The sequence below is a fragment of the Nomascus leucogenys genome, chromosome 9 (assembly GCF_006542625.1).
Source record: "Nomascus leucogenys isolate Asia chromosome 9, Asia_NLE_v1, whole genome shotgun sequence".
Taxonomy (NCBI): Eukaryota; Metazoa; Chordata; class Mammalia; order Primates; family Hylobatidae; genus Nomascus; species Nomascus leucogenys.
Window position 1 is genome coordinate 103,646,847 of NC_044389.1, and position 288,358 is coordinate 103,935,204.

A 288,358-nucleotide genomic window follows, 5' to 3' on the forward strand; every position below is an offset into this window, starting at 1 on the left:
ATGCACCAAAGACCCAGCGGCCTCCGATGTTCCATGCCATCTAAAGCCTTCCTGAACCTTGCATGGCCCTGGGCCTGGGACGGAAGCCCCTGTAATGGCTGAGATGGGATTTCCTCCTTACCCAGGGGGACAGGAAGCTCGGAAGCAGATGAATGTTTTAGGAAACATAGAAAAGTAATATTTTCTGAAGTCTATGGTTGTATATTAAAAGCCACGGCCGTAAGGACTGAAAAGTATTAAGTTGGATTTGATAGCCGGGAGGTCATAGGCGCAGTTTTGGTAGGGTGTGGGGTATGATCCAGATTCTATGAAGCAAGGAATGAGTGGGAGAAGAGGAAGTGGAGAAATACACGCAGACTGCTATTTCAAGAAGCTTGGCTATGAATAGAAGGTGAGATGAAGGGCAGATACGGAGTGGAAGATTCAGCCGGGGCTGCTGACAGCAATCTTGTAATGTGCAAGGCTGGACCAGAGACCAACCTGTCTGGGCATCTTTTGGTTGTTTTCTTGGTATTTATAAAGGTAACTGTAAAGTAAGGCAAGCCGTTGCAATAGCTGAACCCCCAAATCTCAGCGGCTGCATGCCACACGAGAGAGTTTTATTTCTCATGAAGAGAAAGTCCAAGTGGCTGATCCTACTCAGTGATCACGTTCAGCAGCAGAGATACAGAGACCCAAGCTCATCCCATCCATGCCATCTTCTACACGTGGCTCCCAAAGTTGCTCTGGAAGGGGGAAAGAGCATAGAGGATGGCCTTTGGGAGGTTTACCTGGGTGTGGACGGGAAGTGGTGCACATCACTTCTGCCCACTTTGAGCAGAACTCAGTCCCATGACCACACCTGCCGCAAAGGATCTGGAAATGCAACGTAGCTGTGTGCCCGGTCAGGACAGGAGGTGGATCTGATGGATGCATAGCCAGTCTCTGCCACATCATTCTACCCACTCGTTACTGTGACCCAATTAGCTTGTATCTTAGCCTCGAGATCCTACCCTCAGTTTAGATGGTATCTTGACGATATTACTGCTCAGATACCTGTTCTAAGCTGTTTCCTGCCTGATATATTCAAGTCTGGACTTCTCATAGAGACTGTAAAGGAACCACTCCTGTTTATGACACAAGTCACAGAACCCCTAAATTCTTGGCTTGGGAAGGATCAGAGGGGAGGGTTTAGGGGGCTGGGGTATGGCAGGCAATAGAACCATCCCTGTTTATGACACAAGTCACAAAACCCCTAAATTCTTAGCTTGGGAAGGATCAGAGGGGAGGGTTTAGGGGGCTGGGGTATGGCAGGCAATAGAACCATCCCTGTTTATGACACAAGTCACAAAACCGCTAAATTCTTTGCTTGGGAAGGATCAGAGGGGAGAGTTTAGGGGGCTGGGGTATGGCAGGCAATAGAACCATCCCTGTTTATGACACAAGTCACAAAACCGCTAAATTCTTGGCTTGGGAAGGATCAGAGGGGAGGGTTTAGGGGGCTGGGGTATGGCAGGCAATAGAACCAGTCTCCCCAAAACACTTCTTTTTTTGGGTTTTCCTTTGGGGTTCTCCACTGTGATGACCACTGGCCCCAGGGACTTTCTCTAGTAACAATCTACCCCCAGTGGAAACAAAGTGTCCCTCCCACATCTGTGTAGGATGGCGTTTTCAAAAAGACTTACTAAGTTCTAAGGGAGGACAAATGAAAAATTAAGAGGCATTATATGTAAGCCAGAGGACTCTAGTCACACATAGCCATAGAATTGCTCACTGTTGGCCAGGTGTGGTGGCTCACACCTGTAATCCCAGCACTTCGGGAGGTCAAGGCAGGCGGATCACCTGAGGTCAGGAGTTCCAGACCAGCTTGGTCAACGTGCTGAAACCCCATTTCTACTAAAAATACAAAAACACTGGCAGGGCGCGATGGCTCACGCCTGTAATCCCAGTACTTTGGGAGGCCAAGGCGGGCAGATGACAAAGTCAAGAGATTGAGACTATCCTGGCCAAGCCAACATGGTGAAACCTCATCTCTACTAAAAATACAAAAATTAGCTGGGCGTGGTGTCGCGCGCCTATAGTCCCAGCCACTTGGGAGGCTGAGGCAGAAAAATCACTTGAACCTGGGAGGCAGAGGTTGCAGTGAGCCGAGATCGCGCCACTGCACTCCAGCCTGGGCAACAGAGCAAGACTCTGTCTCATAAAAAAAAAAAAATTACTCACTGTCTGTCTACTGTCTCTCTTTCTTTTTTTTTTGAGATGGAGTCTCAGTCTGTCACCCAGGCTGGAGTGCAGTGACATGATCTCGGCTCACTGCAGCCTTCGCCTGCTGGGTTCAAGTGATTCTCCTGCCTCAGCCTCCTGAGAAGGTGGGATTACAGGCACACACCACCACACCCAGCTATGGTTTTTTTTGTATTTTTAGTACAGACAGGTTTCACCATGTTGGCCAGGCTGCTCTTGAACTCCTGACCTCAGGTGATCTACCCGCCTTGGCCTCCTAAAGTGCTGGGATTACAGGCGTGAGCTACTGCGCCCAGCTTGTCTCCTTTTTAAGTGCTGTCCCTAGTGACTTGCAGGACTTCCTAATGTGGACAGTTGGATTTGTCCCTGGCTTGAAGCACTCTTCTAGACTTGGATATCTGACTCTTCATCTCAGTGTTGTATCAGCTTGGCTTACTGATGTGCCATCTTGCTTAGTCAGTTTGGACTGCCTCTGATGCCCTGGGTTTTGGAATGTGTTTCTTGGCCCTGGGCCTTGGTGTGTGTTTGTATGTGGATGTGTATTTGTGATAGTTCCAATCTGGACTATGTTTTTTGCTCTGGCCACTGAGCCTGTCCCATGGCTAGACTTACCCAGTGCTTCAAGCCTCCTTGTGTTCCTCCGGGTTACTCTTTTGACAGTCTGTCTACAAACACCACAGCAGGACCCAACCCCCAGTTCCCTCTCCTGTACTTTTAGTTCCTGAGTGACCCAGTTCTATCTTGGGTAATTAGCAGACCAGGGACTGATCTCAACCTTCAAATGAGCTAAATCTCTCTATAACGAGGGTGTAGAGTTATGCAACATTTGAACAACACACACAAATTGTGTTTACCCTGGTATTTAGCAAGCCCACAAGAGAGCCGGAAATCCACAAGGAAAGTTATCTTAATGGAAGGGAGAGTCAAAGGGCATACGGTGGTCAAAGACAATGGGCGCTAGGAATTGAATGTTTGTGTCCCTCACAAATTCTTATGTTGAAATCCTTACCCCTAATTGTTGGTCTTAGGAGATGGGGCCTTTGGGAGACAATTAGGTCATGAAGACGGAGCTCTCATGAATAGGAGTGCTCTTATAAAAGGGACCCCAGAGAGCTCTCTCTGTACTTTTTGCCACATGAGGACAGAGCAAGAAGGCAGCCATGCGCAACCCGGAAGAGAGCCCTCACTAGAACCCAGTGATGCTGCTGCCCTGATCTGGGATTTCCAGACTCCAGAACTGTGAGGAAGAGGTTTCTGCTGTTTATAAGCCACGCAGTCTATGATACTCTGTTAGAGCCGCCCACACTGACTAACACCATGGGCAAGTGGGGGTGACTCCAGTGCTTAGTCCATCACCTTGCCTCTGGCTTGGCTCTCAGATTCTTGCTTGGGCCCTAAGGAGAAGGGACTCTCATAAAAAAGCAACAATAAAAGGAGTGTTTTATAAAATTTCCTTGGCTCATTAGGGGGCCCCAGGTGACATTTCAGGGGAGGGATATTCCAGGGGAGCTGGACCCTGGGAGGAATATGGTGGGTACCAGGCTGTAGATGAAAAGGATAAGACATGGGGGACTGGTGCCATTTGGGGAGGGCTGGAGTTTCTGTAATTCCAAGTGACGTGGCTTATGGAGATATGGGTTGCACATATCCTAGTATGCACATCTGCACACACACGTTTATACATACAGGACTTTAAAAGGTGAGGCAGCAGAATGCTATTCTGGAAGCTTTTTTTCCTCTGTATTACCCAAGCCGGAACAGAATTCTGGAATGTCATCAAGATTTCATCTCAGATTAAGCAAGATAACAATATTTAGAGTAAACAGATAAACAGAAACTTGAATTAGAATATGATCAAGGTGTGAGGTTTTCTTGCAGGAAATACTTTTCTATTTATGAAAAATATTAATAAGTGATCTAAATCTATAAGGTTTTAACCTATGAATATGAGAGGGAGAGATAAAATCTTTCCATTGAAGAATCTCCCAGGCTACATGAAAAAAATCAAGGTAATGCCTGTATGAGCTTTAAAAAAAAATCAACTTATACATAAGAACTTGAAATGAAAAGCAAGTTCTGGAATCCATTTCTCCACACCTTACCGCCCCCCATTTTCTACTGTTTCTGGTATTTTTTCCCATAGCTCTAAATAATATGCATGTACAGTGATTTCTTGATTTATAAATGTTAGGCACTGTATTTTGACTTCCTTATATCATAGTGAAATATGTAACTTAAGATTAGCATCCTCTCCCATTTTCTTTCCAGAACAGTTAGAAAAAAATCTTCCATTTCTCTCTCTTAATTTCTATTTCCAAGCTAAAAAATGATACCCAACCCTCTATTTTTTATTTTATAGATGGTATCTTTCAATTCCTCACTTAAGCAGATTAAAATCTTGCCTCTTGTTCTCTTTTCTTTACTCCTCCTCATCATCATCCTTTTCTTCTTCCCATCTCTATCAGCTGAATCTTTGTTTTTTTTATTGTGAATGCTAATATTTAAAGTCTGATCAAGTTAACTGTAGTTAACTTTCCTTTAATTTGTCGACAGATTGATTATAAAAGTTGATAATCAATGTGCTTCTTTTTTGCTATCTAGAATTTGAAATTTTTCATATATTTTGAGGCATTTTCCACCTAATCAGTCCTGGGGGAGGCAGAGCTCTTCTACTATTACAGAAAATAGAAAATGCAAATACTTTAGCCTCCCAGTTTCCCTTGCTGGTATTGGGTAGGCATTTAACCTAGGCAGAGCCAATCTTATGCATCAGTATGTTTTAAATTGGGAACAGCTCATGAAGAGTCATGGATGCTGAGAATTTCTGGGGCAGTGGTGGTGGTGGCAATGACATCCAGGTTCAGGGATGGGAGAAAGGTGAGGAAGGGACTCAGTGGTGCAGTACGACACTCACTGTCCAATGTGATTGGTTGGACAGCATCAACTATGTCATCTGTTGCTTAGCAATGGTGGCAATAGTGGGGTTCTCCCTGGACAGCCTCACTGTGGCTGTGGGCCCCACTGGGTAACTTCTGAGCCTCCAGTAGTTCCCAGAGTCACTGATATCTTTCAAGAAATTATTTTTCTGTTCAGATCAGTTAGGGTTGATTTTCATAGTTTCTGATTATGAGTCTTGATTAATGAACAATTAAAGAACTGTCTTCTTATGGTTGTGAAAGTGTAGGCTGGGTGCAGTGGCTCATGCCTGTAATCCCAGCACTTTGGGAGGCCGAGGTGGGTGGATCACAAGGTCAGGAGATTGAGACTATCCTGGCTAACATGGTGAAACCCCGTCTCTACTAAAAATACAAAAAAATTAGCCAGGCATGGTGGCGGACACCTGTAGTCCCAGCTACTCGGGAGGCTGAAGCAGGAGAATGGTGTGAATCTGGGAGGTGGAGCTTCCAGTGAGCTGAGATCACACCACTGCACTCCAGCCTGGGCGACAGAGTGAGACTCTGTCTCAAAAAAAAAAAAAAAAAAAAAAATAGAAAGTGTTATTCACTGTTAATTTATGTTCATTTCTTGGTCTATGGATTTAATATTACATATCTATGTCATTCTTTAGAGAAAGTTCCAGTCATGAAGTTCAAATGCATTTTCTGCCTGGGCACAGTGGCTCACACCTATAGTCCCAGCACTGTGGGAGGCTGAGGCGGGACAATCACTTGAGCCCAAGAATTCGAGACCAGGCTGGGCAACAAAGTGAGATTGCATCTTTACTAAAAATAAAAAATTAGGTATGGTGGCATGCACCTGTGATGCTAGCTATTTGGGAAGCTGAGGTGGGAAGATCACTTGAGCCTGGGAGGTCAAGGCTGCAGTGAGCTGTGATCATGCCACTGCACTCCAGCCTGAGTGACAGAGCGTTACCCTGTCTCAAGCAACAACAACAACACAAATGCATACCCTCAAGTGTATCCAAACTTGAAGTCTCCCATCTGTTCCATCCTCTCCCTTCTATCGTCAAGGACTTGCCCTGTGGGAACTTGGCTTGTTCCTGCCCCGCAGGCTGCTTGCTCCCCAGGTCTGCGGAACAGCTCTGAGCCTGCACCTCCCATTCACTGTGCCCTGATTTGGATTCACCATTTCTAGATCCTGTATTTCTCTCTTTCTTGGTTTCCTTCTTCGCTTGATTGAATTTCATCTTTAATTAGCTTCCTAAGAGAGACTACATGGAAATAAGAAGTCTTTCTTCTAAATGTCCATTTGATTGACAGTTTGACTGTAAATAGAATTCTAGAATGTGGCAGCTATTCATGAAACCCATTTTCTTCTCTTCCTAGGCTCACAGTTAGACTACATTCCTAGCCTCCTGAAGAGTTAGGTATAGCTGTGTGACTGAATTCCTGCCAATGAAATGTGGTGAGAACCACTTCCAGGCCTGGCCCACAAAAACTCCCATAGACAATTCTTCATCCTCTTTCCTTTTGCATCAGGCCTGATACAGAAGAGCATGACAACTTTGGAACTCCTGTGTAGAAAGTGGAGAAGCCACAAGCTGAGGAGCCTCTGGGTTCTTCCAGCACTCCTTCCAATTTTAGCTCTGGATTTTCTTCAAATGAGAAACAAATCCCAACATTTCCAAAGCAAGTAATATTGTACAATCATAGGTCATTTCAAAATCACAGAGAAAAGTAGCAATCTTCCCAAAGAATTAAGGAAGTCTGCTAGGCCACTAAACAAGTGTTAATACATTTGAAAAGACTGAAATTATACATCATATCTTTTCTAATCACAGTGAACTGGAACTAGAAATTAATAACAGAAGGAAAGCTGGAAAATCCACAAATATGTGGAAATTAAACAATACACTCTCAAACAACCAATAGGTTAAAGAAGAAATCATAAAAGAAATTAGAAAATATCTTGAGATAAATGAAAAAGAGAACATAACATAACAAAACTTATGGGATGCAGTAAAGGCAGTGCTAAGAGGGCAATTTAGAGCTATAAATGCTTACACCAGAAAGGGAGAAAGACCTCAAATCAACAAGTTCCCTTTACACCTTATGGATCTAGAAAAAGAAGAACAAACTAACTTCAAAGCTAGCAGAAGGAAGGAAATAATGAGAATAGGAAAGAGATAAACAAAGTAGAGGCTAGAAAAACAATAGAGAAACGAATGAAACCAAGAGTCGTTTCTCTGAAAAAATCAACAAAATTGACCAACCTTTATCTACATTACTTAGGGAAAAAAAGAAAAAAAGAAAGAGAAGACTCAAATAAATCAGAAATGAAAGAGGGACATTACAACCAATTTCACAGAAATAGACAGTCTTTTAAGAGAATACTATGATCAGCTGTGTGCCAAAAATTTCAATAACCTGAATGAAATGGATAAATTCTAGAAACACACAACCTATCAAGACTGAATAATGAATATATAGAAAATCTGAACAGACCTTAACAAAGAGATCGAATCAGTATCAAGAAAGCTTCCAAAAAAGAAAATACCAGGACCAAATGCCTTCCCCGGTGAATTCAACCGAACAGTTAAAGAACAATTAACACCAACTCTCCTCAAACTCTGCAAAAAAAAATTGAACAGGAAGGAAACCTTCCACACTTACTCCACAAGGGCCTCAATGCCCTGATACCAAGGGCAAACAAAGACACTACAAAAAAAGAAAGCTATCAACTAAGATCATGGCTAAACATTGATGCAAACATCCTAAACAAAATACTAGCAAACAGAACTTAACAACATATTAAAAGAATTATACCCCATGACCAAGCAAAGTTTATTCTTGGAATGCAAGGAGGTTTCAACATATGAAAATCCATCAATGTAATAAACCACATTAAAACAGATTAAAAGAAAAAACACATAATCATCTCAATTGATGCAGAAAAAGTATTAATATTTGGAAAAATTAACACTCATGATGAAAACACTCAACAAACTAGGGATAGAAGAAAATGTCCTCAACACGATAAAGGCCATAGCTGAAAAGCCCACAGCCAACATAATACTCAGTGGTGAAAGACTGAAATCTTTTCTTCTAAAATCAGGAACAAGAATAGGATGACCACTGTTATGAACTAAATTGTGTCCTCTTAAATTCATATGTTGAAGCTCTAGCCCTCATTATGACTGTTTTTGGAGATAGGACCTTTAAGGAGGTAAGTGAGGTTAAATGAGATCAGAAGAGTGAGGTCCTAATCTGATAAGACTGTTGTCCCCCTTTTTGTTTTTTTGTGACAGGGCCTTGCTCTCTTGCCCAGGCTAGAGTGCAGTGGCATGGTCTCGGCTCACTGTAACCTCCATCTCCTGGGTTCAAGTGATCCTTCCACCTCAGCTTCCCAAGTAACTGGGACTACAGGTATGCACCACCACACCCAGCAAATTTTTGTATATTTAGTAGTGGTGGGGTTTCACTATGTTGCTCAGGCTGGTCTCAAACTCTTGGGCTCAAGCAATTCATCCACCTCGGCCTCCAAAAGTGCTGGGATTATAGGCATGAGCCACTGTGCCTGGCTTAGGACCGATGTCTTTGTAAGAAGAGGAAGATGCCAGGTGTGGTAGCTCATGCCTGTAATCCCAGCACTTTGGGAGGCCGAGGCAGGTGGAACATTTGAAGTCAGGAGTTCCAGACCAGCCTGGCCAACATGGTGAAACCCGGTCTCTACTAAAAATACAAAGATTAGCTGGGCATGGTGGCGCATACCTATAGTCCCAGCTGCTCAGGAGGCTGAGGCAGGAGAATCGCTTGAAGCCGGGTGGCAGAGTTTGCAGTGAGAGTGAGCCAAGATTGCACCACTGCACTCCAGCCTGGCAACAGAGTGAGACTCCATTAAAAACAAAACAAAACAAAACAACAACAACAACAACAAAACCCAAACTTCTAGAACTAATAAACAAATTTTAAAAAGTAGCAAGATACAAAATCAACACGTATAATTCCATTGTATTTCTATGCAGAAACAATGAACAATCTGAAAAGAAAATTAAGAAAATGGTTCTAGAAACAGTCATATCAAAAATAATAAAATATGCAGGAATAAACTTCTCCAAAGAGGCAAATGAATGACTTGCACACTGAAGACTACAAAATGTTGCTGAAAGAAATTTAAAAAAAAAACACAAAAGGAAAGATGTCTCATGTTCTGGACTGGAAGACTTAATAGCATTTAGATGTCAATACTACTCAAAAAGATCCACAGATTTAATGTAATCCCTATCAAAATCCCAAATATATTTTTTTCAGAAATAGAAAAGTCCATTGTACAATTAATATGGAATGTCAAGGGACCCCACATAGCCAAAACAATCTTGAAAAAAGAATAGTTGTCGGCCTCACAATTCCTGAGTTCAAATTTTATTACAAAACAACAGTAATTAAAACAATGTGATACTGGCATAAAGACAGACACATAGACCAATAGAATAGAGAGACCAGAAATAAATCCTTGCATATATAGCCAAATGACTTTTGAGAAGAGTGCAAAGACCATTCAACAGGGAAAGGAAAAAAAAAAAAAAAAAAAAAAAAAAAAAAAAAAATATTCAAAAGAATTGAAAATAGGGTGTCGAACAGATATTTGTACAGCCAACTTCACAGCATTATTATTATTATTGAGATGGAGTCTCACTCTATCACCGAGGCTGGAGTGCAGTGGCGCGATCTGGGCTCACTGCAACCTCTGCCTCCAGGTTCAAGTGATCCCCCTGCCTCAGCCTCCCAAGTAGCTGGGACTACAGGCATGCACGATCACACCTGGCTAATTTTTATATTTTTAGTAGAGACAGGGTTTCGCCATGTTGGCCAGTCTGGCCTCGAACTCCTGACTTCAAGTGATCTGCCTGCCTCAGCCTCCCAAAGTGTTGGGATTACAGGCGTGAGCCACTGCGCCCAGCCCATAGCAACATTATTCACAATAGCCAAAAGGTGGATAAAACCCGAATGGCCATTGACAGATGAAGAGATAAAACAAAATGTGGTCTATTCATACAATGAAATATTATTCAGCTTCAAAAAGGAAGAAAATTCAGATACATACTACAACATGGGTGAACTTTGAGAACATTAAGTAAGGTGTCAGCCACAAATTGCATACTGTGATTTTACTTACATGAGGCTGTTAAGAGTGGTCAAACTCACAGAAACAGAAAGTAGAATGGTGGTTTCCAGGAGCTGGATGAGAGGAAACCGGAGTTGTTGTTTAATGGGTACAAAGTTTCATTTTTACTTTATGAAAAAGCCAGGGCAATTGGTGGCACAATGACTTAATACCATTGAATTGTACACTTAAAAATAGTTATGATGGTAAATTTCATGTTATGTATCTTTTTATCAGAATTAGGAATTTTATTTATTATTATATTTAATTTTTAATTTTTTAGAGACAGGGTCTTGCTCTGTCTCCCAGGCTGCAGAGCGGTGATGCAGTCAGAACTCACTGCAGCCTCAAATTCCTGGACTCAATTGATCCTCCTGCCTGTCTTCCGAGGACCTGGGACTACAGGTGCGCCAGCACACCTAGATAATTTTTAGAAGAATTTTTTGTAGTGATGGGGTGCCACTTCATTGCCCAGGCTGGTAGGAATTTTAAAAAAGAAAACAGACACATGATTCTGTTAAAATAAATGGTTAATGTACTTTACTATCTAAATTCAAGCCTCCATCACTTAAAAAGCAGAAATCTTACAGCTTTAAAATGGTTGTTTTCCAGTTTTGAAAAGTTAAAGGGCCCATCCTCAGCTAACATATGCTACCATAAAGGCATTTTACAAAGTTACTAAATAATTTATATATCTTGAACCTTTACTAATAGATCTTAAATGTTACTAAGATGCTAATAAATATGTTACAGTTTAAAAATATATGTCAAAACACTAAACTCAAGTTTAAATAATTATATCTGAACGGAGGAAATGAGCTCTGGAAATATTTTTAAGCAAAAAGGCGGCATAGACCTAGTAATGGAATTGTAAGCAACTTAATCACGAGCAGCAACCCTCTACCCTGGAGGCTGAGGCAGGGGGATCACTTGAACCCAGGAGGCAGAGGTTGCAGTGAGCCCAGATTGCACCGCTGCACTCCAGCCTCGGTGATAGAGTGAGACTCCATCTCAATAATAATAATAATAATGCTGTGAAGTTGGCCGTACAAATATCTGTTCGACACCCTACTTTCAATTCTTTTGAATATATATATGGAGATGCGATATTGCTGGATCTTATGGTAATTTTATAAATAAAAAGCTACTCTTTTTATTTGTCACTGTTAATGGGAGAGTCAAAAGCTTTCGTAACTGATACAGAGATGCCTCACCCAGTCAAATTCCCTTTGGGTATTGGGATTTGCCCTCATATACTCAATTTTTTCAGTTCACCCAGGAGTGACTGAGGGCTTATGAGTGGAAAAATGATGAATAACCGACACCTTTGTGTCCATGAACATGTATTTTTATTAGCTTAAAATGCAAATAGAAAGTCTTTAATGATTTAAAATGTTTTGTCTTCCATTCAAAGTACTTCTTTTGGTGAGAATTTCCCTCAGAAGCCTAATTTATAGCAACGAGGAAATTGGAGAATGTGGAGTCAGAGTAAAGGGAGTTTAAGAATTTCTTTTTTTTTTTTTTTTTTTTTGAGCCTGTTGCCCAGGCTGGAGTGCAGTGGCGCAATCTCGGCTCACTGCAACCTCTGCCTCCTGGGTTCAAGTGATTCTCCTGCCTCAGCCTCCCGAGTACCTGGGATTACAGGTGTCCTCCGCTATGCCCAGCTAATTTTTTGTATTTTTAGTAGGTAACGGGGTTTCACCATATTGGCCAGGCTGGTCTCGAATTCCTGACCTCATGATTCACCGTCCTTGGCCTCCCAAAGTGCTGGGATTACATGCATGAGCCACCGCACCTGGCCGAGTTTAAGAATTTCTAGTGGTGGTTCATCCAGGCCATGATAGAATTTGGAGAATCATCTCTGTAGACAATGAAGCATACCTTTTGCTTGTAGAAATACTCATGTCTACTAGGTGCAGCGTTTCCTTTTGATGAAAAGGGTTCGATAATGACAAATTCCTGTCATTTGACTCTTCTTCAAGACTTGATGGAGACTACTTCCGGTATATTTTGAGGACTCTGTCTATTAAATGGTAACTTCGTTTGGATTGGTTACATTTAGTCAACTTGAGATTTAGCACGTACTCTAACTTCCACAGTATTGCTTTGGGTAAGTTAATATTTCCGGGAAGCTATTTCCTTTTATATTTTTCCTTTTAATGTTTTTGAGATATGAATCACAAAATATAAAATCCACTTTTTGGAAGTGGTTTATAGTATATTGACAAGTTGGTGCAACCATCACCACTGTGTCATTCTAGAACACTTTCATCATTTTTAAAGGAAACCTCATACAATTAGCAGTCACTTTCCATCCCTCCCCCGCCAGGCCCTGGAATCACTCGATTTCTGTCTCTATAGATTTGCCAATTCTGGATATATCACATCAATGGGACCACACAATACGTGCTCTTTAGCATTTGGTGTTTTTCAATTAGCATCATGTTCAGTCCTCTTTATGGCCGAATAATATTCCATTGTATGAATAGATCACATTTTGTTTATTGATTCATCAGCTGATGGACATTTGCGTCGTTTCCACCATCTGGCTATTATGAACAATGCTGCTATGAACATTCACATACAAGTTGTCGTGTGGACATTTGCTTTTATGTCTTTTGGGCATATACCTAAGGGGTGAAATTGCTGGGTCACGTGGTAACTCTACGCTTAACTTTTTTAGAAACCACCAGTCTGTTTTCCAAAGTGGCTGCACCGTTTTATGTTTCTACCAGCAATGCACAAAGATTCCAGTTTTTCCATGTCCTGGCTAACACTTACTATTTTCTGTTTTTTTTTTTTTTAATTTTGTTTTGGTTGTGGCTTTTATTTGCATTTTCATTCTAAATCTTGTCGCTCTAGGGAAGCTTCAAATCACAGAACCCAAATTCTGACCACTGATGTGAGAATGTTAACTAAGTAGAGCCTATCAAAGTCTTTTCTGAAGTTTTTTTTTTTTCAAAATTGGAACTATATAGAGAAAGGAGGTCTTCTTCTTAGGTTGTGAATCTGGAAAGAGAAGAGTCTGGACTTAAGGGTATAGTTTACTGGAGAAAGCTGGCATAAAAAAGCGAAGTCAACATATCAGGAAAAGCAAAGAGAAGAAGAAAAAGGAGAAAGAGATGGAGGAAGAGGAAGGGAAGAAAAATGAGAAGAAGGAGGAAAAGAAGAAGAATGAGGCCAGGTGCTATGGCTCACACCTGTAATCCCAGCACTTTAGAGGCTGAGGCAGGCAGATCACCTGAGGTTAGGAGTTTGACACCAGCCTGGCCAACATGGTGAAACCCTGTCTCTACTGAAAATACAACAACAAAGGCCGGGTGTGATGATGCATGCCTGTAGTCCCAGCTACTCAGGAGGCTGAGGTGGGAGGGTCACTTGAACCCGGGAGGCAGAGGCTTCAGTGAGCTGAGATAGCTCTACTGTACTCCAGCCTGGGCGACAGAGAGAGACTCTGTCTCAAAAAAAAAAAAAATAAAAGCCAGGCACAGTGGCTTAGGCCTGTAATCCTAGCACTTTGGGAGGCTGAGGTGGGCAGATCACCTGAGGTCAGGAGTTCGAGACCAGACTGACCAACATGGAGAAACCCCATCTGTACTAAAAATACAAAAATTAGCTGGGCGTGGTGGCACATGCCTGTAATCCCAGCTACTCGGGAGGCTGAGGCAGGAGAATCGCTTGAACCCGGGAGGCAGAGGTTGCAGTGAGCCGAGATCACGCCGTTGCACTCCAGCCTGGGCAACAAGAGTGAAACTCCATCTCAAAAATAATAATACTACTAATAATGAGATAAGTGGAGGGGGCAGGGGAGAGGAGTTGGAAGACAAGGGGGGAATTGCTTTCTTTCCATAGTGTGAAGTTGGATGAGCAGGAGCTCCTGGGGGGTGGGGAGTGGTAAATGTGGTCCTTCACTGGAGCTACATCAGGAGTTGGGAAGGAAAGACCCTGGGTGCTGCCATACGTCAATCCCTTGGGGTTAGAGTTTAGGTGTGGCGAGAGAAGGAGGGGACTAGGGTCCTGAGAGTAGCTACTTACGACAAGGGTCCGAGCTCTGTACTTAGATAACAACCATGTTTGATAATCAACAATCTGTTCATATATTCTTTACCAGCTGAATCTAACCGTGACAGAACCTCAAATGAATCTAAATTACGGGAACTTTCTACAAAATAACAAGCCTGTACTCTTCAAAAATGTCAATGTCATAAAAGATAAAGAAAGGCTCAGTAACGATTCCAGATGAAAAAGACCAAAGAGACAGAACCACTAAATGCATTGTGTGATTACAGATTGAGTCACAAGTTAGGGAAAATTTTGCCATAAAAGGCAGTATTGGGACAATTGACAAAATTTGAATTTGTTTCTTGATTTTTGTAATCATCTCATGGTTATGTTCAAGCATGTGCTTACGTTCATGTATTTGAGAGAAAAGGAAAGTGATATTTACAGATTACTGTCAACTGGGTCAGAGAGAGAGAGAGGGAGACTGATAAAGGTAACATGCTAAAACATTAACGATGGTGAATCTGTATGTAGGAGTTCTTTGTACTTTTTTCGGCAGATTTTCTGTAAGTTTGAAATTATATCAAAATAAAAGGTTAAAAAAACAATATTGGCAGAGCATGGTGGCTCGTCCCTGTTATCCCAGCACTTTGGGAGACCGAGGCAGGTGGATCGCTTGAGGCCAGGAGTTCGAGAACAGTCTGGTCAACATGGCGAAACCCCGTCTCTATTAAAAATACAAAAATTAGCCGGGTGTGGTGGAACATGCTTGTAAACCCAGCTACTTGGGAAGGCGAGCCAGAAGAATCACTTGAACCTGGGAGGTGGAGGTTGCAGGGAGCTATGATTACACCACTGCACTCCATCCTGGGCGACATAGCAAGACACCCTCTCAAATATAAAAATGATAATAATAATATTTATGGAGGACCTACTATGTGCCAGACGTTGCTGTAAGCACTTGAGCACTGAATATCTGCTTATTTTAAAAATTGTAGTCCAAGTGTTTTGCTTAAAATGCCTTTTCAGACTTTTAATTTTTCTTTTTTTTTTTTTTGAGACAGGGTCTCACTCCATTACTCTGTGTAACAAACACACTTTGATGTTACAATTTTTTGCCTTCAAGGGGTTTACATTCTAGCAGGGGAAGACAGAATACATGAAATAAGGAAAATATATTGTAGATTGGATGGTGAGGCAGGAAATGCTGGAAAATAAGCAGGGTAGGAGGATGAGAAATTTCAGAGTGAGGTGTTTGCAATTTTTCTTTTTCTTTCTTTCTTTTTTTTTTTTTTTTTGACACAGTCTCGTTCTCTCGCCCAGGCTGGAGTGCAATGGCGTGATCTCAGCTCCCTGCAACCTCTGCCTCCCAGGTTCAAGCAATTCTCCTCCCTCAGCCTCTCAAGTAGCTGGGATTACAGATGCCCGCCACAATTTTTAGTAGAGATGGGGTTTTGCCACATTGGCCAGGCTGGTCTCGAACTCCTGACATCAGGTGATCCACCCACCTCGGCCTCCCAAAATGCTGGGATTACAGGTGTGAGCCACTGTGCCCAGCCAATGTTTGCAATTTTAAACAGGTGGTGGGCTGGATGCGTCTTTTGTATGCTTCAGTCCTCAGCCTCACCTGTCACTTATTGCAGACATAAATAAGGCAAACAGTTGACTCTGACCAGCTTGACATAGGTGCAACCTGCAAGCACCCCATGCCTTTCGGCTCCCATCTCAGGGCTCTTCTGGAGATGACAAGGTGTGGGCTACACCTCTCAGTGCTGTTGCCTGTGCAACCCAGAAGTGCAGGTCACCTAACACCTCCCTGAGGCTAACCTGTGGCCAGTGTGGGACAGGAGCTGACATGTCTCCTCCTTCCTCCTCCCATCTCCCTATACATGGAGGGCATTTTGAAAGGTTTCTCCATGGGTCCTGTGGGACCAGTCGCTCCCTTCCTAATGCCACCTCACATCCTTGGTAGGCTCTCCCATCTCCCCTGCACTGCTCTCCTTCTCCCTCCCTTCTGGTCCCTCTCATGAACTCACTCATAAGCATTTGACTCAGATTCTGTTTTCTGGGGAACCTAAGCTAAGACAGTTGGCAGTTAAGAGCTCATCAAGAAGAATACCTTTGAAATGGAGATTTATTGAGCATTTAAAACAATCCAGTGGGATGGGTTCCATTATTATCATCTCTTTTCATTGTTAAGGAACTGAGTTTTGAGGAGATGATGTAACTTGCCCAAGATCAGGCAGTATAGAAGGGGCAGAACCCTGATTCCTGCTTATTCTCCAAGCCTGTGCTCTCTCAGCCTCCTGTCTCTCCTCGTATTTATTAATGCCATTTTGAAAGTTCCAGTGTCTGTCAGCCAGGGCAATGGAAACTTAAGAAAGGGTTTTTATTGTCAACGTTGGAGTCTTGGTGTTAAGAGATTAATAACTAGGGTCATGGGGCTAGTGATACTATTCTTACTCTATCAGTCAGAACAGGCTAGGTTTTGCTGCTCTAACAGACAGCCACAATGTTTCAGTAGCAAAAAATAAGACTTAGTTCTTGCCATTGCTACATTTCCACTGCCAGACAATGGGGGGTTTCTGCTTCACACTGTTTCGTAATCCAGGCTGATGGAGCAGCCACCGCCAGGAGCATGGCTGGTTGTCCTGGCAGAGGAATGAAAGGGTGCATTACACGGTCTCACACCAGCAACTTAGTGCTCTGCTCTGCACAGAAGTTACAAATGCCACATTCTGTCACGACTTGTTAGCCTGGATTACCCCACCCAACCCAAGGGGGCAAGGAAGCAATCCCATCGTATGTCTGGAAGGCAGAAAGCCAGAAATAATCTGTTGAGCAGCACAGATGACTGTCACACCCCCTGGGAATACCCCAAGGGGAAATGAAACTCAGGTGACAGAGGCAAATTTTCCATGGTCAACATCTTGTCCTTATACAGAAAATCTCTTAGATTTGAGGGAGACAGAGTATCTCTTAGATTAGTGTGTGTGTATATACATATGTCATTTTTTTTTTTGAGACAGGGTCTCAGTCTGTCGCCCAGACTGGAGTGCAGTGGCACCATCTCAGCTCACCACAACCTCCACCTCCCAGGCTCAAGCTGTTTTCCTGCCTCAGCCTTTCAAGTAGCTGGGATTATAGGCACCTGCCACCACACCTGGCTAATCTTTATATTTTTAGTAGAGATGGAGTTTCACCATGTTGGCCAGGCTGGTCTTGAGCTCCTGACCTCAAATGACCCATTTGTGTTGGCCTTCCAAAGTGCTGGGATTACAGGTGTGAGCCACCATGTCCAGCCATAAATGTACTTTTTAACTGAATATTTGTTTATTTAAAAAATTGTCGTCCAAGTATTTTGCTTAAAATGCCTTTTCAGACTTTTATTTTATTTTTTGAGACAGGGTCTTACTCTGTTGCCCAGGCTGGAGTGCAGTGGTGCAATCTTGGTTTGCCACAACCTCCACCTCCTGAGTTCAAGGGATTCTCGTGTCGTCTCAGCTTCCCGAGTAGCTGGGACTACAGGCTTGCACCACCACACCTGGCTAATATTTGTATTTTTGGTAGAGACTGGGTTTCACCATGTTGGCGAGGCTGGTCTCAAACTCCTGGCCCCAAGTAATCCACCTGCCTCGGCCTCCCAAAGTGTTGGGATTACAGGTGTGGCCCTCCATGCCCAGCCTAGACTTTTAATTATTTTTTTAGTAAGGGTGGCAATAACTCCAAGATTGAAAACACAGCCTTGAACACTGCCTGAATAAATGTTGACATTGTTTTTAACCTCAACATAGTTATGTCTTAATAATAGTTTTTTTCATGTATCCCCTGTTTACTATAAGACACAGTTTACACATTACCTGAATAAGAACACAATGTAAAAGGGTCACCACTAGCCATTATCTGTACTATCAAATGCTGACTTTAGTCTGTCCACCAGTGCAAATTTTGTTATATTTTAGTCCACTGATATCATGAAAATGAAAAGAGGATTCTTGTATTGACTTGTTTCTTTGCTCTAGATTTTGCAACTTCAGAAAAGGCAAACCCTAAAATTTTATTTGTCAAAAAAAGTATATTTGCTATTCTCTGAGAAATGCCTTGATACTGGTATGACACGTATGTCTGAAATTGGCCATTCTTCAACTGGACTGCAGCCTCCCAGGTTATTGATGATAACGTCATATTGGGACCTTTATTGAAGAGAATAGAGTATAGCTTTTGCCTTCTTCTTGTCAGCATTTTGCCTGATATTTTGTTATAGAAGGAAATTCACTTGCTCCTGCAGAGTTTGCTCCTCTCACAGCTCTGCTAGTCGCCCTTCAGTACTTTAAATTTTGTTCCTCTGGTTACTTGGAAGGGAATTATTTCATAGTTTATCTTAGTATCTCCCAGATAGCAAAGTTAAATGGATGATATGTAATCACCACAGCTGTCTTTTATTTTTCCACTTTAAAAGTGCCCCCTTCCCAGTCTTAGGGACCATCTTCTTGATGCCACAAAATTCCACAGTGACCTTATAATATATACCAGTCCTCCCCTTAAGCTGCTTGTTGCCAGATAGTGAAAGTATGAACAAAGTCATATGTAACAAAACCTAAGAAAAGGACTAACGGCCAAGAGATACATGCATTGAGTCTTTGCCTAAAGACCAACAGGGGTTAGGGGATTATAAAAAATGATGATTAACCCACAGTTACTCTGGATTGGGAAGGGACCAGCAATCTCACTCTAAATTCAATCATTCATTGTTGTCTGTCAATCATTTGTTGAGTACTTACCATGGACTGTATTTTGAAGTTATGAATGGGCAGGTGAATGACACAGTCAGATTTAAATTTTAGGAAAATCATGCTGTTAATAGTGGGAGCACAGCTCTGTATGACCCAGAGGAGCAGATTGGAGATACGAAAAAATCTGTAGCAATCCAAACATGAAGCGATAAGAGATTAAATTAAAACAGCGGTAGTGGGGCTGATGGGGAGGAAACACATTCAAGAGCTATCTTGGGATAGAATTTACACATGCTGACTTGTTGGATGTGGGCAGAGATGAGAAGGAGGCACTAGAGGGTGTCCAAGTAGTTATGCATCAGTGTCTTTCATTGAGAGAGTGAATACCTTCCTTGAGGAAGGGTGGTGTGTGTGGTGTTAAGTTAGCAGTGAAGGTATTGCTGAGAGGGATATGATGAATTAATTATGTGGGCCTGGAGGTCAAAGAAAATTTTATTTATTTATTCATTTTTGAGACAGAGTCTCGCTCTGTCACCCAGGCTGGAGTGTAGTGGCACAATCTCGGCTCACTGCAACCTTCACCTCCTGCCAGGTTCAAGTGATTCTCCTGCCTCAGCCTCCCGAGTAGCTGGGACTTCAGGCATGCAGCACATGCCTGGCTAATTTTTATGTTTTTAGTAGAGACAGGGTTTCACCACGTTGGCCAGGCTGGTCTTCAACTCATGACCTTGAATGACCTGCCCGCCTCAGCCTCCCAAAGTGCTGGGAATACAGGCGTGAGCCATTATGCCTGGCCAAACATAATTTTTAGTGGCCTATTTTTTTTTTTGAGACAGGGTCTTGCTCTGTTGCCCAGGCTGTAGTGTGGTGGTGTCTGTGGTTTACTACAGCCTCCACCTCCTGGGTTCAAGTGATCCTCTCACCTCAGCCTCCTGAGTAGCTGGGACTATGGGTATGTGCCACCATGCCTGGCTAATTTTTTATTTTTATTTTTGCAGAGACCAGGTTTCACCATGTTGCCCAGGCTGGTCTCTAATTCCTGGACTCAAGTGATCCTCCAGCCTTGGCCTCCCAAAGTGCTGGGATTACAGGCATGAGCCACTGCACCTGGCCTTTAATTCCATTAAGTGGGCTACTTTAATTTAACGAATACTTTATTGACAGGTAGGTTGCTTCCAATTTTTTATATTGTAAACAAGGATGCGGCAAACAGAATTATCAGAGATCTTTCAGCTTTTTGGTATTATTTGCTTAGAAAATACTCCTAGAAATTAAATTACCAAATCGAAGTACTTACATTATAAAGTCTAGTTCATATTACCAAAATGCTCTTTAGTTAAATTCTACCAATTTACTAGTTAGTAATGTATGGCAGTGCCTATTTCACCACATTCTGGGTGTTAACTGATCTTTCAAAAAATAATTAATGCACTTTATTAACTTTCTTTTTAAAATGTTACTGTGGTAAGAACTCTTAACATGCTACCTACCCTTTTGGCAGATTTTCATATGCATGATACAGGCACATGGCTAACCAATTTTTTAAATCTTTGACAATATGACAGGTGAATAATTATATTCCACTGGCCTCCACTGAGATTCATTTGATTATTTATGAAGCTGAACAGATGTTTATCACTTGTATTTCTATTTTTTGTGAACTTCCTTGTCATGGACTTTGGTGGCTGTCTGGTTTTCTTTTGGGGTTTTTAAAGCAAAACAATATATAAAGACAGGACAACAACAATTATTACTGTTATTATTATTATTATTTTGAGACAGAGTCTCCCTCCATTTGCCCAGGCTGGAGTGCAGGGGTGCGATCCTGGCTCACTGCAAACTCTGCCTCCCGGGTTCAAGCAATTCTCCTGCATCAGCCTCCTGAGTAGCTGGGATTACAGGTGCCCACCACCACACCTGGGTAATTCTTGCATTTTTAGTAGAGACAGGGTTTCACTATATTGGCGAGGCTGGTCTTGAACTCCTGACCTCGTGATCCGCCCACCTTGGTCTCCCAAAGTGATGGGATTACAGGCGTGAGCCACCGCACCCGGCCAACATTTTTTCATAGAACATACTATAGACTTCCCATTGGTATATAGGAATAATATACTAATAAACATACAAATGTATTTATATGTTGCTGCAGAATCTAGTACAGTGATCTTTTCCACAGTCTGGCTAAACAAGCTCATTTATTAAAGGAAATGAGTCTTTCAAGGGTAGGTCAATTTCAGTGATTATAGAGTTAACCTGGGTCAATAAATCTAGCTTATTTCTATGGAAATTTTATAGTATGCTTTAATAATTTTATATACATATGAGAGCTAAAATCATAAAACTCTTAGAAGAAAACATAGGGGTAAATATTAATGACCTTGGAGTTTACAATAGATCTTTTTTTGTTTTGTTTTGTTTTTTTGTTTTTGAGACGGAGTCTCGCTGTCGCCCAGGCTGGAGTGCAGTGGCGCGATCTCGGCTCACTGCAGGCTCCGTCCCCTGGAGTTCACGCCATTCTCCTGCCTCAGCCTCCTGAGTAGCTGGGAATACAGGCACCCACCACCATGCCCGGCTAATTTTTTTGTATTTTTAGTAGAGGCGGCGTTTCACTGTTAGCCAGGATGGTCTCAATCTCCTGACCTCGTGATCCACCTGCCTCGGCCTCCCAAAGTGCTGGGATTACAGGCGTGAGCCGCTGTGCCTGGCCTACAATAGATCTTTAGATACAATGCTAAAAGCACACAAGAGAAAAAAATAGATAAATTGGACTTCATCAAAATGGAAACTTTTGTACACCAAAGGACATGATCAATAAAGTGAAAAGACAGCCTAGAGAATGGGAGAAAATATTTGCAGATCATATATCTGATAAGGGTCAGAATATGTAAAGAACTTTTACGACTCAACAAAGAAGACAAACAACCCACTTAAAAAATGGGCGAAGGACTTGAATAGACATTTCTCCAAAGAAGGTATTCAAATGGCCAATAAGCACATGAAAAGATGCCCAACATTACTAGTCATTAGGGAGATGCAAATCAAAACCACAAGGTACCACTTCACACTCACAAGGATGGTTATAATCACAAAAACAGAAAATAACAAGTGGTGGCGGGGAGTTGGAGAAATTGGGACGCTTGTGCACTGTTGGTGGGAATGTAAAATGGCACAGCACTGTGGAAACAGCTTGGCGCTTCCTCAACATGTTATATATAGAATTACCATATGATCCTGCAATTCCACTCTTCAATATATACCCAGAATGACTGGAAAACAGGTCCTCAAAAAAAAAAATACATGTACACTTACGTTCATAGCAGCACTATTCACAGTAACCAAAGGGTGGACCCTCAACTGCCCATCAACAGAAAAATAAACAATTGTGTTGTATACAAACAATGGAATATGATTCAGCCATGAAAAGAAATGAAGTATGTATATAAGTTGTCATATGCGTGAGCCTCGGAAATGTTATGCTCAGTGAAAGAAGACTGACACAAAAGGTGACATATTGTATGATTCCATTTATATGAAATATTCGGGGTAAATCCAAAGAGACAGAAAACAGTGAGGGTTGCCAGGAACTGGAAGATGGAAAATGGAGAATAAATGCCTAATGGCTATGTGGTTTCCTTTTGGGGTGACAAAAATATTTTGGAACTAGATAGAGGTGGTGGTTGTACAACATTATGAATGTACTAAATGCTACCGTATGGTTCACTTGAAAAACGGTTGATTTTATTTTATGTGAATTTCACCTTAATAACAGCAACAAAATCTTATGTGAATGAGTCATCAGGGGCAAGACATACTGACATACTTTGAATGCTCAGCTATCAGATAATTTCAACAACAAAATGAATAAATACTGATTCTCAGCTAAACTGCCAAAATTAAGACGGCAGAAAGCAGTGTTATCCAAAGCGTAAGATGTGTTCTACTGACGGTAGATAAGATGGCAAAGGCCTTAAATAACCTTGCCTCACATAGTGAGAAATTTAATTTTTCAGAGATTTTATTCACCCTTTAGTTCTTGTGAATATATCAAAGAGTCTCAATTTGCAGTTAGGGTGTTCGCTGTTAGTATAAGTAACATCTCTAACACATGCTAATCGCATCTTTGAAGAAAGAGGAGCAGGCTTCAGGCTCAGAGCCCTTTACTAACTGGTTTTAATATCACTGTTTGGATTTCAGTGTGTTCATTTTTACTTTTATCTTCCATTTATGTAGCAAAACAGTTTTGTGACTTGCATTATACTTTATGATGCAAAATTTCCTCTTTATATTTATTTACATAGAAATGTGAGTCAACTTAGAAAGAAAGAAAAACAATAAACAATAATATAAATGGTTATGAAGATTTGAGGGGGAAAGTGGAACCTGGATGATTAAATAGGACACACTGACATAAAAAAAAACTACACCCTAGATTTGAGATATGAGGTTCTAAGTCTCTTGCCAGCCTTGCAACTTTGAGCTACAGTTTCTGCCTACCTACAGAGCTTTTCTGGAAAGTGCTATACAAGTGTAAATTACTATTATTATGAAATGACTATTTGTTTAGGGTGTTATGTGTATCACAGAGGCTGGGAGGCCTGGAGCTGCGTTTCCCAGAGTCTCCTGCCAGCACAGTTCTGATAAGGTTTAGGTTGTGCCAATGAGGTGTACTCAAGGATTTGGAAGACTCAAGGATTTGGAAGGATTTGCAAGGAGCATGTCATTCTTTCTGTGACAGTGGCAGCTGACACAAGGGGTTTGACAAATATAAACTTTATTTATTTATTTTTTTGAGACAGAGTCTCGCTTTGTTGCACAGGCTGGAGTGCAGTGGCACAATCTTGGCTCACTGCAACCTCTGCCTCCCGCGTTCAAGCAATTCTCCTGCCTCGGCCTCCCGAGTAGCTGGGACTATAGGCACATGCTGCCACGCCTGGCTAATTTTTTGTATTTTAGTAGAGACAGGGTTTCATCATGTTGCCCAGGCTGGTCGCGAACTTCTGAGCTCAGGCAATCCACCCACCTTGGCCTCCCAAATTGTTGGGATTACAGGCATGAACCACCAAGCCCGGCCAACACATATAAACTTTGGCAGTGAAGCTAGACCCCAAAGACCATCCCTGGCTATCTCCAGCTTCTGAGCTGCAAGGAGAGCAGCTGTGACATGGACAGTGATTACCTGTCATTTATTGCAATTTCTGATCTCTGAGTACAGCAGCTTCCTGACATTGGGTCCACAGCTGATATGGAATAACCTGAAATTAGTAGTGCTACCTTCTTAACTTTTGCCCATTCACTCCTTCCAAAGACTTTGTATGCATCTGATTCCCTATATTGAACATCTTCTTGTTGGTGATACCTTGAGTAGTTCCTTTTTTCCTGGCTGAACTCTCATTTAAATATTATTTGTTTCCTTGAATTTATAAAATACTGACATTTTTTCTGGGTCCAGTGGCTCTTTCTTGTAATCCTAGTACTTTGGGAGGCCAAAGTGGGAGGATCACTTGAGGCCAGGAGTTTGAGACTAGCCTGAGCAATAAAGCAAGTCCCAATTTCTAAAAAATAAATAAATAAATTAAAATAAAATAAAATAAAATAAAATAAAAATAAAAAAATACCCAGGCATGGTGGCACCCACCTCTACTCCCAGCTACTTGAGAGGCTGAGGCGGGAGGATTGTTTGAGCCCAGGAGTTTGAGGTGACAGTGAGCTTCAGTGTACTCTAGTTGGGGCAACAGAGTGAGACCATGTCTCTAAAAGCAAAAACAAAAACCAAAACAAACAACTGACATTTTAATAATAATACAATAATAGTTAATGTTTGTTGAGTGTTTACCAACTACTAGTTATTGGGCTAAGCATTTTACATGCGTAATCTCATTTGGTTCTCATAAGAACCCTATGAGGTCATTTCTTTTACTCTCTGTATTTTGCAGAAGAATAAACTGAGGCAGAGGGTTTTTGCAAGCAATCCAAGTGTCAGAGCTGGCAAGCAGGAGATCCAGGATTTGAACTCAGGTGGTCTAACTCCAGAGACTGCCTGATTACTCTACATTCTACTGTCCTCCTTGTACAATAAAGTTCACTCCAGGTCTATGATAGAGTCTTCTTTAGATCTGAAACCAGAAGTGTCTCAGATATCAGAAGTTTTGATTTTTAGAAGGGTGACACAGCACATGTACTGTGTACTATTTACAGGTGTCATAAGTGGGATCTGTGCCAGCACCTTGTCATGAAACAAAGACTTCTGCAACAAAATGAGTGTTAATATTAAATAAGATAAAGACCCTAAGTAGCCAAAGGAAAGTTCTATTGCTACCAAAAGAATTTAGGTGCCCAACTTATGAAAAACACTTTTGGTTTTCAGAGCTTTGTGGATGAGGAATTGTGGACCTGTAATTTTCATGAAGTATAAACAAACAGAAAAGAGAAGCTGAGCATATATATATGCATATATATATACACATATATGTATATATATAGATGCATATATATATACACATATATGTATATATACACATATGCATATATATATGCATCTATATATACACATATATATTTGTATATATATATTTTTTTTCTCATCTATTGTCTCATTTTCATTGATTCTTTAGCCTGGCTACTTGTGACCACCACTTCTTTCCCTTTTTTAGCCAAAGTATGTGGGCAAGGACTTATTTCATATCGAAGTCAAGTGCAATTGCAAGTATATTTACTTTACAGACTCCAAGAGATGGAAGTCATTATGTTGTTTCACAAAGTATCGACTCTACCTCAAAGAAAAGACTTAGACAAAAGTAGCAATTTAGTGAAAAAAAAAAAAAAAAGCCCTTGAATACCCTAGGATCTGCTATAGTTCACTCCATTCTTCTATAACTTGACATTTTTATACACCACTTCTGTTAATTTTGATGAAACTATTTATTAAAGTTTTAGCTAAACCATGCTAAAGGCCTTAGCACTGTATTTTGAATCAATGCATTCCAGTTGTCTGCAGGTGTGTAACAAGCCACCCTAAGCTCAAAAGCCTAACACACAATTTATTATGACATTCATGGTTCTACGGGGTTGACTGGGCTCACCTGAGACATCCTCACTTGGGATTTTTCATGGGGTCACACAGCTGGGGCTTGAGGCATCTGAAGACTTAACTGTGCTGGACATTCAGGATGCCCAACAGCAGTGAATGCTGGCTGATGTCTGAGGACTCAGCTGAGGTTGTCATCCAGACCAGCTACATGTGGCCTCTCCATGTGACTTGGGCTTCTAGCAGTATGGCACCTGAGTGACCGGAGGGAGTGTGCTAAGTATTTCAGAGGCCCAGGTGGAAGCTGCAAAACTTAGGATCTAGCCTTAGAAATCACTCAGCATCGCTTCCCCCACAATCTTGTGAAAAGTGAGTCACAGAGCCAGCCCAGACTCAAGAGGAGGGTGATGTAAAAGGGGGTGAATATTGGAAGGCACAGTTCACTGGGAGGACATCTGTGAAAACTGTTGCCACACAATTTATAAAGACTTATGAGAACAAGGGTTTAAAGGTTAATTCAAAGGTCATATATACAGAGGCAAGAGTTTTATCCCTCTAAAACAGAGACAAAAATGCCATGAAATTCTACTTCATTTTTTTAGTATCTTATAATATTTTTTATTACAACTCTGCTTGATGAGACTTAACAAAACATAAATAAATGGCATGGCATCTAAGATATGGCCAAATGGATGATTGTAGAACGGCAACTGTAAGTTGAGCAGGCAGGAGAAATTCTCTAAAGCTATAAAAACATATTGAGACACTTTTCAAATGATACGACATCATTATAGATTTCTGGCAAACCATGATGACTATTTTGGTATGTAATCAGGAACAGGGTGTCTTGTGAGCAAAAGAGCAGAGATCATGAGAGGCAGCTTTTGTAGTTGAAAAGCAGTCATTCCTACTGTTTTTTTGTTTTTTATTTTTTGAGTCACAGACCCCTTTGAGCATATGAAAAAAGTTAGGAACTTTCTGCCTAGAAAACAAACATGTTTGTATATTTTTGTTCTTTCCTTCTTTCAGTCATTCTTTCCTCCTTCCTTCCTTCCTTCTCTCCCTCCCTCTCACCTTCCTTCCTTTCATTCTTTCTACAAATATTTGCAGGGAGCTAATTCTGTATTAGATACTGATCTGAACCAAGGAGCAGAGAAGGGCAGAAGACAGATAAGTTTCCCAGTCTCATGGAATGTACATTCTAAAGATAGGGAGTCAGAAAGAAACTCAGCACACCAATAAATAATACAACCTCAGAGTTATAGGTAACAAACTGTTTTACTTACCATGTTGGGTTCACAGTTCTTCATGGGGTCCTCTTTCTCACACTGCGATCAATAACTTCTCTTTTAAAGTAAAGGCTTTGGGCCATGCATGGTGGTTCACGCCTATAATCCCAGCACTTTGGGAGGCCAAGGTGGATGAATCACCTGAGGTCAGGAGTTCAAGACCAGTGTGGCCAACACGGTAAAACCCTGTCTCTACTAAAAATACAAAAAATTAGCCAGGCATGATGGCACACGCCTGTAGTCTCAGCTACTTGGGAGGCTGAAGCAGGAGAATCGCTTGAACCCAGGAGGTGGAAGTTGCAATGAGCCCAGATTGTGCCATTGCACTCCAGCCTGAGTGACAGAGCGAGACTCTATCTAAAAAAACAAAACAAAACGAAACCAAAAGGCTTTGTGTATGAGCAGTGTGGATGTGGCTATTGGTTACCCATTGCTTTTTCACTTACACACAGATGTTGACTGATCTTTTTTCTCATCCATAAAGAATAGTTATATGCAGTGTCATTGGAGCTGACTTTTCTAGTCAATAGAAAAGCATTGGCTTCTCATGAGATTTCAGAAATTACCATGGCTGGTGAGCATGAATATGAGCATTGCAATGCTTTCCATAGCCTTATTTTTTAAAAAAGAAATCCCTCCCTTAGGGAACTACCTCTCTTAAAAAAATTAAATGAATCAAATGGCCATGCATTCACATTTCAAAGTCTCACTTTACAGGAGACTCGAAGACCTGACCCTTTCATCCATATTTTGAAGATGACAGTGAAGGGTAGATAATTTGCTTTGGAGAATTTTTTCCTCCATGTTCTACATTCTTATGTCCTCACCACAAACTGTACTTCTGGCCTCAGTTATTATGGGATCCTGTGGGGGATTTAAACCTGTACTTTTACCATTGGCAACATTTTAAATATTGTCATTAGCATAATACATAACTTTTGCAAAATGAAATGCAAATATCCATCTCTCTTATTCCATGATGATGGATGAGAGGTGGTCCTAACCTTTGGTATCGTGGAATATTTTAAATGGTAACACAAATCGTTAGACCATACTTCTTTTTACTTTTTGTTAACGTTCCTGCTATACAGCTTTCACCCTCCCTTCAGTTGAAGGGTATTTTTATGTTTGGCATGTCATGTTAGAGTGAATATAATCATGGAGTGAATATAACCTAGCTATAATTGTTTACAGCAGGGATTGACAAAGTACAGGTGAGGTGACACTGCTGACACTTTGACTTGGGGAAAAAATTTGGGGGATTTCTGAACTGTAATAATACCACAGAGTCAGAGTGCTATAATGAAAGTATAAAATTGAGACAGGGGTGCTCATAATCAGTCCAAAACAGTGTTTTCAAAATTAGCCATATAATTTATGGAAAAAAACATATCTGAAATTTCCAGTTTATTTTGCCAAGTAAGCCTGGGGCCAGTGTTGTCCATCCAAAATCCCATTAACTCATTAACTAGTGACTTCGGGTTCTCATCCATGATGTTTGCAATCATGTCCCTTGACTTTTTTTTTTTTTGAGACAGAGTCTCTGTCTGTCACCCAGGGTGGAGTCCAGGGGTGTGATCTCAGCTCACTGCAGCCTCGGCCTCCTGGGTTCAAGTGATTCTCCCATCTCAGCCTCCTGAGTAGCTGGGACTACAGGGACACATCACCACGCCCAGCTAATTTTTGTATTTCTTGGTAGAGACGGGGTTTCGCCATGTTGGCCAGGCTGGTCTTGAACTCCTGACCTCAAGTGATCTGCCCACCTTGGTCTCCCAAGACTGATGTCTCTTGAGCATCTCTGTGGTTCCAAGGTCTCCTTTAGTGATGGGAGACCACAATTATAGCAATTTAATTCAGTAAGTATTTACTGAGGACTTTTTATGTGCAAAGCAATCTGCTGGGGCCAGCAGGGACTACAAAGAGATACGAGTGAGGGCTCTTTCCTGTCAGGAATTGAGAATAGCCCAGTCTGGGTGATTGCTAACCTGGGAATCCTATAACTTTCGGAGAAGTATTTGGTTGTTGAAAATAACTCTGGTCTGCTTTTAGCCCCTCCATTCATATATTAAATGAGTTATGCCATTTTTGTATCAGGATCCTAAAAATAAAAACTAGTCTTTACAAACCCGGTTTAAATGAATGAAAGAAGCCCCAAAAGGAAGTATAAATTTGTATTTTCTTAAACAGCATCTTGCCACATGACATCGTTTTGGTCAACGATGGACTGCGCATACGATGGTGGTCCCATAAGGTTGTAATGGAGCTGAAAAATTCCTATGGACTAGCGATGTCATAGCCATGGTAACATTATAGCCCAATATCTATGGTGAAATACACAAATTCTTCCCATTGTATTGCACTTGCCTACAGTATTCAGTATAGTCACATGCAGAACAGGTTTGTAGCCTAGGAGCAATAAGTCACACCTTATAGCCTAGGTGTGTAGGAGGCTCTACTATCTAGGTTTGTGTAAATATACTCTGATGTTCGCACAATGACGAAATTGCCTAAGGATGAATTTCTCAGACTGTATTGCTGGGTATCCCTGTCGTCAAGATTACCACACTTGAGAGCTAGAAGGAGCCTTAGAGACCAAACCTAATCTGAGTCACAGTTCTTAAAGTTTGGGTGCTAGCAAAGAGCCTGTGACCCTGCCTTCTCCTTCCACCCCTTCTGTGAGATATTGGGCACAGCATTCAGTTTCTTCGTGTCAGTTTTCACCAGCTGGAAAAGAGAGATAAAAGGCACAGTGCAGGGTTGCCAGGTTCAGTAATTCTAGTTCCTGGAATCAAGGACAGGAAGCCTTTTAGTTACTTGCACACCCTAACTTTTCTAGCTTCGATTGAATCAATCATTTAACTGTCAGCTAATTACGGCTTTGGAAAGTTTACATCATTCATCTTTTTATGGCACCCCTTAATGGGAGGCTTTGGAGATTAAAACTCTTGACAATTTCCACAATGTAAAAAAGGAAAGTTGACCTACAGAAAGATGGGACAGTGATGAACATTTGAGAAGCTTGAAGCAGCAACGGGATCTACACAGTAGCCTACTTAAAAGTAGTGCTGATGTGAACGCTTAGCCTAAGTTCCTGAAAAATGACAGCAGTGTCACCTGTGTCAGTAGCAATGGCATTTTATTGAGCAAGTGACTGCTTTACACTTACTACCAAGCACTCGCTTGTTCCAGGACAGCCCCATGAGGCAGGTCCTACTATCATTCCACTTTACAGATGAAGAAACTGAGGCACAGAGAAAAGTGTCCAAGGGCTGACACCTGGTAAGTAGTTGAGGCAGAAATGAAAAAAAAAAAAGCCAGGCTGGCTCCGGAGACCATCCTCTAGCCCCCTACTCAGCTGACCTCCCTACGTCTCTGCTATCCTCTGACCTGCCCGCTGGACACGCCAATGTCGCTCGTTTGCGTGCCCCGAAGCCCAGCTTTGGGTCCTGGGCTTCCAGCGCCCGCTTCCCGCCGAGTGGCTCCGGGCACCTGCAGCCCTGGGCGCCCGTTCCCGAGGCGGGCGGGAGCGCGCACGGCGGGAGTGCGGGAGCAGCGCGCACGTGCCGCCGGAAAGGGGCCGCCCGGGGCCGCGCCAAGATGGCGGCGGCCGCGGCCGCTGCGGTGACGGTTGGCGGCGGCCGGTGAGGCGGGCGGGGCCGGAGGCGCGGAGGCGGGGTCCCGGGCGAGCCGCCCTGGGAGGCGGGGGCCGTTTCCATAGCGGCGGCAGGAGGTGTCGCGCCGGGGAACTTCCTGGTTCCCGGGCTCGGCTTCGCCGGGATCCTCTTGGAAGGGAAACAATGGGGCGGAGGGCACTGCGGTAGCCGCCGCCGCCGCCGCCGTGCCGGACCTGCTCGGCCGCCCGGGACCTCCCGCTCTGCCAGCTGCCCACAGCCTCGCAGTCGGGACCGTAGTGAGGTAACTTCCATTCCTCAGCTCCCGCCGCGAGGGGCCGGCGGCGGCGGGCTCCGCGGGCATCCTCCCCTGGCCGGGACTCGGAGTTGGCCCCGGGGAGCCGGACGCCGCCATTCCCGGCCCCGGGAGGAGGGGACGCGGCTGCGGTTCGCGGCTCGGCCCTGGGGGGCGGCTCGGGCACAGTGCGGGGGCTGCCCCTGTGTCCCCGCGCCCGGAGCATGGGGTCCGCGGGGCGATGGGCGGGCTGGGGGCGCCGCGCGGGGTGCGGGGAGGCCCGGGGGTGGAACCCGGCGACGGCCTCCCCGAGTGAGCCGTGGTACCGGCCAGGCGCGTCGCCCTCGCAAGTTTCGGTCGCGTCTCCCGAGCCCCAGTGGGCAGGACCCGGGCAAACTTCGTGCCTTTAAATGACTGCCTTGATGCCGCGGAACTTTGTTTGGACCAGGCGAGGGGAGGATGGGGCGAATGAGAGATTTGCAAGTCTTGGAAATCCGTGCGCCTTTGCAAAGTTTGCAAAATAGTTTGGCGCTCACAACCCTAGGCTGGTGCGGCATTTGTAATGCGTGAGAACGGTTCCTCGCAGGTGTTTTACTGCTAGAAAATGCGGGACGCGTATGAATCCATGGGTGCACGTTTCTGTAATTTGAAAATGTTGTCTCTCCCCACCCCCCACCCTTATCCCTTTCTTTCCCAACGTTTAATCCAAAGATAGATGCTTTTTAGACCGTAGACTTCAGCATGCTTCCTTTGGACTGGGAAGGCTTGTTGAATTGGGGCCGTACCCAGTCATTGGAAATAATGCGAGACGAATGGAAAAAAAAAAAGTGAGGACGCCGTCTTAAGTATGTTGCTTGTTGGAAGAAAATGGTTTCAATCCTATATTAATCCTTTTATAAAAATAATTACGTCTTTGGGATAGATATTTAATATTTCACAGCTTAGAAAAGTTACACAGAACTTTAGAGATCACCCTGGCCAACTCCCTCCTATATTGAGTCTCTGGGAAGTTCCTTCGGGGGAAGTCAGTGTTCTTTTTTCTTTCCTGAAGTCATCTTAATAAGTTAGCCAGCAGCAAGTGAACAGTGGTTTATTTGCTTTTATTTCTGGTTCAGTCAGACCCTAAAATTAACAAAAATATTTCCTGGTTTGCCATTCTTTTATAACAACATTTGTAAACATAGTGTAGTTCATTACTTAAAATGGATGTTGATGCCATGTTGTATTCTACATAGGCAATTAAAATATGTCCAAATAGAAAAAAAAATTATACTAATAAAAGTATAAGTTAACTTTTAAAGGAAGAAATTCTAATTGCAAGTACAGGTATCCTTAGTTAACAGAAATTCCTTTGCTGATTATATATATATATAAAGAATTAATGAGTTGTTACAAAGGCACTCAAAGAAACATCGTTTGCCAAATATTAAGAATTTGGGGCCTGAGCCTCAGTTTTGGTGCCTACTTAGTTTTTAGCTATGCAGCCAGACTCTCTGTTGTACTTGTTTCTGGTAAGACTAGTCCATTACCAGTTTTAATAATGTTTTGACATGCAAATAGCTCCTATTGGGGACTGACTGACTTTGGTTAAACAAGCCAGTAAGTAGAAGTGTCAGATTTGGCACTGTCTGTTAGTCGATTGATCATCCTCTGGCATTATAGGGAACCAAGAGAACTACCCACCCCAGCAGATCCAACCTGAGTCTCCAATGCCAAGCAAGGGTTGCCTTGGTCCATCTTTGCCACCATGTGCACATGTGTGTCAAGTCCTTGTTACATTTTGTAGCCAGCTAAGATGGGTGAAAAAGAGGCCAATGAGTTCAAGCTAGTAGCAAATTGAAAACAAACAAAATCACTCTGATTAGAAAGTGTGAGGAATGTTAATATAGTAGAATAGGATAGCTTTGGGAATTGCCACTTCAGGTAGAGAGAACGAGACAGGTGATTACAATTCTGGTTTATGCTCACAATTTCACTGTAACGATTTTTTTTTTTAACCATTCTTTGTAACTAGTGCAAGGCAGACCTCTAATTACCAGAAAGTTATAGTTTGTTTCTTCAATGTGATTTTTGAAAAGCATGGACTGGCGGGTTGCAGTGGCTCATGCCTGTAATCTCAGCACTTTGGGAGGCCGAAGCAGATGGATCATTTGAGGTCAGCAGTTCAAGACCAGCCTGGCTAACATGCTGAAACCCCGTTTCTACTAAAAATACAAAAATTAGCTGGGTGGTAGTGGTGCACTGCTGTAATCCCAGCTACCCGGGAGGCTGAGACAGGAGAATCCTTTGAGTCTGGGAGGTAGATGTTGCAGTGAGCGGAGATCGCTCCACTGCACTCCAACCTGGGCCACAGAGTGAGACTCTGTCTCAAAAAAAAAGAAAAAAAAAAAAAGGAAAGAAAAGCATAGTCCATTGTCAGATATGATTTCATTATATTGAGAGACTCATTTTTCCCTTGAACAGATGACTCCTGTATTTACAGTGGAAGTCACTATAAGAGTAATAATTGAAAAGAAATCCAACTTGTAGCACACGTCCATGTAGTACATGAGATTTAAGCATGGGAATTGGAGCGACAGAGACTTGGATTCTCAACTGGTCTATGCCAGTTTCAGGTTGTATCACCTCATGCAAATAACTCAATTTTTAAAAGCTCATTTCTTTGTAAAATTGGAGAGGATCGTAAATTCAAACGTGTTTATTCATCCATTATTTTTTGAGTGCCTTCTGTGTACCCCAGGACTTTGTGTTAGGTAGTTCGTTTTCAACACGTGGGATGAGTCCTTTGATGTGAAGTACAGGGAGCTGTAAAACCCATACCTAGGGAACCTAACTTGGTTTTGAGGGAGTCAGGGCAAGTTCCCTGAGGAAGCGACTTGAAGATGAGGTGGAGATAGCTGGCTGAAAAAAAGAGGCAGGTGTGTGGGAAACTTTGAGGGTGAGAGAAGAGCTTGTTCCCAGTCGCTGAAGAGATTGGGAAGGTTAAATAAGCTGCTTCTGTATGAGTTCCCTCCATAGCCCATGAGCAGTCACTGTTGGTTATGTGGAGAAGGCCCTTGGCACTGTTCTTGGATCATCTGAATGAAGCAGCTCAGCTTTGTTCCATAGCCATTAGAGAAGGGAAGTCATTCTACTCGTCGGTATCCATACCAGACCTGGAAGTGACTCTTGACATACTTTGATGTCCACTGTTATAACTCTGCATTGGATTACTTGTTAGTTTTGATAGCTGTAAGACTGGGATTAAATGTTAAATGAAATATTCTTTGATTTACTTACGGAGATGCTTTGTAATATCAGGATGGTCTTGGTTTCATTTTGATTCCATTTTCTCTTTGAAGAGCTTGGACCACCTCTCACAAAACTGTAGTAGCAATCCACCCTAAAATACAAATCTTCAGTAAGTGGCAGGTAGTTTTCATTTGCCTACAGAAAGATCAGGAGTTACTCTGGAGTTTCGTATCTTGTTTTTAAGTGTTCTTAGCTCTAGAGAGATTATTTAGTTACTCTGTGATAGAGGTACACATTGCACCTGTGTCTTGCTGACATTGATATGACTGTAGAAAAACTTAAAATTTTGTCCTGGAACTTTCCTTTCATTGAGTCAGCCAGTGAATTAAAAATTTAACATTTTAAATGAACTAAATGAAAGAATATTATTTTTAATCTTCTTAATGTATTAGTTTTGCTGTTAGTAATGTTATATAGATCAGTGATGCAAATTATTATTATTATTGTTTTTTCCTTTTCCTGTGACAGGGTCTTGCCCTGTCACCCAGGTTGGACTGCAGTAGAGCAGTCTCAGCTCACTGCAGCCTTCACCTTCCAGGCTCAAGCGATTCTCCCACCTCACCCTCCCAGGTAACTGGGACTACAGGCATGTGCCACCATGCCCAGCTAATTTCTGTATTTTTTTGGTAGAGATGAGGTTTCTCCATGTTGCCCAGGCTGGTCTTGAATTCCTAGGCTCAAGCGATCCTCCTGTCTCAGCCTCCCAAAGTTCTGGGATTGCAGTTGTGAGCCACTTTGCCTGGTTAATATTTTATTATAGAATTAATGCAGTATTTATAAGTCAGTTGGCTCTAGGTTTTTTGTTCTTGTTTCTTTTTGTTTGGTTTTTGGACATTTAATATCCATTAGCATATCTGTGGTAAGATAAGGTGAAATAAGATTTTGAAGTCAGTCACAATGGAAAAAAATTGAATAGATATGCAGGCTAAAATTTATAAAAGTTAGGTATATATGTATGAGCTAGGTGTTTTTTGTGTATTTCCCTGTTGCGCATATTAAAAAATAATGAATTGGCCTATAATAACTCTTTATTGACAGTAGTTTTTAAAAATTAATTTTGGCCAGGTGTGATAGCTCACTCCTATAATCCCAGCACTTTCGAGGCCCAGATGGGTGGATCACATGGGGCCAGGAGTTTGAGGCCAGCCTGGCCAACATGGTGAAATCCCGTCTCTACCAAAAATACAAAAATTAGCAGGGCATGGTGGTGTACGCCTGTGGTCCCAGCTACTCGGGAGGCTGAGGCACAAGAATCACTTGAACCTGGGAGATGGAGGTTGCACTGAGCCGAGATCATGCCACTGCACTCCAGCCTGGTGACAGAGTAAAACTCTGTGTCAAAAAAAAATAATAATAATTTCAAAATCTATTTGTCTTCACCTCTTCTATGTTCATTTTTAATTTTTTAGCTTTATTTTGAATTGATTTCTTAAAAATAATTTTTCTGTTTTTTCATTTTTTAGCTTGGGATTACATATTCTTGTACTATTCCTTTAGTGTTCACTTAAATTTTAATATATATTCTTGATTTATCAAAGTGTAATATTGAGACTTTCACCCTTTTTCTAGATAATGCAGTAAATAATGCAAGACCTTTAAAAACATTTACATTCAATTTCCTTTCTTATTTGATTATTGCTTTGTTTTAAGATGCATGCGTATTTTAAACCCCACAGATGTATTTCTGTTGTTTTATGCTGTTTTTATTTAATTAGACTTACTGCATTTCATTTTCCTCATTCTTTCTTACATTACCTGACCTTCCATCTGGAATAATTATCTTTCTGCCTAAAGATACCATTTAGTATTTCTTCAGAGTGGGTCTAATACTGACAGGTTTTCTAACTTGTTTAAGAGTATCTTTATTTCACCTACATTATTGAAATATATATTTTGCTGGATGTAGAATTCTAGGTAAGTCTTCTGGAGAGATTCTTTAATATTTTGGATTGTTTCTATTCAGACGTCAGCTGCAGTTTATTCCTTCTTTGTTGCTAATTTGTTTCTTAGGCTATTTTTATGGTTTTCATTTTGTCTTTGGCTTTTAGATGATTTTCTGTCTCTTTCTGTTTCTGTTTTCCTCCTCCTCTCCCTCTTGCGCCATTTCTTGTTTGAGGTATATGGGGCATTTTGATACTGTGACTTGATGTCTTTCGTCAGTTTTGGCAAGTTCTCAGCCACTCTCTCTTCAGATACTGCTTTTCCCTATTCTCTTGCTTAATCTTTCTGGGAGCTCAGTTATACAACGTTAGATTTTCTCCCTGAATCCTCTGTGTATTTTGCCTCTCTGGTGGTTTTTTCATCTTTTTGTATCTTTTTTGTTCTGAATATTTTCTTCAGGCTACCTTCCCGGACTAAGTTAGTCTTCATTTCTAATCTGCTCTTCCCTGGGTTTTAATCTGTATTCCCTGGGTTTTAAATTTTGGTTATTAGATTTTTCATTTTTATTTAGACTTTCAATTTAGTTATTTTTCAGATATGCTTTGCCACTTGTCTAGTTTCTAGTTCCCTATCAAATGTTTTAGATTTTGCATATATTTCTTTGGATGCAGTAAGCACAGTAACTATACCCCAGAGTGTTATAACATTTTTGTGGTCTCTTTTATTTCTCAAGGAGTTTCATCTCCTTGTATGCCTGCTTATCTTTGATTGTGTGCTGGTCATTGTGTTTGAAAAAGTGTTTCTAGCAGTCATTATAGGTTAGGTAAGGATTTTTTTCAGTGCTTTTGCCAGACACTTGGGATCACTTTTATTCAAATAAAAAGTTGAGCGTCTATGCAATAATTGGTTTAGTTTACTTCTAAGTTTTTCTTTCTCATGGGATTCAGTTTTTTGCTTATTCTGAAGCAGAGATGGCTCCCTTGGTGGATCTTGTACTCTGACATTTTGTCCTCTTAGCCTTGAAGGCTGCCAAAGTGTGGTTTAGATTCTAGGCACCTCTTTGATTAGGCAAATGTTTACCTAAAGAAGCCCCAAGGTGCCTTGCTTTCTATTTCAGATTTCTGTCTTCTCTTTGGATGGTGGCTGGTAATTTCTCACTGTCTTGTTAGCTGTTTGATATCCTCCCTCCTTTTATATGTGTATAAGGAATACACATATAATGTACACTAATCTTAAATGTATACTCTGAAGAATTTTTATAAATGTAATTGACTGTGTAATCACTCACATAACATACAGTAGTCCTCCTTATCTGCAGTTTCACTTTCCTTGGTTTCAGTTCCTGCAATATAGTATGAGAAGATATTTTGAGAGACAGAGAGACTACCTTTTATTACAGCATATTATTATAATTGTTTTCTTTTATTAGTTATTATTTATCTCTTAGGTAGAAGGGTCTGATTGTGAAGCAGTACACTAATTTTTAAAGCAGAATTTTAGAATACATTTTCAAAGTAGTGCTAAGATTCTGTTGCTGTAATTGCTGAAGATAAATTTCTGGAATTTTTTTAGAAATTGTTTTTTGGAGATACTGAGTTGTATCCCTTATCAATTTATATCACATTTTGATCCAGTGTTTTATTATCAGTTTGAATTCTGAGCTCGTTCACCAGACTTGCTTGGGAAACATTTTTTCTATTACAAAATTTTTTTTTCCTCAATGATTTGCCCTCATTGAGGCTTGCCAAAAGAATGCCATCCAGATTCTCCCCTGAAACTGAGGGTTACCTCTGACTACTTTACTGTCAGTAGTCACTTTGACTTTCTTTTGAGTGATAGTTGGATCTGCCCCATTAAAAAATACATAGAACCAACATTTTAGACCAGCTTGTTTTAGATGGTTTACTGTAATGATTTAGGTTGATCTTTCTTACACGGCTAAGGAAATTAGAACCTGAGTTACCCATTGAATTAAAATCAGTTTTAAGATAATAAATCATACAGTGCTAGAAAGAGAACTTAAAAATTGTGTTTCAGTTTTCTTATTTTATGAGACCAAAAATGGATCAGTAGTAACATGTGTGAACCAAATAAGATATTTAGTTTACCAGCACACTCTTTTATGCATAATTCCACAGCAACTCTGAGTGGTAGGTAGGCTGAAAATTTTAACTCTCATTTTACACACAAAGAAACTGAGGGTCAGGGAAGTGAAGTGACTTGGTCTGTATTCCTAGAGCTCATTACTGGCAGAGTTGTAACACATTTGCATTGAGGACTTCCTATATGTTGAGTGATTTCCCTGCAAGCTTATAGTCCACCATTGTACTGCTGAATTCCAGTTTTATTCACATCCTACAGGAATTTTCCTCTCTTCACCTGTGTGTATTTACACCTCTTGGTCCATAAGTTTTCCAATTTTCACTCAGCACAGGGCCTTTGAATGAGCTATAGCCTTGACTGTCACTCTGGTTGCCCTTAGCACTTTTATTCTGAATATGTTCTGTTAGCTGGAAATGGCTGGAACCAAGCTTGTCTTGATTGTTCCCAAGGCCTTTGAGCAGTTTTTGCTTGTTGTGGAGCTGAATTAATATCTATTAAATGAATAGATGAATACATTCTTGTATTTAGAATCCAATTAGATATAGATTTTCGAAGATAGGGCCTGGAATTATTTACTCTTTTCTTTATATTTTTCATGGTGTCTGCTGTAGTGCTTATTGTTACAGTTGGCAGTCTGGAATTTTTAACTGACTTTTAAAATGATGTCGGACTCCTGAAAACCAGATATATTGTATCCTTCATTTTAACTTTTATCTGTAGAGCACAGGCATTATGTCAGTTCTGATACGATGTATCAAATAGATTAGGCACATCTACCATGTAAACAAATTATAGGTCATTTTTGAGAGGCCCTGACTCTATAACTAACAGAAGTAGGGAAGACTTGGAATGGACATTTGCCTTCCTAAATACCTGGAAGTTGTCATGTTGACCGGTATAAACCTACTAGGATTTGATAAGTCTGTCTGGAAACCTACCTGTGGAAGGGGAAATTTTACCTCATTCCTATCTCATGCCTCATTAACATACAAGTGTAAAGAAACCAATGAAACCAAATGATTGCTCATTTTGCTCTCAGGCCCATCTCATTCTTTGATCTTATTAGCAGGAAGTACTTTGTTGATTTAGTGAATAGCATAAACAAACCTCCTTTCTCTCTAGCAATGACAGAAGATTTGCTTTACTTTTGTGCTGAGAAAATACTTAAAGCTGTAGAAATGTGACGTGTTTCACGGGGTTGCAGCAAGAGCATTCTTTAGGGAAAGCGTAAGAACTGTGAAAGTACAGTGTTGAGACTTTCTGTGTTAGTGAATAATGACTTTAATATTAACTGAAGTAATTTCTGATGAGAAGATATGACAGGTTGAGTGTCTCTTACCTGAAATGCTTGGGACCAGAAGTGTTTCAGATTTTAGACTTTTTCAGATTTTGGAATATTTGCATTATACCAGTTGAGCATCCCAAAAATGAAATCCGAAGTGCCCTAATGAGCATTTCCTTTGAGTGTCACGTCAGTGCTCAAAACGTTTCTGATTTCAGAAAGTTTAGATTTGGGATACTCAACCGGCACCTGGGAATCTGCCCTGACATATATTTGAACTAATGAACCGTGAATCTGAATGAAGGAAGGAGGGTACTGGAATTACTGTGCTGTACGTTCCATGATGCGAGAGACTTGGCTTTGTTCTTGGCAGTGTCTGCGGTGCCTAGTACATTGCCTGGCTCATAATAGCTACTCAGTAAATACTTACTGAATGAATAGTAAGGTTTATTATGCATTATACATTATATATTTATTGTAATATATATTATATATTATACATAGTAAATCCTTCCTATTATCTATGTTATTATCTGCCTGTTTTAAATTTAAAAACAGAACATTAATCATGTAAGTATTGAGTTATAGCCTTTGAGGAAACAAATGTAGCTTGGTTGAGGCATCGTTTCTGATGCTTTTTTTTCTTTCTGACTTGATGAGAAAGTTGCGTTAAATACACTGCTGGTTGTTCATTCATTCATTGTCATTGAATTTCTTTGAGACATTTTAAATGAGTACATGAGAGTCTATTAAATGTGAATTAATAATTTAGTCAATCCCTTGTTATTTGGACACGTGTGTGTGTGTGTGTGTGTATATATGTATATGTATATATATTGCTATTACAAATAATACATCAATGAAGGACATTTTCTTTTTTTTTCTTTCTTTTTTAGGGGGTAGGACAGTTCACTAAATAGCAACTTAGAAAAACAGGATCTAGGAATTTCTGTGAAAAAATGAGCTGGGATTATACAGCTGTGAAGGTGAGATCAGAAGCTTCAGTGGTCAGACAGCTGAGATGAGACAGCACAAATGATACAACTCTTGGTTAGCCAGCTCCTTCTCCACATAGATAATGTATAATCGTCAGTCTTCACATAAAAGCTATCTTGCAATTTGTGTTGGAACAGCTATCACTTGTATTTGTCTTTTACTTTTAAGGAACAAATGAACCACTACAGCTGTTTCGGCCTCTTAAGCGTGGCTTAAAGATTGTAAATGCATTTAACTCCTTTATACATGTGGTTACGTATATTAATGTTACTTTTATAATTTCCTTTCTGAATTTCATTGGAAAAGTTTTGGTTTTTCATATTAAAATACCGTAAAATATTATATTCATACAAAGACTATGTGTAATACGTTACATAAAGACTGACATAATGATGTCCATTCCATCCTCTCCTCAGTTTAAGTGACAGAACATTCCCAGTACCCTCCTGGATCACCTCTCTCTACCCCCATCCTACCACTGGCTCGAGGAAACCATCGGCATCACTGTGGGCTCTGGCATTCCTTTGCTTTTCTTTATAGTACGTTACATATGTGTATATCTCTTAACAACATATTGTTAATTATACATATTTTGGACTGTTATGTAAGTGGTATCTTTACGTGTGTGTGTATATATGTGTTCAGTATATATAATAAGTATATATCAATAATACTTGTGATATTTGTTGATGTGCATACCCATAGTTCATTCATTTCACTGCTTCATAATACTTGATTGCATAAACATGATATCATTACTTACCCTTTTGTTGATGGAAATTTCAGTTTTTTTGCTATTATGAATAGCATTGCTGTGAACATTTTTCAGTATATATCTTAGCACACATGTAAGACTTTCTATAGCCACATATCTCTCCTTTGGTTAGTGTTTGCCTGATAAGCTTTTTTTTTTCTTTGAGGTGGAGTCTTGCTCTGTTGCCCAGGCTGGAGTGCAGTGGCGCGATCTTGGCTTACTGCAGCCTCCACCTCCCAGGCTCAAGCGATTCTCTTGCCTCAGCCTCTCCAGTAGCTGGCATTACAGGTGGCCACCACCATGCCCAGCTAATTTTTATATTTTTAGTAGAGACAGGGTTTCACCGTGTTGGTCAGGCTGGTCTTCAACTCCTGACCTCGTGATCCACCCGCCTTGGCTTCCCAAAGTGCTGGGATTATAGGCGTGAGCCACCGTGCCCAGTCTGATAAACATTTTTAATGCTTATTTCCCACCTTTATATGTTTTGCTGATTTAGGTGTATTTCTTATGAAATATGGCTAGACTTTTAAAGTAGTCTTTTTAACTAGAAAATTTTTAAATTTGGATTTAAAATTCCATCTTTACTGTCTGTGTTAGTCATCTTTGGCTGTAATAATGCTGTGTAACGACTTCAAACTTTCAGTGCATAACACCAGATGTTTCTTTCTAGCTCACGGGTCTATGCTCTCTGTTGAGTTTGGCTGGGTTTGGCTGTAAGCTGCGGGTTAGCTTCGGTTACATGTCAGGTATTTATTCATCGTGGGCCATTGCTACCTGGGGCATACATTTCTTGTGCTGCATGTAGGAGCACAAGGGAAGGCAGGCTGCCTCAGTGCTCCTCAAGCCTCCAGTTAGAACCATTCCAGCAAGTCATATGGCCACGCATGTAGACTTAGAGTACCTGGAAAATGAGATGAAAGGCCAATTTTTGCAGAAATATCCCAATATAATTTGATGTGAAATTATGGGTTTAAGACATTACTTTTTCCCTGTTGGATGGTGTGAAAAACAGAAAGCAAGGTTTTTCTTCTTTCACCTCTGTATGTTTAGTGCAAAGGTAGCATTTAGGGGAAGAGAAAGGGAGTCTGAACATTTTATCCTGTGTGCTGCTCAACTACCTTGTTCCATATAACAATTGGTAGACTCCTTGCTTTGAAAGTAGGTCGGAGGGGCTGGGTGCCGTGCCTCACGCCTGTAATCCTAGCATTTTGGGAGGCTGAGGTGGGTGGATCACGAGGTCAGCAGATCGAGACCATCCTGGCTAACACGATGAAATGCTGTCTCTACGAAAAATACAAAAAATTAGCCGGGCGTGGTGGCAGGTCCCTGTAGTCCCAGCTACTGCACTCCAACCTGGGCAACAGAGTGAGACTACGTCTCAAAAAAAATAAAATAAAATAAAATAAAAAGGTAGATCAGAGGATCTACATTTTAAAGCTGTGATTAGTGTAAATAAAGAATCCTGAACGTGTGACTTCAGTTATGTCATTTATAAATGTTTCTAAGAACTACTCCATGACATTCCAAAACATGCATTATATAGTTTTGTAAACTATAAAATTTGTGTACATTTATTACCTCAGATGGTAAGATTATAAGTCTAGTGTTTATAAGTTTTATTATACTGGTGTTTTTGAGGTTACTATTTTTGGTGCTGAGAAAACTCTTGATGTCTTAAGAACTGAAATCCTTGAATAAGTATTTCTTTGGCTCGTTTTGGTTATAGGCAGGAAGCAGGGTGCTACATAGCACAAGGTGCTTTAATGTTACTATTTAGGAGTTTTAAATTTAAGATTAAAAAATTTTGTATAAACATAAGCAGAAAAGTCCCTGGTCAAAGAGACTAGACTCTACAAGTATAAATTTAAGTGGACTCTTGGGTCCTCTGTCAACGTTTAATCCTGCTTTATTTGTAACACGGGACTGTCTTTCCTTGTCAGCAGTCAGTGTGCTCCAGGTCCACATGTCCTACCTCAGAGTTTCCTAGGCAGGAAAACAAATCTAAATAGAGTCAGTTAAGCACCTTCAAGAGAGTATATTTCTTGTGAGAAACTTCCATCATGTATTCTAAAACTAACACGTGGGTTATATGTTTCAGATTTTCCATACAACTTCTCATTTCCTTTGGGATAATTGCGTTATCTGGAAATGGAAATCATTTAAGTGGACAGATAAAGAGGAAAGCATGTGGGTTGGGGGTCAGGGTATTACGTGGCAGCACTGTGATTCTATGCCATGCTAATTACAGTGTGCAGGCCATGCTGCGCACATAAGTGCTGATACAATCTGTTTTCATTCTGCAAATGAAATACTTCTCATGTATATTACATGATGCAAGTACAGTATATAGATGTGGTAAGCAGTATTTCTTCATAAAGTATTTCCCTAACTTTGATTCTAAAGCAGAGGTCTCTCGTAGTAGTATACTGTTTTCTTAATTGATTTAGAAAATAACCATCACCTATTGTGATTGGAAGAAGTAGCTTATTTGTTTATGAAGGAAACTACATATGAGGTAGCACAGGTGTACATTTTGTGTTGAGTCTGATCTTATCTGTGGAATTTTATATGTTAGATTTAGGTAGGCATTTGTGCATCCATGGTTATGTTTAAATATAGCATTAATATTTATACCTATATTAATATTTTAGAAATACAGTAATTAAGAGAGGAAGATTTATAAAGTAAATGTTAGCAAAGGGTTAAGTTTGTATTAATACTAACACAAGTTGATGTTTTATGTTATACTCTTAAGTGGAAAGGAACAAGTACAAAATTTTATATGTAGTATCAAGTATATTTTTAAAATACTTAGAAAAAAATGGCTTGAAAGGAAGTATGTCCCAAATGATTGGGTAGATGTAGGGGTAAGGGTAATGTGTTATGAGAGAAGTTTACCTTATTGTTATTTTTTTTTTTTAACAATGAACCCATATTACTTTTATAATGAAGAAAATATTCATTACTAGAGAAAGTCTACAGTAATAACTTTGCTGATCCTTATTTGATGTCTTACATTAATCATTTATGTGCAGTCAAAATATACTCAGCAGGTATGATGTAGGCCTGTATTTACCCTAGATGGAGTGCTTTCTACCTGTGATTTACTTAGTTGAGAATGGGGAAGAAATGTTTTTAGTGTTGAAGACAAAGGACACCTGTTAATAAGTTTCTATGTGGTGATTACTTACTACATATCATTTACATTTGAAGTAACTTATTTCAAAAAAGGAAAACATGAATTCAACAAGATATTCTAAAAGTTGATTAATAATCTTTTATATTTAATAGGTGATCACAAGAGTTCTTTTGGAAATAGTAGAACATTTTTGAAACAAAATGATTTTCTTTATTTTCTTTAAGAAAACTTTATTTTAAATATTGACCTATAGAAAATACTATTTATTTCTCTTTGTTTCCTGACTAGGACATGTATTCCTCTGAGAAACCTTGGACAGCAGATTTTGGTTTAATATCTGATTGGGACAACATTCAGAGCCATTTCCAGTCATGAGTAAGTGCGCTGCTACCTTTCCTTCCAGCCATCTCAGGAGCGTTTGCAGTATTGTGCGTAGCAGAAGAAAAACATGTTACTGAATAAATTGGAATTATGTCACTTATTCAGAGATTTTATAATCTGATTCCACCCAGCACTCTGCGCTTGTCTGTATTAAGACAAGGAGATACTTTCTGATGTTTGATTTATTCTAACAAGTTTCATGTGATGAGGAAATCTGGTCATTAGCTCTTTGGCTGATTTAGTTCTGTTATCTAAAATTTTTATTGACTTGCCATTGGAAAATGGTTCTTCAGAAATATGAATAGGGAACGTTGCAGTTGACCATAATTAGTAGAGGTTTTATTGTGTGAAATTTAATCATTGAGTAACATGGGTTATATTGTATTTAAGGGAAAAAAAACCCCTAACAATCTATCAATGTCTCTGACAGAACAAAGAACCAAGGCTATCCTGGGCTTAACCACATTTGATAATTTTATCTTCTTAGTTGTAAGGGGATAGTATATGTAATATTTTTTCTCTATTCCTATATACTTCTGCTTGTGAACAAGAGAACTGGATTTTACTTTTTTGTGTTAACTGTTTCCTTTTAGAGGGTGGGAAAAGAATTGAGATTTTACCATAACTGGGATTATATGGAGATTTGAAGTACACATTTCCTGGTTATGGAATTTTTGGGATGGAATGAGCATTTTCTTATTGGAAGATAATATTAGAGTTTAAGTGTTTTCACATATTATTTATATTGATTATATTTACCTTAATATGAAATAGGGCAGCTTTTCTCATCATCAGTTCAAATAATTAGGCAGTAGATAAGTGAAAATGAGGCTGCTGTTGTAAAATCTTGGAGTGCTTTCTACTAAGAATAATATTGGAAGGAATGGTCTTTGATTTTTGACTTTTCAGTGGTATACTTTTTCGGTAGTGTACTTTGAAGAAACAAGGATAGTGGCTAGATGAGTTCAATACAGATTAAGAAAGAGTTTTTTTTTTTGAGACGGAGTCTCGCTCTGTCCCCCAGGCTGCAGTGCAATGGCACCATCTCCGCTCACTGCAAGCTCCGCCTCCCGGGTTCACGCCATTCTCCCGCCTCAGCCTCCCGAGTAGCTGGGACTACAGGCGCCCGCCACCACGCCCGGCTAATTGTTTTTTGTATTTTTAGTAGAGACGGGGTTTCACCGTGTTAGTCAGGATGATCTCGATCTCCTGACCTTGTGATCCGCCCGCCTCGGCCTCCCAAAGTGCTGGGATTACAGGCGTGAGCCACCGCGCCCGGCCAAGAAAGAGCTTTTGTTATTTCAGCTCCAATCATGACATTTTGTGAGAATGTTTATCTAATGTAAAGTGCTAACTCTAGTGAAGATGGTAATTAGTTCACAAAAATTAAAATAAATGGCAAGCATTTTAACTTAAAAACGCTTACATTTTGGAAAGTAAAATGAATTTTCTTCTACTTTGCAATTTTTGGGTTCTGTTAGGATCAGTGTTGCAGATGTAAGTTTTTTTGACGACAGGTAGCCTGCGCTTTTCATGGTTGAATCTCAGTGTTTGATGGTGTCTTGTATACTGCTTACCCCAGAAAACAAAGATCACGGTCCTGCGAGGATGAAGGCAGAGGGGAGGAATGGCTTGTCAAGCAACTAATATTGTTTGAACCACATAACATTTCTCACCTTTAAATTACAATGTTTATATTTCATTTGCAAGATTTTTAACTGGTTCTTCTTTATATCCGCTAACTCTTTCATTTCCACTTAAAACAATTGGTTTGTTCTGTTATTCTTTTATCTCTTTGTGGATCTTTTACATGCTTATTTTAAAGTCTTTTTCACATCATTTGATAATTTTAAAATTTTGTCTTCAGTGAATTTATGTTGTGATTGTTGATGTTTTCATCATGTTCTGTAATTTGCAGGCACATTCTGATGGAAGTTTTTTTGCTCTTATGTCTCTCTCTTTGTGATTTTTGGTTTTTTCATGCTGGTCTAGCAGATTCACAGTTGTCTCTGCCTGGCTTTGGAGTTCCCAGATCAGAATCAGGTCTGTGTTAGTGGGTCAGAGCCCTGGCCCCATGGTGACGTTGGGGACATCACAGATTCAGTCACTGAGTCAGCTGGCATTAGGTCAGCAACCTCTTATAAGCTGTAGCCTCAGCACAGTTAGCAGAAGTGTTTTCAATCTGTTTCATAATTAAGGAAAAGTACCACCCCAGTCTCTGGCTTTAGGCACAGAGCCTGGCTCTTGACCCTGATTCCTAGGGAAAACTTTTCTTTACAGTTACCCCACAGGACAAAACTTCCTGCTGCTTTGTCCTGCCCTGGGCCCAGAGTCCAGCTGACCTTGTGCCTTCAGTGTGCCTCACCCTTTATGTTCCTGTTAGATTTCTGATCTACAGAGATGTTTGGGGCATAGCTATGCCATTTTAGTGACTTGTGTTTCTCTTTCATCTGTTATTTCTGTGTGTTTGTGTGAAGAAGGGGAAGCTACTGAGAAAGAACAATGCCATTGCGGACTTAACGCCTTACTTCACACTTCAGATTCTTTTAAAAAAAATCAGCTTCTGAGTAGTCTGCTAGTTCCTAGAGCCACTGCCTGTCACCCACACAGCACTCCAGTTGGGAGGTGTGCCCTGTGCGCTGCTTCTCCATAGCACTCTGCCTGCCTCATTCTGGGACCCAGCAAGCTGTATTCAAATCATCTGCTTATTTGCTTGTATGTTTCTCTAATCTGTGTGCTCCTTGAGGAGCAAAGATGATTTCATTCCTGGAGCCAAACACAGTTCCTGGCACTAAATAGGTGTTAAATAAATATTGCACTACCTTGGGTGTTTGTAAGTAATGTCTTAGTATGCAGGAGCTGTTCTGTGTTTTATTATTAGTATTTTTTGGTGAAATTGGAGCTGTTGCCATGAGAAGAGTGTATGTGTAGAGTGTGGCCCGAGACAAAGCATTCCACGCTGGCGGAGCAATGTGAGAAAGGTGTGATGTTCTGACTCCACATAGGTGTTATTAGTGAATTGAACATTCTGGAGTCTAGAGATAGGAAGGGGGATTGTAAAGGTGGAGGAGACGAAATTGGGGACCAGGTCATTTACATTCTAGGAAGTTTGGACTTGCTCCTATAGGGCTTAAGGAGCTATTAAAGGATTTCAGTTAGAGGAGCAACTTAATGAGATTTCATTCTGGAAAAAATTACCCTGACAAACAGATATTTTGTTAGATGTCAGTTAAAAAGATTGGTTACACAGGCAGTATTCACCCTTTCTTGCCTTGTTTTCAGTTTTCAGTTCTTTCCAAGCTCCCTTTGAATCAGACTGTTACATTTCTTTTTCTTGTCCATTTGATGATTTTCTCTAGCGAGAGAAATTGTTCTTGAGTAGACCACTATACCAAAGGTTAGGGAGTATTAGAGCAATCTATCTTGTGCTGCAGTTTCTAGGGGGTTGTAAGTCTTCCAAATGGTCGTGATCAAGTGTGTCAGAGTTCTTGTTTTTGAGAAAAAAAAAAATTATGGATGTGTGGTACAGGCTAAAAAATAGCAATATATGTCACTGAAGTTTGGATAGAATTTCCAAACTTAGATTTGGGTGGGAATGATGGCTTAGCTTTTTTTCCCCCTAATATTTTTCTGGAGATTAAAAGAAAGATTGGATATTTGTATGTCTGGGTAGATTTATCTATGCAGTATTTCCCAGCCCTTTCCATGTTATCAAGCGCTAGAATATGGTCATAGCTGTACATCACGTGGGATAAACTGAAGAAGCTGTTTAGGGCTTAGAGGCACCTGGCTCTAACGTCTCAGCCCAGGCAGCCAGGTGTGGCTCATTGCCATGGCACCCTCTTGGCACAGTAGTTGGAATGCCCCATCTAGAAGCTTTATAATGTTTTTCCACTTTTATTCTGGTGGATATATAGGCTATCACCTTCTGAGGCTGAGCATCTATTTTGTGGAAAATGTACTATATGATGCCATTATTATGATGTGCATTTCATTGTGGATTGTACTTTATTACAATCCACAAAAAGTCTTTTGATTTTTAGTACATAAATTGTTGTTTTTCTGTATTTGCACATTTAACATTTAACACACTTGCCCATTTTGTTTTGTCTCAGATGGTACCAAAGATTAAATTAAGTTGTTATACTCAAACTGTGACTATGATTTGAAAAGGAGCTCTCAGATCCATAATATAAATGGTCACAAGAGAAGTTTGTACACAAGGCACAAAATAGTGATTATTTTGGTAGAATATATTAAAAAAAAGAAGTGAAAACACCAAAACACAAAAGTAATTAGAGTATTACTTAATTTCCTTTTCCAAAGCTTGAAGTAAAAACAAAAACCAAAAACCAAAACAAAAAAACACTTACTAGCTTATTTGCTCTGTTTTACAATTTTAGTGTTCTGTATTTTATTTCAGTTTCTTCAGGAAAGTTTTGCTCTGCAACTAATTACGTGATAGATTTCCTAAGAGTTTTTCTCTTCTGGCTGGGTAATCCAGGAGTGAATCTATGACATTGGAGTGTTTGATTCTGCCCTTTGTTCTAAATAATGAAATGAGTTTTTTGAGGTAATTTTTCGATATGAAATGTTCCTCATTCACCTGAGGAAGAATAATGGCAGTGAGTAATTTGGGGTGTAGTGTATTTGTGGTTTTCTAATAATATAAGAGTAAAGGTCTTCATTCACTGGAGCAGGGGACTAAGTGTTCATGCTGAAGTGAAGAACAATTTGTTTTAATATTTGTTAGAGCAGATAATGTTATAAATAATTGATTAGATTACTAAATCTCTCAGTGGTAGTAGAAGGATTCTTCGGAGTCTTACTAAGTAAAAAAACAGAAGACTTCCCATAAGTACTGGCTAAACCTCTCTAGGACAGTAGCATATCTAGATAGATAAACTGTTTTGTGGAATAGCTGCGTGCTTCGGAAGTTGGGTAGAAGTTAAAAGAAAATTTAATTGAATTGTATTTGAAATGCCAGCATGTCTGTTATTTAATGGAATCTTAAATCCCCTTACAAAGTGTAACAGGTATCCTTTTGTTATATTAAGACTCATTTATGTTTGATAAATTTAGATTTGGGAATATAAAGTTCTAAATGTTAGTTATTCTTAAAATGAATATATAATCAGTGATTCTTAATGGAGGAGAGGAATTTGGAAATGTATGGAGACTTTGTGGCTGACAGTTGCTGGGGGACCTGATGGCATTTAGTGGGCAGGGGCCACCGTCAGACCTGTGGCAGCCTTCAGCTGTAGTCAGGTGGTGAGGAATGCCAGCAGAAATTGCTTCTCAGAAAATTTAGGTGATCAATTTCTTAGTTTAGTGTACTTCATTGTTATTAATACTATTTAAAGTGGAATATACTGTGCTTTTAGCTAATTTATCTTCTTTTGACCGCTTGCTGTAGAAAAGTGAGTAATTCTGAGGCCGAGTGTGGTGGCTCATGGCTGTAATCCCAGTACTTTGGGAGGCCGAGGTGGCCGGATCACCTGAGGTCAGGAGTTCCAAGACCAGCCAGGCCAACGTGGTGAAACCCCGTCTCTACTAAAAATACTAAAAAATTAGCTGGGCATGGTGGCGGGTGCCTGTAATTTCAGCCACTCAGGAGGCTGAGGCAGGAGAATTGCTTGAACCTGGGAGGTGGAGGTTGCAGTGAGCTGAGATTGAGCCACTGCACTCCAGCCCAGGCGACAGAGTGAGACTGTCTCAAAAATATAAAGAGTAATTCTTGGTTTGATACTATGGGAAATTAAATATGAATTTAATATAGTCTTTTCCTATAGAGTATATTTAATATTTTAAGTTAAAAATTTTTTGGGAGGTGGTTTACATTCTTTTCTTATATATTTTCTTTTGATATTTTTTCAAACTTACAACAAGAAAAGTTGTAAAAATAGTACCCCAAATTTCCATATACCTTTTGGTCAGATTTATCAAATATTTACATTTTGTCCATTTGGTTCTCCCTCTCCCTTTCCCTCTCTCACACACATCTCTAGAAAAGAAGTTAAAATGTTTAAACAAAACATTTTCTGTGAAAGTCTGTTTTCCTTTTATTTAGTGATTTAATTTTTTGCATAAATGTAAATTACTATAGTAGTATAAGCTTAGTAAAGCTTCTAAATTATTTTTACTAGTTAAATCTTAAAATTTCAAATTATATACCTACTATTATATTTTTATTCTTCAAAAGCTATATTTATCTAGTTTTTATAGACCTGTTATTAAACGTTTTCTTTTAGATCTACAACGTATTGCATAATATAGATAACTTTTATATGTAAATCAACTTTAATGAATTTTTTTAGTACAACACAAACCAGTGTGCTCCAAATGACTTCCTTATAATAGTTTCAAGATACTCCACTCTTAAGAGAACTATTTAGAATTCCATTCTGAAAGCAGTAAGTTTTCCAATGGCCTGCCTCTTTATGTTCCCAGAGTCCCAGAGACTTGAGTTGGAACCCTGGCTTTGCTGCTGGTGGCCATATTATGTATGGCAAGTGGCTTGACTTCTTTGACCCCCTCCCCACACATCCTTTACTCATTCATAAGTGTAGATACTAGTTAGATCATCTGGAAGCCTTCTTCTGACTCTTAAAATTTACTGTTAAGTCAGTGAGAAAATTTTCATTTCTAATTTTGCCTTATAGGAGTACATCTGTTGGGTAAAACAAGGAATTCCTGTATTAGTTACAAAATATGCTAAATTACAAGAAACACAGTTTTCAGGGTTTGGGGGCCTACTGTGTTGCTCAGAGTCGGATTTTCCAAAGTACCATCATTCCAAATGCAGGCGCGTGTTCTCTGCTTCCTTCTGCTTGTTCTCCTGGCAGCCAGAGTTCAGAGGGGAATTATGTTTCAAATTAATGCTCTTAAACATTTGTCTTGTTATCTCTTTCATTAATTTTAGAAAATAGAGTTTGATTTTTACAGTTTTCTTCTTGAATCTGTGTTATTAGAATTGATGTACTGGTTGGAAAAAAAAATCTATATCTCTTTTATATTAACTTCTCCAAAACTGGATTTCTATATGAAAATATTATGTGTATGATTTTTAATATTTTTTATTTGTGAAAAGACATAGTGGAAAGCACAGCTTAGTAAGTGAGATTTGTTACATGGTCTGAATAAAATTCCACATAATTAACATCCAGTTTTTACAATAGTATCTGGACAGCTATATATTTTCATGTTTTTGCATTAAACACAAATAGATGTCTTCTACTAAGGGAATTTGTGGCTATCAGTGTATGTGATGGGTGCCATTGTACAGAAATCTCATTTCCTGGAGTGTGAAATTGATATTAGAAATTTTCAAGCCTCTGTCTTTCTTCCTCAGAATTGATTTAAAATAGTATTTTGGTGTGACTTTTTTTTGGAGATAGGCAAGGTGACTGTGAAAGTAATTCTTTTCAGCTTGTCTTTAAAGCTATGGGTTAGAAAGGTCAGACATAGAGTGAAAATGTCTTCCCTTATCCCAGTCTCCCACTCCTACTTTTAAGCACTGAGCCATAAATTAATTCTTTTTTAAAACTGAAATGCAGTGTGTGTTTGTATCATGAATGTGGCCCAGAAGTTAGGAGGTCAGGTGAAAATGAAAACTTCTCCTATGGGTTATTCTTATTCATGTTCAGAGATAATGGCCATTGTGCAGGCAGTTGGTGGTAGAGTGCTGTCTTTTCCCTCTGAATTCAGAAACTGACTTCCCCTAGCATTGCCTTGGTACCCTGGAGCGGCACCGGTTTGATTTTGTTCTCACACATTGGTAGCATTCAGGTGTTAAGCTTTAAACAATAAAATATAAAAAGATTATAGTCAGACAGTAATAGATACTCATTAACATTTATATTGTGGGGCATTTGGCGTCACAATGTCTTTTTAAAAACACGTTGCCTGTATTAGATGTTAGAAGAGTGGAATAGAAATGGAATTTATAGGATGCATTAGTAAAAGGTTTGGACAGTACAGTAAAGCACTGTGTTTGATCTCTTCACTGGTGAACCTTATTTTGTTCTAGTACTTGCAAGGTAAGGGAGAATATATTTGCTTGATTATAACTTGAGAGAAATTTGTAAAAGCTAACATATATATGTATTAAGTTTTTATGTAAATTATAATAGTTGGTCTTGTGTGTTTTCCTTTGGTAACAATTTTATATTACTGTCTTTCTATGATATGTAGATGTGGGTCATGTGTGAAGTGTTCTGGATTAGGAGAGGAGGAACCAGCTATTACCAGTGTTGGAAGAGCATTGCGAACTGTTTACTTTTGACGATTATGGTACAGCAGAGATTGAATTTAATTTTCAAGCCGGCTTAAATTTGTTGTTTTAACTAATATAACAGAAATTTACATGCTAAGTGGTTAATTCAGGCCACTATAATATGACTACTAGAATGTATTTTGTTGGCATGCTTTATTATAAAAAATTTTTCTGCTGACAGATGTGACCTAGAAGCTATATAAAGCAGGTTGCCTTACTGCTAAGGGGAAACCTTTACTGCTGTTAGAGTCTCTCTTCTGGATAAGGAAAGGCGCATCTCCATTGACATTATCTTATCTGGGTTTCCATACATGGGGGCAATAGGGCCATCGTGGTTTTTAAAATAATCAGTCTTAGTGAGATTTTGTATGGAAACTTTGTACCTATAGGTATATTATATACATCTATATGTGGGGGACTTTGCACAAAACAGGAGAAAAACTCTACTTCTACTATCTGGGTATCCAAACTGACTGTTAAAAGGAATTTGGTTCTCACATTCCGTAGCAGTATCTCTGTGCTTAAAAACAAAAACTACTTAAAAATGTTTGATTTGTATTATAAAAATGGAGTTATTATTATTTTCCCCGACAATGTGATGTAAAAATTGTTAGACACTAGAAGTTTTATTCTAACTGAAAAGATACGCTTTTCTAGCTCAGTGCTGGCTGCATTCTGATGGAATATAACAATGTCTAGATCTACAAAGTTTTCCTTCTTTACTTTTTTCTTTCATTAGTGTGTATCTCTTCTCAGCAGATGAAATTCTTACATCTACTCCTTGCCAACCAGTCCAACTTTATTTTTTCAGTGGGATCAATTATTTATTTTAAAATATTATTTCTGAAAATGTGTTTTTAAAATATCACTGATTTATTTTTGAACAATTTGAGAGTAGGTTGCATATATCATGCTCCTTTTCCCGTATGTACTTCAGTGTATGGTTCCGAAAAACAACGCCATTCTCTTGCATCGCCACGGTAAAATAATCACATAGATAAATTAGACTTATCTAATATATGATCCTTATTCCAATGTTGATAGTTTGCCCAATGATGTGCTTTACAGCATTTCGCTCCTCCAATACAGGATTCAGCTGAGTGTTATTCACACATTGCCTTTTGTCATCCAGTCTCTTTAATCTCCTCCAATCTGGAATAGTTCCTCAGATTTTCTTTACCTTTTGTGATACTGATGTTTTTGAAGACAACAGACCAGCTGTTTTATAGACTATTCCTCAGATGATGGATGATGGAGGGTTCCCGTAATGGGATTTGACCTAATAGGTGTGACTGGTTAGGGGACATTCTGTCAGGAAGCCTGCCTTGAAGAGAAGGGAAGACTGCTTGGTGATCTCTAGATTTCCTTCACATTTAGCTGTTTAGTAGAAAATTCCGCATTTCTACTTGAATTGAAGTAGGATTCAAATCTCTTGCATAATTACAGGATTTATTGTTCTGCTTTACTAGTTTCTATTTTACTTTTATTACAAAGTCTTGAGAAAAAAAGACAATGAAATGTTTTCTAGAATATGAGATGGCCTTGAAATGAGACGGCCTTTGGCTTTTATCGAGAGATCGCTTTTAGTAGAATTCCTGTTCTGAATTATCTTGATAAAAATCTCAAGATGCTACTGAACAAATGCTATGAAGGTATAAAGTATAGCAGTATTGAATCGAATTATTTTACAATAATAAAACAGCTATAGCTATTCGTATATAAATTGAGATTGCTTCACTAAAGATTAGCTGTTCTCATAACCTGGTGCCTCTTTGTCCTGATACATTTTCTTTAGCCAAAAATAGAATAAATGAACATTTTAAGACTCTGATTCTCATTAGGCTGTAGAGATTTATGGGTCATATTAGATTTTAATATGAAATGTCAGGATACTTATCATCTTATAGTTATGACTGTTAAAAGTTTAATAATTGCAAGGTATAGTGAAAGCCAGAAGATTAACTTAGAATATTGCAAAGGATAGGAAATTCAAATTCAAAGTTAGACAGCTTTGAGACACATGATACTGTAAATTAATTTCTTAAAATATTTTAGGGGTCATGGTGTTTGAATCTTTGATTTTAAAACAAGTTTTAAGGAAGAGAATTGTAATTTTGAATAAATAATAATTGTTTTAATTTTAGTATAAACAGATACTTAATGAGCCCCTACATATGTGCTGTTTCTGTGGTGGTCTTTGATGATACAGCCAAGAACAAGACAGACATGGCCCTTGGCCTTGTAGAGCATGGAACTGGTGGGAAAGCCAGACATTGAGCAAGTAGTACGGACTTAGTACCAAAAGGGACATCCAGGGAGTCCTTGCTCCTGCAGGAGCAAGGGAATCTGTCCTCACAGGGATGTTGGGAGGACCACTTTTAAGGAAATCTTCCAGCTGAGACCTAGTGAAGAGGAAGAGGAGAGTGTTCTAAACAGAAAGAACAACGTATGTGAAGACCCAGCATTGAGAGATCGAGACTGACATTAAGAAATTAGGGAAAGCTTGGTATTGGGAGAATAGGTGGGTTAGAGAAGATTTTAAGTTTAGTTTAGGCAAGTACTCCCCCCTTGCCTCTATTTATACTTTTATCTAATTTCATTTAAACTAATCTATTTTCCTCATTTTCCACAGCCCCTTTTTCTTGTTGTTAAACACAACATTAAAATAAATATATTTTGAAAATGGGGGAAAAATATTACTGGTAACCTTGCTATGTTAAAGAAGCCATTTACATTTCTGCCTATGATCTTCTAGAATTGTTTAGAAACTATATATTTTTATATAATCACATTAATAGTGTATATGCAATTTTATGTTTGGATTTCTAACATTACTTGTATTTAAAACAGATTTCAGTAATTGTTTGCATGGTTAGAATTCACAATTATATTCCTTAAAGGTAATGACTCATCATAACTTATTTAACCATTTCCTTTTTTTTTTGGTCATTTAAGATGGCTCAGTTTTTAAAAAAATGTTTATAGAATGAGTATCACTGATGAATTTGCCCTTTTTTCATTAAACTGGAATTCCATAGACTAGATTTATAATGTTGAGCTTTTTATGCCCAATTTTTTTTGCCTTTCTGGAAAAGATTGCACCCATTTACAATTGCTCTGGTAATTGTATACAAGGATATCAGTATCACCATCACTAGCCTAGTAGGCTCAAAATGACATCACATAGTTGCTATCTGTTGTATTATTTGATTTCTAGACAGGATAACTTAACAAATTATGGTAAAACACACATACCATTTACCATCTTAGCCATTTTTTAAGTGTGTAGTTCAGTAGTGTTAAGTACATTAATATTGTTGTGCAACCTTAATCTCTTCACCTCTTTTCATTTTGAAAAACCGGAGGCTCTGTACCCGTTAAACACTAATGCTCTGTTTCTTCCTCTTCCCGGCCTCTGACCTCTAGGTACCTCATGTAAGTGGAATCATTTGGTATTTGTATTTTTGTAACTGGTTTATTTAACTCGGCACAATGTCTTTAAGGTCCATCCATATTGTAGCATGGGTCAGAATCACCTTCCTTTTTAAGGCTGAATAATATTCGCTTGTATATGTAGACCACATTTTGTTTATCCATTCTTCTGTCAGTGGACACTTGAGTTGCTTCCACCTTTTTAAATTAAATTAAATTAAATTAAATTAATTTTTTTTTTTTTGAGATGGAGTCTCGCTCTGTTTCCCAGGCTGGAGTGCAGTGTCCTTGATCTCGGCTCACTGAAAGCTCCGCATCCCAGGTTCGCGCCATTCTCCTGCCTCAGCCTCCCGAGTAGCTGGGAGTACAGGCGCCCGTCACCATGCCCGGCTAATTTTTTGTATTTTTAGTAGAGACGGGGTTTCACTGTGTTAGCCAGGATGGTCTCGATCTCCTGACCTCGTGCTTCCACCTTTTGGCTGTTGTGAGTTATGCTGCTGTAAACATGGGTGTACACATACATCTTTGGAACCCTGCTTTCAATTCTTCTGGGTCTGTACCAAGAAGTGGAATTGCTGGATCATATTGTAATTCTTTTTTTAATTTTGCAAGGAACTGCCATACTGTTTTCCATAGCGGTTGCACCGGCTTACATTGCTGAAGGATTCCATTTTCTCCACATCCTCTTAGCCCTTATTATTTTCTGTTTCATTGGTAGTAGCCATCCTAGTGAGGTGCTGTTTCCTCGTTAGACAAGATAACTTTTTCATGGACTCACTGTTTACATTTTCTCTTTCATCATATCATTCTAAAACAATCTTTTCTTCCAAAATGGTTATGGAAAAAATCACAGATTTTAACTTTGAATGCTCCTTTTGCACCTTCCAAAAATTTATTATGAAGCAATGTAGCTTTTATGTATTTATTGGGGTTTCATATGGTTTTTTGTTTGTTTCTTTGTTTTTTTGAGACAGGGGTCTTGCTCTGTCAACTAGGCTGGAGTGCACTGGCATGATCTTGGCTCACTACAGTCTGCCTCCCTGGCTCAAGCGATTCTCCCACCTCAGCCTCTTGTGTAGCTGGGGCTACAGGTGTGCTCCACCATGCCTGGCCAATTTTTGTATTTTTTTGTAGAGATGGGGTTTTGCCATGTTGACCAGGCTGGTTTCGAACTCCTGGGCTCAAGTAATCTGCCTGCCTTGGCCTCCCAGAGTGCTGGGATTACAGTTTGTGAGCTACTGTGCCCGGCCTCATACAGTTTTATTTTGAGACATGGACCATTTTGTGATGGTCAGAGGAGAGATAATGCATAGTATACCGAAAAGGCAGAAGTAGTAAAAGGTTTCAGAAAGGGAGGAAGAGTGGAGAATACTAAGTACCAAAGATGAGTTTTGCCTAAGGTACTATTCTGTCAAGGACACTGTTGGCAGTCGTCCATCACTGTTATAATTAATGTGTTATGGTGATTACAGATTTCATATTGGGGGAATCTCTACACAAATCTCTTTGAATGTTAGAGGGACGTCTGTGTTTCTATACTCAAGTGCTTTTGTGAATTATTTGGCAATATGTTTGTCTTTATATTTATGTGTTTTGTGTGTATGTGCACTTATGAACCTTTTATCTTAAATGTGATGTTACGTTGAATTAACATTTATTCCAAGGCTATACACATAGAGCTAAATGCTTTGGTTTGGGAACAGGGTCTTGCCCTGTCACCCAGGCTGGAGTGCAGTAGCGTGGTCTTGGCTCACTGAAATTCTTCCTGGGCTCAGGTGGTGATCCTCCCACCTCAGCCTCCTGAATAGCTGGGACTACAGGCACACGCCACCACACCTGGCTAATTTTTGTGTTAAATGCCTTTTTTTCTTTTTCTTTTTTTTGAGACAGAGTCTCGCTGTGTCGCCCAGGCTGGAGTGCAGTGACGTGATCTCAGCTCACTGCAACCTCTGACTCCTGGGTTCAAGCGATTCTCCTGCCTCAGCCTCTGAAGTAGTTGGGAGCACAGGCACCCACCACCACACTTGGCTGATTTTTGTATTTTTAGTAGTTTTCAGGGTTTTGCCATGTTGGCCAAGCTGGTCTCGGAACTCCTGACCTCAGGTGATCTGCCCGCCTCAGCCTCCTGAAGTACTGGGATTACAGGCGTGAGTCACTGTGCCCGGCCAATAATGAATTTTTTAAAACTAATAATGTTATTTGATAGCTTTGTTGGAATCTAGAGTAGTTCCAGATTGGTTGAATGCTCTGTTTTCTTAAATTTTTGATTTTGAAAATGAAGTCATATTTAAATTTCCTTATTATGACTAAATCTCTTTTCTTCCATATTGGTGTGTCCATTTGCATGTGGCTTTGCAAAGTTAAAAGAGAAGTCAGTTCTACACAATGGGAGACTTCCTTAAAAAGCTGAAAATGTAGCCAGGTGCGGTGGCTCATGCCTGTAATCCCAGCACTTTGGGAGGCTGAGGTGGGTGGATCCCGAGGTCAGGAGATTGCGGTGAAACCCCGTCCCTACTAAAAATACAAAAAAATTAGCTGGGCACGGTGGCGGGCGCTTGTAGTCCCAGCTACTCGGGAGGCTGAGGCAGGAGAATGGCGTGAACCTGGGAGGCGGAGCTTGCAGTGAGCGGAGATTGTGCCACTGCACTCCAGCCTGGGCGACAGAGTGAGACTCTGTCTCAGGGGAAAAAAAAAAAAATTGAAAACGTAATAATATGTAAATTAGAGTGTGTTCAGTTATAGTATATTATGTATGGCTTTTAATTCACACTCTTTTTCCATGTAAGGGCACAACTCTCCTGTTATCCTTTACTTGCAAGAGTCATCTCAATTGTAATTTAATCATTAATTTTGTAATTATTTATTTAATGCTGGTTTATCTTTGTAGAACGGAAGGAGGTTGATTACCCCTGTAAAACAGCAATTGGCATGGTACCTCTTACATACTAGATACATAAGAAATCTTGTATGAATGAACAGGATTTTCTTGCCTTTAGAATACACTCTGTACAGTCAGTAGATTAAGAATTTCTCAATGTTGTGAAGATAAATTGGAATAATATATTTTTATTTCCCATGTTTGTGAAGCTTTGTGCATGTTTATGATAGTGTCCACTGAGCTGCAGAGTTGAAAAGTTTCTTGCTTGCTCTTTATAAGCAAAATGAATTATCATTTGATAAAATATTTTCAGACTGATTTTCAAAGAATTGCTAACTTAATTCTATTAATACAAATACTTCTGTTCATAAACAATTACTATCATATAATCTGCTTTGAAATTATATGAGAGAAGGGTAATGTTGTCATCCATAAACACATATTCTGTGGCTCTTTCCACATCTGACAATTTCAAGTTGTCAGTGAATTTTTATTTTTTGTAATAATGTGCTGTAATTTATATTGTAGACGTTTGTAGAGGTTGATTTTCTACATTCTAGAATGAAGTGACTATATTTTTCCTCCTTTAAAACTTAAGTAGAGGCTGGGCGCAGTGGCTCACACCTGTAATTCCAGCAATTTGGGAGGCTGAGGTGGGCGGATCACCTGAGGTCCAGAGTTCGAGACTAACCTGGCCAACATGGCAAAACCCTGTCTCTACTAAAAATACAAAAATTGGCTGGGCGCGGTGGCTTACTCCTATAATCCCAGCACTTTGGGAGGCCCAGTTGGGCGGATCACGTGAGGTCAGGAGTTTGAGACCAGCCTGCCCAACATGGCGAAACCCCGTCTCTACTAAAAATACAAAAAGTTAGCCAGGTGTGGTGGCAGGCACCTGTAATTCCAGCTACTCGGGAGGCTGTGGCAGGAGAATCGCTTGAACTTGGGAGGTGGAGGTTGCAGTGAGCCAAGATCATGCCACAGCACTCCAGCCTGGGAGACAAGAGCAAAACTCCGTCTCAAAAACAACCACCACCACCACCACCACACCACCACCACCACCACCACCACCACCACCACCAAAAGTTAGCTGGGCGTGGTGGCAGGCACCTGTAATTCCAGCTACTGGGGAGGCTGAGGCAGGGAGAATCGCGTGAACCTGGGAAGCGAAGGTTGCATGAGCTGAGATCGAGCCACCACACTCCAGCCTGGGCGACAGAGTGGGACTCTGTCTCAAAGACAAAAAAGCAAACAAACAAAAAAAAACCAAACTTAAGTAGAATGACAAAGAAATGAAGGAAATGAAGTCTATTAACTGATTTCTTAACCCAAAAAAGAGATAAGAGTTAGAAATGGTTTATAGTTTAATATCCTACAGTCTCTATATTTTCAGGCCAGTGGACATCTTGAATATTTACAGATTATGTTTGTCACAATAAAATCTCTCACATTTTTTTCATCTCATTTATCTACATGTTCTGAAAAGGATGACAGTAGTTCAATTCTGAAATGTATTTCCAGGAAAGCCAAAAAAGTTTTCTGAAAAGTGGGTTAAAAAAAGTCTGAATCATTGCCAAGAATGAAAAGATGCTGGATTGTTATTTGTATGATCAAAAGAATTTGTAGGCTTAGAGCAGAGTCCAAATATTCTTGTCTGTGTTTTTTGCATAAAAATGATGTTGATGACACATATGAAAGTGTGAAAACACGTTAGTTCCAAAAGAATATGCATAATAGTACCTCATTTTTGTAAAATCAGTAACAAAAAAGTACAAAGTCTAAAAGATTGTCGGTAGTGCTTATCTCTGTATGTGGGACCTAAGACAGATTTTTATTTTCTTTTGGCTTAGTGTTAGATTCTTATTTTTCTATAGTGAACATGCATTATTATTATAATAATAATAAAAACTATTAGAGATGTGTATTGACAAAAAGAAGAAAATAGGGACCATTCGTTTGTAATTCTTTAAGAGTCTAGGGTGTTGGTTTGAATTACTTATAACATTATTTGCTCTGAATAGTAGTATAATTTTGCTTTAGAATTATACCAATTCTCTTGTACTTTTTATATTTAGGGCCAAACAAGATTTTGATATTTTTCCTTTGTGTGCCTCCCCCATCCATCCATCCATCCATCCATCCATCCACCCATCATCTATCCATTCGTCATTCATCCATTCATCCCTCCATCGATCCATCCATCCGACGAGTGAAATCATGATATTTTATACCTTTCATGTTTACATAGTCATTTATAGTTAGCTTTTCCTATGTCATTCTTCTAGAATGGTGGTTCTGAACCATGGCTGAAGGTTAGGATCATTTAGGGGAGCTTTTAAACTTTGTGGTGCCCAGGCTACACTCCAGGACAATGAAGTCACAGTCCCTGTGGATGGGTTCAGGCATCAGTCCTTTGAAACTCCCCAGGTGATTTCACTGCAGATTGACAATCACTTGTCTAGAATGCAATTTTTTTTAATGCCATCTAGTATTCCATGGTGTACACTCACTGAAACTTTATTGAGTTCTTGTTGTCGGACATTTTGATTATTTCCCTTTTTTTTTTGCAATTATAAGTAATACACATTGCAAACATCCTTGTAACTAAATTTGTGTGCATGACTATATTTGTTAATATAAAATTACTGTCATAATATTACTGTTCAGATAGTATGCAAAAGGTTAAGGCTTTTGATTCTTTCTCCCAAAATGGAGATCATGATTTTGATTTGTCTAATTAGGAAATTTTTAGAAATTCTATTAACTATTGATATACCCAAGTCTTTATTAAATAACAACTAATGAGTCTAAAGCTATAATAGGAAAGCTTCAGATGTTACTCAGGACAAGGTCACTATCCATGAGGGACATGGTCTGGGGCAGGGTTTGTCAACTCATCACTATTGACTTTTGGGGCTAGATAATTCTTGTGGAGGCTGTTCTGTAAATTGTAGGATGTTAACCAGCATCTTTGGCTTCTATGCACTAGATGCCATAGTACCCCACCTCCTGTTGTGAGAATCAAAAATGTCTTTAGACATTGCTGCCCCCCCACTCCCCACTGGTGGTTTGTAGTCTGCAAACTACAGCCTATGGGTCATATTTGGACACACATTCATATGTGTATTGTCTATGTGTATTGTACAATAGCAGAGTTGAGTAGTTACAACAGTGACCACATGGCTCACAAAATAGAAAACATTTACAATCTAGCTTTTATAGAAAATGTTTGCAGACTGTAGATCTAGTCTATCTCCCCCATGAGGGACATGGTCTGGGGTAGGAAAGTAACTTGTAAATAGCTAAAATTCACTGGGATAAGTGTTCTGATAGATGTAGGTATGTATAGGGTGTTGTAGGTATGGGGAGAGAGGGAACAGCTAATTAATGCCCTGAGAAGATTGGGAAGACCTCTTTAAGGAGATAAAAATTAGGTCTTGAAAATCTGAGTAGAGAAAATGGGGAAGTTCCTGTAGGCAGGGGTCATGGAATATACAAAGGCAATGGTGTTGTATTCAGGGAATGGAGGAAAGTGTCATGCGCCCACTGCGTGTAATTAAAGTAGTACTGGCAAGAAGCTTCGGGAATCGTGTCTGCAGTGATAGATGGGGACTATATTATAAATGAGGCCACACTCTATGCTAAGGAATTTAAACTTATCTATGTGCAAATGGAAAGCCATTAATGTTTTTAGACAGGGGAGTGATTATCAATTTGTGGTTTGAAAGATTTTTCCATATGGTATTCTGATGTTACATTGCCTGGTTCCTAATTCTGTATTGCATCCTGCCCTGTCAACTCAAAATTGGTTTTAGCGCTACTTTGCCACTTAGCACATTCTTCTTGGTTATGAGCGTCTTAAGTCTCTAATTCCCAGTGCCTACCTAGCACATAGTAAATGCTCAATGAATGCTTGTTGAATCAATGTAAATATTACTTACAGGATCTTCAAACTTTTTTTCCCCCTGCCTCCAGTGTTGTGCTGGTAAATGTTTAACAACCAGCTACTGGGGAGTGTGGGAGGGAGAAAACCCTGATTGTAGTGTTTGCTAATTTCTGTGGTATAAAAACACCCACCACAGCCAGTTTTAAAACTTCAAGCTACCAGCGAGCTGGTATAAACGAGATGTGGCACATCACTGCATGTACCTCGCAAGTACCTAGTAAAATGAGATAAACTGATCCCTCAGGTTTTTAAGTTGAAATAGAAAGGTTTTTATTGTAGCTTTTAAATTCTGTAGTTACAAAGGATGATATTTTCATATATTGTATTATAAGTATTGACATTTAAAAATAACATTCTCAAATCACTCTTCTAAATCAGGAATGGAAGGGGATTTCCCTAACCTGATGAAGGGTGTCTATATCTGAATTCTTTAAAAATTTTAAAAAATAATTTTGATTTTTTTTTTTAGAGATGGAGTCTCACTCTGTTGCCCAGGCTAGAGCTGGAGTGCAGTGGTGCAGTCATATCTCATTGCAGCCTCACACTCCTGGGCTCAAGGGATCCTTCTGCCTTTGCCTCTTGAGTAGCCTGATGGAGTATCTATAAAAGGCTTAAAGCAAGCATCATCTTAAATTGGAAAATGTTGAAAGCATCCCTTTAAAATTAAAAAAGTAGAAAAGTGTGCTGGTTAGAACCACTTCTATTAAAGATTGTATTGATGGTCTTAGCCAGTGCAGCAAAACAAGAAAAATGGATCAGAAGTATAAGGATTGGAAGGAGGAAATGAATTGTTCATAAATTACAGATGAGGTTGGGTGTGGTGGCTCATGCTTATAATCCCAGCAGTTTGGGAGGCTGAGGCGGGCGGATTGCTTGAGCTCAGGAGTTCCAGACCAGCCTCGGCAACATAGTGAAACCCTGTCTCTATAAAGAATATAAAAAATTAGCTGTGCGTGGTGGCACACCCTGAGTAGCTGGTGGTCCCAGCTACTTGAGAGGCTGAGGTGGGAGGATCACTTGAGCCTGGGAGGCAGAGGTTGCAGTGAGGATTGTGCCACGGCACTCCAGCCTGGATGACAGAGTGAGTCTCTGTCTCAGAAAAAGGAAAAAAAAAATACAGGTGATATTGTTATTAGGTAGAGAAAACCAGAAGAATTTACAGATAAATTGTTAGAAATAAGGAAGATGTTAACAATGTAGCTATAGGTACTAAGGTACAAGGCCAGGTACGGTGGCTCACGCCTGTAATCTCAGCACTTTGGCCTGGTGGCTCACACCTGTAATCCCAGTATTTTGGGGGGCCGAGGCGGGTGGATCACCTGAGGTCAGGAGTTCGAGACCAGCCTGGCCAACCAACATGGTGAAACCCTGTCTTTACCAAAAACACGAAGGTTAGGTGTGGTGGCAAGGCACCTATTGTAATCCCAGCTACTTGGGAGGCTGAGGCAGGAGAATTGCTTGAACCCGGGAGGCGGAGGTTGCAGTGAGCTGAGATCGTGCCATTGCACTCCAGCTTGGCTGACAGAGCGAGACTCTGTCCCTCCCAAAACAAACAAACAAACAAACAAAAAACAACTAATGTACAGAAGTTAGTTGCATGCTTATGTATCAGCAGTGAAAAAGTAATTAAGAGACTCTGTTTTCAATCGTATCAGAAAAAATAGAAATAAATCTAATGAAAGATATGTAAGAATTCTAGGCAGGGCGTGGTGGCTCACACCTGTAATCCCAGCACTTTGGGAGGCCAAGGCGGGTGGATCACGAGGTCAGGAGATCGAGACCATCCTGGCTAACATGGTGAAAACCCGGTTCTATTAAAAATACAAAGAAATTAGCCTGGCATCTGGCATGGTGGCAGGCGCCTGTAGTACCAGCTACTGGGGAGGCTGAGGCAGGAGAATGGCATGAACCCGGGAGGCGGAGCTTGCAGTGAGCCGAGATCACACCACTGTACTCCAGCCTGGGCGACAGAGCGAGACTCCATCAAAAAAAAAAAAAAAAAGAATTCTAAAGGAAAATTACATATTTTTAAAAAAGGATTTTAGGAGGACCTAGAAATAGAGAAATATACCATGTTTTTTGTACAGGAAAACTTTGTATCCGAAAAATATCATTTCTACCTAGTTGACATATAGACCAATGAAATTCAAATCAAATCGCAATCAGGCTTACCAGGGAACTTATTAGGTGATTTTATATTTTATATGGAAAGGGTGGAAAGGTAAAGAGCCAAAAGTAGCTAGGACATTTCTAAATAATATCAGAGAGGGAGGATATTTTTCTATTAGATATCAGGACTTACTATGAAGTTAGAGTCAAATTAACCAATGGGATGTAGCACTTGTGTTATTCTATTTGGGCTGTTCTAACAAAATATCATAAGCTGGATAGCTTACAAACAATAGAAATTTATTTCTTAGAGTTCTGGAGGCTGCAAAGTCCAAGATCAAGGCACTGGCAGATTTAATGTCTGTTCGGGGCCTGCTTTCTAGTTCGTAGGTGGCGCCTTCTAGCTTCTCCTCACATGGTGGAAAGGCAGGGCAGCTTTCTGGGATTACCTCTTGTAAGGGCACTAAGCCCGTTAATGAAAGCTGTGCTCCCGTGATTTAATCAACTCTCAAAGGTCCTGCTTCATGAGACCATCACCTTGGGGGTTAGGTTTAACACAGGAATTTTGGGGGAACTTAGACATTCAGATCATGGCATGGAGGGAATTGACCAGTGGGATAAAATACTGAAGTAAGAGGATCCACCTATGTTGTCCCACTGCTCCACCATGCCTCTTCTGGGTACACTCCAGAGAGAGTGAGTGAGTCAGGATCTAATTTTTTATTTTGAAATAATTTCTGACTTAGGAAAATGTTGCAAGAATAGCATAGACAATTCTCATATTCTTTTACTTGGATTTCCCCAGTGTTAACATTTTATGACATTTGTTTTCTCATCTTGTGTTAATATTACTGCTTTTTTTTTTTTTTTTCTGAAGTGTTAGAGAGTGAGTTGAAGTATTTACCCTTAACTATTTTGGAGTATATATCCTGAAATCCAAGATGTTCTGTTACATAACTACAGTGCAGTGGTCATAGTTAGGAAATTAACTATAAACCTATGGACTATATTCAAATTTCACCTCTTCTCCCAAAATGTCCCATATTTCCCCTCACCCTTTTTGGCCTGCTATCTAATCTGGGATCCTGTTTTGCATTTTGTTATCCTGACTCAATTAATCTGTAACACTTCCTCAGTCTGTCTTTGTCTTCTATGACTTTGGCATTTTAAAGAGTTCAGCTCAGTTACATACATCAGAGTATGTGATCAAATATTCTTACTGATGCAATGTGTGATGAAAAATGAGAGAAACAAGAAAAAGCTATTGATTGCTAGCAGAAGCTAAGCATTGACAGTAGTGAACCAATGTGTTCAAAGTGATTGCTATGTGATTTTCATTTTCAAAACCAGTGATAATACCAGTGAGATAAGGAAGATGATGATTGAAAGTTATGAGACATGAATTTAGATACTCCTCTCTTCCCTGGCCAGGTATGGAGGAAATAGTTGACTGAGAGGTTAATGTCCTGCATATCTCCTTCCTTGCAGAAAGAGAAAGACTGGGAGAGAGGAAAGCTAATGGAAAGTTACCTGTCAAAACAGGACCTTCCAAAGATCTTCTCCAGAAGAGAGGAAGTAATTTCTCAGGAGCTGGAAACATGATTGGAAAACAAAGGCAGTAGATACTTAACACTTATTACGTGTCCCAAACTGCCCTAGGAAGTGGGATGAGGCATAGAAAGAACTGAGGAAACTTGAATTGAGGAGTTAGAGTTCTGCTTTTATTTGTTTAAATTTACATCTTCAGAAGGATTCAAGATCACAGTTTTGACTTGAGTTTTAAAACTTAGTCTGACCCATCTGAACTCTTAACTTCGATTTAGTTTGTTGAGTACGAACATGTTCTTTAAAGATAATAGGGAATTAGAGTGGTCCTGTTTTGTCCTCCCTTTCCAAGTACGTTCTCACTGTCATGGCTTGGAGCACTGATTTCTGAACCTAACACCCATGTGGAGCATACATTATGGGTGATATATATGTTGTACCTGTTGCAGCACGTCATGTCTGAAGAGCTGAACACTTCACCTTGAATTTTAAAACTAGACATTTTTACAGACGGCGCTTGCTGGAGAGAAAGCAGAAGGCTGATTTTTGGATCGGTTTACTTGTAACCTTGGTTGATTGACTGTGCTCAGTTGTCCAGCTGAAAAATGGGAAAATAACAAGCCTTTAACTGTCTGAAGGCAAAGGAACTGCCTCTGATTTGCTCTGGGATCTAATATTTTATGATACGTTAAAAATGTCAATTCATGGGAAGGAAAGAGAAATAGGAGAGGAAAATTGGCAGTACAGTAAGAGGAACAAATTACTGGTGGAGAATCAGTTTAATAAACAAAGCATTTAGCCATGTTCACCTGAATGTCATTTTTCTCTTTTAGTTAACTCTGTAGTTTTACTTTGAGAAGGGCTGCTATGGGATAAATAGAACATATAACAAAGATATTAAATATTAATTCAGCATTTGTTACAACTTGGCTGTTAAACGTCATATGGAGCAGTGGTTATACTTGTTTTGAAATTATCTGGTCCATGCCACTGGATGTTGAGACCATTGAATTTACAGACTCCTATGGGAATTTCTAGTGTGCATGTGAATTTAGACTTCTATTCATGGACTGGGATGTCAGAGGTGTATATGTGAGGAGGAGGACAAGGAATTTATAGGATATTTTTGAGGCACCATATCTTTTATGCAAATCTGGGAGCTTAGAGTTAGCAAGATAGATTTTATTTTTATCCACATTTTATTTTCCGTTTCAAATATAAGGTTTTTGAGAAATTGGAAAAAAGTATTAAGGCTTTCGACAGTGCAGGGTATTTTGGTTGACTACTTAAAAACTTGCACATAGCATCTGTGATGCACTGTGTGAGAATTTATAGCAGAGCACTTTATTTTTTCTGTCATGGCTTTTGTGAGAAAATGTTTTCACTTTGCTTAGTGATTTACAGAAGATTACCCACATTTTGTTTTGTTTTGTTTATAACTAGTTAAGGCTGTGCATAGTAATACGTTTTGGACTTTGAGGATGGGGCTTTCACATGTGCTGAAATCACTTTGAATCCATCATTTCAAGAAGATACAGCCTATCCTTTCGTTGTTTCTTATTAACTGCTTCAGAGCCTTCATGGATAGCTGGGCAAAGCATTCATTTCTCTGAAGTTGAACTGTGTTCGTGCTTGAGCTTTCTGAAAGCAGAAATGAGCTTCTGGTGATGAAACCTGTTGGATTTCTAGAGGAAGCAGCTGGAGTCTTTGGCTTGTTAACTAGCAATGATTCAAGTCTTGCAGATTGTAAAGGAGCTGGTGACACCATCAAGGCAAAAAGCAGCCACAGTGAAGGAAGGTAGGATTAGCAGAATGAACAATCAAGCACTTTCAAGGCACTCAGATTTTGCTAAGTATCGAACTAAAGATGTGCTATAAAAAGGGGTTTTGAGTTTCCCTGTATGCTTTTGCATTTCTGATCTATTATGGTATCTGAAAAGGATCAGGTAATGGCATAATTGTTAACATGCCTCATTATTACTGTTTTTGAACAAAAATTAGGGGGATATTATTAAGAGGTACAGAGTAAGGGGAGGTTATTGCATTGCTGCTGTAATAGTACTTTTCATGTTTTCAAGATCCTCTTGCATTATGTATTTTGGAGGTAGAAGAATAATTTTTGTAATCCTCATTTGTTTTAATTTTAAAATATAAATATACATAGCAGACATCAGAAGAGAACAAGCTAGGATTCTGCCTATGGTAGAACATAAGAACTGGATGATTTTTATTTGTGTGAATAGCTGATAATATAATAGTTATAAATATGAATTTAGCCAATGAATAGTAGATTTTATTGCCTTTTTTAGTGAATAATTCTGTTTATGATTATATGTTTAATCAATGTTATTTATATTAAAAACGGTCTTATATTCATAGCCTGTGTCTAGAATATGCTGAAATACATTTTTGAAAACATTTTAAAATTGCATGTCTAACTTCTAGATCTTAAATGAGCTAATGTTGATACATCTTTAAAGATATACTTGTATATTTTACTTTTTAAGCATTTAAAATAGTACATTTCTAAAGTGATAATTAGGAATTGATTTTCAAAAATCACAGGCCATCAACTCAGTTGATTATATTGGCAATTTCACCAAATTATGGTTTAAAATCAGTTGGTAAATTGATGTATCAGCCTTTCCACATGTAAGCATTCACATGTATTAAGCATTCTATCTTTATATGATTTGATGAGTGTACATATAATTCAGATGATATAAAATGTAGATTATATTTTTTCTTTAATGTGATATAATCTGTGTTTTAAAGTAAGGCTATGAGATTCCATAAGTCTTATGTAAAATGATTTAGCAGGATAGTATGAATTGTGATACATAAAATAGTCAACCATATAAAGAATATTGGAGCTGAAAGAAATCTTAGACATCTTGTCTTTTTTTTTTTTTTCATTTTGTGGAAGAATGTGGTATTTAAGTGATTGAACAGATATGCATCTCAAAAAGCAGAGAGACTGTTGTCATTTACCTTTGAAAATGTGGCAGTATTATTTAGGATACTTTACAGTTATTTATCTCCTGCTTTCTACTGTATTTCTGCTCCCCTTCTGAAATAGAAAACTACATTCCCATCTCTAAATAGCAGGATTCTAACAATTAGGTATTTAAAGAAAATAGTTTTTACTATTTCCAGAGAATATAAATTAGTTAATTTAATCCCATCTGTTTGAAAATGTCAGATTTATGTAGTTTGACCTTTATAGTCAGAATTTTTTATTGGAATTTTTTTTAGTTTTTGTTTTCATTCACAATCATAGTTACTTGGAATATACCCAGGGAAAAGAATAATAATTTTTGTGCCTTTTAAAATGCACATATATAGATATATCTCATATATTACAGGAAACATGTGGATATATAAAAAATATTACCAAAAGATACTTTTATATTAAATAAGATACTTATATCTTATTATATTAAAGTAGTAGTAGTAGTATATTAAAGTAGTAGAATGGCTTTTGTTCTCAGACTTTTGTTTAAAATTTTTCAGACAGTTTTTTTTGGTGAAAAACAGGAAGTATATACATAGATTTTTTTCTTAGAAGCTTGCTTTTTCAAACCTCTTCTAATAGTGTTCTTAATCATTAACCAATTTGCTATTTTATCCTTTTGCAGAATATTGTTACATTTTACCTATTTTTCATATTGACAGACTCTTTGAAAAAAAAAAAGTCATAGGGACAAATATAAAACACTGACCCCTAAGAAGAGAGTTTTAAAAAAAAAATTCAATTCTTTAAAATATGATATGAATTTGGATGGATGTAGGGAGAATGTAGCATTTCTAAGTATTGTATTCATATTAATATTATAAATAGTATGAAAAATTGATTTGTGAAGAGAAAATTATCCTAGAAGTATCAAAGTTGGTGATAAAATTATGATAAATGGTTTGAGAGAAGTTTTTATCGAATAGTTTTCCTTGATGTGAGATAGAAACAAACTTATGCTAAGTAAGAGTCAAGGATATGGTTAAAAATTATTTTGGGGGGCCGGGTGCGGTGGCTCATGTCTGTAATCCCAGCACTTTGGGAGGCCAAGGTGGCCAGATCACCTGAGGTCGGGATTTCGAGACCAGCCTGATGAACATGGAGCAACCATGTCTTTACTAAAAAAAACACAAAATTAGCCGGGCTGGTAGTGCATGCCTGTAATCCCAGCTGCTCGGGAGGCTGAGGCAGGAGAATCGCCTGAACCCGGAAGGCAGAGGTTGTGGTGAGCTGAGATTGCGCCATTGCACTCCAGCTTGGGCAACGAGAGTGAAACTTTGTCTCAAAAAAAAAAAAAAAAAAAAAAAAAAAAAAAAAAAAAAAAAAATTATTTTGGGGAGGGAGGGAAATTATAAAATGAATGAAAGAATAGATGAATGGTGTAACATGCATTTGTTAAGACAGTCTTGTCTAATAAGTGTTTGTGTAGTTATGCAACATAGTCTAGTGGGTTAGTGTGTTTTGACATGAGGCTGTCATAGGCAGAGTTAAGACAATGTAACCTGGTGGACCAGGGAAAAGGATGGGACGAGTGATAACTATGCAAATTGGAAAAACAAACTTTCACAGTTTTCCCTTCAAATGTCCTCATTAGCCTGCATCTCTAGGGCCAAGCTCCACTAGATTGGCAAGGTGAGACACCATCAAGCCGACTGAAAAGTAAAGCCACACCATCTCTTCAGATGTGTGTAAGGCGTAAATGTAATCGTAAGAGCTGTGTGTTACTGAAGATCCTGCTTTAAAAGCCTCATGTTTATTTGAATTAAAACTTTTGAAAAACAGTGCATGTTTCTCTATCTTGTTAAACAGAAGTATGCTAAATATGATTGAATTTTTCTTAATTCAGATTCTTCATTTTGCATTTTTTGTAGGTTAGAGAACCGAATGAACAAGGCTTTATTAAAATTAATACTGAAGTAAGAGTAGATTTTGAATAAGGGCCTTGAAGGTCTCTCTTGTTTTTAAGACATAGGAGCTTTGGTATCTGTCCTGACCTTTTCATTTCCACGTTCATTCCTTCGTACTTTTCCTCTAGATTATGACAGTAGCCTCCTCATTCATTTTATTCAATAAACGTATATTGAATACTTGCTGCATCTTAGATGCAAGGGCATAGAGATGTATCCTCAAGGAGCTCAGATGCAAGTGGTCAGAGACAAAAGTCATTGATTAGAGTGGTATGACAGGCATTATAATAGACAAGGTCATGGAACCTCAAGCGGGGAGGTACTTAACGGACCCTCTTAACTTTCCCTCATTTGGTGATGAGAGGACTGAAGGAATTAAATTGTTTGATGAGGTGACTGATGGTCTCAGTTGAGCCAAGTCTGAAAGCATGCATAAAGGCTAGCTAGCTTAGGGAAAAAGGGAGTTTGTGTGAGCATCCCAAAGGAAGAGTCATGAAGATAAGAGAGGGCACAATGTGTTGGGAAAACTGCAAATTGTTAAGTATGGCAAGAAAATAGGTGAAGCAGGTGCCCAAACGTGAAGAATATGTGTAAAGACGTTTGGAAATTCTCTTAGGGTGATAGGGGGAGGAGGCAAGAAGAAGCATGATCGTTTAACTCTGTGTGCCACCCTTCCATTGCTGTCTGAAATAGCTTTCTGAAACAATTTGCCATAAAACCTAGAATTCGGGCTTAACCTATGCAGTATTTCTGGCTGTATCACTGAATCTCTCCACGCACCCTCTGTGCCAGCTACATCAGAATACTTGCGGCTTCCCAAATGTGCTGCTCCATCTGGATGGCGAGTTTTTCCCTCCTTCTCCAGCAGTCACATTCCTTATCGATCAGCCTTCAGGTTCCAGTGCCACTCCTGCCAAAAAGCTTGTTCCCTGACTCGTTCTCCCCTCACCTCTCTAGGTTAGATTGAATCATTTCTTTCTTTATATTCTCTTAGCATTTTGCTTTTGCTTTTATTACTACACTTAAAAAATTCTACACATGAAAGTTATATTTATTAAATTGACCAATAAACGTTAATTGGAATACATTTGTTGATTTGACTTACTGAACATTTCTACTTCCGTTCTGTTTTTTTTTAGATGGTTAAGATTGTCATAATATGGTCCTAGATAAGCGAAATATTATAACTAATAACTTAAGCAGTAGACGGAGAAATACAAAAATGAACCCTTTCAGAGATTTTGTAGATATTTCAGATGTCGCAGATATTTTGTAGATGGGTAATTGTTTTCAGCTTATATTTAAAATGTACTCATTTTGCTATATATGTTGACAATTTAAGCTTACAAAACTAAAGTTATAGCATCTAATTTACTTTATTTAGTTGTAGGTTTGTAGTTCTTTATTATTTACAAAGGATTCATGCCCTTGACCGAAAAGGAAGATACTATGACAAGAATTATTTAATGAGAACTTGAGAAATGGCTGCTTGTGACAAACAGTGTTCATTGTCCACCCAATCTCCATTCTCTCTTGTGTGTAGAGTGTTAGTGCCCTCGGTTAAAAAACAAACCAGCAAATGAACTCTCTTTCTTAAGATGTAAGCAAAAGCCTGCTGAGGATTTCTGGAAAGGTTTTACCTTCTGAGACAGTCGTCACCTCTGCTTTTCTGTTACATCCTTCTTTCTACCTGGAATGTGAGTGCAATTCATGGAGTTATAGCAGCCATGATGTGACCGTAAGGACAAAAGCAATATGGGGGAGAAGAAATATAGAAGGCTAGTCTTTTGTGACACCAGTGACACTAAGGAACATTTGTACCGACCCCTAGTTACCTCTAGAATTTTTGGCCTATTACTTGTAGTCAAAGTGGTCCTCACTAGTATGGTATCTAATGTGATAAAGAATAAGACTAGAAGTAAAAGCATATCATTTATATATAACTTAAACACTGTTACAAAGTACTTTGTTCCGTGCTGGGATTTGGCAGTCTTATTTAGAAGTAGCATATATCCTAAGGTGAAACACGGATATGGCCATTAGAGTGTGGTGAGAGGGACATTGATTTGGGAGTTGGAAGACCTGTGATCTAGTTTTACTATCATATGACTTAAGGTAAGTCAGTGAATGTCTTTGTGTCGTGGTGTTTACTGTCTGTAATGTGATTAGATGTTCTCTAAGATCTTACAGAGCATTGACATTCATATTCTGATTAGTTTCTTGAAGCCATTTTTTTTTTATAGTAACCTCTTGAATTACAATGTCAATTCATAATGCCTACCTGTGTTTACTCTTTGCATACAAGCGCACACACACACACACACACAACTACCCCCCAACACACATTGATACATCAGGTAACAGTAGTCTTAGAAAGTTGTGCATTTGGCTTAGTTGTGACTAGCTTTTAGAGATTTTCACATGTGACCGCTAAGCTGATCCACAGTTATGTGAATGGTTTAATGGAAAGGAAAGGCAGCGCAGAGGTGGTTAGCTAAGAGGGTGGGCGTTAATCAGACAGACAGAGGTCTCGATCCTGGATTTGCTCACTCATTTGCTGTTTAGCCTTGAGCAAGTTATGGAACTTCCCTGTGCACTAGATTCCTTGTCTGAAAAGTAGAGATAGTAATAGTGTATATTTTCCCAGGTGTTATAAGGGCTGTGTGAGATCATGTGTATAAGGGACTCACACAATGCCTGCCACACTGTAAGGAATAAAGGTAAGCTGCTGTTGATATTTTTGTTATTGTTGTTATTGTTGTTATTCTGTTGCTGATATTGCTCTTCTGATCTCTTAGATGGCTAATAATATGTAGGTGTTTATGTCTGGAACAGAATACAGGGCTCTGTGGATAGCAGTCTGCGTCAATATAGTGATGTTTGTTAATTTTTGTAACAATGTCAGCTCATTTGTACTTGGAAAACTATAAGCAGTATATTTATTCCTTAAATTTAGCTATGTCGTATTTGAAGTCAAAATTGTGTATGTGTGGGTAGAGTTAGTTAATAAAAGTTTTGTCAAGACTTTGTTTTAGGGAGATATATTTAGTACAGGTTGTAATTAATTTAATAATGTTTGAAAGAAAAATGAGTCCATTTTATTTAGCTAGTTGGCCCAGTGTACCATTGTCTTAACTATGGAAAGGAGTTTTTGAAGTAAGTTGGTAAATTTTGCAGTCAGTTGTTGCTTGAAAGTTGAAATGACCTTGAAAGGTTTTCTTTGAATTCTTTAAACCATTAAATTTGTAAACATATACAATTATTTGTCAATTAAAATAAAATGAAATTTAAAGAATGAAATTGACTGCAATGGACTATTTAAGCACCATTCCTTCCCCTCCCCCATTTTTAAATTTTCGAGACAAGGTCAGGCTCTGTCAGCCAGGCTGGAGTACAGTGGTGAGATCATAGCTCACTGCAGTCTTGAACTCCTGGGCTCAAGTGATTTTCCTGCCTCAGCCTCCCAAGTAGCTGGGACTACAGGCATGCGCCACCGTGCCTGGCTAATTTTGTTTTATATTTGGTAGAGATGAAGTCTCACTGTGTTGCCCAGGCTGGTCTCAAATGCCTGAGCTCAAGCAGTCCTCCTGCCTTGGCCTCCCAAAGTTTTGGGATTACAGGCGTGAGCCACTGTGCCCCGCACCATTCCTTTCTTGCTTGTCACTGAGGCTCTTAGTAAAGCAGGACTGTATATTAAGTAAGAATGTGGTCTGAACTCTCCAGCATGGTAGCCAGTAGCCACATGTGGTTGAATAATTAAAATTAAGTAAAATAGAAAATTTGGTTCCTCATTCTAGCCACATATTAAGTGCTCAATAGCCACATTGCAGCAAGCTCTATTAGACAGTATTGGATAGACTGTATAGCCAGATTGCCCGAGTTCAGGTCTCGAATCCACTACTTACTAGTCTTGTGACCTTGAGCAACTTAGTTTCTCTGTGCTTCGGTTTCCTCGTATGTAAAATTGGATTAATAACCTCAGACAAAAGTTCTCATAAGTTAGTGAATATGGATTAAAGGAGGCAACATTTGTAAAGTGCTTAGAATGGCCCCCATTTAAGCACACAGTAAATATATGGTGTTTGGTAAATAAACCAATGTGCGTGGCGTTCAGATTTATTATGCTTTGTATGTGTACCGATTTTTTTGTCCTTGCGGTATCTTTTATTGCCCTTTGAGAAACTGTTTATATATGCCAACCTGCTGAATGCATTTTTCATGTTTCTCTTTTACCACAGTTTAGACTCATGTTTCTGCCACACACTCTAGCTTAAAAATTTATTATGAGTGCTCACTGCTTTCAGGGTGAAGTACAACCTCCTTCATCAGGCATCTCAGAGAGTCCAGCCTGCCCTTCCCAGCTCATTTTCACAGCCATCCAGCTCTAGCCCTGTGTTTTGTTCCATTAATCACTGCCTTTGTTGTTAAAAATATTTAGTGGTGATGGCCATCTCTTCCAATGGCATATAAACTCTCCTGGCATGTGGAGCGCTATTATCTGTGCATATGATAAATGCTCGACATATGCTGGTTGAAGAAAAGAATCTTCAATATTTGAATTGCAATCAGTATTGCTATTAATATCAAAACTACATTTGTTCAAGTAATCTCTGAAGTAAAGGGAATCCAAAACCCATTCTGCCATCTGTGATGTCAGCGTTAGAAATGTGCTCCTCCTTAACCAGCCTCTCCACTCCTGTCCATATTGGCTTCAATGGTGAGGGGCTGGATAGTAGCTGTGATCACTGCAATTTGCTACCCTACACTGTGGTGACATGCAAATCACCATTGCAGATGCTTTCTGGATGATATATTCTTTTTTTTTTTTTTTTTTTTGTGACGGAGCCTTGCTCTGTCACCCAGGCTGGAGTGCAGTGGCGCAATCTCGGCTCACTGCAAGCTCTGCCTCCTGGGTTGACACCGTTCTCCTGCCTCAGCCTCCCAAGTAGCTGGGACTACAGGAGCCTGCCTCCACACCCAGCTAATCTTTTTGTATTTTTAGTAGAGATGGGGTGTCACCGTGTTAGCCAGTGAGAAAAAAACTGTAGAAACGTTAGCTCCTGTAGAATGATGTCTATCTGTGGTGTAGTAAGATCATACAACTTCTCTACTTGTTACTGTGAGTTGCTTAATAAATGGCAGTACAAGTGTCAAATCCATAATTAGTCAATATCAAGAGCTGCATTTTGGATTGCATGTACTGTCCCAAATGCAAGTTACCTTGTATCATGTTAATGGAGAAAAGAGTGGATATTATGAAATCAGCAATATGAACCAAATTTATATGTGGTCCTGCAATGTAATTGAAGGTACTCAGTCTTCTCAGACACTGATGCAATATCTTGTGTTGCTTTCTCAGATTTTTTAGATGTATCATAGGGGATAGCTGGGAACTGGTAGAGCAGAGGTACTAAGTCCCACCTGGAAATGATTTAGAGTAGCTCTTTGAATATGTCTTTACTTATTATCTTACAGCTATGTGTATATGATTATTTTGTAGAGGGTCGTACCCTTTATTAAGCTGCGAGCTTCTTGAGGGCAACGACTGCGATTCATTCATCATTTTGGAGAAAAGTGAATAATTCTGAAGAATTTGGTGGTTCATGAGCTTGCCTGGTATTTGTTTCTCTATGGCTTATCATCTAAGTGAGATAACAGATAGTAGATAATTGATAAATTTAATCAGTTACCTAATTACTGAGAGGATTCAATTCTTGCTTTATGTTATTACTGAAACAGACTGCCCAGTAAACATTATGAATGTTCTCTAGAGAGCAGTTAGGTTTGCAATGAGTTATTTTATTGAGAATGCTACTTGGAATTAAATGTTTATACCACTATCTTGATATAATTTAAATATAATTTAAATGTGCTGAAGTATCTTCATTCAGATAATTTGTTAGCCCTTAACAAAAGGCTGCTTGAGTATTGTTTCTTTCCCATTTGGCAAACACCAGATGCAGTGATTAATAAAGGTCATTATGCTACTTAGTCATGGAGAGCTTTTAATGACTGTTACCTGAACATCTGCTAGATTCATGATGGCAGTTACTAGAAACATCTGACAAAATATACATGCTGTGCTTTGAAAATCTGGCTTGGACTAATCTAAATGACTGCCTAAGAACATTTGAATATTCCCTTAAGTTTTATTAATTGTGAGAAAGCCCTTATCTTTCTGTAATGTGAACAATCCAAAATGTCAACAAAATGCTATTCTGGAATGGCTATCCTTGACAATCCCAGCTTCCTGAGGGCTGCATGCTCAGGGGCTGGGAGTTGTCTGTGTAGAATCGATGGAGACAGTGGCTCTCTTGCACTTCTGATTATCATGGGAAGCCTCGACTTGGAAATGTGGGACTGGAGTTGAGCTGAAAAGAAGGAAAACTTTACTTAGACTCTGCAGGGAGCAAGTTGAAAAGCAGAGAATGGGTATATTAATTATGGGGTTTTTGAAAACAGCACTAAGTACTTTGCAGAAAAACTTATTTTGAAATAATTATGGATTCATAGGAAGTTGCAAAACAGTACAGAGAGATCCCATGTACTTTTTACTCCGTTTCCTCCATTTTTACATAACTTTAGTTAAATATCAAACCAGGATATTGATATTGGTACAATCCACAGACTTTATTCAGATTTCATTAGTTTTACTTGCATGTGTGTGGTGTATGTGTGACATGTGTGTGTATGTGTGTGTGTGTGTGTGATGGGTCCTCGGCAATTTTATCATGTGTAGATTTGTGTAACCATCATCAGAGCCAAGGTTACAGAAGAGTTTCATCACCACAGGTTTCCTTAACGCTATGCCCTTTCTATCATACCCTTCCCACACCTCCCTGCGCTTCCCTAACCTCTTGCAATCTATTTGTTCTCCATCTCTATAATTTTATCATCTTGAGAATGCTATATAAATGGAATCATAGATTATATTATCTTTGGGGATTTTTAAAAACTTAGTATCCATGAAATTGTTTCATATATCAATGGTTTGTCTGTTTTTTATTGATGAGTAGTATTCCATGTATGGATGTACCAGAGTTGGTTTAACTATTTACGCACTGAAGGATATTTGGATTGTTTCAAGTTTTTTATTTATTTTATTTTATTTATTTATTTTTTTTTACTATTACAAATAAAGCTACTATGAACATTCAGATTTCTGTGTAGACATAAATAGAAATTTTTATTTCTGTGGGATAGATACCCAGGAATGTGATTCGTAGATTGCATGGTAAGTGGATGTCTACTTTTTCAAGAAACTACCAGAAGACCCTTACTATTATTCTCCCAAAACTTATTTACTAATGCCTAATAAAACTAGAATACTGAGAAATTAGGTAATTCACATATGATTGTACTATGTGGAATTCCATGTTTTTAGATCAAGAAACAAGTGAAAATTTGGCAGATAAAATAGACAAGTTACAGAAATAGAAATGGCTAATAACATATGAATGTTGAGTGCCACAAATAATCAGAGGACTGTTCAGTGTTAGAATTACATTTAGTTTCAAGTAATTTAAAACCTGGCTGAGTGGCTGAAACAGTCCAGGCTAGCTAGACTCAGAGTAGTCACAGTGGCCAAGCAATGTCTTGAGTGACCCGGCTCTTTTCACGTTTCTCCTCAGCCACACTTAATCTTTGTCCTCAGAGATACGTGATGACTGCTGCATCTTCATCCTTAGGTCCAAGAGCCAAGCCAGAAGAAAAAGGAAAAGGGGAAATCTGAAGTTGGCGTCACCTGTGTAAGGAATGCAAAAGCTTTTCCTTAAGCCATCAGTCTGCCGGGCTGGAGTGCAGTGGCGCGATCTCGGCTCACTGCAACCTCTGCCTTCCGGCTTCAAGCGATTCTTCTGCCTCAGCCTCACAAGTAGCTGGGATTACAGGCGCCAGCCACCACACCCAGCTAATTTTTTGTATTTTTAGTAGAGATGAGTTTCCACTATGTTGGCCAGGCTGGTGTCAAACTCCTGACCTCGCGATCTGCCTGCCTTGGCCTCCCAAAGTGCTGGGATTACAGGCATGAGCAATTTTTTTTTTTTTTACTCAGAACATTCTTGCTTAAAAAGATCTGGCATTCTTTTAGGAAGATGAGAGAATACTGGATAGGAAATTGCATTGTTTGAGAATGCATATATAAACAATAATGAAATATTGTTTCAAGACTGGCTAAAATTAATAAATGGGACCAGTGTTCAATGTGATGAAAAAGGTGCTCACACATTGTTGGTAAGAGAACAAATTGGTATTCTTTATCAAAATTAAAAGTTGTGTTTCGTCTGGCCTACTAATTCTAGTCTGCAAGTCAGTAATTCTATAGAAATACCATTTCTGCATCTGCACAAAAGATAACATGCACAAAGATCCTCACTGTAACATTGTTTACAATACCCAAACCAGTAGAACTTATCTGTCAGTAGAAGAAAGGTTAGTACATTATGGCAAATCCATGTAGTGAAGTACAATAGTATTAAAAAGAGTAAGCTTGATTTATCTGAACGGACCTGGAAAAATGTCTATGAAATCTGTTTGAGTAGAAAGATAATTGCAAAGCAATGTGCTTAGTATGGTTCTGTTGTGTGCCTTATACATATGCGTGTGCTCGTATATGTTCTTGTGCATGTATGCACATGTGTATGTGTATGGTATGATTAAATCTGTTTTAGAATGTGCAAAGGAGAAAGACTTTATGGAAACCCACCAAAAAAGTTAACATTAGAGAGTTCATTTGGGAAGGGGTGTAGAGGAAGAGAGTTCACTTTTCTTAATGCATTTCTGTATTGCTTGAATATTTTATAAGCATGTATTAAGTGTTCAATTAGGAAATGAGGTATTCTACAGTGTGAATTTTTTTTGGATGTATAAAACACAAGCATTTTAGCTATTCTGGATGAAACTACTTAAAATGTAATTTTACCGTCTTACGACATAGAGTTGCAAAGTTTTCTTTGCAACTCAGGGCCTAATGAGATATTCAGGGCTGCTTGAGTATGCTCGAAATAGATGTAGATTAACTGCTTGTTAATTCTTCCCGTATACATTTTTTTAAACTTTCTTACTCCTTTAGGTTGGCAGTTACTTCTTGTACATTATTAGTGTATCTGCTTTTAATAGCTCTTTTCCTAATTTTCTGCATCTAGTCTTCTTTGACTTGGGAATGAAGCAACCATCAACCTGGTTTTAATTGTACCTAAAAATTGTTCTTAATAAAAACAGGATAAATTAGTTCTGAGTAAAGATTTTGAGAGACTTGATTATGGATAAAATAATAAACTTTATTGTTATGTATATATATTTTATATATATATTTTTTTACTGTTTGGAGGCCTTTTTTTCTTCTTTGTTTACCTTTGAGTCTCAGCTGTGTTTTAGTTAGTTGAGTCAGTGAAGTATTGCCAAACCTAGGAGTCTTTTAAAAACAGATAACCCAAAAGTGTTGCTTCCTCTTTTAGAGAAAGTTATTATGGTACTAAGGATAGGAGGGGTAGCATGTTTTAGGGCAGAGTTATATAAGAAAAAATCCTGAGCCTTAAAGTATTCTGCTCCTTACTAGTAAGATGATTCTTGACTTTGCTGACAAGTTGATCATTCACCCTGAGTAATGTGGTATCTAAAGCATACGAGTTAGACTGGGGTTTGAATCTTGGTGCCGTCCTGTACCTGCTGAGTGGTGTTTCTGATCCTTGATTTTCTTACGTTTAAAAGCTGATTTTGCTTAATATTAGTACGTGTTTTATAATTGCCTAGGTGGCACTTTCAGAAGTTGCTATGAACATTAAGTGGAGATAGTTTATGTAATATATCCGGCATAGAGCAAGTACTCAGTGACTATTATTATAAAAGGCAATGGGAAATTAGGAATTTGCAATGTATTGTGCTTCTTTGAACGAAATGAGACTTTATTATTTTATTTTTATGGAATTATTATTCTCAGTGTAGAAAACTTGGACAACATAGAGCAAGTAAGGGGAAAATTTTTTTAAAAAGTCTTTTATAATCTCCTTACTCAGAGAAGACCTCTGTTAATATTTTATTGTCTTATCAGTTAATATTTTATTGTCTTATCAGTCTTTTTTTCATGCACAAATACTACTTGCTGTATAGACTCAAACCTAACTCCTTAAAACAGACTTATATGGAGTGGTGGTATCCCAGTTTTGCAAATAGGGAAAATGAAGCTTAGAGAAGTTAAGGTCAAAGAGCTTACAGGTTGTAGGGCTAGTAGTCATCATTAGGACTGGTGCACTATTGGAACCAAATGGGACTCTCCTTCCCCAGGGAGTTGAAAGCAGCCATCTATCTCCATGATCAGTTCACAACAATTTATGTTTATAAGATGTTAGATCCAGGCTTAGGTTGTACTTTGTGATGGTTTAAGAAAGTAAAGTAGGTTTGGGCTTAGTGCATTGTTTCTCCATTTATTACTGTAGTATAATGTTACTTAGATGATATATATATGTGTATGTTTAGAGCTCCATGAATGTTAAATTTCAATAATAAAGGTCAAAATGAGACTGTATACTATCCTAAAGTGATTATTACTCTCCATGCTGTACTGTTTTACTAGTGTGCTTGGATGCCTGATGTGTAAATTTTGGGTGTTGAATCACTGAATGGTTTGGAAAGTGTCCTTAAAGTTGCTGTTTTGTTTGTACTAAAAAATGACAAAGTAGGCTATATCCTTATTTTTATGATATTTTTGAAATTCTGATTTTTCTGTTTATATGACTTCAAGGTGAGAAGTAGAAATTGTTATTTGGGTCAATAAATATTTCCTTTAATTTAAACATCCTAAAGCATTTACACATTTATTTATAATCTTCAGAACCTCCCCAAGAAACTAGTTTGTATATCATATATACTGCATACGTAGTACCTGGGTACACACACACCCCTACCTGGTTTTAGAAAAGACTTACCTTTGTTGCTCTATTACACTTGGACCTGTAGCTTAGAGAATTTTGCAGGGTCTTATTTCTGATATTTTGAAAATTGTACTCTCATGACTATAGAAGTCTGTAACCAAACTCGACTTAGTGGCTTATATTGCTTTTCAATGTTTTGTTTTTCAAAAGTAGGTTAAAAATTGTTAGTAGTTGATCTAAATATATGATCTAGGCAATTACCAAATATGTACTAATATTAAGCAAAGTAAACTATGGTTAGTTGTAGTTATTATACTTCCATTTGGGCATTGTCAAAAACTCCAGGAAAAAAAAGTCCCATATTTGCTCTTTGTAGCAAACGAGGGATGGATCTGTTTGAGTTCTTTAGATATTTATATGTAATTTCAGTATGAGTTTACTTTAAATTTGATAAGGATTAAATGGATATAGTTTATATTGAGGTAAATAGATATGATAATCTTTAGAGGCATGGAGGTTTTAAGGAGCCAAGTGTGTTTGAGGAAAAAGTACAGTGTGGTTTGATTATGGGTTCCATGGATGGGGAATGGTAGGAGGTATGTTTGGAATTCTGCAGCCACAAATGAGGACCAGACCATCAAGAGTTGTTTTGACACATTGGGGTTTATCCTGTAGGTATCAGGTGTAGACATCCAGATTAGCATTCAGCGAATATAAGGGTAGAGGGACATATTAAATAGATGAAGGATTAACCATTTTGGGAATGGATGTAATCACTCATGGGATAACTTGTTGAGGACGAGGAGAAAAACTGGAGGAACCCTTTTTAGTAAGGGCCAGAACTTGGGAATATTACTGTGGAATGATGATCCTGAGATGATGGTGTCATGGGCATTTTGGAGATCAGTGTGTATACTTGTTGTACATACTTATAGGAGTGGCATTTAGTTGGGGGACAAAGGAGCAGGGAAGAAGAGGCCAGGGCTCCAAAGTTGTTTTGGAGCCACCTGTCACTATTTTGGTACCACCTGTCACTTCTCAAATAGGGTCTTGTCAACTTTACAGCTACTTTGTACCTGTGCATCTGAATGTGACTGGAGAATTCTCCACAACCTTCCTTTAAATTCAAGATTGTGAACCTCACGTAGGCTTTCGATGCTGCCTGACAGTCATACTGTATACTTCATTCACTTAGATGACTATTTCAGTTTTCCCTTTTTCCTCGTACCTTCCGCGTTTCTTCTCCATACCTATTTTCAGCTGGTTATCTTGCTTCTTTATGGAGAAACTTGAAGCCAATGGCTTCATGGACCAGCAGACTAATACTGTTGGAGCTCCCTGCATCTCATTAACTGAACCCATGTATTCTACCTGTTCCAGCTACAGATGAGCCCGCCTGTGTAGTATGCCATGTGTGCACTGCCCTGTGTGGCACCAGCCTCTTTCCTCATGCACTAGAGTCTCTCTGCTCTCATGCACTCCTGAACATTGCTTACTCAGCTCTCTTGTTCTTTCTTTTGTGTCATCAGTGTTCTCCCCAATGAGTCTACACTCACTAACTCCAATTCCTTCTCTTCCATTTTCCTTTAAATCCACTCTAGTCAGGTTTCAGCCCCGTGACTGATTTAACGCTGGAGATAATCCAATTTAAAATTTGCATTTAAAATCATGTCGTCTTTGAGCTAGAATATGTTATGCACACTGCTTTCTGTGGTAAGTATATTTGGGAAAATACATAGATCCTACCATCCATTTATAGTTGTGGTTTTATCATAGAAGGCACTAAAAATGGTGACAAATTTTAATTGCTATTAAGTGTTGGGTATTGTACTTGCCTCCTTTGCTGTATTGGGCTCTATTTGTCTGTTTTTATGACCGTCCCTTAATCCTATTACTAAGAAGTTGTCTAGTTTTAATTAAGCAGACAGTTTCAAGTTCGCTCTCTAATATGTTGAATAAAATGGTGATTGAATGAGCTGATTGAGCATGAAAACAGCATGCAGAAATTTAGAAGTTTAGAAAACAGAATATCCAGCAAAGTTAATCTGATGTATAATTAATGACATTTGTAATTAATAATAAATTGTATGCTTTAGCTTTTAGTAATCTATTAAAAATGCTTTTGAGGATATGGAGTTGTTCTAGACTTCTTCTGAAATTCTCTATGATCCAAAGCGAAGTGGTCAGTGGGCTTTTCGTCTGTGCGTGCAAGGAATGTAAAAAAACCAGGTCCTCAGTTGGCTGGTACCCTTGAAATTGAGAGCCAGATTGATAGACTCAAAAGACTGGATGTGATTGATTTGTCCTTAGAGTTCTAAGTGTCTCTCTGACCTCTCTATATTACAATCTTCCATTATGGTGTAAACTTGTCTACTTTTTCTTTGAATTTTGCCAATTTTTGCTTTATGTGTTTTGAAACTGTGTTACTAGGTCCATACTTAGGTCTTCCTCATGGGTTGATTGTTTTGTTGCAATAAAGTGTTACTTTGTATCTCCTGTAATGATTCTTGCCTAACTCTGCTTTGTCAGAGATAAGTACAGTGTTATCAGATTTCTTTAGTTTCATGCTTACATGGTATATATAACTTTCCCATTCTTTTACTTTCAGATTTGCTGAGTGCTTGTTTATTTATGATCTCTCTTTTCTAAATAGCATATGTCTGTTTTTTTACATTTAATCTGCTTGTCTTTTACTTGGTGTGTTTAGTCTGTTTACATATGTTATTGTCGTGTTTGGGTCTAAATCTGACTTTCTGTTTCTATCTTTCTACATGTTTTAAATTCTTTTTCTCCTGTAATTTCTTGTCATCTTTTGGATTATTAAAATAGTTTTTATTATGTATTCTCATACCTGTTATAAATCATTTTGTTATTCTTTAGTGTTACCCTAGATTACATTATTAATCCCTGACTTATTCGAGTTTATAACAAATTAGTACTAATGTCTGTTTGCCAGAAAAATATATAAGAACCTCAAGGTAGTTAACTCCATTTATGCCCTGTCTGCCTTTAGGGTTATTGTTGCTTTATGTTTTAATTGTATATAGATAGTAAACCCCATGTATCCATGTATTTATCCATGTATCCATGTATTTAGTATCCGTGTATGTATGCTTTCCATATCTCTGTATTTCTTCATGAGTGTCCATCAGGGCTCATGTTTTTCTGCTCATAGAACCCCTTTTATTATTTTATTGTATGTGTGCTCACGATTAAATATCTCAGGCATTATCTGGAAATGTCTTTATTTTTGCCTTTTGAAGGAAACTTTCAGAACGTCTTGAAATCCTAAGTTGCTGGTTATTTTAGCATTTTAAGAGTATAATTTCATTATCTTCTGACTTTCATAGTTTATGTTTAGAAATTTGCAGTTGATCTTAGTGCTGCCCATTTGAAGGCTGTCTTTTTCTTGGACTGCTATTTTAAGATTTCTTCTTTGTTTTTAATTTTTGGAAGTTTTACTCTGGTGTGTCGAGGTGTGTTTTTCTTATATTCTGCTTGGGGTTTGTTGTGCCTCTTGAACTGGTGAGTTCCCCTTCTTGCTTATTAGCTATTCAGAAACTGCTTCTGTACCATTCTATCTGTCCCCTCTAGGACTCTAACTGCATGTACATTAGACCATTTCCTTGTGTCTCATATGTCTCCTATGATCTTTCATGTATTTTCTATCTTTTATTCCTCTTCTCTCTCTCTCTCTCTCTCTCTCTCTCTATATATATATATATATATATTTTTTTTTTTTTTTTTTTTTTTTTTTGAGACCAAGTTTCGCTCTTGTTGCCCAGGCTGGAGTGCAATGGCGGGATCTTGGCTCACTGCAACCTCCGCTTCCCGTGTTCAATCTATTCTTCTGCCTCAGCCTCCTGAGTAGCTGGGATTACAGGTGCCCGCCACCACACCTGGCTAATTTTTGTACTTTAGTAGAGACGTGGTTTCGCCATGTTGGCCAGGCCGGTCTCAAACTCCTGACCTCAGGTGATCCACCCGCCTCGGCCTCCCAAAGTGCTGGGATTACAGCCGTGAGCCACCGCACCCGGCCTCATAGGATTCTTAAAAAAAAAAAAAAAAAAAAAAAAAACAGGCCAGGCGCAGTGGCTCATGCCTGTAATCCCAGCCACTTTGGGCAGATCATGAGGTCAGGAGATTGAGACCATCCTGGCTAACATGGTGAAACCCCGTCTCTACTAAAAATACAAAAAAAAAAAAAAATTAGCCAGGCATGGTGGCAGGCACCTGTAGTCCCAGCTACTTGGGAGGCTGAGGCAGAAGAATAGTGTGAACCCAGGAGGCGGAGCTTGCAGTGAGTGGAGATCGTGCCACTGCACACCAACCTGGGTGACAGAGCGAGACTCTGCCTCAAAAAAAAAAAAAAAAAAAGCTGTCTTACTTTGTGGGTCTATCTCTGTTTCCTTTTTTCTTTTTTTTTTTTTCTTGGTACTGTGTCTTCATATGCCTAATTTTTTATTGGATATCAGATAGTACATATGAAAAACTTGTAGAGGTTTTGGATAAGCTGTTAACTTCTTGCAGGCAGCAAAATAAAAGGCAAAACAACTTAGTCCAATCGTGTTTGAGCTGTCTGAATTTCAGTATTTATAAGGCTTCACTTATTTCTGGTTCTCCATTGATCCTAGGGCGTAGTCATTCAGGGGCCTGAGCTGGAATCTGGGTGCTTACCAGGTTCCTGCCCCTTTAGTGGCTCCTGAACTCCAATTTTTATTTTCTCAGGACTGCCACAAGTTCTGTTTAGCTTTTACATTTTTTATTGCTACTTCCTGCCTGGTTTCTCTCAGTCTGTGGTGCTTGTGAATGGGCAGATGCTTTGAGGAGTTAAAGGGCTCAGATTTTGGGTTGATTTCTCACTGCTTTCTTTTTCTGTAGGATCTTGGCCCCTCATGCTTTGTGCCCTGAGCTCTAGTTTTGTCTCCCAGCCATGTGAAACTGTAAACTCTTGAATTTGCTTCCTCTGAGCAGTTTCTATTTGGGGCAGCATTGTTGCTCTTTATTCTGTGTGTACTCTGCTCTCTTGCACCCACCTTCCTTCACTCCTTCTGTCTGCAGTACAAATGTGATGGCTGGAGATCCAGCAACCGTCTTTACCTAATGAGGTGGCTTTAAGAATGGAGGCCTTACAGAGGATAGAGGAGAAGAAAAATGGAAGGAGCCTGGATCTTTGTAGACTCTAGAGTCCCTATATCAGACCTGGATGACTTATATCTAGATTTCTTAGACATCAGGAGAGACATAAACATCTTGTCTTGTTTTAATCTTGCTGTTTTTTTTTTGTTTTTTTTTTTTTTGAGACCGAGTCTCACTCTGTCCCCCAGGTTGGAGTGCAGTGGCACGATCTCGGCTCACTGCAACCTCTGCCTCCCGGGTTCAAGCAGTTCTCTCGCCTCAGCCTCCCGAGTAGTTGGGATTACAGGCGCCCACCACCATGCCTTGCTAATTTTTGTATTTTTAGTAGAGACGGGGTTTCATCATGTTGGTCAGGCTGGTCTCGAACTCCTGACCTCAGATAATCTACCCACCTCAGCCTCCCAACGTACCGGGATTACAGGCATGAGCCACCACGCCCAGCCTAATCTTGCTATTTTTTGTTATACTGAGACAAATCTAATACTGATGAATGGAGTGAGGGTTCAGTGAATGGATGTAAGTATATATTCCCAGAATGTATTAAGGAACATTGATTTTCAGCCTTTTTTTTAGTTTTGGCATACATAACAGGTCACCTGAGTGAATAGTCTCATGAATGAGTTATATATTATTTCTGGTATACTTGCTGAAATGTCATCCACACAAGGAAACCTGGAGGCTGAAGTTAGTGAGAGGAGTATTATCTTAGAGAAATATTTGAATTTCAGTGTTGTTAATTGTCATTATTGGCAAATTACTTGTGACATGCCTGCCAAATGATCCCAATAGATCACACTTGGGATTATTGTACACTGTCTTGAAACAGCTTTTTCTTTGCATTCAACAATTCAGTAGCCAAAATATGGTTGTGGATTAATGTGATAGTGGAGCAAATGAAAAAGGAAGGATGATTGAAAAGAATATTAAAAACTTAGTGAGAAATTACAGGTAGAGGGGTGAAGGATAAATAAAATGTTAAAAAATGATGCCAGTGTTCTCATTTATAAGTAGGAGCGAAACAATGGGTACACATAGTCACAGAGAGAGGAACAGACATTGGAGACTCCAAAAGGTGGGAGGTGGGAGTGGGGGAGGTTTGAAAATTACCTGCTGGATAGATTATTCTTTATTGGAGTAATGGGTACACTAAAAGCCCAGACTTCACCACTACACAATATATCCATGTAACAAAACTGTGCTGGTACCCACCCTCCCCCAAATCTATTAAAAAAATAATAAAGCAGCAAAGCTTTTGTATTTAAGGCCTGAGATGGTGTGATGGTGTTGGTAGAAATAGGCAAATTAGAAAGGGGTTCCTTGTAAGGAAATAAGTGTTTCATTACCTAAAGCTAAGAATATGTTTAGTGGACGTGTTTCCCATTGGTGTGTATGAATTTTCTGCATAATGTGAATTGTGTTACACCAATATAAAAGAGTTTCCTTGATCTCATTCCCAATCTAAAGGATGTTATAGAACTTCACGAAACCCGTGGTTGCAGTTAGTTATACTCTTACACATTCTACAGCCACCCCTATCCATAGGCAGGACTAATCTTAAAACCACTTGTCAATTGTTATGCATGTGGCAAAACTATGACCGCACTGAAAACAGGAATTCAGCTTAAAGCAGCTTTATTTCCTGATTTTGAAAAGGATTATGATTAACATTGTAGGACTTAGGGGAGTATCTGTTCACATTTTTGAGGCATGCACTGAAGGATGACTCACTATCCTGACTCACTTGTTTAAGTTCACTGTCATTCAGAAGCTCTTTCATTCTGCTTTTCTTTTTCTGGTTTTCATTTTTTCCCCAGTGAATAGAATTATTGTAGTAAGTCTCACATTGCTGAATATAACCTTTGTTTTTTCTTAATTGGTGTGTGTATGCCACGCCTCTAAGCACATTCAAATCTTTTACTAAAGATGGCTGTCACTTCGATGTTTAGTCTTGGCAGGAAGTATAGTATAGTGAGAGTTAGCAATGTTTAAGAGTAGTGAAACAGACTTTCTTGTTAATAAGATGAATATATAAATACTATATTATTTACTTTAGTGGAAATATGCACCTGTTTTTAGGTATGTACTATAAATTTAGTTGTAACCTAACCAACTAAAGCCCATTTTAGGAAGTACCATCAGGCCTGGTAACTGTCTCTGCTTAACAAAACAATTGAGCTGCCCCAACTGTTTCAAAGAATAATTTGATACAAAATTACGGTTAAATAATTTGAATAGTCCCTAAAACTTATGATGGAATCTGACCATTAACTTAAGATCCTAGGTGAATAAACTTAAGTTGTAGAATGTCAGTGAGCTTTGCTACACTATATAGACGTTAAACATAGTTAAGCGAAGAAGACTTAGAGTCAGAGAGGCCTGAGTTTGATCTGTGGTACCACCACTCAGTAGCCATGTAATCTTGGGCCAACATTGATCTCTCTAAGTCTCATTTTTCTCATCGCTACGACGGTATCTGTATCACTATGGTTGTGTTTAGGATTAAACTAGATAATTCTTGTTCATTCAGTTAGTCTTTCAGTAAGTTTATTGAGCCACCAATTAGATGTCGGGCACTGTCCTAAGCACTGGTTACAGTGGTAAATGACATGGACTGATCTGTGGGTCCAGTGGACCAAAATAAACAAGTAAACAAACATACATTTTCTAGCATTTCATATAAATGAAGTTCTACAGTGTGAGGTCTTTTGTGTTTGACTTCTATTTGCATTGTTTTGTGTCACCAGCAGCTTTTTCTTTTTTGTTGTTGAATAGTATTCCAAAGTATGAATTAACCAAAATTTGCTTACCTTTTCACTAATTGATGGATATTTAGGTTGTTTCTAGTTTTGAGCTGTATGAACTTTCACATAAAAATTTTTATAAATAAATGTTTTTGTTTCTTTTGGGTAGATACCTAGGAGTGAGATTGCTTGTCGGTATGATACAATTTTATATCTAACTTTATAAGACACATGCTCTCTTTTCTATCATGGCTGTACCATTTTGTATTTTCATGCATGCTGCAGGAGAGTTCTAGATGCACCATATCCTTAGCAGCACTTGATGTTTTCAGTATTTTTAACTTTGACCTTAGTGGTACTTCAGTCGTGGTGTCTCAGTGTGATTTTAATTTACATTTATCTAATTATTAGTGGTTTGGGGCATCTTTTAGTGTATTTTTGGGCCATTCATATATCCATGTGTCTTTTGTGAAGTGTCTGTTCAAATCTCTTGCCTGTTTTTTTTTTTTATCATTTTATTTTTATTTATTTTTTGAGACGGAGTCTCGCTCTGTTGCCCAGCTGGAGTGCAGTGGCGCCATCTCAGCTCACTGCAGCCTCCGCCTCCCAGGTTCCAGCGATTCTTCTGCCTCAGCCTTCCTGAGTAGTTGGGACTACAGGTGTGTGCCACCACGCCCAGCTAATTTTTGTATTTTTAGTATTGATGGGGTTTCACCATGTTGGCCAGGCTGGTCTTGAATTCCTGACCTCAGGTGATCCGCCCACCTTGGCATCCCAAAGTGCTGGGATTACAGGTGTGAGCTGCAGCGCCAGGCCTCTTTTGCTCTTTTTTAAAAAACAAAAAACAAAAACCGAAAAAACAAAAAACAGGCTGTTTGTTTTCTTCTTACTGGGTTGTAAGAATTCTTTAATCTGGATATAAGCCTTCTGTCCGATACATATTTTACAGGCTTTTCTCCCAGTCTTGCTTTTTCATTTTCTTATTTATATCCCTTGAAGAGCAAGAGGTTTTAATTTTGATGAGCTCTATTTTTATCAGCTTTTCTAGTTTGTGCTATTTTTGGTTAAAAAAAATTTGGCTAACCCAGTATCATCGAGATTATTTCCTATATTTTCTTCTAAATAGTTTTTACACTTTCATATATGTTTGTGGTTTATTTCAAGTTAATTTTTGAATACTGTTGAGGTAAAGGCCAAGGTTTAATATAGATATAGACACCATATAGATACCTAGTTATTTCAGCACAATTTGTTGAAAAGACCATCTTTTCCCCCTTCAATTATGTTGGCAACTTTGAGCTTATGAAATCTTGCTATCATTTGTAACCATCTTTTTTCAGCAAGAATCTAAGGCCGACAACAGAGCTTATTCAAATATAAATAAATCCATTTTATAATCTCACTCGAGTACTGTATAATTTAGGAGGTTGTGGCAATAATGAAGGGAACTGCTTTTCGGGGCTAATTCTAACTAATAAAGAAGTACGTGTAGGTAAAGTAGAAGAGATGGTAACTTCCTAGAATTTCTACTTGTAAAGGAAGAACATTTCATACCCAGTTAGTGATATGTGATTTACTTTAGGAAAATGAATTAGAAACATTAAATGTGGGCTTGATTACCACAGACTGAAAGGAAAATTGGATCAATAGAAGAAAAATCTACAGTGACTACTTATACTCATGAGAAAGAAAAGGTAAAGAACTATACATAAAGTAAAGTAGCTGCTTAGGGTGCTCTTTGAGTTCACATTTAAAAAGAGTTTGGGTGAAAGGTGGGAGAAAAGGCTTATCACCAATAAGGAGTGAAAAAAGTAGTAGATACTTAAACAGAGCATCAGGAAAAGTAAAAACTGAATGAGTTGACATCTGTGAACAGTGTGGAGTCTGATAAAACACCTTCAAAAGCTTATTTTGGATTCTACAGATCAGTAATAACTAGATAGGCCTGCTGTTTGGAACGTATCATGTAATGTAAACATAAAGAAAGCATGTATGTCCTGGACTCTTTTGCTTCTATCTGTTTTTGTTGTTGTTGTTGTTCTTTTTATAGTAAAATTATCTTTAAACAGAAAAGAGAATGGACAGAAATGAGAGGTCATTGAGGCTCAAGGTCGGTTAGGAGATAATAAACCATTTAAATTTAGGTCTTTAGGATTAGATGAGCTGTTGTCTTAGACTGTCTATTTTAGAGTAATTTAGTAGTCTTTTAAGGGTAGTAAAATATGGAAAAGGTACCAGAAGACTAGACTCCGAAGAGAACCATGTGTAGATTCTGGTAACTAGAAACTATTGGACTTCATGCTAATCCTAATCAGAATTCGAGCTTAGTTTTATTAAATCATGGTTTATGAATGGGTTTAAAAGGAAATAATGGTCTTTAGGGACTTTTCTAGGTATAACAGCACTAATACAACCTCCTTTTTTTGTTATTACTAAACAGGCAACCTAAAGAAATGTTGGAGATAAGTTTTATTTGAGTGTTAGAAAGCTATTTGTGTCTTCTATGATCCACCATAGACTAGAAGAAATGATGGTTGGAGGATGTAGGTCATATATAGATTTTATAATGATTGATAGACCATAGTTAAATTAATTTGTTGATGTTTATCAGAATGAAAGTCTTTGCCAGTGGGTCCTAGGATCTTAGCTTATTCAGTAGTTTTTCAGTGGCTAGGGTGAAAATTTAGTTACAATTATTGGATTTATGAAGGGAAGGAGATAGATACAAAGTTGATAGAGATAGCTAAAGGAAGGTTATGAAATTAAGATTTACAAAGATCTTTATAGGATAGTCATGGACCAAAATGGAAAATGAGTTAATTAAAAATAATAAAATGTCAAGCTCTATATTGAGATTGAGAAAGCTTCTGAGAGGTCTGAGATATTTTAATTAAGTATATGCTAATATGAACCCATTAAATTGACTTAACAGCCAGAAAATAAAAGTGGATATTTGTTTGCAGATCAAAGGAGGTAATAGTGCTGCTGTTCTCCCACCAAACCTTTTCTGGGGTATCATGTTGAATTCGGGGCATCAAATTTCAAAGGGGACTTTAGTAAATGTCGTGTGTTGGACAGTGTGACTATGTCAGAGATTTGTATTTACAGGCCTCTCATGTGGAAAAGCCTAATTTTGTTTAGAACTAAAAGGAAGACATTTCTGTTAATAATTAGAACATTTCAAGCTGGAATGAGCTGACTTGTGAGATTTTTCATTTCTGGAAGCCTTAAGGAGAAATTGAGTGACCACTTATTAAGAGATGTTATCGAGGGGACATCATCATTTGTGAGAGGTTGAGCTTTAAGTTTCCTTCTGATTTTTTAACTTTTTAAAAATTAATTTTTAAAATTTATTTTTAACTTTAACTTTTTAAAAATCCAGTCAGTCTTGTCCTTAAGACTTTACTCCTAACAAATGCCTTGTATTTATATAGCACTTTAAAGTTTTGGCTGGGCGCAGTGGCTCATGCCTGTAATCCCAGCACTTTGGGGAGGTCAAGGCGGGCGGATCACAAGGTCAGGAGATCGAGACCATCCTGGCTAACATGGTGAAACCCCGTCTCTACTAAAAATACAAAAAATTAGCCAGGCGTGGTGGCAGGTACCTGTAGTCCTAGCTACTCGGGAGGCTGAGGCAGGAGAATGGCGTGAACCCGGGAGGCAGAGCTTGCAGTGAGCCGAGATCGCGCCACTGCACTTCAGCCTGGGCGACAGAGCCAGAGTGTCTCAAAAAGAAAAAAAAGTTTTAAAATGCTTTATGAGCTTGCTTAAATGTGATCTTCACAAGAATTTTATGAGCTGGGTAGGAAGTATTTTATAATTATCAGGCAGCTGTAGCATAGTGATTTTGAGAATGGGTTCTGGATCCCAACTGTGTTCACGTCCCGCTCTGCAGCCTGCTGTGAGACATTTGGAAACTTCAGTGCGCCTCCCTTTCCTCATCTGTAATTTGGCACCAATAATAGTGACTACACTATAGGGTTTTTTGAGTTTATGTATGATAATATGCTTGAGAAAATGTGCTTAGAACACTCCAACCTGCTCCCAACAGTGCCTGACTTAGTGGACATTGAGCCCCTGTGAGTTCATGCTCTTACTGTGTTGTCATCATTGTTTTTCTTTTATAGATGAGACTGAAACTTGTGCAGGTTATGACTTGCCCAAGTTTACATCAATAATAAGTGGTAGAGAAGTTATTGGAATTTTGTTGAATCAGACGAAAACAAAATGGAGTAAAGTTAATGGTATATGGAATAATTTTGTGAAGTAGTATTGATTTGTTAAATGAATCAGTCAGATTATGAAATTATTGACTGTCGATTTGGGGAAAGTTAAAGTTTGCATGTGTTTACAGATACCCACACATTCCAGACATTATTTATTAGAAAAGTTGTTTCTAAAGCATATATCAATAAAGAAACCACATTTTCCAAAAGATTTTTGGTGCTTGATAGTGTTTAAAAGGAAGTAGGCAATTAACTTTGGTTTCTGTTTGCATTCCATCATACTTGCCAGGCAGTTTAAGCTTCTGATTTCTAGATGTGCTTAGATTTCTAGAAAACAGAAAGCCAACTGAAGGCAAGTCCTATAAGAAAAATCCAGATTGCTTTGGGAGGCCTGACTGGGTGGATCATGAGGTCAGGAGTTCAAGACCAGTCTGGGCAATATGATGAAACCCCTTCTCTACTAAAAAAACAAAACAACAACAACAACAAAAAACAACAACAATTAGCCAGGTGTGGTGGCGGGCGCCTGTAGTCCCAGCTACTTGGGAGGCTGAGGCAGAAGAATCGCTTGAACCTGCGAGGCGGAGGTTGCAGTGAACCTAGGTTGTGCCACTGCACTCCAGCCTGGGCGACAGATGAAGACTCCTTCTCAAAAAATAAAATAAAGAAAAATCCAAATTGGCTCTTATTTATAGTATTACAATAAACAAAGAATGATCTTGCTGAAATTTTATCCTTACTTCAGATAATCACCTTTTCTAATTAAGTCATTAACTGCTCTTTAGTTTTCTATTCATGTTAGAAACAGTTTGCAGTTTACCTTTCTCTCACTGTTGGTATGGTCCTGTGGTGAACACATCTCTTATGGTAAGTATTTAAAAACTCATTTGCAAGGTTATAAGCATCTTGAAGGCATATCTTGTCTTGATAAACTGTTCCTCAGTACTTAAAAAGAGCCTTGCACATAGAGAGTTTGTGAAATTGTAAAGCATTGATGGTTTTACTGGAAAGCAAACGATCTACCAGATCGACGGTATTAAAAATCGTCAATTAAAGTAATTTACTGTTCACAAGGATAGTAATGTAAGCTGTTTGTCAGTAAGTTTATTAAAGTTTTTTGTGTATGTTAATCCCTCACCAACCTTGGAAGTTATGTTCTTGAAAAGGACTGTTGGCCAACGTGTGGTTGGCAAAACTATAGTCAACAAGATCAGTGTCATATGCAAATACAAGTTCACAGGAGAAGATACCCTCTAAGAGGCTTTACAAGCATTTTAAAAAACAAAATACATGAAAATCCTAAAAGACATTCATTTCAAAACAGTCCAGATTTGTTAGCAATAAAAAAATCTCATCTGGTAGGTACATTGATCAGGAAAGTTGTAGTATGGTCTACTGAGGCAGATTCTCCTGTAAATTTTGTTACTTGTATTTATATTTTCAAGATATTTGAGCCAATTCTGAAAAGCATAAAATATAATGCCTTTAGCGTTTGTAAAGTTTTGCAGCTCTCAGCAAAATGCTGACCCTTTTACAGATGACTGCGGTGGTAAAAGGATATGTTTCTCTGGGCTGGTCTGCTATTCACGTGTGGAGAAGGTGGAACACCACAGCTTCACCTCTTTCTGCTCAGCACCCCTGCTTGCATGGCCTGCTGGGGGAGAAAGCGTTAATTAGTTTTCTTTTGGCCACAGGAGAGAAGTATTAGCTCTTTGGATTACTTTTCTTTTAGAGCAGTGAAGAAGCTAGAGGACATTCTCCCCAGAAAGGCTGAGGGGACCTTACCCCAAATCCTCCTGGCTGTCAGATCACTGGAGTCTGAGGGAGGGTGCGGCAGAGAAGGGAGGGTTTGCCTGTGTGGGAGAAGCTGTGTTGCAGTGGTCTTTTCCTTAGAAGGGATTTTTTGGCTAATGTTAATTATATTTACAATTGTTTAAAAATTTATGTTTGTATTTTGACGAGGTGGTATGTGTACATAACAAAAAGTTCAAGGTGTACTAAAGATGATAGAGTGAAAAATAAGTGTCCTTTCTGTTTAGCCACCTAGATTTAATCTCCCCAGGACAACCACTGTTAACTGTGCAACTATTCTGAGCCTTGCCCTGTGTTTTTTGTTTTGTTTTTGCTTACAGTATATCTTGGAGATGAATCCAAATCAGTACATATAATTTTGCTTCATGATTTTTGATAACTGAATTGATGGGCTTTTATGTTGTTTTGGTCTTTTATTGCTGCATTGTGAAGTCGGTCCTCCTTATCTACTTAGAAAATTTAGATTACTGGCCAGGCGTGGTGGCTCACACCTGTAATCCCAACACTTTGGGAGGCTGAGGTGGGCGGATCACCTGAGGTCAGGAGTTTGAAACCAGCCTGCCCAACATGGCAAAACCCTGTCTCTACTAAAAATACAAAAGATTAGCCAGGTGTGGTGGCGGGCGCCTGTAATCCCAGCTACTTGGGAGGCTGCGGCAGGAGAATCGCTTGAACCCAGGAGGACAAGGTTGCAGTGAACCGAGATCGTGCAACTGCTCTCCAGACTGTGTGACAAGAGCGAAATTCTGTCAAAAAAAAAAGAGAAAATTTAGATTACTGTTATAAATGCATTCTATAATTTCAGGTAGTTTACTGAATGACTTCAAGACAGTGCTTTCTAGGAAATATTTTCCACAGTGAAAGGATGGCAGATCTTTCATGTAAAATGTTTTTATAGTCAGTCTCCTTGGAGTATGTTGGTATTTTATGTGGAAATTGACGTAATTCATCAAGGGCAGCATTGGGAAAGAGGCTCCCCTCCCCCACCCCACACTTGTGACTTCTTAATAGAGTTTAACTCTTTGACTGCTATGTAAAAAATCCATTTATGATCTGATTGAACATTGCGTTTAAGGTTTTGGCCAGGTGAATTGAGGGTGGAACATTGGGTTGGGTTACCGTAAAGAAGCCTAAATATTGGGCCGGGCGTGGTGGCTCACGCCTTTAATCCCAAAACTTTGGGAGGCCGAGGCAGGCAGATCACGAGGTCACGAGATCAAGACCATCCTGGCTAACATGGTGAAACTCTGTCTCTACTAAAAATACAAAAAATTAGCTGGGCGTGGTGGCAGGTGCCTGTAGTTCCAGCTACTCGGGAGGCTGAGGCAGGAGAATGGCATGAACACAGGAGGTGGAGGTTGCAGTGAGCTGAGACCACGCCACTGCACTCCAGCCTGGGTGACAGAGCGAGACTCCATCTCAAAAAAAAAAAAAAAAAAGAAAAGAAAAAAAAAACCTAAATATTTTTCAAGATCCCCAGACAAGATGTTACCTGGAGCCTAGTAGCAGCCCCTTTCCCTTTTTCTCATGGATCAATTGTGTTTAAGAGGATTGTTTCTTTTAATATCTGGAACGTGATTGTGCAAGTTTCTCTGGAAATTTACATTCTACCACTGTTATTTTTCTCAAATATATTCACTATTAGGAAGGTAATATATATATGGTAGATTATATAAATGCTTCTTTTTTTTTTATTTTTTATTTTTTGAGATGGAGTCTTGCTGTGTCGCCCAGGCTGGAGTGCAGTGGCACGATCTCGGCTCACTGCAAGCTCCACCTCCTGGGTTCAAACTATTCTCCTGCCTCAGCCTCCCAAGTAGCTGGGACTACAGGCGCCTGCCACCATGCCCGGCTAATTTTTTGTATTTTTTAGTAGAGACGGGGTTTCACCGTGTTAGCCAGGATGGTCTCAATCTCCTGACCTCTCCTGACCCCTGCCTTAGCGTCCCAAAGTGTTGGGATTACAGGCGTGAGCCACTGCACCCGGCCAATTACATAGATGTTTCTTAATATTGAAGAAATATGTATTTGGATGTGATTAGATTTGGTTTTAAAATTTGCTTTTTGAGTAAAATTTGCATAATTAAAAAGGCTTACAGTTACCCTTATTTTGGTCATTCAAATATGAATGACCTAGGTAATAATGATTGAATACCCAGGTAATAGTGATACTTTAGTAGTGTCAAAATATTAATTAAATTTTTACTAAGTTATTTAGCTTTCTTGATGACCTCAAACTAATTTCTAATCCCTAAATATTTTTCTTGTTTTCATATATATACTTCTGCTCTTGCGGTAGATTATCCAGTTGTCAGGGGTGAGTGTTGTGAAAAAGGAGGTGAAGGAGACATGTTAGAAGTTTGGGGCTCTGTCTTTCCTACCCCACATTACTGTTGATGTAGCTGCTGTTGAAATAGCCGTTCCTGTTGCTGGGGGTCTCTGGCTTTTTATTGTAACATTGTAGCTTCCTCTCCTTGTCCACATGGTGAGTTTCTACCGTGCTTTTGTTTTATTATTACTATTTTTTGAGACAGTCTCATTCTGTCGTCCAGGCTGGAGTTCAGTGACCTGATCTCGGCTCCTTGCAACCTCCGTCTCCCAGGTTCAGGCAATCCTCCTGCCTCTGCCTCCTGAGTAGCTGGGACTGCAGGCACCCTCACCATGCCTGGCTAACTTTTGTATTTTTAGTAGACACGGGATTTTGCTGTGTTGGCCATGCTGGTCTCAAACTCCTGGCCTTAAGTGATCTACCTGCCTCGGCCTCCCAAAGTGCTAGGATTATAGGCATGAGCCACTGTGTGCAGCCTCTACTATGCTATTTTAGGACCTGGATCAAATGTTGTTTTGTACCTAAAACTTTTTTCTGACTTTGCTTTTTTTCTATCAGCTATTTTGTAGCATTTAAAAAACACATCTATTAAAGAGCATTTATCACATTATTTACAGTTGGTCTTTATGTATCTGATTCCCTCAAGAATGTGATCTTTTTGAGGAACTGTTTTATCTGTGTTTGTATTAATGATAGCTAGGTACAGTGGCAGTAAATGGTGTTCAGTACTTTCTGAATTAATGAATATTAGAAAGTTTAATTAATCTCATTTCTCCAAGGAAAAGCTAGTCTTTATATTCTTCATCTAATTGTCATTCACTTAATGATTGGCTACTCGGTATTCCAAGTGGAACTTTTAGGTATCCATAGAGATAGGGCAGAATTATTTTGATTATATAATTTGTTTTAAAAATTGTCCTACAGCTTTCCATCTAAAACCTTGTAAGAACACCGAGGAGCAAGTTTTCCTTTCTAGTCACCATACTATGTTATAGAAAAGGTAAAATGTATTTGGAAAATTAAAAAAAATTTTTTTCTAACTTATACTGTCAGTGTCATTTTAGTGCATTTCATTCCAGTGTTTTTTCTGTCTGTGGCTTTTCTTGTTTAATTTTGTTTTGTTTTCCACAGTAGGTAGATGATTTATTGTTTGGTATTGGAGTAACTTTAGGCTTCAAATGGCGCAGTTCTGGTGAAATCCATTATATAAGATCTGTGCACATCTAGGGAGGTTGCTCTGTCTTACAGTGGTAAAACACTTACGGCTTTCTATTGACTTAAAGACATTTCCTTGCCTCTTGCCCTTGTTTAATGCTAGAGGATCCTTGTTGACAGACGCTCTTGATAAGCCTTTGTTCATTTGCTTGCCATTTTATTTATTCAAAGCCTTCTTGCATTGTTCCAAGTGCCACTTCTCTAACTTAAGAACTGTGTGATCTTTGCAGTTAACCTACCAATTTTCTCATTTGTTTAATGAGCAATAATGATACCTACCTCATAGTTTTGATGTGAGACTAAATGAGATAATATACATAAAGCATTTAGATTGTACAGAATAAATGCTAGTTACTACTTATGAGTCAGGTTCTTAGTTGCTACTTAATTCATCTGGTCTCCTGAAGATATATGGCACTATTGATGTTTGTTATATAAAATAAATCTTACTTATTATGTAAGTTATCCTAACGCAACATTATTAGCACAATAACAGTAACAGAGTGTAAGGAATATAATATTAAACACATATGCACATATGAGATGTTTATATATAACACAGTTTAGGATTTGTTAGGTGAAATTTGTGGAATGCAGCTGTGTCTTGTGAGAATTCTGTGGTACTGTGCTTGGAGCTTAGGGTACCTTACAAAAATGATTGAATGAGTGACAGTTTTAGTGTGATATGAGCACTTTTATTTATTAAATCCCATTCAGTGTTACCAAATTGCTGGCTTTTGATGGCCTTATGGTCAAATTTGAACCCAAGGGCCGTTCAGGGACCCAGTAATACTTACATAACTCAAAGAATGATAATATAGTTCTTCCTGTGTGCTTCTCAGTTCTAGACAATACCTCGTTCTTGTTTTTGAGTGTCATTTTAGGCACAGTTTGGCTTTTGCACATTATTTTTTATTTAAAGGGTAGAAATATTACCATTGGGTTGATCGTTACCACTGTATGTGGAATTAGTTAATAACCATCAGAGTGAGCAGTCTATGAGTTATCTTCTTATATCTGGTCTGCAGGAATTTGCTGTAATTAGAACATTTCTTGTTAACACCTGTTGGGCCAAATTCAACACAAACTTTTATTGTAGTGCATATAACTGCACATACTTGCAATTCTGAATGAGCTGGGAAAAAAGTTCTTAAAACTAAGTGAATGAAGTAGATTCAGTAGAGCCCTTTCCGTAATCATGGGAATTAATCATGAAGACAGTTGCTTTAGTAACACTCAAAGCATAAAGTGTTTTAGTAAAGTTCAGCATCATTTGGTGATTATTGTGTCAAATTTTTACATGTTTCTTGATCATTTCTTGTTATTATCCTAAAACACACAACTTATAATATAGCAGGTCCAGTTGCTTATGATCACAAAGAATATTTCATATAAATTGTTCTTGGATTCTTCAAAATACCATTCATCTCCATTTTGCACAAATAATTGACAATTTCATGTAATGAGATTGGAAGGCCACTAGAATCCAGAAAATACAGCTGTTAAGAATTCACAGGAATCACATAGATTTGTTTCTATGGGAAGAAATGTAAGGACTATTGGAAGTGAGCAGAAATGTAGTAAGATCATCTATTAATGCTTACACTTCAACAAAAGCACTTGGTGGTTAGAAACATGGCTTTGAAGTTGAAATTGGACAGCCTGGCTTTTAAGTCCTGCTATGTCACTTACTTCCCATATGGCCTGAATTACTTAACCTTTCAACGCCTCAGTCTCCACGTATGTAAAGTGGGGATAGTCATAAAACTAACATAGGCTTTTGTGAGGTTTAAGTGAGATTATGCATGTTAAATGCTTAGCACAGTGTCTGGCACATAGTAACCTCTCAATAAACCGTTTATAAAATACCCACAAGCAAGGAGTTGTTACAAACCAGTCTTGTGTCATCTGTTAAAACAATCATACTGCTGCAAAAGCAACTAAAATATAATCTTGACTTTGTCAGCAACTGTAGGCGGGTTGAAGTGAGTGAAATGACTCATATGTTTGTCTTGGTTCTAAATATCTGTTGTTGGCAATTTTATCATTCAACCCTGTCCCCAAATGTGGGATTGCACTCATATGCAACAGCTAGTAATTATGTTTCTCTTCAGTAGTAATGGTATTTAAATATTGTTACATCACTTCATATCCTTTTAAGCTGTGACTCATCTTACACATAAATGTAGGAGTTACTAGTCTGATTTGGGGGGTTCCAGGGAGTCACTAAGTGATACTATTTCTTTTCCTTGAGAAGTAAGGCACAGGAGACTGCCAGATGGAGATCAAATTGTCTCCTCTGTTGGCTGACTGGAGGACATGGCATCAGATCTGGAGTGAAAAGGGCTTTTTAGCCTGCTTGACTTAGACCTGCCCACTGGGTGACTGACACAGCCAACAAGTCTGGGCCTCAAAGGGCAGGCACTTTCCTGCATGGAGAGCCCATTAGAGAGACCAGACCAGGGAACACCCAGGGACAGAAGGCTGCACCCAGGGACAGGGGCTGAGAGAGAGCAGCAGATGAGCCTGTCTTGCCCAGGTGCTTCTTCCAGACCATTGACCCCACATGTCCTTCTGCCCCTTGGAGAAGAGAGTGGGAGAGTTTAGGAGTGCCACCCTCGTTGCATTTCCTCCACATGACTTGAAGCGTGATGGAAGCACACCCAGCCACATGAGCAGAGCCTTTCCACAATGAAAGGGAGCCTGTGCGGCTCTGCGAGTAGAAGGAGAGATGAAGAGCAGGGTGAAGAGAGGGTTGGAGCACAAACACAGCAGATGAGTCTCTCGAGCCCTTCATCTTCCCGGGGCCCCCTGTGTTATTTAAAATGCAGGTGAAGGACTTTTGGATAACCAGAAGTACAAATTTAGATAACTAGATTGTGACTTCTCATGTCTGAATTTTAGTCTTCATAAAAATTTAAATGCTATCTTGAAATAGAGTAAATGGAATAAATATATAAGAATCTTTAGCAAAAGTATACTTTTTTGTAGTGAAGGTATATATGGAAATTAGCTTGCGAGTCTGATTTTCAGCATATGTTGATATGTTAAATTTTTAATTGGTTGGATAATTCACTTTAGGAATTAATTTTTAGTAATTTTTTATGCTTTTCAAGAAATATTTAATGAGCATCTACCATGGGCTAGGCACTGATAGATAACCAGAGACACCAGGATGGATGAGAAACTGTCCTCTTTTCATGGAGATCATAGTTCAGTAGAAGAGACATGTAATTCATATATTCAGTAAAGAATTACAGGTAACAGATGTGGAAATACAGTAGGTCAGAAGCAGCAGTGGCCAGTTCTCCCTTACTGGCAATGGGCAGTGGTAAGGTGGGGCATATACAAGCAGCTTACAATTCTAGTTTTGATTAAATTTGAGAAAAAAAAATCTCTGTTATAATGAAATTTTGTCAGCATTTGTTTCTAGGACTTTAAAAATTATTTTGTTTCCTATCTTTCTAGAAATTAGGAAGCAAGTAATAGAAGCTGACCCAGGACTTGCTGTGAGAAAAAATTTTAACTTAATTAAAACCATAATTTAAATATTTTACTAGTTATAGAAATATTAAATATCTACCTGACACAAGGTGCTCTATGTATAAAATATTGGCAATTTGTCCTCTTGCCAATGATCTTAAAAATATGTGCTTACAAAAACAAAACAAGCAACCTACCAATTATATAGACACTGTTGATCTTTTTATTTGCAGAATCAGGGGCAAGCCATGGAGAATCATGGGGACTCCTTGAAGGGAGGCTGAGGTGGCAGCTGGGAAGCTGATGGGAAGGGAAATCATTTGGGCAATAGCATTACAGGTGGGCACACCCAGAGGCCGGCAGGTGCAGTGTGTGTGCCTGGTCCTTCCACCCCGGCAGTGCTCACCATAGGGAAAGGGGAGGCCAAGCTAGCAGAGCTTTGCTGCATCCTCCCCAGCCCCACTTCCCCTACTTGCTTGGCAATTGGGCATTTATAGAATTTGTTTGAAGATTGTATTCTGCAAATTTAATGAAAAAATAAAAAAGTATTAATTTGAAGCATGATACAGTGGAAATAATGGTATTGGTGATATAAGAAATATTTTGAATGGGAAGTTATAAATCATATTTGTGCTGATAATGAAAAGTTAAAATTGAAGAACATTTAGGCTTATTTCTTTTGAACACTTTGATTGTATCAGATAATGCATACTTAAACTAGAGGAGTAGGCCGGGCTTTGTGGCTCATGCCTGTAATCCTAGCACTTTGGGAGGCCAAGGTGGGTGGATTCCCCCAGCCCCGGAGTTCGAGACCAGCCAGGGCAACATGGCAAAATCCCATCTTGAGAAAAAATAACAAATATTAGCTAGACATGGTGGCATGCACCTGTAGTCCCAGCTACTTAGGACTCAGGAGGCTGAGGTGGGAGGATCACCTGAGCCCCGGGAGATTGACGCTGCAGTGAACTGTGATCGTGCCACTGCACTCCAGTCTGGGCGGCAGAGTGAGACCTCGTCTCAAAACAAACAAAATCCCCCAAAAACAAAAGCTGGAGGAATATGAAGGTATGTATGGAACTTGCGTGGCTCTTTTGAAGAGAAAATCTGGGCATTTCTGAGGACTTTGTGGGTGATGGCACTGGGTCTTTCATGTATCTTGCTTTCACTGGCTGTCCCTTTCCTTGATGGTGATTATTTATACTGTTTTATAATTGTGGCTATGATCTGTCTCTTTTCTTGTTGTTCCCAAGTAAACATAAGAAAGAGGAAAGGAAGCCAAATGATTTTTCTAAGATTATATGCTAATAGGGGGAGCAAGAGGCAGATAAATGGGTTTCTGAGGTTGTGCAGTTTTTGAAAAGACATTTGTTTAATGTGGAATTAATGTAGTTATGAGAGATGCAAGTGGGATTGGGTTGGACCACAGGGAAGTATAGGATTGGATTGTCAACCTTAAATAATGGAAATATGATTAAGTAGAGTTAATTTGAGTCCAGAGCTTGAGGATGGCCACCCAGGTGCATAGATTCAAGTTGTCCTGAATATACACTCCAATTAGCAGCAGTTACAAGTGGGTTTTTAAGGAAAAAAGAAGGGACTGTTTCTAAGATTTTACCAAGAATTTACATCAAAATAACATAAGCTATTGGTTGTCCAAACCTTGTTCTTTGTATCACAAATTCCAAGAACATGAAGATAATGGGGGAGGCAGCTAGCCAGGCACAAAATGCCCTTAAACAGTTTTAACCAGGCATGGGAGGATCCATAACTGAAGTCCCATATGCACATCTCTCCGGGCCTGATAGATTTTGTGGACCTCACAGAGCTCAGACTGCTCTGAGCTATTTTTCTTAGGATTCTAGATGATCTCCCAATAAAGGGGTCAGGAGGAGGTACTGGAGCAGTTCTTCCCACGGGACCACCAGTGGTAGGGTGGCTTAGGCTATCCCAGGGTGCTATTTCAGAACAAGATGTTTTAGGGGGAGAGCTGGTATATGTAGCCTTTAGGTTCTCATATTTCATCTTGACCAGAGTGACCAGTCAAAATAAGTGGTATTTCAGACTCTTGTTGCAGATGTACCTTCCTTTATTTTTTGTGTTTTTAGTTGTGCTTTGATGTTAATCTGCTTCACTGCTCATTCCTCCTCTGAGCATTCCTTCCAGCCTTGGATCTAGAGCATGGCAAAATTATAATGACATTTTTATCAATGGTGTTTATTAAGATTTCCACATGTAAAATAATCTTTATTCTTAATATATCTTAGTCTGTGGTACAGTGAGGAACTGATCACAAATATGTTTACTAAGATTTCAACATTTAAAAATAATCTTTTTTCTTGATGTATCTTAGTCCATGGTTCAGTGAGAAAGTGGTCACAACTGGCCGGGCGCGGTGGCTCAAGCCTGTAATCCTAGCACTTTGGGAGGCCGAGGTGGGCGGATCACGAGGTCAGGATTTCGAGACCATCCTGGCCAACATCGTGAAACCCTGTCTCTACTAAAAATTCAAAAAAATTAGCAGGGCGTGGTGGCAGGCGCCTGTAGTCCCAGCTACTTGGGAGGCTGAGGCAGGAGAATGGCCTGAACCCGGGAGGCAGAGCTTGCAGTGAGCCGAGATGGTGCCACTGCACTCCAGCCTGGGGGACAGAGCCAGACTCTGTCTCAAAAAAAAGCAAAAAAAAAAGAAAAAAAGAAAGTGGTCACAACTAAAAACATAACTAAGAGGCACCAGTGAATTTGGTTGAAAGACACAAATAACTTATTCAGATTATTGTAAGGAAAAAAGAGCATTTGCTGTCTGAATTCGTTATACTAGAAATGAAAGCCATCAGGAACTGAAGCATGAAGCAGCTTTGGGGTGGGCTATTCAGTCTCTTTTGGGCTAAAAGGTCTCTGGTGGTGGCTGCTTTGCTCTGCATCTCAGGTGCTGTTTCCTTCTCTGTACCAGCTACTTTTCTCTGCTTACTGGTAGTTTTTGCTTCCTCATTTTTTCAGCTTGCCTTTGGTCATCATTGCCTATTAAGCTCTTTATTGCATGGCACTTCATCTTTAACTCCCATTGCAAGTTGATCCATTCTCTAAGTTTCTGTTAGTTCATTCCCACAGAGAAGGGCTGGTTGAATAAATTACACTAATACTTTAGGATGCTGTAAAGCTGTGGAAAAGGTTGAGATAGACCCTCTGGGGTACTGGAGAAACTGCGTTTAGTGACATCACGTTGGCAGCTTGGAAACTGGCCACCATAGCGTGAGTATTTGCCACATGGAAATCTGCAGATGCCACAAACAGGGCCCATTGCCTCTGCCTCTTCCCCCAGAAATGGTTGTTAACCTTTAGGGGCACTGCCGGGTAGATCTATAGGTGTTAACCTATACAGTCTCCAAGGTGTACTGTTAAGTGAAAAAGAGGTGTTGATTTTAGAATGATTCTAGTTTTTGAATAAAATGAGATATTAAATATTTGTGGGTGTTCATGAATACATGCAGATTCTTGAATAGTGTGGAGAATATTTTTGGCAGCTAACAGTGATTGCTTCTAGAAAGTGGGGGCTTAGGTTTGGAGTGGGGAGTGTGTGTGCAGATCAGGGTTCAGTTTTAGACATTGTCTATATTGTGAACATTAATAGCCAGTACAATTCTTACATAATCATAATAACATCAATATCATTTACTTCAATTTCAAGTATTATGATGAAGTGTGTAGGGAAGGAAACATAATCCCTAATGTTGAAGATGTCAAGATCAAATGAATTCACTTTTCTCATATACCACCAAGGTCACAGCCATGTCCCTTTGTATTTTACATCACATCAGACTGACTTTTCTCACTCTGTTAATTGCTTGTCTTCAGATTTCTAATAGCTCCCTTACACTCTTTTTGATGTCTTTATATGTAAGCTTTTACTGTATCACTACTATACCCCTGATCTTTGTGTTGCCTGGAATCCACTTTCTTTTTTTTTTTTTTTTTTTTTTTTTTTGCGACGGAGTCTTGCTCTGTCCCCCAGGCTGGAGTGCAGTGGCGCGATCTCGGCTCACTGCAAGCTCCGCCTCCCGGGGTTCACGCCATTCTCCTGCCTCAGCCTCCCGAGTAGCTGGGACTACAGGCGCCCGCCAACACGCCCGGCTATTTTTTTGTATTTTTAGTAGAGACGGGGTTTCACCCTGTTAGCCAGGATGGTCTCGATCTCCTGACCTCGTGATCCGCCCGCCTCGGTCTCCCAAAGTGCTGGGATTACAGGCTTGAGCCACCGCGCCACTTTCTTCTAAGACACCTCATGTTTCCTATTCTAATGTAGACAGGTTGCTCTCTATGCAGCTACACAGTTGGCATTTGGAAATGTCTAATTTTGGCCTGCAGCAGTGTTACGGATCCTGTTTTTGCCTCTCTTTCTTATTTTGTGTAAAAGAATTATTCTGACTCTTGCTAAAAAGGGAAAGTGGACTTTATTCAGGACCATTGCAGTTGGTATCAAGACTATTAGTGGAGAGATCAGGCTCAACTCTGCATGCAGCAAGGACAAGTGGAGATGGATAGCCAATGGGCAGAGCAAGAAGGTCAGTGATGGAAAATCACTAAGAGGAGAGACATCAAGTGTAGGGGGATTCTGGCTAAACCGACATGACAAGATTCTTGCTGAAGACAGGCCAGGGTGATCAGATATCAAGAGTGGGGGATGAGGAATCTGTTCAGATATCTAGGATGATCAGATTTCATGAAGGGTGGAGGGATTCTTGCTAAACTGACTTAGCAGGATTCTTGCTACAACTGGGCTAGGCAGGCTGAAGATAGGACAAGGCTGAGGTAGAGGTCTAGTCAAGAAGAGGGCTTTAAAGGAGCTTGCCCAAAGTTTGGTCAAGGAGCGTCTTTGTCAGTTCTTCCTGTTGCTGTTTTGTTTTTCTGTAGTATACTCTCAAATTCTTTTTCAAAGAGACATTTCATAGGCAGTAAACTTTGAATCCTGTGTTTTCATGCTGCTTTACACAGCACATGACTTACCAAAAACTTGGTGGCTTAAACAACACAGATGTATCATTTAATGGGTTCTGGAGGTCAGAAGTCTGAAATCAAGTTTCTTTGGGCCAAAGTCAGCAGGACTGGTTCCTTCTGGAGCCACTAGGGGAAAATCCATTTCCTTGCCTTTTCTTGCTTCTGAAGACTGCCTGCTTTCCTTAGCTGGTGATGTCTTGCTTCCACCATCACACTGCCTCCTCCTTCCTTTAATCTTCTTGCTTCCTGTTCAGAAGGATTCTTGTGACCACACTGGGCCCACTTGCATGATGCAGGGCAATCTCCTGAACTCAAGATCCTTAGCCGAATTACATCTGTAATCACTTTTGCAATATGAGGCAACATTTACAGATTCCAGGGGTTAGGATGTGGACATCCTTGGCAGGGAAGAAGGTCAGTCTTCATCTTACCACACCTTGTAATATCTCAAAATCTTTTTATTTTTCCACATGGTTGGTATGGAATTCCAAGTTCATGATAATTTTTTGCTCATAACTTTGGAAATAGTGTTTCATTATCTTCTAGCTGATTAGAAGTTTGGCACCAGTCTAATTCTTATTTCTTGGTACATGGCTTGAGAAATTTTCCCCCTCTAAACTTCTGAGATCTTTTGCTTTAGTTGAATGTTACACCTGGCTTAAGCTGAGTGTAAACTTAATTTATTAGTGTCCATTTAAGTGTAATTAATGTCCATAGACATGCCTCTAACAGGGATGTTAACTTTTGCAAAATGGTTTCCAAATTGCAGGTTCCTACCCATTTAAGAGAAAGGGAGAAACAATGGAGGGAAGAAGGAAGGAATAAATAAAACAGAATGGAAAAATTCATAGTGCCATCTTACAGTACTTGTAGTACATATTGTTTCGTGAGACATTTGTTTTACTTGTATGTGTGTGTGGTTTGTTAAAAATGTCCAAAACCACTACTTTAGCATGTATTTTGCTTCCTGTCTGAAACAGGGACTGAAATAGAGGCTATAATTTTCACATTAAGAATTGTTATTAAAAATTACATTAAGATATAAAATGTATTTGAGGAGAGGAACATTTCTGGTTAGCTTTAATGTTTTAAATAAATTTTTTTTTGTTGCTTTATGACAAGTATTATTTTTAATAAGAAATAAGAAAGTGGCTAATATTGAGACACAAGATGAAGGCACATTCTGAAGCTGCTTCTTTCAAGCCGCTGTTTGTTAGCGGATGGAATGCTGGTGTAGGCTGGTGTGCCTCATAGTTGGGATGTAGCCTGAAAAGCGTGTTTTCACCCTCAACAATGATCAGCTTTGTTTGAAAATATATAGTCTGTGTAACCACAGCAAGGTTTTTTTCTCCCTTTAGAAGAAGACAGAATGCATCTCAAACTTTTTCTTCTTGTGCTTGTTTCACAGATAGTTTAAAGTACAGCTGCTTCTGCCTTTCTTTGTTTTAGTTAGTTGCAGAATGTGTGAGGTACCACCTAGCAGCACTCTTGGTGCGTTCGAGAACTATAAAATAATAATGAAATCTTGGAATAGATAAGTTACTCTATGAGGACTGAAGCTGTTGTTAACTCCCAAGGCCAGGCTGATTATCTCACAAAGGGTAAAGTACTTTTAAAATTGATGTTGTTTATATTTTTAACGTTCATCTGTCAAAATGTACTCTAGGAAAAATGGTCTGCTGTAAATTTTGTTTTATTGGAAATGAACTTTAGTAACTTTGTATGAATTTCTCGTTGCAATTTGGTGTTAATTTAGTGACAATTAAGATAGAATACCTGCTTTTAAAGCATATAATTCAGGAGGATACTGAGTTCTTAAAAGTTCTTGGCAGATTAAATGGAAAAAGAGGTCATCTTAGAATTGTATAGTGTCAATTTTTAAAATGCTTCTTAAAAATACGCAGTTGTCATTTTCTTCTATAAATTGTGCTGAGGTATTTTCCTGTATACTTGAGTATTTCCTGCACACTTGAGTATCCAAGTATCTTCTGATCATTATTGCTTAAAATATGCGTCTTTTACTTTGAAACTTTGTTACATTAGATAAAAAATCATAAAAATAATTTGGTTTAATTTGGCTTGGATAATGTAGTTTTTTTTTAAACATCCTGGTGAAATGAGAGGACTGATATTTAAAGTAGTTAATCTAAGCTGGGTTCGGTGGCTCACTCCTGTAATCTCAGCACTTTGGGAGGCTGAGGTGGGTGGATCACCTGAGGTCAAGAGCTTGAGACCAGCCTGGCCAACATGGTGAAACCCCATCTCTACTAAAAATACAAAAATTAGTTAGGTGGTTGGCTCACGCCTGTAGTCCCAGCTACTCGGGAGGCTGAGGCAGGAGAATCGCTTGAACCTGGGAGGTGGAAGTTGCAGTGAGCTGAGATCATACCACTGCACTCCAGCCTGGGCAACAGAGTGAGACTCGGTCTCAAAAATAAAAAAAGAAAAAAAATAAAGTAGTTGATCTACATATTTCTGCACATGGTTTTATTTTTAATAATAGGAACTTTTTCTTCAGCTACAATTGTTTTAACACTCATTACTCTTTAGTTACTGTAATATTTTGGCAACAAGTGGTATTGTATTTCAAACCACATTTTTCCAAATAAACTTATTTATGGATTTGTCATGCAAGGAGAGCATAAACATGTGGTGTGAATTTTTGGGATAATGTCCTGATTAAATTTTTATTTGGTAATGATGTGACGTAAGTACCATCCAACATAGCTGCCGTTGTTCATAGGTGCCTGGAACTTTGTTCACGTTTGCACACAGACACAAGACAGCTGTTGATAATCGTTTGCAGTCACTGTTTTGGGGCACACTGTTGGTTCTTTCAACAGAATTTCTAAATAAGTAATCAGAATGAAACCAAAGGAAGTATTCTAGTGTAATTCTTGATAAACTTCAGACCAGATAGTATGAGCCATAATTTAACTATAGCAAACCCTACATAAGGGTACTGCTTCTTGCTGTTTGCCTTGCAATGCAGATTTTAAAATAATGTCTTTAAACTGAATATTGGCAAAGATTAACATTTTCATTTAGTTTCCTCAAAGAAACAGATTTGGCTATATTTTCTAAAATGCGTTTGGCTTTAAATTCACTCTCCTTTTAGAGTACATACATTAATATTATAAAATTTTCTCCCCATGGGGAAACTCAGGGATAAGATATTTCTAAGGGAGTTTAAAGATGGAGAATTTATTTATTTGATTTAGAGTTAACTGTTCTGATCACTTTAAAGTACATTATACTTCTCCCAAAAAATGAGGATGCAATTTAATCCAATTCCAACAAGAAGTCCAGTATTTCCGGAAGTCTCTAGAGACTGACAGTGATCTATGTAAAGTTTTATATTTTATAGTTTGCCACAATGACATTTTCTTGGGATACATTGCGTCTTCACCTCTCAACTCCAGTCGTTGCCTTTACACTTTTAAACTTTTCGTTGTTATGTTGGAAATATACTTGTGATGCCTAGGACTGGTAGCAGGAATAAGGGACTGGTATAAAAGACATTCCAATAAAGCATTCATCTATTGAATTTGGCCTGATTACTAAAAAAATTCATGCTTTGCAGTTCTGATAATAGAAATGGAGTTTCATAAGTAGTCAACATTCTCTTAATTTGAATTTAATTTAATTTTTTTTTTTTTTTTGAGACAGGGTCTCACTCTGTCACCCAGGCTGGAGTGCAGTGGCACGATCTCAGCTCACTGCAACCTCTGCCTCCCGGGTTCAAGAGATTCTCCTGCTTCAGCCTCCCGACTAGCTGGGACCACAGGCAAGCACCACTATGCCCAGCTAATTTTTGTATTTTTAGTAGAGATGAGGTTTCACTATGTTGGCCAGGCTGGTCTCAAACTCCTGGCCTCAAGTGATCTGCCTGCCATGGGATTACAGGCGTGAGCCACCACACCCAGCTTGATTTTAATTTCTATTAATTTGCTTTCCCTATGCTTTGGTAGATGTGTGAGTATCATGTTTTAAAAATGGGCAACAGAAGAGGGAAAAAGGAACTGACAAAGACTCGTAAGTCTAAAATAGGATAGTGAATATGTATATCATTGAGTTGATTATCTCAGACTTCTGTTTGCATTAATTCCGGTGAAAAGCTGAACAACTCATCTGTATTTTTATTTTATTGAATCATTCCGTTTAGTTATTCACACATCCCCCAAAGGAAAGCATATTCACATTTTGTAGTTTAACTGGGAAAAGCAGTAACACAAACATTTTTTTCCCAAATAAGCTTTTACAAATTTACAACTTCCCACTCTGTTGTTTTTATTATTATAAACAACCTTGTGCTTGTTTCATGATCTCATTGGCATAAATCTATAGAGGCAGTAGTGCTGGGTAAGGATATGTCTGTTTTCAGATTTTTTTACACATATTATCAAATTACTTTCCAGAAAGATTTTATACATTTATATGTTTATCTTCATTGTAAGGAACTGCAGTGTCAACATTGTTGTCAACATTGAGTATTATCAGTGCATTTTTTGGTTAGTCTGAATAGGTGCAAAGTGTTATTTTGGAACTTGTATTTCTTTAGTTACTAATGAGGTTGATTTTTTTTCTATGTCTTGGTTTTTCATTTTAGATTTTATTTTTATCAGACCTATATTTGGCTTAAAGATTCAGCAATCTGTAAGTCTTATTTTGAAAATAGCAGACTCCTGTATTTTTCACTGCCTGCTCCATGGAAGTAAGCACTCTCCACTGCCCTGGCTGATTCTTTTCCTGTGTGCCTCCACTGCACTAGGTAACATGCCAGTATTGCTGCTTCTTGTGTCTTCCGTTTTTGGCATTTCTATTGGTTTCTTGCTTTGGAGAATGAGGATTTGGTTTTCCACCCTGCACCCGGCTCTGCTACACACATGCATGTCCCTTCAACTTTCAGGGATTTGGCTTCCTTTACTCAGCTCCCTTGTTTTTAACCCCACCTCTCCTTAGGAACCACCATTTGCTTTGGGGAGGGGATTTCAAGAATCCCTATAGTTGCTATTTTAGTGGGGTTTTAGGAGAAATGGAGGTAAAAGCATATGTTCCATCTGCCATCTGTAACTGCAAGTCCTTTTTCGTGTCTTTAGTAATCATTTTTATAAAGTAGTAATTAAAATTGTGGGCTGTGGAGTCAAGACTGTCTGGATTTGAAAACTGTCTTTGCTGTTTATTAGCTTTATGCCTGTGGACAAGTTGCTTAAAATCTCTAAGCCTCTTTTTTATTGCGGTGTAGGATTCATAATGATGCCTACCTTAGAGTTCATGTGGTAAGGCAGGGTAAAGTGCTTAGCACAATATTTGCCACCTGGCAGTATCTTACTATCTGCCAGGCACTTAATAAGAATGCAGTATAGTTGTTACAGTTGTTACTGCTGTTGCTACTTTTAGGAATTTCTTGCTAATAACCTTTGCCTAATTTTCTGTTAGAATGCTTTTTTTTTTTTTTTTGGTAAGAGATGCCTTTTATATAGTCTGTTATTGATCTTTTAAAAAAACTTACGGTATATATTCATACTATTTCATGTTATGATCTTGACTTTTGTTGTCAGAGTTATGTTTTTGAAAGTCTAATGTTAATAAGGATGAAGGGGGTGTGTGTGTGTCTGTGTGTGTGTACACACACATATGTATGATAAAACCGAAGTCCTAGAGACGGGTTAGGAGATTGTTATAGCAGTTGAGGCTATTGATAAAGAGAACTGAAAGGCTAAACAAAGACATATTTGTATCATGTAAAATAAATATTGTATCTTGTGCTAGTTTATTTTGTGGAGATCCAAGTTCCTTCACTTTTTAAAAGCGTTTTGAATGTTCGTTTCTTCTACCCAAGTGGGCTTCATCTGAAAACTTAGAGCTTTCAGTTTCCGTTTCTACTTAACATCAATTTCTATGAAATTTTAGATCCAAAATTGATTCATGAAGGATAAGATTTATCATGTCCTAAGTTTATGCCTTAATGAGCTTGCTTTTTTATTGAATATTACATGTATTGCTATTACAAAGTTGTAGTTACAAATACTTAATTCATCCTTTTATTTGATTTTGTTGATTTGTCATTTTAGGCAGTACTCATTTATTGTTTTATTTTTATTATGTCTTAGTTTCATAATTAATTAACTTTACGATTCTTTCAATAACAATTCATCTAAATTTGATGTCTTCTCCACAGATTCAGACCAGGATGTAGCACTCAAACTTGCCCAGGAGCGAGCTGAAATAGTTGCTAAATATGACAGAGTAAGTATCCATATTTACACTTTGAGTGAGTTTTATTAGAAAAACCATATAAATAGAAATGGATTTGCTTTTTGGAGGGCTTAAATTACAGAAGCAGTTTGATTACTTCATGGGGACATAGAGATCATCTTCTCTGACTTCATCTCCTGTCTTTCTTCATCCTTTTCTCCACTTCAGTCTGGTACTGTTCCTCCAGCACACCAGGCTTGCTCCTGCCTCAGGGCCTTTGCACTGGCTGTTTCCTGTACCTGGGACACTTGTGTCCTGGATATCCTCATGCCTCATTGCCTCACATCTTTCAGATCTTTGCCCAGATGCTATCGTCTTACTGAGACCTTCTCTGACCTCCCACCTCCCTGTTTAATGCCCCTGCTTCTACCCCCAGCACTCTGTACACCTGCCGAGACTCTACATTCTAGGCAGGAATTTCTTTTGTTTGATTTACTTTTGTATCCTAAACGCCTAGGACATTACCTGATTCACACTAGGCACTCAATATAATACTTGACTAAGTTAAGTATATGGAATTACATATCCATTGCGTTAATAATTTACATCTGCTATTATAAATTTAACATGGATCTTAGATTTTGAATTTATACATGTATAATTTCCATTAGCGTTTTATCCTTAGGTTGGTATGGAATCTGTTTTTTGATATTATAGAAAATCACAATTATTGACAATTGACATACCTCCTTATACCTTACCTCCTGAGGTCTATAATGAGTCCTAGCAGTGATTTATAAATGTCATGTTTTGTATTTGTATCATTTGCTTGTAATTATGTATCTGTTCCTTTTGATGATTTGTGAGGATAACAGGAGATTTAATCATAGAAAGCCACCTGCACTGTGCCCTGCTTCCATGAGGCATACAGGTGGTGCTCAGCTTAGCAGTTATGTTCCCAGAGTTCATTTTTGGAACACAAACACGGTTTCCTTCATTGTGATGAGGTTTTATTGTAGTCCATGAAAAACTTAGTTAACTTATTTAACTGCTTCACTAATTTAAAACCAGTGTCACTCTCATTTATTCCTGCTTATGTGCATTTTTTTCCCCACACAATTAACATAGGCCAGGCATCGTGCTAGGCCTTGGGGATTCATAGACAGAAGTGAGTGGCAGCAGTCCTTGCCTACAGGATGCTCACAGTGTACTGAGAGGAGAACACACAAGCAGACAGATGGAGGTGTCCACAAGACAGTTGGGAGTTTGAGTCTAAAATTTGAGGGATTGGTATAGATAGTTATATTTGGGGTTTCTTCACTGATCAGTGTTAGTTAATAGCCTAAAAGTAAATGATACCTAGATTAAGAAGAGCAGCACGCTGTGGACCGAACTGTGGGCACACCATCAGTGACGAGTTACCCATGAAAAAGCCATTAGAAGAGTTGATGGGGTGTGAGGAGACCGTGAGAGGACGACGTCACAGGAGTTGGGAAGAGGGAGTGAGCGACACTGACAAGTACACTTCAGAGATCCATTAGATGAGGCCTGAAGAGCATCCAGCAGGTCTGACTGCTGGAAGGTCATTTTTGACCTTGGCAAGAGTAGTTTCAGGCTGGCATAGCTGTGAAGTAAAGAAATAGACGAGGAGCTTCTCTGCCTGCTTCTCTAAGGAGTTTGCATAAAAAGGCAAAAAAAAAAAAAAATCTCTTTCTCTGAGACGTGTTTGGTCTAGAACCGTAAGGTTCGGCAGTTTCTTCTTGAGTGGCTTTCTCATCCCCATCGCTCTTCTTTCCTCATCAGCTTCCGCAAGGAACCCTGGCCTGATCCTGGCTCAGCTCCGCGTCAGCTGCTGCTGACACACAGCATCTTCCAGAGTCATAACTGGGAAATAGTGTTTATCTTGCCAAAAATAGTTGGGTTTAAAGGGGAAAAAAAAATGTTAAGGCTCGTAATGCCTCACTTCCAGCTCTTATTTTTAATAATACATTAAAAATAGCTCTTATTTCTTCGTCCTTTTATTTTAAAAAATTATTCAGTTTTGTAAACTCTGATTAACACATTTTTTTGTGCCTTATTTTAGGGACGAGAAGGTGCAGAGATTGAACCTTGGGAAGATGCCGATTACCTTGTTTACAAAGTCACGGATAGATTTGGCTTTTTACAGTAAGTCACATAGATTGAAAGCTTACTTTTTAGATTATATTGTTTCTGTGGTCACCTATTATATTGATTTTCTTTATTTTTAATATAATTGTTGTGAATAAGGAATAGTCTTACAATATACTTTTTGGTACTAAATTCCTGTTTTTTGTTTTTTTTTAACAACTCTGTGATTAAAATTTAACTGTTTAAGATATAATTTTTAATATTTTTTGCAATTTATCAAGAACATTAAGTGCAGTAGGTGAGTTATATTAATAATTCGAGTTAAATGCAAATGGATAATTTGTATTTTAAAAATAATTATAAAACATTTCATTCTGTACCAGTGCATTTTAAAAATAAATAGCAATTCAAACTTTAGTGTTATGCAGCCTAAAAATTAGCCTTGTAAAGAAATATCATTTATCTTCCTTATAGTTATAAATGTATTCATAATATTGCTTCTCAAAATTAATTCCATTCATCCTGAATATGTTATATAAAGAGTTGACAGAGGTCTAGATCACATAAAGTAAAGTAGTTAAAATAATTTGGATCCTTAAAAACATCCTGCACATGATATGAATCTGTCTGTTCTGGTTCTGGTATTGTTTAATCAGATTCCTACAGGCTGGAGACTTCTATTCATCTTTATACTTTAGTTCCATACAATTTAAGGATTAACTAAATTTTCATTCAACTGTGCTCTTTTCCAATTTCATTTATTATAAATAGGAAAAAAAGCCAGGACTTTTTATTTTATAATACATGATTAAATTTTGAAGGAAAAACATTCATTTTTTGTGTAGTTCACAGTAACGTACAGTCCTCTGACCTTATTTTCTCCTTTTTCTTTTTTTGAGTTTAGAATTTATTTTGTTGTATTATGTTTTTCTGAGAGTAAAACCAACCAACCAACAGACAGAAACAGTTCCCGGAGCTGGAGAATATGTGCTCTTCTTGTGGCTTTGCTGTTCTTTGGTCATTTAGCCATTTTGTGCTTCATTTTTAAAACAGGAATTGGTTTACATACTTTTTTTATGTATCTTCAGGTGTATTTGAGGCTTTGAAAAAGTAAAATATAAGAATACTTTATAAAATTCTGGACAAATATTAAGTGTTATACCTAATGCCATTAGCTATCTGAAATGTTCTGAGTAGTTAGAATCAGAAGACTTTGTTTCGTTTTTGTAGAGACAGGTCTTGCCCTGTTTCTCAAACTCCTGGCCTTAAGCAATCCTCCCACTTCTATAATCAGAAGCCTTTGAACTTCACTAGAATAACAGCAGTATTTAACCATGATGGAAATACTGTTCTTAAATTAAACTTCCACCCCTACTTTTTTAAAAAATCAAACTTGGCTACGCATGTGACAAGAAATGATTGCATATTTGGGTGGGTTAGTGTGCAGATCTGGGGTATGAAGGACAATTTAAGCATTAAGACTGTTAACACCAGTGGGTTCCAAACTTGCCTGCACATTAGAATCAGCTGGGAAATTGTTTAACTAGATTTCCAGGTCTTTCCTAGATTTTGATTCAGAAGATAGGAGGCACCTCAGCTGATTTTGACCTTCCCAAGTGTTTCTGGTGGGAATGAACCACCGTACTAGATTTTTTATTTTTATTTTTTAAATCATAAGATGGTCCAAATATGGTATAAAATACATATGGAAACCTGTGCATTCCAAAAAGGATCTATTAATTACCTAAATTTTCTTTTCTTATTGCTTAAAGCAACATGAGCTGGGCCCTAGAAACAAGAGGTACTTTTTTTTAAACTGGCAAATGCTGTATTTGGCTTTTTAGCATTATGGATTCCCATGTAAAATTTTAAGTGCACAAGTACATTATTAACATTTAAACACACCCATGTGATCACACATACACAGTCCATTAATTTGGGGGAATTGAAAACATACCATCAAGTTAAAATGAATTTTAAGAAAAAACTACATTCACAAATCCGAAAGGTATACAAAACTGAAATTGTAAAATAATGAATGTAGGTGCCAGCTAAATTTCATGAAATATGCCTGCAAATGTGGATCCAGTGATTTGTCCACACTTGTGATAGTTGGGTGGGAAGACATTCCCCAGTGAATGCATCCAGTCTCTCTGACTCTTGTCTATTGAGAAGCATTTCTAGGTATAAAACCGTGTTTGAACTATTACAGCCATGAAATAAATGATTCTGACCCAGGAGCCTAGTCTGTATTTGGCAATCTGAATATTGCAGTCAGTTCTTTTGTATTTGTTTTTTCACTGTCAGTGCTAAGGTCCATTTGGCTCTAGTGGGGAAAAAGTGCAAATATTTATTGTGCACTTACTGTGTGCCGAGCACTGTTCTATGCTCTTTACTTGGAATAACTCAGTTATTCCCCTGAAAAGCTCTTTGGGGTAGGTACTGTTTTTGTCTTCCTCTTTTTAGGCGATGAAACTGAAGCACAGAGGTCAAGTTACTTGCCCTCGTTGTATTGACAGTGAGCGTCAGCTCTAGGGTGTGGACCTTGGCAGTCTTCCTGCAGAACTTGCATGCTGAACTGCTACAGTATGCTGCCTGTTGCTGCTTTCTTGTATTTTAAATAAGAGAAATACAGAACAAGTGCTTTGAAATGCCTAGAGAGTTAAAGGGGGAAGACGAGGACCTAAAGAGAAGGATACTGTTTGCAATGTACACTGCTATTGAGATATGTACTAAGATAGCTAAGCTCACCGCTTTTTAAAAAATAAAGTAGGTTGGTACTCATTCTCATACTATCACACTAATTTTATTTACTCCATGATGTGGTCCTAAAACAGACAACACAGAGGAACATAATGAAGCATAGAAATGGATATTAGGGTAATGTCAAGCCTTAATAAATTTCACCAAAATCAGTGATTTTTAGTACAATGAGTAGTTTAAGTAAAACATTTTCTCCAGACATTGTTACTAGTGGTTTTTATTGCTTGTCACCACAGACTGGAGTTTTATGCACTATTGAATAAAATCGCTTGGTGTAAACATTTAGATATTACTCCCTGTCACACCTGGTTCAAAAGAGCATTTTTTTCTACTGTCTTACTTCTGTGTAATTTTTGATTCATTCTGCAATGAAATTGGGTTTTAAGTGTCAATGTTAATACAATAAAATGGCAAAAATAACTTTGCAACCTTTGTTGCTTGAGTTTATATCTAATTACAATTTTAGAAACTTAAATTACCTGTTATTATATGTGGAGTGACAGTAATTAACAAATATAGAACAACTTGATTTTGGAATAGATTACACAATAAATATGAAAGCTGTTGCCAAACCAACTGAGCTCTGCCAGATGAGCAACCTCTTTGTTTAGTACTCAGCAGTGAGGCATTCTCCCCAGTGTGTGCCATGATGGAGTTAAAGCTGGAGAATAGAGAAACATAGCTTGTTTAAGGAAGAAGTTGGAGAGCTTTAACATTTTAATCAAAAATAGTCACTGCTAGTCTACTTAACAAAGAATGTTTGGTATTTGGATAATGATAGATAATGTATTTAGGTCACAAGTTATTAATAGAAGAATTAGAAGGAAGTCATACCAGAAATAAAGAAGATAAAATTAATACCAATCTTCAGATTTTCAGCTACTTATCAAAATGTATATGTTTATAAAAGCAGACTCTCTGTAGTTTACTATGACTGTATAAAATGACTGTATATGATGTGCAGAATAAAGGTGTGTTTGTTTTTAAAGAGTATCATTGGCCGGGTGTGGTGGCTTGCACCTGTAATCCCAGCACTTTGGGAGGCCCAGGTGGGCGGATCACGAGATCAGGAATTCAAGACCAGCCTGGCCAACATGGTGAAACCCCATCTCTACTAGAAATACAAAAAATTAGCTGGGCGTGGTGGCGTGCTCCTGCAATCCCAGCTACTTGGAAGGCTGAGGCAGGAGAATCATGTGAACCCAGGAGATGGAGGTTGCGGTGAGCAGAGATCACGCCATTGCACTCCAGCCTGGGTGACAGAGCAAGACTCCGTCTAAAAAAAAAAATTAAAAAAATATATAAATAATACATATAATATATAATAAAAATGTTATATATATAATAAAAATATTATATATATAATTTTGATTACAAAGGCTTGAGAACTCTTTCTACCAATCCTGTAAATTTTGACTGGCTTAAATTTAAACTTAGATAAAATTTTCTTTAAAAACAAAAATAAAATTTAAGCAATAGTCAACTTATTAGTTTTAACAAGTTAACTTTTAAGTTTCCAAATGAAAGATCATGTTATAGTTAACATAAATACTCCACCTAGCTGTTGAGAGGTTATAGGCACATAAACTCTAATTAGTAATACTTTCAAAGTTTAAGAGTAGATGAACAATGTGTCCAGTTAAGGTCTGTCTCCTTCCAGAGATGGCTGTCTTATGGTTTTCCCTTACTGTATTTCTGTGAGATATAGGTACTTGCTTTCAGCTTGGTGTTTTCTTAAAGCAGCCTTTAGGTGCTCTTAAGCCCTAGTTCTCTAAAGCAGGGTTTGGCAAACATTTTCTCCAAAGAGCCAGATATGAAGGATCTTTGGCTTTGTAGGTCATACGATCTTTGTCACAACTGCTCAACCCTGCTGTTGCAGCATGAAAACAACCAGAGACAATACATTCATGGCAGAGTGTGACAGCGTTCCATTAAAACTTCACAAAAACGCACAGTGGGCCAGATTTGGCCTATGTACCATAATTTGCTGACCTAAAGGAATTCTCTGCATTCACCCAGATTGTGGGCCTTCTTTTTTCTCCTCCACTTGAAGGATATTTAGGAGGCAAGGTAAGGATGCATCCATGCCTGCAGGCATGTGTTCATCCTCCTGTTCATATCTTCATTCAGCACCGTTTACTGAGCTCTTCCAGCATGCCAACTTGCGTATTCTGGGCATTACAGGGAGCTCTTGGTAAGCAGCAGCAGCGTCATCCTCAGAAGGGTGTGAAAGTTAAGCATATGCCGGCACAGAGACTTGAGGGGGAAAAGCTCTGTGGAGATTGGTATGCACATAGCAGATTCTCCACGAAAAGTTTTAGACATGGAGAAATCATGCCAGAACATCTGTATAGGAAAGCTGGACCACATATTTACTCTCTCATCCATCTGTGAGGTCTGAAGACTTTTATTTTTAATCAGTTTCGTTTCTTCTTGAGAAACGTTTTCTCAACCTCCATCCCTTTTCTTCATATACTCCTGCATGATCTGAGATCTTGTCTGTCTGAAGTTGAACCCACTGAATTAGTGCTAAACATCTCTCTTTTAGGCTGAGTGACTCAGTGAAAGTGTTAGTTGTATTATCTGTGAAATGAGAGATTTGGACTCTCTAAGATCTCTTTTGGCTGTTATTCTTTTTTGTTAGTTTTGTGGCTGTAGTAATTGTTCACCTAAGGACTCCTCAGAGTAGAAAAAGAATGCCTTTGAAAATACCGTACTGGTGAATACCGCTCTATCATGCTCTTCAAGATGGTATATTATTTGATCTCAAGAGAAACTAAGGCAAGAATATAGTGTTGCCAAAACAGTACTACTGAGAAAGCTACTCAAAGTGCATGACTTTGTTTATGGATAGCATGTGGTTTTTATATTACTGACAGTTAATACAAGAATCTCAGAATATTTTATATTAGAGATGATATCACAAATATACTGTGTCAGAAATGAATTTGATCTTTTAGTGTATATTTAAAAAATAATCTCTTGAAATTTTGACAGTGAAGCATTCTTTTTTGTTTATTATTATTTTTTTTTTTTGAGAAGGAATTTTGCTCTTCTTGCCCAGGCTGGAGTGCAATGGCGTGGTCTCAGCTCACTGCAACGTCCACCTCCTGGATTCAAGCAATTCTCCTGTCTCAGCCTCCCAGGTTGCTGGGATTACAGGCACCTGCCATCATACCCATTTAATTTTTGTGTTTTTAGCAGGGACGGGGTTTCACCTTGTTGGGCAGTCTGGTCTTGAACTCCTGACCTCAGGTGATCCGCCTGCCTCAGCCTCCCAAAGTGTTGGGATTACAGGCATGAGCCACCGCACCTAGCCAAGCATTCTTTATTGTACTGAATAAAGTTTTCTCTTTAAATTCACAAGTCTGTTGGAGGCAGTTTTTTCCTTATGCTATTTTTTTTTAAACAATCATTGATTATAGACCATAGTTTGAACCAAGAGTGGAGGCGGTGGTCTAAAACAGAGGGTGGCAAGCTGGGGCCTGTGGACCAGATCCAGCTCACCACCTATTTTTGTAAAAGTTTTGTGGGAACAGAGCCACACTTGGTTTACGTAGTGTCTGTGGTTGCTTTTGTACTACATCATCAGAGCTATCGTTGTGAAAAAGATGGTATGGCCCAGAAAGCCTCAAATACTTACTGTTTAAATATTTATCTTGCTAGAAAAAGTTTGCTCACTCCTAGTCTGGAGCAGTGCTGTCCAGTGGACCTTTCTGCAGTGATGGAAATGTTCTATATCTGTCCCGTTCAATATGGTGGCTTCTAGCTACGTGACATTCATGCTCTTGAACTGTGCCTAGTGAGACTAACTCAGTGTTAAACTAAATTAAATTTTAATGTTAATTAGATGCTTTTTATTAATAAATGTGGCTTGTGGCTACTGTATTTGACAGTGCAGGGCTGGATTTTGAAGATAGGGGACCCTGTGGTTCTACAGTAGCTATCATTTCATATTGAATTCAGTGAATGGAAGCTTATGTAACTTTTGTGGTGACAAGTAAATATTGTATATCATATGTATCTATAAGTATATAAGCTTTTAAAAGTTTGTTTTGATTTCAACAATTTCATATAATACTGTTTTTCCTCTGCAGTGAGGAGGAGCTCCCAGATCATAATGCGGCTGTGGAACGGGTAAGTCCTGCTCTTGGTTTATTTACAGTTACTGGTGAATTGCCTTTATTAGAAGAATAAAATTGACTACCTTTGTGATTTTAAGTGCCATATTATGTGGAAATGGTAGTCATTGTTAGATTTTGGACCTCATTATGTCACTGTAAGATAGTAATTAATGGTGAAATAATTTTAGGAGATTTTAGGAGACTCTGATAGGTACTTGACAGACTTCATTCCAGACTGGCAGGTCCCGAGCTAGGCATGCTTCAGAACAGAGGGGCTTGGATAGCACAGCTGCCCAGGTCCCACCTCAGTCTGTGAAATCAGCCTCTCTGGGGAGGAGCCTCTCGGTAGGTAATTTTTAAAGGCTTCACAAGTGATTCTCATGTACCCTGTGGCAAATAAAGCACCATTCTAAGACCAGCAGCTCTTTGAAATGTGACTGTTCCATGAGATTTTAGTAAATTTCTTACAACAACCAAAATCATTTTCTGTGGGTCAGTATTTTAGTATTTTAAGTACTTAGAGAAGTGTTACATAGTAAACTTGTCAACATTTAAAAATCTTTCCTCGTTATACGTAGCAAGGGACTGGCTCCACACCCAGGCATGCGTTTGAAGTAGTGATGGAATGTTTTAAGGTTGCCCGAAATCTGCCTTCTCCTCCCTGCTGTTTCTGTACTAGAAAATGAACTGTAGAATGAAAGTGGGGGTATTGACTGGGATTATTATCAGTTCATGTATGTTTGATGAGGACAAGGGGCTGAATTTCAGGTAATGAAGGTGAAATTGGAATTGGAATTTGAAAAATATTTTAGAAAATCTTCCTGGGATCAAACTTTTCTGAAAATCAAAACTGTAGCAAAACCTTAAGATGTAGATGAAATTGCCATTTTATGTATATAGAGAACCCTATAGGCAGACCTGCAGTTGAATTCTCTTGTGACTGCCTGGTTCTCTCACAGTATCATAACCTAGAGGTTTCAGCAAATGAATATCTTTGTTTTAATATCTACATAATTCAATAGCAACTATGTATCAAGCACTGGCCTAGTTCTGCGTAGAATGCTAGGATTAAATAAGACATAGTTTCTGCCTTGGAGAAGCTCACATCCAGTGACAACAGGAAGGTCAAGTATGACAACAGGTAGGAGATGACTGGTGGCTTGGTGGGGCCATAATATATGTGAAATGCAGTGGTAGTGCAGATGGAGGCGAAAGGCAGATTCTTTGTAGCTGAGTAATGACTGAGAAGGAAGTAATGAGTAATGGTGAGAACTTGGTAAATGCTGCCCCTGTGAAGTTTGTGGCAGTCCACCTTGAATGAGAACATAAGGATTTGTTCCCACCCTCTGACTATGATCTCTCTTTTGGGCTGAATTAATGTAATGGATTCTTTGTAAAACTAAATATATTGACATAAAGACTGGCAGAGATTGTCCCTTCAAGTGTTACAGTGTCTTTTATTTGAGAAATCAGGAAGAGTTGGAAGATGTCTTTAACAAAAGATATCCACATTTGGCAAAATAAAAATCTGGCAATCCAGCATTCACTTCTCTCTCCAACACTCCCCTCCCCCTTTTGTAATTTCCTGGTCCAGAAAGTTTGAAAGTCTTCAGACCAATGATTTAAATGATTCAATAAATGGGGCGGTGAAGAAAATCAGAAATATCAGACACAGGAGGTGCATGCTTGAGGAATATTGTTTTTCAAAAATTTTTATTAGTTTTTTAAGCGATGTGCCTATACAGTAAATGACCTCTTAATGCAATTAGGCTTATAATTAATTGATTGTTTCTCCAAAAAGTTTAATTTAATGGGGAATCACTAAAAAATGATCCATGCGTACCTTAGTAATTTATTTTAAAATAAGATATAACTTTATATTCACTTGTCAATCTTTTATTTGAGGGTGGGGACAGGATTCAGAGGCTGTTGATTGGGTTTCCCTAAGGCCTTTTGTACGGAAACTGCACTCATATTGCATGACCTGCCTTTTACAGTTTTGGTTTCTTTAAAGTGGAATGAGAACTTAGCCACATGCAAAACAGCCTAAGGCTGGAAACCTCTTAGTTTATCAGGATTTCCCCCAAGTTCTTCAGGTTTAAGTTAAGTTCTTGTGTTCTATGGTGACTGCCTAGTCCTAGTAGCCAAGTTTTACCATTTCCAGGAAATGAATTTTAAAAAGTTTACATTTTTAAAATAGAATAAAGTCTAGAAATGATAGCCTTGCTGGTCTGCAGTCTTTACAGAGCATACACTTGAAGCATGCTCTTATTTCCACTGGGGAAGACTTGTACACTAGTGCATAGTCGGGTAATCACAGCTTTCTTTCCAGCTTTGCCAATGTATTATTTTACATAAGGCAGTTCTCTGTTTAAAATAGGGAGAGTAGTATACAGTCCTTCCTAAGAAGATTAGTATTGGTGTTTACTAAGTGCTTTGGTTTCCCCTAAACAGGCACTTAAGCACATAAACAAACATTATATTTACTCTGTAGAGAACAGTATTAATAATGGATTATATTGTTTCTTTGAGCTTATTGATGATTTTAATAAGGAGGAATAGATATGTAAAACTATGAATTTTCATAGATTCATCTATCCCTTCATGTAGTGCAATCTTTTGCATGGTGTATAGAATATTGGAACCTATTTATATCAAAAAAATCTTAATTTAATGTAGTATGAAATCTTATTCAAGATACATGACTGATAGACTTTCCAATGTCAGGGTGTTCTGTAAAAACAGACACGTTTCTTTTTGTACTTCTTGTCTTCTTCTGACCTCTGCTGGTGAGGTCTAGGCATGCCTGACTCCCATCAACTTTGTCCTCACTCACGAGTCCTAACTGAAACAAAAAACAAACTGTTAAGATAGGGAAAAACCAAACTGTTTTTCCTACTCTCATACTTGCCACAGCACAGAATACTTCTGGTTACCAAGATATGTGTTGGTTTTTCTCCAAGTGGACACCAAATGTATTTTCTACAATTTAACTCAATTCTGACACTAGCCAGAGTAGGTGCAGACCTCACAGGTTAAGAGCTCACTTCCATAAGATTGCCTCTCACGTCAGAAGCCAGTTGAAAGTCTCAGGTTATCACCTGTGAAGGGCTATAAATTAGAGGTTCCCATGACCTCCAGGAGGGAATTGGGGGCAGAGATCATATAGTTCTTATTATGTCACAATACACACTAATGTTCAAATAGAGCCATTAAAGCATCTGAAGACTTGAATCTGAGCAAATCCCAAGATTTCTTATTTTACAAGAGAAGGCTATGTAATATCCATCCATGCCTTGTGTACGTGTCTAGCCTTTACTATCTGAATTATTAGCCATGTTAATAGTGGGAAGGGCCTTGGACCAGATAGAAGACAAAGCTATGTAGATGATTCAACAAATGATTTTTGAATACTTACTATTCAGCTGGTCCTGTACAGGGTTGAAAACATAGTCTCAGATCACTGGAGGTTGAGAGGTAACAAAGAAGATATTGGTTCCAGTTTTAATCCTTCCACCTTCTTTGCCCCATTAGGCGAGGCCATTTCTGACTTAGAGGCAACATCAATTTAAGACAATAGGGTATTATATCATAAACTTTAAACAGAAGTTTAGTCCTTCGCTGAAAACAGCTCATGGGAAGAAAAGTATACAGCAGTGTAGCGTTTTCTTAGCCAGTAGAGGGAATGGAGAGATAGCAGAGGGAGTAGAGGTGGAGATGATGGCCTTCGCATTATTTTCCTTGGCTATATGTTGCTCTGACATTCTGATAGAAGTAGAATTTTCTTATGTCAGCGTCTTCTATACAATTTTAAAAATTTAATTGGTGAGAAGCACATCCAGTGCCAAAAATTTAGTTTTGAACATCCTATCCACTACAGGGAATCACAGGTTCTTGAACTGATGGCTGATTCCAGGTTGGGATAGGGAGAGTATAAGGTGGACCAAAATCATTTTGTACCAGAACACTAAGAAATGGTAAAAGACAAATAGGGCATATCGAAAGGACAAATTTGAAGGGGAGAAATTGCCACTCGGACAGGAAGTAGTCTAACCCACCTCCCAGGGGACGGTTTGAGGTTCAAAAAGAATAATGATGATAATGGATTATAATCATGGAATCAAATAATTCTTTAGACTATAGTGATATCGAAAGGGGAGGAGCTAGAAAAGAAAAACTTCTTAAAGTCCAAAGTTAATAATGTCATTTAATAATATAGAAGGAATGATAGGAAAAAACCCAAACACCATTTTACCACTATCACAGTCATAATTGATTCAGGTAGGGCTCATCAATGGATGATGAGACCATTGGGTAGAGTCGTTAAGGAACATGATATGCGCCCTGTCTCAAAGTATATCACGTGGATTATTCATTAGTTACAAAAGGGGATTTCTCTATTAATGGAAAAATTGGGCAAATACTAACTTTTACTGAATGATGAAACTGTAGCATCATCGCTAGAAGTGGTACAGCTTGGCATCATGTGCATCTGATGTGATGTGCTGGGAAAGACAACATAATTGGGTGATAATCCTGCTGAAATCCAGAGGAGCCAGTCACACAAAGCCAGATAGTGTGGCCTGGACTCTTCAAAACGTCAGTGTCATCAAAGACAAAGGCCAAGGCACTTTGGGGACATGCCAGCAAAGGCAGTGCAGAATGCATGATTGGATTCTAAATTGCCCACACCACAGAAAAAACCAGCTATAAAGAACAGTCTTGGGGCAAGTGGGGAATTTGGTGTATAGGCTGCTTATGAGGTAATAACCAGTTTTAAATTTCTTGGGTATAATGGTACTGTAATCATGTAGGATAATGTGTTTTCATTCTTAGGCGATACATACTTGAAATATTTAGGGACGAACTATTCATGTCGTGATTGTCTAATGATCAGTTCCCCCTAAAAACCTGAATAGTATAAATGAAATCTAGCAAAAGGTTAATAATCTGTGGATCTCATGAAGCATTTATAAGTATGTGACATGCTATTCTCTCAACTTTTCTGTAGGTTTGAAATATTTCAAAATACAAATTGAGAGAACTAAGATGTTTGTGTATGAAGCCAACAGAATTATTTAATATCAGTTTCATATAGGCTGTTAACATCAGCAGCTCTGCCTTTTGGCATCGCTTTGAAAAGTGTTACCTGCATGATGGAATAATTCCATTTCTACCATTCTGCCACATACAGGATATTATTAACTTCTGGTTACTTCTGTATTACAGTGATCACATTGCTATCAGAAATAACATTCTGGTTTCAGTCTGTCTGTTCATATTTCCACCTTGAGACCACAGAATGTTATTAATTCCTTCATAGGGTTCAGTTGTTTTTTCTCATGTAAATTCTGTTTAAATTTTAAATGTTTAACTTTTCTTATATAACAACCACTGTTTTAGATGATAAAAACATGAACATATCCAGTCTCTATAGTCAAGGAGTTCATACTTTGATAATACAATTTCGGCATTTAGGCCAACTAGAACACAGCTGTTAGGTGCTGTAACAATGATCAAAATAATTCTCATTTTATAGATGAGACAATTAAGGTACAGAAAGATTAGGTAGTTTGCCCCAAATGAAACAGTATGGGACAGAACTCAGATTTGAACTCAGGTCATCTGGGTCTTGAATCCATGCCATGGAATGCTAAGGGAACAGTTGGTTTTGCTTGGAACATGGAGAGAACTGGGAAAGGTTCCAGGCGTTGGACATTTGACCTAGGTCTTGAGAGGATGCATAGGATTTTACCAAATGATGGTGAGAAAACATGACAGGCAGACAAATAGGAAACATTTGTCATAAAGGCTGAAAATGCACTGTGTATGGGAATGACAAATAGTTCAGGGTGGCCACATCACAGAAGTAGCAGGAGGTAGAACTGGAAGGTGAATTGGGGCCACATTCTGAAAGGCTGCTCATGTGTGCTGTGCTAAGAAATTTGAACTTTACTTCTAGAAAATGGGTAGCCATTGAAGGATTATGAACTGGAACATGTGTGAAGGGTTGTGGTAGCAGTGTGGAGGCTGGAGTGAAGACAAGGATCCCAGCAGGGAGCTTCTGTTTTCATTCAGGAACTCTGATTACCTGAACTGGGGAAGAGGACAGGATAGAAGCAGGAGACAGAACATGGACCCAGCAGAGTGTGATTTGGGGGTAGGAAGTGAGAGAAAAGGAGGACTTAGCGGGTAGTGATGCTGTTAGTTCATGGCAGGGACAGAAGGGTACTAGCAGCATATTTGGGAAAATAGTTTCAGATATGTCGACTTTAAAGTCTCTGTTGAACTTGAAGTGGAGTTTCTAATACACTATTATATTCCAGTTTTGTCTTATTGTGGTTGAGTCTATGGCAAGATGACATTCCTTAGCTTATTTTTTGGGGGCACTTAAGTTCACATTTGTCACATATGAATATGTTTTCAGTTACTTCTTCAAAACAGTTGCTAGAATAGTTAGCTTCAGCATCTTTGGTGAGAAAGTATATTTCATCTATGAATTACAGATTCATGATTGGGGGAAAGACTTTCATGTGCATTCAGGTTTGGTATTATTGAACGGACAGCATTATGGAGTTAACACTTAAACTTGATTGAATACTGATAAATAATTTTAGGATCCTATAGCTTCCCAAGGTGTGTGTGTGTGTGTGTATAATGTATATTTTATTTTATTTTATTTTTTTTGCTGTAGGGGAAAGCATACTTGATGATCCTTAATTTTTTTTTTTTGTATGTGTATGTGTGTGTTTTGTTCTTGCAGTGTGGGAATGTATAGCATTTAAAATAATTTGTATATGTGATAAGCATTAGAATGCAAAAGTGTGCCTTTAAAAAAATTACTACTTCCTAAAGTGATTCATAGATAATTCATGGTCATACAAATGAAAGATAGCAAGAGACCTGCTAGATCTCAGCAGGGTTGTTCTGGCAAAGTGTATGTTATTATACTCTTGGGTTGGCTTGAATTATTTGGTGTTTTCCTGTTGGTGGAAAAAAGGATTATACTTTGAAGAAGTCAGGGGAGAAAGTGCAGAAGAACAAAAAATACCAAATGGCAATTTAGATCAATCTTAATTTTTCACAGCTTGGCCTTCTCTAAAGTCACATTTAGCAGAAACATTAATTAGATTTCAGTGCCCCACTGAGTTTTAAAATTAAACATATTTCTGGAACTGTCTGCAACATTTTATCACTAATAATGTAATGAGGAATATACTTAGCCTTTTGAAAAATATGAATTATAAAAGAATATCTTTTGCTCATGAGTGCTCATCTTCTATTGTGAGAAACCCATCAAAAATTTTAAAAAGAGTTAGGTAATTTGAGTTTTAAGAATATGCCTAAAATTGAAATTCTATAAAAATATTCTCATTGGTGAGATACTTTTCCTAAATTCAGGATTTTCTTTGGAATTTTATGTACTTTTAGGTCTAAAAATAGTGGTGGTGAGGCATATATGCCATCTGCCAGCATAATGCCTGCCTGTTTGAGGCTGGATTGTAGACAGTCAGTAAGGAGCTGCTACTTCCATCCAGGAATGATGATTGCCTGAACTAGGGCAGAGGACAGGATGGGAGCCAGAGATGTGGTGGCTCAGAGTGTACTTCCTGGAGCCAGGCTGCCTGGCTTTGAATCCGTCTTCTACCACTTACGAGAGGGGTGACTTGGGACAAGTCCCTTAAGCCCTTTGTGCCTCTGTTTCCTCATTGTAAAATGGTGACAATCATTCCTACCTTGTGGGGTTGCAGTGAGCGTGCATCCTTGAGTATAAAATGTATCCTCAGAATGGTTTTCTTTTCTGAGTAGACTTGTATTTCCATTGCTGTTTATTCATATACTTACTACACTCGTGGGCCCAGGTAATTAGGAAAAAATATTCCTTCTCCTGGAAACCAAAGAAGTGAAGAGCGAGCATTTTCCGTCTCACTTTCCCCATTCTGCAGCCTTGCCCCTGAATTTCACTTGAGTGGGCATGCAAGAGACTTCTCCCAACTTTGGCAGCCTGGTGTCCTGATGCTTTTTTGTAAACCCTTTGCAGCTGTTGTCAGCCCCTGCTGTCTCAGAAATACATGCATTCTCAAGGCTGCCTGGAACATTCTTTCCCACATTGCATTTGATTAAAAAAAAAAAAAAAAAGCCCTCATAATCTGTCTGTTCCTCATTTTGGGATCATTTTCTCTGGCATGCCTAGGTGGATTTGACTGCCCCGTCTGCCGTGGCCCTTCCTGCCTGTGCCAGTGCCTGCCACCACGCAGTGTATTCCTTATCCATTGTCCTTGGCACCTGGTCAGATTTCCTTAGGGCAGCAACTAGTACTTAGTTTTGTTGTTTTTTTTTTTTTATAGTTTTCCTCTAGCATAAAGCTACTTACACATTAATCTTTCCATTAAATAAATAAACAGCCACTTTTCCTTTAAAAAACTCTCACTAAAAACATCAGTATACTAGAATTCAGTAAAATAAGAAAGAATTAAATTTTGAAGTAGTGTTTTTGTTGCTTTGTAAAATATTTCAAAATATTTTTAAAAATTTTGTTTAAATTTGTAGAATACACAATATTTTGGTTACTTTTAAAGTCTTGGAAAATTTAAATAATATCTTTATCTTTTTACCTAGATAGAGCATTTCCTATTAATCTTTAGCTATGGACTAGTATTGATACAGTTCTGATATTATCTAACTTTTTACAAGTTAGGATATCTGCTAATATAGCATAGCTTTTTTAGTTCTTTTTTTAGCAGCATTTTCTTTGAAGTTTTTTGTAACTCATAAGTAAAGAATTGAACAACAATAACAATGAATTTCAATTTTATTTTAGCAAAAGCACCTGGAAATTGAAAGAACTACCAAATGGCTGAAAATGCTGAAAGGATGGGAAAAATACAAGAACACTGAAAAGGTAATTTAAAATAATGTTATTTCCAAATGAAACTATATAAACTCAATGTGGATTTTCCTAGTAGAAGTTCTTCTTTAATTATAAGAGTGTTACATTCATACTTGGTTTTGAAATTTTGGTTTAATTTAGCAGTATGCCTCAAATGAGGAGTTTATTTATATTGTAAGTAACATAATACCTGATTCAGATTGGTTTCAACATTTAAGAGTCTGTATTGGATGGTTCAGAGGTGGGATGGGTTTCAGGAGTGATTTAATTCATCTGCTTAATGAAGTTGCCTGTGCCATAGTTTCTTCCATCTCTTCTCTGCCTTCTGCACTGTCAGCTCCATCTTGAGGTTGGCTTCCCTTTGAGGTCAGAATCACTGGAGCAGTTCCGGACTTTGTATCCACAGGTCGTACTGCTCAGAAAGAGAGAGGGCTGGCCTCTCAAAGCATTCCCTCAAGCAGGAGCAATCTCCTTTTTCAAAAGCTTCTAGCAAACCTCCCCTTTAATGTTTTTGCCTTGTGTTGATTTTGTGCTAAGTTAATTAGAGAAAAATACATACATATATTAATATCACCACGTGTCTCATCAGAAAAGTCTTTAAACAGTGGGAAGATGTCAAGCTCCTGGTGGTAGAAGTTTTCCAAAGCTGTAAGTTTTATTTGAAAGGTCAGATATCATTAGTGGCAATAAATACTGTATCAGTTATCTTCCTTCAAGTGACAGGCTCATTTAAGATATTTTTGAGAAAATGTCTGCCAAATACCCCATGCTTGAGTGACAGTTGCTTAGTTATTCTTTCAAGCAATAACAGTGTTTTGTGAAAATGTTCATGATTCAAATAATTTCATCGTAAGCGCTTTTTCTTGAGACAATCATTGCACTTGGTTGTGCAGCACAGAGCTCCGTATGCGCTTCCCGTTTCATCACTACTTGTTAATAAGACCTCTATCAAAGGTTGATACTGAATCAAGTTAACACTTTTTACTGCGTCATCAAGGGCATTCTTAAGTTAAACTGACTTTGTAAAACACGGGGTGAGGAATCACTGATTCCACAGAACAGCACTACTGCTGCCTTGATTTGTGCCAAGAGCTGGTAGTTTTACCACCATAGCTTTTCTATGATCAGTGCTAAAGTTTCACCATAGCTTTTTTATGATCAGTGCAAAAGTCAGCACTGTAAAAAGAAATAGTTTTATTATGAAAATCATTTTGATTTCATGGGCCATATTTTGAGAACCACTGACATCTAAGCCTCAGTTTCCTCATCTGCAGAATGGAGATAATAGTGTCCCATTTCAAAGGGACGAAGATTTCATGATTTAATGCATGTAAAGCACTTAGCATTGTACCTTACATAGAATAAGCATTCAGTAAATGTTAACTACCCCTATTAATTTCTTGAAGGCTGAACAATAAAATCATTTTAAAGGAAAAAAAGAAATCTTACTTAGTTCTACCAGCAAAACACAACTGAGTTAACTGTTGGGATTTTTGTCCATTCCTCACACTTTTTTCAGTGTAATCCTTTCTTTTCCCTTTTTGTATAGATACAAATTATCTTATGTCAACATTTGCCGATAAGAATTCCAGGGAGCAGGAGTTTCTTGGGTTCTACTAGTTCCACAGAAGCAGTAGTATAGCCTGATGGTGAAGAGGCAGACTATCATGGGTCAAACCCCAGCTCTGCCACTTACTAGCCACGTGACCTTGGGAAAGGCATTTAACTTTTTTCTGCTGTACTCCCTACCCCATTAGGCTTGTTGTGAGGATTAAATAAGTTAGTTGATGTAAAGCATAGAATAGTGCCAGGCACTTAGTATGCAGTCAGTATATGTTGCTTCTTATTAAATGAGGAAAGGGCTCTCTGGTTAAATAAAGTTGGGAAAGCCCGAGCTGAACAAAATTAAGCAAGATTTCTTTCTTGTTGTAGAATTATTTAGTCTTCAATATGAGGTATGAATTTTTAAGAGGGATCTTAAATCACATGACACTTACTTAACCATAGGAATCTTTTTGACATGGGTTTCTTACAGAGCTAATGAGCCTTTTCTTTTTGAGCATACTAAATATCCTTAGTCAGGTTCTTATATTACTTTATTTTCATCAAGGGTGAGTTCATTTGGGGTCATTGATTTTATTAACTGTCTGTTTTAGCATTAGGTTTAGAACTCAGGATGTTTTTAAGAGGACACGGTTCAAAGTAGAATATTAGTTACAACATCTGTTCTCTTGTTTAATATTATGCAGTCTCAGATTGGCCTACATTTGACAACTACTTTACATCTTTGTGGAAAGATTGCTCAAGTGGTAATTACAGGGTAGATTTTAATGCATTGCACCTATCCTTTAATCTCACATTCATTCTAATAAAATATTTGTAGAATTATATGGCTTTATGTTATTCTTTGGTATACATATGCCTATGAAAGCATGTAAGCCTCTCTAAAAATGAGCAATTCTACCGGGCTATTATTCTGACAGCAAGTCTGGCTAATGCAGTTCCCATTAAGAGAGATTTTAGCAGTGCCATTTCTTTGAAGTATAATTTTGAAGCACTCTCCGATAACTATAATGCTAGAATGATTTGATGATATATATGGCCCAATTTGGTGTGAAACAGAATGAACCTTCTAAAAGAATTACTGCTTTCAATTCACACCTAGTTTTAAATTGCATTCAAGTTAAAAACTAGCATATTTTTTTTCTTGTCTTTCAAGGAGAAGTATGTTTTCTCTCCACAGATTCCTTACTTATATAGTAGTAATACGGAGAAATTTTAAAAATATTTGAAATAAAAATATAGCTCTGGTAGGGAATATTTGGATTTTTAGAACCCAAGCTTTAATGAAAAAAAAAAAAAAATTCCATTAAGGTTGTTTGTGTTGCCTCTGTTCTCACAGTGACTGCCTCCCTATGTACAGTAGTATTGTTATTTTTTTTTTTTTTTTTTTTTTTTGAGAGACAGGGTCTCTGTTGCCCAGGCTGGGGTGCAGTTGCGCAATTATAGTTCTCTGCAGCCTGCAACTCCTGGGCTTCAGTGATTGTCCTGCCTCAGCTTCCCAAGTAGCTGGGACTGTAGGCAAGCACCACCATGCCTGCTAATTAAAAAAAATTTTTTTTTTTATAGAGACAGGGTCTTGCTATGTTGCCCAGGCTGGTCTCGAATTCCTGGTGTCAAATGATTCTCCTGCCTCAGCCTCCAAAAGCATTGGGATTACAGGCATGAGCCACTGTGCCCAGCCTGTATTTTAAAAATATAGTCTATGAAGTGAAGTTATCTCTGTTAAGTGGAGACCATTATGATTTAACTGGTTGTGATATACTTGTGTCTAAGCTATGTCACAGCAAAGTGCCTTCTACAAATACACATATTTTTTGTTGGTCAAATAATTGAATGGACCTTTCAGACCATATTAGCCATTTTTTTTTTAACTTAACTGACTGGAAAATGGAGGCATATTGCTTAGAAATAAATTTCTTAAGGTCACACAGCTTGTTAGCAACAAGCAAAAGAATGTCCAGACTTAGAGCGCATTTAACTGTACCATCTTTTATGCCAGCTCTCTCTTTTGGTGTCTGTCAGGGAAGTAGAATGCAGTTATAAAACACAGTAGGGCCTTGTGGACGGTTTAAAACTTTTTTAGATGCAGATTTGGGAGACCTGTTGCTGTTTGAAGGCAGAAACAAAGGAGCCAGTGGAGCAGGGATGATTGGAGAAAATGGAGAGGCAGTAAAAGGCATAAGCAGCTTGAGTGAGCCTTTGTTTCATGGCGCACACTCGCACAAAACTCAGCCAGACTTGCTGGGCTGAAAAGTTTACTCACTGGCAGTCATAACGATATGGATTGCACACTTGTCACTGTTTGAATCACCAAGGTTTAGAAAAAGGTACTGAAAACATTAGTCATTTGTTGGAATGTTTTTTTTAAGTTGATAGATTTTTAAATGTTTCTGTGGGACTACTGTAGACTTCTTAAAGATTTTATGTATCATACCCATGAAACAAATTTGTAGAAGAATCTTAAAGGTGATACTTTTCAAATTGGAATACTGAAATGTTACAATTCAATATGTAGAAGTTCTTTATCATGGTTGTTAAGAGTATGGATTCTGAAGTCAAACTCAGACTGAATTTCAGTTCTTATAACAGTTTCTTTTGGGCTAGTTACCTAACCTTTCTGTGTCTTAATTTTTTCATTTGTGAAATGGATATGTAATAATAGTACCCACCTCTTTAGGGATACAGTAATATTACAATGAATAAATTAATTTAGAAACACATAGCATAGTGTCAGCTCATAATAAATAATCAGAAAGTGTTCTTTAACTATTGTTATTATTACTGTCAGACTCATCATTATCCACATCCCTGCTCCCACCCCCACTTTTCCGTTCCTGGCACATTCCTATTCAGTATTGAGTTTATTGTCATTTTCTCTAAAGGAAATCCTTTCCACCTCTCACACAGGATTAGTTCCTCCTTTCTTCTGTTATCTCTAAGATAGGCTCAGGATGACAGTCCCTGTGTTGGACCCATAAGTAGTTACCATCACAGCAGATTCATGGCGCTCACCCCAGCAACTTTGTCCCTAACCCTTTTCTAGTTCTCTCTTAGAATTGTATGTATCCTTTTGTAGAAGAAGGGCTAGCCACTCCCTGATAGCTTCTCTCACAGATCCAGACAGTGTGGTGCCCGCCATCCTTCTTTTACCACTCTGGCTCACTGGGGAGTCTGTCTCTACCACCACCTCCCCTGTCAGGGTATGATGCTCGGCACTGTTAGCAGTTCATGTATGTGACTGTATTTTATGATAAAGGATTCTCTGTTTAAGTTATAATTATCAGCTTACATATTTCTCTTCCCAGTACACTGTGAGCTCCACAGATCTTTTTCATGTTTGTAGCCCAGGACCTCATAAGCGTTGGCCACAAAGCAGGCATTCATTACAAGTATCATTTTAGAATGAATGAATGATGTTCGTTTGTGAGCTGAGGACAAGCAGCTATCACTTTTTACTGATAAATTCTGCCACTTTAATAAAGCAGTAATTTTTAGAAGACAGTGTGATTTGGCAGAAAGTCCCCGAATTTGTAATAAGAAGGTGGAACTTTTTGACCTAGGGCACATACTTTTCTTCTGTATCTTGCTTTACTTACACTTTAAGTGGAAAACACCCACCAAACCTACATTATGGGGCTGATGTAGAAAAGATGAAATGCCACTTTGTCAGTTGAAGGACTATCAACAACTGTAAACTGGACTACTGTTCTGGGGAATAAGCAAATTTCATCCAAACTGTTGTTTGGATGGAGGTAATTCCTAGTTTGTTTTATAAAGTTTGTAAAACTTCTATGATAGCTGAAAATTTGTGAAGAAAGATGTGTAACTGTGATGTTAGTCTGTCATGTAACAGTACAAGTATTTGAAAAATAGCATAATTAGAAAATTTTTATTTTAGGGTCTTATAATTTAATTCTTTTTCTGCTATATGTGATTTTGTGTACATGTTTTGTTTTGTCGCCTCCTACTGCTTGGATTCCAAAGACAACGTTTTTATATTCCTTTTAAGTTTTTGGTGTAATTATATTATCATTATTTTAGTGCTTTCTGCCCTTGGGCTTTCTTGATACTTTCCTGTTCACTATTCCATGTATTTTAGTAAGTCCAGTTGGGCAAAACCATGTGCCATGGACATTGTTTTTGATGGACTGTAAAATCAGTCATCTTTTGTAACATCTTATGCTTGCTTTTGGGCAAGTTATTTAACCTCTTTGTGATTCACTTTCTACGTCGGTAAAATTGAGTTCTTGGTATAATTAAAGTTATAGAATTGTTGGTATAATTAAATGAGGTAAATATCCATAAATAGCTTAAAGGGAAGGGATAAAATAAACAGTTTAACTAGTTTCTTATTTAAATAGTTGTTAAATAGTTTCTAATAGTTGTTAAATAGTTCCTTAAAATAGTTTCTTGTGCATGGTAAATGCTCAGAAATTTGGGTGAATTGTTGCCATGGGTGATGATAATGACACTGTATCAATGTTTCTTTCTTAACCTTTCCCATATGTACCTGATTTTTAATTTTAGCTCTGTACTAGTACAGGGACCATTAATTTTTTTTCCACCCCCAAATTTCCTACTTTTTAATGTAATCACAGCAATTTGATGGAGTTTTTTTTCCCTAAATGTAGATTTAACTTTAAGGTAAATGATGGACAGTAACTTATGTACAATTATTGAGTACAGAATTGAGCAACAGCAATAAAATAATGTCTGAAGGCTTTTCAAGTAATACAGCTTAAGAAATAAGTGTCAGAGCACTTGTGTTACTCACTAAAAATGTCATTATTTTACTTGTTTGGATCCACTGAAGTCAGTCATATTACACTTTCCTATTAAAATTTTACTTTTAGCATTTGCAGTGATTTCTACACTTTCTGTTACTCAAATCAGTTGCCTGCAGTACGACATCTTTACTCTAGAAATTTAGAAGATAATTTGAAGTGACTTTTTGTGGATGATATTACTTTAAAATCACAGTTTACTATAATTGTGAAGTGGTATAGATCATAACTTCCTTTGGGAAAACAAGTCTTAAATTCATGTGTTTTTAACCACACTCAGTTTGTCGAGCATGTGGCAAATGTTGTGAGTCTAGTTTTATCGTTAACTTGAAGCCTTTCTGTACATATTCCTCCAGTTAAAGTGATCGCATGGGATTAAAATTTCTATGACTGTAGTCACTATCTACTGAAATTTCAAATTTGAGGCATACTATATTTATACCAAAAAAAACCAAATTTCGTAAGTCATTATTTGAATCAACTTTACAGTATTCACTGTTTCATAATAAAAGTTGTTTGACTTTGTCACTCACCTTCAACCACGTGATCGAAGTTTCTTAAAGCTGCCTTATGACTTAGTCACTAAAGCTTTAGCTTAAAAAAATCTAAGTAGTGTAATAGTTAAAGCCTTGTGTACTGGTTATTGTAGCTCTTCAATATTTCAATTATTAGAACTGGCATCTTATTTTCTGAACGATAACATTCAAGTATATTACAATGATCATAAGAGTACCAGTTCTTACCTGAGGGGCTTCTCCTATAATTTATTTAATTATTTCCCTGTTTGGACATCTATTTTTAAGTTTCAAAGTGTTATGCACAACATTGTGATGACCGTAATAGGTTTTATGTTATTTTGAGTAATTAGACTTGAGGAAAAAATTAATTACAAGAAGACAGAGAGGTGTATTGAACTTAAGATTCTTAGGGCAGGCCGGGCACGGTGGCCCACGCTTGTAATCCCAGCACTTTGGGAGGCCGAGGTGGGCAGATCACGAGGTCAGGAGATCGAGACCACGGTGAAACCCCGTCTCTACTAAAAAAATACAAAAAATTAGCCGGGCGTGGTGGCGGGCGCCTGTAGTCCCAGCTACTCGGAGAGGCTGAGGCAGGAGAATGGCGTGAACCCGGGAGGCGGAGCTTGCAGTGAGCCGAGATTGCGCCACTGCACTCCAGCCTGGGCGACAGAGCGAGACTCCATCTCATAAAGAAAAAAAAAAAAAAAAAAAAAAAGATTCTTAGGGCAATAGCAGTACACTTTCAAGGATGGAGGGAGTTGATGATACCAATGTTTCATGCCTAATTTCATTCAAAAGTGATGTCTTTCCTTGATGAAGATTTATTGTTGTTTTTGTCTTATCAGATAGCATCAATGTCATTTAAGAAAAAGAAAAAAGTTTTCCTGAAAAAATAGCAAGAAGTGAAAAGAGGAGAGAAAAGAAGGAGAAAGGGCGGGGGAGGGGGAATGAGAGTGAGAGAGAGAGAACACTGAAGATTGCTGGTAGGATTAACCGAGTTTTCAGATAGATGAGGAGAAGCTTGGTATCTTCTAGAGAGACCCGTGAAAAGGTGGCAGGAAAGAGATTAGGAGTTAGACAGCACTCTACGTTCCATGAGGATATTTTGGGGACAAGACAACCTTTTTGCTGTTTGGAACATCTTTTAGGTTGTGTGGAACATCTTTTAGGAAGAAAGTGTGTAAGAAGTTAATTATACCATCAGGGACTGTGTAAATCAGATGTTCACACCTTTAGAAAGAGCACTGACTGCTTTCGTACCACTTAAAGGACACTTCCGTAATGGCCTGAACATTCTAATGCATTGGGCCTTCTTAACAATTTCTTGTTATACTCTCTCCTTTGTCTGTGTTTCCCTGTTAGAATCTTAAAAATAGAGATGACAGTATCTCAATGTGCCATGTATTAATTAATTGCCATAGATGCTTTGAAAATACAGTGCTAACAAATATTAGCAAGATTGACTGTAGAGACTAGTCTAAGTTTTTGTTAGTTTGTAACCTTCAGTTTCTTTTTCTTTTAATAAGTTTCATAGGCGAATTTACAAAGGAATACCACTCCAGCTCAGAGGTGAAGTCTGGGCCCTCCTTCTTGAGATCCCTAAAATGAAAGAAGAAACAAGGGACCTGTATAGTGTGAGTAGCTAAAGTTAACTCGTTATTTTGAAATTAAAAAGTAAAATCCATTTCTTTTAGCATTCAAGGTGACATAAGATATTCATATGATCACTTAAAATTATATTGCATTGGAGGTTTCGGAGGTCTGTTTGTTTTCTTGATTGCAAAATACTTCTTAAATTTTAAATAGATACTTCAGTAAAAATATTGTCTGTATCAATAAGTATCAAGTGCTTTTCAAATACATAAATGATCAATTAAAGTAATTAAATGATCAGTGTTGGGACATGGTTGCATGGAAATGGACTAACACCTAATTATAGCTGCTTGTTTGCCACATAGTGTTATGAAGAGATTTGTGGCATCACTTTGAGAGTTGGTGGGAAAGAGCAGCAGAATTCAGTTTAACCAACACCTGCTGTGTACAATTCTTTTCTTCTAGCATGAAAAAGAGATGACTTTGCCCCAAGATTATTAGGGTATCTCTAGGTTTTATTATTTATTAATAAGTTAAACTTTTGACTGAGTAATAATTTTTTTCTTAAATTAGGTAGTGCTTTAAATGTATCTCCTTGTCATCTTGTAGCTATACCCTTTCTGAACCTAAATTTTCTATTAACCTTTGAAAGGAGTAAGAGATTTACATCTAAGAATCTTAGACCCATAGATTTTGAACTATGTTCCTTAGAAAATATGTACAAAAAATTAATGCGGAATAAATGGGAAAAAATAAAAATTGCTATTTTTTAGCGGGGAGTCAACACTTTTTTTTTTCCCTTCAACTTTGATTTAAGTTCAGGGGTACACGTGCGCAGGACTTGCAGATTTGTTACAGAGGTAAATGTGTGCCATGGTGGTCTGCTGCATAGATCATCCCATTACCTAGGTATTAAGCCTTAGCACCCATTGGCTATTCTTCCTGATGCTCTCCCTCCCACCTCCACCCCTCGCTGACAGGCCCCACTATGTTTTGTTCCTCCTCATGTGCCCATGTAGTCTCATCATTCAGCTCCCGCTTATAAGTGAGAACATGCAGTATTTGGTTTTCTGTTCTTGCGTTAGTTTGCTGAGGATAATGGCTTCCAACTCCATCCATGTCCCGGCAAAGGACATGATGTCTGAGAGAACATAATATAAAATATAACCTCAGCACCTAGTACAGTGTGCCTGCCATACGGTAGGTGCTCTGTCAGTATTTGTTTAAATAATGAAAGTAGAAAATGAAAGAAAAAAAAGCACTTTATTTACATGCTGTATTCATTTCCTAGGGCTGCTGTAACCAAGTACCACAAACTAAGTACCACAAACGAAGTGGCTTAAAACAACAGAACTCTCTCACTCACTGTTCTTGAGGACAGAAGTCCAAAATTAAGATGTCATCAGGACAACACTTTCTCTCAGGGCTCTAGGGAGGCAACCTTCCTGGCCTCTTCCAGCCTCTGATGGTGGCCTGCCATCCTTAACGCATCTTGGCATTGCTCCATCCCTGTCTTCCTTATCACCTGGCTGTCCTCCCTCCTGTGAATGTGTGTCTTACCTGATAGGGACAATAGTTACTGCATGTAGCTTCCACCCTCATCCAGGATGACCTCATCTTAACTTGATTACCCCGGCAGAGGCCCCGTTTCCAGATGAGGTCACAGTCACAGGTTCTTGGTGGACATGAGTTTTGGAGGGACACTATTCAACCCAGCTTGCCTGCTAATAGGACTCTAGTTTTCAGTTATATTTTAGACTTTTTCTATGTAGAATAAAATTATCAGATGGCCAGTTAATACAAGAGAACCATTTAGTAAAAACTGACAGCAACTACAACAAAAGAATGACTTGCCTGCCAGTACCTTCAAGCCTATAATTTTCAACACTGTCATCAATATTATTTTTGCTATTTGAGTTTCCCCCAGCATCATTATTTAGCCAACTTTTTTTTCCTTTCTCATCCACTCTTTCTCTCTCTCTCCACACATCCTCCACGAACTGGAACTTCAGTAGGAATAAAACTACAACCTTCTGTTAATCTGCTGAGACTTTTCTCAGATGGGTGAAATTATTTGGACCCAGCATATTATCAGCATTCAGTCCTTCAAGTTCCTCTGGTGGCCTGTTTGTCCTTTCTTGTCCCCATAAAGCTCTGTGGGTGGTATTGAAGAACGTATGAAGATGAATATGTACAGTGGCAAGAATCTTTTCTTCTACGTTGGAGGAGACATAGTTGCATAGAAATATTTAATAATAGTCTGTGATAAATACTCTAAAAGTAGGAGTTGAAAAGAGGGTAAGACAAGAAATCACCTTTATGGTCCAGGAAGACTTCATGGAGTAGGAGGTGTCTTGGTGGGGCTTTGTTTTCCACAGGAAGGAAAAAGATTGGTGAATTTCAAAGCACATTACAAAGACCTTCCCTGATCTCCCTCCAATTTGGATCTGATTAGTTTTAACTTGAAGCTTCATATTGCTGTATTTTAAACTAAAGTACCTACTTTACCATGAGGAAAGCTGACATTGTTTGAGTACTTTTATGTCTAAGTGCTCTATGGGAGTTAACCTCATTTAATTCCTGGAACCATGCCAAGCTGCAGGTTTTGTCATTATTATATTTATCTTACACATGAGGAAACTGAGCTTAGTGAGGCTAAGTGACTTTTCACCCCAAGGTTAGCAAGTGGCAGGGGTAGGATTTACAATCCAAGCTGTCTTGGCTACTCTCATCTAATATGTTTTCCTCTTATTTTATCTCATTTTTATTTTTCTGTCTTGCATTTAGCAGTGTACCTTACAGATGGTATAGGATCAGACCATAGTGGAAAACAGCCTCATCCACAGCCTTAGTGTGGCTCAGTAATCTCGTAGGCCCAAACTCACGATAATCCTAATTTTTTTTTTTTTGAGACGGAGTGTCACTCTGTTGCCCAGGCTGGAGTGTCGTGGTGTGATCTCGGCTCACTGCAACCTCCACCTCCTAGGTTCAAGTAGTTCTCTGCTTCAGCCTACCGAGTAACTGGGATTACAGGTGCCCACCACCACACCCGGCCAATTTTTGTATTTTTAGTAGAGATGGCGTTTCACCATGTTGGCCAGGCTAGTCTTGAACTCCCTGACCTCGTGATCCACCCGCCTTGGCCTCCCAAAGTGCTGGGATTACAGGTGTGAGCCACTGTGCCTGGCCAATAATGCTAATTTTTTTATCTAAATGCTTCCCACTGTACTTCTGCCCTCAGGTTTATGGGTTCATTTGATCCCATTTTTAAAAATAAAATGTTTATTTTTATATTACTGTGACACTTGTGGATCTCAGCCCACCTAATCTCAAAGGTAACTGTAGAAATTGTTTACCTCTTTTCATTCAGGAGTAAAAAATACGTTTGATTCCTGCATTCCATGCATTAGCTTATAAACATTTTAGGACATAAATAATATTTCTGACCTATTATTTTTTACATACTTACCCGGGCTTTTCTTCCATCATGAGGCCTTTTTTATGATGGATTTTCTTGTCCTCTGGAGGAACTGATACTATAGATACGTTTGGGTCTTTTTTGCCTTCCTATTAACTTTTATTTTAAGGCATTTTCTTTTATCATGTCTTGTCAAACATTTTCTTCCTGTGTTTTGACATCTCATCTTTTACAAGGAGGCCTGTAGAACAATTTTTTTTTTTTTTTTTTTTGAGACGGAGTCGCGCTCTGTCGCCCAGGCTGGAGTGCAGTGGCGCCATCTCTGCTCACTGCAAGCTCTGCCTCCTGGGTCCACGCCATTCTCCTGCCTCAGCCTCCTGAGTAGCTGGGACTACAGGCACCTGCCACCACGCCTGGCTATTCTTTTTTCATATTTTTAGTAGAGACGGGGTTTCACCATGTTAACCAGGATGGTCTCCATCCCCTGACCTTGTGATCTCCCTGCCTCACCCTCCCAAAGTGCTGGGATTACAGGCGTGAGCCACCGCACCTGGCCTTGCCCATTATCTTTAAAAAAAAAAAAAAAAAAAAAAAAAAAGATGGAAGAGAACACATATGTACAGATTTATTTTTCAAGCTAAATTTTTATAATATCTTCTGAACCACCTTTTTCAGAAATAATATACGATAATATTTTAGTGGCCATATGATTCTAATACTCTAAATGTCTTCATCTGTCTTGAGAATTCTGAAACATATTGTGGCTGCTCTTCCTGTTTTAAAAAGCTGCAGAAGCCCCTTCTCTGAGCTTCAATACACAAAAATACACAGACTCATAAAACACTTCACATACACATACTTATTCTAGACATGCCCAAATAGCCTTATTCTAGACACGCCCAGATAGCCTTATTCTAGACATGCCCAGATAGCCTTCTTTCCACTTTTAGCTGAAGTTGGGAACAGTTATGTTTTTATACATATTTATTGGAATTGATTCAAGCAGAAGTCCGTATTACCCATGGTAAATGGGTCAATATAACATATGTCTATAAATTCTTATTTATATTAAACATGGTTAAATTTTAACCTCCCATCTGTTTAAACATGGGAGATTCAACATACTCATTTAGCTCCCTTTCCCTTGAAATGCCACTAAATTGACAGCAGAGTTTTTATTATAAAAAGGCAAACCCACAGAAATGAGAAAATGGGAGATGCTTAACAGCTACCAGTTTTGGAAAATGAGAATGCAGACAGACATTTAGTAAACTTAGCAAACCTGAGGAAGCTAAATCCTAGGCTGGCAGTGGGAATTGGAGAAGCAACCTGATTAATAGCTCAGAATCTCCATAAGTCTTGGTAGTTGCCAACTGCAGGAACCTCTGGAAGTGGAGGTGAAGCTAAACACAGAAGTGGTTGAAAGTCTGTTTCAGAAGCAGTTAGAGCTCCTTAGCCCCCTCAGTGCTGGCCCAAGATTGGAGGTTTGTTATTTGGCAAGGATGAAACAGAGGGCCTCTGGACTGGGGAAAACGCAGACCTTGCTGAGGGTGAGCTGCTGTCATGAAAGCAGAGGAGTTGAGTAGTTTAAATTTTGGACAGTCCAGCCTTTTTCCTCAACTCACCTCCCAGATCACTGGCAGCCAGGTGCTTGTCTTCCTGACAGGAGATTGGAAGAGCCTTCTCTGGGGGATGTGATCAGCATAAGAAAATAACCCCAAAGGTACTGACTTCAGGGAACCCCAGTCCAACTGCTTGGCCACATCCCTCCACGAGCAGGATCACAGTCAGGAAGCCTCACCCAGGCATGCAGCTTTTTTGTGTCCCACTTTTAAACAAAAGCAGAAAACGAAGTATCGCTGTTCATTTGAAGAAGGGAGCTAACATGAAAGACAAGTGGAAGCAAATGAAGAAAGCGGCTTGTAAGAAACAGATTACAGTGTAAAGAAGAGAATCTAAAAAACTATTTTTAGTATCTTCAGAGAAAAATAGATACTGCATCCATAAAACAAGTATAGAATGCTATAAAAAGGAACACTCAAAAACAACAGAGCTTATGAATATAAAAAATATTAGAAATGAAAAACTTAATTGAAAATGACAATTGAAGAAATTCCCAGAATGTCAGTTATACAAGCAAAGAGATGTAAAATAATACAGAAAAATACAAGAAAATTAGATGATAGCCTAGGAGTTCCCAGACTGTAATAATAAGAATTTCAGAAAAAGAAAATGGGAATGGAGGGAGGGGAAGATGAAGAAATTGACAAATGAATTGTTGAAGATGTCTGAGAGCTGAAAGATTTGGGTGGGAGTTTTTAAAATTGGAAGGATTCACTAAGTGCCCAACCCTGTGGATAAAAATAGATCCAAACCCAGTACTGAAATGTGAAGTTTCAAAACATGGAGAGAGAAACTCCTACAAGCTTCTAGAGAGAAAACGCAAATTGCACATAAAGAAACACAAATTAGAATAGCAACACTGAAAGCCAGAAGACAGTGAAGCTGTGCCTTTTGAGCAAAAATATTTTCCAACTTAGAATTCTAAAGCAGCCAAACACTTAAATAAGAGGGTAGAATGATCAGGTATTCAAAGTTTCAAAAACTTTATCTTCCATACAGCCTTTCACAGGAGCTACTAAAGAGTGTGTTCCTGCAGAGCAAGGGAAAAACCCGAGAAAGAAAGATATGAGACTGGGAAACGGGGCCCAACATGAGAGAAAACCACCCCAGCAGGTGGAGAAGGGAGGCTCCAAGGCCTGAGCTGTGTAGCAGGCCCAGAGGTCAGGCCGCACAGGCAGGAGCAGGCCCAGAGGTCAGGCTGTACAGGCAGGAGCAGACCCAGAGGTCAGGCCGCACAGGCAGGAGCAGCAGACAGCAAGATGAAGCTGGTGGAACACCTACTCTACTGGAACATCACCTGAGGAGATTATACCATTTATAGTGAGTTTGGGATTGAATTAGGTGGGAAACGAAGCAAATTGAGAAAAAAGGCAATGATTAGCTTCAAGGAAAACAAAAGCATCATCCTGGAAAGAAACAAGAAATCATAATAGACTGCATGGCTCAGCCATGAAGAGCTTTCACATAGTTCAGTAATGCCAACTCTGAAAAGTTCTCTATCCTAAATTAATATCTAACTAGATAGACAGGATGGAAGGGAAGGAAGGTAGGGGAAGAGGGGGAAGCAGGGAGTAGGAGAAATGGGGGAATGGAGGGGAGGGAAAGTTTCTGTTGTTACCTTTTTATATATATGGTTTTGATTTTTTAACCATTGAATGATTTTTTTAAACCAAAAACTTTTTAATGAGAATTATTATTTGTCATAGACTTTTCAACAACGAATTTCCATAAAAATCTGTTCTCCTCTCTCTTTTTCTCTTCAGAAATTAAAACACAGAGCACGGGGCTGTTCACCTGACATCAGACAAATAGACCTGGATGTCAACCGCACATTTCGGGACCACATTATGTTTAGAGACAGATATGGTGTTAAGTAAGTAAAGTTTAATATTATGAAATGTTAATCGCATTTATAAGTAGTCTTTATTAACTTAAAATTAGAATGCCTTTATAGACTGTAATTTCGATTTAGGTCCTAAAGGTTTAAGCTTTTGCAGATCATTAGCGTCCGTGTTGTGTGAAACTTAAGATCTAATTGAACTTAAATTTTTTAACTTTTGACATAGCACGTGCTATAAAATTGGTAAAGACTCCTTTTATAATCTGGGAATTCTTAGAAATATGGTAGATACTTTTATTAGAAGTCATAGAAGAATGACAGAGTGTGTAAAAACTTTGTCAGTGATAAATATATCTCTATAACCTTGACCCCCATGCATAAATGAAACTTTTTTTTAAAAAAAGGGAAATGAAATGAAATGAGATATTAATGAATTGATATATCATTGCTATGACAACTTATAAATGAAAAGTACAGTTTTGCTGATCTCTGTATCAGTCAGAGAGTCTAACCAGGAAACAGAAACCAATAGGAGATACATGTTAGGACCTTTCAAGGTATTGGCTTCTCCAGCTGTCGGGGCTGATTAGGCAAGGCCAAAATCCACCGGGCAGGCCATTGGAAAGGACAGTCTGGGCCTCGGGCATGAGCTGAAGCTTCTGGCCACAGGCAGAGTTTCTTCTTCAGGAAAGCCTCAAATCTGCCCTTGTGGCCTTTCAACGGATTGAATGAGGCCTGCCCAGATCTTCTAGGATGATCTCTCCTACTTAAAGTTAACAGATTATGGATTTTTATCAATCTACAAAATATGTTCCCAGTGACACCTAGATCAGTGTTTTGGATATCTGGGGATTGTTGTTTAGCCAAGTTGACACCCAAAGCCAACCAGTGCAGTCCAGCCTTGTCAACTTGGCACTCACACACACCACCTTAAACCATTCTTAATTTCCAAGTAAGATAGTAACCAAGTCATCCTTCCACCTAACATGATACCACTATTCTGCTCACAACTGAAATGTGCTAATTCTTTCCCTGCATGAGGATGCCAAGTCCTTGGGAGATGAGCATACTTCTGCTTTAGTATCCTGTAACTTACACTGTTACAGGATACTATGGTGTAAAGTTGACTATTATTAAGATACCTTACGTTGGATGATAAGGGAAAAGAGAGGGAGGAAGAAAATATTTGTTGGTATATATACAAGCATATTTACCACAAAATAAGGAAGAAATACTCATAACAATTGTAGCAGTCATTTCTGTGACTGGTCTTGTGGTCACAGGTGGTATTTATAATGCCCCGTTTCACTGCCCATTCCATATTCCCTTTGCCCTCAGCAAGCACCTCAGATGGTTGTGGTTCCTTACCTAGAGGGATGACTCAAACCTTCCTTACTGAAAATCTGGACCTAGCCGTTCTGCCTGAATTAGTAGTTTTCCATTGACTTTCATCACAGGGCTCAGTAATATTAGTAAGAGATGCCCCAAGTGTTCTCCTGCATTCCAGATGGACTCCTCCTTGTGTCTGTTGTGTCATAGCAGCCCATGTTCCCCTTAGTAATCAGGATAATCCCCCCAGCCCACACCGCCATGTCCTTCTTTGCCTGTTGGTTCAGAGGCATAAGGGGCCCAAAGTGGTTGGGTGGCAGTTTCAGCTTCTGGGTCAGTGGAATCACTGTTATGTCTCATGGTGGAAGCATTCCTCCTTTTGGAACTAAAATCTCTAGACCAGCAGAACCCAAGCTTGCAGGGGCAAGAAGCAGATGCTTTGCTAGTAGATCTCTAGAGAGAATGATGAGTGGAGCCACTCCTACTTCCAGCCTTTGAATCTTGGATCCCTGAATCCTGGCTATGGGAAAAACAGCACCTTGAAGTGGAGCCTGATATGGAGCATATTCAGCATCCCAAGGACATCACCCCAGCCTTGTAGGGTATTGTACCTTGCTGGCAATGTCACTGAGCCTTCAAAAGGCCGTTCCACCATTCTGTCAAGCCAGCAGCTTCTATCAGAAGGGTCTCAAAGTGAGATAGATCAGCAAAAGAGGGCAATAAATTTTAGGAATTTTGGTCTTTTGTGTTTTCTTGGTATAAATCCTTTCAGAATGAATATTATCTAGTCTTGAATTTAGACTTTTTAGAGTGTTGTTTGAATTTGAACTTGGGATAATTTATTACATTAGTAATTTTATCTGGATTATCTGTTTTCAGTCAGTCTTTGTTTTTTTTTTTTCAGTTTGTAATTTTTAAAATATGTGAAATTACTAACTTGTATTTAATGTAAATTTTTTTCTCTAGGCAACAATCCTTATTCCATGTTCTTGCTGCCTATTCTATTTATAATACGGTAAGTTGGTGCCTGCCTGCCCAAGGTCTTTGAGTTGTATTCTGAGGCACTCCCTACCTAACAGGGCCCTGTGGCACATTTCTGCATCTCAGAGCTAGGTGGTCTCCACAGTCTCTTTAGTTCTGTGGATCTTTTTAAGCTGAAACCCTGTGATAACCCTAGGGCCTTAGAGCAGAGCTGATTCTGAAGTGGAATAACCTAAATATGACCACAGTACGCCAGTGAGTCTCACCTTTTCTCTCCCCTTCATATTGTTTTGCTTTGTAATGTTCTGTGTTGTTTTGTTTTATTTATACAGGGTAGAAGGACGGGAAGTGGGTGGCTTGGTTAATTTTTGTTTGGCTTTTTATAACTGTCTTTGCTCTTGGGAGGTTACCTTTCACAATCACTTTTATCTGTTAGGTGAGGTCCAAACAAGATAACTATGCCCTTACTGGCTATCCCCAGGAGGAGGCTAAACTCTTTGGTAATAGACATGCTGTTCTTAAGGCATTCAGCATTGTTGGGGGAGAAGATAATCTGGGATAGATTAATTTGTGTTGGACTTTAATGTGGGTGTTAAATGAATACTTGCTGACTAGGTCCCAGGGAGGACCTTTGAACCTTGGGATGTATAATTTCTATTGTAGTTAAAACCTTTAAATTATAAGACCAGAAATTCACTCAAACTAGGAAAAGTTAAAAAGGGGTTATTAAAGGGACATCTCATAGGAAGGAAGCACTAGTTGGGCCTCACCGGAATTGGGGCTGGAAGGTGGGAAGCGTCTGGTGAGAAGGAAAGCTGCACCCTCCATCTCTCCCATTCTGGGGGCCACTCAGTATCTCAGATGATCTCTGTGAACTCTTGAGTTCACTGTTTCTCTTTCCAGGTTGCTTTCTTTGCATACTGGCCAGTTATACTGTGGCTCAGATTGCACCCACAGACTCAGTGTGAGCATTCTGTTCCAGCATATACCCCCATCTGATTACAGTCTCTGGCTTTGTTCTTTGTTCACATTTCCTGGAGAGAGTGTCTGATGAGTCAGTGCAACCAACTAACTGTTCTCCTGGGGTCAGCTATTCTCTTCTGGTCCATTAGCTGTGGTTTCTGTGGCAAAAGCATGAATCTCTAAGGCCACATCATAAGCAGGGACTATGGGGAGAGTGGGTATTTCTTAGAGAGGAGGCATAGACTGTGCATGGGCATCCCAAAATGTGTCTGCTTAAGGGTTCAGAAATCTAGAGGAGACATGACAGCATACTGGGTATTGTAGGAGGGGAGACTTTGCCAGCAACTGAGCAAAGAAGAGGAATAGTGAGCTAAGAATCATAAATAAAGTGAAATAAATATTAACCCTCTTTAAAGACAGTGTGACAGTATTGAGCAGAGTCCAATAAAAATATGCAGCAATTTAGACTTTGTCTGTACTTGTACGTTTATTTTTGAGTACAATTTTATTCTCTTATGTGGCGTAATACTGTAAAGAGTATAGTATTTGTGTCTAGAATGGACCATTAAACGATGTGTGTAGGCATTTTCTGGTTTTTATAGAGTAGCTTTTTCTCTGTACATATGCACGTAATTCGACTAAACTCCCCAGCTTCTGTGTTCCCCTTCACTCCCCAGGAAGTCGGGTATTGTCAGGGGATGAGCCAGATCACAGCTTTACTCCTCATGTATATGAACGAGGAAGACGCCTTCTGGGCCCTGGTCAAACTCTTCTCAGGCCCTAAACATGCCATGCATGGTAAGAAAACCCTGTGCTTTATCTAAACAATCAAGGTAGGGAAAAAGGTAGATTAAAACAAAACCAAAGATGCTCACATGAGTTACATACAACAAATTTAATGTTTCAGGGCTCGTTGAGTTCATTAGTATTTTTTACTAGTTTCTTCTTTCATTTTTCATTATTGAACTTTTCTAAAACATTTACATTTATTTTCCTTTGTCTTTACTCCAAGGTATATTGCTGGCATTTTAAATTTCTTCCTTACTTGCCCTTGGTCAAAAGAAACTAATTTAGGTTTGGAGGAATTTAAGAACAGGTATATTATTTGGAGAAATAAAAGATGCTTTTAATCAAAACTTTTAGATGGTCATGAAATTATTTCAGTGAAATGTTTACCATTGACTGGATATTGTGATGTATAACACCTTGTCAAAAAAACCATAATTGAGAAACGACACTTAGGTTTTTAAAGGAAAGGTAGTAATTAAGTAGTTTTATATTTCAAGTGTAGTTTTTAGTTTTTTTCGCATAAAATTGGTTCCACTTTAAATAAAAGGTTGATAACGTGTTCTAGGCACTCGATTATTTTGTATCTCAGAACCCGCTGATTTTTTGGTTTTCAAGTTAACCCCGTTTATAATAACTGTTTCCTTGTTTTTGCCAAATTAAGCAATGGACTTTATTTCAGAGAGTTTAGATTACAACTGTTGAGACAGGGTCTTGCTGTGTCACCCAGGCTGGAGTGCAGTGGCGTGATTGTGACTCATTGCAGTCTTGACCTGGAATCAAGCCATCCTCCTGCCTCATTAGCCTCTCTAGTATCTGGAACCACACAGGCATGTGCCTCCATGCCTGGCTAATTTTTTTAATTTTTTTGTAGAGATGAGGTCTCCTTATGTTGACTAGGCTGCTCTCAGTCTCCTGGACTTAAGTGAACCTCCTGCCTCAGCCTCCCAAAATACTGGGATTACAGGTGTGAGCTACAGCCCTACCCTTAGATCACAACTTGTCTTGGAAATAAAAGTGGCATTTGTTCATATATTGCAAAATTATTTTCCCAGTGCCATCAAATTTAAATAATTTTTAACACTAGTTATTCTAAGTATTAATATCAAATTTAAAATAATTTTAACACTAGTTATTCTAAGAATGGATCTTCCAAGTTCAGTTTGTGAATAAGCATTGTGTGGTGGGGAACCTGCTATATATTTAACGTACTGTTTTAATATTTTCAAAATTATGACTTTCTATAGCCCATGGTTTGTGAAGTGTCACACTCTGACCATGTGAGGATATTATGTGTGTATGTAAGAGTGAGGGGGGTATGTATGTGTTTGCATTTGTCTTTCTCCCTTAGTGTTCCTTGCCAATTACTTAACAAATATCATCTACATGGTAACTGGGTCTGGGCACTTTGCATCTAGTAAATAGACTCTAAAAGTAAGACATGTTATTATATTGAGTTGCCATCCAGTAGGCAATATCATTCCAAAAGGCATCTTGAAGAAAGCCGCTCTTCCCTGTCAGTCTTTATTTTGCTTTCCCTTGGGATTGTGTTGCTGATCTGTCTTGAGGTACAATAGAATGCAAATTTAAGTGGTGTGTAATTATGTGCAAGGCTGTCCAATTTTAGGAAATGGTCATTTCTTTTAAACCTATTTGATAGCTTACCTTCAGCAATTATTGTCACTAGACTAACCTATAAAACAATATTCTACTATCCTAACATTTACACTTAGCATGCAGTTTGGCTCATTATTAAGGGTAAGTTTACACTTACCCTTAGAGATGTTTGTTTCTATGTCTGCCTATGAAATGTTACAACAAAGGGTTACCTCAGTACTTTGCATTTCCAGTGTGAAGGTGGTTTCACTTATAAATGTATGGAATCGAAGCTAAGGCTGAAAACATAAAATATGAGATCTGGAACATCAGTGGAAAATGAAGAACTGTTAGGTTTCTTAGCATTCTTGAGCTAGTTATTACTGAACTTTATTGACTTTTTCAAAATCAGACTTTTCTTGAAATTTTTTCAACTTCCATTCCTATCACATTGACCATGAAAATGGCACTGATAGATATGGATTTTTTTTTTTTTAATGAAACCATTTCACTGAAAAATATTACTAAAGGAGGAATAGAATCTCTGTCTCTGGAAATTTTTACACACACCCTAGAAAACTGAGAACTAGTTAAGAAATAATTCTGCCCAGTAGATGATAAAGCACCATTGCCCAATAGTGTGTGCCTCAGGTTCTTGGTGGAATGGAGTTTCATTTTGGGGCAACAGACTTTCTGGGGGGAAAATGGACTCCATGATCACATGAGTGTGGGAGACTGAGTGAAAGAAAAACAAGTTTTATTAAGTCTAAAAGGCAAGAACATTAATAAGCTAAAATGCCTCATGAGTATCTAAGGAGGATATAAATGTGTCCTCTGGTTTCTTTTTCAAAAGCATAGAACGTCTGTTAACGTCTTTCAGAGTTGCACGGAACCCAGGTTGGATCCTAATGTAGAAGAATCATCAAGTCTGTTGAGTGGACTTTCTTTTTAATGGATTGTATAGAATATTATGAAGAAAAATAGATGTAAAGTTCAATGAGTTAAATACACAAAATGCTAACCATTTGTAATTTGTTACTTCTTAGATATGGATTATATTGTATAGTCGCGGGATAAAGTACCATTTTTGATACAACATTGATCATCTAGTGCCTGTATTTTTAGCAGATGTTAAATATAGCTTTTTAGGAAAGGATTAAAAAGCGATTTAAAACTTTGGAAACTTTATACTAATGAAATTCTTAGAGTAAGCCTGAAAAAAAGTAATAAATTGTTACTTAACGTATTAAGAGTAAAACAAAATAACTAGTCAGGGTTGGAATAATATATTAAAAATATATGCATTTAAGATATGGCCCAATATCTTAAAAGAACAGATAATCTTGATAAATGTCTTCAGTGTCCTTTTTTTTGAAGGTTTCCCTTTAAATTCAAAAATACAAAGTTATAGAAGATCTTTAGCAAACAAATCCTAGGCTAAAAGTTTCAATACCCAAAGCTTATATACAGTTATTTCCTGGGTAGGGAGAAAAAATATTTTGGTAACTACTGGATGTTTCTTTTTATTTTTGACAGTTACAAATGAAAGATGTTGCGTTTTAAGATTGGAGGGTTTTGTTGGTATTGTTTATGAAGTGCTGTTTTTATGTTTGTATTCTAGGCTTTTTTGTCCAAGGTTTTCCTAAACTCTTGAGGTTTCAAGAACATCATGAAAAAATACTGAACAAATTTCTGTCCAAGCTTAAGCAACACTTGGTAGGTAGATGTGACACTGACTTACACCCACCTACCCCCGCCCAAAAAAAGCTGGGATAATTAAATTGTCTTTGGTCCAATTACCTTATTAATTTATAGTGTCATCCACTTCATTTACTATGCAGTTATAATTCCCAGTTGTTTACAAAACATTAGATTTGTAAAATTTAATATTGATAGGCTATCACAGTTCTTACTGAGGGATTTGAACTTCTTTGAAACTAATAATACAAACAATGTGATAATTTAAAGATATGGGATCTCCTAGTTGTTTTGGAGGTTTCTTCATTGTACAGAAAGTATTTTTTCAGGGTCATAGAAACTCGTTGTTAGTGAACTGTATATATATGCCTTACTATAAAACACAGTAGTTTAGTAAAACAAAGATAGCTCACTGTAAAATATATTAAAGAGAGTCTAAGTGTTGTATTACAGTCCTGTCATAAGAGGAATTTATTCTTGGAGTGATTTTGAGAAGTAAATGTGTTTAGCTTTGATAGCTGCATCCAACAGCTTTCCTTAGTATTATTTTGTTAAATTTAGTTTGCTACAATCCAGAAATTGTGAGCTCTTTGTTTTTTCAGGATTCTCAAGAAATCTACACAAGTTTTTACACAATGAAATGGTTTTTTCAGTGTTTCCTTGATCGTGTAAGTATTTATTTACAAAACTCAGTCATAAAATTATAAATACAAGGTGAGGGGAAGCTGTTAACCTTATTTTTGTTTTGTTTTGCTTTTAATTATAGACTCCCTTTACACTAAACCTCAGAATATGGGATATCTACATCTTTGAAGGAGAACGAGTTCTTACTGCTATGTCTTACACAATCTTAAAATTACACAAAAGTAAGAAAATTCTTAAACTCTAAAATTTCATCAAAAATTGAGGCTTATTTAACCTTGATTTCTCATTCCCCACCCTACTTCAAATTCATTGTCTTTTAATAGTGGTTTAAATTTTTTCTGAAAATCAGTGGAGAAATTACCATCAATTGGTAATGTACTTTTGTAAGTTCTTTCTCATGACTAGAAGCTTACTTCACTGCAAAGGTCTTTGGTTCTTTTCTGTTTATATCAGTGTTATTTTCACACTTTTATAGAATGCAGTTAGTTGGTTTCACTAGTAATATTTTTCGTTAAGTATTTGTTTCCACTGGGATCCCTTGTCCTTTTCATCAGTCTGAATCTCAAGTTTGTGGTAAGAGAAGGAAGACCAAAGAAACCAGGCCCCTTAGTTCAAGGGGCTGGAGAGAACGTTTTCTATTACTGTTTCCTTCATCCAAGGAGAATAGCAGCCTGCTGAACTGTAGGTGGGAGCACACAGACCCACTTCTCTACCTCAGTGGATTATGGCCTCTGGGGCAAGTTCAGCCAGTGTCTATAGGCAGATAAATGCAGCAAGATTAAAAAAAAAACAAAAAACTGGAGAATTTTTAGTCTTCAGTTGCAATATATTTTAAGGGCTCTATAAATTTGATATGTTATGCCTTACTTTAAAATAAAGAAATGAGATTTTTTTCATGAAGAACCTTATTCATCTTTAAAGTCTCAATTCAGCCTTAAAAATTCTGTGACTTCTCTTGTAGCTATGCAGAAAAAATCATTGAAAGCTCTAGAGCTTCATATGTACACGTACTTCTTATCTAGGTCATACCACATAGTTTCATGTTCATTGTGCACGCAACTCTCTTAGGTTATTCTTGAATGATTTGTTCTGCTTCCCAATTAAATTATAAACTAACTGAGTGCACAGGGTCTTGTTTATAGTTTTTCTCTCTGCTGTGCTTGGCATTGTTCTAAGTACATGTTACGGACTTTACTATAAGATTGGTTGGTTGCTTACTTGAAAAGGCATGGACTGCAGGAGTGCCAGATTATCCATACTTCAGATAGGAATGAAAATGCCCTTTAAAAGCACTTTTGTTATGTTTAGTTTTTTCAAGAAAAGGACTCAGAATTGTTGTGGTTCACTTCCTTTATACTCATTTCCCCAACTAATGCACCAGAACAAAACAATTGACTATGAATTGTCTTCCAGGATTCAGGTCTGTCATCTGATCTCGTGAAATCTCTTTTCCTTCCTCCCCGCACCTGCCCCGACACCGCCTTTTGCCTCCCCAACCCCCACCTCTCTCCCTCCCTCCCTCCCTCCCTACCCCTTTCCCCTTCTCCCCTTCTCCCCCTCTTCCCCTCTCCCCCTCTCTGTCTCTGCCTCTCCCCCTTTCCCCTTCTCCCCTTCTCCCCCTCTTCCCCTCTCCCCCTCTCTGTCTCTGTCTCTCCCCCTCTCCCTCCCCCATCCTCCCCCGCCCACTTTCTTTCTGGATTGTTAAGGGATCAAAATAGAGAACAGAAGTACAGTTTTTATTAAGAGATGTTAGCTTAATGTTCCCTCAAGAATGAGGAAGTAAAAACATAATATATTTCTTTGTAGCTCTCATCTGCTTCTTAAATTGTTCTACTTATATGACCCTTGCTTAATTTTGACAAGTAAAAAGTTTCTTCACCCTTATAAATAAACGTTAAGCATAGCAACTACTTTACATGCTACCGTATCATTAGACTAAGTGAGCTGTGGACAAATCTGCTGCTGTGTGTTTTTCTTGGTTAGAGACTTACATGAAGTTCCGTCTCCACCATATAAAGCTTCCGAAATGGAAGGGTGGCTGCGGGATGGGAGGAGATGCTGGTTCAAGTTTCAGTTAGACAGGAGGAATAAGTTCTGGAGAGCTATCATACAGCATGGTGACTATAATTTATAATAATGTACAGTATACTTGAAAATTGCTGAGAGTACATCTTAAATGTTCTCACTACAAAAAGATAAGTATGTGAGGTAATGATGTGTCAATTAGCTTGACTTAGTCATTCCACAGTGTATACATATATCAAAACATATTGTCTATCACAGATATATACAATTTGTCATTAGCCAATTAAAAAAGAAAAACTCTTTCTGGGCATATTAACCAATAGTTGGCTAAAGCTCATAAGAAATTTTTTCCTTCCTTTTTGTTTTTTTTCTTACTGATTGTCTTAAAAATACGTTGTTACTGGAGGTTCATCACACAGTGGTTTTAAATAGTAAAAAATCAAAAACCACCTAAATGGCCATTACTAGAAGACTGATTAAGTAAATTACAATGCATACATATAGTACACTCTTTTATAGCTGTTGATGATGTAAAATCATATTTGTTGAAATGAGAGATATCAGTGATACATTATTGAATGGGAAAAAAAGCGAAAAGGGGAATAACTTGAAAAGTATAATTTGGATTCTTCAATTGATATACATAAATACTTGTAAATGCCCGGATCTACCTGTAGGGTATTATGTAATGAGGTGTATTATGTAGGGTATTATGTAATGAGCAGATTTTTACTTTCTGCTTTGGGTTCATATTTAATTTGAATGTCTTTTTCCAAGAAAATGAATTTCATAAGTAGAAATAAAACTCACAAAATTAATAATCCAGATGTTCTGGGAAATTCTGAAACAGTAAGAAATGCAGACTTAAAAATGGGGCTTGTTGGAGCTCCATATCAATAAAAGAGAAAGGCCTCATGCCGGCTGAGGTAGTCGTTCTGTGTCTGTCTCTAAGAAGCTCTTGCCCTGGGGTAATACTAATGCCTAGGTGTGGTTATTCCAATGAGGAAGTATTAGCCAGTATTATCCTCCCATCCTTTCTCCCAGTAAACTTTCCTGCTTTTCTCTGTGGCTGCTTTAATATCAGGGAATATTTTTGTCTTACTGAGTTTTAATGATGTCCTCAATGCCATATGTAAGTAGTATAATGTTTGTGCCCTTTTTAATGCCCTTTTACACTACACCTGAATATAATAGAATATCTTCCTACCTAAAGTAGCTATTGACTCGGCATTTCATTTCTCTTATCCTTTCTTAGAACATCTAATGAAATTGTCCATGGAAGAACTTGTAGAATTTTTTCAGGAGACCCTGGCAAAGGATTTTTTCTTTGAAGATGATTTTGTGATAGAGCAACTTCAGATTTCTATGGCAGAACTAAAGCGGGCAAAGTTAGACCTTCCAGAACCTGGTAAGAATTACCCCAATACTTTATATCTACATTATAATTAAGATTGGAAGACATGGCATAATTAACGTGGGCTGTTTCTTGCCCACAGTGTAAGCATTATACTTGTGATGACATAACGTGGATGAACGCCTTACCAGCTCAGCTGCTTTGGCTTTTTCCTTATTTTGGGGAAAGGCAAGTAAACATAGTAATTAAATCTGCCTCTCCTAATAGATGACTGTACTATTCCTGCTTACATTTAGAAGTTTGGTTGGCAAATACTGTTGTTTGACAGAAGTAGCCATGGTGCTTTAAACTAGCGTGACAATAAGCTTTTTTTGCTTTCTTCATCTCATTTTGTGAAACCATATACAATAGTAAGTAGAGCAAGTAAAAGCCCCATCTTATAGATGAGGAAATGGATACTTAAGTGCCTAAGTGGCTTAAATATGAAGCCACAGAACCACCAAATAGCATTACTGAGACTGGAGGCCAGTTTTTCTGACTACTAGCCCAGGGCTCTTTGTAGTATGCTGCAGTATAGATAATATATTTTATTCACTTATTGTAAGACATTTTTCAGCACCTACTAATAGGTTTTCTGCTAGGTACTACTTTGCTGGGGATTTAAGAACTGAAGAGAAAGATGAGAGCAAGCTCTCAGGGTGTGCACTGGAGAGCTAGATTGTACGAGAATGATAACAGAGGGTGAATGGGGCATTACTAGAGCTAGCTGTAGGGTAAATGGGAGAGGGGCAGAAGGAGGGGAGTGCAGGGAGGGAAGAAAATGAAAATGTCGAAAGATCACAGGAGGAATAACTTTCAAAGTTTCGACCAGATAGTACTTGACCATGTATGTCTTGAGAAAAAGTTACTTTTGCTTTTCTTCTTTCTTACCTTTGTTGCAGTGGATGAGTGTAGTAAGAGGCTAGGGAAGTGGAAGGTCACAGGCGAGAGATGAAAAGTAAAGAAAGTCAGTTATGTATGCCCTCAGGTAGAGGTGAGGTAGATGGCGTTTCCTCATCAGTGTGTCAAGTTGGCTGTGTCTGTACAGAAGGACAAGCAGTACTTTCATGGAAAATACATTTTTCCTTTTGATAAAAACCAAGATGTTCGCTTTTATTTACTTAATTGAGAAGGGTCTAATCAGCACTGCTCCAAGGTTTGCTCAAGGTCATCCAGGTTCCTAGGAAGCAACCCTCGCAGCAGTAATGGGGTGTGGGCCTAGGCCTTGTGGAGCGTTGCCTTTGTTAGGTGAGGTCAGCCCTCTCCTGTTCAGTGTAATGACATCCGTTTTCTACCACCATTTATTTTTATTTATTTATTTAATTCTACTATCATTTATTTTTAAATATCTTGCCTCCTCCTAAAAAGAGGTCAAGGCAAATTTTAGTAAAAGTCAAATATAGAGGAAAAAATATAGAACTATTTAAACATGAGATAATTCAAAACCTGTGTCATGAATTGCGATGATGGTGACTTAGCATCTAATTAGCAGCTAATATTTATTGGATATTTACTGTGTGCCACATACCACAGGTGCTGTCTCATTTAATCTCTACAGATAACTCATAAAAGTGCTCATCTACATTGTACAGATAGGGAAACCTAGTAGTAGTAATCTGTAAGATCATTTTACCAGGAAATGATAGAATGGGGACAGAGAATGGGGCAGGGGAGAAAAGAGGAGGAATAAATAGTGGCAGAATCATGCTCTGATCATACTGGCAGTGAAGGTAGAATGGATAAGGCATCTCTACATTTTCTAGCACGACCATCTGCCTTTCATCGCCTGCCTCTCATTCTCTTTAAATTGTTGTGAACTGTATATGGAACACTAAGATAATTAAATGAACATCATACCAAGAAATTTCCATGTCACATCTATCCTTTTAAAAACCTACATGAGGCCGGGCACAGTGGCTCACCCCTGTAATCCCAGCACTTTAGGAGGCCGAGGAGGGCAGATCACGAGGTCAGGAGATCAAGACCATCCTGGCTAACACGGTGAAACCCCGTTTCTAATAAAAATATAACAAATTAGCCGGGCGTGGTGGCAGGCCCCTGTAGTCCCAGCTACTCAGGAAGCTGAGGCAGGAGAATGGCGTGAACCCGGGAGGCGGAGCTTGCAGTGAGCCGAGATCGCGCCACTGCGCTCCAGCCTGGGCGACAGAGCGAGACGCCGACTCAAAACAAAACAAAACAAAACCTACATGAACATGCCACTTCCTTTTGACTCCTTACATAATGTGGCAGTGTGAACTCCCCCGAGTCATGTGCAATGACGCCTGTTTTCCTAGGCCCACATGAACACATGGTGCTGTTACATTTTAAAATGTTTACTGATTGGATAGAGTCTTCCATTGTTGTTCTGATTGGTAGTTCTTTGAGTATCTTTCTTGATATCTTTGGGTCATCCTTCTTTCTTTTTCTGTGAACGTCCCCGTTCATCTGTTGCCCATTTTTCTATTGGTCTGTTCATACAGGTTCTTGTTAAGGAGACTGGCCAGTTTATTATGTGTTGCAGATGCCTTCCATACAGCTTTCCCTGTGGCTTCTTGCTTTTGTGTTTTTTGTAAAGAATTTTCCACATGCTGGATGAAGTGTTTTTTCTTAAGTACCCATATTTCTCTTCTAACATTTATATATTTTTAATGCTTATGGGTACAACTTCATTGAGATATAATTGAGTATGATGAAATCTTTAGCTCATCTAGAATTTACTTTTTGTTACAGAATAAGAACTCAGCTCTGCTTGTTTTCCAAACCATTAGTCATGTGGATTAGTGGCATTTATTAAATTACATTTTGACACTCTATTCTGTTCCATTGCTCTCTGCTTTTCCAGTTACACTTTTTAAATATGACACAGGGTCTCACTCTGTTGCCCAGGCTGGAGTGTAATGGCGCAATCATGGCTCACTGCAGCCTTGACCTCCCGGCTCAAGTGATCCTCCCACCTCAGTCTCCCCAGGTGGCTGGGACTACAGGCACATGCCACCATTCCTGGGTAACTTTACTATTTTTTGTAGAGGCAGGGTTTTGCCATGTTGCCCAGGCTGGTCTCAGACTCCTGGACTCAAGCAATCTGCCCACCTCAGCCTCCCAAAGTGCTAGGATTACAGGAGTATCTGGCCTCCAGTTACACTTTGAATATCTATTAGGGCAAATGTCCCCTCATTACTTTGTATTATTTTGTCAAGTTACAAAAAAGAATCCACTAGTATTTTAGTGGTATTCAGATACAGTGTTTTATTAATATTGAGATTACACTGACATTAAGGATTTTTGAGAGAAAATTGGTGTTTTAAAAATTGAGTTAGAAATAAGTAAAAGCTTTTATTTTATAGTTGTTGAGGTTTGTTTTCTTCATGTGACTGTGAGACATTTCTGGTCTCACATTCTGCCCCCCACACGTGTACCATATGAAACGTGGCTGTCAGCAGGTGGTCACTGGACAACCCTAGGTGTGCTACAGACCTGCCATTTCCCCACAGCCTCAGGTGTGTGGACATCGCTGCTGCCACTGGTGTTGGAGCCTAAGCAGGGGCTCTGCAGAGGAGACCCTAACAGAGTGAAGGCAGGGGTGCCACGTCCTACGGGGGATAATTGTATCTTTTATTGCTATTGCAAGTTGAAGCTTTTCTTCCATTTCTTTCTAACTGATTAGGAAAACTCTCGGTATCCTTTTAATAATATTTTTGTAGCCAATATATTTGATCAATTATCTTAGGTTTTCTAAGATTTAAGATACACAATCTTATCTTCAACAAATAATAGTTCTTCCTCTTACTTTTCAGTATTCATGCATCCTATCTCTTTTTTAGAGAATAGCTAGAAAGTATTCAGCTATTATTGTTTTTAAGTTTTCTTGAAAAATTAAAGTGCTTGCTCAGTTTTTTTAATGCCTTTTGAACATAAGTTAATCATTTTTTCCCTTTAAAACCTTTTCACGTTAATAATTTTGTTAATATACTTCCTAGTGGTGAACAATTCATTGCAATTCTTGGATAAACTTTACTTGGTTGTTATAAATTATTCGTTTATAGTACTGCTGATTTATACTCTCTAATATTTTACTTAACATTTTAAATGGTTATCCCTGAGATTTCGTTGCAGTTAACCAAAACGTTTGTGTGTTGTCAGGTTACACTGTCCTCATAATGTGGACGCCTTCCTTCTTTCTCTGTGTTCTGGAACTTTTACAGAAATTAAAATTATTCCTTAACAGCCCAAAAATATATTTGTGAAACTATTTCCATCTCATATAATTGTTTTGGGGGTTAATGTTTTGATTTGTTTTATCTTCTAAGGTCAATGTGGGTCATTTGGTCATTTATATTTTCCTAGAAAGCTATTCATTTCTAGTTTCTTAATATATTTATGTAAGGTTTTGCAAAGCAATCTCTTATGGTTCTTTTATCTTTATATCTGTAACAATCCTACATTTTCATTTCTCACTTTCTTTGTACCTTCTCCCACTCTTTGATAAAATTATCCAGAATTTAGTCTTTAGTAATTGGCTTGTATCAAGAATCAGCTCTTGAATTAGTTAATTCTGATTTTCTTAGTTTATTTCTTCTTTTTTCCATAAAGTCAAATGCTTGGCTGGGTACAGTGGCTCACGTGTGTAATCCCAACACTTTGGGAGGCCAAGGCGGGCAGATCACTTGAGGTTAGGGGCTCGAGATCAGCCTGGCCAACATGATGAAACCCTGTCTCTACTAAAAATACAAAAATTAGCGGGGCGTGGTGGCAGGCACCTGTAATCCCAACTACTCGGGAGGCTGAGGCAGGAGGATTGCTTGAACCCGGGAGACAGAGCCTGCAGTGAGTCAAGATCGCACCACTGCACTCCAGCCTAGGTGACAGAGCAAGACCCCGTCTTGAAAAAATAATAATAATAATAAGTCAAATGCTTAATTTATTTATTTCATAGTATGGGGGTGGTTTGTAAAAGTTTTGAAAGGCATGTCTTTTCTTTTGCTGTATTCATGTCTATGTTTTTTTAACATGTAGTTTTTTATCATTGTTATAGTCTACACTGTCTACCATTTAAATTTTTGGTTTTCATTGACTAGATTTGTGTGAAGAGGAGTTTTGTGGGGGTTTTTGTATGTGGGTTTGGCATCTTTTCTTTTAATTTTACTTATGAAAACTATCAAAAATACAGAGAAATATGATGTAAAAATTGCAAATGATCACCCATATGCCCACCTCATAGATTTAACTATTGTTAGCATTTTTGTAACTTTATTTTATTTCTGTATGTTTTGTAGGTGCTGTTGAAACATTTTTTATAACTTTTTTGTTGTGAAACTGTTCGAACATATTCAGAAGTAAGGAAATGTATAATGACTTTCTCCCAGGTTCCCATTGCCCAGCTTATTTGAACAATTTTAAAGTGAAAATAAGGACATCAGGATACTTCAGCTCAAATACTTGTCTCTGTAGCCAAGAAACAAGGACCTTCCCCCAGCCAACCAAAGTGCCATTGCTACACTAACAAGTGTAACAGTGTGACTACAGTGTGACTCCTCAGAATCATCTTATGCCAGCTCCATGTGGGAATATTTCCAGTTGTCCCTTAGGCTGCCTTTTAAGCTGTTTTTCTCACCAGCACTTAGTCAGGGCTACATTTTGTATTTGTCTTACAGGCTTAAGTCGCTTGACAGGGAGCAGTACTCCTTTCCTCTTCCCTCCTCTTCACCCTACCTTTTGTTTTCCTCTGAATGACACTGTCCCGCTGTTCTGTGGAATGTCCCACACTCAGGAGTTGTCTGGTTTTTCTTTTCTGGTGTTCTGTGTAGTTTCAGCAAACTAGAAGCTAGATGTAGCAGTTTAATAAGATTTAGATTAGACAGGAGTCCCACAGTGACTACTGTTTTCTTAATTTTGGAGATGCTGAGTTCGATGATGATAATCATATCTTTTTGTTTTAAAATAAAGGTTTTTTTAATAAAAAAAATCTTTTCAGTTAGCAGGTAATCTGTGGATGATGTCTTGACACTGTATGGTGATGTCCTGTTTCTGTTTAACGCTTGCCCTCATGCTTTTAGCTTCCATTGATAATCCTTGCCTATATCAAATTTCTTCAGAGGTTGCAAAATAGTGATTTTCAAATTCAGTGATTTCTTTTACTTTTTTTTTTTTTTTTGAGACGGAGTTTTACTCTTGTTTCCCAGGCTGGAGTGCAATGACATGATCTCGGCTCACTGCAACCTCTGCCTCCCAGGTTCAAGTGATTCTCCTGCCTCAGCTTCCCAAATAGCTGGGATTACAGGCATGTGCCACCATGCCCGGCTAATTTTGTATTTTTTTAATAGAGACGGGGTTTCTTCATGTTGGTCAGGCTGGTCTCGAACTCCTGACCTCAGGTGATCCCTAAGTGCTGGGATTACAGGCGTGAGCCACCGCACCCAGCCTCTTTTACATTTTTTTTTTTTTTTTTTTTTTTTTTGGCAAACTTTGTTCTGTAGCAAAGAGTTTTTCCTCCCTTATCAAGAGAGTTACCTTAAATGTAACTCTTTGGTTACCTTAAAATGTGGTTAGTACTGGAAAGGCGGAATAAATGCTTCCTAGTTTTCTGTTTACTGGTTTTCCCCCATGCTGTCTTCTATTCAGATGAAGCCATTTGGCAGCACTTTTGTCAATTAACGGAAGTCATTCTGGTAAGAAAGCCTATGTTAATCCACTGTGACTGCCAGTTTAGCCAGATTTATAGTTTATGACCTAGATAGAAGAATCAAAGATTTTTCTCAGAATAGTTGACAGCCATTTTAGTCTTGGTAAATGGCCAGAGCCTTCGGGGTACTTCAGTGCTTACGGGAGAATATCCACACTCCTTAGTGTGAGGTATAGCACTTTCCCGTCGGCAGCTTCCACACTTCACATCCCACCTCCCAAGCCACTTTTGAGTCACATAATAGTAATGATAACAGCAAACTTTGAGTCTTCTATGATAGACTTTTTGCTAAATGCTTTGCATTCACATATTAACTTGATTTTTTCCAGCAGCCCTTTGCAGTAGTCATTTGTTAATGCAAGTTTTTTTTAAAAATCTTTAACTCAAGGACAAATTTTCTATGCACAGGATTATTTAGATTTTAAAAATTAGTATTTATTAAAGTTACAAATTAAGAAACGTATTTCTTCCTTACATTTAATTCAGTTTACAAAAGTTAGTATAGTATTTTAAAATCTGGCAAATTTTAACATTCTCGTCTAATGGAACTTTAGTTAATGCTTGGTTCCACTTATAAACATAAACTCCTACAAATGTTTTTAATTGCCTTTATAAGTGTAATATATCCAGTTTCCTTTAAATGTATCAAATTTCAATTTAAAAATAAAATGTGTCCTAGTTCTAAAAAACTTATAAATCTAATTAATTCCACCTTAAGAATATCCTGAACCTTAAGTCTTTTATTTCAATATACTGTTTATAAGTTTAAAATCAAAAGTTCAAATCAGTGACTCATTTGCATATTTTTAAATTGGCATAAGAAGGCCAATTTGGCCAAATTCTCTGAAATATAAATATATAAAACACAGAAAATTCTAAATACAAACAGATTCCTTAATGCAAAAAACTACAGAATTAATCACGTTTGATTCTCTTCAACTTTGCCATTTAGTTCTAGATCTTCAGGAGTTAAGACTTTTTTCCCAGGTAAATTTGGGGTGTACTTTCTCAGTCAGCTGAAGCATGAGCTGGAACTCCAGGTGAGTTCCATCGGGTGGCACCACCTTCATTATCTCGAGGGTGGTGCCTACGACATGGCTTTGTCACATAATCCGGATTCCTTAGACCCTAGTCGCCCACCACCTCATTCTTCCTTCTTCTCAGGGTCTGCCCCTTTCCACCCAGAAAAGGTCTTGACTTTTTACTTTTAGAAATCTTTGAACCTGATGGAATCCTCTCTTCTTTTCATTTGTTCCTGATTTGGTAGGGCAATAATTTGTAATTAACTGGCATTTATTTTAATTTTGAATAGTTTTCATGGGGAGTTTGCCATCAGTATTATTGTTAGTAGCTTACCGATGAGGAAACTTGGGCTTCAAGGTTAAGTACCTGCCCGAGGTCAGACAGTTGGTAATGAGAGTTCTGTCAGTGGACTCCAGAGCTGTGCATTACACCCACCTGGCCTTGCGCCTTGCAGCTCACAGCTCTAACAGGCCTGCTCTTCCATGGCACTTTGCCTGGGAATACGCTCCTCCTCCAACAATGCCCCCGACCAGTCCCCAGATGCCTCTGTCCTCATCCATTCTGCCAAGTTTCACGACTTGGTTTAAGCATTGCCTGAAGCCTTCTCAACCGGTCCCCAGCCTCCCCAAACCCACAGAACTTGATCACCTCCGCCTGTGTTTTGTGCCTGACCCATCCACTACACATGCTTTTGTCCTCACACTTCCAGTGCCTCTGTCAGACATGTCTGTATTAGACAGAAAGTTCCCTGGGACAGTGACCGGCTCCTGCCTCACCAGCACCTAATACACTGCGTGGCTGTGGCTGTGTTGGTTACTTATATTGAATAAATGAAATCCTAATGTATTTTTTAGATAATAAAAAAACTACTGTCTACAAAAGGTTAGCCTGAGGCAATTTTTGGGGGTAGTGAAACCATTCTCTAGCTTGACTGCACACACATAGAAACAAAGAAATTTTATCATATATCAGTTTAGAAATTGCCCCGCTTTTTGAGGATTGGAGTGGGTTTTCACTTTTATTTATTCATATAATATAAAATGATATTACACTTAACTGTTTTTACATGTGTATACAAATTGAAACTCTAAGAAACAAAGTGTAGGTTTTAAAAGTTACTTAACAAACACCTCTTGCATTTGTGTGGCATTAAATAGGTTTATAGTGAGAGATGTGTTTACACAATAGTCTCTCTTTCCTTTACCTTTCAAGTTTAATCTGCTGGGGAAAAAAAGTCAAGCCTATGAACCCAACTATAAAAAAATTATAGCCATAATTTAGAAAGCAAATTCTATTTCTTTTCATCATGTTATCGAAAGCTACAAGTGTTTGTATATTTTGGCTAATATTACATTAAACATAAAGTCATTTGATTTTTCAGATAATATATTTGAAGTCAGCAATATTTAAAAATACAGTTGGACTTACTGTTTGATCTGGAAGGGGATAACTCTTTCCTATAATAATAGAATTATTTTCCTGATAGTGGCCCCCCACCGATTCTTTCCGAAAATTGTTAGAACATTCAGAGTGTGTGTATTCTTCTATTGAAAGTGTAAAGGTAGAATGCCGCTCACAGAGCGAGCACTTAGAGCGCTTTGCTGCAATGATGCGCCTCTTGTTGGGTGCGAAAACCTGCTAACGCCTCAGAGGCCGTTGATGGGCAAGGCTTGTAGTTGAGTGTGGTGTCCACTGGGGGGTGACAGAGACCAGCATAAGATCAAGCAGGGACAAGCCTGAAGGGCCTGAGAGGGACTCTTCCTTGCTTTTTGGGGACTGTTAGAATATTCTTTTGTTGGCTTCTTTTTTAAGAAAAAAAAAAATGTTACTTAAGAAGAAAATAACAAACATTTTTGCTTTTTTCTAAAATGTTATCAAGTTACATTCCTTTTTGTTGAAGCAGATTATTCTAATTGTTAGCACTGCCATAAAAATACCACTTAGGCAAACACCAGTGAGAAATATAAAAAATGTGGTATTTTCACAAAAGCACCCCCTACTGTATCTGTTAGGAGTTGTGGTGCCTCCTTACCCTTTAAGGAGTAGGGCAGTAAGTCTTTTTTATTTATTTATTTATTTAAGTTTTAGGGTACATGTGCACAATGTGCAGGTTTGTTACATATGTATACATGTGCCATGTTGGTGTGCTGCACCCATTAACTCGTCATTTAGCATTAGGTATATCTCCTAATGCTGTCCCTCCCCCCTCCCCCCACCCCACAACAGTCCCTGGTGTGTGATGTTCCCTTTCCATTGTTCAATTCCCACCCATGAGTGAGAACATGCGGTGATTGGTTTTTTGTCCTTGCAATAGTTTGCTGAGAATGATGGTTTCCTGCTTCATCCATGTCCCTACAAAGGACATGAACTCATCATTTTTTATGGCTGGGTAGTATTCCATGGTGTATATGTGCCACATTTTCTTAATCCAGTCTATCATTGATGGACATTTGGGTTGCTTCCAAGTCTTTGCTATTGTGAATAGTGCCGCAATAAACATATGTGTGCATGTGTCTTTATAGCAGCATGATTGATAATCCTTTGGGTATATACCCAGTAATGGGATGGCTGGGTCAAATGGTAATTCTAGTTCTAGATCCCTGAGGAATCGCCACACTGACTTCCACAATGGTTGAACTAGTTTACAGTCCCACCAACAGTGTAAAAGTGTTCCTATTTCTCCACATCCTCTCCAGCACCTGTTGTTTCCTGACTTTTTAATGATGGCCATTCTAACTGGTGTGAGATGGTATCTCATTGTGGTTGGCGGTAAGTCTTTATTCCAATTCCTATGTGGGTTTTTTTTGTTGGTGGTGGTGTTTTGTTTTTTTTTTTTTTCTTTGAGACAAGAGTCTCGCTCTGTCTCCCAGGCTGGAGTGCAGTGGCGCGTTCTCAGCTCATTGCAAGCTCTGCCTCCCAGGTTCACGCCATTCTCCTGCCTCAGCCTCCCAAGTGGCTGGGTCTGCAGGCACCCGCCACCATGCCTGGCTAATTTTTTGTGTTTTTAGTAGAGACAGGGTTTCACCATGTTAGCCAGGATGGTCTCCGTCTCCTGACCTCATGATCTGCTCACCTCGGCCTCCCAAAGTGCTGGGATTACAGGCGTGAGCCACCGTGCCCGGCCTCCAATTCCTGTGTTTTTAGGGAGAAAAAAGGGAAAATGAAATTTTAGGCAGGAGACTGTAGTGGAGTGAGCAAAAACATGATTCTGTCTATTGAAAAGAAGCCCAGAATGCAAGCGTGGATAATAAATATGAATGCTTATTGCCTATATATAGCTTTCTGTTTTGACATCAGTTATGCTTGAATCTTTTAGTTACAGTTAGTTGCTTAGGGGTGAAAGGAGATACGTAAACCAAAGACAAGTAGAGCGTGTTTGTGTGGTGGGGTTGGGGGTGGGAGTTCAAGCAGGCTGAGATCGCTCTGAAAATAGATTACACCAAAATGTGTAATGCTTTATTTGGACCTCTTCTGTGAAGAAGGGTAGAGAATACTAATTGGCATATAAAAATGTTACTGGTGATGGTGTTTGTCCTTCTTACAGGGTCCGTGATGTGTTTTCAGTTCAGTAGAGGTTGAATAATTAATCTCTAGAAAGGAACCACCTCTGTAATGAAGTCAAGGAGATTTTCCTCTTCATCATGGTAGAGGCCAGATCCTGGCATGGTGTCCTTAGGTTCCGTATTGCTGGCCTCTGTCCCTACAGAGGTTGTGAAAAGCCAGCGAGTCCCCACGGGCCCTCCATGAGGTTCCTTGCGGCTGCCTCCATCCTCCACCTTCTCCATCCTCACGCCCTCTGCGCTCCTGGCTGCCTCTCTGGTCCTCTCTATTACTTGCCTTCCGTTACCTCCCCGCCACCTCTTCCTTCTTCCTCACCTCTCCTTCACTGTCTCCGCCCCTTCTTGCTTCTCCTCCTCATGAGAGGTGCAGTGTTACCACCTCCACAGTGCTGCCCTGGGGGCCTGAGGGCCTCCCTGGAAACGTAAGCAGTATATACACTGCTCATTGTGGAATTTCTGAGAATATTACACTATTCAGAAGTGTTAGGCAGCTGTGGGAGAAACGTGTAGATGGCATAATCGCAGCATTAGCATCAGCAAATGTTCATGGGAGATGGACGTTGGTGCAGGTATCATGAGTGTGCACGGGCTATACTTGTTATATTTAGCCTGCTCCCTGGCCATGGATCACTCTAGAAAGCAGGAGTGAGCTGGCACTGTTTAAAGTGAAGCAAACCCCAGCCCTGTAGTCTGGTCTGGGCACTTGGGAATGCCCCTCCCCCACTGTGCGGGGCCTCCAGCCTTACTTGCTTTATTGTCTTTAAAATGTGGAGGAATGGGTTTTTCAGCACCTGTATTTGAAAGGCTTTCTTATATCCCTGTCTGATGCCTTTTGCATCCTTATTGAAAATCTCTGCAGAGCAAAGAGGCCATAACCTCTAAATGTTTTTGTACAGTCGAGGTATTTGCCATATTCCTCTTAAACAGTAGTTCCTAAAGAGAGGTTATCATTTAGGAATTGATTAGAGGCAGTGTCATTTTATCTGTACTGAATTTTTTTCCCCCAAACCCTGCTACATCTAATTTCTTAGCAATATGGATCTTGGATATTTATAACCCTCAGGTTTCTGCCTGTGTATATGGACAGTGTGTCATTACTCTAACTCATATGAATATTTGAATGAACGAACATTGTCAACACCTTCCTTGTGATTCTATTATGCTTTTAGATACTATGGGAAGGAATACAAAAGAAGTAAGTAGGTTGTAGCCTACTGGGGGGAGGGAAAATATAGTAGGGACTACCGTGAAAGAACTTTAAGATGCTACTTTTTGGACATTTCAGAACAGTCACAGATTTTTTTCCCAGTGTGCATTTTGGCCTCTTGTCCATTCAGTAAATGGAACGTGTTAAACTTTTCCTTTAATTCTAATATGATGTATACATGTATGATGTGTAGACTATTAGGCACTCTTCCTTAGAGAGAGACATTTCTGTGTTTACTGGAATATAAAGTAGAATTAATTATAAGGTAAATATTTTTCTTACTCCTTGTATTAAAAAATTAAATCTCCTACGTGTGTATGACACATACCTTTGCATTTTGTTTTGTGCCTGAAATTACCACGTCAGTCCTTCCATTACTTCTCAATTGGTTTTTTCTTTCTCCTAAGAAACACATGCCTTATATTGGTAATTCTACATTTTACTATGTGTCCAGCTCAGTCTTTACTGATATGTGCCTCCTCTGTGTCTAAAGGATTCCAGAATGAAAATCTGTGAATATCACAACATAGGAATAGACCATGCCATGGCAACATTTTCCTCAAAGGTGTTCTGCATTTTTCCCATACCTCCTCCCCTCCACTCCCATGCTACAGTTTGTTGTCTCCTGCACCACAATGGTGTTTTATGAAACCGTCTTGCTGCTGTCCTTGACCTCTCTTCCCTACCCTGTCCTTGTAACTAACGCCAGCCAAGGGCCTCTGTGTATTTGAATGAGAACTAGGGAAAGGACAGGACCACTTTTCTGAGTGAGGGGTGTAGGCACTAGTCCAGTAGTGTTTTGCTTCCATGTTTTCAGTGAAAAAGAGGTTTTAGAATGAGAACATTCGAATAAATATTGATAGGAGGAACTTGAAGCCAAGTGCGGTCAAGCTGTGACTAAGAGACCCTGGAACATACCATTCAACTGAGTGAAATGTGATTGACAGTCATCTGGGAAAGGCCGTGGAGCCAAACAGGTGTTTGAAAGACAGTGATAAGAAAAATGTAGTTCCACTTTTTACAGAGGATTAAAGTTGAATAATGTAAATCACAGACAAGTAAACATGATGCCTATCTGAGGCAAGAATCAATAAATGGATTAATTAAAAATGGATTTTTGATCACTCAGAAAGCAAAGAAGGTGATCACTCATCATGACTCCATCAAGCGATGCCATACTTGATTAATCTGACTTTGTTTTTTGGTAAGATTGCTCATTTAATGAATTGGAAGAATGCCACCAACAAAAGTTAAGTGTTTGGCAAACTCTTAAAATACTTTTTTGGATAAGCTAAAAATATTTCTTACAAGTCATATACCAAAACTGCAGATTTATATCATCCTACCTGTAGAACAGTATTCTGTGCTTTTAAACTTTATACTTCTCTGTTACTCAGATTAATACATGTTTACAGCAGAAAAAATATGTAGTACTTAAGGAAAAATAACCATTCAATCTAAGAGCATTTAAAAATTAACCACTACTAGTGTTTATTTCTTTTAGTCATTTTTGTAGACATATATGTTGATTTATGCCTGTATGTCATTCATAGTAAATGAGATTATACTACACATACTGTTTATAACTTCCTTTTTAACTAGTTAATGTTAAAGATACATTAATATGGCAGTAGGCTGCTACAAGTTTCTATACCTTATTTCACCATTTTTTGTTTCATAATTCTTACTGAATTTCACAAATCCTCTATGCTGAGGATATAAGTTTTCTAAAAGGATGCAGTTTTGAACATCCTTATAGCAAATATTTTGCATATCCCTTAATTATCTTAGGATAAATTCTCAGAGGTGGAATTCCTAGATCAAACATTTCAATATGCATTGTCAAATTGGAGAATTTGTTTCTCCAAGCCCACAGTAGTGAGATATACCAATTTAGAAGTATTTTAATTTGCATTTTTCTGATAACTTGTGATATATTTACCTGCTCTTTTCTTCTTTGAGTTTCCTGTTCATGTTCTTTATTTAATTTTCTATATAGGGCATCCTCCATTTTCTTTGAGAGTTCTTTACCTTTTAGAGAAGTTAGGGTGCTCCATTTTTGTTCTGAGTTCAGTACTTGTTACCAGTCACTTGGATGAAAGCATTGGTAGCATGGTGTTCAGATTTGTGGATGGCGTCACATGGGGAGGTATAATTAATGTAAAATTCCAGGGAGATCCCAGATTGAAATGATGAGTCTAAGTAAGATAAATTGAGATAGGAATCAATGTAAAGCACTTTGAACCTGTCTAAAAACAGCTACCCTCATGAGCTGCATGATGAACTTTTGGTCAACAGTGGACTGCATATCGGATGCTGGCCCTATGAGACGAAAATACCGTATTTTCACTGTCCCGTTTCTATCTTTAGATACACAAATACCTACCACTGTGTTCCAGTGACCCTGCAGTATTGAGTACAGTAACATGCTGTATGTGTCTGTAGCTGAGGAGTACTAGGCTGTATCACAGAGCCTCGGTGTGCAGTAGGCTGTGCCGTCTAGGTTTGTATAAGTGCACTCATGTTCCCACGATGATGAAATTGCCTATTTCTCAGAACATATGCCCGTCATTAAGTGATGCATTACTGTATAGAGTAATAGCAACTACCAGTTCCTAAGCATCTTCTGTATGTCGGGAAATATGCTAGGTTTTTCTTTATATATTAACTCTTATCCTCATAGCGGATCTATAAAATAGATGTTGCTGTTTTCATTTATAGATGAGAATTCTGAGACTCCCAAGTTCACACAGGTTATTGTGGCAGATTCAAATTCAGGTCACTTGTTCCCGTTGACCCTGCTGTTCCCACTGTGCCTTGGAGACACACAGCTTAACAGCATTTGGGAAACATTGTCTCTAAAGGGAGAGCGCACAGTGTGACTGCCAGACAGCTGATACACTCTCCACTACAGTGTTCAGGGTAAGGGAAATAATCGCCCATCTTAGTTCAAACCTAGAATATTGCTTAAATTCTGGGTTACCACACTTAAAAGGGGTACGATTTTACTTGATTATCATCAATAAATAGTGATAGCTGAGTGTCTAGGGAAAGCGCTTTGGAAGCCAAACCCATGTTAACCATTCTCAGGAATAAATTGGTGACCACAAGACATAGAAAACTGCATACAGAAATCTGCAAAGTATTGGAACTCTAAATGCCCCTATAGGGTTGTTACTGCTTGTGTCTGCCTTCCACATTTGCTTTGCCCAGTTGTTTTTTTGATGGGGTTGTATAAAATACATTTTATTATAATCACTGTAGTTTGTTTCATTACATTGTTGACACTGAAAATGTGCTAGGACCATAAAAGCAAATTATCACAAATAATGAAGTAGGTGACTTTTTGCTAACAGAAAAAGGCAGTCCCTAAAATTTATTTAAAACAATCCAGTTTTGAGATTGGGGATATAGAGCTAAGGGTAGCTGCCCTTAGAAACGCCTCATGTCGGGTGAATTGAGTTTTCACCAATTGAGAATTGATGCAGACTGAAACATGGAAATCAGAATCTGGGCACCTGCAGGCAGCGCTGAGAGCAGCCTGGGTGCTTCCGCCGCCAGCGCGATGTGGGGAGAGCACGCGCAGGCGCAGCAGCAGCAGCAGCAGACCAGCTGGAAAGCTATTCCTTTTTTGGTTTTGTTTGTTTTTTAAATACTGCTATGGAGAATCTTAAAAGACATTTTAAATTATTTCATGTGAGCTAAAAAGTTGGTGGCTCTCTGCAGGCCAGTGAGTGGTGGAGAAGTGAGGCAGCTTCCAGGGCTCATTGTGACAGTCTCGGCAGCGAATCCAGTTTTGCCCCTGTGACAGCGCATCTTTAGGCGTGCATTCACCACTTTGGGCGTCACATTTTTCCTTTTCTTTAATGGTTATGTTTTTCATCAGGTTTCTTCTTGCTAACCTGAAAAGGATGTTTCAATGATTGGCTGATATTACTATCTGATGTAATATCAGCCAGCCACTGAATTAGCCAATCAGATTACTGTGTTCCGCCCTTAGAAAATTGTCAGACAGAGAGGACTAAAGGAAAGTTTATAGATTCAGTTTTTCTATTATATATGTCTTTATATCTTCTTGATAAATTGTGTTTGTTGGGATTATTTGCCTACAGGGAAGAAGGCATTCATATATTTATCTAGGACTAAATGGATGACTGCCTATTTGTAGAGCTGATAGAAAAAAACTTTTGGAGGGTTCTGGATAGGTTTTAATTTTATTTTTATTGCTTCTTTTTAACCTGATGTGCTGAATAACTACTTGAAGTATTCTTGACTTGCTAGTATTTAAAGTCTACTTTCTCCATTCCTGGCATTTCAAGGTAATTTCACATACATATTCATAAAGCAAAGAAAACTTTTCTGAATTACAAGTATTTTAAAGTTTGGGTTGCCAGTTGAAATAATTGGTCCACATGTTATAAAATATATTTCTTACCAAAAGGTATAAGAACAATGTGGGTTCTGCCAGCTGTTCCAGAATAGGATCTGCCTGTGGCTGTCTCAGGCCAGGAGTTATGCTGTGCGCTGCTTGCCCTTTCACAGTTCACATCTAACACATTGAGCAGGTGTGCAGATACTGCCTTAACAATTATCCAAGAAGCAACTTCTTCTCACTGCCTCCATGGTGGTATAGTGGAGGAGGAGGAGCAAAGCCTCTGAAATCAGCTTAGCATTTGAATTCTGGACCTGTGACTTGCTAGTGGTGAGCCTTTGGGCAGGTTAGTTTCTGCCTCCATTTTCCATCAAAATGTGGGAAAATAGTAGAGCCCTGCACTGTCTGCCTATCGCAGGCCTTACAGGTACAGCTTTCTGAGCAGTGGCCAGCACGCAGTGACTGCCTAGTGAGTACCAGCCATTAGTGTCATCATCATTCAGTAGTACCACAATCGAAATCCCGGCCACCATTAAAGTGATCTTTCTAAGATAGACATGAGGTCGTGTAATTCTTCTGCTGAAAAGCCTCTAGTATTTTATAGTTAACTTGGAATAAAATCCAAATTCCTTGCCGCACTCTTCAAGGCCTCATGTGTGCCTGCCTGTCCCCGACTCAAGGCCCATGCTCAGAGGGCCGCCTCCTTGCTGGCACTCTCCTGCTCTGCCCTGCCCTTTTAATTCCTTCTTCCTAGTTTAATTTTCTTTAGGGCACTTTGTATAACTAGAATATAGGCTCCAGAAAGACAGGGACGTCACTTTTCTCATTCCATCCCTGTATTGCGGGCAACCAGAACAGTGTCCAGTGCACAGTAGTTGCTTTATGTATTTGCTGAATGGATGAATGAGTTGAAACAAACTGTAATTGCCAATTCTAACACTTCTTATTCTTTCATATGTATAAAATAAGGAGCTTGCATAAACATCGTCAAAGTAAAGTTCCATTGAAACCATCAAAAATTTCTCTGGGACTTCATGAAAAGGGGAAGAGAAGAGTGAACTGGGAAAGAAAATATTGGGTTTTCACTGGGTTCCTGCCACTGGGAGATGGCTTGGCTTCTCCCAGACTCTGCTTTCCCCTGTAGAAAACGCAGGGAGGACTCTCCATGTCTCTGGAACCTTCGGGCCCTTCAGAGCTGTCCAGGAGAGGGAAGAGGAAAAGAGGAAAAGACGTTTCACTGGGAGGAGCCCTAGACCCACCCACCCCCGACTTTAACTACAGCAGCTTTGTGTATATTTTCTTTTCTATATGGGGGTTTCATATGAAATATGGCTTAAAAAAAGAGTCTACTTTTTATTTAAAAACTACTGAATCAGAAGAGCACAAAGGTTGTTTTAGCTCAATTATTCTGATCCTGATAGCTTAATTATTTAAAGGATATTTTTTCTTCATAATTCTCTGTTCCCTCCTCTCCCCCCAAAGAGATCACTGAATATTTTTGTGGAAATATCCTAAAGAAAATTATAATGTGCATAAGTGACAAAATTATCATCATGAAGACTGTAAGCTATGTGGAAAAAAAAGACCACATCGTATTCTCACCACTGATGTGCCCACCACTCAGTGCAGTACCTGACACTCCAACAGGCTTACTCAGTAAATATTTCTAGATGGGTGGATGGCTGGATATTTGAAAAAAGCAAAAATGCATTTTTAAATGACAGTACAATTATTTTGTAAAAACGGTGAAAAACATGGAATTTTAAGTGAAGTCTGTTGTTTCTTCAAGATGATGTTTATTGGATACATGTATTGTAAAAGATAATTTTTAAACACTGTTTGTTAAATGGCCAATCTGTTACACCTTCCTTTAATTCCTCGTGAATTTTCTGCTATTTAAAATATAAAATTGATAGTATCCAATATGACTTTCTTTTTTTTTCTTAATTCCTTTTCTTTTTTTTGCATTTAGAGTAGGATTCTTTTAGAATGTTAGTTTTCAGATAGAGTACTTTTTCTTTTGATCAGGAAATTGTACTGTGGGAGTATTTAATAATAATCTATTTGAGGACAACTTTGAGACCACAGTTGGTCATCAGTTGAGTTTTAAATTTTGCAGACCTGCTTGGAGTTGATAGAAGTTGAACTGAGATTTCAAAACCATTGTAGTTGAGGAAGGTTAAAGCGAAAGTAATGTGGTGTTGAGACACTGAGCTACTAACCTACCTGTTAGGAATAGATATGAGAATATCAGCTTTGCAGGCTTGAAAAAGCATTAACAACTTGTCAACAAAATAAAAGAATTGTGTTATACAATTGTATGAAACTTATGCATAAAGTTACAAAATATTCCAACCCACAATACATTTGGCCTAATAGGATTGTGAGTGTTGGTATATTTTAGTATCAGTCTGTAAAAAACACCTGTCATCAGCTACCAACTTCCTGTGGTATAAACAGCATGTGTGTGTGGTGTAAGCAGTGTATTGTATGACAGTGTGTTCTATGTCAGCGTGTATCTGCGCACACATGAAAAGCATGCCATTATTACTAATGGATTGCTTCAATTGGGTACTGTTTCCTCGTGTATTATCTTACTTAGCCTTTCTCTTTCTTTTTAGGTAAAGAGGATGAATATCCAAAGAAGCCCTTGGGGCAACTTCCACCTGAACTTCAGTCTTGGGGCGTCCATCACTTGAGCAACGGACAGAGGAGCGTGGGCCGGCCGAGCCCTCAGGCCAGCGGCAGGAGGGAGAGCGGGGCGCCCCACAGGAGGCACGAGTACTCCCCGCACCCCCAGAGCAGGACCGGGATGCCCGAGAGAGCACAGCCGCCAAGACAGAAATTGGTGGAGGAGGAGAGCAGAAAGCTTAAAGATGAGGCAGATGTTCAAAGAAAACTCCCATCAGGTCCACAGGACAGTTCCAGGCAATATAATCACGCAGCTGCCAACCAAAATAGCAACGCCACTTCAAATATCAGGAAGGAATTTGTGCCCAAATGGAATAAACCGTCAGACGTCTCAGCTACGGAGAGAACTGCCAAATACACCATGGAAGGCAAAGGTCGAGCAGCGCACCCCACGCTCGCAGTCACCGCCCCAGGCCCTGCCGAGGTGCGGGTGTCAAACGTGCGGCCAAAGATGAAGGCCCTGGATGCTGAGGATGGGAAGCGGGGCTCCACTGCATCGCAGTATGACAACGTGCCGGGCCCAGAGCTGGACAGCGGCGCTTCCGTGGAGGAGGCGCTGGAAAGGGCTTACTCCCAGAGCCCACGGCATGCCCTTTACCCTCCCAGCCCGAGAAAGCACGCTGAGCCAAGTTCTAGTCCATCAAAAGTATCCAACAAGTTTACTTTTAAAGTACAGCCTTCAAGTCATGCACGATATCCGTCCCAGCTAGATGGGGAAGCCGGAGAGCTAGCTCATCCCCCCTCCTACAGCAATCCCCCCGTTTACCACGGAAACTCTCCCAAACACTTCCCTACTGCCAACAGCAGCTTTGCTTCTCCACAGTTTAGCCCTGGGACTCAACTGAATCCTTCCAGGAGACCTCATGGTTCTACTCTTTCCGTCAGTGCTTCTCCGGAGAAATCTTACAGCCGCCCAAGCCCCCTTGTACTGCCGTCTAGTCGAATAGAAGTCCTCCCTGTTGACACTGGTGCTGGGGGATATTCGGGCAATTCAGGGTCACCAAAGAATGGAAAATTGATCATTCCGCCAGTGGATTATTTGCCAGATAACAGAACATGGTCAGAAGTTAGTTATACATACAGACCTGAGACGCAGGGACAATCTTGGACCCGAGATGTTAGCCGTGGCAATTTACCAAAATACTCAGCCTTCCAACACGCACCCTTTCAGGACCACGGCCTCCCTGCAGTTTCTGTAGATAGTTCCTTGAGGTATAAAGCTTCACCGGCCGCAGAAAATGCCAGTCCATCTGGGTATCCATATTCAGGGCCCCCACCTCCAGCCTACCACTATAGGAATCGGGACGGGCTTTCCATCCAAGAGTCAGTGTTGCTGTGAGATTTGATGTGTACTTGCTAAAGACGAGAGAGAAACCACACGAAACCTACATTGCTATGTTCATAATTGCCAAAGCAGTATTTATACTATTGTAAACAACTCGCGCATCTCTCCTGTCTGTTAATAGTAAGAATACAGGGAAATGTCTTCAGCCCCACGTAGATGCTGCTTAAGATGAGCATTTAAATTGCATCATCACTGACCTGTTAGAATTTAACCCGGAAACATAGCAATAGCATTTAGGGATGCACGCACAATGGTAATTTATTACTCAGTTCCGTTTATGTTTTTCTCCAAAACCTGAACATTTTTACTCTGTTGGCTCATTCTATTTTGACTAATGTTACAAAGTACTGAAAAAAACTGTAGAATAGATATTTTTAACGCTATATGTAGTGTATGTGTCTTTTAATAGATATAGGCATCTATTCATACACGTTTGAACACAGAGCTAAAGAAACGTTTTTTTAAAAAACTACTTTTAATCTAGATCCATGGAATAATATGTAATTCTTGTTTTCCTTGTCTTTTAGTCCAGTTTTTCCTCTTCCCTCTCATATTTGTAACCTGGGTCCTAAACTGACTGAAGAGTTTGTCCTGACTTTATTAATTGCAGTCTCACAGAATGCTTATCATTTTCCTTCAGCTGTTGCTATTTTCTTTCAATCTGAAAATTAAAGACATTGGAGATAAAGGCTAACCACTTAATGGTGCTTAAAAATTGGGGCAGTTAAAATAAGTTTACGGCCAAAGGTGCAGCAGTGCTTATCATATCCACATACTAAGAGATTGGTCTTAGTGCATTTATACCCATTGTTCTGGGCTGACTCTTGCGAATCTCAGAGCAGGAGAAGTTGCAGCTTACTGATCCCTCAGTGCTCACAGTACTCATGTGGGGCAGCCACACTAACTGGATTAGCAGTGTGGTTACTTCTTTCTTCTGCCCCGACTCACATAGCTTCTCCCCACGAAGGTCCCAGGGTGGCCATTTACACAATGCATTTCTGGCCTCTTTATGGAATGTAGTCGATGGATATTGCTGCACTTCATCAGGCCATTACATTGTCCATGTTAAAATTATAAAAATGATCCTAGTTTTTCATAGAAGTCTAGAATTTTGATCTTTTAAAAAATACAGTGTGATTTCATGCTTCTGAAAATCTTTTTTTTTAATTGAAACAAATTCAAGTTGTTGGTTTAAAAAAAAATTAGTGATGTCTTTAAAAAATATTCTGTTACACTACACACACCAAAACACAAAGATTCAGGCACTCCAAGAGAGTATGACTTCGTGTTTAACTGGGGAGCTTGTTTTCAACATTGCTTATATTCGAATAGTAGAAAACCCGACGTTGATGTTTCTTCCTGTTGCAAGGTGGGGCTTCAAACTTTCAAGGTACAAAAGTACGTCTTTTAAAATGAAAGTAACGTTTGTTTAGCTAGTGAATGTGACAATATTTTTTATGTATATAATGAGTCTAATGTAATTTTAATCAACTTGGTAATGATGTTATTAAATGGCAAAACAAGTGCAGTGTATTAAATCTAAACACTACATTGAAACGCAAACAAAATTCTGATGAAATAACTGGGCTCTTGATTCAGATCAGGTGGAAGCTGAGAAATAAATGTATATAAATATGTAGCTGAGGATATTAATTCCCATGATATAACCATAATTCTGTGACTTGTAATAAACCAAGCTGTACAATTTAGTTTATAATAGCAGTATCTGAGCTGCTCCAAAATATATATATCAACAGTGGTAAATACTGTAGATTTATATATATATATATATATGCAAAAAATACATATATACACACAAGCACTATTTTCTTATGTCATTTATGACATTTTTTATCTGTATACTTTTTTGATGTGATTGTTTTTTAACATGGTAAAAGTAATAAGTATATTTTGTTTTGTGTCTTTTATGTGCATTTTTTTCATACGGCAAAAATGGTGCACCCTCTGATGCTTTGAAGGCTAATTCTCTTCTAATTGAGTAGCTGTTGCCTAGTATTCACCTGTGTTACTTTGTATATGTCACAGTCCTATGTTTAATGCTTTACTAATTTCCAGTAAGACCATATTTAAAACTACATAGTCTTTCCTTATTTTATTTAGTATGACATTGTTAATAGCAATAAGGTAGCATTGCTAGTCTTCCTCATTACAAAATGTAGCTCTCTGTTTTCTAAGTAGGAAAATGTAATTTGAAATTATCTTGCCACCATACAGTTTTACTTTTTCTAATTTATTTTTTAATAAGATAATGATATAAAGAGATAGGTAAAGTATATTTATTAAAAACCCATTTAGTACAGATTTTCATAGTGTAGAGGTTGATTTTGCCCTGTAACTGCATGTACATGGTGTATTTTGCCATTAAGTCTTTTGTTCATGGCAATTTTGCCTTAATAAGCGCTTGGCATAGTTTCTATTTTATAGAATAGTCTGAGAAGTTAAACTAGACCTAAGATCTCAAAAGTTTTAAAACTTTGACGTTTTCGTATGTTTGTTTATTAATGGGATTTTTAAAAAATGAACATCTTTTTAAAGCTGGGAAATGTATATAAATTCAGGTATCAGTATCAATAATAGACTGTTTCATTGAAAGAATTGAAAGAGGCCGGGTGAAGTGGTTCTATAAATTTAGTAATTTATAAATTTAGTATTTGCAGTGGTTCATGTCTGTAATCCCAGCACTTTGGGAGGCCGAGGTGGGCGGATCACGAAGTCAGGAAATCGAGACCATCCTGGCCAACATGGTGAAACCCCGTCTCTACTAAAAATACAAAGATTAGCTAGGCATAGTGGCATGTGCATGTAATCCCAGCTACTCAGGAGGCTGAGGCAGGAGAATCGCTTGAACCAGGGAGTCAAAGATTGCGGTGAGCTGACATCACGCCACTGCACTCCAGCCTGGCAACAGAGCAAGACTCCGTCTCAAAAAAGTGAAAAGAGATTCAACCAAGAGGACAGCTCTGGAGAAGAAAAATAGATGTTTATAGGATGCGATTGTTTCAACTTTCTGTTTCCATTTTAAGAAGATTCCATTTCAGAAGAAGATTCCGAAATTTACAAATTTTCACCATTCTCAGTGGGACTTTCAAGTAGACTTTCGTAGTTGCAGTCACTTCAAGTCTCTCCTTCGGGTTCCCTTAGGATGCAAGCACAAGAACAGACACCTGATGCAAGCACAAGAACAGACACCTGGTCAGCATGGCGCCGAAACCCCTTTCTCTTCACTGTCATGGTGCGAGAAGAGCATGCCATGTCTACGAGTAGGGATCTCTTCACAGAGGACCTACAGCTTCATTTTCTGGATTGAAGATTATTCTTGGTTATGTTTTGGAATCAGTCCTTTATCTTAGTATGCACTTGATTGTGAGTTTTAAGATTATGGTTTTAGGATTTCTTTTATTTTTTTGTCTTTTATTTTAAATTGTTCTTCAATGGATTTTAAATGTCTGTCTAATGTGGGTATTAATGCTTATGGGCCAAGTGGATTTTAAGAAGTGAAACTTATTTTTTTTTTTGAGATGGGGTTTCACTCTGTTGCCCAGACTGGAGTACAGTGGCGAGATCTCAGCTTGCTGCAACCTCTGCCTCCCAAGTTCAAGTGATTCTCCTGTCTCAGCCTCCCAGGTAGCCGGGATTAAAGGTGCCCACCACCACACCTAGCTTTTCTTTCTTTCTTTTTTTTTTTTTTTTGTATTTTTAGTAGAGACAGGGTTTCACCATGTTGGCCAGGCTGGTCTCAAACTCCTGACCTCAAGTGATCCACCTGACTCGGCCTCCCAAAGTGCTGGGATTACAGGTGTGAGCCACTGTGCCCAGCCCAAACTTTTAAGATGACCCAAAGTCATGAGAATAGGAAAAAGGAATCTGATTAACATTTATGCATTTTATTTTCAGAAGGACTTTCAGTTATCCATAAATCTAAGCATAACTGCTACCATTTATACATGAGAAAATGACAGAGGAACTAATATAAGAGCAGATCTTGACCCTTGCTGGGTCTTTAGAATAACTATAATTCTTTAGAATTATTGAGTGAACTTTAAAAAATTTTTCTGCATAGGTTACATCCCAGACCACTTAAATCAGAATATCTTGGATGGAACCCAGACATCAGATTATTGTATTTTCCCCCATAATTTAAAGTTCAGTCATTAAGCTCTTAAATCCCCCTAAAGTTGATTGTCTTATATTCCCACTATGAGATATCTCAAAGATTCTTAACAGACCAAGAGTTTCAGAGTTTAGAAACTCGGATGTTGGGCAAGTTAGGAAAAATTCCGCCAGCAAAATTAACATTACCATCCATCTCTGCAAATGCTTGTGAACTGCTGACAGTTACGGCATCAAACGGAAGACGGCAGGCCCTGTCCTTCCACTCGGGTGCTGCTTGCAATGGCCCTCAACAGAGGGAGAGCCTCCCAAAGATTTCCATGTTCCTAGACAAAGCCCTAAGCTGTTTGGAAGTCTGTGAGCATTTTCAGTATATGAGGAGCTGAGAAAGTGCTGCCTGTCTGGTCCTTCATTTGGCCAGCTAACATTCTGTCGAGCACCTGCTGGGTTCATGCTTCCAGATGTGAGGTGTGTGTTCTAATCTGACGATGTGTTTTGTAATCTGTCAATCAGTGTTGGAGATATGCATAGGCTATTACAGGCATATTTTAGACATATATAAAGGCCAACTAGTGATCCCAGCCCAAGAGGTTCAGGGAAGTCTTAAGGATTTGTCTCAGCTGAGCCTGACAGGACAAGCATATAGAAAAACAAGAGGGAGAGACAGCAAGGCATTCTGCAGAGGGGACCGATGGCAAGAGCAGCTGCATGGGCTGCGTGAGGAAATTTGCCACTGTGATGTGTATGTGGGGTAGTCATGAGGGTGGAGAGGGCTGAGGGGCTCCACAGAGACAGGAGGGTGGAGGGAGTTGTGTGCAATTGAACTTGATCCTGTAGTTGGTTTTGGCCTGGCCTGGTCCCTCCATGCTGTGGAAGTGAAATGTGAGGGAACAGCTCTGGGGGCAGTGAGGGAGACAGGACAAGCCTTTCATCTAAAAGGTGGCACAGAGCTTAAGGCCAGGGAAGAAGGTATGAAGAAAAGGTGATTGAGAACTAATTACCAAGGGAAACTGGCAAGACTTAACTGGATGCGTGTAATCTGAATGATAAAATGAGACAACAACTAACACTGAATGCTTGCTGTGTGTTAGGCACTCTGCTAGACACTTTACTGGTATTAACAGATTTAATCCTCACAATAACGATGAAGTATGTACTAATATAATTGCCAGTTTACGGACGAGAAAACTAAGGCACAAAGTTTAACTTGACTCAAGCGACAGAGTGGATAAGTAAAAGGACGAGGACTGGGACCCAGGTACTCTGAACGCAGAGCCTGTGCCTCCCTCTCTCCCCTAACAGTTTTAAGGAGATACAATTTACCTGCCACAAAATTTACCCATTTTAGGTTTATAGTTAGGTGGTTTTTTAGTAAGTTTATAGAGTTGTGCAACTATTGCAACCAATGTTAGAACAACTCAAAAAAAAAAAGTCTTTTCCCTGTTTGCAGTTAAGCCCCATTTCCATTTCCACACAACAACTGATCCACTTTCTGTCCTTCAGGTCTGCCATTTCTGAACATTTCCTATAAATGGAATCAGACGTGGTCTTTTGTGTCTGGCTTCTTTCACTCAGTAATGTTTCTGAAGTTCCTCCCTGTCGTGGCATCTATCAGTAATTGCTTTCCTTTTTATTGCTGAATGTTATTCCATTGTATGGCTGTGTCAGATTTTGTTTGTTCATTCACCAGTTGATAGAAATGTAGATTGTTTTCATGCTGCTGTGACCATTTGTGTACAAGTCTTTGTGCAGACATGTTTAACTTTTTAGGAAATTGCCAAACTGTTTTCCAAAGAAGCTGCACCATTTTACATTTGCACCAGCAATGTAGGAGGGTTCTGATATCTCCACATCCTCACCAACACTTGTGATTATGTGTCTTTTAAAATTATAGCCATCCTAGTGGATGTGAAGTGGTAACTCATTGTGGCTTTGATTTACATTTCCTTGATAGCTAATGATGTTGAGCATTTTTCATGTGCTTATGGGCCATTTGTATATCTTCTTTGGTGAAATGTCTGTTTAAATCTTTTGCTCACTTTTCAGTTGGGTTTTTTTCTTATTAAATAGTAAGAGTTCTTAATATATTCTGGATACAAGTCCTTTTAAGACATGATTTGCAAATATTTTCTCCCAGTCTGTGGCTTATCTTTTCCTAATGGTGTCTTTTGAAATGCGCTTGTTTTTAATTTTAATGAAGTCCAATTTATTAGTTTCCTTATACGAGTTATGCTTTTAATACTGTATCTCTCTGCTTAACTCAAGGTCACAGAGATTTTCTCCTATGTTTTGTTCTGGAAGTTTTATAGTTTTAGCTCTTAAATTTGGGCCTATGAGCTGTTTTAAATTAATTTTTATATATGGTGTGAGGTAAAGATCTAAATTCCTATGGATATTCACTGGTCTTAGCACCATGTGTTAAAAGGACTGCTTTTCCCCACTGTGTCCCTGTTAAAAATCAACTGAACATATACGTAAGAGTTACTTAAATTTTGAAATTGGGACGTATACATTCTCCATTCTTTTCGACATTATTTTGGCTAATCTGGGTCCTCTGCATTTCTGTATAACTTACAAGGTCTGCTTGTTAGTTTTTGCAAAAAGGCCTGCTGGGGTTTCGATAGGGAATGTTTTGAATCTCTAGATCAGTCAAGGAAGAACTGCCATCTTAACAGTATTGGGTCTTCCAATCTATAAACATGGAATACCTCCGTTTATTTTGATCTTTAATTTCTCTTAGCAGTGTTGTATAATATCAGAATATGTCTTGTACTTCTGTGGTTAAAATTAGTACTACTTGTGAATGGAGCTGTTTTCTTCAGAGCCTTTTCTCTGAAACATCACGCTCCCCTGTATGGGGAGAGGAAGGGTCAAGATGGATTTCTGCAGTTCCTGCATCAGGCGGTAGGGTGAAGAGTGGGGCCACCATCTCATAAAAGGAATTCGGAAGGTGCTGGTTTAGGTTTAGTGGGAAAACGACTTCTGTTTTGACATGTAGAGTTTGAAGATTAGGAGTTGACAGATGATGTTGTCTGACAGGTGGTTGGCTGTCCCAGAGAGAGATATGGACTCCCCAGCATGTAGGGGGCAGAGTCACAAGAGTGCTGGCCCAGGAGATATGCCAGCCAAGGTGGGGCACCTGGGACAACAGCACAGCTGAGCTGCAAACACGAAGACATTTGTTAAGTTATCAGCCATGTCTGCATCACAGACTACAGGTACTACCTTTTAGCGAAGTTACCTTTGAAAAGACATCAACATCCCTGTGCATTTGTCAGTCTGGTAGAGTGGACTGGAGGTTGTCAAGTCTGCATTGTAGTCTGCTGTGCCACACGTTAGCAATGTGACCTTGGGCCACACACACTCCTCTTCTGGGCCTTACTTTGCTCTGCTGTAAGATGTGGGCATTTAAGAGGTGCCAGAGGAAAAGGAGCCTCTGAAGGACTTACAGGGGCAGTCGCAGCTGATGTTTGAGTGCCCGGGGTTGGGAGTCAGACTGGCTGAGGTTTCGATTTTGCATTCATGGCCAGTCACCATTCCAGGTCCTGTTGAGATCATCATGTAACAGGACAACAAAGTCCCTGTCCTCATGGGGCTTATATTCTGATCCATTTCTTCATCTGTGAAATGAAGATTGTAGTTTTTATTTCATAGGGTCATGAAGATTGAGTTAATCTCTGAAATATCCACACAGCCTTGTCACTCAAGAATGATTTGGAATGTTAGGGATAGTCACACGCCACCACAGTGCAAGGTTTCAGTGACCAGGAGCAATGTGGAGCTGAGTCTAGTGAGAGTCCAGAGGTAAAGATGCAGTAAGGTCACATGTGACCCATGAGAGAGGAGGCACAGGCAGGGCGATCTGAGGAGACCGTGCCATGGCTGGAGGAGCAGGGCTCCAGGAAGGAGGCAGCATCGCACTGGAAATGCAGCAGGAGGGCCCAGTGAGGGAGGCCTGGAAAGTCCGCTTGGACTTGACAATGAGGAGCTCTCTGCTGTCACTCTCTGCTGTCACCTGCTGTCATTCCTAGAGTCAGAATCAGATTGCAGTGGCCACAGGCACAAGTGGGAAGTGATGCAGCTCTCAAAGGTTTGGATGAGATGGGATGTGCAGCGATTGAGTCGTAGCTGGAGTGAAGGATGTGTTAAGTTAGGGATTGGGAGGGGGCATGCATTTACATGGAAAAATAATGCTAAGTAGGAATCAGTTGGACTTCAAAATTCTCAAGTACTTCCACAAAGCATCCCTTGGTTTTATTCCAGTTTGTTGCTTTATGTATTCATAAGTATTAAACACTAATTATTAAATTTTCTGTAATTCAGATTTGTCATTTGGAGGAAAATCAACATAATCTGAATATAAAGCAGGCAGCATTGAGAAACTTCTACGTATGTGAACATCATTGACTTCTTCGAGCAGTGATTTCAATTCTGCTCCACATGTAGTAAACAAAGGAGATACGATTTAGAAATAGCATATGTGGGGCCAAGCACAGTGGCTCATGCCTGTGATCCCAGCACTTTGGGAGTCTGAGGCTGATGGACCACCTCAGGCCGGGAGTTTGAAACCAGCCTGACCAACATGGCAAAAACCCGTCTCTACTAAAGCTACAAAAAACTAACCAGGCATGGTGATGCACACTTGTAATCCAGCCTACTCAGGAGGCTGAGGTAGGAGGATCACTTGAACCCAGGAGGTGGAGGTTGCAGCAAGCCGAGATAGTGCCATTGCACTCCAGCCCTCGCAACAGAGCTGGAAGGGACAGTGGAGATGATGGAAGACAGCGGACCTCAACCCTGCCGCAAAGAAAAATCCCCTGAAGTGCTTCTAAAAATACTGATGTTCAGGCCCACCCAAGACTAACTATATCGAATCACTTGTTTTGTATTTTGGTTTAGAAAAAAGGTCTTGCTCTGCTACCCAGGCTGGAGTGCAGTGGCACGATCGTAGCTCACTGCAGCCTCAAACTCCTGAGCTAAAGTGATCCTCCTGCCCCAGCCTCCTGAGTAGCTGGAACTATAGGCATGAGCCACCAAACCCAGCTAATTTACATTTTTTTTTTTTTTTGTAGTGATAGGGTCTTGGTATGTCGCCCAGGCTGGTCTTGAACTCCTGGGCTCAAGCACTTCTCCCACCCCAGCCTCCCAAAGTGCTGGGATTATAGGCATATGCCACCATACCCAGTCATCTTTCTTTATTCTTCTGACTCCCATATCTTCTATTACTACCAGGAAATACCTTAAAATGATATTAGGAGATTTTTACTTAGAGGTTTTGAGTAGGACAGTGGAAAGAACACAGGCTTGAAAACAAATTTGGAGATGAGTCTCAGCCTTTCTACTAAACTGCATCGGACGTCAGGCGCATGAATGAGGTAGGGAAAACGAGGCCTTCCCTGCAGGCTGCTCTGAGGCTTCACCGAGATGATGGACGCATCTTCCGGTGCCTGAAACAGATGCTCAGGGAAGGCTAAATGATGAATTTAAATGTTCACATAGGGGAAGGGCTAATGCCATTCATATTTAAAAGGGCTTTCTTCCCTTTAGACTTATAGAATGCCCCCAAATGAAATATGGGCCAAGAACAGTAAAGGAAAATGTAGAAATGCAAAGTTATTAAACATGTTCTACATCATCAGTAGATAAATTGAAATTGAAATAATCATTGGCAAAAATAATGCTGTTCACACCCTGCTAGGGAGAAGAAAACTGCATTCCAAAAATGCACCACTTTCTAGCCTCAGAATTTATATGAATATTGTTTGGTCCAGCAATCCTATTTCTATGGACAGAAATACGAGTGAGAAAAGATATATGTAAAAGGATGCATCTTTTTTTTTTTTTTTTTTTGAGACAGAGTCTCACTCTTTTGTCCAGGCTGGAGTGCAGTGGTGTGATCTCAGCTCACTGCAACCTCCGCGTCCTGGGTTCAAATGATTCTCATGTTGCACTTTTTTTAATAGAGAAAAACTGGAAATAAGCTGAATGTCAGTAGAGGACAGGTTAAATTATGGTACATCCACACAGAAGAAAACCGTTCACCCTGTAAAAACATGTAGGTCGCTCTCTATGTACTGGCATGGAAAGAAATCTCTCATTTATTGCCAAGCGAAGAAGAGCTACAGAACAGCATTCACATCTGCCTCCCCTGCCTATCCATCCTGACGGCCCCTGACCAGGCTTGGAGCATTACGGGGCCAAAGGTCCTGGCTGGACTGGAGAGGGGAGTTGTTGACATGAGCTTGAGGTTCTCCTGGGCCATCAGGAGGGGCGTGAGAGCTTTTTGTGAAGACCGGGAGGCCTCTTAGGACATGAAGATCTCAGGACTGATGGTCAGGCACCTGGGATGTGAGAATCAGCCACGGTGAAGTACGGCAGCGAGCTGCGTGCGGGAGAAAGGGGGCAGGGCCCAGGTAGGTGGGAACAGACGGGGGTGGGACAGGATGCACAGTCCCCACCTGGGCACCGCTCAGGTGACAGCCATAACCAGCACTGACAGAGCTGCGGGTGGAACTTGGTCAGCCTGGGCCTCAGGGAGGGTCTCGCAGTGCTGTTCCCTCCTCGACAGCCTTGTTCTTTCCATCTGGGGAGGAAGAAGGGGTGAGAGAAATCAGAGTGGTGACCGGGGGTGCCCTGAAACCAGCTGGTGGTCAGAGGCCCGGGAGTCCTGGAGACCAGGGGACACCACCAGAAGCACAGGGAGTGCCCACGGCCAGGGCGGCGGGGAGATGAAGGCGCTTCATTGTGTCCGCCATTGAAGCTGAAGGTCAAAATGATGCTGGGAGTGTGAAAGCTCAACAAGCAATAATCCTAGTTTTTGAAAGGCAGATATTGCAGAGAAGGGAAGACCTCAAAACGTGGAGGGAGCCTCAGATCAGATGCCTCCCGTTCCCTTCCTGCTGAATAAATCGATGCTGGACTTAAAGGTTTCTTTTTTAAAGCATGGGAAGCCAATCTTTTTATCCCTGGCCAACTGATCAGAAACAATGAGAAGGTGTTTATTGATACCAGACGGGAGGTGGAGGAGGTTTGAAACTCTGACCCATCTTTTAAAAATCACTGGGTGATCTACTAGTCCAGGATAGCCTGTTCTTTTGGATTTCATGAGTTGCTAAAATGCTTTCTGAGACGTGGGGTGCGGTCACAGAGTTGTCCACTCTTATTCTGTCAAGAGTATTTACTGTGAAACCCTGTCTCTACTAAAAATACCAAAAAATTAGCTGGGCGTGGTGGCGCATGCCTGTAGTCCCAGCTACTCAGGAGGCTGAGGCAGGAGAATTGCTTGAGCCTGGGAGGCGGAGGTTGCAGTGAGCTGAGATCGCATCACTGCACTCCAGCAAGACTCCATCTTAAAAAAATAATAAAAAACAAAATGTTAATACATAACAAAATTTAAAAATATATAGCAGAAGAAGAAAACCGTAAACTCAAAAGCATTCCTTTACATTAAACATATTTACCCTTAAAAAAATCCTCTTTATTGACCTATTTTTCTTCCCCTCATTGCAAACTGAGAACAATTCAATGGACCGGTGCCCTCCACACATGAGCATTTGAGGGCCTCTGAACTTGTGTGTGTTTCAGTACCAGATGATATGATTAGAGTGTGTGGTTTGTAGAAAATTAAATTCTTTAGCCAAACCAGCTGCTAAAGCTTCTGCCCAGAATCAATATACTATTAGAAGTCCTGGAAACTAATAAACATACCATAACTATTAATTTATGAATAGATTTTTGGAAATGACCTCAGAGAAGTAATCCAGGCTTGAAACAAGTTTTGCAGCACCAGATAGAGTGTGTGAGTTTAATCAGCTTCCTGAAAAGGGAACTGTACAGTGTATTCTTAAAAATTCGCTATCATCTGAGTTCAGCCTTAGAGAAGCCAAAGAAAGTATAGGAGGAATCAAGAACTTAGAAGCAGCTGAGATAAGAAATGACCAACGCAGGGAAGCCCAGAAGTTCTTTTATGATAAAGTGTGGTGGCAGCAGCGGGGACAATGGACCCATCTAGAATCCAGTCGCCTGGCCAGCTTCCCCTGAGCATGAAGAGGCCGAAAAGAACCTGGCCTCACCTGACCAGTGTCCCACACACAGGGTGGCAGAGTGAAAGGCCGGCTGTCAGTGGACCCTCAGGACGTCCCCACCACACCCGGCACCAGGAGGCTCCTGCATGTCTCAGTGCAATCCTGAGAACTCCTGTGTGATTGGCAGGTGACCGATGAAGACAAGTCCAGCATCATCTACTGATCTGTCTGTGGTCTCATGACTCGGCGGGACCAGACCTCACCTTTCCCAACTCCTGCTCCATCCCAAAGCCGACTAAAAGCCACAAATGAAGAAACAGCCGACACTATGCATGCACCCTGCCTGCAGCCAGACAGCCCACAACCTGAGCGAGAGAAGAGGACAGAGGTGAGGTATTAGGTTGGTGCAAAAGTAATAGTGGTTATTTATATAAATGCAAAACCAACTGATGAGCCCAGTCAGGAATATTCAAAAAATGATATTTTGGCCCAATTAATATGGGTAAAAACCCAACAAAACTTAGGGGTCTCAATGCATTGCTGTATATAGCATATGTGTGATGACGTCCCCATGTCACACACACCTGTTCATTCACCGTAACATTATGGACCATCTACCATGTGCCAGTGAGTGTCCAGCAGAATAAAGTTAAATTTTGTTCACTATGCTCCTAAAAACCCTAAGCCGGGCGCGGTGGCTCACGCCTGTAATCCCAGCACTTTGGGAGGCTGAGGCAGGTGCATTACCTGAGGTCAGGAGTTCAAGACCAGTCTGGTCAACATGGCAAAACCCTGTCTCCACTAAAAATACAAAAAGTAGCCAGGGGTGGTGGTGAGTGCCTGTAATCCCAGCTACTCAGGAGGCTGAAGCAGGAGAATCACTTGAACCTGGGAAGTGGAGGTTGCAGTGAGCTGAGATCACGCCACTGCGTTCCAGCCTGGGAAATAGAGCAAGACTCCATCTCAAACACACACACACACACACACACACACACACACACACACACACACACACACAAAGCCAAGACGCTAGTGAAGCCTTCAGTTAACACTTGCTTAGATGATTTCGATAAGTTTCTACTCAGTCTATCTCAAATCTTACCCTTAAAACCCAATTTGGGTTTTAACCCATTTTCCTGCTTAGAAACCTTCAGTGGCTGCCCCCGCCATCAAATTAAATATGCACCACTCATTCCGCCTGGCTTCCAAGGCCGTCATGATGTCAGCTGTGAACCTTCTTTGCAGCAGGGTTTTTCTGTGTCTGCTGCCTGGGGCCCCAGGGCCTCCTTGGAAATGAAGATGGAGAGTTTGGGGGGTAGTGAAATTGGAAGTTTCTGTGGAAATAAGGAGCTTTACTGGCTTAAGAGATCAGCAAAGAGGAACGGCTGGACTCATAGCCTTGTGGGTTGCAGGTTTTCCTGGGTGTATTTTCGAAAGCTTGATCCATGTTCCAAACCCCACCATACCTGCCCTGCAGTGGGAAGAGGACCTTGCCAGTGTGCACAGAGTACACCACCCACCTGCCTACGGGCAGAGGCACAAGGCATGGTTCGCCACGAGTGTTTCTGTGTCCTGTCTCTCTTCTCTGTTGCTGTGCACTCCCCTCCCAAATCTAAGACTCTCACCACCTTGTGCCACTTATCTTGCAAACTCCAGCATCCTATCTACATTTAAATAAGGGTGTCAAATCTCATGTATGGATCTCTATCCAGTGGCCGAGGTTTTTCATAAAACTCTTCTTACCCAGTTTCAGGTTACACAGAATATTTTAGGAAAGGGTTCATTTGAACTGGAAGTGAAACTATACTAGCTATTACCCAAGTCACTGATTCTGAAACTTCAATGTGCACACAAAGCACCTGGGGACCTTGCTCCAATGCAAAGTCTGATCCCATATGTTGTGATTTGCTTCGAGACTCTGTATTTCTTATACGCTCCCGGTGCAGTTGATGCTGCTACTCTAGAGACCACAGTGTGAGCGAGAAGGATCAATGCCAGGCTTCCCGGAACAGTCAGGAAGAAGTTCAAGTTCCCCAGCTCCACCCTGGGCCGGGCCGTAGTGAGCGGGGCAGAGGCCCCAGCTGAAGAGGCAGCTGCACGCCGCAGTTCCCGGAGCACAGAGTGGTGGTGTCCTTTGCAGAGCTCGCGGAGATGCATGAGATGCTGTCTGCCTTCCTCTGTGTCCCAGCCGACTTCATTTATTTCACAGGCTTAGAACCTTTGAAGGCTCTGGTCTGGCTCTTGGAGATGATGCTTCTCATCCTCAGAAGGCTATTTAGCAAGTCTTGGGGGGAAAAGGGTAAATCGCTGCCTTTGGGGGTTTTCTGGAGCAGCTTCCAGCGAGGGGAGAAAGCACCTGTTGACATTTGCTCCCCAACACCTCACCTTTCTTCCTATCTTGCATGCAAGATAGGCCAAAGCATGTTAGCGACCGCTCTTGGGCGGATGACACCCACTCCTCCTTTACCGCATGATGTGCGGTTCCACAGCAAAGGGAGATAATGAAATTTAGCTTAAGCAAGCTGTAGGATGGAAGTTATAACCTACCGAATTCCTTAATTAAGCTATCAATTAAGGCTGTGTCGGTGCCACCTGCTATGCCTGGGCTTGGTGCCACGTGGCAGTGCCAGCTCCGACAAGCCCCTCCCTGCCGAACCCAGAGCTCCTGCCAGTCTTGACTCACCGCTCCCCTGCTCTCCCCACTGCATCTCCCCGGGACTTTGTAAAGGCCATGTGGAGCCAGGCTGCCCCCCTCGTTTCTCATGCCTGTGGGGTGACAGAATGTTCGGGCAGCCAGCAGACCTCAGCTGGGCCTTTGGAGGGCCCTGACTTCCCCCAGAAGAACATCTGTGCTGACTGTCTGCCCAGGAAGGGACACCTATCTTGCCTTGGAGACCCCAAGCTTCACCCCAGGGAGCCACCTACGGATGAGGGTAGCGAGCTCCAAGAGAAAGAAAGAAGGGGTTCAGGGAAGAAAGGAGGGCCCTAGGGGATAACTTCTGTGCACAGTTATCTTTGGAATCTAGATGGGATTTCAGCAGCATGTGCTGAATGAATCCATGGGTGGAAAAAGAAAGCAAGGAGGACAGAACTGTGGAGCTGCTCAAGGCTCTTGCCCTAAACATGCCTGGGGGGCACAGCCAAAACATCTATGACAGCACCCTCTTGAGAAGGTGATGGTAGCTCACTCTTTCGGGTCACGGTGGCCTCCTTCAGGTTGCAGAGCTTGAGGCTCTGGTTGATACCAGAGTCTGGACTAAAACCTTACCCTGGAACCTCCAGCTTCATGCAATTCTAATCTGCAGGCTGTTGGTACATCTGCGCCATACATTTTCCCTGCTGTGAGCAAGTGGTGGTGGTGGTGAGTTAGGTAGGAGACCTGCCCCTGACGTGCCAAGGAGCGTCCCAATGAACTGGCATTCCAGAAGGAAGACCTGACCTCTAGCCTCGCTCACCTTGGGCAAATATCTTTATCCAAAGAGGATAAACTCTTCTCACTTGACCGTGAGGATGATGTGTAAGATCAGGGGAAGTATGAGCCATGTACTAATGGTGACCCCACTGTACCCCCACTAAATGAAAGAGGAGACAGGGCCACCCGGGAGCCAGCGTTCTTCCCTTCCCCACTGGGGAAGCACCAAAGGTCTCTCTGTTTTAGCTTGGAAACCAAGCGAGGGTACATGATCAGCTTGGATTTTTTTCCAGTCATTGAGGCAAAGTAGTGTGCCATCTCCCTCCCTCCCTCCCTCCCTCCCTCCCTCCCTTCCCTCCCTCCCTCCCTGCCTCCCTCCTTCCCTACCTCCCTCCCTGCCTCCCTCCTTCCCTACCTCCCTCCCTGCCTCCCTTCCTCAACATTCACTCTGCATTTGCTCTGTGTTTGGCACTGATTCTAGGCACTGGGGATACAGCGGTGCATGCCACACCCTTGTGGATCATAGGGAAACGAGGCAAAGGGAGCCCAAAGCCAGTTAGACCATGGTGAAGGCTGAGGGAACCATCCCAGACACAGGAAGCTTGGTGAATGCTGGGGATGGGTGGTGACTTTAATTTGGGTGGTCAGGGAAGACCTCCCTGAGAAGCTGAGCTTTGTGAAGAGACTGGAAGCCATCTAGATATTTGGAGAAGATTCAGGCAGTAGGAATAGCAAGTGCACTGTTCTCTGGCAGGTGTGGGCCTGGCGAGCTCCAGAAAGAGCCTGCAGGCCAGTGAGGCCAGTGAGGCCAGTGAGGCCAGGCCATCACGGGAAGGAAATAGGGAATAGAGGAGCACAGAGACTCTGACGCAGGGAATAGACCACTAGGTCATGAGATCAGGAGAGGACTGGGCTTTTACCTGAGAAACGTGGGAAGCTGCTGGCAGATTCTGAGCAAAACACTGATGTGACTTCTGTGCTGACACAGCTCGTCTGGCTGCTGGTCGAGAGGACTAGGGTGGTGGGAGCGGGTGGATGTGCGAGGGGTGGGAAGTCTTGGCTGCAAACCAACGGAGTGGATGACAGCTGGATCAGGGTAATGGAGGTGAAATGGGGAACATGGTCAAAACTGGGTATATGTTGAAGACAGAAGCAAAAACTTTGCCACTGGGCTGGATGTAGACTGTGGGGAGAAGGCTTTTTGGGTTTTGGGGTTTGTTTGGCTGAACAAGTCAAAGTGATAAGGTGTCATTCACTGGGTTGGGAAGATGGGAGCAGCAGGGGGATGTCAGGAGTGCAGCACAGGACATGTTACACTTGAGATGACTCCTAATGAGAATAGGAATAGCCCACATATGCCAGGCGCAGTGGCTCACACCTGTAATCCCAGCACTTTGGGAGGTAAGGCAGGTGGATCGCCGAGCCCAGGAGTTCAAGACCAGCCTGTGCAACATAGCGAAACTCCCTCTCCACAAAAAATTTTTTTAAAAAATTAGCTGGGCATGGTGGTGTGCATTTGTGGTCCCAGCTACTCAGGAGGCTGAGGTGGGAGGATCACCTGAGCCCTGGAGGTCAAAGCTGCAGTGAGCCACGATTGCGCCACTGCACTCCAGCCTGGGCGACAGAGTGAGACCCTGTCTCAAAAAACAGACAAACAAAACAAAAAACAGCCCACATTTATGAGGCTCCTGTACGCCAGGCACTGTGCAAAGCATTTTACACAAATCATCCCATTTGACCCTTATAACAGCATTACAATCTTCTCTATTTGAGAAATAAGAAAATTGGTCGTTTTGCCCATTCACCGTCTTACCAGGCCTCATGCAACAAAAAAATCGATCTTGCCTGTTTCCCTTTTCTGTTCTAACCATACGATTTCCTGGCTCCTCACTGTTAATGAAGATGTGACTTATCGTCCTGCTGAGCAGCAGCAGACATGGGAGGTCTGCCGCTTCGTTCTGCTCTTCGAGCCCACCCTGCTCCGTGAGCACTCCAAGATGTCAGCCAGCAGTGAGGAACCCGGAGGCACTCGCCCTGCCCGTGGGGGACAAGGGTGACGCGGGCGACCGGGGTGCCCAGGGATGGGACGCAGCCACCTTCCAGATGCACAGCCACGGAGAGAGCTGAGCCTGACACACCTGGAGAACAGAGATGTCCAAGGTGAGCACCAGGTAACCCCCTGGGCTTCCTAAGTAGAAGCTTCCACGACAGGAAGAGGGGAGAGGAGACAGCAACCCCGAGGGGAGTGGCTGAGCTGGGTGTGCGCATTAAGCTGTTGGGGGGAGAGGGAGTGAGGTGGGGGTGAGTGGTGGGGGAGGTGGCCAGGGTGCGCATTAAGCTGTTGGGGGGAGAGGGAGCGAGGTGGGGGTGACTGGTGTGGGGAGGAAGCCGGGTGTGCAGGGGGCAGGGATGGGTGGGCTGGGGGCGAGGCTAGAGTGGGGCTGGGGCTGGGAAGGGAGTGGGGGTTTGGAGGGAGGGGGAGGGGGCGGGGGCCAGGACCCCTGGGCTCCTCATCTTGGGGCGTTTCTCTGTGCGTGTTCTGTGGTGGATCTTCCCAGCATGGTGTCTTCAGGGTAGCCACCCTGCTCACCTGGTGGCTCAGGGTTTTAAGCTGAGTCCCCGAGAGAGCGAGCCAGCCAGCGGGAGGCAGCCTCCCTTTTCTTCCCTGATCCGCAAAGAGGAGCTGGTGTCTCTGCCTTGCAGTCCCCTTGTTAGAGGCAAAGCGCCCACAACTGGCCCCTGTTCAGGGGTAGGGGACGGAGACTCGCCCTTCTCCTGGGAGCCAAATCAAAAGAATTTGCTGACATGTTGTCTACCCACAGACAACTGTGACACAGTCTGGGGACATCCTAATTGGAAAGTCTCTGGGCACCTGCCAGTACTGGCCCTTGGTGCTGGGTGTTGGGGCATGGCTGGGGGATGGCAGGTCATGCCTGACTTGAGGATGGCTGGCCTGCAGCTACATTTTCTGAGACTAAACAGCAAGTCTGGCCACCAGGGAAACCGCCATGTTGTCTGTAGTGGGGATGGCGTGGATCCGCCGAGACTGTAGCAGTCACCGCCGCCCTCCGCCCCCCAGGAATGCAGAGTCGTGTTAGGAAGGAGGAAACAGTCAGGAGATGGAGCCCTAGACAAGACAATGGCCTTGACTTTGGTTTGCCTTTGGTTTGGGGATACAGCGGCAGAAAACATAGGCCTTGGAAAGACGCAGGTGTCCTGGGTGAACTCTCCAGCCAGACGCAGCCACGACTGGCCCAGCACAGGGTGAGTGGAGGCCCGGCCGGCAGAGCCTCCTTCCACGGTCTCAGCGTCAAGGACACGATGGGGGGAGTAGGGTGCTCTGTGTGCAGAAACTGGACTAGAAGGAACTGTTTCATTAGAGGGGGATCGGCGCGCCTGGGGATTCAAATATACTCCAGGCAGCGTTCAAAGCCTCCTGTAAGGAAGCTGTGCCGTGAGATATTCGCCCCCCGCCTGCTCATTGGGAAAACGCAGTCTGCAGCCGGGGGAGGGATAAACAGTGTCGCTCTTCCTGGTGCGCTGGAGCTCCCTGATGCAACGCGTGGTCTCCTTACACTCAACTGAGTTTATTCTGTGCACAGACTTTTCCTAACGGCCACGCGGCCCCACGTGCCAGGCAATGGCCGAATTGCAGTAACAGTAACAGCTGGGGTTCTTATTCACTGCAGCTAAGCAAATAAAGAGGAAACTGGGTTTCACCTGAAGCGATTTCCTGCACTGCTTGGTGGGCCTGGCTCCAGGCATCGCCACCTCGCGCCTGACTCGGACCTTAGGTTTCAGAATTAGCGACTCCCTTCTGCCAGGCTGAGCAGGCTCCCATGAGGCCAGGCAAGCATTTCTTGGTGGAATGGGGTTTGGCAAATGTTTCAATGTTACATAAAAATAATAAGTAAACAAAAAAGGGAAAGAGAAGGTGACAATCAAATTTGGAAACTGAGCAAAGGTGAGCAGGTTTCTGTTTTAAACAGGACTTCTCAGTGCCTTCAATATACCGCCTTGCTGTGCACGTCCAAAAGGATACGTGTGTTTTCCACACCTTATTTGACCCGTGTTTCCATGATCTTCTTGGGTGAAGAGTGCTCCGGTGATAACATATGTCTTAGAGCCGCTCAACGCGTAGCCCGTGACCTGGGGCCACCTGGGGGACTGCTTGCCACACGTCTGCGAAGAGGTAAGTTCAGAAATTGAGGGTAAGGTTTTGAGAACTTTTAAAGCATTTGGCAGAGTAATTTTCATATTTTTTGAACTTAATCATAAAGTGGGGGGGTTGCATTTCTTTGTTCTATGAATCTTGTTTTCCTAGAAATTAATGTTTTGAGTACTTTAACAAAAAAATCTGTTTGCAACACTCTGAAAATGTAGATGGTCCTTGACTTTATGATGGTGCTAAAGGGAGTCCAGAAAACTCAAACTGTTTTTTCTCTGCTCTCACACCACAACGATCAACACAGAAGACCTCGGTGTGGGTGGGGTTTTCTCCACACCAGTGAACAAGCCGTCGGTTCTGCAGCAGACACCAGTTGGGTGTCCTGCAATCCAATTCAATTCTGACGTTATTGACACTACCCAGAGGTAGCGTCAGATCCCACAGGCTGAGGACTCAGTCCACAAGACTCTGCCCCGACTCTTGCTGCCCATCGCAAGCCCCAGGTGGCTCTACCTGTGTTTCTGAGTGACCAGCTATAGATCAGGGTTCCCACGACTCCCTTCTTGGGTTTGGTTAATTTGCTAGAGTGGCTGCCAAAACTTAGGGAAGCCCTCACTTACGGTTGCTGGTTTACGATAAAGGAAATTACAAAGGATTGTGATGAAGAGATGTCTAGGGCAAAGTGTGGGGGAAGGGGCGGAGCTTCCATGCCCTCCCACAGGGGCGCTGCCCTCCGGAAATCTCCGCATTTTCAGGTGTCTCAAAACTCTCTGAACCCTGTCCTTTTGGGGACTTTTAAACTATTGGCCTTTGGCGATCACCTTCAGCCCCCACAGACAGAGGCTGGGACTTTCAGCACCCCCGCCCCTAATCCTGCCTTCTTCTTTCTTTGGAGCAGCCCCATCCCAAAGCCATAATACCTAGGGGCTGCCAGCCAGCAGCCAGTCATTCACATACAGAAGATACTGCTTTGGAGATTCCAAGGATTTTAAGAAGACGTATGTCAGGGAACCGGAAGACCAAATAGATAGAAAGTGATAACGCATTCAGCAGAAACTACTTTGAGTACCCAATAACCATTCTGTTTTCCACTTTTAATACAGTATTCAACAAATTCCATGAGCTCTTCAACAGTTTATTATAAAACAGGCTTTGTGTGAGCTGATTTTGCCCAAAGGCAGGCTAATGGGAGTGTTGAGTGCATGTTTCGGGTAGGCCGGGCTGAGCTGTGATGTGGGGTGGGTTAGGCATTCAATTCATTTTTGACTTAAGGTATTTTCAGCCCACGACGGGTTTATCAGGACAGAACCCCATTGTAAGTAGACGGAGGATACGCCCTTCCCCTCATCATTTGAGAATGTCCCCGCCAACATCAAACCTCCCATCGGATCTTTGAAGCATTAGGCTCAGAGGACGAAGGTCATCCCAGACTCCTGGCTCCCTGATGTCTGGTACCCCTGACCTCCACAGCATCCATCACTGCCTATTATGGCTTCTTCAACCCCCTGTAATTGTCGCGTGAGTGTGGATTCTCAGGTCCTCGTTTCTCACAGCGGGCCATCCATGCCTTGACCCACGACAAGGATCCAAGCATCCGGAGCTTGTCTGGAGAGAGCTTCAGAGGAGGAAGGAAGGGACAGCCATCACCTGGCACCATGTGCAGCCCCCTCACGTGTCCGTCCCCTCCGGGCCCTGAGTGTCCAGCTGACAGCTCCATGAAAACCTCAGAAAGCATGACAGGCTTTCGGGAAGGGTGGCTGCCCACAAAAAAAAAAAAAAAAAAAAAAAAAAAGGAGGAGGCCTGGGAGGATGGAAGCAGATCGTTTGAACACTGCTTGCCTTTTGTTCTTTTTAATGGGCAGCTCACGTGGGCGGTTTTTTCCTCCTCCTCTCTGAAGTGTTCTCCAATAGAAGCCTTCAATCCTTTAAAAACAGTCATTTCTGCAACAATGGTAATTGCTTTAGTTGGAGTTCTTTAAAGGTGGAACCTTCTCGCCCACCTCCTCCTGAGACATGGGTGGTGTTCTGATCCAGCCTGCCGCTCTCCAGCAGCGAGGTCTTATTCCCTCTTTATCACTATGAATGGGCAATGTAGGGGTATTACCAGAAAGGGGCTGGATTCAGACTCCAAGAGAGGGTTCCTGGACCTCATGCAAGAAAGAATTGGGGCTGAGTCCACAGAGTAAAGCGAAAGCAAGTTTATTAAGAAGGTAAAGGAATAAAAGAATGGCTACTCTCCAAACAGAGCGGCAGCATGGGCTGCTGAACTGGTTCTACTTAAAGGTATTTCTTGATTATATGCTGAACAAAGGCTGGATTGGATGATTCATGAGGTTTCTGGGGAAAGGGGTGGGGATTTCCCAGAACTGAGGATCTCTCCCCTTTTTAGACTATGTGGGGTAACTTCCCTACATTGCCATGGTATTTGTAACTCAAGGAGCTACTGGGAGTGTCTTTGACATGCTAATGCATCATAATTAGTGTTTAATGAGCAGTGAGGACGACCAGAGGGCACTTTCGTCATCATCTTGGTTTTGATGGGTTTTGGTCCACTTTTTACCGCATCATGTAGGGTCTTTGACCTGTATCTTGTGCCCTCTTCTGTCTCATCCTTTCTGTGACTAAGAATGCCCAGCCCCCTGGGAGTGCAGCCCAGTAGGTCTCAGCCTCATTTTACGCAGCCCCTATACAAGCAAGATAGTCGCTCTTCTTCCATATACTCTAACAGGAAGGAAGCCAAAAAAAAAAAAAAAAAAAAAACCTTCCGAAATGAGCGATTTTTCAGTTCCAGGTAATAGCGGATAACCAGCTTTATGTATAGAAAGAGATGCTCGTTGTATATGGGGGGCCGGATCCGCATTTGGAACTTTCACACAGGATGAGGACTAAAGTCCCACTGGGCTCCATTTCACCACAAAAGCGTCTCATGCCCCCCAGCAGAATCCGTCTGGCCCTCACATTTCTGGGGGACTGGCACTGTTACTGATAATGGTTAGCCCTCCATAGGGTCTTTCATCCCCAAATAGCCACATTCTTTAGAATAGCTGCTGTTTGGGCCGCTTGACGCGTTAGGGATGTGGGCATGACCCCCTTTTCTTTCTGTTCCAGGAAGGTGAAGGGCAAAGGAGCCACACTGGAAGGACACGCTCAGTTGCTGGGGGTGTGGGAGGAAGCGCAGGGCTGGCCCGTGGGCCAACGGCCGCCTCTTATGTTCTGTGTGTCGCCATGGGGGACAGAGACAGCATACTCTTTGGTTCTTGGAGTTCTGGTTTATGTCAGGTTTTGCTCTCCCAGTTGGTGTCGGGTGACATTGCTAGAAATGTATCTATCACAGATATCTAAAGACTGAAGCTGGGAGCCATTGAACTTTGCTTCTAAAACTCCTCCTTCTGGAGTGTAAAGAGCAAAAGTGAATAATCTGTGTTCTGAATTTCTTGTGCATTCGTGTTTTCCTGTCCTTTCTCTGCCCCTTGTCCACATTTTAGGAAGATAATAAAAATGTCCATTCATTCTACCCCTATATATCTCTATCTACTCATCATCTGTCCTATGCCTTTATATGTATCAGTCAATCAATCATCTATTCACCCATGCTATACCTCTATTTATTCATTCCATACCTGTATGTGTCTACCCATCTGTCCCATATCTCTATATGTTTTCTGTCTTTCCATTCACCCTATACTTAAGTCTTTCTCTATTCATTTGTGGCAAGCCAGGTCTCATTAACGCTGGCTTCCATAAAAACAGTTTCAGCACTGAATATGTGGTTATGTTAAACATTAAAAGCCAATAGAACCAGCACCCTTATATGAAGGCTGGAATGTAACAGAAGCCCACCAAGAGTTTTGCCCAGGCCTTTCCTGGGCCTTGAAGCATGACAAGGTAACAGAGGAATGCTTAAAAGCACCTGTTTAGGGTTAAACAAGCTTACTGGGGGTCTGAAGAAACTCCCCAGACCTCCATGATTTAGCAGGAGACAAGATAAGGGTAATCACTCCAGCACCTGGACCCATCTAGATGAAGTAAATGTACTGAGGCTCCAGAGGAAGGTCTTCAAGACTCAGCCCTTAGTTATAGATTAGAAGAAGTTAATCGCTGAAGTGTTTAGAAGAATGCACACTTACACATAAGACATATAGCTTAGAAGGTATGTAAGCTCTGGAAAACTTTGTAATTTTGAGTTGGTCCTAGTGATGATTTCCAGGCCTTCTCCCTGTACCTAGTTACAGAAATCAACTCTCTTCTTTCCCAGTTCATCTGCATCTCATTATTGGGCCACGAGAATAAGCAGCCCGACCCCTCAGTTTGGTCTGGGAACACATTCATCCATCAATCCTATACCTATATTTCTATCTATTCATCCTATACCTCTATTCATTCATCCTATACCTATGTATCTACCCATCCATCCTATACCCCTATATATATTCTATCCATTCACCCTATGTTTATGTCTTTCTCCATGCACTCATTCATCCGTCCTATACCTGTATTCCTATCTATTCATTCATCCTATATCTCTGTTTATCTGTTTATCCACCCTATACTTATCTCTGTCTCCATCCATGCTATACTTGTAGCTCTGTTTTCTCTATTCATCCATCCGCCCACCCACCAGTCAGTCAATCATCTATCTCATTCATCCACAGCTTGTACATCCGGGCCTCGCCGGTCTGTGACTGCCACCTAAACCATGTGCGTCTCTCCACGAATCCCCCAGCCGTTCTTTAATCCTGTAAATTGTCCATCCATCCTGGGTTGCCTCCTCACCCAGGTCTTAGCCCTCCTAAGCTCTCTCGGGAGTCTGAGTTGGCAGTGTGGGTGTCTCAGGCTTGTCTGTGGTGGAGCCAGTTGCGGTACGGCCATTCCTGACCCAGGCTGCTGCCCTGACCACATGCTGGCTGTGGCACCTGGCACTGCATTTCAAGCATGGGACTGGCTTCCCTGACATTCCCATGCCATGGCTGAAACCAGAGCCTCTTGGAGGCGAGGCATGGAGAAGGGAAGGGAGGCGGGCTCGGGTAACACAGAGGTCTCCTGGATGTGGCTGTCAGAGTTTCCAGGAAGGTCTATCCTTGAGGATCCCTGCAAGGGACCCCATCTGGCCTCCAGGTGGCCCTTATGTGAAGGAGTGGCCCCTCCCTCCTCCCTTTCCTAGGAAAGCTTTGTGTTGTCCCTGACCTGGGGTCTAGCCCAGCTGCCAGGAGGCCCTGAGTAGCAGCCATGGCTCCAGCCTGAGGGGCTGGCCTCTGTGTCTGCATTTCCTGTCCCAGGACCAGCCTCTGCCCAGGTGGCAGAAATGTTCACTGTGCTGGACAGGTGCCCTGCCTCAGCTTTGCGGCTGCTCGCCTGCCATTGGTCCCTCGGAACATAATGGGCGCCCACTGGGACTCCAGCTTTAGGAAGCAGCAGGCTCAGGGCACAGCCTTCTCCACCCCTGAGACAGAGCCGGCCCCACCCAGTCCCCTGGGCAGGGCTGAGGAGAGGACAGGGCTTCCTTCCCTTCTCATGGATTCTCCACCCTGGCCCTGGTCTCCTGTAGATGCCCATTCAAAGGAGCGAGCACGCATCCTGCACCCTAGAAACAATGCAGTTCGGAGGCAGCTGCTGCACATCCACCCGAGATAAGGAATATTTCTGAGCCCTTTAATGAATATGATGAGTTATAAACCAAGTAACATATTTTTTTTTTTTCAGAAACAGTTCTGATTCTGCCATTTCCTCCACACAGAAGGTGTAGCTTCCCAGGCTAAAACATCCGCCTTCAGAGCAGTGGTGTCTAGAACCACAGTGGCTGTTTGCTGTACACTTAGTAATCAAAGACCAATTTTGGTGTTCTTCTCGAAACAAAGCATCAGTCTGCCCCAGAGGTAAACTCACATTTCTTCTTTTTCTTATTTCTTTTTCTTAGATGAATACTGCTTGCGGGTTCTAAATAACTTTTAAGAAAACACACACTGAATACCTTAGGGCTTGGAGTTGTATTAATAGTTAAGCGTCTGTTTGTCTCCTTAACTGTGTACTGCCCTTCTTCCTGCCACTTTCCCAGCACCTCACAACCCTATTTTCCTCTTTATTTCTGTCTCCCCTGAGCTGGAGGTTAAAGAGTCCACCTTGCACGTGCAGTCTGAGCTAGGGAGGCAGCTGCAGGGACCCCCCTCTCCTTGGAAGTGGTCAGTCATGTAGGGGGTCTGCCTTCCTCAGTTCCTGGCTTATTAAGAAAAAGGAGGGACAGGTGCAGTGGCTCATGCCTGTAATCCCAACACTTTGGGAGGCCGAGGCAGGTGGATCCCCTGAGGTCAGGAGTTTGAAACCAGGGTGGCCAACATGGTGAGACCCCCGTCTCTACTAAAAATACAAAAAATAAGCCAGGCGTGGTGGTGCACGCCTGTAATCCTACCTACTTGGGAGGCCGAGGCAGGAGAATCGCTTGAACCAGGAGGCAAAGGTTGCAGTGAGCCGAGATTGTACCACTGCACTCCAGCCTGGCAACAGAGTGAGACTCCATCTCAAAAACCAAGGAGATAAAAAGGTGGGTGGTGTGGGGAGCCAGAAGCTACCTCCAACCTTGCCTAGCTCTTAGTGGGCTCTTCAACTGGATCTAGAAACCAAAGTGACATCAGGCTGATTAACAAGGGAGAAGCATACAAGTTTGAGTGGTTTTACACATATGTGGGGATCTTCACCAGAGACTGAAGTCTGAAGAAGTGGCTGGAGCAAGATGCTTTTAAGACAAAAAACGATACATTTGACAAGCGATTCTAGTGAGAGAGGAGGTACAAAGAAATTAGCTAGGTAGACAGGGCAGAGTCCTCAGCAGAACTTCCCTTCTAACAAAAAGCAGCCCAAGAAATTACTTTTTTCTAACAAACAGCGGCCTGGAAGACCAGGCTACAAAAGATAGACAGGGAAGCAGCTCTACAGAGAGTGGGAGCTCCTGGGTCATCAGCAAGCTTCACATACAGTGGGTCCCAGTAAGCACTGTGGGCCTTAGCACATTCCTTCCCTTTTTTGGAAGCTTGCACGGGGGTGGGGGAGGGGGATGCCTGCAGCTGCACCAGTAGAAAGGGCTCCCTGGGGCAGGCACATCCACCATGGGGGCTCCATCCCCCGCCCCATTTTTTCGCACATGCACAGTAGGAAAGCAATGTGGAGTCTTTCAGGCAAAGGACCCGCCTGCATAATAAAAGGTTGGGGTGGGGGCTGCCAGAGATTTTGCGCTGCACACCTGGTCCTAACTGGTTTTTTGCACCCTATGTTGATAAGATACCGCCTCCCCACTAGCTCGCTTATAAAAACCCTTGCATTTCACTGCTGAATGGCAACCCTTTCTGGGACCCCTCTCTGCATCAGAGGGCTGTTCTCTTTCTTTCGCCTGTTAAACTTCTGCTTCTGCTCTGACCTCACCCTTGGTGTGTCTGCGTCCTTGATTTCCTTGGCTGTGAGACCAAGAACATTGGGTGCGACCCCAGGCCATTTCACTAGGACAAAGAGGATCTGGCTAAGGGAAGTACCTTTCTAGGGGAGTCACTAGGAGATCTGCGGGAGATGGTGTAAAACTAGTGGCAGGGAAGTATATTTATTCATCTTCCTTACACAGCCTTCAGTGCCCAGGCTCTGGTGATAAGGGCTGTTTTCTTGCCCTGCTCTGGCAAGGGTACTCTTCCTGGAGGAATCTTCATGGCTTACTGCATGCAGGGAGAGACAGATCAGCTCACGCTTCCTGAAATGACGATTTTTCCAATGGGTTCGACTCAAAATAATCAAGGTGCCAATCCAGCATATTTTGGGATGGTACCTCCTCCACTCCTTTGATGGCTTGTCACTTTGATAGAGGTAAGAGGCAGCCAAGGCCCCTTCCCACTGCACCCCTTCCCCATGAAGCCCTGCCTTCAAGCCTAAAACAGCCTGAAGGCTGAAAAACTGGACTGTCAGTCCAGAGAATCTCCAACTGGCCTGAGCACGGGAGAATGGAGTGGAGCCACATAAGTTCATGTCATTTGCAGAGGGGAGGATCTCAGCCTCTTGAGTCCCTGTGTGGTGGAGAGGGAGCTGGTCCCTCTTGCTCTGCTGAAAGTTTTTCTCTTTTTCCTTTTTCTCCCAATAAATTCCATTTTTTCTCACCCTTCTATGTGTCCATGAGCCTAATCTTTCCTGGTCGTGTGCCAAGAGCCTGGTCTTTAGCTGAACTGAGAAGAAAGTCCTGCAACAATTTCAGTGTCAAATGGGCATTGTTCAATAGGTCTGCCCGAGGATTATTTATCTCAGGCAATGGTTTGCAACCCTGGGTCCCCCAAGGGATGTTTGCAATGTCAAAATATATTTTTGATGATCACGGCTGGGGCAGGGATGCTGCTGACCACTAGTGGGAAGTCAGCAGGGATGCTGCTAAACATTTCAGGGGTCACAGGACATCATCCAGGACAGCCCCCTGCAGCCACACGTTATTCCACTCCCTGCTTTCTATTAATTCAAGGTCCCAGAAGTTTTTTGTGAACTCTAGATTTTTGAGCAATAGAGATGAAAAGAATCTCTGTCTGGTAGAAAAGATAACTCCAAAGGTTGTGGTTTATTACTCTGTAGGACATTAGCCAGTTTGGGGTTATTTGGTATTAACGTAGCAGTCAGGTTCTGACAGTCCTTTATTCAATTACCTAAAAATATCAAGTTCCTTAAGTGCTCTTGGAACCGTCTTACTGTTTCTACCAGTAATTAATTGCATAGAATATTTGATGTGCTCATTTAGACACTGTAATAGTTATCTACGGACACTTAGTGGCTTGAAGAAGTGCATAGTCTCTGTGGGTCAGAAATTTAAGAGTACGTTGTGTCCGTTCCCAACAAATTCATGCAAACACCAGGGACATTCTGTCCAATGAGCGTGAATGACCAGGAGCTCAGAGGGCTCTATCCCCATCCAAGCCTGAGTCCAGGTGCTTGGGAGGAGCCTGTGACATCCCAGATCCCACATCTGCTGCCACCACGGCCACCTCAGCCCCTTCCTCTCCATTACTATGATCCCTTGGAGTCCCATGGCCTGAGCCACTTCCGCGTGTGGTGGTTAGAGGGGGCTGGCTCAGGCCCATCGTGGCTCTGCTGGAAACCAGCTTCCCGCCCCTTCCTGTCTGCAGAAGGGAGTAATGCCCACACCCTGGCCCCATTTCTCCTGTCTCTGAGAAGACTTGTGTCCAGAGAGGGCCAGTGAGGTGGTGGTTGCTCATCTGCACTGTCTGCTGCTGCCCCCATGGAAGAAAACGTGGCAGCCTGCTGGTATGCAGCCAATAAACGTATGAGGGCTTCTTAAAAATTTAAACTTTTAATTTTTTAGGGACACCATCTTGCTCTGTCTTCCAGGCTGCAGTGCAGTGGCAACCATGGCTCACTGCAGCCTCAAACTCCTGGGCTCAAGTGATCCTCCCACCTCAGCCTCCCAAGCAGCTGGGACTACAGGTGTGCACCACCACCATGCCCAGCTAATTTTTGTATTTTTTGTAGAGATGAGGTCTCACTATGTTGCCCAGGCTGGTCTTGAATTCCTCCCACCTCAGCCTCCGGAAGTGCTGGGATTACACGTGTGCTCCACTCTGCCTGGCTTCCTATGAGGGGTGCCCTGTTCAACAAACCAAAGATGTCCAAAAATAAGTGTCCTTATTTAGGAAGAAAAGTTTTTATTTGGGGAAAGGTGGGGTTGATGGGTGTGAAAAAAAATTGGATAGCTTGTCTCTGTTAGCTTGATGTAGAAAAAGATACTGCAGTCCGGGCACAGTGGCTGGTGCCTGTAATCCCAGCACTTTGGGAGGTCGAGGCAGGCAGATCACAAGGACAGGAGTTCAAGACCAGCCTGGCCAACATGGTGAAACCCTGTCTCTACTAAAAGTACAGAAATTAGCTGGGCATGGTGGTGCATGCCTGTAATCCCAGCTACTTGAGAGGCTGAGGCAGGAGAACCGCTTGAACTGGGACCCAGGAGGCGGAGGTTGCAGTGAGCTGAGATCGCGCCACTGCACTCCAGCCTGGGCTACAGAGCGAGACCGTCTCAAAAAAAAAAAAAAAAAAAAAAAAGATATTGCAGGAGCCCCAAACTTCTATGCCTCCCCAACCAAAGAGCAATGCAAGCCGCCTCCCTCCCCCACGGTCTGCTGTCAGGCAGTCCTCAGGCCGTGCGGCTTGCTTTGTCCCTATGGCGAATTTGAACCCAGATAAAACCAGAGGCTTCCTGACACAATATTCCTGTGATTTAGGACCAGTCACAAGACTGTTATCATTTTTTGAAAATGCTGCATGGATTTATTTATTATTTTTAGGGATGGGGGGGTCTCAGTTTGTTGCCCAGGCTAGAGTGCAGTGGTGCGATCATGGCTTACTGCAGCTTCGACCTCGAGCTTAAGCGATCCTCCTGTCTCAGCCTCCCAAGTAGCTGAGATTACAGGTGTGCACCACCATGCCCAGTGTTATTACTTTAGTTTTTGTAGAGATGGAATCTCGTTCTGTCACACAGGCTGGAGTGCAGTGGCATGATCACGGTTCCCTGCAGCTTTGGATTCTTGGGTTCAAGCAATGCTCCCCCTTTGGCTTCCTGAGCAGCTGGGACTACAGGCACACACCATCACACCCAGCTAATTTTTAATTTTAATTTTTTGTAGAGATGGGATCTCACTATGTTGCCCAGGCTAGTCTGGAATTCCTGGGCTCAAACGACCCTCTTGCCTTGGCCTCCCAAAGTTCTGGGATTACAGGCATAAGCCACTGTGCCCAGCTGACTACATTTAATTTATTATCTCCGTGTCTCAGTTTCTTTACCTGGGAGGTGAAGGATGAGGCTTGTCCCCAGCTGGGCCCTTCTGAGGATAACGGCTCATAGTTCTAAAGGCTTCTTCAATTGTCTTTTCCCTTGCTCCTGAATGGCGTCTGCCTCCCTCACCCAGTGTGGCACCAGCACATAGTAAGTGCTCAGGAAACTGGAATCACTCTGCTTGGCTCATTTCTCATCCTGCCTTAGTGTTGTTACATCTCTCCCTCACCCAACTCTGCTGAAATCGAAGCAGAAGTTCCCATTTGCCAAGTTCTGCCCCTTCCAGTGGCTTCCATCATGCCTCTGTCTGCTCAGCCTCCTCCAGGTCCTGATAAAATGTGTTTGGACACTTGATTGGAAACGAGTCCTTGCAAATGAAAAAAGAAAACCACCCTCACTTGCAAATTCAACTCTAATTCTATTGCAAATGATCCCCGAAGTTTCACTGAGCCACAGCCTTGATGGGCAGCCCTGGGAAAGGAGGCTGGTGGGAGGGTCTGTGTCCGGAGCGTAATAATCAGGTTCAGCAGGAGAAGCCGGTCAGATTAATTCTGCCCCACATCAAGGGCCTTATTGCAGTTCTTTACAGTTCCTGCCTAAAGGTCCACTGGGAAAAGAAGGTTTTTAAATCGAAGACAAAACCTCAGCACAAGCAGGCTGCGGGGACTGTGGGGTCTTTTTAGCCGGCTCTCAATAGAGAAATCAGCTTTTAAAACTAGGCTTTCCCAGGGTAAAGCCTCCCCACGATCATTACTGAATGCACAGCCTGGACAAATGATCCTTTTTGCCTCAGAGCACTTTGTCCTGTGGCTGAATGTGAGCTCGGTATGGAAGGCCTAGTATATCTGCATCCCCAGGCACGGCTGCTTGTCCTCTCCCTCTTCAGAGGAGAGTCCACCGGCCTGCAAGTCCTTCAGTAAGGTTGCTATCTGGTTTAGCAATCAATGGCTTCAGTTTTGTGGCCACATGCAAGCTGCCTGGGAGCTGCTGACTTTGCCCAGGGCTTCTGGAAACGGGGTGCCTGGTGAGCAGCCGCCCCTGGGCCCGTGGGACCTGCCATCAGGCCGCAGTTGTCTATGTTGCTTTTCTCTGCGTCTGTTGCTCTGGGTCCTTCTGGATGTAGCGATGTCTCAGCGGCAGGGTTTGGGTTTTATTTATTCATGCGTGTGTTCTCGGAACCGTGTGTCGTTGCCAAAGGGTTTATGGCCTCTTAAAGTTTCGGAGCCTCTGCTTTTATGACCGCTGCTTGTTGGAGAGAAGTGCTGCTTGGGGAAATGGTCCGCTTGCCTTCTGCCTGGATGATGGATGAAGCGGGAGACCGCCCTCTTCCACGGAGAGCTCTGGCACAGCCCGAGTGTGTGTGCTCCGGTGCTGCCACACCGGATGTTCCTGCTCCTGGATGTTCGTGGCTTCGTGCATCTGTGCACACCCTCCCCGGGACCCACTCTGTGCTGCCCTCAGTGCTGGGCTGGTGCTATGCTCTTGTGGTTTGTCATACTGAAGCCAGCAGCTCCAGTGCGTCTCTGAGAACTCCATGGATGGAAAGGAATCCTTTCCAATCCTCCATGACGGCAGCATGGAGGCCGGTATCTGCATCCTTCACACGATGATGCAAGCCCTCCGTGGCCTGGCCTGGTCAGACTGTCAGACTCTAGACTGACTGTTGGCAGCAGGCCTGCTGAATGCCTGTGGTGGGAATCAGGGTGTCTTAGTCCATTTGGACCTCTAGGACACAGAACCATAGACTGGGGGGCTTATAAACAACAGAAATGTATTTCTCACAGTTCTGGAGGCTGCAAGTCAGAGACCAGAGTGCCAGCATGGTTGGGGGCTGGTGAAGGCCTCCTCCTCACAAACGGCCATCGTCTTGCTGTGTGGTCACGTGGTGGAAGGGGGTAATGCTGGGCTCTTTACCCTCTTTAATGCACTGATCCCATCCCTAAGGGCTCTCCCCTCGTGACCTCATCACTCCCAAAGGTGACTCCATCACCTTGGGTCCTAGACATCAGCATATGAATTTCAGGGGGACACAGACATTCAGTCCCTAGCACAGGGTGACTGTTGTCAAGACAATCAGGTGAAGGGAGCTTGGGAATGGGCAGCCCTGTCTTGGCCCAGTCCCGCCTGTCAAGTTTCAAGGGAGCTACAAGCATGAGGAGCAGGAGCAGATGGGAAACCAGGTGCCACTTTCACATGAGTCGGGCCGGTGTGTGACACCACTTGTGCAGGTTTATCTCCAAGAACTGGGTGGGTCCTACGGCAGCTTCCCTCTCTCCCCTGCAGCCACAGCCCTGAAACAGGATCTTCCCACCCTCTGACCTGCTGCCCAATGCTGGAGACCAAGGCCAAGCCCCCTGAGTTTCATTGACAAGAAGGAGAAAAGATGACAGTGGACTGGCTCAGCTATGAACCCTGTTTCACCAGAGACTGAAACATATTGCACCTGCGTTTCCTCCAAATGAACGATGACTCACCCACCAGCAAATGCAGCTCATTCTCGTGCTGCCTGAGACATCGTGGGAATTCCTTATCCTCCATACTCCCTGGAATGGAGGGTGGAGAGCACCAGCCCTTCCTCCTGCTTATTACTCTGCCAGTCCCTTACATCCTTGCAAGATTATGGACATGGACGTTCATTCAGCTCTTGCGCCCCTCATAGATCAGAATAGGGCATTAGTTAAAGCCAAGAACACACTTTACACTAGGCCAAAATTCAGGTGCCCAAGCTCCCTTGTCCACCTGGCTTACCAGAGAGTGACACAGTGACCATTTGACAACATCACCCGAATATAGCACCAGAAAAACATCACCCCTTCCATTTTTGTTTCATCAGAGAAAGGCCCAACCAATGAAATTCCCTGAGCCTGTGACTGACTTGTCCTCTCCCAGAGCACATCCGTTCTTCACGGCTCTGCCTGTGACCTTGGAGCTGGGCCCTGTAAATATTTCTCCTTTGCCAGCTGGGAGAATGTTAGGCTTTGTCTGTGGAAGGCAATAGGTGACCCCACAAGGCGATAGCTGCAGAAGGCACTTCCCTTTTGGGTTCTGGTCCAACGTTCTTGGATTCTCAAATCCAAGTGCTTTCTTTGCTTTATGGGGGCAAAATAGATGCTATAGTTCCAGATGTCACATCTGGGTTGAAGGCAAAAAGAAGGGAGGTGGGAGCAGAACCAGCTATGGTTCAGCTATGTGTCTAGAGCTGGTTTTTCAGGATGAGAACCGAGACCAGCCGTGCCCTCTAACAAACTTCTTCATGTTCTTCATTGGCCTTGGTCTCTTCCCTGAATCTCTTTGAAGAGCTCTGAATCTCAGCATTGAGATGAGAATGGGGTCCCCCTTCTCTTCCTTAGCTCCTTTGCTGTCCGCTCTCCCTCAGCCCAGAGGTAGCACCTGCTACTTACAGATCCCAGGGAGTCCTCATTCACCGTCTTGAGTAGTTACCTACCTCCTACTGTTTTAGTTAACAGTTCTTTACATTAAATTTTCCTGATTCAAATTAACCATGGCAGGCTGGGTGCAGTGGCTCACATATATAATCCCAGCACTTTGGGAGGCTGAGGCAGGTGGATCACTTGAGGTCAGGAGTTCAAGACCAGCCTGGCCAACATGGCGAGACCGCGTCTCTACTAGAAATATAAAAATCAGCCATGCGTGGTGGTGCATGCCTGTAGTCCCAGCTACTCAGGGGGCTGAGGCAGGAGAATTGCTTTGAACCTGAGAGGTGGAAGTTGCAGTGAGCCAAGATTGCACCACTGCCCTCCAGCCTGGGTGATAGAGTGTGGCTCTGTCTCAAAAAAAAAAGAATAGTAATAATTAACCATGGATCTTCTGCCTGGACCTTTTTCTTCTGCCTGGACCTTGACAGATATTTGGCCCTCCCTTTATTACAAAAAAAAAAAAAAGGTCCAGATTTACACTCTCTCCTTTTGAGACATTAACTCTTCAAAGAAATTATAGCCCCCAATGTCCCTCTCCCCTGTTGAATATTGGGTGTGGTTGAATTGAGCTGAGTATTTAGACCACAGGTTATGAAGACACAATTGGGCTGCATCTTTCTGCTGGGGTTATGAGCGAGAAGCATTCAGGTCTAGGGCTGAGAGCTTGTCACCCCATCTGTCCAGACGGATCCAGTGCATCAGAGACCTGGCACTGTAAGAAATGGAAAGCCCTCAGTACCCCATTGTTCAGCCTGACCCCTTCTTCCGTTTCGCAGTTCCACAAGCCAGTAAAGTCCTTCCAGTCCCTGATGAAGACGACTGGTTGGGCTGCATTTCTGGCTGCTGGGAGGGTTGCTCCCTCCCAGATACAGGTGTCCTGGCTCTGGAAGGGGCTGGCCCTTCACCACCTTCTGTCCCATGATGCTCAGCGGCTCTTGTTGGGTGTCAGCCATTGCCCATTTAACCAGTCAGTTACGGCAATCCCTGGGTCCAGTTGGAAAATGTCACCATCTACCCGGTTTGGGTTTTTGTGTTTGTTCTACAAAGGAGAGATGGTGGAGAGTGGAGGTGGGTGTGGATTCTACTTCTACTCTACTTCCCGTCGGAGACAGCAGAGTTGATGAAAGGTGTGCCAACAGGGTGCTCGCCGAGAATTAGATTGAGACTCAAGTCACAGCCAACTTAAATGGCTGGAATGCATACAGGTTTATTTTTCTCATACAACCAGATGTTCAGGGTAGACATTTGTTACCTATCACTGGTTCCTTTAATCTGTAGTGCTCACTGCTCTATACCAAATGTTTGTGTTACCCTAAATTCATATGTTAAAACATTAGCTCCAATGTGATGGGATGAGGAGGTGGGGGCTTTGGGAGGTGATTAGGTCATGAGAGCAGAATTCTCTTGTTTGCGATTAGTGCCCTTATAAAAAACAAAAACAACAACAAAAAAACCCACAGAGGCTGGGCAAGGTGGCTCACGCCTGTAATCCCAGCACTTTGGGAGACCAAGGCGGGTGGATCACCTGAGGTCAGGAGATCGAGACCAGCCTGGCCAACATGGTGTAACCCTGTCTCCAATAAAAATACAAAAATTAACTGGATGTGGTGGCAGGCACCTGTAATCCCACCTACTTGGGGGGCTGAGGCAGGAGAATCGTTTGAACCTGGGAGGCAGAGGTTGTAGTGAGCCGAGATCACACCACTGCTCTCCAGCCTGGGTAACAGAGGGAGACTCCATCTTAAGGGAAAACAAAAAAAGACCACAGGGAGCTCTGTCTCCCCTTCTGTCGTGTGAGGACACAGTGAAGAGACACCATCTATGAATCAAGAATGGACCCTTCCCAGACACCAGATCTGTTGATGCCTTGACCTTGGACTCCTGGCCTCCAGAACTGTGAGAGATAAATTTCTGTTGTTTATAAGCCACCCAGTTTATGGTATTTTGTTTGGCAGCCTGAACAGACTAAGACACTTATCCAAGGGCTTTCTTTGCTTCATGGTGGCAAAATAGGTGCTGTAGCTCCAGACATCACATCTGGGTTGAAGGCAGAAAGAAGGGAGGTGGGAGCAGAACCAGCTATGTCTATCCCTTTAATAAGGAAAGCAGATGTTTTCCCAGTGTCCTCAACCAACTTCCATTTGGTTTCATGGCAAGAAGTGGGTTATACGCCACCTGTAGTTGCAAGAGAAGTTGGGACAGCAAGGAAGACGATTGTCATGATTCATTATCTGGCACTGGGTGTGTGGCCACTGGACGTAATGGGGAAAAGGACAGATGCATGTCATGTGGGCAGTTAGCAGGTGGCTTGCCTGAACTTAGGTTTGAAACTGATATGGTTTGGCTGTGCCCCCACCCAAATCTCATCTTGAATTGTAGCTCAGATAATTCCCACATGTTGTCGGAGGGACCCAGTGGGAGGTAATTGAATCATGGGGGTGGGCCTTTTCTGTGCTGTTCTTGTAATGGTGAATAAGTCCCATGCGATCTGATGGTTTTATAGAGGGCAGTTTCCCTGCCCACACTCTCTGTTGCCTGCTGCCATGTAAGACGTGCCTTGCTCCTCCTTGCCTTCCACCATGATTGTGAGGCCTCCTCAGCCATGTGGAATCGTGAGTCAATTAAACCTCCTTCTTTTATAATTACCCAGTCTCACATCTTCCTGTAGGATACAGATGCTCTTCACTTTACTGTGCCCTGCTTTTATTGCACTTTGCAGATATTGTGGTTTTTGGTTTTTGGTTTTTTTGGAAATTGAAGGTTTGTGGTAACCTTGTGTTAAGCAAGTCTGTCAGCACCATTTTCCTAACAGCATGTGCTTGCTCTGTGTCAGCCATCTTTTTTTTTCTTTTTTTTGGGCAATAAAGTCATTTTGAATTAATGCATGAACATTTTTTATGCATAATGCTACTGCACACTTAAGAGACTATAAAACAGTGTAAACATAATTTCCATATGCATTGGGAAACCAAAAAATTTGTGTGATTCGCTTTATTGCAATATCCACGTTACTGCGATCATGTGGGATGAAATCCTCAGTGTCTCCAAGGTATGCCTGCATTTTAGACAGAGATGCATTCATGATATCATCTTGAGAGCAAATAGGGTCTTTTCACCGGCTGTCCTGCGTAAACAAAATTGCTTCTGCCAGTGACATTATTAGCATCCCAGCTGAGCAACCCTGTGGTTTGACCTTGGCTTGCCAGCGTAGAGAAAACTGCTGAATACCGTGTATCCACCAGCTGTTCCCTTCAAAATGTGTGGGTACTTGGAAAGAAAGCAAGTGGGCCTGAGGTTTCAGGATGAAGTCGAAGGCTTGAGGAGGAGAGTGCTCCTTAACAAAGAGCATGTTTTCAATACCAGGAAGTGTTTGTTTTTAGGAAGGCCTTAAAGAGCAGAGGGACAAGTGGTGGTTGCCAATGGTAACCGAGGTGAACTTTATTCCTGATTGGATGGAGGGCAGGGGAGGCCTGGCTGCTCTGCTTCTAGGTAGATTTTTTTTTTTTTTTAATTATACAAACGAAAAGAAACAAAGGAGTGGGGTATAAGAGCCCATTACGGAGGGGCTTTTCCTTTTCTCTGATAATTATTGGTTAGGGAGGCCTCTTTCATGTAAGGCTGATGGAGAGAAGACCTAATACAGGGTGAATGTTGCTCCTGCCATTTCCAAAACTGCAAACATTCAGAAAGATTTTGCCACCCCAGAGGAAGTTAGGTAGCAATTTATGAGAGGTGGAGTTTTTAGTAAGCTGACACTATATTCTCATAAACAAAACCTTTGGTAAGTTTAAAATAATTTATGTGTTTATTTATATCTTAAAAAAAAAAAGAACTATTAGTTGGCTCCTAAGTTTTCCAATTCTCCCAGCTTTAGAAGCTGGAGAGGGGCTGGCCCTTAGAGCAGGCCACCTAGCGGCCACTGCATGCATCATGACGTCCAGAGGGAACGGGGTTTTTCCTCTAGGACATCCTTGACAAATGCGGTGTTTCTCTAGTGACAGACACATCAGCTGATTTGCGTGACTTGGCCTGGCTCTCCCAGAATTCTGATTTTTGTTTTTCTGATTCCGTCCTCCTCACTTGACCGAGCCTTTGATTCGCTCCTTCATCATCATTCAGCGGGAAGAGCTGAAGCTTCTCTCCCTGACAGCCGAGGGCGCGTCGCTTCAGCAGAGAGCTGGCAATTTGCAGGGCCGTGAAGCACCACTCCTCCCCCGGATAAGAGCTGGTGGCAAATGGAGCTGAAGAAAATAAAGCAAATTCCAAAAGTGGAGACAATGGGATGAGATCAATGTGAAACGTCAAGGAGCCGAGGGTGCCATCTGTAGACATGGCTGCGGGCTGCACACGGTGCTGCCTCTGATGTGGCAGGGGTGGCTCTTCACTCCTTCTGGAAGGGCTGGGGCGTGAGCATGGCCGGGTCTTTTCCAGGGAAAGACAAGTTGGTCTTGTTAGCCTGTCCGTTCAGGGTTCTAGAATGTTCTTTCAGGAACCTGAATTGCATCTGTTTCTCTCCTACGCAGTCTGGCTTATTTTGGTGCATCGGGAAGACTGTATTTTCCCACTGGCTAGTGTGAATTAAGGCGTATTTGCTGCCTTTGACAGAATCACCTCGAGGTGATAGGAAGCTGCCCTCCTGTGCTCACTTCCTGCTGGCCGGGTTCATTGTGGCTGCTGGGTCCGTTTGACACCTGCTCAGCCCTGGCGAGGTTGGCTATGTGGTCGTGTTTTCTGTTCCCTCCTTCCCATCCCCGACCACAGAATACAAAGTCTGTGTGTGTGTGTGTGTGTGTGTGTGTGTGCTTGTATTTATAAAATGGAATGGAACCCCAAAACTGTGCTTATGGAGGGGACATGAGAGAAGCTAGATCTCTTCTCTGTTGGGGCACCTTTGGGCCTGGGTAAGCACGGCCCCTGTCCTGGCCTGCCTCGGGCACCATCTTTCCTCTAGGATGCGGGATCCACGGGGCCAGGGGATATGGAGCTGATGCCTTTCCTTCCAGAACACGGACTCTGACATTCCCTGCCCAGAAGGCCCAACTCCAGGGCTAGGGCCGGGCAGGCCTCATGGTGGGTCCTTCCTCCTGAGGGTGAAGGGCACGATACGTGAGCACGGCCTCAGACCCGAGGGCTGACACGTCCACACAGGTGTGTGCAAGGCGCCAGGGGGTGTGGGAGGCGTGAGGAATGGGAAGAGAAGGGGGAGAGGAAGGCTGGGGCTCTCCATGCCCTCATGTTTCTATGTGGGATTCCAAAGAGCCAAGAATTCAAAACTGGAAACTGGTCTTCCGTGCTGATGTGAAGTGTTTATGTAAGTAGGAGGACAGGACATGTTCTAGTCAAAAGCCTGTTGGGGCCGGGCACAGTGGCTCAAGCCTGTAATCCCAGCACTCTGGGAGGCTGAGGCAGGTGGATCACTTGAGGTCAGGAGTTTGAGACCAGCTTGGCCAACGTGGTGAAACCCCATCTCTACTAAAAATATAAAAATTTGCTGTGTGTGGTGGCAGGTGCCTATAGTCCCAGCTACTCCAGAGGCTGGAGGCATGAGAATCACCTGAACCTGGGAGATGGAGGTTGCAGTGAGTCAAGATTGCATCACTGAACTCCAGCCTGGGTGACACAGTAAGACCCTGTCTCAAAAAAAAAAAGAATCTTTTGGCTAAGTTAATAACTTTTGAATACATGTACACGTGGGGTACGGGCCTCTGTGACCTTATCCCAGGACCTATAGATGTGAAGGTCGGTCTACTCAGTTCCGCTGGTTTTTGTATATTTGACTTCAGAATCATGTATATGTTTTATGGAAGTAAGAACAAGAATTAGAATTTAAAGAATGATCCTTAAATGTCAAAAGCAAAATGAAACAAATGAACTGATTATCGAGTTGGCCACATAACCACCTAGGAATGAACCATTTCAAGGGATATTATTTCAAGGGATTTTAAAACAGTGATTTGTTACTACATTCCTAGCTGGGCTGGATTTTGAGAAAACTGTAAATTTTTTAAAAAAACACTGTATCCAGTAATATTATTGTTTGAGGTGGTGTTAGGCATTTTTATTCTGAAACAATGTTGTACATATTGTGAAATAAAGCAAATGAGTTCATTTGTTGGCATCATTGAGAACTGTATGATTTGGCAGGGAAGGAAGGAAGGACAGATGTGCAACTAATTAGTTAAATAAAAACCCTGTAGAGCCTGAACCCAAATAGGAAGCTTTATTAGGAAGTCATCATGCATTTTATCTTAAAAAACCTTTCATGGTTTTGTCCAATAGAAAGGCTTAGAAACAATGATTAACTCAGTAGCAATGAACACCCCCAGAACTCAAATTGGGGTATCTAAATATCTAAAACCATCTCCCAACAAAAGGAAGCAGCACTGATTCCAAGTTTGGGATGGAATGTGTTTAAAATGAGCTCAGACTCTCCTGTCATACCGGAAAGCAAGGATGGTATCGAAGATGCTGACACCACATCAGAAACACTCAGGAACCAAACCAAAGGGTTTCCACTTCCAAGATGAGACTGTTTTGAGTGTCAGTAAGAAGACAGGGCCACAGAAATACTCGTTTTTACTTATGCATTATTTTGAAAACTGGTAAATAAGAGAATGAAAGGAGTCAACCCTTCCTTCCTTCCTTCCTTCCTTCCTTCCTTCCTTCCTTCCTTCCTTCCTTCCTTCTTCCTTCCTTCCTTCCTTCCTTCCTTCCTTCCTTCCTTCCTTCCTTCCTTCCTTCCTTCCCTCCTTCCTTCCTTCTTCTTTCTTTTTGATGGAGTCTTGCTCTGTCACCTAGGCTGGAGTGCAGTGGCATGATCACGGCTCACTGTAGCCTCAATCCCCTGGCCTCAAGCGATCCCCCTGCCTCAGCCGCCTCATTAGCTGGGACTACAGGCATGTGCCACCACACTCAGCTCATTTTAAAATTTTTTATAGAGACTAGATTTCACTATGTTGAAGGCTGGTCTCAAACTCCTGAGCTCAAGTGATCCTCCTGCCTCAGCTTCCCAACGTGCTGTGATTACAGGTGAGAGCCACTGCATGTGTCCTAGTTTGTGGATATCCACAAAATCACTTGCTGGGATTTTGGTTGGGATTGGATTGAATCTATAGACCAAGTTAGGAAGAACTGACACCTTGACAGATATTGAGTCTTCCTATCCATGACATGAAATACTTTCCATTTATTTAGTGTTTCTTTGATTCCATTCATTAGAGTTTCATAGTTTTCTTCATAGAGATCTTACATATTTTGTTAGATTTCTACCTAGGTATTTCATTTTTGAGGGTGCTAATGTAAATGATAACAAGTCTTTAATTTCAAATTCCACTTGCTTATTGCTGGTACATAGGAAAGCAATTGACTTTTTTTTTTTTTTTTTGAGATGGAGTCTCACTGTGTGGCTCAGGCTGGAGTGCAGTGGTGTGATCTGGGCTCACTGCAACCTCCAGCTCCCAGGTTCAAGTGATTCTCCTGCTTTAGCCTCCTGAGTAGCTGGGATTACAGGCGTATGCCACCATGCCCAGCTAATTTTTGTATTTTTAGTAGAGATGGGGTTTCACCATGTTGGTCAGGCTGGTCTTAAACTCCTGACCTCGTGATCCACCTGCCTCGGCACAATTGACTTTTATATATTAACCTTGTCTTCTAAAACTTTGCAATAATCTTATTAGTTCCAAAAGTTGTTTTAAATTATCTCAGATTTTCTACATAGATAATCATTTCATCTGCAGAAAAGGACAATTTTATTTTTTCTTTCCCGGTCCGTATACCTTTTATTTCCTCATCTTATTGCACAGTGTTGAAATGAGTGGTGAGAGGTGACATCCTTGCCTTGTTCCTAATCTTAGTGGGAAAAATTCAAGTTTCTCATCATTAAGTATAATGTTAGCTGTAGGTTTTTGTTGATATTCTTTATCAAGCCGAGGAAGTTCTCCTCTATTCCTAGTTTACTGACAGTTTTTATCAAGGATGGGTGCTAGACTTTGTCAAATGCTTTTTCTGCATCTAATGATATTATTATGTGATTTTCATTATTTAGCTTGTTGATGTGGTAGATTATATTTGATTTTTTTAAATGTTAAACCAGCCTCTCATAGCCAGGATAAATCACACTTGGTTGTGTATACATCTTTTTATACATAGTTGGATTTAATGTGCTAATATTTTGTTGAGAATTGTTACAACTATGTTCATGAAATATATTGTGCTGTAGTTTTCTTATTTTGTAATATCTTTGTTTTTTGTTCGCTTGTGTTAGGGTGGTGCTGGCCTCATAGAGTGAGTTAGCAAATATTCCTTCTGCTTTTATCTTCTGAAAGAGATCGTAGAGAATTTATATAATTTCTTCTATAAATATTTGGGGGGATTCAAGAGTGAGCCCATCTGGGCCTTGTGCCTTTTATATTGGTTGTTAATTATTGACTGAATTTTTAATAGATATAGATCTATTCACATTGTCTGTTTCTTCCTGTATCAATTTTGGCAAATTGTGTCTTTTAAGAAATTGGTTCATTTCATCTGGATTATCAAATTTGTGGGCATAGAGTTGTTTATACTATTCCTCGATTATCCTTTAAATGTCCATGGGAACTGTAGTGATGACACTTCTTTCATTTCTGATATTAGTAATTTGTGTTCTCCTTCTTTCTTACTTAGCTTAGTGGATTAACAATGTCATCGGTCTTTTTTAAAAAACAGCTTTGATTTTGTTTATTTTCTCTATTGCGATTCTGATTTCATTGATTTCTGCTCTAATTTTTATTACTTGCTTCCCTCTGCTTATTTAGGATTTTAACATTTACTCTCCTTGTTTCGGTTTCCTAGTGTGGATGCTTGGATGACTGATCGTGAAGCTTTCTTCTTTTGTAATATATGCATTTAATGCTATAAATTTCCCTCTAAGTGCTGCTTTCACTGCATTCTATAAATTATGATGTTATATTTTCATTTTATTTAATTTAAAATATTTTTCAATTTGTTCCTTGAAATTTTGAATTATTCCTGGAAATACTGAAATTTCTTCCTTGACCCATGTGTTATTTGGCAGTGTGTTGTTTAATCCCCAAATATTTTGGGTTTTTCTATATTTCTGTCATCAATTTACAGTGTAATCCCATTGTGGCTTAAGATCAGACATTGTATGATTTCTGTTATTTTGAATTTATTAAGGTGTGTTTTATGGCCCAGAATATGGTCTATCTTGGTGAATATTCTGTGTAAGCTTGAGAAGAATGGATGGAGTGCTCTTCTTCGATGGAATAGTCCATAGCTGTCCATTATATCCAGTTAATTGGTGGTGGTGTTGAGCTCAACTGTGTTCTTAATGATTTTCTGCCTGCTGGATCTGTCAGTTTCTGAAAGAGAAGTGTTGAAGTCTCCAACTATTACAGTGAATTTCTCTATTTTTTTCTGTGGCTCTATCAGGTTTTGCCTAACATATTTTAATATTCTGCTGTTAGGCATATACATATTAAGGATTATTATATCTTCCTGAAGAAGTTATTCCTTTATTATTATGTAATACCCTTTTTTAACCCTGATAACTTTCCTTGCTCTAAAGTCTGCTCTGTCTGAAATTAGTAGAGCTACTCCTGCTTCCTTTTGATTAGTATTAACATGGTATAGCTTTCTCTATCCATTTACTTTTAATCAGATATATCTCTATATTTAAAGTAGATTTCCAAAGGAAAATAAATTGTTCTACCCAAAAGACACATGCAACTGTGTGTTCACTGCAGCATTATTCACAAAAGCAAAGATGTGGAATCAACCTAGGTGCCCATCAACAGTGGATTGGATAAAGAATATGTGGTACATATACCCCATGGAATACAATGCAGCCATAAAAAATAACAAAATCATGTCCTTTGCAGCAACATGGATGCAGCTGGAAGCCACTATCCAAAGTGGATTAACACAGAAACAGAAAACAAAATATTGCATGTTTTCATTTATAAGTAGGAGCTAAACCTTGGGTACACATGGACATGAAGATGAGAACAATAAACACTTGGGACTACAAAAGGGGAGACAGAGGGAGGGGACAAGGGTTCAAAAACTACCTATTGGGTCCTGTGCTCACTATCTGAGTGACAGGTTCAGTCGTATCAGCATCATGCAATATACTCTTATAACAAACCTGAACCTCAGCATCATGCAATATACTCTTATAAGAAACCTGCATATGTATCCCCCAAATCTAAAATGAAAGTTGAAAAAAAATAAAGTGGGGTTCAGGTAGACAACATATAGTTGGGTTTTGTTTTATCTGTTCTGATATCTTTGTCTTTTAATTGGTGCGTTTAGACCATTGATGCTCAAAGTGGTTACAGATACAATTGGATTAATATCAACCATATTTGTTACTGTTTTCTATCTGTTGCTCTTGTTTTTTGTTACTATTTTTGTCTTCCACTGTTTTTCTGCCTTTTGTAGTTTTAATTGAGCATTTTCTATGATTTCGTTTTCATACTCAGCTAACCTAAGTCCACTTCCAAACAACATTATACTGTTTCACAGTTAGCGTGAGTCTCCTATAATAACAAAAAATCCTAATTCTTCCCTCGTGTCCCTTGTGTCATTACTGTCATTAATCTTTCTTACACATAAATCTACATCAGTGTATATATACATGCACAAGCATACACGATGAAATCTGTTATTGCTATTATTATTTTAGACAAACTATTATCTATTAGGTCACCTAAAAGTAAGAAAACTAAAAGTTTGGCTGGTTGCGGTGGCTCATGCGTGTAATCCCAGCACTTTGAGGCCAAGGTGGGCAGATCGCCTGAGGTCAGGAGTTCGAGACCAGCCTGGCCAACATGGTGAAACCCTGTCTCCACTAAAAATACAAAAAATTAGCTGGGCATGGTGATGCGCACCTGTAATCCCAGCTACTGGGGAAGCTGAGGCAGGAGAATTGCTTGAACCTGGGAGGTGGAGGTTGCAGTGAGCTGAGATTGTGCCATTGCACTCCAGCTTGGGTAACAAGAGTGAAACTCCATCTCAAAGAAAAATAAGAGTTTTTATTTTACCAGTCAGATGTGGTGGCTCATGCCTGTAATCCCAACACTTTGGGAGGCTGAGGCAGGTGGATCACCTGAGGTCAGGAGTTCAAGACCAGCCTGGCCCACATGGTGAAACCCCGTCTCTACTAAAAATACAAAAAAATGAGCTGAGCATGGTGGTGGGCGTTTGTAATCCCAGCTACTCAGGAGGCTGAGGCAGGAGAATCGGGTGGCGAGGAGGTTGCAGTGAGCTGAGATTGCGCCATTGCACTTCAGCCTAAGCAACAAGAGCAAAAGTCCATCTCAAAAAAAAAAAAAAGTTTTAATTTTACCATCACTTATTTCTTCTCCAGTGCTATTTCTTTGTTTGCATAGTTCCTAGTTTCTGACCTATATTGTTTTCGTTCTTTCTAAACAGCTGCTTTTAACATTTCTTGCAGGACAGGTCTACTGGCAACAAATTCCCTCAATTTTTGTTTGAGAAAATCTGTTTCTCCTTTCCAAGGATGATTTTGCAGAGTACAGCATTTATTTGGGTTCAGTCTTAGCATGTCCATCTCTCTGCTGACATTGCACATCTGTTCCTAATACTGTCCACTTGATCCATTAGTGTCCTTAGCATCTTTTTTTTTTTCTGAGACTTGGTCTCGCTCTGTTGCCCAGGCTGGAGTGCAATGGTGTGAGCCACAACCTCTGCCTCCTAGGTTCAAGCGATTCTCCTACTGCAGCCCCGCAAGTAGCTAGGATTGTAGGTGCCTGCTACCATGCCCGGATAATTTTGCATTTTTTTTTTTTTTTTTTAGTAGAGATGGGATTTCACTATGTTGGCCAGGCCGGTCTTGAACTCCTGACCTCAAGTGATCTGCCCACCTCAGCCTCCCAAAATGCTGGGATTACAGGTGTGAGCCACTGCGCCCAGCCCCTTAGCATCTTAATCATAATCGTTTTACATTCCTGCTCTCCTTAGCGCATAGATTTAATATTTCTGGTCTGATAATTCCAATATTCCTGCCATATTTGAGTCAGGTTCTGATACTTGCTCTGTCTCTTCAAACTGTATTTTTGCTTATAGGCATGCCTTGTAATTTTTTCTTGATAGCCGGATGTGATGTACTAGGTATAAGGAACTGTGGTAAATAGGCCGTTAGGAATGTGGTAGGAGGTAGGGTGTGGTGGGAAGGGAAATGGTCTGCAGTCCTAGGGTTAAGTCTCAGGCTTTGAGTGAGCCTGTGCCCCTGGGCTGTGAGCTTCACAAGTGCTTCTGAGTTCCCCTCCCTTAGGTGAGACGGGATGGCTTAGGTGGGTTGGAGTTGGGTGTTTCTCTTCTCTTAGCTTGGTTAGGCTGTGATAAAACCCCAGGAGGTTAGGCTTTGGTTAACTACAGATGTGCCTTGATTTACAGTGGGGTTACATCCCGAGAAATCCATCAGAGAGGTGAGAATGCATTTAATACACCTAATCCACTGCATCATAGCCTAGCCTGCCTTAAATCTGCTCAGAACACTTGTATTCTCCTACAGTTGGGAAATCATCTTGCACAAAGCCTGTTTTATAATAAAGTGTTGAATATCTCATGCAATTTGTTGAAAACTATACATAAAGTGAAAAACAGAATGGTTGTATGGGTGTTGGAAGTACAGTTTCTGCTGAATGCACCCACATCAGCTTGAAAATTGTTAAGTGGGGCCGGGTGCGGTGGCTCACACCTGTAATCCCAGCACTTTGGGAGGCTGAGGCGGGTGGATCACCTGAGGTCGAGAGTTTGAGACCAGCCTGGCCAACATGGTGAAGTCCTGTCTCTAATACACAAAAAGTAGTCAGGCATGGTGGCGGGTGCCTGTATTCCCAGCTACTTGGGAGGCTGAGGCAGGAGAATTGCTTGAACTCTGGAGGCGGAAGTTGCAGTAAACTGAGATCTTGCCACTGCACTCCAGCCTGGGTGACAGAGCAGGACTCTGTCACAAACAAACAAAAAAAACCCCAAAAAACAATAAAAGAAAACTTGTTAAGTCAAACCATCTTAAGTTGGGGACATCTGTAGTTTCTCCTGGGGGGCAGATCTTAGTGAGAAGAACAGAATGCTCTGGCATTTTCTGGAATAGTTCCTTTCCCCCTCCTACTGCCGGAAGCAGGAAATAGTTTTTCTCCAATATTTGCTGTGAGAACCTGGTTGAGCTCCTGGAGGTAAAGTCCACAGAAGTGTGGGGGCTTCCTATGGCGGGGTTCCCCTGGAGTTTTAATCTCAGGGTGGTCCACGCTGAGCTTGTAGCAGTTTGCTTGTGAGTTCAGGTTCCCACCTGGCGCTGGTTCCTGTGGAGTGTTATGTACATGGGTTTCTGCCCTTGTAAGTTGTGGCCCTGTGCCTACTAATGTCAGGCATTGTGCTAAATGCTTTATTTAGAACCCACTGAATTCCATATGGAAGGTGACAGTGGCCTCCTTTGACAATGCAGGAAATTAAGGCTCAGTGAACATACATGACCTTCCCAGAGCACAGAGCCAGTGGGAGTGGGGTTTGAAGCCAGGGCAGAGTGACAGCAAATCCCACATGTAGGTGCCTGCACTGCGCCACTCCCTCGGGAAAAGCGGCCCACAGTGGCATAGAGGGGAGCAGTGATTTTGTGAGAGATTTACCCAGCATGCACTTAGCTGAGCAGCTCCAAGGTTCTCTGGTCTCTGGCAAGTGTTTTGAGACAGATGGGGAAGGGTACTTAAACCCCCTAACTTCAGAATGATTTCCCCTAAAACGGAGCTGCGGGATAGACAGAAGACCCATCTGCTGGTTTGCATTTTTGGGCAGTTTCTCCTGAGCAGCACTTTGCCCTTGGCTCAAAGTCAGGAACACAAAGCTCTGGGGCAGAGAACAAAGATTTCGTAGAAATCCACCCTGTGATCTTAGCGCGCTAAGTTCCCGGTGACTGTTAACTCTGCCTTTGCTCTGCCTTTGAAACATTTCTATATTTTTCAACGAGCCTTCACAGTGATTGTTTTATGTAAGGCTCACAGCTCCTCTGTGAGCCAGGACAACTTATTGTCCTCATTTTCAGGGCAGAAAACTGAGGTTGAGAGGGTCAGTGACTTGTCCAAAATTACAAAGGGCGTTAGCAATGGAGAAAGGTGAGGATTTAAACCTCTGGACTTCTAGCTCCTTCTCCATGACAAATGCCATCTACAGTCCTAGGGATCTCTGGTTTATCAGTTAGTGTTCAGGCTAAGCTGCTGTGATGAAGAGGCCTCAAAATACAGTGGCTCAAATGAGATAAGGTCTTGTTTCTTTCTCATGTGACATTCCAGGGATGAACAGGAAGCCAGGTTCCCTCTCTCTCCTTGCTATGGCATTCTCTAGGCTGTGGTCTTTGCCTGGTTTGAAGGTTATGTGTACTATCATGTTCAAGTTCCAGTCCACAGGGAGGAAGGAAGAGAGGAAGCCGAGGGCAAGCAATTTCCATTAAAAACAAACAAACTAAAAACCATGATCTGGGCCGGGCATGGTGGCTCACACCTGTAATCCCAGCACTTTGGGAGGCTGAGGCAGGTGGACCACGAGGTCAGGAGTTCGAGACCAGCCTGGCCAACATGGCGAAACTCCGTCTCTACTAAAAATACAAAATTAGCTGGGTGTGGTGGCACATGCCTGGAATCCCAGCTACTCAGGAGGCTGAGGCAGGAGAATTGCTTGAACCTGGGAGGCAGAGGTTGCAGTGAGCCGAGATTACACCATTGCACTCCAGCCTAGGTGACAGAGTGAGACTCTGTCTCAATAATAAAAAAAAAAAAAACACGTAAAACATGATCTGGAAGTTGTACACATTCTTCTGCTTATATCCCACTGGCCAACACTTTATCACATAGTGGCATAGAATTGCAAGGGACGCGAATTGCAAGGGAGTCCAGAAGTGTGCCCAGCTGAAACTTGGTGGGAAGAGGTCCTATTACTAAAAAGGGTGAGATGAGAATAGAGAATAGATCCTGTGTGATCATTAGCAGCCTCTGGCTCAGTTGGTCCCCTTGGCCACCCAATTATCCAGGCAAATGTTTCTTCCCACACAGAGATCACACTCCCCACTCCCCACTCCCCACTCTCCACAGGGCACAGCCCCAAGGCTCATCCAGTTACTCATCCAGCCTAATGCCCAGGATTTCTGAGTGGTGCGCCATCTTTCCCGTCAGGCTCCCCGTGGTCTGGCAGCCTATAACCGAGTGGTGATTTCTCTGCTCTCCTCAACCCATACTCAATCGATTTTCCCTGCTGGGGTTAGCACTGGATAGGCTGCCAGTCCAGAGGGAGTTCAGGGACACAGGCAGCTCTGCTGCATAAGATCATCCATTAGGTCCTGTTTCTGAATTCTCTGAGGCCATCATTTTCTCCCCTCTGAATCCTCCTTTTTCTCTATATGTGTTATAAGAGAATTCCAATAATCACTGGTGGAGAAACGTCTTGGCAATCACCTTTGGAAATGGTTTGGGAGAATACATGAAATGCTTGTCCGATCTCAGGGAGGCAGCAGGAAGAGATGCACAGCCTAGGGGTAAATTCTGCAAGGCACCATCTCTCACCTCCTGTGGGACCCTGGGGACTCACTCTTTGCCTCAGGTACTCCTCTACCAAATGGTGGCTATGATAGCTCCTGTTCTTGAGACCGTAATGACAATTAAATGAGTGAGTACTCATAGCTGGGCATCTGTAATCCCAGCTACTCAGGAGGCTGACGCAGGAGGACTGCTTGAAGCCGGGAGGCAGAGGTTGCAGTGAGCTGAGATCACGCCACTGCACTCCAGCCTGGGCAACAGAGTGAGACTCGGTCTCAAAAAAAAAAAAAAAAAAAAAGAGTACTCATAACCGGTGTTTTGTGAATATTACCATTACTATTATCGGATTGCCTATCTCTGTGACCTAATCACCCTATTTGAGCTGCTTGCTAAATATTTGCTGTTTCGATGAGTACATACTTCACTCTAGCCTTTCCTTATGCACAACTGCAAGTTAAAACATTTGCTATAATGCTTACAACTCTCTCTGGATGTTTCAGTCTGGGTCCAATCAGGAGACTGAAATCATATTATAGTTAGAACAAGGGAAGACAAACATAAATAACTATTATGCAGTGATAGAAGAGTGAACACAAAGATGGAAAGAGAACTCTAACAGGTCTCCTTGGGCTGAAGGGAGAGTACCCAATGGATGGCAGGCTTGGAGAGGGGGCAGGTATGGAAGAAGTTGTGGTTGAAGATCACTGGATGGCACAGAAGTCCACTGTGTTAACCTGGTTAGAGCTGGTTCATGTTACTGGGCAGCAGGAAGAGCCCTCCAGGACACAGGTGAGCAGGAGCAATGAGGAGGCTTCCAGAGGGGTCAGGGCACTGCTGTCAGCATGAGTCCTGGAGCTCAACAGTGTCTGCATTGAGGGGCCTGCAGCCTAGGGGTCACCAGGTGGGGCCAGGGCTCTGAGGCTCCTTGTGCTAGGGCAGGATGCCACTGGATGTTCCCCAGCTGCTCAACACACATATACACCACTGACCAGCAATACAACTGGAGCAGGGGATAAAAAGCAAAACCCAGCACACTGAAATGAGGATTAGAAGTCTACCTCTCCTTGCAATGTTCTCTCACCCTCTACTGACAAAATTTAACATTGCACTCACTCTAAAGGAGAAACGCTTCATCCATCCAATTCTTGCAGAGCAGGTACTGAAGGATGAATTTGGAGCCAACAGGCAATACATTGATAACTGTCACACTGGGAAAAAAAAATCACAGTATTTATCCACCAGATAGAATAATATGAAATAATTAAAAATTATGTTTTAGAAGACAATTTAATTTGTATTTCCCTGATGATTGGTGACATTGAACCCATTTTCATATACCTGGTGGCCATTGTATATCTTCTTTGGAGAAATGTCTGTTCGAGTCCTTTCCCAATTTTTAAATCAAGTTATTTGGGTTTTTAATTTTTTAATTTTTGTTTTTTTTCCATTGAGTTGGAGTTTCTCGTGTATTTTAGGTATCAACTCCTTATTAGATGTATGGCTTGTGAATATTTTTTCCCATTCCATAGGTTACTTTTTCATTCTGTTGTTTCCTTTGATTGTATTTTCTAGTTCGATGTAGTTTTTTTTTTTTGTTTGTTTGTTTTTGAGGCAGAGTCTTGCTCTGTCACTCAGGCTGGAGTGCAATGGTGCAATCTCAGCTCACTACAACCTCTGCCTCCTGGGCTCAAGTAATTCTCCTACCTCAGCCTCCCAAGTAGCTGGGATTACAGGCACCCACCACCATGCCTGACTAAATTTTGTATTTTTAATACAGATGGGGTTTTGCCATGTTGGCCAGGCTGGTCTCGAACTCCTGACCTCAAGTGATCCACCCGCCTTGGCCTCCCAAAGTACTGCGAATACAGGTGTGAGCCACCGTGCCTGGCCTGTTGTAGTTCTACTTGTCAATTTCTTTTTGCCTTTGTTGCCTGTCCTTTTGTTGTCTTATACAAGAAATTACTGCCAAGACCAGTGTCAAGAAGTTGTCCCCTTATCTTTTCTTCTAGGAGTTCTATAGTTTCATATCTTACATTTAAATCTTTAATTGATTTTGAGTTGGTTTTGTGTATGTTGAAAGATAGGGATCCAATGTCATTCTTTTGCATGTGGATATCCAGTTTTCTCAAGTGTAGTGTTGAAGAGACTGTCCTTTCCCCATTGTGTACTCCTGGCACCCTGTTGAAGGTCAGTTGAGTGTGTATGCATGGGTTTATTTCTGGGCTATTTTATTTCAGTGGGTCAGTATGTCTGTCTGTATGCCAGAGTCATGGTGTTTTGATTACTGTAGCTTTGTAATATATTTTGAAATCTGGAAGTGTGATGCCTCCAGCTTCATTTTTCTTCTCAATATAATTTTGGCTATCCTCAGTCTTCTGTGGTTTCATATACATTTTAGGATTGTTTTTCCATTTCTGTAAAAAATGACATTGGGATCTTGATGGGGATTGCATTGAATTGGTAGATTGCTTTGGGTTGCATGGAAATTTTAACAATATTGTCTCCCAATCCATGAAAACCTAGAATTTGCATCACATTACCTTGGCTGTCATGATGGTATCATTTTATAAAAAAGAGTAAAGCTCTTTGTTAAAAAAATAAATAGATTCCTGAATGTGTTCTCCTCTCTCCTTGCCTTTTACCTCCTTCTATTTTTTCTCTTTACTTGGTGAGAGAAAGGTCTCGAGGGATAGTCACTTTATGTATTAAGAACTGATGATTTTCACTCCTTTCTTGTCATCTGCCTCATCCCTTATCTAGGAAGAGTAAGGAGGAATGTGTGTAGTTACCTAAAATTGCAACCCATAAATACTAATTGGCCACCTTCCCTCTCCTTGCTCTCAAAATTCCCCCATGGACAATGGGTTGGCCTCTCCTCACGCTTGGGAGAGCTAGAAAGGATTTGTGTCCTGGCTTAAGAAAAGGGCATGAGAAAATACAATTTCCTATATTTTATGCATTTTAGCACGCATCTATCTGTGGTGAAAACAAGGGTCCCTGGTCTCCAGTGCTGGGGAAACATATCTAAGGGGTTTGTTTTCTGCTGGACTTTGCATGCACTGTGTTTGCATGCACTGTGTTTGCATGCACTGAGAATCTCTCTATGGTCTGCAGCATTTCTCAGCTTTTGCTTTAATTAGTTCGTTTTGTGGAGCACACTTTAGAAAATGCTGCTAGAGAAAGGTATGAAAGATGTTTATAAATAACCTTTTAAAAATTTAAATATTAAAATGCTTGTGATCTTGTAGCATCTTTTCTTATATTGGTGATTGCCTTCTGTTATAGACAAAGTGTTTTCTCATGAAAACATCACTGCATACATGTACGCAGGTATACACACATGCATATGTATGCATTGACAAAGGCTGGAAAATTCTACATCACAGCGGTAGCAGCTCTCTGAAATTATCTACCGTTTATCCCATCTGTGTGATTTGCATTTGTCTCCATTTCTATGAGTCTTTGTTTCTTTTGAATTAAGACAAAAATAACCGTGAAGTGCCTTTTATTATTATTATTGCTGTTATGATGACGGTGGCATTTAAAATCATCTGCCAAGTGCCTCTCTGCAGGAGAGCTGGGCACATCACCTCCCCACCCATCAAGGTGACTGCACAGGGGTTGTCACCAACGTCAAGTTTCTTGATGAGGCAGTGACAACGCAAATGTCAGCCTAGGAGGGTTCCCTGACCCGCTAATGGGCAGAGCCTACTTTCCTCTTTGGGGCACTCTCACGTTTTCTCAGCGGGTAAAGCCCTGACCCTCTTCTGACAATTATTACTTCGTGTCAAAAGGTTGCTGTGCTGAGCTGTCCAACTCTGACAACAGAAGACAGAGCGGCCCCTGTCAATCTCTGGGCCATGAGGCTCTGGCAGGTTAAAGGTTTTGGAGTTTTCTGTGGAAAGACATAACATCCTCTTTCCTGTGCTCCCTGGCAGCAGCCTCCCATGAGAGACCTCACCAGCCCGCAGCGTCACCGTGTGCTGGAACCATGGCCTTCGATGCTGGCACTGTCTTGGCACCTGGCTATGCATCATGACAGTGTGACAAGGAAGACAGGCTGCCTGCTGACCATCTTTAGGACAGAGAAGCTTCATATCCTGGGATTTGTTCAAAAAGGAATTGGAAATGGCTTCTTGCTCCCTGTCATGAAAAATGACCTATATAAAATCCAGGCTTTCTGCAGGTGTAGAAGGGGAGGAGCAAAGGCCGAGACAGGAGGGTTGGTTGAGGACAGGAATTTGAGACCAGCCTGGGCAACATAGCAAGAACTCATCTCTATAAAAAATTTAAAAACAAGGCCAGGTGCGTTGGCTCACATCTGTAATTTCAGCACTCTGGGAGGCTGAGGTGGGCAGATTGCTTGAGGACAGGAGTTCAAGACTAGCCTAGGTAAGATAGCAAAACCCAATCTCTAGAAAATATTTAAGACATAGGTCAGCCACCGTGGCTCACACCTGTAATCCCAGCACTCTGAGAGGTTTAGGTGGGCAGATTGCTTGAGGATAGGAGTTTGAGACAAGCCTAGGCAACATAGCAAGATCCCATCTCTACAAAACATCTAGAAATTAGTTGGGTGGGGTGCTGAGTGCCTGTAGTCCCAGCTACTCCAGAGGCTAAGCTGGGAGAATCATTTGAGCCCAGGAGTTTGAGGCTTCAGTAAGCTATGATCATGCCACTGTACTCCAGCCCAGGTGACAGAACAAGACCCTGCCTCTAAAATAATAAAAATAAAAATAAATAAAGGGAGGGCCAAGGGCCATCCTTTGACCCCTATGCCGCATCCTTGTCATGTAGTTCATGATGCGCCCATGGCCCGTGTTGCACCTGCCCTTCTTGGAAGGGTTGATTCATCTGTGAGGAAAGTAGGGGATCCTCGAGTTAGGCCAAGGGTGGCTGAGGGCAGTGGGTCTCCAGAAAGAGGTCACTAAAGTGAGAGGGACCAGCCTGGCTCTAAGAAGCAGCTCCTCTGGGAGAAGCTGGTAGAACTTCCAGGTCCAAGCTCAAAAGCACCAGTGACATTCAATTCCACTCTGTCACTTCTCCTGCCCCACTCTGTGTGCACAGCAGTGTGGTCCAGAGGAAGTGCAGTGGCTTCCTGACAATGCTGAGACCAATTCTCTGTGTGTGAACCCATTTACATGATGTGTGGAATGAAGGTGGCTGATCACAGCAAAGGCTAATATGACTGGAAGGCTCACTGTGTGCCCAAAAAATGCTTTTCACATGGATTATTCCATTTCTATCATTCCTTTAGCCCATGCTTGGACACCCGCTGTGTGCTGGCACCATTTTAGGTGCTACGATATGGCAGTGGATAAAAAAGACCAAGACTTGTGGAGAAACAAAACATGGTCTATCCATGCAATGGGATATTATTCAGCCTTCCTTTTTAAGGAAGGATATTCTACCCATGCTACAACGTAGATGCACCTTGAAGACATTACGCTAAGTGAAATAAGCCAGACATAAAAGGATAAATACTGTATAATTCTACTTACATGAATCCCCTAGAGTAGTCAAACATCATAGAGACAGAAAGTAGAATAGTGGGTGCTGAGGGCTGGAAGGAGAGGGGATGAGGAGTTGTTTAATGGGTGCAAGAGTTTCGGTTTGAGAAGATGAAACAGTTCTGGAGGTGGATGGCAATGATGGTTGCATAACAAGGTGAATATGCTTCATGCCCCTTGTATTAGTCTGTTCTTAATGCTGCTAATAAAGATATATCCAAGACTGGGTAATTTATAAAGGAAAGAGGTTTAATGGACTCACAGTTCCACATGGCTGGGGAGGCCTCACAATCATGGCGTAAGATGAAAGAAGAGCAAAGGGATGTTTTACGTGGTGGCAGGCAAGAGGGCATGTGCAGGAGAACTTCCATTTATAAAACCATCAGATCTCATGAGACTTACTACCACGAGAACAGTACAGGGGAAACCTCCCCCATGATTTGATTATCTCCACCTGGCCCTGCCCTTAACACATGGGGATTATCACAATTCAAGGTGAGATTTGAGTGGGGACTCAGCCAAACTATACCACCACTGAGCTATATGCTTAAAAATGGTTCTGATGGTAAATTCTATGTGTAATGTGGTATAAGTTTTAAAGAGACAACATATATCCTCTAAGGGTCCGTGCTGCTGTGGGGATGTCTCTAGTCTAGCGGCTTACGCTTAATTTGGAAGTTGGAGTGGTGATAAAATGCCTGCAAACCCCAGTGATGGCCAAGGATCCTGGCCCAGAGGGAGAAACACACCCAAGTCTGCCCTGGGAGGGCTTTTGCACCAGGCCTGCTGGCTCTTCATTGAGTGCCCTCACACCACACAGGCCACGACCCCCAATCCCTTTGTCTCTTTCCAGGGTGGCATCATCTGACCATTGATTCTTGACCTTGACCACACACTTGACTCAACTGAAGAGCTTTAAAAATTACTGACATTTGGGTCCCATCCCCTGAGGTTCTGATGTCATGATTTGAGTGACACTTGGGTTATAGGGGTTTTAAAAGCCCCCAGGACCTCATAATGTGCAGTCAGGTCCGAGATCATGGCCTCCCCAAGGCCAGCTGCCTTTGCCATGGCACGGTACCTAGGAGCCCTGATACTTGGAAGGGCTCACAGAAATATTTTAATTTTCATTTTTTTTTTTAAATCAGAAGAAAAGAATGAACTCTTACGTTGAAGAAAATGTCATAGCTAATATTTATACATTTGTCTTAGGCTGGGTGCAGTGGCTCATGCCTGTAATCCCAGTACTTTGGGAGGCCAGGGTGGGCAGATCACTTGAGGTCAGGAGTTTGAGACCAGCCTGGCCAACATGGCGAAACCCTGTCTCTACCAAAAATACAAAAATTAGTCTGGTGTGGCTGCAGGTGTCTGTAATCCCAGCTACTTGGGAGGCTGAGGCAGGAGACTTGCTTGAACCTGGGAGGCAGTGCACTCCAGCCTGGGCAAGAGAGTGAGACTCCGTCTCAAAAATAATAATAATATTTATACATTTGTCTTTATACCAACACAGTCATGAAATATTTTCATTCTTTTTGGAGGAAGGGCTCATGAAGGTCACGGGGTGGCCACTGTCTGCCGTGACCCTGCTGTCCCCAGTGCCCCATTCAGCGCTTTGCAGCCACTAGGCACAGAATGAGTGAAGGGATGCACAGAATGAAATAGTACTAAGGACAATGAAACCCTTCAGTATGGAGGGAGATGCTGGCATGAAGTCTCCTGGAGTGAACCCTGCTAGTGGATTTAGAGAGGTGAGGCTGCGAAGAATAAGGAGTGAAGGTAAGATTGAGGAGAGAGCTACCTAAGCATGATACACACGGTTTCTCACAGGGGGTCCAGGAGTGTCTCTCTGTATCTCTGTCATTCTCTGTCTGTCTCTCAATGTGAACTGCAAACTTTGTTCAGTTTGAAGCACTAGAATTTAGGATGAATGTTAGGGAAGACTCCCAGAACCTACATATGATCCAACGCAAGAAAGGATTAACAGCCTGGACAGCATAGTGAGACCCCATATCTACAGAAAATGGAAAAATAGGCATAGTGGTGCCACCTGTAGTCCCAGCTACTGGGGAGGCTGAGGTAGGAGGATCGCTTGAGCTTGGGAGATTGAGGCTGCAGTGAGCTATGTTTGCACCACTGCACTCCAGACCCTGTCTCCAAAAAATAAGAGAAGGAAAGGATTATTTCCCAGCAGGGCTGGGTCTAGGAGAGTCAGGTCAGGTGTCCAGGTGCACAATATTTGGAGACCCCCAGACTAGCTTGAGACTTGCATAGCCTCTCATGTTTGTACCCGGGACGCCTCACTGGCCTGCCCTGGTCCAGTGATGCTTTCTGGGGTCCTCTGAGTGTGCCTTGGTGTGGATGCGGGGTCTGGATGTGATAACTCAGTAAGCTCTGTTCCTATGGACAATGGCAGCCTTCCTGAGAACACTGGAGAGGATCTCGGCCTTTGGCTCATTTAAAAATAATTGGAGTAAACCAGCAAGCTGACGATAAAGAGTCTCCTGGGACTTCAGCGGGCGCAACCTCAGCTGGCTGTTCTGAGCCTGGATTTCCATGGTGCTCAGTAGGGAGGAATGCTTTAAGAATTCTGCAGTCAGAGCCTCCTGGGAGGCCTGGCTCGTGTGGCACCTGCCTCTTTGCAGTGGTTCAGGTGCCCCAGCAGAGATGCCTGGCAGGGCGCGCTGTGGGAGATAAGCCTGCCTATGTCTCTTGCTCTGGCAAGAAGCACAAAGCCCGTTATATTTATATGTTAGGAATCAAGGTGGCTGTCGTGTGTTTTCATGGCACGTGTACCAGCATCTGTCACAGTCAGGTCTGTTCCCTGGAGGGTGGGGCGAGGGCAAGACTCCCTGGTACCAGTGGGGAAACTGAGCCTCAGGGCCATGAGGGACTGGGTGCGGGGGTCTCTGGAGTGGCAGGGCTGGCACCTGGGGGAGTGCTGGCGCTCTCAGGAGCCTGTGATGGAGCAGGGACCGGCATTACCGTGTGACCTGGGGCTGCGCAGTAGTTAGCGTTATCAGGCACTGACTTGTGTTTCATGCTGCATCCTTGCTGGGAACCTCCACCTGCTCTCAACCCCACCAAGCCCTGGGAGTGGTTGACCCATTATTGAAGATCAGTGCTGGGCCATGCATCAGCCGGTTCCAAAGAGCCTCTTCCCCAGCAGCCACTTCCTTTAATCAGTAAACACCTGCACCCCAATTGTCTGCCCTTGTGTTAAAGAAAAAGAAGATTCAGTGACATTTGGTAAAGCACAGGAAGGAAGCCGTTATTCAGGATGTGGTGACAGACATGGAGACGGCTGCAGTGGGGTCGTGCCATGGGGCAGAGAGATCGGGCTCACCTCTGAATGCAGCCTGGGCCAGTGGCGTTTATAGTCACAGTGCAGCGTAAGGGGAGTGGGTGTCGGTGGACGGAGAATTACTAAGAGGAACATCAGAGGGAAGGGGGATTCTGGCCAGACCCACCTAGCAGGATTCTTTTTTTGATTTTTGTGGGTACTTAGTAGGTGTACCCACAAGATTTATGGGGTACATGAGATGTTTCGATACAGGCATGCAATGCATAATAATTACATCAAGAACAATGGGCTATCTATCCCTTCAAGCATTTATCCTTTGTGTTATAAACAATCCAGTGATGCTTTATTTTTAAATGTACAATTATTACTGACTATAGTCGCCCTATTGTGCTATTAAATACTAGACCTTATTCATTCTACTATTTTTTTGTAGCTATTAACCGTCCTCATCTTGCCATGCACCCCCTTACTACCCTTTCCAGCCTGTGGTAACCATCCTTCTACTCTCTATCTCCTTGAATTCAACTGTTTTGACTTTTAGATCACACAAATAAGCGAGCACATGTAATGTTTGTCTTTCTGTGCTTGGCTTAATTCACTTAACATGATGACCTCCAGTTCCACGCACCTTGTGGCAAATGACAGGATCTCATTCTTTTTCATTGCTGAATAGTACTCCATTGTCTATAGGTACCACAGTTTCTCCATCTGTTCATCTGTTGATGGACACTTAGGTCTTGCAGGGCTCTTGCCAAAAGCAGGCCAGGGTGATCACACATCACCTAGCGGGTGGTGGAGGATGAGGAAGGACCCTGATCAGATCTGGAGGGTGATCAGATGTCCGGGGTTGGGGGTTCTTTCTGAAACTGGATTTTATAAGGAGGTGCACAGATGAGCCTCGGTTCAGAAGATTCAGAAGCCTGACTACAGTTTAGCCAGGCAAAGAATCTTTGTCATCAGTATGTTCCCATGTGGAATATACATTTTGGAGGGAGGGTGTCTGTTCCTTTAACATCCTGTAAAGCAACCTGAGACCCCATTTACACTCAGCTGGAGAGAGAGCACAGCCCCTCCCCAGGCATTCTGAGGTGCTTTCCTCTAGAATAACAGGGGGTCCGCTCCCCACCCTTCCACCATCCACGCTGCAGCCTCCTTTTCTGAGGCCCCTCCCGCCTCAGTTCCTGTGTGGCCAGAGCTCTGGGATGTGGCCCACTTCTTCGTCCCCTGAAGCACACTGGCCCAGGGCCTCTTCCTGCTGACTTCTGAGGCGGATTCATCGCTGTGCTGATGGTGACAACTGGAAATGCAGCCTTCCATGTCCTCAGGAGCCCCTCTTCTTGGGGGTGCCATCCTGATTCCTTTTCTTCATTCCAGCACCCTGCCTCCCAGACCTCCAGGGAAAGATCCAAGTCTTGCTGCTTGAATTGCAGCTCTTTACATGGAGCCTTTCAACCTGGCTTTGACTGAACCCCTTTTATCTGGGTGAGGCCTTTGCGGGGAGGGGCAGGCATGTCTTTTAAACCCAAAAGACCCAAGAAAGCCTATCAAAAGCCCAAGAAAGCCCATTTTTCCCGAAAATAAAAGATCACCCACCCTGAAGCTCAATTTTCTCACTTCCCATGAGAGCCCACAGTTGGGCTTTGTTTGAAAGGCAGTTCGTTTTCCCTTCTGCACAGCAGTCGCTGGGAACTGCTTGTGGACTCAGCCTGGAGACAGGCCCCGGGGAGCCAGGGAGGGCTGTGGGTGGGCATCGCGCATCATTTGCCTCTCTGGGTTTTGTGGTGCCCTGTGGCTGGACGGGGCTGTCCTTTTCTGGGGAGCAGAGGCCATCCCTGCTGAGGGTTTAACCTCGTTGCTGCCCGTGGGCTGGTTCTTTGACCGTGAAGTTCTGCATTGAGTTCGGCTTTGGTTGCCGGCCTGACTGCCACGTCTGGGTGGGGAAGCTTTCTCTAGTCATTTAATGGCTTTCTCTTTGTTCCAGATGGGGGCCACGTCTAGTTTAGGAAACCGAGACCCCCAGGGAGACTGTCATGGGATCTCTACAAAGATCAGGGTTGTCGTCCTTCCATGTTGTGGCCGAAGTCTCAGGGAGGGGCAGAGCCTCAGGAAAGCTGAGTGATTCTAAGTCAGAGAGGACAGGCTGGGAGACTGGCCTCCTGCAGGGTGTTGGTCACGTGTGCACACATGCACGCATGTGCATGCGCACACAGTCACACATATATGGCTATGCACACACACATGCATGTGCAAGAACGCACAAATGCTTGTGCACACATGCACAGATGCCAGTATGCACACATGGACACATGCACACTTACATACCTGTACAATCCCTATATGCATGAGCACATGCATGCACACCCATGTACACGTGCACCCACAGATACACATACACATGCACACAAATATAAAGACGTGCATGTGTGCACCAGGTACGCACACATAAACACACCCTGAAGCCAGCTCTGCCACAGCCACTGTCACGCACTGTCGTGCCCAGGGTCCGTTTGCTGACCATTACAGCTTCTGAAAGAGCAGTTCCTGAAGTGTCTTCTCCCCAGGTGAGTGGGTGTTCATGAACATGGCTGTAACAAAATATGGGTGCCCGGGCAGGTTTTTATGGGATGGGAAGAAGATGAGGTCTGAAAAGTTCAGGGAAATGGAAGGATTTGAGCTGGGTCTTAGGTAGGGTTGGAACAAACAGAAGAAGCATGAGGCTTTTAAGATAAAGGGGGCTGTGGAAGTGATGGTTGATGAGGAAGTTCGTAACTCAGGTGAGAGCAGGCTGGCTGGGCAGGAGTGGAAGATGCATAGGAGGGCAGTCCAGACACAAGACTAGGTGGGTAAGGTGGGGCCAGACCAAAGGTGGCCTACAGGTTTGGGTGATGGGATGGACATTAGGAGCCACTGATCTTTCTTGGAAAGAGAAGGAAGAAAAGGAATGCCTACTGCCATGCTTTACTGTTTGTTAGTTTCTAAGCTGGATGCTTTAGTAGGCATTTATGAAAACGGCTACAACAGAGTGTGTGTGCCCAGAGAGGACTTTATAGGATGGGAGAAAAGAGGACTTGTTTCATCTTTACCACAGTCCTGTAAGGTGAGATATTATTACTCCTATTTTTACACATGAGGTAACTGAGGCTGAGAAAGGTGATGTAACTGGCCAGGGTTACATAAGTTGTCATGAATTCAGCCAGTTTTCAAACTCAGCTCTCCCAGTTCTGAAGCTTGTGCATGTTTTTTCCCTCCCGAGAAGAGAAACAGAGCTAAAATTTAATTTAGAGAAAGATTAATCTAGCTGCAGCAAGGACGCAGACAGCTTGGAGGCTGGGGTCAGGGGACCTGCTGTTGAAATAAACAAGAGCGAGATGAATGTGCAAGGAGGCCTGGAGCATCTTGTCACAGCAGAAAAGCAAGGAGCCTACCGAAGCGGATGCTGGAGCCAAAGTAGTTCCTACTGGCCAAAGATGAGGCGATTCAAGCACCAGTGAGAACTGTAGCTGCAAGGGATTGGTTAAAATGGATTAAAACGCATCAGATATGTTGAAATTCAAACCTTGATGATGGCACTAAAAATGATACCCACATCGACCACTTTTGGAAGATGCTGGGAAAACCATTCAGTATTTGGGGAACTGGTAAAAGAAGAGAAAAAATCAAACATTCCTTCTGCTTTTTCCATTATGGAATAAATATTCCGTATCTCCAAGTGTCTGTTTTTTAGAAGCACTCTAGCTAATAAATGAGGAAGGAATCGTAGGGTTAGATCAACACCATTTGACAACCTTGAATGAATGAATGGATCTGGGCAATGATCATTGATGTTTACCAGTAACACAAGAGCTGATCAAATACTATGCACCACCCAGTGGAAGGAACATCACCGCCTTTGAAGTTCCTTGACAAAAAGAATCATGCCTGAATCAGATGAAGTCTCTAGGGTTACACATCAACTTACCAGAAATTCAAGGGACCAAGGAACATCTTAAATGACATCTTGGGGATGATATCAGCAAAGGCCAGACTGCAGGATCATTGACTGGATACTTGATAATATTCAGAAATGGATATCATTTTTATTTATTTTTGAGACAGAGTCTCCCTCTGTTGCCCAGGCTGGAGTGCAGTGGCATGAACTCAGCTCACTTCAACCTCCACTTCCCGGGCTCAAGTGATTCTCCTGCCTCAGCCTCCCGAGTAGCTGGGACTATAGGCATGCACCGCCATGCCCAGCTAATTTTTGTATTTTTAGTAGACATGGGGTTTCACCATGTTGGCCAGGCTGGTCTCGAACTCTTGACCTCAAGTGATCCTCTTGCCTCGGCCTTGCAAAGTGTTGGGATTACAGGCGTGAGCCACCGCACCCAGCAAGAGATGGATATCATTTTTAAAGGGATGATAATGGTATTATGGATTAAGAAAACTCTGATCTTCTTCCAGATGCGTTTATAAATATTTATGGATGAAACGATACGGTGTCTGGGGTAGAGGTTGGGGAAATGAAAGGGAGATATGGATGAAACAAGGGTGGCCATGAGTTGAAAATTGTTGACTTTAGGTGATAGAAGTTCATTGGGTTCTTTTTTCTATTTCTGTGTATGTTTTAACAAGTGCATCAAGTGGAGAGGTAACGTTGCTGCAGTGAGGCTGGAAAAGTAGTGCATAAGGAAGCATTTCTAGAAGGGAAAGATTAATGAAGCAGAGCTGGATCCAGGGCATGAAGTTGAGGATGAGGCACCGTTGAGTCCAAGCCCTCGATATCCACCCATCAGAGCTCTGCCAAGAGTGTGGCCTGGCATGACTCAGGTTCCCATGGAGCTAGGCCCTGACTGCAGACAAGCTCCTCTGCCTTTGGGGAGCTGAGAAATGTTCTCAGCCCAGCTGGGAAGATTGCCTGCCAACTCTTAATGATCTGTTCAATACTCCCAGCTCCAATGTCATCCACTCTGCGAATCCTCCCAGATCCCTCCTGGGCAAAGGCAGTTATTCCTTCCTCTGGGGTCCCCAGGCAAGTCGCTTAGGCCCCCTGTTCCGTGCAGTCTGACTTGCATTTCAGTGGGTTGTGTCTAGTCCCTTGTCCCTGGTGCTGAGTGTGCCCCCAGGGCAGGGTCCATGCAGGAGCTGAGAGTCCTCCACACAGGAGGCCTGTGGATTACGACCCTCTTTCCCCTGGCAGGTGAGGACAGCCAGGGATAGACACTGTGGAAAGCCTGTCCCGATGAGGTCTGAAGCTTGCCCCCATCCCACACGGTCAGGGAGAGGCTCAGCCAGAATCGAGACCCTTAGCTGTTCCTATGGTCCCCTGCGCTGTGGCTTCTGACTCCCTTTCTCAAAGTCAAGTGCATTGAGGACCTTGGATCAAGATGATCCCAAAGGCCCTTCCCATCGGGGCATTTTCTGGGTCCCTCACATGCTACTCTGGGGTCTCGAAGATGAGTGCCTCTGTGCTGGCTGCTGGCAGGGGCTAGGCTCGGGTGGTGAAACAGATGACTGCGCACATCTTGCCCTGGGAACCTGCAGAGAAGGTACAGCCCATGGAGAGAGCTCAGGTGGGGAGCATGATGTAAGAAGGCCAGGGACATGGTCACATGCCACTTTCGGAATCCCCTCTCTGCTCTGATTTTGGGAAGCTGGGCCATCTCGGGTGTCATTTTATGCAACTGCTACTGAGCTCAAGTGGCCTCCCTGGGAGCATCGGAGTCTTGGATTCATTCCAACCTGCGTGATTGCATTGCGCCTGTTAAACTCCCTCCACAGCCTCCGCTGGATACTGTTTTCATTGAATTTGCTTTTTCAGATCAGTTTTCGGAGGGGCATCTGCAGACAGCGCGCTACCCGAAGCTGCCTCAGTGTGGAGGCCCAGAGCGAGCCCCAGGCTGTGCTGACACAGGTTTCAGGAGCTCCTGGCCATATCCCCACCACTGGGGACCAAGAGCCCTGGGGGCGGCTGCTGGTGGGCAGGGCTAGGGGATGCTGTGGGCCTCCCTGCCCATTTGTCCTTATGTAGCTCAGAGAAGAATGACTCATGAAGGGGTCAGAGCAAGTGGGGCTGCAGGACTGAGCCACACACTCATGGTGTGGGTCCGGGTGGGCGTCAGGGGCCAGGACCGGCCCTGCTCAGGCTGGCCGCGTGACTTTGGGCAGGGGGTGCTGTCCAAATTAGATATCCCTGAGGTCTCTCCTAATTTTAACAGGATGCCTTTCAACATCTTGGAATTGTCTCAGTACTGTGAAATCAGGCAGCTTCCTCCAGGCCAGTGGGTCAGAGGTGGCCCACTGAGGGTCCCTGGCTCTGTGGCCATCAAGTCGGGGTGCAATGAGCAGACAGGGGCCTCTAGCCTCCCCTAGCCAGCAGGACCAGAGAACATCCAGTCCAATCACAGCTGGCAAGCCTTCCAGAGCTGCAGGTCCTTCTTGAAACTCTGTCTGTAACGCAGAGACACGTGGAGCTGCTTGGTAGACTCAATCCCCTGCCTGCCATGGCATTAACTGGTGGGTCTTGGCTGTTGCCTGCAGGGGCAGTTCAGGCTCTGAGCATGTATGAAACCAGGTCCACTCTGCCACCCTCAGGCACGTAGGTCCGTCTTTGAATCCTGAGGGGAGGGAGGGGGCGTGCTCAAAGCACAGCTTGAATCCAGAGACTTCACTCCAATTCCCTCATTCTGCAAGTGGGAAATTGAGGCTGGAGGTCCCACAGCCTGTCAGAGGGCAGACCAGGACCAGAACCTGGCTCCTACCACCTATCCCAAGTTTCTCCCGTGGCACAGCCAGCCCGTTCTCTATCTCCTGCAGCGACCGAGAGCTCCGGGAAGGGGAGATTGGGAGATTTCTCACCTGCTTCCTCAGCGCCTGCTGCCTCAGGGGCCCGTGCAGGTTTGTTGAGTGAAGTGGAGCTAACCGCATGGCTGTGGAATTGTGGGCACGTCAGGGAGGGAGCTGCCCGAGGCTCTGAGGCCTGGAGAAGCTAGTCCCCACGTCTGACCTCGGAGTGGGACGCCACACTCACCAAGAAAAAGATGGCGTTCGTATGCAGGACCCTAGTGAATAGATGGAGGATCTGCTCGGCCACCGTTCTCCTGAGCTGACTGTGCCTGGATCTCTGCAGGCAGCTGGGATGATACCTGCCCCTGAGGACAGCCAGTGGCTGCAGATATGTGGGGCAAGGCCCTGCACACAGGGCTATGCTGGCAGCATCTTGATAAACTTGCATTTTTCTAGTAGTCCAGTCACTGTCAACATTCTTCACCGGCCCTGGAAAGGGGAACCTCATCCAGAACCCGTGGTTCTGCGGTATGAGTCTACATAAACCAGGCAACTCCTAGCAGACTTCACTTTTCCTGGCCAGCAGCCCCCCACCCCCACCTAGCTTCTACAAGCCGCTTCTGGCTCCAGAGGTCTCACATGCCCTTGTCTACAGGTGGAATGAGTGATGGAATCTTCTGGAATGATAGATTCTGGAACTCTGAGCTTCAGTCTCTGGAATGCATGAATGAATGTCTGTTCTGTTTATAGGCACGTCTCCCTGAGTCCAATCTTCATGCTCTAGATCTCCCATGGTCAGGAGAAAGTTCTCTCAAAACACTAAAAACTTGGTGGCTTTAGTGGGTGGCCTTTTCCTCCCCATTTCCGTTTAGTGAAGTAGTAGAGGGGTCACTTTCCCTTCTAAACTTTCTCATGGGCCATTAGCGGGAGGAGATGTTCCGTGATCTGGGCCCTAATGAGTCCAGGAACTGGAGAGAGAAGGACCTGTGGGGGTGATTTAATTTGAAAGTCAATGGCCCAGTTATTCTAGTGGGCTTTAATCTGGACCCCAGTGCCCACAGAGGGGGCGTCTTGTTGTAGTCAGACGTCAGAGTGGTACTGGGGGCATGGGGACACGGTGCTGGGAGGGCCAGAAGCAGTGAGGGAGACACTCTGCTCTAAGGCAACTTCCTGTTGTTTTTGCTCATAACAATCTCCTTCCAATTACCCAGGTCCAGACAACAGCTCAGGGGCTTTAATGACACTCCTCCAGCTCTTACAGTTAATTCAAAATGTTCTGGAGGAAAACTCTGGCTTGCCTATGGGTAGCTCGATGTCCTATTTCCATGAAGTAATAGATGGTTCCTGTCTGCTATTCTAGATACCAAGTAGCCACGGGGCATGGGTGGCCGTCTTAGGACAAATCTCATAAAAAGTAACAGCCCGGATTTGGATGCCTATTGCCAAACATATTGGGTTTTCATTCATTTGTTCATTTATGAATTCATTAATTCAACCTAGACTCAGGATCTACATAAAATATCCCTCTAAGCATTTCCCCTACCCACCCCCAAAGGGGGTTCCATGGCTCCGATTATGAGCTCTGGTTGCTCTTGTTGGGGGAAGGACTGTCCCTTCTTGTCCCTGAAGCCTGTGTTCCCTGTCACCTCCTCAGGATCCATAGCTCTGTCACCATGGCGCTCTTCTCCTGCATCCTTTTTTGTTTTGTTTTTTGTTTTGTTTGTTTGTTTGTTTTTTTGAGATAGAGTCTTTTGCGGCTGTCCAGGCTGGAGTGCCGTGGTGCAGTCTCGGCTCAGTGCTGCAACCTCTGCCTCCTGGGTTTAAGTGGTTCTTGTGCCTCAGCTTCCCGAGTAGCTGGGATTACCAGCATGCACCACCATGCCTAGCTAATATTTGTATTTTTAGTAGACACAGGGTTTTACCATGTTGGCCAGGCTGGTCTCGAACTCCTGACCTCAAGTGATCTGCCTGCCTCCACCTCCCAAAGTGCTGGGATTACAGGCGTGAGCCACTGTAATGCAAAGTTTCTTGTCTTAGCCATGCCAAAGAATTGATGTGGCAGCTGCCTGCAGCGAGTGATAGAGACATGGACCAATAGAGAGAAAAAGCTGTAGGCTTTATTGGGCAGAGTTAAAGTACAAAGCTTCCACAGCCTGGAAGGGGTCCTGAACCGGTAGCCACTGTTGGTTTTGGGCGAATGCCTTTTAAACTCTTTAAGGCGGGAAATACTTGAGGCGGGAAGTTGTTACTAGAGTGAGAAACAAAGGCAGTAAATTATTTTGTGACATGTCATAGATTTTGAGGAAAACCAGAATTGCAACTTAGGTTTTATCTACTTTATGACCTTGTAGCGGCATGGCAAAGGAGACAGGATCTCACAGGACTTTACAAAGTATGTTTACAAGGAATTGGGGTTGGGAGTAGAGATAAGGTCTGCTGGTCACAGAAAAACGGGCAATTAACATTTATTTTACTTTAGTTTTCAGCGGGGAGGGAGAGAGGGAGAAAGGACACAGGGAAACTTACAGCAAAATTTTCGCTGTTTTTAGCTTTCTTGGGGAAGAAAACACATGCAGAAATCTGGGCATTAGGAATATTTTAAGCATATATCTTCAATATTATTCATCCAGGACTGAAGGAAGCCCTGAAGCAGAAATTGAGTGAGTTTCACAGCTTTCTGAGCCCCTACTCGACCCAGGAAGCCCAGTTAGCCCCTCCTTTTACCACCGTGCCCAGCCTTCTGTGTCTTTTATGTATGTTCATGTCTTTTCTCTCATAAAAGTTCCTTCAGGATTCCTAACTTCTCCAGTTATGTCTCCTCTCTCCTCCCATTCCCCGCCAGGGTCGTTCCCTACCTCTTCTTCCCATGAAAGTTTGGCTTTCAATCCTACATGGCCCTGAAATGACTTTCACCCAGGCCACCAGTGCCCCCTGTATAGACACATGCCGCGGGCGCTCCCCACCCTTCCTCGAGTGGCCACACCTCCATGGTGACCACTCCTCTCTGGGAATTCACCATCCCCTGCCTCCGGAGACACCACACTCTCTGGGTTGCTGCCTCTCTGGTGGTTCCTCCCTGACGTCTCCTCTTCTCAGCGCTTCAGTCCCGCGCTCCCTGGGGCTCTGTCTTGCTTCTTCCTCTCCCCATCGCTAGGGCCCCAGTTTCTATACGTGTCCCAAAAACAGCCTCTCCCCAGGTCTCCCTTTCCTCCCCAGCGCTCTATTTTGGTATCTCCATTTGGGTCTGTCAAATTTTGCATTTCTCTTGCCATCTCCAAAAATCAGCACCTCTGTCCCCATCATGGTTTCCTATCTTCTTCCCAAATCCCCCCTGAACTTTTCTGTTTCTGGCCTCCATGCCTTCCATCCACTCAGTGACTCACAGCAACAGATTCTAGTCCCAAGATTCTCTCTTGTGCATCCAGTCCTCCCACCACACAGCACGCAGTGCTCTCTCCGGCCCCCATCACCGTCACTGGCCGCCTGCACTGCCCGCAGCACTTGGTCTCACAGCACCCGCCATGCCCCCTCCAGCTCTTTCCCCACCATGTAAACAGAAGGGCCTTTCTATAATGCAGTTTCTCGTGTTACTCTTCTGCTGGAAACCCTTCAATGATTTTAGAGTCACCATTAAGATAGGTGAAATATTTCAGACTTTACTAGACCATTCATGACCACAGTCTGCTCTTCTCCAGCTATTTTTTTCTTTCTAGAATATTTGATATGGTTTGGTTGTGTCCCCACCCAAATCTCACCTTGGATTGTAGCTGCCATAATTCTCACATGTTGTGGGAGGGAGCTGGTGGGAGATAATTGAATCGTGGGGGTGGTTTCTCCCATACTGTTCTCGTGGTAGTAGATAAGTCTCATGAGATTGGATGTTTTTTTTTTGTTTGTTTGTTTTTGTTTTTGTTTTTATTTTTTATTTTTATTTTTTATCTTGAGATGGAGTTTCACCCTTGTTGCCCAGGCTGGAGTGCAATGGTGCGATCTCAGCTCACTGCAAGCTCTGCCTCCCAGGTTCAAGTGATTCTCCTGCCTCAGTCTCCCAAGTAGCTGCAATTACAGGCGCCTGCCACCATGCCTGGATAATTTTCCTATTTTTAGTACAGATGGGGTTTTACCATGTTGGCCAGGCTGGTTTCAAACTCTTGACCTCAGGTGGTCTGCCTGCCTCAGCCTCCCAAAGTGCTGGGATTACAGGCATGAGCCACCATGCCCGGCCAAGATCGGATGGTTTTATAAGAGGTTTCCCCTTTTGTTTGGCTCTCATTCTTTCTTGCCTGCCATCGTGTAAGACGTGACTTTCACCTTCGGCCATGATTATGAGTTCCCCCCAGTCACATGGAACTGTGAGTCTGTAAAACCTCTTTTTCTTTATAAATTACCCAGTCTCGGGTATATAAAAGCAGCATGAAAATGGACTAATACAACATTCTTTTCAGGATCGGTCACCTGGTTAACAATTAATAGCCTTATAGGCTATATGTGTCCCTCCCAAAATTTGTAGGTTGAAGTCCTAACCCACAGCATCTCAGAATTTGGAGAGAGGGTCTTTAAAGAGATAATGAAGTTAAAATGAGGTCATTAAGTGAATCCAGTAGGACTGGTGTCCTTCTAACAAGAGGAGATGAGGACACAGACATGCACAGAGAGAAACCACGTGAGGACACAGGGAGGGGATGGCATATCCAAGCCAAGGAGAGAGGCCTCAGAAGAACCAGCCCTGCCGACACCTTGACCTTGGACTTCCAGCCTCCAAGATCATTGTGAGAAAATGCATTTCTGTTGTTGAAGCTGCTCATCTGTGGTATTTTGTTACTGCAGCCCAAGCAAACTAAGATGTAGGCTTTTTACATTTCACCTACCTTGACTTCCCTTTTGCAGCTTTTCTTTTTTTAAAATTTTTAATTATTTGTGGGTAGATAGTAGGTGTATATATATTTATGGGGTACATGAGATGCTTTGATACAGGCATGCAATGTGTAATGATCACATCATGGAAGATGGGGTATTCATCTCCCCTCAAGCATTTATCCTTCATGTTACAAACAATCTGATGACACTCTTTTATTTTTGAGACAGAGTCTCACTCTGTCACCTAGGCTGGAGTGCAGTGGTATGATCTTGGCTCACTGCAACCTCTGCCTCTTAGGCTCAAGCTATTCTCGTGCCTCAGCCTCCTGAGTAGCTGGGATTACAGGCATACACCACCACGGCCAGCTAATTTTTGTATTTTTAGTAGAAAAAGGGTTTCACCATGTTGTCCAGGCTGGTCTTGAACTCCTTGCCTCAAGTGATCTGCCTGCCTCAGCCTCCCAAAATGCTGGGATTACGGGCATGAACCACTGTGCCCAGCTGCTTTTAGTTATTTTTAAACATAGAAATAAATTGTTTTTGACTCTTGTTACCCTGTTGTGTTATCAAATACTAGGTCTTATTCTATTTTTTGTACCTATTAACCATCCCCACTTCCCACCCCCCATGGACCATCCTCACTTCCTGCCCCATCCCCCACCCTTCCCGGCCTCTGGGAACCATCCTTCTACCTCTGTCTCCATTGTTTTTATTTTTAGCTCCCACTGCAACACTTCGTATGTGTGGAATCACTTCTTCAGTGGCTGGGTTCCTTGCAAGTCTTTGAGGTTCTATGAAAGTAGAAACTGGTGCTAGTGCTGATGGCTTTATCTCAGTGCTTCACACATTCCTGCTGTCTGGAATCTTCCAGGCACCATATATTGCATGACTGACTGAGGAAACCAGTGGGCAGCATTGCAAACATCCAGGAAGATCCTTGTAGCCGGAAGACGGCCCACTTTGTGCAGGCTGCATTGACCACAGAATTGGAGCCTAACTGTTGAATTCCTGTGAGGGAGATGTAGGGACCAAGGAATAACTTCCCCTTCACCCTCTGGAGGTTCATTGAAAATAACTAGCAAGAGGTAGATTAATAGGAGAAAAGACATACAAATGTATGATCAATGTGTTCACACGGGAGTCTTCAGAATGAAGAGCCCAAGATACAGGGGGAAGTGTCTGTTTTTATGCTTACGTTCAACAAAACATGGACAGCCACGTAAAAGTATGATTAGATGAAAAGGGTCTGATCTAATGTTAATAGATGGAGCAAGGACACCCAGCAAAGCCTGTCTCTCTAGATTCTGCTTGGCCTCTCTGAGTGGTGTTCCTTCTTTCTGGGTGTGGGCAGGACCGTCCCTTGAATGGGGATCTTATGACCTACAGTCAAACACGGTAGCTCAGAGAATTTCTTTATGGCCTGCTTTTACAAAGAAAGGAAGAGGGAGAGTTAGAGTAGACTGTTAGGATTTATGGCTGGCTTTGGGGAGAAGGGGTTCTGGATTCTATGACCCGCTTTGTGGAAGAGAGATTCCGGTTTCTATGCCTAGCTTTGGGGGAGAATGGGTCTGAGAGACAGGAGGTCAAGAGAAGGTAAAAAGAGAAAACCTTTCGCGTCTGAGGCTGCTTCTGAGACCTTCATTTTGGGGTGTCATTTTCTGAGCCCCAACAAAGGCAGTAGGAACCTTGATTCCTAGATCTTGTCTATTTCCTTTTCACTGCTGATTGTTCAGGAATAAATGGAAGTGAAAGGAAGATTTGAAAATATCATTAAGGGGAATGGTGTGTGGATTTGGTGCTCAGATCCTATGTGGCCTCTTTAATGAGGCCTATTTGGAGAAGGACAGCTAAGAGGAAGCTGTTCATGGTGGGAGGTGAAGTCTGGGGGGTAGTGAGAAGCTGTCAGGAAGGAAGGTTGTGGTGTGGAGACTGTCCTCACTCAGGGTTCCTTTTCCTCTAGAGTCTCCCTGGATAAGGAGGGTCCAACAGCCTGCCCCTGTCAGTAGCTCCTGAGTGAGGCGGGGATGTGGAGGGGAGGATTCCAGAGGCTTCCACGACACACACCTCAGCATATGTGTGTTTAGACCATTTCTTCCTGCACTGCTTTTTCGTCTTTTCAAACTGAGGGTGCAAGAGACCCCAAGCTTCCTGAGAACAGGAGGATAAAAAGCTTCTCTTGTCCCCCTTTGCTCCTTTCCACATTTTCCCTTCCCCTTTTCCTGAACCTTCTCTTACTTCATCTTCTGTGCCATCTCTAGCCCAGGCGTGCTCCTCTAGGGGCGGGCTCCAGCCAGGTTGGCATCATACGACTGCTTCCTGCCTGTGTTGGATGGAGGAGGGCGTGTGGACCAACCACATTCTTGCTCTGGGACTCAGGAGTGGCCAGGCGGCCCCTGCAGGCAGCTAGGTGATGGGAAATGCGTGTCCAGTCCCAAGAGCCCCAAGGACTGCAGGGTCTTTGTGCACAGCCACCTGGACTGAGAAGTGGAGAACTGGGCTGTCGGACAGACAATGAGGCAGAGGTGGGGGAAGAGGGGAGGAAGAGACTGAGAATGGCCTGGGTTTCTGAAGATTCTCTAGTTCCTTCTTCCAGGACTTTCTGGAGGCCTACCTGTGTGAATTTCCTGAGTCATCCCCTCCGTCTTTATAGTGTGTGCCTCTTTTCTCCTAAGCTGGCTTGAGTTGGTTTCTTATTTATTTATTTATTCATTTTGTTGAGATGGAGTTTTGCTCTTGTCACCCAGACTGGAGTGTAGTGGCGCGATCTCAGCTCACTGCAACCTCCGCCTCCTGGATTCAAGTGATTCTCCTGCCTCAGCCTCCTGAGTAGCGGGGATTACAGATGCCCTCCATCACACCTGGCTAATTTTTTGTATTTTTAGTAGAGATGTCTTTTCACCATGTTGGTCAGGCTGGTCTCGAACTCCTGACCTTAGGTAATCCACCTGCCTTGGCCTCCCAAAGTGCTGGGATTACAGGTGTGAGCCACTGCACCTGGCCTAGTTGGTTTCTTTCAATACGACCAGAGGTCCCTGGCCGCCTCCCTTCTGTCCCTCTACCTTCCTTTTTTCTCTCTCCTGCCTTCCCTCTCCTCTCCTGCCTCCATTTCCTTCCCTTTCTTTCCAGTCATGAGTCTAAAGGGTCAGTGCTGGGAACAGACAGGCCCAGGCAGCAGAGATGGGCTGTCCCCTCCTGGGCTGCTTTCAGGCACTGGGGTTCCACTGCGTTCCTCTTCCGAGGTGTGGAGAGAGGCCTCCCCTGTAGGCTTGGCCAGGCCTGGTAGGTTTTTTGTTTGGTTTCCCATAAATCACCTTCCGAAACCGAGATCTGCTTCTTTGAGCTGATAAATATCTTTGTCTTGTGTGCCCAAGTTCAAAACCACTACCCTAGCAACGAAAACACACACTTGTTTTCACCTGTTTCTATATGGGGTCACTTTTATGTATATTTTAGAGGCACAGCTTTTCCCCTTGCAGATCCTAACAGACAGACTCATTCCTGCAGAAGGTACCATTGTCCTCCACGGGTAGAAGTGACGCAGCACGCATGTGTGTGTCTACGTTACATACGGAATTGAATCACAGTAGTGCAAGTTTAATGACAGAGGGAGAGAATAAAACCCTTTAAAATACTTTGCTTGATCAAAATTTCTAGGCCCCATACTTCATATTTGTTAATCCTCCTGGGAGAAAAGTGCTACAGTAATGACTAAAGCATGCTGAGTTTAGCCTCTCTTTATTGAAAAGGAATTTTTTTTAAAGGAGTTTAATTTGAACAGCAGCTTCCGCCAGTCTCGCTGTAATTACAGCCTTCCATTTCGATTGCAAGTTGTATCAAGCTCGGGAGAGCCATAGGGTGATGTGAGGGCTGGAGAGACAGGCAGGGAAGCCTTCTTTCTGGGAGGATTTCTATTGCTTTTATATAGAGATATATGCTTTTTTTCTAAGCCTTCACTTAAAATACAGGGTGAACAGTCAGATTGTCAGAGCAGGGCTTGGCATGAAAGCCTATTATTATTAATTTTTTTTTTCCATGACAAACTGCCTCTGGGTTTTTGTTGTGTTGGTTTCCTGCCCTCCCCACGCCCCTGCTGGGATATGAGAATCAAAGCTCATCCCACAAATGGAGAGAAGAGGCAGGTCACAGATCAGCATGCTGGTGGATTCCTCCCACTGTCCCCAGCATGTGCCGGTCAGTTTGTCCACCCTACCTCTCCCAGCCCCGTCCCCTCGTATGGCGTGTCTCAGGACCCGGCAGGCTACACTCAGCGTTGGATGATTCATGATCCATCCACTGGAGCCAGACACCTGCCAACCCTCATCCTCTGGCCCCAGCGCCGTGGGAACATGCTCTGTCTTGATCCTGCATCTACGTGGGTACAGAACTCAAAAAGCATCCCCTCCCGCAATAGCAGGAGTGAGCAGTTGGTGAGAATTTACAGATCTCATAGGGGAGACAGTTACAGGCGATCATGCCACAGCAAACTACTTCAGGATGCATTTTAGATGTTTTGTTTCTTGGCCGGGTGCGTTGGCTCATGCCTGTAATCTTAGCACTTTGGGAAGCTGAAGGGGGTAGATCACCTGAGGTCAGGAATTCGAGACCAGCCTGGCCAACATGGCAAAACCCCGTCTCCACTAAAAATACAAAAATTAGCCAGGTATGGTCGTACGTGCCTGTAATGCCAGCTACTCGGGAGGCTGAGGCATTAGAATCGCTTGAACTGGGGAGGCGGAGGTTGCAGTGAGCTGAGATCACACCACTGCACTCCAGCCTGGGCGACAGGGTGAGACTCCATCTTAAAAAAAAAAAATTAGATGTTTTGTTTCTCTAAAATCTTTTCTCTGAGTGTGTTTCCACTCCCTGTCCTCAGAAAGTACCTAACATTGGCGGCTGTCCTCTCTTCTTTTATGCAGAGCAAAACGCTTTGTCTCAGCTCCTGGACTTGCACAAAAACCCAATGTGGACCACAGCACAACACAGAGCTACTGGGTGAACCAGATCCGCTTTCCGTAAAAGGCAGTTTTATGACTATCTTTGATATAGAAATAGGTCACTCAGCCTCAGGGACGGATCAAAATATTTCTCTCCTCTGCCTAAGAGCAATAATTGAATGAACAGCTCTTCTTTGTTATTGAGGTTTTAATCGGTAAAACCTTTCATTGACAAAGCATTGAGGTTTTGTCAATGTTACGTCGCATTTAACACTCATTAGATCCCCTCCCTCTGAATCCGCATCTCCCACTGTCTTTAATTAGTTCAGGAAATTCCTTGCAGTCCCCTCAATGCCAGCACTGGTCTGATGGAGACAGAACTGGAAGGGAGACCACTCGGGGGAAGGAAGAGGGGCTGCAAAGACACGGATGGGCCTTCACTGCTCTGCCCTCCTGCCTGGCTCGACAGTCTTCCTACTGCTTCAAGAAAAGTCCACACCTCTCAGCGTGGTGTGCAAGGCCCCCCGCAGTCTGACGTCCATGGAGCTTCTGAACCTCCCCTCCTGCCCCTTTTCTTCTCTTCAGCCAGCTGCGTATGCATTCACCCCAAACAGGGATTCCCACATAATGCTGGTCATGGGTGTTCTTCAATAGAGTTCCTTAAATTGTTGATCTCTAGGGTGCTCCAGGGCCTTGTAACTGGAGACCACTCCCCTTCTCACAGCAAAAGTGAACCCACCGTTGCTATTATCCTACTGTACATGGGAGGGTGTAACTGACATGGGAGGGCGGAATCCTGAGTTGGACCTCAGACTCCCAGTCCTAGGACGAGGGTGGAGCCCCCCTGTCCCCACCCTGTTTGGGGGAGCTACTAACCTCTCTCACATACCATTCTTGGAGGGCAAAGTATGGGACGCTGTCAGAGTCTTGTCCCCTGGGCTCTGTTCTCTGAGTTCTTCCCCACCTGCTGCACAGAGCTGGAAACTGCAGCCCTACTTGCCAGGCTCTGCAAAGGTGTGCACCAGTAGCCATAGGGACTGGCTGTTGATTCAAGCCGGTTGCTGGAAATAATGGGCTGACACCTGGAATGGGGTAAGATTTGTCCCACTAACCTGGGCCACTTTGCCAGGCCCTGAGGGTGGGGCACAACTTCTCTCACCCTCATGCCACCTCGGGAATTCATGGCTCATGACAAGCACCTGAGAGAGGCTCTGTCATCACCTTGCTTATCCAACGCCTGGCACTGTCCAGTCCTGCAGTAAGATGTGTGTGAGATGTGGCTTGGACAGCACCAGGAAGGAGCATGAACTTACTACCTGACTGATATGGTTTGGCTGTGTCCCCACCCAAATCTCATATTGAATTGCAGATCCCATAATTCCCATGTGTTGTGGGAGCGACCTGGTGGAAGATCATTGAATCATGTGGGCAGTTTACCCCATACTGTTACTGGGGTAGTGAAGAAGTCTCATGAGAGCTGATGGTTTTATAAGGGGAAACCCCTTTTGCTTGGCTTTCATTCTCTCCTCCCTGCCACCACGTAAATGTGCCTTTTACCTTCTGCCATGATTGTGAGGTCTCCCCAGCCACGTGGAACTATGAGTCCATTAAACCTCTTTTTCTTTATAAATTACCCAGTCTTGGGTATGGATTTATCAGCAGTGTGAGAACAGACTAATGCACTGATACCTGGCATGGCTGGGAGGGATGCCTTCCTGTCTTGAATTTGCACTTTTCTCACCTCTGGCCCCACCAGCCAGGGGATTGGGGCCAAGAGCCGAGGGGCAGCTTTGGTCCTCAGTGAGGGCTGGCCCAGAGGCTCTAATCTATGACCCTAACCTATTTTCTGACTGATCCACATCTTCACCACCGAGGAATATTCCACAGGACATACGCAGCCCATCTTTTCTACCATCCCGCTGGACAGTAGTAACTGACATGGGAGGGTGAAGCCTTGAGTTGGACATCAGGCTCCCTGTCCTAGGAGGAGGGTGGGCCCCCCATCCCCACTCTGTTGTGGCAGCTGCTAACTTCTGTCTCTGTAACTATTTCTTTTTTCATCCCTAAGACTTGAGCTTTCAGCAGTATTCTCTTTCTTTAAAATTTCTATGGCCTCCACTTTCTCCTCTTCCACTGGGGCTAATCATGAAGCTTCTGGAAGGCCCTCAGGCTGTTCGTGGAGCCTGAGGTTGTTTGTGAACTGTCAGTTTTTCCAAGCAGACTTCTGGCTGCGTCGTGCTAGGCTTCCTGATGTCTTTGCCTCCTTCTCCACTGCCTTGCCACAGCTCCCTCGAATGTCACTCCTGCTCATGGGTCTCTTCAACCCCTTTCCTCCAGGCACTGAGAAACTTAACTTTTCCCAAATCTTCCCAGAACTCTTTATTCTAACAGATCTGCCTCTTCTTTCAGGAAGCTATCTGATATGGACAATGTTTGTGTTCCCTCAAAGTTCATTTGTTGAAGCTTTAACCCCCAAGGTGATGGTATTTGGAGGTGGGCCTTTGGGAGGTGATTGGGTCCTGACAGTGGAGCCCTGATCAATGGGATTAGTGCCCTTATCAGAGACACAAGAGAGATGATCTCTCTCTCCATCATATGAGGCTATAGCAAGAAGGTGGCATCTGTAAGCCAGGAAGAGAGCCCTCACTAGGAACCGAATCAGCTGGCACCTTATCTTGGACTTCCCAGCCTTCAGAACCATGATATATAAATGTTGTGTAAGCCACTGGTGTGTGGTGTTCTTTTGTAGCTAAGACATCATCTATGTTTGAACATTTTGTGCCAGAGCTGGGCACTGTGGTGCATTCCTGGAATCTCAGCACTTTGGGAGGCTGAGACAGGAGGACTACATGAGGCCAGGAGTTTGAGATCAGCCTGGGCAACATAGTGAGACCCCTGTCTTTACAAAGGAAAAAAAACTATTAGCCTGGCATGATGGCAGACTTGTAGTTCCAGCTATTTGAGAGGCTGAAGTGGGAGGATCTCTTGAGCCCAGGAATTTGAATCCAGCATGGGCAACATAGCAAGATCTCCTCTTTAAAAAAAAAAGAGAAGGAAGAAAAGAAAATTTTGTGCCAGAAGAGGAGTGCTCACACCCACCTTCTAAGAACATTCCAGAGCCAAGTTCCCAGCTGCCCATTCCAAGTCCTTCTTGCTTTGAGAGGCAATTCCAATCTCCATAACCATGGCTCTGGATGCCAAACAGCTCTGCAGTGTGGAAGGACTCAGCTCTGACTCCGTGGGACCCTAGATGTGATTCAGACATAGCTTTGCTTCAAGGTTTGGAGATCCAAGATGGTAGCCTTTCCCCCTTTTCTTCTATAACCCACGCAACAGGCTCCATATCTTTTTGCCCAGGATGTGAGCTAAGAGTGGGAGGAGAGAGCCTAAAGGACTCCCCCTTACTATTTTTTCAGCCATTGAAGGGGGCTCATAGCCCACGCTAAAGATGATTTTCTTGCCTGGGTTGCCTGGACCTGGGGTTGGGGCTTAGTCTATGCTTGTGGCTGGTGACCAACTTGGCCACTATCCCCTTAAATATATACATGAGCACAGGAGAGACCAGGGTGTTCACGTAGATCGTAAGGTCTTTGGTGAGAAGGCAAAGCTTCAGAGGTAGGGGTGAGAAGAGAAAAGTCAGGCAATAGACACTCCTCCCATGCCTAGTCCTGGTCTAGTGACCTTGTGTCCCTTTTACTCTCTGACAGCATGGCCGTCTGGGCTCAGGCCTTTGGGATGGCCCTGGGGAGGACACTCCTGGCCCAGCGTGTGATGCTCTCTCTGCCTTTACAATTTCCTTCCCACCCAGTTTTTCTGCCCTTTGAACCCCTTCCTTTTCCCTGACTCCTCTTCTCCTCTGCTCCACCTCCACCCTCAGACTGCCCTAGAATTTGAGAAGTTTCTAGTTTCTTCTGCTGTTTTGTAAGCTTTCTTCACCTCTGGAGACAGTCACGAGCCAGGTACACCATCCGTTCCGCTGCCTGGTGGATGACAGGGGTGGCGGTGGGGATTTTCCGCTCTCAGTTGCAATTGCCCTTTTTCTCCCTTGATTTACTTGAAGTTCCTAACATCAGTCAGATACATCTTACATTGCAAGGGGTCATTTCTGCCAAAAGTCCTCATCGGTTTCACATTTGAGATTCAGAGCCTCCCTGCTGGCCTAATACCAACCTTATTATGCAATAGGAAGTCCTCCACAGCCCCGCCCCCAGTACTGCCTTCTGACTGGGTTACCTCGAAGCACCTTCATCCATTGAATCAGCTCTAAGGGGCCTCAGGCCCAGCGTCTCTCTGGCCACAGGAGAGGGGCGAGAATGGGGGCTTGGTTGTGCTGCCACACGTGAGATTGGAGGCCAGGTACGGTGGCGCACACCTGCAATCCTAGCACTTTGGGAGGCTGAGGTGGGAGGAATACTTGAGGCTGGGAGTTTAAGACCAGCCTGGGAAACATAGCAAGACTCTGTCTCCATAAAATACAAAAATTATCTGGGCATGGTGGTGCATGTCTGTAGTCTCTCCTACTCAGGAGGCTGAGGCAGGAGGATCACTTGACCCTGGGAGGTTGAGGCTGCAGTGAGCTGTGATCACACCATTGCACTCCAGCCTGAGTGACAGCATGAGACCCTCCCTGTCTTAAAAAAAAAAAACATTGGAGATGACTGAGAGGTCGTCTTCTCTGAGACCTGTCATTTTACAGACAAGAGGCCTAAGGCTTTGAGAGGTTAGGTGACTTGCTGAATCCCACTGTCAACAAAGGCATGGCAGAATTGGGGGTGGAATTGATCTCCTCTTGGAGGTTGCAGATCAATGCACACTTCCTAGGCTGCCCTGGAGGCATGGGTTGAGGTGGAGTCCAGCCTTCAATGGCCCTCGCCGTTGGCTCCTGGCCTCCACTCCGATACTTCACTGGGACAGATGTCATCTCCAGAGGCGGCCCACACACCTTTGCTGAACACGTCTTTCCTTCATGGAAATGCAATTAGTCTGTCTGTGGTTTCCACCCTGAGGTCCTGGTTCTTCCTCTCAGAGTCAGCACCCTCCTGCCCTGATAGCAGTGGTCCTGGGAAGTGGCCGTCTGTCTCTCTGCCTTCTCTCCTCCCTGTCCCCCTCCCTTGTGGGAAGCCTCAGGGCTCTGCACCTACGCTCCGGGGGCGCCCCCTTCTAAACAGAAGCACACTGCTTTCTCTGTGTCTCCCACCAGATGCATGGGCGCTTTTCCCACACCCACACATTCTCCAACTCTCCGGACACCACCTGCTGTCTCCAAGGCAGCTATGACACTGACCAGCTGGATTATTGCGGGCCCCACAGGTGAAGGGCTCAGTGCCATGAGACTGTCCCGCACCCCATGTCAGATGCCTGTCATAGCAGTGGGCCTCCAGGTCACCCACACTTCTATTTGACTTGGCTACAAATCGGGGTTCCCATAACCCCATCCTCAGGCTGGATCATTTCCTATGATGACTCACAGAATGCAGAAAACTTTGACTGGTTTCTTATGAAAGATATGATAGAGGATGCCAATGGGCAGCCAGATGAAGAGTGCACAGGGTGAGGTCCGGAAGGGTCCCGGGCCCAGGAGCTTCTTCCCCGTGGATTCGGGGTCTCCCCCATGGAGTCGGGGTCTCCCACCTTGCTGGCTGGTGGGAATTCTTACCAACCCAGAGCCTCTCCAGACCTCATCTTCTAGAGATTGGGTGAGGCTTAGGCATGACGGATTATTCTTTTCTTGGAGGGGGACAGGGTCTCTCTGTTGTCCAGGCTGGAGTACAGTGGTGCAGTCACAACTTGGTGCAGCCTTGACCTCTGGGGCTCAAACAATCCTCCTCCTTCAGCCTACCCAGTACCTGGGTCTGCAGGCATGTGCCATCATGCCTAGCTAAGTTTTAAATTTTTTGTAGAGATGGGGTTTTACTAGGTTGCCCAGGCTGGTCTCAACCTCCTGGGCTCAAGTGGTCTTCCCATGTTAGCCTCCCAAAGTGCTGGCATTACAGGCGTGAGTGTAATGCACCTCACTGGCATTCTCTATGATTAACTCAATCTCCAGCCCTTCCTGCCTCCCCGAGGATGGGTGTGGAAGCTTGAAAGTTCCAAGCTTCTAATCCTGGCTTGATCTTTCTAGCGACCAGCCCCCACCCAGGAGCCCACCAAGAATCGCTCATTAGAACAAAAGATGCTCCTATCCTCCCAAAGGGTTTAGGAGCTCCGTGTCAGATACTGGGGTCAAAGACCAAATATTAGAACCAGGTATGTGCTTAGCACTTTTGTCATTCAGGAAATTTTAAGGGTTTTAGCAGCTCTGTGCCAGGAACCAGGGACAGAGACCAAAGATGGATTTTTTTTGGTGACACATCTTCTGTGTCCATTTGTGAGGCTGAGATCCAGGTGTTGTCTGGCGGGCTCAGAGCACACCGGATTGCATGAGTCCTTTCAGTGGGCACATTGCCCTGCCCTCTGCTTTCAGGCAGCCCATGTGTGGCTGAGCAGGAAAGAGGCCACACAGCGCTGGAAGCCTGACGTAGGGAGCTGTCACCACCTGCCACCGCAGCCCCCCAAGCTGCTCCTGCCAGGCCAGGAGTGCAGCCAGCCAGGGAGCGAGGCCGGAGCCAAACAAAGATGCAGATGCTGCTGCCGGAAGCAGGAGAGGAGGCCGTGGCCAGTGCTTGGCATCCCGATTGGCATCTCGGCCAGCGGGTCTCCGGGGAGGAGTGCTGGGCAGTGGATGGCTTGTGAAGCAGACAGATAAAGAGGTCGTGAGTGGATGGCTCTCCACACGGCCATTGACAGGCAAAGATGGCACCGAGCGGCTATCTCATTTGCGCGGCCAGGGCACTTTGCCATCTGAGGCTTGGGCTCCAGAGGTGGCCAGCATCACTGTTCTCACAAAAGGTGGAGCCATTGGAATTTCTGGTTGGAAAGCCAGTTTTTGAAGGATGGTTTCTCAGCTCCTCTAATTAATGAGAAGCAGAGATTTCAGGTTGGCAAATGGAGCTCCCTCTGGCCGGATGCACGTTTTCATGCTCTCTTGCTGCCTTCAAGTCCTTAGAAAATGTTTGGGGGAAAAAGCCTTTAAATAGGCTCCAATTTTCTAATTTAATGGGAATGTATCGGGCTGAATGGAGGGGCTCCAAAGAGGCCCCCACCCCCACCTTTGGACAGCACCCAGGCTAGACTCTCTCCTCTGGTCTTCCAGCCTGCAATCATTTTAAACCCTAGGTGGATTATTTCCCTGCTCTCAAAAATCCCATAGTGCTCCCAAATCCCAGTAGAGTAGAATCTAAATGCCTTACGTTGGCCTCCAAGGTCCCTGTGGCATTCCTCTCTTCCAGGTCAAAATAATTCCAGTTTCTAAAGAGACGTTTCCCAAGGGGACACAGTGTGCTCTTCCTCAAACCTCTAGGGGCTGGGTGGAGGCCGTGGGGACCATCTCCCGTGCTGCCATTGCGCTGGGGTCTGGGACACAGCCCTGCCCTGAAAAGCTGACTCCCCTACTCGGCTTCCCTGGCTACCAGCCCTGCCTGGTTCATTTCCTACAGGCCCAAACGTCATGGACTGTCAGAGCTTCGTGTGGCCTGGTCACTGTATAAAGGAGTTGCTGAGGCCCAGAGAGGGCAGTGAGCATGGTCCAGGTCACACAGCCAGTTGCTACTGAGCACAGACTTCCCTGCATTGGGAGAGTGGGGGTCACACCCCGCCTCCCTGCCGTGGGTGCCTCTTGAATCTCTCTCAGTGCTGTGCACAGTGTGGCCTGTGTCACAAGTGCTGCTTGGTTGATCCATTTCCTCCTGACTTCTTTTGGTTGTCTCTTTTAACCCATTTATGTCTGAGGTTGTAATTTTTTGAATTTTTGCAATCAGACCTTGGCAATGACCTTGAGCAGTAGGATATAAATAACTACCACATGCTTAGCGTTCCAATAATGGAACACTAGGCATAAGTGAGAAATGACTCTGGCATGAGCGAATCTTGTTGGAAGAAAAGACCCTTAGAGAATGGGGAGAGGGTTTCTCACCATCTCCCCAGTGGCCTTTGCCTCTCTTCTAGTTGATTCCAGAGACAGTCCCAATACGGCCTGTCCAGAGGCCTGGCTGGCACTGGGACCTGCTTTCCAAAGTGTCCCTGGCTGCTGCTCTGGGGATCGTGGGTGGTCATCTCCCCCATAAGCAGGATGCATGGCCCCTCATCAGGCGGTGAATCCAAAGCTCAGCAGTCTGCACTCCTTTGCAAAAAAACCAGCTCTTCTGTGTCCTGTGGCCCCGTGGAGAGGGTTGTGCAGGGCCACGCTGGCAGTGCCACTCTTGAAGCAGGAGGTGGCCCAGGATTCATGACCCTAATTACTCCTCTTCCAGGGTTGATCGTGGAGGTGGCAGGGACGGTGGGTTCCCTCTTTCCTTTCATGTGTTCCCCCAATAGGAGTTCTCACAAGAGGTTGATTTTGCACTCTTGTTAAAAGCGGCACAGGCTGGGCGCAGTGGCTCACGCCTGTAATCCCAGCACTTTGGGAGGCTGAGGCAGGCGGATCACAAGGTCAAGAGTTCAAGACTAGCCTGGCCAACATGATGAAACCCTGTCTCTACTAAAAATACAAAAATTAGCTGGATGTGGTGGTGCACACCTGTAATCCCAGCTACTGGGGAGGCTGAGGCAGGAGAATTACTTGAACCTGGGAGGCAGAGGTTGCAGTGAGCCGAGATCCCACCACCATACTCCAGCCTGGGCCACAGAGCGAGACTGCATCTCAAACAAAACAAAACAAAACAAAAAAAGCAGCACATTAGAACCAACAAGGTCTGGGGAAGAATCTACTGACCTGGGGCCCCCGGGGAAACTGGGTATTTGTGCGTGGGAAGCCCACAGGCCGAGTGAGAGCCCTGGGCTCTGTGTTCTAGGCCCAGGCGTCTCTGACTTGCTGTGGGATCTTGGACAAGTGGTTTGACTTCTTTGATTCTCAGCTTATTCATTTGTGATCATCTGTGTTTCTATCCGGGCTATACAGGAACTGCCAGAGCAATGTGGGAGCACTTGTTCATAGTAACAGATCCTACTTTGTGCTCAATTTGGACCAGGCCCTTTAATACAGCACTGCTAAGAGTCACCACTCTTGTCAACCCCACTTAATAAACAAGGAACCTGAAGCTCAGAGAGGTTCAGTAATTTGCTCAAGGATGCACAGCTAGTGTGTGCAGAGCTGGATCTGAGTCCACAGCGAGGGCTCCTAACACTGGGTTACGCTGCCTTCGACAACTTCAGCTTGCAGCTCTGCCATTTTCCAAATCAGTAACATGGGGCCATAGTACCAGTTTCCATCCTCCCCCACACAGATGCTCTGAGGCCTCAGTGGACTTAAAAACTCTGGCAAAAATTCCAAATATCCTGTTTTCCCAGCCTCGATGATGATTCCTCTGCCATCGGGTTGCCTGGCGGGGATGGAGCATGGCCCAGAGTGGAGGACAGTGGCCTGGGACCTGCCGCTGTCTCCGAGGTGGTCCCTGCACGGCTCTCAGTGAATGGAGGAAAACCCTTTAAAAGTCCCAGGGTTGGATTTCTCGTCTGTAAAATCAGGAGATTGAACTAGATCAGGGGTTCTCAAGTCCAGCTGCACCTGAGAAACATTTGAGGGAGTTTTTAAAATACATCAATGCCCAGGCCCACCCCAGACCAATCGACTCGGCCCACGGGGCTGCTGCCACCTTCTCACAGCTCCTGGGAGTGAGGAATGTGATGTGCACCCCAGCCTGGAACCCCCAGCCCAGGCAATCCCCAGGGCCTCCCTCCACCTCTGAATGTCTATGTCATTAGAATGCATTTGAGTGTCTACTCTCATCCCAGACTTGAACTAATTTGTACGATCCAACCTCACATTGAATTAAAATCAACTTGGAGGCCAGGTACAGTGGCTCACACCTGTAATCCCAGCACTTTGGGAGGCCGAGGCAGGCAGATCACTTGAGGCTGGGAGTTTGAGACCAGCCTGGCCAACATGGTGAAACTGTCTGTATTAAAAATACAAAAATTAGCTGGGTGTGGTGGCAGATGCCTGTAATCCCAGCTACTAGCTACTCGGGAGGCTGAGGTGGGAGGATTGCTTGAGCCCAGGAGGTGGAGGTTGCAGTGAGTCGAGATCACACCACTGCACTCCAGCCTGGGCGACAGAGTGCGTGAGACTCCGTCTCAAAAAAAAAAAAACAAACCAACTTTGAGAGTGGAATGTTGGAGGCGGAGTGACTATAACACGAAGGCCAGGGCTTGGGGTAGGGAGATTTTTATTCTATTCTTGGTCCTGGAGATTTTTATTTAATTCTCGGCCTTGGCAAATGGAGACACCAGTTTCCCTCTCACACCATCTCCTCATCTGTTAGAGAGCACGCTGCCTCCTTGACAGAGATTCACAGCTGCACGCCCTGCGTGGGCCAGCGCTGATTGCCCCAGCCAGCCGGCGTGGAGATGCCTCCCTTCCCCGACCCCCTACCCTCCGTCTCTTTAGCAACTCACGCTACCGTTATGGCTGCAGTGAATCGAAAATCTGCAAGAGATTTTTTTTTTTTTTTTTTTTTGGAAAAGCAATTCATGACACCTCATGAAGAAATGAGTCCCCCCGGAATATATTCTGTCCCATTATTTCCAACCCTTGGGCACATGCACCCTAATGGGGAGGAATATTTCACAGATTGGCAGAAATGCACAAATAAGAGCTTTGGAGTCCAAAGGCTTGTGCTCAGATCCACATCTGCCATTGACTAGCCATGGGACCTTTGGGATGAGACTTACACTTCTGAAACCTCTGTCTGCTCTGCTTAGAATGGGGATGAAATGATCTACCTTGCAAGGAGCTTGCGAGAGGACAGTGATGGACGTGCAGTGTCTCCAGCCTTGATGACTGAGGAGGAGGAGGAGGAGGAGATGGAACAATTCCCCTCAAAAGCTCTCAGGGGAGGTCGTGGCTCTGTCCTCATCTGGTCCCACAGCGTTCTCAGTGGGAGAGTAAAACAGGTGTAATGTCTCCAGGTGTAACATGATGAACGATGTCTTGTTTTTTGAAGCAGGTGGTAGGAATATTGGGTACAGCATTGCTGTGGGTGAATGTTTGTATCCCCCTGAAATTCATACACTAAAATCCTTGCCCTCAAGGTGATGGAGGTAGGGGGAGGGTTTTTTGAGAGGTAACTAGGTAATGAGAGGGCAGAGCCTTCATGATGGGACTAGTGAGTTTATAAAAGAGGACCCAGGAAGCTGCCTCACCCTTGCCACTGTATGAGGACACAGTGAGAAGACCACTATCCATGTGAGTCCTCACCAGACCCCAGATTTGCTGGTGCCTTAATCTTGGGTTTCCCAACCACCAGAACTAGGAAAAATAAATTTCTGCTGTTTATAAGCCACAAGCCACCCAGTCTATGGCATTCTTTTTTTTTTTTGGGAAGACAAGGTCGTGCATACTGCTATGTCATCCAGGCTGGAGTTCAGTGGCAATTCACAGGTGTGATCATAGCTCACTGCAACCTCGAACTCCTGGGCTCAAGCGATCCTCCCATTTCAGCCTCCTAAGTAGCTGGGACCAAGGTGCATGCCATCACACCTGGCTGGTATTCTGTGATAGCAGCTTGAACACACTAGGACAAGCATGATTTGAGGAGAAAAGTCTCCATGTTGGTTTTCTTTGTGATTTTGAGCTATTTACACAACAAATATTTATCGAGAGCCTACTTTGTACCCGGCACTCCTCCAAGTCAGGGGTTAGCATGCTTTTCCTGTAAGGGGCCAGGTGGTAAGTATTTAGGGTGTTGGCCATATGGTATCCATCACAGAACCCTGCTGCTGTTGTAATGCAAAGCAGCCACGGACACCACGTAAACAAGCGAGTGTGGCTTCCTTCAACAAGACTTGGTTTATGAAAACAGGCTGCAAGCCTGCGCAGTGGTGCATGCCTGCAGTCCCAGCTACTTGGGAGGCTGATCTGGGGAGGATCCTGGTCTAGAAACCTCCCCAAGAACCACCGTGCTCCTCTTCCCACAAGGACTGAGTTCTCATTTTGTGCCGTTTTGGCACATTTGCTCGTCACCGTCTCTGCCTCTCTCCCTATATCTCTGTGCCAAGTCTTAGAGGGTGGGATCTGTGTCTTCCACTCCTCTGGGCCTAGGAATTTGAGACCAGCCTGGGCAACATAGCAAGACTCTGTCTCTTTAAACTAAAACCCCCCGAACAGGCTACAGGCCAGATTTGACCTCCAGGTGGAGTTTGCTAACTCTTGTTCTAGGTGCCTGGGACCTATCAAGGCATAAAAACTAAAACCAAGCTCAATTAGCCAGTCTCTGTGGAATTTATATTCAAGTGGGGGAAGGCAGATAATAAACAGTAATATAATCAATATGTAAATGTCTGCATCTGTGAGAAGGTGAGATCGCGGTATAGAGAAACACAGCAGGGTTCAGCAGCGTGTGCTGGTGCCGGCTGTGCGCATCTCTTTGCGGTGAGCTCATGTTGGTCACTGGAAATCTGCCGTGAAGGGTAATGGGACTGCTTACCCCAGAGAGATCAGCCGTGGCTACGCCTCAGGGCTCCCCGCTGGGAGCTGGTTGTTAAACATTCACCAGCACATCACTGCCATCAGGGGATGCGGAGTGTTGTGTTTTAATTTTTGGAAGACAGGTCTGGGTAGGTCATCTTGAGAAGGTGACATCTGAACAAAGAATTGAAGGAGGGTGGGGTGAGCCCGTGGCTTCCGGGGGAAAGGGTGTTCCCTGTGGAGGGAGCAGTGGCGGTGGGAGGTGCTGGACGGCTGGAGGAGCAGCAAGGACCGAGGTGGGAGACCAGGACCGCGGATGGTGCAGACCAGGTGGCGCCCTGGCAGGAGGGGAGGTGGGAAGCCTGTTCAGAGGCTATGGCAGGAGTCCAGGCATGAAATGATGGCTACTCTGTTTACAGTGGTAACAGTAGTGGCACCAGTGTGACATGGTGACACATCTGATGGCAGCTGGGAGAAAGGAGTCATGTGCTTAGGTGTTTGGGCTTAGTAACTAGAGGGAGGAGGTTGGCTTTTTTATTTTAAGACAGAGTCTTGCTCTATCGCCCAGGCTGGAGTGCAGTGGCGCGAACTTGGTTCACTGCAACCTCCGCCTCCCGGGTTCAAGCAATTATTGTGCCTCAGCCTCCTCAGTAGCTGGGGTTATAGGTGTGCACCACCACACCTGGCTAATTTTTGTATTTTTAGTAGATAGGGGGTTTCGCCATGTTGGCCAGGTTGTCTCGGACTCCTGGCTTCAAGTGATTTGCCTGTCTTGGCCTCCCGAAGTGCTGGGATTACAGATGTGAACCACCATGCCCAGCCTGTTGTTATTAACTAAAAGGAAGGATCAGATATCAAGTTTTGACAGAAGTTTGAAAGGTGGCCAAAATCCTAGTGAAGATGTTGATGAGGAGTTGGATATTCAAGTCTGGACTTCCGAAGAGAGATCTGGCTGGGCGTGGGGGCTCACGCCTATAATCCCAGCACTTTGGGGGGCCAAGGTGGGAGGATTGCTTGAGGTCCAGAGTTCAAAACCACCCTGGCCAACTTAACAAGACCTTGTCTCTACAAAAAAATTAAAAATTAACAGCGTGGTGGCACATGTCTGTAGTCCCAGCTACTTGGGAGGCTGGGGTGGGAGGATCGCTTGATTGCTTGAGTTGAAGGCTGCAACGAGATATGATGGCACCACCACACTCCAGCCTGGGCAACAGAGCAAGACCCTGTCTCTAAAAAGAAAAAAAAAAAGCTATCAGCCAGGAGTTTTCTATCTGTGGGTGATTTCTCACTCATCAGAGGAATGGGCACCAATGGAGTGAGGAGGAACATGGAGGACTGAGCCCTGGGGCTGCCAATGTTTGGAAACTGAGAAGATCAAAGGTGCCCACAAAGAGGACAGAAAATGAACGATCAGGTGAGGAAGGAAGAAATGATTCTAATGTCTAAGTAGAAACCATTGGGAATCATAATTCAAAATCTAGCTCAGGCCAGGTGCAGTGGCTCACACCTATAATCCCAGCACATTGGGAGGCTGAGGCCGGAGGATCACCTGAGGTCAGGAGTTGGAGACCAGCCTGGACAACATGGTGAAACCCCATCTCTGCTAAAAATACAAAAATTAGCCGGTCATGGTGGCATGTGCCTATAGTCCCAGCTACATGGGAGGCTGAGACACGAGAATTGCTTGAACCTGGGAGGCGGAGGTTGTAGTGAGCCGAGATCACACAACTGCACTCCTGCCTGGGCAACAGAGTGAGACTCTGTCTCAAGAAAACAAAAACTAATAAAAAATAAAAACAAAGTCTAGCCCAGTCTCCTCTTCTGGGTATCCTCCATAACCACTCTACCTCCACTGCTCTTCCCCTCCTGTGAGCCTCTCCCATAGCTTCTACACAACTGCTCCTTGGGTGCGTCTCATATACTGTCTTGGGTCAACCAGTGGTCCCAAGAGGAGGCCGGCTCAGTGGTGTGGTAGTTCACACCTGTAATCCCAGCTGTTTGGGAGACCCAGGCAGGGGGATCACTTGAGGCCAGGAGTTCAAGGCTAACCTGGGCAACATAGTTGCCCTGTTAGAGACCTTGTCTCTAAAAACAAAATTAAGAATTAACAGAACATGGTGGTGAGTGTCTGTAGTCTCAGCTACTCAAGAGGCTGAGATGGGAGGATCACTTGAGGTTGGGAGGCCGAGGCTGCAGTAAGCTATGTTTGCACCACTGCATTCCAGCCTGGGCGACAGACAGAGACCCTGTCTCTAAAAATAAAAAAATAAAAAGAGGCCAGGCGTGGTGGCTTACACTTGTAATCCCAGTACTTTGGGAGGCTGAGGCAGGCAGACCACCTGAGGTCAGGAGTTTGAGACCAGCCTGGCCAACATGGTGAAACTCCGTCTCTACTAAAAATACAAAAATTAGTTGGGCGTGGTGCCGGGCACCTGTAATCCCAGCTACTCAGGAGGCTGAGGCAGGAGAATCGCTTGAACCTGGGAGACGGAGGTTGCAGTGAGCCAAGATCACACCATTGCACTCCAGTCCGGGCAACAAGAGTGAAATCCTGTCTAAAAAATAATAATAAAAAATAGAGAAAGAAGAATGTCTTTGGCTTTCTGAGGGAGAGCCTCAGGGAAGACCCGTAGGTTCCCCAACCCTCATCCCACCCAATACCTGAGTCACCTTATGGACAGCACCTATGGGCTCCTGGCTATGGCTCCCTGGTTGGGCAAAACCTTTCCCTCTCTTTGTTCCTTGGGAAATGTAGGAGGTGGTGTGTGGCTTCTTCAAGAGAACATGTAGGGACTCTAGAGCTGAACCCAAGGAAAGAGGCTGTGTTCCCTGGGGACCCTCCAGCAGCCCAGGTCACCCTCATTCGCAGATAGATCCCGAGCCCCTGACCTCCTTGCGCACACCTGAAATCAGCTATGCATAGCGGCATTCTCCAGACTGCAGTCATGGAGAACCACTTTTAATTCTCCCATCAAAGACCATGGCATTCACCCTCGAAGTGAACCCCAAGATGGCAGATGAGGAGTGGGGATGCTTAACAAGTTGCCTGACGCCTTCTGTCACCGGATTTTCTTTGGGCCAACTATGCTGTTAGCATTTGTCCTTGAGTTTCATTCACATGTTGAGAGAGCTCTAGTCCAGGCACATTTTCCTTCTGTGTGGTCCCCATGGCCAGGATGCTCCCTGAGAACCACCGTTGTTTCTCTTTCCATGAGGGCATATCCCTAATTTTTTTTTTTGAGACAGGTCTTGTTCTGTGGCTCAGGCTGGGCTCAGGTGATCCCCTGACCTCAGCCTCCCAAGTAGCTGGCACTACAGGTATACCACCGTGCCTGGCTAATTTTTTGTATTTTTTTGTAGAGACAGGGGTTTCATCATGTTGCCCAGGCTGGTCTGGAACTCCTGAGCTTAAGTGATCTGCCTGCCTCTGCCTCCCAAAGTGCTGGGATTACAGGCGTGAGCCACTGTATCGGGCAGTCCTCTTTTTGTGCTCTTCTTGATGCATTTGTTTGTCACTTTCACTTTCTCTACCTCTCTCTGTATTTTTTTTCTTTTTTCTTTCTTTTTTTTTTTTTTTGAGATGGAGTCTCGCTCTGTCACCCAGGCTGAAGTGCAGTGGCCCCACCTTGGCTCACTGCAACCTCTGCCTCACAAGTTCAAGCTATTCTCCTGCCTCAGCCTCCCAAATAGCTGAGATTACAGGCACCCACCACCATGCCTGGCTAATTTTTTTTATTTTTAGAAGAGATGGGGTTTCACCATGTTGGCCAGGGTGGTCTTGAACTCCTGACCTCAGGTGATCCACCCACCTCGGCCTCCCAAATTGTTGGGATTACAGACGTGAGCCACCACGCCTGGCCTGTATTTCTGCACCAAGTCTTTGAGGGCAGGATCGATGTCCTCTATTGTTCTGTAGATCTGCTCTCCATATTGAAGCCAGAGGACTGACCCCTCTTTAAAGCTCCAAGGCCATGTGCTTTTTCTTAAAACCAGGACTCAAAACAATGCCCTGCACACAGTTGAGCTCAATGGTGGTTTGAATGAAGGGAACCCTTTGAAAACGCTCTCTCTTTGCCTCCAGCCTCCACAAAGACAAGACCTTTGTGGCCACAACTTTGTCATGGACTTTCTCCTACCTAGCTAGCAGAGGAGGTCTGACTCTTGCAGCCAGCTTCCCTGTGGCTTCTGCTTTCTGTTGTAGGGGCAAAAGGAAGGCCTCTCCTTCACTCTCAGAAGGTTTGCTGAAAAATCAACTCACAAAAAGCAAGTTAATGGGAGAAAAGGCATATACATTTATTGTTAACATGTGCGCGGGAGCCTTCAGAATGAAGACCACCCCATGCAGAGGCTCATATACCATCTGGAAGACCACCCCCAAGGCAGAAGCTTGTATACCATCTTGGAGACCACCACCAAGGCAGAAGCTTGTATACCATCTTGGAGACCACCACCAAGGCAGAAGCTTGTATACCATCTTAAAGACCACCCCCAATGCAGAAGCTTATATACCATCTGGAAAACCATCCCCATGCAGAGGCTCATATACCATCTTGGAGACCACCCCCATGCAGAAGCTCATATACCATCTGGAAGACCACCCCCAATGCAGAAGCTTGCATACCATCTTAAAGACCACACCCCATGCAGAAGCTTGTATACCATCTTGGAGACCACCCCCATGCAGAAGCTCATATACCATCTGCAAGACCACCTCCATTGCGAAGCTTGTATACCATCTTGAAGTTACAGAAGGAATGTGGGCTCAGAGCACGGTCAAAAATAGGTTATGGTGGTAAATCAGGTTATAGTGGCCAGATGGTTATGGAAGAGAGAGGAGAAAAGGCCTGGCTAGCAAAGGCGGTCTTGTTATGTAGATGAAAGCTCACAGGTAGCAGCCCCCAGAGAGAATAGATGGGAAATGTTTCTTTCTGACGTTTAAAGGTCTCAGTCTCTCAGTTCATCTTTTGTAGTTCTAGACAAGGGAAGGTCTGGCTGCATCACTGCAGACTTTTCTACAGATGCACATTTTTCTCAAAAAAGACAGCTTTGCAGGGCTGCTTCATTGAGCTGGCCCTCTGACAGCTATCTCAAAATATGTCAAAGAAATATATTTTGGAGTAGAAAATGTTTTGATTTCCTTCACTCTCATCCAGGTTTATATAATATTCAGTCATTTAGGCTGCTCCCTCCTCTTCCCCCAATTCAGACACAGACCCTGGACAAGGCCTATGGTGAGAGCTGGGCAGAGCTTGGGCCATTTCCCCTGCTGTGGACACCATGCTGGGAAGGACTACATTTTAGCGACAGCACAGAGGAGTGAGATGAGCAAGATGCTGGTGACAGACCCAGCGCTTGTGTGGTCTTGGAGATTACTCAGTCTCTTCAAGCCTCAGTTTCCCTGTTGAATATTGAAGATAAGAACCGTGACTCAAAGTTGATTGGGTGACATAGGTAGATATCCGGCATGATGTTGCCCATAGTTGGTGTAATGGGTTTGTTACTGGAAAGGGGCCCTGATCCGGACTCCAAGAGTGGGTTCTTGGATTTCATGCAAGAAAGACTTTGGGGCAAGCCCATAAAGTGAAAGCAAGTTTGTAAAGAAAGTAAAGAAGCAAAAGGAACAGCTACTCCATAGGCAGAGCAGTGTCATGGGCTGCTCAACGGAGAATGCTTATGGTTGTTTCTCGATCGTTTGCTAAAAAGGGAGGGAAGAAGTGAGGAAGTGAGGAAGTAGGCAGGGCTGAGAAGTCTCGAGCCCCGCTTAAGATACCTGAGGCAGCTCCTGCACCTCCTGCCAGGGAAAGAGGCCAGGGCCCTGGGTACACAGTGTGGTGACGGCAGCCTGGGCTTGGGCCGGCTCTAGCATCCGCCTCCCCTCCCCAGCCTTCCTCCCTGGGGAGTCCCACCTTCACTGCCCCTGTCTGTCCCTCCTGTCCTCCTGATGAAGTCAGGAGGAGCACGGTTGGCGGTGAATCCCCTCTGCAGGGATTCTGAATTTTCTCCTGAGGCAATGATAGGCCGGTGAAGAACACTAAGCAGGAGGTGGTATTAGCAGATTAGCCTCTAAAAAAATCATCAGAGGCTTGTGAGGAGGACATATGACCATGGCAGGCCAGGGGAGGGCTGGGTCAGGGTTCCAGGGGAGACCTGGGGAGAGAGCGAGCTCGATGGAGAGGAGGAGAAGCTGGAGGGATTTGAGCCATTTGCAGAGGCGAGCATGGATGGGAGGCTGAGATTGGAGGTGTGGGGAGGGGAGTGGGGTTCCACACACTGTGTGCTCTTGAATAAACAAGGGCCTGGTGCCCTGTGGGCACCGAGGGCACACTTGTCCCCAGCGCCTCCTGCTGGCCCTCCCTGGAGGCACCGGCACTCCTGTGTGTGCTTGGGGTCTGGAGAAGCCGCAGTCATCAAGGCCCCATCAGCCCATCCACCAGGATGCGCCTGGACTTTCCCTTCCGTTTGGAAATCCTGCAGATGTATCACCGATTGGCCACACAAGAGCTGTGACTCCCTAACTCCATGTAATGTGTAATGATAGCAGCACAAGCCTAAAATTACCGAGGACAAGGAGCTGCGGAATAATTATAGGATGCTTTGTTACTTGGAGGATTTTTTTCTTTTTAAAGCTGACTCCATTAAAAGCACCAGTTTGGTGGGTGGGTGGGGACAGCAGGTGGCCAAGGGATGAGAGAGACTGATGGGTGAGTTCAGCTTCCTCAGGGCTTCAAGACAGAAGTGGCCCAGGATGAGGGAGGGAGATCTGTGTGGCCCCCTCAGTCCCATGTTTGAATGGCCCTCCAACCCTCCTTAGCAAATAGCATCATTGCAGCCTCCCAGGGTTGGGGAGGGGGTTGGAGGTGGGAAGGAGTTGGGAGGAGAAGGGGGAGGGGAATGGCATTCCTGGGCAGCTCTGGGATCACCATGATATAGTGCAATGCAACGGCAACCATACTCCACCCAACACCACACCACGACTCAGCTCCTAATCCATGCATGACCTTACACAACGACTCAGCTCCTAATCCATGGATGACCGTACACCAGGACTCAGCTCCTAATCTGTGCATAACTCTACACCACAACTCAGCTCTTAATCCATGCGTGACTTTATACCACAACTCAGCTCCTAATCTGTGCATGACCATACACCATGACTCAGCTCCTAATCTATGCATGACCCTGCGCCATGACTCAGCTCCTACATGGCACACGACACTACACCACAATACATCTCCTACCCCATACACAACACTGCACTCCTGTTATTCCTTGCCCCAGTGCAGTAAGACCAGGTATCTACACCGAGGTTTGCAGCAGGAGAAAGGAAGGCTTTTATTTGCAGGGTGCCAAGCAAGGAGGACCAGGCAGCTCACACTTAAGTCCCAACCTCCCAGAGGGCTTACAGGTAAGGCTTTTTAAAGGCGGGGAGTCATAAATCAATACAAGGCAGCTATCCATTGCATTGAACTAAAAAGTGGGGACATCTCCAGGCAGGGGGGCCTACAGGCCACAGGTGGATTTAAGGATTTTCTGATTTGCAATTGGTTAGGGAGACAGTTTTGTCTAAAAGTTTCAGATCAGCCGGGCGCGATGGCTCACGCCTGTAATCCCAGTACTCTGGGAGGCCGAGGCAGGAGGATCACCTGAGGTCAGGAGTTTGAGACCAGCCTGGCCAACATGGTGAAACCCACCTCTCTACTAAAAATACAAAAAACTAGCTGGGTGTGGTGGGGCATGCCTGTAATCCCAGCTACTTGGGAGGCTGAGGAAGGAGAATTGCAGGAACCTGAGAGGCAGAGGTTGCAGTGAGCCAAGACTGTCCATTGCTCTCTAGCCTGGGAGACAGCGTGAGACTCCATCTCAAAAATAAAAATAAAATACAATAAAAATTTCAGATCGACAGAAAAGAATGTTAGCTCCAGCTCATGGGCGTGACTTCCTCCAGGCCCCTCAGGAAGGAATTTAGAACAAAGAATAGGGATCAGAGCTGAGTCCCCTGCTCCCCTTACCTGAGGTCTGTTTGCTGGTGAGTCTGCTTGGTGGGGGTCTGGGTTTCTGCAAAACAACTCAGGGACATATGTTAAGATGTTATCTTTAGTCTCTAAAGGGAACCAAACATTTTTTGACTAACTCTAACTTTTTTGGCCATTGTTTTAAGCTACTATTACCTTCTTGTTTACTGAATTGTTTATTTTTTAAGGCTAGCTAGGTACCTGGAATTTTAAGTTGTTTGTTTATTTTTTAGGGCCAGCAGATACCTGAAATTTTTCTTGAAGGAATTTAAGATTTGTTTTGTTTTTGAGATGGAGTCTTGCTCTGTTTCCCAGGCTGCAGTGCAGTGGTGCAATCTCCGCTCAATGCAACCTCCACCTCCTGGATTCAAGCACTTCTCCTGCTTCAGCCTCCTGAGTAGCTGGGATTACAGGCGCCCCCACCACACCCAGCTAATTTTTTGTATTTAGTGGAGATGAGGTTTCACAATGTTGGTCAGGCTGGTCTTGAACTCCTGACCTCAGGTAATCCACTTGCCTTGGCCTCCCAAAGTGCTGGGATTACAGGTGTGAGCTACCACACCAGGCCTAAGATTTTTAAAAATGTCCATGCTTGGGTGTGGGGAGGGTGTGCCCAGCAGGCCCTTAACGGGGGGTTCCTGCTCCATCTCACCACAACTCAGCTCCTACACCACACTCCACAGTCCACCACAGCTCAGCTCTACACCACACTCCACAGTCCACCACAGCTCAGCTCCTACACCACACTCCACAGTCCACCACACTCAGCTCCCCCCCCCCCCCCCCCCCCCCCCCCCCCCCCCCCCACCCACTCCACACCACCACACTCCACAGTCCACCACACTCAGCTCTACACCACACTCCACAGTCTACACCACACTCCACAGTCCACCACACTCAGCTCTACACCACACTCCACAGTCCACCACAACTCAGCTCTACACCACACTCCACAGTCCACCACAACTCAGCTCTACACCACACTCCACAGTCCCCCCCCCCCCCCCCCCCCCCCCCCCCCCCCCCCCCCCCCCCCCCCCCCCCCACACTCCACAGTCCACCACAACTCAGTGTCTACACCACACTCCACAGTCCACCACAGCTCAGCGTCTACACCACACTCCACAGTCCACCACAGCTCAGCGTCTACACCATGCACAACGCCATGCATGACACTTAACACACATGAGGCCACACACAACAGCTATGCCCCAACTGTGACTCACCTCCTGTGCTGAACTCCACCTGCCCCCCAGCCCTCTGCCCTGCCCCATCACATGCTTCCCATGGACCTCCTTGGCTCTGACCTTGCAAAGGCCCCAGGCCGGACATCAGAAGGGGCCCTTAGGAGCAAAGCGGAGGATGGAGGGTGCTTGCTATGACCACCAGCCCCGGCTGTATCTGTAACCCTGAGGACGTGAAGCTGGAGAGGGCCATCCTGTGTGTGCAGCCTTCCTCAGAGCTTTCCTGCGCCAGCATCTGTGCTCTCCCTGGTCGCACTCTACCTGTGCTCAGCTATTGTTTGTGGCATTGTCGTTCTTCCTCTATGCAGAGCTCCCTGGTCCTTGCAGTTGCTCTGCCGGTGACAGCTCCCCGAGGGCTGCTGCGGGGCTCAGCAGTGCCCCTTGCCTGGGTGCACAGGCACCAAGGGGCCCTCTGCATCTCCCCACCTCAAGGTTTTGCACAGTAGGTAGCCAGTAAAGGCTTCCTGGATGGAGTATTGGGCTGAAGTGGGACTTGGCTGTAAGATACAGGAAATCCACTGAGAGGGGACTCTGCGGTGTCCCCTCATTCTCCGGTGAGTTCCAGGCTGAGAGTGGTTACCCAGAGGCCGTCCCCATTCCTCTGAGATTGCTGTGCAGAGGCCACCTCAGTTCCACCCTTCTCTCACAGGTGCTTGTGCCAACTTTGAAATGAAATTGTCTGCTCCCACACCTCTCTTTAACTTCTGTGCACCATTATTAATTTGCACTTCCTATGGCTGGGCATGGTGGCTCACATCTGTAATACCAGCACTTTGGGAGGCTGAGGTGGGTGGATCACCTGTGGTCAGGAGTTCAAGACCAGCCTGGCCAACATGACGAAACCCTATCTCTACTAAAAATACAAAAAATTAGCCGGGCGTCATGGCGGGTGCCTGTAATCCCAGCTACTCGGGAGGTTGAGGCAGGAGAATCGCTTGAACCCGGGAGGCGAAGGTTGCCGTGAGCTGAGATCGCACCACTGCATTCCAGCCTGGGCAACAAGAGGGAAACTCTGTCTCAATAATATAATAATAATTAATATAATAATAATAATAATAATTTGCCTTCTTTAACATCATGCTTCTGAAGGGTTTCAGTTAGCTCCAGCCATGAGTGTCCATGTGGATGCTTTCCCCTCAGTGGGCCTCTGCAGTGCTCTCACCACCGTGGGACCTCACCATGCCAGCCAGGGCTCTGTGCTCAGGGACCCATGTCTTGTGAATGTCCCTGGACAGTCATTAATTGGAACCACTTTTGAAAATGCTCTCCCTCGTGTCCATTGTGGTGTGAATTACACAGCAGTGATCCCTTCGAGCAGCTGTGTAATGCTTAGGCCACGTCCATTCGGCCCATTCATGGCATCAGACAGACCCACAATTAGCAGATCCCAAAAAGCCAGGCACATTCCTCCCCCCAGGCCCCTTCCTGGTGCTGTGGATAAGTGACAGGGAATATTCTCGACTTAGACTGCCAGTTCAGGAGAGGAAGAGAGAGCTGGGGTCCAAGAAAATTTCCCCAACATTATTGGTAGCAGGTTGTGTGGGCCAGGTTTGCTAGGGTGGACAGCCACCCACCAGAATGGGGTGGGAGTGTTTTGGCTGGATTTGGGGTATCATAAAAGCAGTTATTTGAATGGCCCAATTGCTTGTTTGATTGAAGTGTAAGATCTCCATTTCTAGGTTTCCAGAAGGAAGGGCAGAAGCCCAGCATTAATGGCATCAATATGGCAGTTCAAATGGGTTCCCTGTCCACACAGCCATGGGTCTTTCTTCCTATGGTGGAAGGTGGGTGTTTGGAAGTCTAGAGTCAAAGGCATCTAGAGGATGATCTCCCAAGACGTTGTCTTCTCTTCAGAATCAGAAGAAATTAATTACCAAAGGGGAGGGGAGGAAACCAACACTATGCTTTTTAATTGCCTTTCCCTCAGAACAGTAGAGTTTTTCACTATAGTTTTCATGAAAGCCCTCTTCACCCCAGCCCATCCCTGCTCTCCCACAATCCCAGAAATAACCATTGTTAACAGTTGGTATATATACTTCTCCTTTTATCTAGATGCATAGGGATATATATGTACACGCATAATTTAAAAAATCACATAAGCAGGTCAATACTATACACAGATGTTCCCCAACTTACAGTGTTTTTATTTTACGATGGTATAAAAGTGATAATCATTTCATAGAAACCATACTTCGAACACCCATTCTGCTTTTTACTTTCAGTACGCTATTCAACAAATTCCATGAGATAGTCAACATTTTAGTATAAAATAGTCTTTGTGTGAGATGATTTTGCCCCACCATGGGCTAATGTGAGTGTTCTGAGCATGTTTAAGATAGGCCAGGCTGAGATGTTCAGTAGGTTAGGTGGACTAAATGTATTTTCAACTTACAATATTTTCAACTTTTGATGTGTTTATTGGGACGCAACCCCCTGTTAGTCAAGGAGAACCTACATTGTTCTGTTGACTGGTTTGTTTCACTTGACAGTGTGGCCCAGGGATCTTTCCATGTCACTATATATGTGTGTGTACTTCACCACTACATAGTATTTTATATTGCGGATGGCTCATAATTTATGTTACCACTTCCATATCAATTATTTCCAATTTTTTTTTGAGATGGAGTCCCGCTCTGTTGCCCAGGCTGGAGTGCAGTAGCATGATCTCGGCTCACTGCAATCTCCACTTCCCGGGCTCAAGCGATTCTCCTGCCTCAGCCTCCCAAGTAGCTTGGATTACAGGCACCTGCCACCACACCTGGCTAATATTTTGTATTTTTAGTAGAGATGGGGTTTTGCCACGTTGGCCAGGCTGGCCTCGAACTCCTGATCTCAAGTGATCTGCCTACCTTGGCCTCCCAAAATGTTGGTAATACAGGCATGAGCCACCATGCCAGGCCTCCAGGTTTTTTGATATTACAAATGATCCTACAGTGTCTGGCAATGCATTTTCCTGCAAGTAATAAACAATCCAATTATAATCTTTCGACATAATTCTTCCCTCCGTCCTTGGATCTTCCTTCCTTCCCGCCTCCCTTCCGTCCTTCCTTCCGTCCTTCCTTCTTGTCAGGGTAATAGGACATCTGCCGGTAGACAGTCCAGGGCTGGGGCTGCCGCCAACAGATGTTAGGAAGGAAGCATCCTCTTTCTGTTTTGCCCTCCTAGGGTGTGGCTTGGTCCTCCTGGTCACAAGACAGCTGACATATCTTGGCTGTGCCTGTATTTCAGCCAGGAAGGAAGATGCCCAAAGGTAAAAGAGTCAAGCCAAACACTTTCTTCTTTTGAGACACTGCATTTGGGGGGTGGGTGGGGAGGATGGAGGAAAAGCCCCCTTCACAGGAACTGTTTCTATTCAAATGGCCAGACCGTGCACATGGCGACCCGAGACTTAAAGAAGGCTGGGGATAGATAGGTTTCATTTTATAGGCTTAGCTGTAGAGGAAGACAAGGAAGATCATGGCTGGAATGGTAGATGAACCAGCCTTGGAGTACAACTGCCACAGGACATGTGTGAATAGGGGTGTTGGAGAGATTCCTAGAACTGGATTTGTTGTCAACTCCAAGCTGCTTGGCACGGTACTCAAGGCCTGAGACCTGGAGTCTTACCTTCTCTTTCCTACAAGTCCCTCTGACTAAGCCCAGTGTCTTCACTTCTGACCTCTCAGTTGCACCCATGCGTGGACCACACTCTCCTAGAAGGTCCGTGCTGCTTCTGTGCAGCTCTACCCTCTGAGGTTCATTCTGTCTTCCATTTTCCCTGGAGCATGTGCTGGCCAACGTGGCTGGGCAAAATGTTTCTTTTTCCAAACTTAGAAGCTGCATGCTTTCACTCTTCTTCTCCCTCCTCTCCCCTTCCCATCTTTCACAGAATGATTACCAAGGGTCTGTTTGGCTGAGGAACTAAGGAGGAAAAAAAATTGACAAAGAAGTGAGAACCAAGGCCACAGGCTAGATTCAGAGCCAGTGCCTCCCACTTGGAGATGCAGGGAGCTGTTCTCAATCAAGTCCTCATGGATTTGTGCCAAAGTTCTGGAGAAGGGGGGCTTCAAATAGAAAGAGAAAAGGCAATTTCAATGGGAGACCCTCTGGCCCCTCAGCAATCACTGTTCCAACAAGAGTTACTGTTGGAGCTCCTGGGAGCAGCAGGCAGAGTGGGAAGTGGGAGAGGAAGCCACCACAGAGCCCCGTGGTTCCCAGCACCATGGGGTGACACATGGGGTTTATGGGCAGCAGAGGCCTTGGCACAAACATCCGACCCTTGGTGGCAGTGGGCAGGGAGCCAGAGCAGGGGAGGCGGAGAATGGCCTGTCATGGTGTCTGGGAAGATGTGCCCACACGCCCAGGTGAGCTGTCCTCAGGGGCAGGGTAAGCCGCTGGTTGTTGTTGAAGCCCTGGAATAGCAGATGAGAGGGAGCCAGACAAATCCTGTTTTATGGCCGCTATGTTTGTCTTCAGCTATTTGAGCTGCTATAACAAAATGCCACAGACTGGGTAGCTTATAAGCTACAGACATTTATTGCTCACAGTTCTGGGGGCTGGGAAGTCCAAGATCAAGGCACTGGCAGACTGGGCATCTGGTGAGGGCCCATTTCCTGGTTTGTACATGGTCATCTTCTCACTGTATCCTCACATGGCAGAAAGGGTGAGCCAGCTCTCTGGGGCCCCTTTTCTAAGGACACTAATCTTATTCTTGAGGGCTCTACCTTTGTGACCTAATCTCCTCCAAAAGGCCCCACCTCCTAATGCTATCATCTTGGGGGTTAGAATTTCAACATATGAGTTTTGGAGGACACAGACATTGAGACTATAGAGATGTTGATTGTGTCTTTTTTTTTTTTTTTGATGGGACAACTTGGATCACGTATGCAGATATTGTCTGCAGGTATAGATGGGGTAGGTCCCAGGAGGTCCTGCTCTCACTGTCCTAGCTGCTTCCTTGTTGTGGAAGTTGCTTTCTTCATGACTTCAGTTACATTTTGCAGCAAGATAATTTTGGAGAGTATACCAGGAAGCAGCAGTTCTCAAAGCTGGATATTCTCTGGGTGCTTTGTTTCAACAGTTTGAGAGTATCTTTTGATTAGATATGCCTTCAACTTTTTCCAGGCTAAAATGACTGTATCACTGCTCTCTGGAGTGGAATTTTGGAGCTTCTGTTTTATATGAGTTTCCAAATTATTTTCTATGGATAGTTGGCTTTTTTTTCTTTAATTCCTGTTAAATTTTCTTGAGATAACAATAGGTTTACATGCAGTTTCAAGAAATAATATGAAGAGTATACCCTTTAACCAGTTCCCCCAATGGTAACATCTTGCAAAACAATGGTACAGGGTCATACCCAGGATATTGACATTGACAAAGTCAAGGAAGTTACAGAATGGCTCTGTTACCATAGGGATCCCTGTGTTGGCTTTTCATAACCACCGTCTGGGTGCTTCTACCCCTCCTTAACTACCAGCAACCACTAATCTGTTCTTCATTTCTGTAATGTCATTTCAACAGCGTGGTATAAATGGAATCATGCTGTATATAACCTTTTGTGATTGGCTTTTCTCACTCTGCGTAATTCCGTCTAGATCCATTAAATGGCTGAGCATGTCAGTAGTTCACTCAATTTCACTGGTGAGTAAGATTGATCTCTTTCAAGTTAACATCGGATTCCATTGCTCCATGGCTTCTGTCTTTCCAGTAGCCCATGGAATGATAGCCAAGCTCCTTGCAAGGGGACTTTGACCCCTGCCTGGCTCTCCAGCCTCAATGCCATCCACTTCCTGCTGGTTTACTTTGCTCCAGTCACCTGGGTTTCTTGCCAGTATATAAATTCTCAGTGTTTTTCTGCTTATCCTTCCTCCCCTACCCTGGTCTTTGACTTTACAGTTTCCTCTGCCTGGAATAGAAATAAGAGCAAACATTGACAGGGTCCTCATTGCGTGCCAGGCATTGCTGTCACTTATTCAGGCCAACTATTTCATCCTCCAGTGCCCCTATGAGGCAGATGCCATTATTATGCTGCTATAGACATGGCAGAGAGGTTCTGTCATTTGCCCAGGGTCACACACAGGTTACAGAGCAGAGCAGGATTTGGTTCCAAGTAGCCTAGCCCTGCAGCTTTGCTCTGCAGCCCCAGGGTGTATAGGGGCCTTAGCTCCTGCCCCCATGCCTGCACCCCCACCCCTTTCCTGTCATTCAAGCATCTCCACAGAAAGCTTTCTCTAACCATCAGCCCTAAGCAAGTACGATCTCTCTTGCTGTCATATTTTATTTTCTTTCCTCTGTTTTTATATATTTACAACATATTTGTGGGTCCATACATATATTATGTGGTATTGGTTTTTTGTTTAAACAGGTTTTTAAACTTTAAGCAAAGGACAACATACTGTATGTATCACTGTGCCACTTGGTTCTTGGCTCAACATTGTTCTTGAAATTTGTGTATGTTGAAGAGGTGGCTCTTATTTGTTTGTTTTATTTAGAGCAGGGTCTTGCTCTATCCCCCAGGCTAGAGTGCAGTAGTGCTATCATAGCTTACTGCAGCTTTGATTTCTTGGGCTCAAGTGATCCTCTTGTCTTAGCTACAGGCATGCGCCACCATTCTTGGCTAATTTTTATTTTTATTTTCTTTTGTAGGGACAGGGTCTCGCTATGTTGCCCAGGTTGATCTTGAACTCCCAGCCTCGAGCGATCCTCCCACCTCAGCCTTCCAAAGCACTGGGATTACAGGCGTTAGCCACCACACCTGGCCTACAATGAACAATCTTGTTTCCAGTTTTTTACTATTATGAACAGCAGTGCAGTGAACAATCTTAGACATGTTTTTTTTTTTTTTGAAGAAATTGGCATTAAAAGGTATCTTTCTTTCTTTCTTTCTTTTTTTGAGACAGTCTCTCTCTGTCACCCAGGCTGGAGTGCAGTGGCAGAATCTCTGCTCACTGCAACCTCTTCCTCCTGGATTCAAGTGATTCTTGTGCCTCAGACTCCTGAGTAGCTGGGACTACAGGCGCCTGCCACCATACCTGGCTAATTTTGGTATTTTTAGTAGAGACGGGGTTTCACCATGTTGGCCAGGCTGGTCTCAAACTCCTGGCCTCAAGTGATCTGCCTGCTTTGGCCTCCTAAGATGCTGGGATTACAGGCATGAGCCACCGCACCTGGCCTAAAAAGTATCTTTAAGTTATGGAAATTATATAAAAAATATAAGTCAGAGAATATTCAACTTTACTAAGCAGTGCCAAGTTTCTATCCAAGGAATATCTTACCAGTTTATTCTTCCATCAGAAGTTTAAGACTTTCTTTTTCTCCACATTAAATAATCAGATTTTTGTTTTGAAAAGATTACTCTAGTTGCAAAGTAATCTTTTCAAAACGATTATGCCTACATCTCAATTTCAGCCCAGTGAGCCCTATTTTAGACTTTTGACCTCCAAAATTGTATCATCATAAATTTGTGTTGTTGTTAAGCTTCTAAGTTGAGGGTAATTTGTTACAGCAGCAATAGGAAGCTAATACAAGCCTGTATTCGTCTGTTCTCATGGGGAGGAATGAGGGGGAACGTAGGAAGGGCCCAGGCAAATGGAGAGTTAAGAGCTGGGCCAGGCAAGTTTCTTCTGCTGAAAACTTGCAGTGGAGAACTGTCCCTGCAGCACGATACCGCCTTTTGATGTTTTCCATTATATTGGCATCGGGCGGACAAGAATAGATTTATCTGCTTGTCAAGTGTTATCAATCAAATATCAAATTGTGTGGGAAGCCGAACAGCTACTCTTTGTAGAAAATTATTATTTATTTTTTATTTAACAGAACTCGAGGCTGAGAGGGTGCCCCACAGTGGCCTTCTGTGGCGCTAGTGTTTTCCGTGCTTTGGCTAAGCCTGGGCTGTTTATTATGCAAGTGCTGTATTGCAAATGTGGAACAAATGAAGCCGAGATATCAAATTAATACTGTGATCTGTTTTTCTGTTTTGTTGCCATAACAATCTGTGGCTCTTGAAGCAAAGAGAAAATTAGAATTGTATTAAAGGTGTTTACACCATGTACGCCCCATCCTGCATGATTATTTATTGCTATAAGAAGTGTATTTCACATTTGCTTAAGGAGAGTGAACTGCTTTTTCCCTCATGACTTTTCTAATAATCCTTCCAACCTGGCCTTGCTTTTGACCTTGGCTTTTTCTCATTGTTCTGAGCAGGACAGAAGAAGGAGGTTCAGTCGGATGCCTTTTGACTTCATGACTCCTATTAATATATACCCCTTCCCTTCTCCCCAGTCCTTGGAGCTCTTTAAAGTCAAGAGTCTTGGATAGAAACAAAACACGACTTGGCGTAAGTTTTCCCTTTTTCTTTGTCCCTTTCCTGACCTCTAAACCTGATTAGGAGGCCTGTCATCCTTTGGGAGAGATGAAAAAAAGCTGAAGGGTAAAAGAAAGGACAGTTAGAATAAGAGAAAGGATAATTGGAGTAAAAGAAAGGATAATTGGAGTAATGGAGCCCCAGAAGAAGTGCAGTGGAAATTCATATGGCCAAAGGAGAAACAGGGTGCCGGTCCTCTAAATCCCCCTCGCCTTACCCTGCTGCCAATGTCAAGCACTTAACTGCTCAGAGACGTCTTTGAGGCCTTTTCTGCCCCAAGCACCCCAGTCTGAGCCACAGGGTGGCTGCAATGATGGGGCTGATGTGGTGTGAGCCCTGTGACTAAGTAGATCCATTTCCTCAGGCGGGACGGTCCGCTCGGGACTGTCCGGTGCTCTAAGGTCTTTGAAAGCAGCTGTTGCTCCTGCTCCTTTTGTCAGCCTGCAATTCCTAGAACAGTTCTAGGCACATATGAGAAGCCAAATAAGTACTTCATCCACTGGTTGTTCGGGCCGTTATGATGACATACCTAAAGAACGTCCTGGTAGTGAGGGAAGATAGGCTTAAAAAGGCACAACTCTGGGTGAATGTGGCCAATTTTTGAGTATCTATGGCTCCAGAGAGAATAGAATGAAGGCTGGCCATGGTGGCTCACACCTGTTATCCCAGCACTCTGGGAGGCCAAGGTGGGCAGATCACTTGAGTCCAGGAGTTCGAGACCAGCCTGGCCAACGTGGTGAAATCCCATCTCTACTAAAAGTACAAAAAATTAGCCGGGCGTGGTGGCATGCACTTGTAGTCCCAGCTACTCAGGAGGCTGAGGCAGGAGACTTGCTTGAACCTGGGAGGTGGAGGTTGCAGTGAGCCAAGATTATGCCAATGCACTCCAGCCTGGGTGACAGAGCAAGACTCTGTTGCAAAAAAAAAAAAAAAAAAAAAAAAAAGAAACGGAATATTTTGAATCCTTCTTAGAAGAGCCTTCAGGGGATTTGTTTCTATTTTCTTCTTCTTCATCAGGAAAGAACATGGGCGGTGGGAGGGGGGTGTGGGGACCTGTGACCCTCTATGCAAAGAGATCAGAGCCATAGAGGCCCTAGGGGAGAACAGATTCCACACTGTCTTGCTGTTATCCTTTACTGCCCAGGGGACCTGCAGCCAGGTCTAAAGCCCAGAGCCAGATTAAGGCCCTTTTGTATATGAGCCTCTTTGTCAGCAGGAGAAACTCAAACCTGGGATTGTCCCTGGTCATTCCAGGGCTACTGGATGAAAGAGCCCATGGGGACTGAGAAGAATTCAGCCTTTCTCTCAACACCAAATTAATTTACTTTCTCAAATTCTTGTACACAGGCACACACACACACACACACACACACACACACACCAAAGGATAAAGAGTACAAAAATGAGCTTGGAGGTCCAGGTTAGTGGGTGAGCGGTCACAGTGTTACCAAAGGGGGTAGCTGCCTGTGAATATGGCAACTTCCATCCTGAGGGAGGAGCATGAAATGGAAGGAATATTAATCAGGAAACTGGAGGGAGGATGCTGGGTAAAGGATGGGTGGGGCAGGAGGATATAAGACAGTTGGGCAAGGTTGGCTCTGAGCATATCAGGAAAAAGGCAAATTATGTCTTTCAGGTCTCCCACTTCTCGCTGCAGAGAATATCCTCATAGTGAGGGAAGATGGGCTTTAAAAGGCATTTTCTAGAAAGTTCTGGGCATATCAGGGGAAAGGCAAATCATACACATTTGCTTTTGCACATTTTCTTCCTAGAAAATGCCTTTCAGAACTTTCTAGAAAATGGGCAGTAACTTCCTGGTCATTGGCCCAGAAAAGGGCAGTAACTTCCAGATCATTGCCATGGCATTTGTAAACTGTCATGGTGCTGGTCGGAGTGTCTTATGCTAATGAGCAATGAGGGCAGCTAGGGATGCTTTCCTGCCATCTGCTGGTTCCCACCAAAGTGAAGAACCCCACTTTTCTGTGCAGAGGCACATTCCTAGGGCAGAGGTGCCTCTGGAACTAAGGACGTGGCAGCCAAAGACAAACACGAGGAAAGCTTTGGTCTTCCCCAAACACTGATGTTTTGCTTTTATGAGTAACCTGATGACATGTTCCATCTTAATCACTTTCACTGGTGGACATTTCTGAGAAAGGTGAGTAACTTCAGTTAATTTATTTTTCTCAATGGATCTAAATTGCTTATAAAGCGGCACATGTCCTACTTCAGTGCAATCATCTGTTCTGATTCCAAAGTTTACATTATAGTGTGTTTATTTCCATGCCAGCCCTTTCCTGAAGTGTAGAGATGTGAAGTAACCCATCTAAGTTCACACTGAGAGTAAGTTCACACCAACCAGAGTGACGGCAGAGCATTTTGCCATTCTGCTTCTTTCAGCAAGCATCAGTGTGTGTGTGAGGAGGGACCTTGGGGGCTTCACTGCACTTCAGTTGAATCCCCTTGTATCCACTTGGTCTGACTGTCTGTGACTGAAACACAGTCATGAGAGCAGGCTGAGGTTGTTGTCACTCTGAGGAAGGAGAACTGCAGGACTTATTTCCTGATCCTTAAAGGATGAAGTGAAAAAACTGGCAGGAACAGGCAGATGGTATGAAAGGGATCCCTAGCTGCCGTCACTGCTCATTAGCATAAGGCAATCCCAACAGCACCATGACAGTTTACAAATGCCATG

The 288,358-nt window shown here is 42.0% G+C and overlaps 2 protein-coding genes across 3 annotated transcripts; one reads left to right on the top strand and one right to left on the bottom strand.

Annotated features, from left to right (window-relative positions):
• Positions 1 to 30,710: 30,710 nt before the first annotated feature.
• Positions 30,711 to 31,361, bottom strand: LOC115836734. The gene is given in 3 exon segments (XM_030819308.1): positions 30,711 to 30,914; positions 30,916 to 31,172; positions 31,175 to 31,361. Coding segments are annotated over 3 exon segments (648 nt in total).
• Positions 31,020 to 182,600, top strand: USP6NL (USP6 N-terminal like). Of its 2 annotated transcripts, XM_003257632.4 has the most exons (15): positions 31,020 to 31,250; positions 44,976 to 45,062; positions 115,157 to 115,224; positions 117,257 to 117,339; positions 124,143 to 124,182; positions 132,991 to 133,071; positions 141,451 to 141,558; positions 148,322 to 148,431; positions 150,694 to 150,742; positions 152,349 to 152,469; positions 155,675 to 155,769; positions 156,354 to 156,419; positions 156,518 to 156,617; positions 159,677 to 159,829; positions 179,277 to 182,600. In XM_003257632.4, exons 2-15 carry the CDS (start codon positions 45,059 to 45,061, stop codon positions 180,683 to 180,685), a joined length of 2,487 nt encoding a protein of 828 aa, XP_003257680.1. In that variant the 5' UTR covers positions 31,020 to 31,250; positions 44,976 to 45,058; the 3' UTR covers positions 180,686 to 182,600. The 2 variants fall into 2 exon arrangements, with proteins under 2 accessions (XP_003257680.1, XP_030675167.1); XM_030819307.1 differs by lacking the exon at positions 44,976 to 45,062 and having other exon boundaries at positions 31,080 to 31,250; positions 179,277 to 182,254.
• Positions 182,601 to 288,358: the final 105,758 nt, after the last annotated feature.

What these genes read in the sequence shown, in the direction of transcription:
- USP6NL (XM_003257632.4), top strand. An exon ending in TAGTTGCTAAATATGACAGA is followed by an intron (nt 115,225 to 117,256) that starts GTAAGTATCCAT and finishes GCCTTATTTTAG; the next exon opens with GGACGAGAAGGTGCAGAGAT. An exon ending in GTTAGACCTTCCAGAACCTG is followed by an intron (nt 159,830 to 179,276) that starts GTAAGAATTACC and finishes CTTTCTTTTTAG; the next exon opens with GTAAAGAGGATGAATATCCA.